The sequence below is a fragment of the Erinaceus europaeus genome, chromosome 10 (assembly GCF_950295315.1).
Source record: "Erinaceus europaeus chromosome 10, mEriEur2.1, whole genome shotgun sequence".
Taxonomy (NCBI): domain Eukaryota; kingdom Metazoa; phylum Chordata; class Mammalia; order Eulipotyphla; family Erinaceidae; genus Erinaceus; species Erinaceus europaeus.
The window spans coordinates 115,861,506-116,129,111 of record NC_080171.1 but is presented as its reverse complement, the minus strand read 5'-3'; the positions used below and the strand labels follow the sequence as shown (position 1 = coordinate 116,129,111).

Genomic DNA, 267,606 nt, shown 5'->3' with positions numbered 1-267,606 from the left:
TTTTGAATCTTATTTGAAGCATCATCTGGGTCAGGTTTAGCAGTCTGTCCAGTTCTGGGACAAATCTATGAGCCATCTCAGAGAATATAAACCAGCCCAGATAGACGATAGGTCCTGTACATGTGCGGCTGTTTGTACCAAAGAAACCACTGTAGCAAAAGAAGTTTCTGGAGAATGCCACTGGCTACTTTGCGTTTCCCTGAAGTGTGCGATGGGTGGAGCCCTGCATTTCAAAGCCCCAGGTCCTAGGTTGCATCCTAATTGTCACGGTTACCAAAGTGATGCTCCGGCCCTCCTTCCCCTCCCTGTCTCGTGAAATTTAATTTTGTCTTAATATTTATGTATTTATTTCCTTTTGTTGCCCTTGTTTTATCGTAGTTATTATTGTTATTGATGTCGTTGTTGTTGGATAGGACAGAGAAATGGAGAGAGGAGGGGAAGACAGAGGGGGAGAGAAAGACAGACACCTGCAGACCTGCTTCACCGCCTGTGAAGCGACTCCCCTGCAGGTGGGGAACTGGGATCCTTAAGCCATTTTTTTTTTTAGGGTAGGGGGTAGATAGCATAGGGGTTATGCTAAGAGACTCTTATGCCTGAGGCTCCAAAGCCCCAGGTTCAATCCCTCAACCATCATAAATCAGGACCGAGCAGTGCTCTGTTTAAAAAAAAAAATTAGTGCTACCTCTGAAAAGAACGATTTTTTTTAGCTACAAAGAAGGCAGAGAGAGTGTAAGAAACCACAGCACTGAAGCTTCCTTCAGTGCAGTGAGAGTTGAGGTCAACAAAGCAACACACTATCCAAGTGAGCTATTTTGTCAGACCTATTATTATTTTATTTTATTTGAGAAATTCATCATGAGAAAGGCAGGCTAGAACACTGCTTACTTAGCTGTTGAAATCTTAGGCCTCTGGGCCCTCAAGGCATGCACAATGGTGCTTTAATAGGCTAATTTATCTCCCCTGCCCCAAATCAACTTTTAAAAAAAATGCTGCCTATGGAAATCATTCTGCTTCAGATTAGGATAATCTATTATTGGTGTACCTCCCAGACCCCCTACTTTAAATTTTTTAAAGATGTATTTATCAGAGGTAGAACCAGAGCATCACTGACACAGGCAGTACTGAGGATCAAAGTCCTGATCTCATATTGGAGAGTCCAAGACTTCACCCACTGTGCCACATCCAGACTGCGAAATTTACATCTTAATTAAAATTAAGTGAGATGACAAAGATTTCTCTGTGGTCGAATTATATTTCAGAACTTGCCCTGAAGTCGTTTTCAACTAGGCCTCAACTTTAAGTCTACAGACTTTCTCTTTGTGTTTTAGCAAAACCAAATTAATTTTCTTAGGTATGTGGGAGAACCAGGGCCTCATATATGTACTATCTAGCTAATTAGAGTAATTTTTTTCCCTTTCAGATACAAATAGGAGAGGGGGGGGGGAGTCGGTCGGTAGCACAGAAGGTTAAGTGCACGTGGTGCGAAGCGCAACGACCTGCGTGAGGATCCCAGTTTGAACCCCACCTGCAGGGGAGTCGCTTCACAGGCGGTGAAGCAGGTCTGCAGGTGTCTGTCTTTCTCTCCCCCTCTCTGTCTTCCTCTCCTCTCTCCATTTATTTCTGTTCTGTCCAACAATGATGACATCAATAACAACAACAATTAAAAAACAACAAGGACAACAAGAGGGAAAATAAATAAATAAAAAAGAAAAGAAAATGAAATGAAATGAAATGAAATAGAGAGGGAAAGACACCGCAACTTTGAAACAACTCCGGTTCCGGAACCAAGGCACTTTCCATGTAGTTCTGGGCTCCAACTTTGGTCTTGGTCATGGCAATGTTGGCGCCCTCTCTAGTGAGCTATTTCTATCCCGCGAAATCAGCTCAGCCGTAATCTCCACTTTCTATTTTGATTTATTTTTATTATTGTGTTTTCTCTTTTAATTTTTCTTATTATTTTAATTAATTTTTTTTTATCCATTTTTATTGTTTTACCAGAGCACTACTCAGCTCTGGTTTATGATGGTGTTGGGGACTGAACCTGGGACTTTGGAGCCTCAGGCATGAGAATCTCTTTACATAACCATTATGCTATCTACCCCACCCTTATGCTTTTTTTTTTTTTTTTTTACCAGAGCACTGCTCAACTTTGGTTTATGTTGGTGCTGATAATTGAATCTGAAACCTCAGAGCCTCAGGTGAGGGAGTCTTTTTTTTTTTTTTTTTGCATAACCATTATTCTATCACCCCACCCCCACCTTCTAGTTATCGCCCTTGATATTTAGTCGGGTTCTCATCCCCAGCTCATGTTTGATCTCTACAACTTGCTTTTAGCAAACATCCTGTTGTGTCATGGCTGAAAAAAAGGCAGTGAAGTCCCTCCACCATAAACCAGTGCTCTGGAAATAAATAAATAGATAAAATCCCCAAATGGAGTCACTGAAATATGAGAGAAATGTTACACACTGGGTATAGGGGAGCTGAATTTACAGAGATTTTGAATAGGCCATGGAAGTCAAAATCCAATGCCCCAGGTTCAATTCCCATAAGCCAGAACTGAACTTTGCTCTGATAAAAAAAAAAGTAAAACATTAATCCCCCAATAAAGAAATAAAAATAAATAAAAAGAAAAAAGGGGAGTCGGACAGTAGTGCAGCAGATTAAGCACACATGGAGCAAAGAGCAAGGACCAGTCTAAGGATCCAGGTTCGAGCCCCTGGACCCCCACTTGCAGGGGTGTCTCCTCACAAATGGTGGGTGAAGCAGGTCTGCAGGTGTCTGTCTTTCTCTCCCCCTCTCTGTCTTCCTCTCCTCTCTCCATTTCTCTCTGTTCTATCCAACAACGACAACAATAATAACTACAACAATAAAACAAGGGCAACAAAAGGGAATAAATAAATAAATATATATATATATTTTAAAGAGGACCTAGTGGGGGTTATATTGTTATGTGGAAAACTGAGAAATGTTATGTACAAACTATTGTATTTACTGTCGAATATAAAACATTAATCCCCCAATAAAGAAATTGAAAAAAAAAAAAAAAAGGAGCAGTGGATTCAGAGTGTTGGCACCATGTCCCAGCAATAACCATGGTGAAAATTACTTGATTAGTTTTCAGCCTAGAAGAACCTCGAGAAAAGAGGGGAATTGAGCGAATTGTCTCTTCTTGCACAGCCCCAATCTCTTAATTTTTTAAAAGATTGTATTTATTTATTAATGAGAAACATAGGAGGAAAGAGAGAAAGAGCAGGACATCACTCTGGTCCATGTGCTGCCGGGGATTGAACTCAGGACCTCATGCTTGAGAGTCCGCTGCTTTATCCACTGCGCCACCTCTTGGACCACTAAATTAAAAAAATATATTTATTTCCCCTTTTGTTGCCCTTTTTTTTTAAATTATTGTTGTTGTAGTTGTTGTTGTTATTGATTACATTGTTGACAGAGAGAAATGGAGAGAGGAGGGAAAGACAGAGAGGGGGAGAGAAAGATAGACACTTGCAGACCTGCTTCACCGCTTCTGAAATGACCTCTCTCGACACCCTGCTGTCTGGGTGGTTTTGTAGCAGAAACTTAACTGAATCATTTCCTTATGAACTGCTTATTTCAAACAAGCTTGAGAAGGCAGTGTAGCCAGCAGATGAGCTGACCTTTTCCCTTCCCTCCCCTCCCCTCCCCTCCCCTCCCCTCCCCTCCCCTTCTCTTCTCTTCTCTTCTCTTCTCTTCTCTTCTCTTCTCTTCTCTTCTCTTCTCTTCTCTTCCTTTTCTCTTCTCTTCTTTTTCTCCTTTTGCCAGAGCACTGCACAGCTCAGGCTTATGGTGGAACCCAGGACTTTGGAGCCTCAGGCATGAAAGTCTTTTGCATAACCATTATGTTCTCTTCCAAAAATTTGTCTCCTAGAAACAGTGTAGCCCTAAATTGTAAAGGGTCTTTGCAGATATAATTAAGGTAAGAATCTTGAGATGAGACCATCCTAAATTGTTTAGGTGGGCCCTAAATTTAATGGCAAGTATCCTTAGAAGGGTTGAGACAAAGAAGGACTTGTGAACATAGAGACAGAGATTTTAACAGTGGAAGAAAGGCATGCCTGGGCTCACTAGAAGCTGGAGAGGCCAGCAAGGATCCTTTCCCAGGGAGTTCAGAGGGAGCACAGCTCTGATGCCGCCCTGACTGAAGATCCCTGGCCTACTCAACTGGGAGAGAATACTTTTCTGTATTTGTTAGCAACCAAGTTTGCAGTCATTCATTTTAGCAGCTACAGGGATTTCATTACTGTAAGAGCTGGTTAGGTCTTCTCATCAAGGGAATGTGAATAGAACAATCATTCCGTACCAAAAAAAATTTTTTTGCTATAAATTGTTATCTATAGCCATCTGTGCTCACTAGTTCTGTATTCTTTTTTTTAATTTTTCCCCTTTATTTATTGGATAGAGACAGCCAGAAATTGAGAGGGTAAGGAGTGATAGAGAGGGACAGAGAGACAGAGAGACACCTGCAGCAGTGCCTCACCACTTGCAAAGCTTTCCCCCTGCAGACCGGGGTCCCTGAGCACTGTAACGTGTGTTCAACCAGGTGTGCCAGCCACCACCCTGCCCCAAGCTCTGTATTCTTATTCTTATTTATTTATTTATTCCCTTTGGTTACCCTTGTTGTAGTTATTATCGTTATTGATGTCGTCATTGTAGGATAGGACAGAGAGAAATCGAGAAAGGAGGGGAAGACAGAGAGGGAGAGAGAAAGATAGACACCTGCAGACCTGCTTCACCGCTTGTGAAGCGACTCCCCTGAAGGTGGGGAGCTGGAGGCTTGAACCGGGATTTTTTTTTTAATTTATTTTTCCTTTTGTTGCCTTTGTTGTCTTTTATTGTTGTTGTAATTATTATTGTTGTTATTGATGTCGTCATCATTGGAGAGGACAGAGAGAAATGGAGAGAGGAGGGAAGACAGAGAGGGGGAAAGACAGACACGGGCAGACCTGCTTCACCGCTTGTGAAGCGACTCCCCTGTAGGTGGGGAGCCGGGGGCTCGAACCTAGATCCTTCTGCCAGTCTCCTTGTGCTTTGTGCCACGTGCACTTAACCTGCTGCGCTACCGCCCGGTTCCCTAAACCGGGATTCTTATGCCGGTCCTTGCGCTTAACCCGCTTCACTACCACCCGACTCCCACATTCTGTATTCTTTAGGCCAGATAAGAGTTACTTGTAGGGAGTCGGGCGGTAGCGCAGCGGGTTAAGCGGAGGTGGTGCAAAAGCACAAGGACCGGCGTAAGGATCCCGGTTCGAGCCCCCGGCTCCCCACCTGCAGGGGAGTCCCTTCACAGGCAGTGAAGCAGGTCTGCAGGTGTCTCTCCTTTATCTCCTCTGTCTTCCCCTCCTCTCTCCATTTCTCTCTGTCCTATCCAACAACAGTGACATCAATAATAACTACAACAATAAAATAACAAGGGCAATAAAAGGGAATATATTAAAAATTTTTAAAAACTTAAAAAAAAAAAATATATATATATATATATATATATAGAGAGAGAGAGAGAGAGAGAGAGAGAGTTACTTGTAGTGTTTGCTAGTCTCCCAATAGAGACACTTAGATTCTCTTCCATTCCTATTTAGACAGGAGGGAGATTGTGAGCTCTGAAGCCCAGCCCAGGGGTGGAGGAGACAGTTCTGCATCAGGTATAAAAGATGGGAAAAGGGAGTCGGGCTGTAGCGCAGCGGGTTAAGCGCACGTGGCGCAAAGCACAAGGACCGGCATAAGGATCCCGGTTCGAGCCCCGGCTCCCCACCTGCAGGGGAGTCGCTTCACAGGCGGTGAAGCAGGTCTGCAGGTGTCTATCTTTCTCTCCTCTTCTCTGTCATCCCCTCCTCTCTCCATTTCTCTCTGTCCTATCCAACAATGACAACAACAATAATAATAACTACAACAATAAAAAACAAGGGCAACAAAAGGGAATAAATAAATAATAAAATAAATATTAAAAAAAAGAGAAAAAAACATTAAAAAAAGAAGGGAAAATAGAGAGTGGGGGGCAAGCTGCTGCCACTGTTGGCTTTGTGCCCCTTTTACAAAAGAAGAAACACCTTGCTTTAACTCCTTATCTTTTGCCTTGACAAGTAGTTTTATGGGACCTGATTTACAACACTACCATTCAATGAGCCTCCGGCCTGCCTTTCTTTCTCCAAGGAGGTTTGGCTCTCAGTGGGGTGATGGCTGCTCTCTGGACCTGCTTTTCTTACACCTTTCTTCCTTTTTTTTTTTTTAAATATTTTTTTTAATCTTTATTTATTGGATAGAGACATCCAGGAATCGAGAGGGAAGGGTGTGGTAGGAAGGGAAAGAGACAGAGAGACACCTGCAGCCCTGCTTCACCACTCAAGAAGCTTTCCCCTTGCAGGTGGGGACCTGGGGCTTGAACCTGGGTCCTTGAGTGCTGTAGCATGTGTGCTCATCCAGGTGTGTCACCACCTGGTCCCCTCGTCCTCCTTTCTGGAAGAGCACGAAGCATTTATTAGGGTGAAAATATAGGGGCTGGGTAGGGGTTCCACCTGGTAGAGTGCACATGTTACCATGGGCAAGGGAACAGGTTCAAGCCTCTGGTTCCCACCTGCAGGGGGACAGCTTCACAAATGGTGAAGCAGGGCTGCAATAAAATGAATGAAAATAAAATATTAAGTGAAAGTATAGATTAGTAAAGTTAAAGAAATACACTCCTGGGGGCTGCGGGTGGTGCACCTGGTTAAGCACACATGCTACCACTCACAGGGACCCAGGTTTGAGCCCCTCTCCCCACCTGCAGAGAGGAAGCTTTAGGAACAGTGAAACAAGTACTGCAGGGGTCTTTCTCTCTCTTCCCCTCTCAATTTTCCTCTCTATCCCATTAAATATAGAAAAGGAAAGAAAGTGGCTACCAGAAGTGAGTAAAAGGGGGACTGAGTGGTGGCGAACAAACCCCAGCAATAATCCTTGTAGAGAAATTAATTAGTCAATTAATTTCTTTTTTTAAGACTTAAACTTTTTAAAAAAATTTAATTTGCTTTTTCCCCCCTTTTGTTGCCCTTGTTATTTTATTGTTGTTGTTGTTGTTATTGATGTCGTAGTTGTTGGATAGGATAGAGAGAAATGGAGAGAGGAGGGGAAGACAGAGGGGGGAGAGAAAGACAGACACCTGCAGACCTGCTTCACTGCCTGTGAAGCGACTCCCCTGCAGGTGGGGAGCCGGGGGACTTGAACTGAGATCCTTACGTCCGTCCTTGTGCTTGGCTCCATGTGCACTTAACCTCTCATTAATAAATAAATTAATTCATTAAAATAAATAATTAACCTCTCATTAATAAATAAATTAATTTTGAAAATTTATTTATTCATGAGAAAGATGGGGAGAGAGAGAAAGAACCAGACATCACTCTGGTACATGTGCTACTGGGGATTGAACTCAGGACCTCATGGTTGAGAATCCAGTGCTTTATCCACTGCCAAACCACTAAATTAAATATTTTTAAAAAATAATAATGCAATTTAGAGCTGGGCAGTGGTGCGCCTAGTAGAGCAAACACATGTTACCATGCATAAGGGCCTTGGGCCAAATTCCTAGTCCTTGTCTGGAGGGAAGGGTCATGAGTGGTGGAACTGTGTTGCAGGTATCTTTATTTCTCTGTCTCCCACCCTCTCTGTTTCTCTATCTCTATCAGAAAATAAATAAATTAAATAAAAGAGGGGGGCTAGGCAGTGTTGTGCCCAGTTAAGCACACATAGTAATAAGAGGAAGAACTCTTTCAAGGACCCAGGTTTTGGGTTGACGTGCAATTCTTTTTTTCTTTTTTTTTTTTGGTTTATGGTGGTGCAAGGGATTGATTATGGTGGTGCAGGGGATTGAGACGTGCAACTTTAAAAAAAATTTTATTATCCTTATTTATTGGATAGAGACAGCCAGAAATCAAGAGGGAAGGGGTAATGAAGATGGAGAGAGAGAGAGAGATAGAAAGAGAGAGAGACAGCTGAAACACTGCTTTACCACTCGCAAAGCTTTCCCCCTGCAGGTGGGTACCTGAGGCTTGAACCTGTGCCCTTGTGCATTGTAACATGTGCGCTCAACTAGCTGCACCACCACTCAGCCTCCCTTTTACTCACTCACATGTTGGCAGGCCCACCCCGGCAGACACCAAGACCACACATAAACTTATAACCCCCACCTTCACTTCCTTTCTAAGCCACACTCACACCTGTTACTATTCCCATTTCTCCTTGCAACACCTATTTCCTTCCCCAATGGAATGGGAACCCTGTGTGCTTGGGGAACATGTGTTCTGGCAAGATGCAGCAGTGTCTTTGTTCCCCCCAGGTACTTCCTGTTAATTTTATGGCCTCATGGCCTCAACATAATCACTATGCTATTTTCCCAGCCCCACTTTGTGAATTTAAACAATACAGATTTATTATATTATTATTATTGCCTCATTTCCCCCATTTTATTGCCTTTGTTGTTGTTATTATTAATGTTGTCATTGTTGTTGGATAGGACAGAGAGAAATGGAGAGAGGAGGGGAAGACAGAGAGGGGGAGAGAAAGACAGACACCTGCAGACCTGCTTCACTGCCTCGAAGCCAGCCCCCTGCATGTGGGGAACCGGGATCCTTGCCAGTCCCACGGTGCTACCACCCAACCCCTATCTTATTTTTTTAACCAGAGCACTGCTCATCTCTGGCTTGGGATAGTTATGTTGGGTGATTGAGCCTGGAACCTCCAAGCCTCAGACATAAAAATCTGATGCATAAACCACTGTGATATTTTCGTGGCTTAATTTATTTACAGTTCTAGAAGTTTACAGAATTTCAGGCAAGAAAAGCAGATGGGGGAGAGAAAGGCTATACTTTCCAAGTGACACCGTGTGTTCCTCCCACGGGGGAGACATCATATCACCACTGACTGACCTTCAGTTCTTTCTCAGAGTAGATGACATGGTTTACAGTGGTCTGAATTACTGGATGAGCAAGAATGAGAGTTATTTTTAACAGCCCTGAGAACTTGAGAAAAATGAGAATGTCTGTTGATGATTTCTGAGAATATTTGAAGGGCACATATAGTATAAACTCCTGAAACTTGAAAATTTTAAGAAAACTGTTAAGATCTAAGGTGGTGTGCAGGGGTAGACAGCATAATGGTTATACAAACAGACTCTTATGCCTGAGTCTCCAAAGTCCCAGGTTCAATCCCCTGCATCACCATAAGCCAGAGCTGAGGAGTGCTCTGGTTAAAAATAATAATGATAAGAAGAATAAAATTAAAAAAAAAAAACAACTAAGGTCGTCTTCAGTGTGCATACCTCACCATGTATGAGGCTGTGGGTTCGAGCCCCAACACCACAGATGTCACTAGGGTTGCTCCATGGGTAGCAGAGTAGTGCTGTGGTACACCCCCCCCCAAAATAAAAAAGAAAAAGAAGACTGTTCTTAGTGCTATAGTCCATGTGTGAGGGAATGCATTCATTCCCTGGCGTTGTGTAAAAACAAAACAAAAGCAAGTCATCGCATGATGCCTGGCACTGAAGTGCTGAAATCTTTCTACCACCATCTTTTGGGCTCCTCTGCCCTTTGTGCATCCCTGACCCTCCTCCACGCTAGCCTCCATTCCCCAGTCTGATTCTCAGGAGAATTCTAGCTTTAAACCTGGCATCTTCTCCTATATTCTCTACCCTAGTTAGTAGCATCACGCATTCACAAACCCAAGTTTTCAACATCTCCCTGTCCTTTGTCTTCTAGCTCTAGTGGGTCAATTGATTTTCTGCCTTTTAAGAATTCTCTCCGGGAGTCGGGTGGTAGCGAAGTGGGTTAAGCACAGGTGGCGCGACACATAAGGATCCCGGTTCGAGCCTCCGGCTCCCCACCTGCAGGGGAATCGCTTCACAAGCGGTGAAGCAGGTCTGCAGGTGTCTGTCTTCCCCTCCTCTCTCAATTTCTCTCTATCCTATCCAACAACAACAATAACTACAACAACAACAACAACAAAAACCAAGGGCAACCAAAGGGAATGAATTTAAATTTTTTTAAATAAATAAAAAAAATTTTTAAATAAAATAATAAAAAAAAGAATTCTCTCTCTCACTACTGTCATCTACTCCCTGTCTCTCCCTGCTGCATTCTCAATTTAGGTCTCATCACCATCTTGTTTGTTTCCTGTCCTGTTCTCCCTTTCAACTCTGTTTAGCAGCCCAAGGACCAGTTATTATGCCTAGAATGCCACTAATGTAAAATAAATGTGGCTGGGGGGGAATGACTGAATCAATCTTTGTTGGATGTTTCAAGTATTTCCAATTTTTCTTATATAAAATGCTGTAGTGGGAGTCGGGCGGTAGCACAGCGGTTTAAGCACAGGTGGTGCAAAGCGCAAGGACCAGCTTAAGGATCCCAGTTTGAGCCCCCGGTTCCCCACCTGCAGGGTGGTCACTTCACAAGCGGTGAGGCAGGTCTGCAGGTGTCTGTCTTTCTCTCCCCCTCTCTGTCTTCCCTTCCTCTCTCCTTTTCTCTCTGTCCTACCTAACAACAATGGCATCAGTAACAACAACAATAACTACAACAATAAAATAACAAGTGCAAGGGGAGTTGGGGCAGTAGTGCAGCCAGTTAAGAACACGTGTCGCGGGAGTCGGGCTGTAGCGCAGCGGGTTAAGCGCACGTGGCGCAAAGCGGACCGGCGTAAGGATCCCGGTTCAAGCCCCGGCTCCCCACCTGCAGGGGAGTCGCTTCACAGGCGGTGAGGCAGGTCTACAGGTGTCTGTCTTTCTCTCCCCCTCTCTGTCTTCCCCTCCTCTCTCCATTTCTCTCTGTCCTATCCAACAACGACGACAACAACAATAATAATAACTACAGCAACGAAACAAGGGCAACAAAAAGGGAATTAAAAAAAAAAAAAAAAAAAACACGTGTCGCAAAGAGCAAGGACCAGAGGAAGGATCTCGGTTCGAGCCCCAGGCTTCCCACCTGCAGGGGAGTCACTTCATAGGCAGTGGAGCAGGTCTGCAGGTGTCTGTCTTTCGCTCCCCTTCTCCGTCTTCTCTCTCCATTTCTCTCTGTCTTATACAACAACAATGACTTCAATAACATCAACAATAAAAGGGCAACAAAAGGGAATAAATAAATATTAAAAAATCAAAAAAAAATAGCAAGGGCAACAAAAGAGAATAAATAAATAAATGCTGTAGTGCCTTTTTTTTTTGGGGGGGGGAGAGAAGAAACATTCATCTCCCTCTTCCTGTAAAATGATTATTTCCTTTGGATAAAACCCAAAAGTACAATTATTACACAGAAAAAGGCATCCATTTGGGTTTTCCCAGAATTGAGTCCTGAGATGGACATCTGAATCCAAGAACTCATTGTGTGGCATGATGCTAGAAATGCTGTTGAGGGAGTGGAGAATAGAGACAAGAAAAGGCAGGAAGTCAGGAAAGGGTTTGCAAACAACTACACTTAACTACTGTAGGCAACCGAATCTAAGTCAAACCGGGGAATTCCACGAGGAATTCCAAAGAACACGCCAGCAAACTGATGGACAAGGAAGTATTATTCACCATCTGCTCAACTGGTATTGTTCTGCATCTGAGGTTTATTATCTGTCTGGCAGGTACTTCTAACTTGCCCACTGTGTAAGCTGAATGTGTTCTTTTTTTAAAAAAAAAATTTATTTATTTATTATTATATTTATTTTTCCTTTTGTTGCCCTTGTTGTTTTTTGTTGTTGATGATGATGTTGTTGTTGGATAGGACAGAGAGAAATGGAGTGAGGAGGGGAAGACTGAGAGGGAGAGACAAAGACAGACACCTGCAGACCTGCTTCACCGCCTGTGAAAGCGACTCCCCTGCAGGTGGGGTTATTTATTTATTTTTAACCAGAGCACTGCTCAGCTCTGGCTTACAGTGGTGCGGGGACTTTGGAGCCTCAGGAATGAGAGTCTCTGCATAACCATTATGCTGTCTACCCCTACCCTAACATGTTCCTATTATAGACCAAATGTGTGTTCCCCACCCCCAAATTCACATATGGAAATCCTGCCTCTGAATGTGATGGGTGAGGAAGTGGGGCCTTTGGGAGGTCATGAGGGCAGAATCCTCATGAATAGATTCAGTGTCCTTGTAAACAGAGACCTTCTGAGCAGACCAGGGAGACAGAGCAATGGTTATTTACCAGACACTGTTCCGGTCTGGTTTATGGTGGTGCCTTATGGAGATTGGACCTTGGACCTCAGTGGAGCCTCAGGCATGAAAGCCATTTTGTATAATCATTATGCTACCACTCCCCACACCCTGTCTCTTTTATTTCTTTTCCACCATATGAAAACACAACAAGAAAGAAGAGGGTCTGGCACAGCTATTTACAAGAGACTGGGTACTATACAGCAAACCCTAACAAAAGGACTTTTCAAAGTTAACCCAATTACCAAACAATGTGATGATAACATTAACTATCCATTGTCTTTTTGAACCCTAAGACAGCAGGAACCTCACATCTCCACTATAGAGCCTCTACTTCCCCCAGTCCTGGAACCTTAGGTTAGGGCCCACTTTCCCATATGCCTCTCCCAATCCATATCAAATAATATTGCATCAGCCAATCACAGCCTAATCCATGCAAGGATTGCCACCTCAACATTCTTCAGCTCAGATTGTGTCCAGAGACTTCAGGTATGGAATGACAACCCTTTAGCTTCATTACTGAGGTGAGTAATCCCAGGTGGATCACTTTCTAACAAAGTCCCCAAACCTAGATATACACCAGGTTCTATGAGAGAGAGCATATATTCACATGTATCCATAAACAAGTGCAAAATATATACCTGAAAGCAGAAGTACACTAGAGTTTGCAGTGAGTACCTCCCTAACACTTCCTCTCCACTATTCCAACCTTTGGGTCCATGATTGCTCAACAATTTGTTTGGCTTTGTATGTTAACTCTCTTTTCAGCCACCAGGTTCCAGATGCCATCAGGATGCCGGCCAGGCTTCCCTGGACTGAAGACCCCACCAATATGTCCTGGAGCTCTGCTTCCCCAGAGACCCACCCTACTAGGGAAAGACAGAGGCAGACTGGGAGTATGGACCGACCAGTCAACGCCCATGTTCACCGGGGAAGCAATTACAGAAGCCAGACCTTCCACCTTCTGCAACCCACAATGACCCTGGGTCCATACTCCCAGAGGGATAGAGAATGGGAAAGCTATCAGGGGAGGGGATGGGATATGGATATTGGGTGGTGGGAATTGTGTGGAGCTGTACCCCTTCTACCCTATGGTTTTGTTAATTTATCCTTTCTTAAATAAAAAATAAATTAAAAAAAAAGAAGAGGGTCATCTATGAACCAGGAAGTCGTCTTAAACCAGACCCTAGACTTGGCTGAGTCTTAATCTTGGACTTCTTATCTCCAGAATTAAGAGAAACAAATGTTTGTTCAAACCACCCAATCTATGACTTGTTTGCTTTGCTTGCTTATTTATTTATCTTCCAGTACTGGGAACTAGCATGTGTGCTATACCACTACTTCCAGGCCAACATTCTGAATATTTTTTTCCTTTCTAGAGAAGGAAACAGGCAGAGAAAGAAAGAGAGACACACACCACAACACTGCTCTACCATTCATGGAACTTTTTTTTTTTTTTTTTTTATTAAAAGGAAGGGAACTGAATGGGAAAAATATATCATCATTCCAACTACAAAAGACTAATGAAATTATTAGAGCTGGCAGGACTGCATAATGCACAAATCAAAATACCCCTCCAAAAAGTGAGCAAAAAGATGTCCAGGTGGTTTATCCAAGAGGCTTTGTTATATCCTGGTCTGATGTCGATATGAGTATAAGCCAAAGTTCACATATTAAACTTATACTTAATGAGTCTGTGTCATGAGACTACATCTGTGCCCTCATGTGTAAAGTGATGTAATGATATCTCCTTGGCACATTTCTGAAGAGAATGAATCAGAGGATCTGTCACTCTAGAGAGTTTTCTAGAAATAGGATTATTTTTTATGTTTTATTTTTTTATTTTATTTATTTATTTTTTTTTTATTAGAAAGGATTAATTAACAAAACCATAGGGTAGGAGGGGTACAACTCCACACAATTCCCACCGCCCAATCTCCATATCCCACCCCCTCCCCCAATAGCTTTCCCATTCTCTATCCCTCTGGGAGCATGGACCCAGGGTCATTGAGGGTTGCAGAAGGTAGAAGGTCTGGCTTCTGTAATTGCTTCCTCGCTGAACATGGGCGTTGACTGGTCGGTCCATACTCCCAGTCTGCCTCTCTCTTTCCCTAGTAGGATGGGTCTCTGGGGAAGCTGAGCTCCAGGACACATTGGTGGTGTCTTCAATCCAGGGAAGTCTGGTCGGCATCCTGATGATACCTGGAACCTGGTGACTGAAAAGAGAGTTAACATACAAAGCCAAACAAATTGTTGAGCAATCATGGACCCAAAGCTTGGAAAAGTGGAGAGGAAGTATTAGGGAGGTACTCACTGCAAACTCTAGTATACTTCTGCTTTCTTACTTTGGTGCCATACTCCAAACTCAGTCAATTTCTGCTTTGCGTTTCTACTTCTTTTTTTTTTTTTACATGCATAACATTCCCCAGATTCCCATTTAGCAATACAACCCCCACTATTTCATTCATCATTTTTCATGGACCTGTATTCTCCCCACCCACCCACCCACCCCAGAGTCTTTTACTTTGGTGTAATACTCCAATTCCATTTCAGGTTAGACTTGTGTTTTCTTTTCTAATCTTGTTTTTCAACTTCGGCCTGAGAGTGAGATCATCCCATATTCATCCTTCTGTTTCTGACTTATTTCACTCAACATGATTTTTTCAAGGTCCATCCAAGATCGGCTGAAAACGGTGAAGTCACCATTTTTTACAGCTGAGTAGTATTCCATTGTGTATATATACCACAACTTGCTCAGCCACTCATCTGTTGTTGGACACCTGGGTTGCTTCCAGGTTTTGGCTATTACAAATTGTGCTGCCAAGAACATATGTGTACACAGATATTTTTGGATGGATGTGTTGGGTTCCTTAGGATATATCCCCAGGAGGGGAATTGCAGGGTCATAGGGTAAGTCCATTTCTAGCCTTCTGAGAGTTCTCCAGACTTTTCTCCACAGAGGTTGGACCAATTGACATTCCCACCAGCAGTGCAGGAGGGTTCCTTTGACCCCACATCCTCTCCAGCATTTGCTGCTGTTACCTTTTCTGATGTGTGACATTCTCACAGGAGTGAAGTGATATCTCATTGTTGTCTTGATTTGCATTTCTCTGACAATCAGAGACTTGGAGCATTTTTTCATGTGTTTCTCGGCCTTTTGGATCGCTTCTGTGGTAAATATTCTGTCCAATTCCTCCCCCCATTTTTGGATGGGGTTATTTGTTGTCTTGTTGTTGAGTCTGGTAAGCTCTTTATATATGTTGGTTATTAAACTCTTATCTGATGTATGGCATGTAAAGATCTTCTCCCATTCTGTGAGGGGTCTCTTGATTTGGGTAGTGGTTTCTTTTGCTGTGAAGAAGCTTTTTAATTTGATGTAGTCCCATAGGTTTATACTTGCCTTAGTCTTCCTTGTAATTGGATTCGTTTCATTGAAAATGTCTTTAAAATTTATGCGGAAAAAAGTTCTGCCAATATTTTCCTCTAAGTATCTGATAGTTTCTGGTCTAACATCCAAGTCCTTGATCCACTTGGAATTTACTTTTGTATTTGGTGAAATACAGTGATTCAGCTTCATTCTTCTGCATGTTTCAACCCATTGTTTCCAACACCATTTGTTGAAGAGACTCTGCTTTCCCCATGTAATAGTCTGGGCCCCTTTGTCAAAGATTAGATGTCCATAGGTGTGGGGCCTCATTTCTGGGCTCTCAATTCTATTCCACTGGTCAGTGTGTCTGTTCATGTTCCAGTACCAAGCAGTTTTGATGACAATGGCCCTATAATATAGTTTGAGATCTGGCAGTGTGATGCCTCCGGTTCTGTTCTTTTTTCTCAAGATTGTTTTGGCAATTCTAGGTCTTTTCTGGTTCCAGATAAACATTTGTAGCATTTGTTCTATTCTCCTAAAAAATGTGCTTGGGATCTTGATGGGGATAGCATTAAATTTGTAGATGGCTCTGGGTAATATATTCATTTTGATGATGTTAATTCTTCCAACCCATGAGCATGGAATATCTTTCCACTTCTTTGTGTCTTTTTCAATTTCTTTGAGTAGTGACTCATAATTTTCAGTATACAAGTCTTTCACTTCTTTGGTTAGGTTTATTCCTAGATATTTTATTGTTTTTGTTGCTATAGAAAAAGGAACTGATTTCTGGATTTCAATTTCTTCTAACTTAGTGTTTGCATAGAGGAATGCCACTGACTTTTGAATGTTAATTTTATAGCCTGACACATTACTGTATTGCCTGATGATTTCCAAAAGCTTCTTGCTAGATTCCTTAGGTTTTTCCATGTATACTATCATGTCATCTGCAAATAAGGAGAGTTTGACTTCTTCTCTTCCAATCTGTATTCCTTTAATTCCTTGCTCCTGCCTGATTGCTATGGCAAGAACTTCCAACACTATGTTGAATAGTAATGGTGATAGTGGGCAGCCCTGTCTAGTACCTGATCTGAGGGGAAAGGCTTCCAGTTTTTCACCATTGAGTATGATGTTGGCTGTAGGTTTGCTATATATAGACTCCACTATCTTCAGGAATTTTCCATCTATTCCTATTTTTTGTAGTGTTTTGATCATAAAGGGATGTTGTATTTTGTCAAAGGCTTTCTCTGCATCTATTGATATGACCATGTGGTTTTTGGTCTTGCTTTTGTTGATGTGGTGGATCACATTGATTGATTTACATATATTAAACCAACCTTGCATGCCTGGGATAAACCCCACTTGGTCATGATGAACAATCTTTTTGATATACTGCTGTATCCGGTTGGCTAGAATTTTGTTCAATATTTTCGCATCTATGTTCATCAGAGATATTGGTCTGTAGTTTTCTTTTTTGGTTGTGTCCCTGTCTGCTTTTGGTATCAGGGTGATGTTGGCTTCATAGAAGCTGGCAGGGAGTATTCCAGTGTCTTCAATCTTCTGGAAGACTTTTAAAAGTAGAGGTATTAGTTCTTCTTTGAAGGTTTTGTAGAATTCATTTGTAAAACCATCTGGTCCAGGACTTTTATTTTTGGGAAGATTTTTGATAACTGTTTCAATTTCATTAGCTGTGATGGGCCTGTTCATGTTATCCACTTCCTCTTTACTTAGTTTTGGAAGTTGGTAGGTATCTAGGTAATCATTCATTTCTTCCAGGTTCTCTAACTTGGTGGCATATAGTTGTTCATGGAAGCCTCGCATGATATGTTGAATTTCTGCAATGTCTGTTGTGATATCTCCTCTTTCATTTACTATCTGATTTATTTGGGTCTTCTCCCTTTTTTGTTTTGTGAGTCTGGCTAAAGGTTTGTCGATTTTGTTTACTCTTTCGAAGAACCAACATTTACTTTCATTGATCTTTTGTATGGTTTTCCTATTCTCAATGTTATTTATTTCTGCCCTAACTTTAGTAATTTCTGTCCTTCTGGTTGCTTTAGGGTTCCTTTGTTGTCTTCTTCTAGGTCTTTAAGATGTGCAATCAGGCTGTTTATTTGTGCCTTTTCTTGTTTCCTAATGTGTGCTTGTATAGCTATGAACTTCCCTCTTAGGACTGCTTTAGCTGTGTCCCAAATATTTTGATAGCTTGTGTCCTCATTTTCATTGAACTCTCGAAACATTTTGATTTCTTCCTTGATTTCCTCTTTGACCCAGAAGTTGTTAAGAAGTGTACTGTTGAGCTTCCACATTTTGGAACTGTTACTAATCTTTTGTTGATTGTTAAGTGTTAGTTTAATTCCACTGTGGTCTGAGAAGATGCTTGGGATGATTTCAGTGCTCTTGAATAGGCTGATGCTGTCTTTGTGGCCTAACATATGGTCTATCCTTGAGAATGATCCATGTGGATTTGAGTAAAATGTGTATTCCAGTTTCTTGGGATGAATGACTCTGAAAATGTCCAATAGTTCTAGTTTATCTATCTCTTCATTTAGCTCCCTTATGTCTTTACTGATTTTCTTCCTGGATGATCTGTCAAGTTGAGATAGTGGGGTGTTGAAGTCCCCTACTATGATTGTGTTACTGTTAATATATTGCTGTAGCTCTTTCAGTAGAAGTTTGATGTATTTAGATGGCTTCTCATTGGGTGTATAGATATTAATAATTGTTAAGTCCTCTTGATTGACTGGTCCTCTGAGCATTAAGTAGTGTCCATTCCTATCTTTTTTAATCTTATGTATTTTAAAGTCTATCATGTCAGATATGAGAATAGCTGTTCCTGCCCTTTTTTGTGGGCCATTGGCTTGAATGATAGTTTTCCATCCTTTCACTTTAAGTCTGTGTTTGTCTTGTTGCGTTAGGTGAGTTTCCTGTAGACAACATATTGTTGGGTTGTGTTTTCTGATCCATCTTCCTACTCTGTGTCTTTTAATAGGTGAATTCAGGCCATTGACATTTATTGATATCAAAGATTGAAGATATTTTAACGCCATTCTTGTAGAGTTTTAGAGTGTTTTGATATATGTTCTATTTGTGGTGGTCTGGTTGTTTATAGGAAACCTTTCAGAACTTCTTTCAAGGCAGGCTTGGTGATGGTTGCTTCCTTCAACTGTTGCTTGTCTGAGAAGGTTTTGATGCTTCCATCCAGTCTGAATGACAATCTAGCAGGATATAGTATTCTTGGCTGAAAGCCTTTCTCATTGAGCACTCGATAGATATCTTGCCATTCTCTTCTGGCCTGTAGTGTTTGTATGGAGAAGTCTGCTGCTAATCTTATGGGTTTTCCTTTGTAGGTGACTCTTTGTTTTTCTCTTGCAGCCTTGAGGATCCTTTCTTTATCCTTATTCCTTTCCAATCTAAGTATGACATGTCTTGGTGTCTTTAGGTCTGGGTTAATTCTGTTTGGGACCCTCTGGGCTTCTTGAATCTTTATGTCTTTGGTGTTGTCTAGACTAGAGAAATTTTCAGCTATTATGGCCTGGAGAACGCTTTCTTCCTCCCCTTCTCTTTCTTCCTCTGGTAAGCCAATAATGCGTATATTGTTTCTTTTGAAGTCATCCCATAGGACTCTGTTGTTGTTTTCAGCATCTCTTAATCTCTTTTTGAGATCTCTTACTTCTTCTTTAGTTGTCTCTAATTCATCTTCAATCTTGCTAATTCTGTCTTCAGCCTCATTGATTCTATTCTCTCTGCCCTCTACTGCTTTCTGGAGTTCATCTATTTTGTTGCCCTGCTCTGATACTGTTTTAGCTTGTTCAGCTAGTTGCCTTCTTAGCTCAGCAATTTCAGCTTTCAGCTCTCTAATAACCATGAGATTATTAGAATTTTCTTCCATATTCTCATTTGTTGTTCCTGCAGTTCTGATTACAATTTTTTCAAATTCTTTACTCACTCCTGTTATTATTTCCTTAGCTAATGTTTGGATGTTGAACTCGTTGTTTTGTGCTTCGCCCTCTGGAGGACTTTTAGCTGGACTCTTGTCCTGGTTCGAGTCTCCATTATTTTTTCTTGTTGTTTTAACCATTTTATATAAGTTAAGAGGTTTTTCAATCCCTGAGTTGGAGTTCAGTGGTGTAAAAGCCTTTTTTTTTTCCCCTGTAGGCTATGGTAGCCTGAGGGCTTTTAAACTATCAATAGGCTTCTTGGCTTAATCAATGACTCCTGACCAAGAGATAAAGCAGGGTGTGGCAGAGATAATCCAGTGGTTATGCAAAGAGACTTTCACAGCCCTTCAGCTATGCCACCCAGGTATAGGTCTTCTCCTGAGTTTCCCGGTTGGATCTCTGTGCCCTGGTGTCCCTCCCTGTTGCTGCTCCAGATTCTGAGGGCAGTAGCAATGGAGACTCAGAGTTGTACTTGGTGAGTCTCTGGGGAGTCCTTTCCTCCCTTCAGCTGTCCCCTTGTTGGTGGAGCAGACTGGAGGTGGTGTCTCCACTGACAAACTGTCGAACTGTTAGCAGTCACTTAATCTCTCCTTAGGCCCCTCTCTCCTCTCTGTCACCAGCCACGCGTGTTTGTACTCACGGGTGATTTACTGGGTTTCTGTGGTCATTCTAGTCCTGTCTTGTTTCGGTCCGGGTGGTCTCCTTTGGTATTCCTAGTTGATCCGGGAGAGGAGAGGAGAGGAGAGAAAGCCCATGGAACTTTTTAAAAAATATTTATTTATTCACTTTTGTTGCCCTAGTTTTTTTATTGTTGTAGTTATTGTTGCTGTTATTTATGTCATTGCTGTTGGATGGGACAGAGAGAAATGGAGAGAGGAGGGGAAGACAGAGAGGGGGAGAGAAAGACAGACACCTGCAGACCTGCTTCACCACCTTTGAAGCGACTCCCCTACAGGTGGGATGCCGGGGGCTCGAACCGGGATCCTTACACCAGTCCTTGTGCTTTGGGTCACCTGCGCTTAACCTGCTGCGCTACCACCTGACTCCCCATCCATGGAACTTTGCCCATGCTGTTATGCTCCCATTTGGTGCTAGGCCTTGAACCCAAGTCCCTACCCTTGTTAAGGCACATGCTTCTTTCTTTATATGACCCTCTGTGAGTTAAATCATTCATTATTTTCCTTTTATATAAAACCCTTTAGCATTTCTTAGAGGGTCATTTCAGTGATAGTGAGTTCCTTTAATTGTACTTTAAGTGAGAAACTCTTTATCACTTCTTCAAATCTGAGTGATCACCTAGCAAGGTAGAGTGTTTTTGGTTAGATGCCCTTTCCACTTAAAACTTTAAATATATCTTCATCAGGATTAATTTTTTAATATTTATTTATTTCCTTTTAGTTGCCCTTAGTTGTTTTATTGTTGTTGTAGTTATCATTGTTGTTATTGATGTCATTGTTGTTGGGTAGGACAGAGCGAAATGGAGAGAGGAACAACAAACAACAAATAACCCCATCCAAAAATGGGGAGAGAAGGAGCCCAACACATCCATCCAAAAAGATCTGTGTACACATATGTTCTTGGCAGCACAATGTGTAATAGCCAAAACCTGGAAGCAACCCAGGTGTCCAACAACATATGAGTGACTGAGCAAGTTGTGGTCTATATACACAATGGAATACTACTCAGCTGTAAACAATGGTGACTTCACCGTTTTCAGCCGATCTTGGATAGACCTTGAAAAATTCATGTTGAGTGAAATAAGTCAGAAACAGAAGGATGAATATGGGATGATCTCACTCTCAGGCCGAAGTTGAAAAACAAGATCAGAAAACAAAACAAAACAAAAAAAACCACAAGTAGAACCTGAACTGGAATTGGCGTATCGCACCAAAGTAAAAGACTCTGGGGTGGGTGGGTGGGGAGAATGCAGGTCCAAGAAGGATGACAGAGGACCTAGTGGGGGTTGTATTGTTATATGGAAAACTGGAAATGTTATGCATGTACAAACTATTGTATTTACTGTTGAATGTAAAACATTAATTCCCCAATAAAGAAATAAAAAAAGGGCAACAAAAGGGAATAAAATAAATTTAAAAAATAAAAGAAATGGAGAGAGGAGGGGAAGACACAGATGGGGAGAGAAAGAGAGACACCTACAGACCTGCTTCACTGCCTGTGAAATGACTCCCCTGCAGGTGGGGATCTGGGGGCTCGAACTGGGATTTTTACGCTGGTCCTTGCGCTTTGCGCCATATGTACTTAACTCACTGCACTACCTCCCGACTCCCCATCAGAATTATTTTTATTTCAAAGCTTATAATAATAACTAAAATATGCTCACAAAAATGCATATCAGATGAGAAAAATATTCTGAAATAGGCGATGAGCGTTTCTTCAATTTCTTTTTCAGTCAGTGATGAAAGGGCATTTGTTTCGATTTGGTTTGGTTTTTATTTTTATTTTCTAATCATTAATCACTTCTCAGTAAGCATGAGATCCTGATGGACATCACACACACAAACTTTAAATGTATCATGCTAGCTCTTTCTGGCCTTTATTCTTTCTGTTACAAATCAGTTGATAGACTATGAGAGCACTGCCATAAACCAGAGCTGAGAAGTGTTTGTTTGTTTCTAATGTAATAATAATTATAGGGCTTGGGCGATGGTTTACCCAGGAGAGCACACACAAGGGCCTGAGTTTGAGTTCCCAGCCACCACATGGGAACAGCTGCACAGAGGAAGCTTTACAGGTTGCACAACAGTGCTGTGGTGTCTCTAATTCTCTGTTTCTGTCTCACTCATTGTCTCTCATTCACTGTCTGGAAAACAAAGGAGAGAGAGAGGAAGAAGAAGAAGAAGAAGAAGAAGAAGAAGAGGAAAGAGAAGAGAAGAAGAATCTTCCAGGAAGGATGGAATCAGACAGGCATGAAGTTTCAGCAAAATTCTTGTGGCAAATAAATAAATAATTACAAAAACTCTGTAACATCCTAGAAGCATGCAGAGAAAAAGCAAATAATAAATTATGGTTTTGCTATGATTACAACTAAGAGAAAATTAGATATGTATTTTGGCAAGAATTGGAAAAATGTGGAATTTTTACTTTAAAAGTTGTAGAATTTTAATCATTTGAAGATATTTTCTTTTTTTAATTTCAAAAGGCATTGTTTTATAAGTGGACCTTTAAAAATTTTATCTTCTCTTTTCTTTCTTTTCTTCTTCCTTCCTCCCTTCCTTTCTTTAATAGATGAATCACAGAGTGATAGAGAGAGAAAGAAATAAAGGGATAGCAACAGAAGGAGAGTCACTGGCAGCACTGCCCCACCACTCTCGATGTTTCCCCCAGTTGGGGACTGGGGACTTGAACCTGGGCCCTTGCACATAGTGATATGTATACTCAGCTGGGTGAGCTACTCTCCAGCCCCAACAGATAAATTGTAAAATGATACAAACCAAACCCACAAGGACACAGCAGTATGGCAACCGAGTCACCCTGCTTCAAATCTGAGTCCCAGAGTAAATTTTCTCACTTCTCTATCACTTGGTTGCTCCACTCATTTCTTCACTTCTCTTGTTTTGACATTGTTTTCTGGTCCTCAAACTGAGTCCCATTTCCTTGCTGTGCATGTGGCCCATACATGCACTACTTTGCAGCATCTGTTACTACATACTACTTTCTTGTTTGTTCATGTCACCCCCAGATTGTTAGCTCCTCGAAGACAGGGGCGTGTGGAGCCCCCTTTTTCTTTTTTTTTAATTATATTTTATTTATTATTGGGTAGAAACAGAGAAATTGAGAAGAGAGGGGAAGATAGAGAGGGAAAGAGACAAAGAGACACCTGCAGTCCTGCCTCACCACTCATGAAGCTTTCTCCCTGCAGGTGGGGACCAGGAGCTCGAACCTGCGTCCTTGCTCACTGTGACGTGTGTTTAACCAGGTGTGCCACCACCTAGCTCTCTGAACCCACTTTTTCTTTTTCTTTACTTACTATTTCTTCCTCCCTTTCTCTCTCTTTCTTTTTCTTTTTTAAAAAATATATATTTATTTCCTTTTTGTTGCCCTCGTTTTTATTGTTGTAGTTATTATTGTTGTTGATGTCATGTTGTTGGATAGGACAGAGAGAAATGGAGAGAAGAGGGGAAGACAGAGAGGGGGAGGGAAAGACAGACACCTGCAGACCTGCTTCACCACCTGTGAAGCGACTCCCCTGCAGGTGGGGAGCTGGGGGCTCGAACCGGGATCCTTATGCCGGTCCTTGTGCTTTGCACCATGTGCGCTTAAACCACTGCACTACCACCCGACTCTCTCTCTCTTTCTTTCTTCCTCTCTCTTTTTTTTTAACCAGAGCACTGCTCAGCTCTGGCTTATGGTGGTGTGGGGGATTGAACCTGGGACTTGAGAACCTCAGGCATGAGAGTCTCTTTGCAGAACCACTATGCTATACCCCACTTTCTTTCTTTCTTTCTTTCTTTCTTTCTTTCTTTCTTTCTTTCTTTCTTTCTTTCTTCCTTCCTTCCTTCCTTCCTTCCTTCCTTCCTTCCTTTCTTTCTTTCAAAGAGGTGCTGCTGACAGCAGGAGTGCAGCTGAACACATCTAGCCACGTCCACTGCCACTGCACAACTCTTCCACCTGCTGCTGGCCCACTCTTTCAATTCCAGCCCAGTGTGGTTCCTACCCTAAGTGTATACTGCATACACTTTATTTATTTGTTTGTTTATTTATTTTTTATTGGGGATTAAAGTTTTACAGTCGATAGTAAATACAATAGCTTATACATGCATAACATTTCCCAGCTTCCACATAACAATACAACCCCCACTAGGTCCTCTGCCATCATGTTCCAGGACCTGAATGAACCCTCCCCCCACCTGCCCCAGAGTCTTTTACTTCAGTGCAATGCACACTGCATACATTTTTGATGATTTGCATAGACTCCTGGACAAGCCAGGATGCTGTAGTGGGAATCTGCTGTCAGAGGACAGAATGAGGGTGCACAGTGCCTAAAGCTGTCAGTAAGAAGTACTCAAGATAAGCACCTACTGGAAATCTTACTGCTTTATGCTGATTCCCATGAAACTCAATTTTAATAAAAAGAAATAATAGTTGATCTTCATGTTTCAGTTTTGTTTAGTAGTTGCATCTATGTCCCATTACAATTTATGTAATCAATCCTTTACTGTTGACCATTTAGATGGTTTCCAACTTTGCACTATTATAAAGAACAGTGAAATAAAGAGCATTTGGATACACATTGCCAGATTCCCCTCTAAAGTAGGTGACCTAATTCACTTCCCGTCAGCACTGAGCTCTGTGCAGCTGAGGCAAGTTGGCCTGGAAATACGAACTTGTCACAAAAACCAGGAATACCCTTAGGGTGTGCAATGTCCCAAGCAAATGAACACGACTTGTTTTAAAAGCAAAAGGAGAATACAAAGTAAAACTTGGAATGGGTTTGGTGTATTGCACCAAGGCAAAGGACTCTGGGGAGGAAGGGGAAGGGAGGAGTGGACAGGACTCTGTGCTCCTGATGCAAGGTGGCAGAAAAAGACCCAAGTTGGGGTGAGGGTGTTTTGCAGACACCTGTAACAGGGAAATGAGGAATTGTACTAATTTGTCAACAACTGTACTGTAAACCATCAACCCACTAATTAAGTGATAAAGGGGAAAAAATTTTACAGAACAATGTAAATCAAGTAAGTTTCTTTTTATTTCTTCACAAGAGCACTGCCAGCTGTAACTTAGGATGCCTCAAACCGGGATCCTTGAGCCGGTCCTGGTGCTTCACACTATGTGGCTTAACCTGGTGTCCTACTTCCTGGCCCCTCTGACACCAATCTTGTGAAGATTCTTTGTCGTGTCTGGGCACCATCTCTTTGTGTTCATGTCATTCCTGGCTACTTTTACAGCTTCCCTTTTGTTCTGTGCCCCTGATGATCTGACATGTTAAGAACCTGATACCCGGGGCCAGGTGGTGACGCACCTGGTTGAGCACACATGTTACAGTGCGCAAGGACACAGGTTCGAGTCCCCAGTCCCCACCTGTAGGGGGAAAGTTTCATGAGTGCATGAGTGGTGAAGCAGTGCTGCAGGTGTCTCTCTTCCTTTCTATCCCCCCTTCCCTCTTGATTTATGGCTGTCTCTATCCAGTAAGTAAATAAAGATAATAGAGGGAAGAAAAAAAAAAAAGATACCCAGAGCCTAGCCTCCCTGGGGTAAGAGTTGTTTCTCTTTTTTATTATTTTTTTTTATTTTTACATTCTTGTCACCCCCAAGAGCTTTACTACTCAGTGGAGATTTTTTCAGACAGAGATAGAGAGGCAGAGGGGAATATATTGCAACACTGAAGCTCTCTCCTGTCCTGTGGAGGCTGGGCTTGGGCCTGACTGTGTGTCTGACAAAGTAGACTCACTGTCCAGATGAGCTAGCTTGCCAGCCCAGGCTCCCATTTTTGAGAAAAGCAGTCATGCGGTCACTCCTCATAGTGCCGCAGTCCTGGCACCTCTTTGAGCTGACATGAGGGCGATTTTGTTGCCTTTATAGCTTCCTTTTCCCAGGGTGGTTCCACGGCACTGAGACATCATCATCATGCCGGAAGCAGTACCTTCTGCCTGATGCCCCAGACTGCTGGCTCCCACTGGTCCTCCGAGCTATCTGCACTTCACGGATGTAGCCAGAAATATCAGGGCTTCCCAGCCTGCAGATGCAAACATTTCCAGTAGGTGCTTATCTTGAAGATGATAGTATACATCATTCAGATCTGGTTTATCTTCTACTTGTGATAAAGCTCGAACTTAGAGTTTTATGGCATAAAGGTAGGACTCCAGCCTTCCAGTGACTTTCATTCTTAGCCGCTCTAAGCTGTCAACACTGCACTCACTGAATGCTGTCTCTTCTTTCTTTTCTTCTCTTTCTCCTCTTCCTCCTCCTTCTTCAACTCATTTATTTATTCATGAGAGAGAGAGTGAGAGAGAGAGGAAGAGAGAGAGAGAGGGAGAGAGAGGAAGATCAGAGCACTGTTTAATACTGGCATATGGTGGTGCCGGGGATTGAAGCTGGGAACTCTGGGGCCTCAGCAAAGCCAGTCTTGCAATATTGGCCCCAGCCTGGCTTCTACACTTTACTGCCAGCTGGGGCAGGTGGCAGGCAAGGTGCTTGTGGCTGAGTGAGAAGCACATCCTAGAGGACTTAAAACTGATCCCAGTAAACAAGACATCACACTCATAGGAGGCAAGAGAGAACATAAGTTGGTAAGTCATGTTGGGTTGGATAGCAAAGGCTATGCATGACTTCAGAGGAGACGACGCCTGACTGAGGGGTCTGAATTCCCACTTTGGTCACCAGAGGTAGGTGCAGGAGGGAAAGATGCACGCTGTCAGCTATGCTGCCCCCAGGAACTGTCCAGCAACCCCAATGAGTCACACAGGTCCACACACAGGAACCACCAAAAACTTATACTCCCAAATTTGACTTGTGTTCAAGGTAGTTGGGAGTCATCCAAACCAAGGTGTTAGCTCTGCTGTGGTGGCTCAGTAGATAAGGTTTTGACTCTTATGCATGAGGCCCTGCGCTCTATTCCTGGCATGGTATGTGCCAGAGTGATGCTTTGGTTCTCTCTCTTGCCCTTTTCTCTCATTAATAAATAAATAAAATCTCTTTTAAAAGAGAAGAAAAGAAAAAAGGAAAATGCTGCATCAGCAAAGGACTGTGTTGTACTCACTCCACTCCTAAAACTATGTCAGACATGAAAATCCATGAACTAGCCCATTGACAAGAGTTCTCCAATCTGTCTCTCACTCCAGCTTCCCTTGGCCAACTTGCTAAGAGGGGAGTTGAAGGTCAGAGAGTACTCAGAAGGAGAGAAATGGTGTTTGTAATTCTGAGGGTTCAATCTGGGTCTGGAGTGCCCATCCTGATGACTTGGTCTTAGGGGGAGACAGAAAATGTTAAGAAAGGATATATATGTATATATTTATTTATTTATTTATATTTATTTATTATTGGTTAGAGACAGGAATTGAGAGGGAAGGGAAGATAGAGAGACACCTACAGCCCTGCTTCACCGCTCATGAAGCTTTCCCCCCGCAGGTGGAGACTAGGGGTTTGAACCCATGTCTTTGTACACTGTAATGTGTGTGCTTAACCAGATGTGTCAGCACGCAATGTGCATGCACGCACAGACAGATATGACAGACACATACACACGTCAGTCAGGCTTCCAGACACAGGATTGAGGTCTAAAAGGTCTAAAAGGGGAGTCGGGCTGTAGCGCAGCGGGTTAAGCGCAGGTGGCGCAAAGCACAAGGACCGGCATAAGGATCCCGGTTCGAACCCCGGCTCCCCACCTGCAGGGGAGTCGCTTCACAGGCGGTGAAGCAGGTCTGCAGGTGTCTGTCTTTCTCTCCTCCTCTCTGTCTTCCCCTCCTCTCTCCATTTCACTCTGTCCTATCCAACAACGACAACAATAATAACTACAACAATAAAACAACAAGGGCAACAAAAGGGAATAAATAAATAAAATAAATTAAAAAAAATAAATAAAAAATAAAAGGTCTAAAAGACTCATCTACCACCCACAGCTGTAACTAAATGATTTCTATACACACACACACACACACACAGCATATTCACAGACTGAGAATCTCTTTTTATTAGCTAGTGCTGAGCCTAATTTAGGAACATATGTGGAAAGTCTTATGCCCTCTAGTCAGGGGTCCCCCAGTGCTAGGTTGAACCAGATTATTGGCAACGGTACTGAAAGGGTTTATAGACTAAAGAATGGAAAGTATGGTGATCCAGGAGGTGGCGCAGTGGATAAAGCATTGAACTCTCAAGCATGAGGTCTTGAGTTCAATCCCTCAATCCCTGGCAGCACATGTACCAGAGAGATGTCTAGTTCTTTCTCTCGCCTATCTTTCTCATCAATCAATAAATAAAATCTTTAAAAAGAAAAGAATGGAAAGTATGGGAACATAATTTCATAGTTCTTGTCAACTAAAAATAACTTCCCATGATTTTTTTCTCGATACACTTTCAACTATAAATCACTTCATAAGCCATCAGCTCCCTCTTTCCTCTCCCCCAGCTAAGCTCTGAGACTCATTTTTCTGAAAGTGTTATTACAAGGGAGAGTAATATTTTCATAGGGCCTGCCAAAATAGATAGGAGTCGTTTTTTTTTTTAAAACAGTTCCAGGAAATAAGTGATGACTTAAAAAAAAAAAAAAGAATTTAGTATTTAAATTGGTGGAAAATGCTGTTTCAATACTGCCTATAAATGTGGGAGTTTTTTTTTTTTAAGCAAAAGTAATGGTATAATTAACAAAAAAAATGTGACTTGAAGAATTGTTTATACAGTTGTGGTTATTTTAGACCTGTTTCATGGTCTACTCACTAGTAAAGACTCACTAGTAAAGACAAGAGGGAAGAAGTAAACTGTTCCTTCATTATTCAAAATTTAAACTTGGTATGAGTTTGTCTTTAATAATTTTATATTATTTAGGACCTTGTATTATTAAAAATTTTTAAGTTATCTTTGTTTATTAGATAAAGACAGCCAGAAATCGAGAGGGGGGATAAAGAGGGGGAGAGACACTTGCAGCTCTGCTTCACCCTTGCAAAGCTTTCCCCCTTGAGGTGGTGAGCAAGAACCCTGGTCCTTGCTCATTGTAATGTGCATCATTGGCTTCCTTCCTTCCTTCCTTCCTTCCTTCCTTCCTTCCTTCCTTCCTTCCTTCCTTCCTCCCTCCCTTCCTTCCTTTCTCTTTCTTTCTTTCTTTCTTTCTTTCTTTCTTTCTTTCTTTCTTTCTTTCTTCCTCCAGGGTTATTTCTGGGGCTCGTGCTGGCACTGCGAATCCACTGCTACTGGAGGCTATTTTTCCCCATTTTTGTTGCCCTTGTTGCTCTTGTTGTTATTATTGTTATTGATGTCATCGTTGTTGGATAGAACAGAGAAAAATGGAGAGAGGAGAGGAAGACAGGGAGGGGGAGAGAAAGACAGACACCTGCAGACCTGTTTCTCCTACTGCTTGTGAAGTGACTCCCCTGCAGGTGGGGAGCCAGGGACTTAAGCAACATCCTTACGCTGGTCTTTGAGTTTTGCGCCATATGCGCTTAACCTGCTGTGGTACAGCTGGACCCCCGTGTTGACTTTCAAATGGAAACTTTAGATTGCAGCTCTGCTCTTCAGATGTTCCCCTTCTCTCTCTCTCCCTTCCTTCCTTCCTTCCTTTCTTTTTTATTTTTTTACTTTATTATTATTATGTATTTATAAAATGGAAATATTGACAAGACCACAGGATAAGAGGGGTACAATTTCACACAATTCCCACCCCCAGAACTCTGTATCCATCCCCTCCCTTGATAGCTTTCCTATTCTTTATCCCTCTGGGAGTATGGACCCAGGGTCATTGTGGGACGCAGAGGTCTGGCTTTTGTAATTGCTTCACTGCTGAACATGGGCACTGGCAGGTCGATCCATACTCCCAGCTGTCTCTCTCTTTCCCTAGTGGGGTGGGGCTCTGGGAGGTGGGGCTCCAGATACATTGGTGGGGTTGTCTGTCCTGGGAAGTCAGGTTGGCATCATGGTAGCAACTGGAACCTGGTGGCAGTGTAATGAAGCTGAAGAGTTGGCATTCCATGCCTGGCGTCCCTGGACACAGTCTGAATGAAGTAAACATGCTGAGGTGGTACTGGCTGTATGGATTGGGTTAGGATCAGCAGATGTTGACTTTTTTTATTGCCACCAGGGTTATCACTGGGACTTGGTGCCTGCAGGACACTTCTGGTGACCATTTTTTATTTTTCTTTGTTTGTTTTTGTTTTGATAAGAAATTGAGAGGGAAGTGGGGAGGTAGAAAGGGAGATAGAAAGAGAGACACCTGAGTGTCAAGTGGTGGTGCACCTACTTGAGCACACATGCTGCAATGCTCAAGGACCCAGGTTCAAGACCCCAGTCCCCACTGGTGATTTGCTGGGTTCCTGAAGTCGTTCTAGTCTTGTCCCATGTGGTCTCCTTTGGTATTCCTAGTTGACCCGGGAGAGGAGAGGAGAGGAGAGGAGAGGAGAGGAGAGGAGAGGAGAGGAGAGGAGAGGAGAGGAGAGGAGAGGAGAGAAACAGCTGCTGCTGCTCTGTAGCCCTGCCTCCAGAAGTCTCCCTCTTTTCTTTCTTTCTTTCTTTCTTTCTTTCTTTCTTTCTTTCTTTCTTCCTTTCCCTCTCTCCCTTCCTTCCTTTCTTTCTCTCCCTTCCTTCCTTTTTTTTTTTAAAAAAGAATTTATTTATTTATTTATTTATGAGAAAGATAGGAAGAGAGAAAGAACCAGCCACCACTCCCATACATGTGCTGCTAGGGATTGAACTTGGGACCTCAGGGTTGAGAATCCAGTGCTTTATCCACTACGTCACCTCCTAGACCACCTTCCTTCCTTCCTTCCTTCCTTTCTTTCTTTCTTTCTTTCTTTCTTCCTTTCAAGATTTACTTATCTATTTATTTATAAGCAAGACAAACCACATCACTCTTGCACATGTGATACTGCAGAACCAAACTTGGGGCCGCACTGTGCCATCTTTCAGGTCGCTTGCTTGCTTTACTCACTTATTTATAGAGCACTGCTAAACCCTGCTGGTGCTGGGAGTTGAGCCTGAAACCTTTGGTGCCTTAGGCAGGGGAGTCTTTTTTGCATAATCACTATGCTATAATCTTGGACCAGTGCATCTATTTTAATGCAAGACAGACACAGAGACAGACTGAGAGCAAGAAAGCGCAGAACATCACTCGGCTCCTGCTCCTGCTCATGGTGGTGGTGCTGAAGGTGAACCCAGGACCCCCAAATCTCAGACACGAAGACCCGCTGCTCTGCTTTTGTGCTATAGCCTTCGGTCCTGTCCTTCAAGTCTTCTGCCACATGAGAAAGAGAGGAAAGCAGCAAGGAACAAAGAGAGGGAGCGAGGGATGTAGGTTGAGGTGGGGAGATGATGGGTGCTGGAGAGAGGGGAGATGTAGAGGGAAGAAAGAAAGGAGTTGTTTTTTTTTTTTTTTTTTTTAATTGTGTTTATTTTAAAGGAAGACAGGAGAGGAATATAAACCCTTAGATTCATAGTTATGGACTGTGTTCATGTTTGTTTGGAGAACATTACCAGAAGATGGTCTCTTTAGCCTGAATTCTCAGCAATGCCCCCTTGCAAAGACTCCTTGGTGCAGTTGTCTCTCTCTGGTCTATCTGACTTGCTTGCTCAGGGGAAAGAATTGATGAGAATTATTTTGGAAAACTGACTTCTCTCATTCAGACATGCCTTTTCCGGAGCAGAGTATTTTCAGAACGTTTACTGGCAGCATAATATAGATGATATCACAGAAGTGATTCCCGCACAGCTGAGCTGCTTAATTCCCCAGTTAAACACTGCCCTGATGTCAACAGGCTTGGGGCCAGGACTACCAATGTCACAGGGCACTTGCACAGACTTTGAACCACCCCAGGAGTGCGCATTCCACTAAGACTAATTCCCAGTAGTAAACCCTTCTTTTTCCTAGTCAATATTTTAGACACACAGACTTAGACACTCTTACTTTTGTTGTAGAGATTTGAAATTTTGAACCAAAATTTGAATATATTTCAAATGATTGAGCCTGATTTTCTCACAATGCCAACATCATGTAGAGACAGAAATATGAAAAGGAATAAAGCAAGTGATTTCTGCCTTCTTTTCTTTTCCTCCCCCGCTCCTGTATTCTCTCTCTCTCTCCTCTCTCTTTCTTTGAACTAGAGGACTGCTTGGCTCTACATTATGGTGGTGCCAAGGATAGAACTTGGGGCCTCAGGACCCCAGGACTTATGTTTCTGCATAAGCCTTATGCTATCTCCCTGACTAAAGCTGTGGGTTTGCATCTTTGCTATACCTTTGTCCCAGGTGACACATTACATAAAATACCTAATTATGACTATGAAGAATATTGCAGTTGCAGAGGCCAGGCGGTAGGGCACTTGTTTAAATGCACTTATTATCAAATGCAAGTACCCAGGTTCGAGCCCCAGCTCCCCAACTAGAGGGAGTCTGCTTCACAAACAATGAAGCAGGTCTACAGGTGTCTTTCTCTCCCTATCTCCCCATCCTCTCTCAATTTCTCTCTGTCTTATCTAATAAAAATTAGAAAGAAAGGAAGGAAGGAAGGGAGGGAGGGAGGGAGGAAAAAATGGCTACGGAGAGCAGTGGATTTATAGTGCCAGCACTAGAACCAGCAATAACGATGGTGGCAGTAAAAAAGTTAAAAACTGGGTGGAGGTTAGATAGCATAATGGTTATGCAAACAGACTCTCATGCCTGAGACTCCAATGTCCCAAGTTCAATCCCCCGCACCACCATAAACCAGAACTGAACAGTGTTCTGGTAATAAATAAATAAATGAGTTAAAAAGAATGATGCAGGGGGCTGGACGGTAGCACAGTGGGTTAGCAAAGCACAAGGACTGATATTAAGGATCCCGGTTCAAGCCCCCGGCTCCCCACCTGCAGGGGTGTCGCTTCACAAGCAGTGAAGCAGATCTGCAGGTGTCTGTCTTTCTCTCCCCCTCTCTGTCTTCCCCTCTCTCTCTATTTTTCTCTGTCCTATCCAACACAATGACATCAATAACAACTACAGCAATAAAACAAGGGCAACAATATTAAAATATTAAAAAAAGATTTATCTTGTTTATAAAAAATAAAATACTGCAGTCTTCTTTACACAAGAGCCCCATCTTTGTTGGTTTTTTTTTAAATATTTATTTATTCATTTTCCCTTTTGTGCCCTTGTTGTTTAACATTGTTGTGGTTATTGATGTCGTCGTTGTTGGATAGGACAGAGAGAAATGGAGAGAGGAAGGGAAGACAGAGAGGGGGAGAGAAAGACAGACACCTGCAGATCTACTTCACCACCTGTGAAGTGACTCCCCTGCAGATGGAGAGCCAGGGCTTGAACCAGGATCCTTCCGCCAGTCCTTGTGCTTTGTTCTCTCAGAACAAAGAGAGGACTGTTCTAAGTTCAACCTTCTCCTGAGACTAACTTCTCAATTTGATTCTTTAGTAAACTCACTTTAAGATCTAAGCTTTCGGTGGGGGTATATATATATATGTTGTTATTATGGCAGCTAGGGAAATTGCTCAGCAGACAGAGTACAGGACTTGTGTGCCTGAGCCCCAGATTTGATCTCTGATACTAAAAATACTGAAGAGATACTCTGGCTTTTACTTTGTTCCCAATAAGTAAATAAATATCCAACATTTTTATTATAGAAGATTATTAATTAGACCTGATTGTGTAAGATTAAGGGGGAAAATGAGGCGGTCCAGGAGATGGCGCAGTGGTTAAAGCATTGGATTCTCAAGCATGAGGTCCTGAGTTCAATCCCTGGCAGCAAATGTACCAGAGTGATGTCTGGTTCTTATTCTCTCTCCTATCTTTCTCATGAATAAATAAATTATTTTTAAAAATGAGTAGGACCAAATATGGTTGAATTTCTACAGGGCTCCAAATTTATCCTTCAAGTTTCTATTTCAGTGCGGCCTGGGATGCTCCAGTTGTGGACTTAAATACATGGGGTCTTAAGTTTGAGTCCCAGCATTGCAAATACCAGAGTGATGGTCTAGTTTGGGCACAATCTCTCTCTCCCTCTCCCTCTCTTAATAAATCTTAAAAAACCTTTTATTTCAGAGTGAGAGCTTTCTCCTGTTTTTATAATTTTACTACAATTAGACATTCTCTAAAAGTGTCTTCTAACTCTGTAATACTATGAATATTTTATGTTTCTCAAAAAGAAAACCTAATTTCTCCCTGTGGTTAAAAACAAAACAAAAAAAAAATCATCTCAAAGCAAAATTTATACTTCTCACTTCCCAGCCCTGAAAGTATTTGCCTTTACTTTTAAAGTCTATATTAAGGAGTACAGGGTTTCCCTTCAAGCTATCTCATCAAGCTTACTTTTCCCCTTACTTTTTATGTTCGGTGATCTTGAATAACTCTCTTGCTGTGCCACCATTAAGTTCTTCCACGTTCCTGAACCTGCCAGACACTGTTGCCATTTCTGCAACATGATGGTTCCGTGTTTTTCACTCTCTTCATCTAGCCCAACACTTGCAGATGGTTTAGAATTTCTCTCTTGTTTATATTGGGAAAAAAAGAACTCCCATTTCCCAGAACATGCTAGCATGCAACATAAAGGGTGATTAAAAAAAAAATTATTTAGGGCAGCAATGGATAGCATAATGGTTATGCAAAGAGACTGAGGCCTGAGGCTCCAAAGTCCCAGGTTCAATTCCCTGCACCATCATAAGCCAGAGGTGAGCAGTGCTCTGGTTAAAAAAAATAATAATAATGGTTTATTTATTAATGAGGAGGATAGGAGAGAAAGAGCCGAACATCCTTCTAGTACATGCGCTGCTGGAGATCAAACTCAGGACCTCATGCTTGAGAGTCTGACACTTTATCCTCTGCACCACCTCCGGGGACCTGGGGGATTGAATCTGGGACTTCAAAGTCTCAGGCATGAGAGTATTTGTATAATCTTTATGCTATCTCTCCTGCCCGATTTTTTCCTTCTACTTAGAACTTACAGTCTTTTTTGAATAAAACTTGATCTCATAGAATTATCTTTATGGTTTATATGCCTTTATGACAGTCTCAATTCAAAATTTCCTTTAAAAAGAAATAGAGGGGCGGAGGGTAGGTAGCAAATTGGTTATGCAAACAGACCCTCATGCCTGAGGCTCCAAATTCCCAGGTTCAAGAGTCAGTACTACCACAAGCCAGAGCTGAACAGTGCTCTGGTGGAAAAAAAAAAAAAAGTCAAAAGAGGGCTGGGCGGTGGTGTACCCAACAGAGTGCACAGCTTACCATGTGCAAGGACCAGCGTCTAAGTAACCAGACTCCATGGTCAGGGGAAAGCTTTGCAAGCAGTAAAGCAGTGCTGCAGGTGTCTTTCTTTCTATCTCCTCCCCCTTTCCTCCTTCCATCTCAATATCTCTCTGTCCTGTCAAATCCAAGGGGGAAAAAAAAAAAAAGGAAAAGGGAAGACAAATGACCTCTAAGAGCTGTAGATTCTCATGCAAGCCCGTGACAACCCTGGTGGCACCAAAAATAAAAATAACAGTAATAAAATATAGAGCCCACCTAACATAACCTATCTAACAAAGTGCAGACACACAGTGAATGTTAATTTCCTGAACTGAGGGAGGTCATTTTATATGACTAGAAAGCTTGACTAAAACAATTTCCAATCCACCTTTGTTGAGAATTTATCAAACAGCCTTCAGGTTGATATAAGGCTTGTAAAATTGACTAGCTTTAGATAAATCTAAGATTATATATATATTTATATATAACTGATGTAAAGAAAAAGGGTAAAATATGAGCTTTAAATGTTAGACTAAAGTATCCTTATTTAATAGGTTCAATTGTTTTTTCCCCTTTTTGTTGCCCTTTTTATTACTGTTATTGATGTTATTGATGCCATTGTTGGATAAGACAGAGAGAAATGGAAAGAGGAGGGGAAGAGAGGGGGAGAGAAAGATAGACACCTGCAGACCTGCTTCACCACTTGTGAAGAGACCTCCTGCAGGTGGGGAGCCGGGGGCTTGAATCGGGATCCTTGAGCCGGTCCTTGCATTTTGCTCCACGTGCGCTTAACCCGCTGTGCTACCGCCTGGCCCCCTTGTTCTTTTTTTTTTTTTCTCATTATAATTTTCACTTGTTTATTTATTGGTAGAGACAGAAATGAATTGTGAGGAGGAGAGAGATGGGAGAGAGAGAGAAAGGGAGACAGAGGGAGAGAGAGAGAGAGACACCTGCAGTACTTTTTCAGCACTCATGAAGCTTCCACTATGCAGGTGGAGACCAGGGGCTTAAAGCTGTGTCTTTGCACATAGTAACATGTACATTCCAGCAAGTGGCCCCTCTAGGTTTAATCGTTCTGAATAAAAACTGCTAAGGTCACTTGGACTTCATATTGAAACATGTTTTGTCTCTAATGTCCACTTGCAAACTTTATACCAAATTAAATGTTAATGAGAACCATAAAGAAAAGTTTATCTGTCAAACTACAAACTGTGCTCTGAAAGTGCAAAACATCTAAGAAGTGAAAAGTAAAATATATATAGAGAGAAGTATGAAGCCCTGTGAGGTCAGAATGAACAACAGGACATAGGAAAAACAAACAAATAAACCTTTCTCTTCAAGGTCTCAGTATCACCATAGTTGGGAATTTCTGTGAGAATGGGACTGTTTAGGTCTAAACTGTGGCTTCCAAGTGTCAATTCTCAGAGTCTAGTTCTTTATTTTTTCTTTTAATTTTTTTTTGCCTCCAGGGTTATTGCTGGGCCTCGGTGCCTGCACCACAAATCCACTGCTCCTAGAGGCTCCCCCCCCCTTTTTGTTGCCCTAGTTGTTTTTTATCATTGTTGTGGTTATTATTATTGTTGTTGATGATGATGTCGTCATTGTTGGATAGGACAGAGAGAAATGGAGCGAGGAGGGGAAGACAGAGAGGGGGACAGAAAGACCTGCAGACCTGCCTCACTGCCTGTGAAGCGACTCCCCCTACAAGTGGGGAACGGGGGCTCAAACCCGGATCCTTGCGCTTTTCGCCATGTGTGTTTTACCCACGGCGCTACTGCGCGACCCCCTCAGTGTCTAGTTCTACAGAGAGCGTTGTATGAAGACAGATTTCTGCGCAGTGATCCGATCTGGGTGGGAGCACAGGCGGTGTCCACCCATCACCAGGCACAGTGCACTGGCTTCAAGTCCCTGGCCCCACAAGCGGTGGCGCAATGCTGCAGATGTCTTTCCCTCAGTGTGTGTGTGTCATTCTCTCCTCCACCCTAGCCCCTCTGAAAGAGAAAGAAAAAGAAAAAAGGCTACTGGGAGTGGTAGAGTAGTGCAGGTACTGAGCATGAGCAATAACACTGCTCTAACTAAATATTAAAATAAAAATAGCTCTAACTAAAATATTATTATTATTACCAGAGCACTGGTCAGCTCTGTTATGGTGGTGTGGGGGGACAGGGGACTTTGGAGCCTCGAGCATCAGAGTCTCTTGGCATAACCATTATGCTATCTACCCTTCACCTCTAACTAAAATAATCTGTTAATAAATACACAAAATTTAGAGGCCAGGCAGTGGCACACCTGGTTAAGTGCACACATTACAATGCGTGAGGTCCCAGGTTTAAGCCCCTGGTCCCCACCTGCAATCGGGAAGCTTCCTGAGTGGTGAAGTAGGACTACAGGTGTCTTTCTGTCTCTCTTGCTCTCTATCTCCCATCCCCTCTCAATTTCTGACCGTTTCTACCCAATACATAAATATAATTAAAAATAAAATAAAATAAATGCACAAAATTAAAAAAATTAAAATTGAGACATCTTAAACATAATCTCTGAGGGAGGAAGGTAAAAACATAGAGTTTTCCAACGTATTCATACTTAAAACTCTAAACCTACTTGGAATAGTTTGTTATCAACTCTCTTCCTCTTCCTCTTTTGTCTCCCCTTCCCCCTCTCAATTTTTTTTTGTCCTATCACCTAAAAAGAAAGGTTGAGCGTTTGGTCCGGGAGGTGGCGCAGTGGCTAAGACATAGATTCTCAAGCATGAGGTCCTGAGTTCAATCCCTGGTAGCACATGTACCAGAGTGATGTCTGATTCTTTCTCGCCTCCTATCTTTCTCATGAATAAATAAACAAATTCTTTAAAAAAAAAAAAAAAAGAAAGAAAGGTTGGGGGAGTGAGGGAGAGGAGGACTGGTGAGACAGCATCATGATTGTACAAATGATTGGGAGTGTCGGGAGTCAGGCGGTAGCGCAACGGATTAAGCGTACATGGTTCAAAGCTCAAGGACCTGAGTAAGGATCCTGGTTTGAGCCCCCGGCTCTCTGCCTTCAGGGGAGGGGAGTTGCTTCACAGGCGGTGAAGCAGGTCTGCAGGTGTCTATCTCTGTCTTCCCCTCCTCTCTCCATTTCTCTCTGTCCTATCTAACAATGATGACATCGATAACAATAACAATAATAACTATAACGATAAAAGGGCAACAAAAAGGAATAAATATTTTAAAATCTTAAAAAAAATAGATTCTTGTTTAAAAAAAAGTGAGGGGAGTCGGGCGGTAGTGCAGCAGGCTAAACTCAGGTGGCACAAAGTGTAAGGGCCGGCTCCCCACCTGCAGGGGAGTCGCTTCACAAGGGGTGAAGCAGGTCTGCAGGTGTCTGTCTTTCTCTCCCCCTCTCTGTCTTCCCCTCCTCTCCCCATTTCTCTCTGTCCTATCCAACAATGATGACATCAATAACAACAATAATAATTACAACAATAAAACAAGGGCAACAAAAGGGAATAAATATTTAAAAATAAAAAATAAAATGGGGGGAGCCCGACTGTGGTGCAGCAGGTTAAGCACACGTGGCACAAAGCGCAAGGACTGGCCTAAGGATCCTGCTTAGAGCCAACCTGCTCCCCAACTGTAGGGGAGTCGCTTCACAAGCGGTGAAGCAGGTCTGCAGGTGTCTGTCTTTCTCTCCTCGTCTCTGTCTTCCCCTCCTCGCTCCATTTCTCTCTGTCCTACACAACAACAACAGCAGTAACAACAACAATAATAACAAGTACGATAAACAACAAGGGCAACAAAAGGGGTAAAAATTAAAAAAAAAAAATTTAAATGGGGAGTCGGGCGGTAGCTCAGCGAGTTAAGCCCAAGTGGTGCAAAGCGCAGGAACCTACAAAAGATCCCGGTTCTAGCCCCTGGCACCCCACCTGCAGAGGAGTCGCTTCACAGGTGGTGAAGCAGGTCTGCAGGTGTCTGTCTTTCTCTCCCCCTCTCTGTCTTCCCCTCCTCTCTCCATTTCTCTCTGTCCTATCCAACAACAACGACATCAACAACAACAACAACAATAATAATAACTACAACAATAAAACAACAAGGGCAACAAAAGGGAATATAAATAAATATTTTTTAAAAAATGACTTTCGGCTGGAGAGATAGCATAATGGTTATGCAAAAAACCTTTCTATGCCTGAGCCTCCAAAGTTCCTGGTTCAATTCCAAGCATCACCAAAAGCTAGAACTGAGCGGTGCTCTGGTAAAAAAAAAAAAAAAAAAAAGTGCTGACTTTTCTTAAATAAAAAATTAAAAAATAAATAAATAAAAATAAAAATAAAAAATGACTTTCATGTCTGAGGTCCCAGGTTCAATTCCCAGCACTAGCATAAGCCAAAACTGAACAGTGTTTTAGTCTTTAGTCTGTTTTTTCTCTCATTAAAATAAAAAAGCAAAATATTTTTTTTCTTTTTTTTAATATTTTTATTTAATTTATTTATTCCCTTTTGTTGCCCTTGTTGTTTTATTATTGTAGTTATTATTGTTGTTGTCGTTGTTGGATAGGACAGAGAGAAACGGAGAGAGGAGGGGAAGACAGAGGGGGGAGAGAAAGATAGACACCTTTTCGACTTCCGGAGGCGGAGCTACGAGCAGCAGATCGCTTTCTCTCCTCTCCTCTCCTCTCCTCTCCCGGATCAACTAGGAATACCAAAGGAGACCACCCTGACCGAAACAAGACAGGACTAGAATGACCACAGAAACCCAGTAAATCACCCGTGAGTACAAACACGCGTGGCTGGTGACAGAGAGGAGAGAGGGGCCTAAGGAGAGATTAAGTGACTGCTAACAGTTCGACAGTTTGTCAGTGGAGACACCACCTCCAGTCTGCTCCACCAACAAGGGGACAGCTGAAGGGAGGAAAGGACTCCCCAGAGACTCACCAAGTACAACTCTGAGTCTCCATTGCTACTACCCTCAGAATCTGGAGCAGCAACAGGGAGGGACACTAGGGTACAGAGATCTAACCGGGAAACTCAGGAGAAGACCTATACCTCGGTGGCATAGCTGAAGGGCTGTGAAAGTCTCTTTGCATAACCACTGGATTATCTCTGCCACACCCTGCTTTATCTCTTGGTCAGGAGTCATTGATTAAGCCAAGAAACCTATTGATAGTTTAAAAGCCCTCAGGCTACCATAGCCTACAGGGGAAAAAAAAAAAAGGCTTTTACACCACTGAACTCCAACTCAGGGATTGAAAAACCTCTTAACTTATATAAAATGGTTAAAACAACAAGAAAAAATAATGGAGACTCGAACCAGGACAAGAGTCCAGCTAAAAGTCCTCCAGAGGGCAAAGCACAAAACAACGAGTTCAACATCCAAACATTAGCTAAGGAAATAATAACAGGAGTGAGTAAAGAATTTGAAAAAATTGTAATCAGAACTGCAGGAACAACAAATGAGAATATGGAAGAAAATTCTAATAATCTCATGGTTATTAGAGAGCTGAAAGCTGAAATTGCTGAGCTAAGAAGGCAACTAGCTGAACAAGCTAAAACAGTATTAGAGCAGGGCAACAAAACAGATGAACTCCAGAAAGCAGTAGAGGGCAGAGAGAACAGAATCAATGAGGCTGAAGACAGAATTAGCAAGACTGAGGATGAATTAGAGACAACTAAAGAAGAAGTAAGAGATCTCAAAAAGAGATTAAGAGATGCTGAAAACAACAACAGAGTCCTATGGGATGACTTCAAAAGAAACAATATACGCATTATTGGCTTACCAGAGGAAGAAAGAGAAGGGGAGGAAGAAAGCGTTCTCCAGGCCATAATAGCTGAAAATTTCTCTAGTCTAGACAACACCAAAGACATAAAGATTCAAGAAGCCCAGAGGGTCCCAAACAGAATTAACCCAGACCTAAAGACACCAAGACATGTCATACTTAGATTGGAAAGGAATAAGGATAAAGAAAGGATCCTCAAGGCTGCAAGAGAAAAACAAAGAGTCACCTACAAAGGAAAACCCATAAGATTAGCAGCAGACTTCTCCATACAAACACTACAGGCCAGAAGAGAATGGCAGGATATCTATCAAGTGCTCAATGAGAAAGGCTTTCAGCCAAGAATACTATATCCTGCTAGACTGTCATTCAGACTAGATGGAAGCATCAAAACCTTCTCAGACAAACAACAGTTGAAGGAAGCAACCATCACCAAGCCTGCCTTGAAAGAAGTTCTGAAAGGTTTCCTATAAACAACCAGACCACCACAAATAGAACATATATCAAAACACTCTAAAACTCTACAAGAATGGCGTTAAAATATCTTCAATCTTTGATATCAATAAATGTCAATGGCCTGAATTCACCTATTAAAAGACACAGAGTAGGAAGATGGATCAGAAAACACAACCCAACAATATGTTGTCTACAGGAAACTCACCTAACGCAACAAGACAAACACAGACTTAAAGTGAAAGGATGGAAAACTATCATTCAAGCCAATGGCCCACAAAAAAGGGCAGGAACAGCTATTCTCATATCTGACATGATAGACTTTAAAATACATAAGATTTAAAAAGATAGGAATGGACACTACTTAATGCTCAGAGGATCAGTCAATCAAGAGGACTTAACAATTATTAATATCTATGCACCCCATGAGAAGCCATCTAAATACATCAAACTTCTACTGAAAGAGCTACAGCAATATATTAACAGTAACACAATCATAGTAGGGGACTTCAACACCCCACTATCTCAACTTGACAGATCATCCAGGAAGAAAATCAGTAAAGACATAAGGGAGCTAAATGAAGAGATAGATAACCTAGAACTATTGGACATTTTCAGAGTCATTCAGAGCAAGTTGTGGTATATATACACAATGGAATACTACTCAGCTGTAAAAAATGGTGACTTCACCGTTTTCAGCCGATCTTGGATGGACCTTGAAAAAATCATGTTGAGTGAAATAAGTCAGAAACAGAAGGATGAATATGGGATGATCTCACTCTCAGGCCGAAGTTGAAAAACAAGATTAGAAAAGAAAACACAAGTCTAACCTGAAATGGAATTGGAGTATTACACCAAAGTAAAAGACTCTGGGGTGGGTGGGTGGGTGGGGAGAATACAGGTCCATGAAAAATGATGAATGAAATAGTGGGGGTTGTATTGCTAAATGGGAATCTGGGGAATGTTATGCATGTAAAAAAAAAAAAAGAAGTAGAAACGCAAAGCAGAAATTGACTGAGTTTGGAGTATGGCACCAAAGTAAGAAAGCAGAAGTATACTAGAGTTTGCAGTGAGTACCTCCCTAATACTTCCTCTCCACTTTTCCAAGCTTTGGGTCCATGATTGCTCAACAATTTGTTTGGCTTTGTATGTTAACTCTCTTTTCAGTCACCAGGTTCCAGGTATCATCAGGATGCCGACCAGACTTCCCTGGATTGAAGACACCACCAATGTGTCCTGGAGCTCAGCTTCCCCAGAGACCCATCCTACTAGGGAAAGAGAGAGGCAGACTGGGAGTATGGACCGACCAGTCAACGCCCATGTTCAGCGAGGAAGCAATTACAGAAGCCAGACCTTCTACCTTCTGCAACCCTCAATGACCCTGGGTCCATGCTCCCAGAGGGATAGAGAATGGGAAAGCTATTGGGGGAGGGGGTGGGATATGGAGATTGGGCGGTGGGAATTGTGTGGAGTTGTACCCCTCCTACCCTATGGTTTTGTTAATTAATCCTTTCTTAAATAAAAAAAAAAAACAATAATAACTATAACAACAACAACAAAAAAAAAAAACAAGGGCAACAAAAGGGAAAAAAATTTTTTAAAGTTGGTGTATTTCACCAAAGTAAAAGACTGGGGGGTGGGGGGGAGAGTACAGCTCCAAAAAGGATGACAGAGGACCTAGTGGGGGTTGTATTGTTATGTGGAAAACTGAGAAATGTTATGTACAAACTATTGTATTTACTGTCTATTGTAAAACATTAATCCCCCAATAAAGAAATTTAAAAATAAAAAAATAAAAAAAAAAAGAAAGATAGACACCTGCAGACTTGCTTCACCGCCTGTGAAGCGACTCCTCTGCAGGTGGGGAGCCGGGGTTCGAACCGGGATCCTTATGCCGGTCCTTGTACTTTGCGCCACCTGCGCTTAACCCGCTGCGCTACATCCCGACTCCCGCAAAATATTTTTAAAGACAGGCAACTAGCAATATTTTCTACAATATAAATTGTTGCATAATATACTAGTTGATATGTTTTTACACTTCATGTAAATAAAATGACACATAAAAAATGGGGGGATGGCCTCCCAGAGCAGAACCTCCACAATAACCCTGTTGGAAAAAAAAAAGACAGGAAATAGGTGTGTGATCAGTCCCCAGTACTACCATAAGTCAAAGCTGACTAATGCTCTGGCCCTTCCCTCTCTGTATTGCTGTCATTAAGAAACCAAATAAATAAAAAGAAACATACACACACAAAGAAAGAAAGGAAGAGAAAGAAAGAAAGAAAGAATTGTCAACTGCAGACTGATGTAATGAAAACTCCCTGTCCATCCTTCTAGTTCTCTCTCATCCTGCTGGTCAGTCTAGAAGGGTGGCCAGTTATAGTCACAGGATGTGAGTGGGCTAGAGACGTGCTACAACTGGAAGACCCAGTCAGCAAGAAATAGATACAATTGTGCTACTTCACTGACAGTTCAGGTTTAGATCAGGACGATGCCATGGTTTATCCTACGCTGATGAATAAACGTGTGTGTATTTTTTTCCCTCAGGATTTGCCTCTGGTGTATAACATAGGACCAAGAGGCTCCATGTCTAACAGATCATTCCTATGGTAAATACTTTCCTAAACCTTCTATTTTCTCCAAATCTCTGTTAGTTCTCCCTTTTCCAAGTCAGGTCTTCGAACCTCCTATTAATTCAATGAATCCCAATAACCTGTCCAGCAAATGTTGCCTGTGTTTAGGAGTGCAAATGAGAAAGTTGATGGATATGTGCATGAAATGTGGTACAAAATCAAATGCACCTTACGCCAAATTTCCTTTTTTTTTTTTTTTTTTTTGCTTCCAGGGTTATTGCTGGGGCTTGGTGCCTACACTAGGAGTCCACTGCTTCTGGAGGCTTTCCCCCCCCCCTTTTATTGCCCTGGTTGTTTATCCTTGTTATTATTGTTGTTGTTTTTATTGCTGTCATTGTTGTTGGATAGGACAGAGAGAAATGGAGAGAGGAGGGGAAGACAGAGAGGAGAGAAAGATAGACATCTGCAGACCTGCTTCACTACTTGTGAAGCAACTCCCCCCCCCCCCCCTGCAGGTGAGGAGCAGGGCTCGCTCGAACTGGGATCCTTACACTGGTCCTTGTGCTTTGCGCCATGTGCACTTAACCAGCTGTGCTACTGCCCGGCCTCCTACGTCAAATTTAATCACATACAAAACAATGCTGTGTTTCATTTCCAGTATGATTACAGAGATACCTATTTTGAGAGTTTAGTCCTTTGCTGATATATAACCTGAGTTATATATCACAAGTGGTTTGGAAAGAAAATGAGATCTCAACACTTGACATGGATGTCAGAATGAATCATGGTAATTACCAAGGTTTCTTGGAGATTATAGACCTCAATTGAGAGAAAGAATTGTTTTTTTTTTTTTTTTTTTTTTTACTAGAGCACTGCTCAGCTCTGGTTTACGGTGTGGGGGGACTGACTGAACCTGGTTCTTCAGAGCCTCAGGCATGAGAATCTCTTTGCGTAACCATTATGCTATCTATCCCCACCCTCAAAGGTATTTCTGGACATGAATAAAAATACACCAATGTTCATATGTTAGAGACACAAGACCAGTGGTAAGTATATTGACTCAGTTGCAGTCAGGTAGGACAATGAAGAAAGAAAGTCATAGGAACATAGAGGTAGGAAGCAAGCCTTGTTTTCTATAGAGCTTAGAATATAATGGTTAGTAGGGGTGTTCAATGATCACGGGCAGGTTAGCAATGCTTTGTCAGTAGTATAATGTGTATGTGGTCCCAGTATGCTATACCTTACAGTCTAGGTGTATAGTAAGTTTGTGTAGTTACATCTTCCCACATTCAAAATGGGGCAAAAATCACCTAATGACTCGTTTACCAGAATGAAACTTAGTTCATAAATGACACACAACTGTATTCAGAGAGGAGAAAACTCAAGGGAAAACATTCACAAACAGAAACATTGTGTCGTAAAATACTATGTAGTCTCCCCACCTGGGAGACTGCATGAGTGGTGAGGCAGAGCTTCAGGTGTCTGTCTCTCCCTTTCTAGCTCCCTTCCCTTTCAATTTCTGTCTCTATCCAATAATAAATAAATAAATACATAAAAGTATTTTTAAAAGCACTATGTAATCTAAATAATCCATGCTCAAGCTTCAGAAGTACTTTATGAAATAGGTCCTTATTACCTCTTTTGGGAAACAGAAAACCAAGTCTTTATCAAAGGGCCCTGGGAAGTGGTGCGATTGCTAAAGCCTTGGGCCCTCAAGCACGGAGTCCTGAGTTCACACCCTGGCATTCCATATGCCAGTGTTGCTCTGAAACATCCCCCCCCTCCACTATCAACTAAATAAACCTTTAAAACATGGAAAAATAAAACAAAAGGTATAGAAAACAGATTGGGAGGGAGGAGCTCTATACACTCTGTCCTATACACAAGAGAAAAGGCCAAGGGGGAAGACAGAGCAGGAAGAAGTCATTTGAGATGATGGTTTTTGAGTTGGCCCTTGCTAAGTGCGGTTGGCCGTAGTCACTGTGAACAGCATCAAGGAACATTCCACCCAGGAGAAGCCAATGTTCACCAGTCCCAGAATCCTATGGGCTAAAAGTTTAGTGCGTAGGAAGTGAACACCACGTATACTTCTGGGTTGGACACATTTGAGAACCTAGGGGGCAAGTCTGCTCAATCTAATGGCTCATTATCAACTGACAACCCAGGGCAGGGGCAGGGTAAATAGCATGATTATGCAAAGAGACTCCCATGCCTAAGGCATGTGCTAGTACTTCCATGTGATGTACCAGGGATTCATGACAATAGTAGGAGCTTTCTCTGGTGATATTCTTGCTTACTGTTGATTTTTTTTTTTTTTTTGCCTCCAGGATTATCGCTGGAGTTCAGTGCCTGCACTTCGGATCACTGCTCCTATGGCCATTTTTTCCTATTTTATTCGATAGGACAGAGAGAAATTGAGAGAGGAGAGGGGCATAGAGAGGAGAGAAAGAAAGACACCTGCAGACCTGCTTCACTGTTTGTGAGGTGAGTGACCCCCCTGCAGGTGGAGAGCCGGGGGCTGGAACAGGAATCCTTGCACCTCATACTATGTGTGCTTAACCCAGAGTGCCACCACCCTGACTCCTCTTGCTTACTTTACTGTTCAAATGTATTAATCAGGAGTCGGGTGGTAGCACAGCTGGTTAAGCGCACGTGGCACAAAGTGCAAGGACTTGCCTAAGGATCCCGGTTCAAGGCCCGGCTCCCCACCTGCAGGGGAGTCACTTCACAGGCAGTGAAACAGGTCTGCAGGTGTCTATCTTTCTCTCCCCCTCTGTCTTCCCCTCCTCTCTCCATTTCTTTCCATCCTATATATCTACGATGACATCAATAACAACAATAATAACTACAGCAACAATAAAAAACAACAAGGGCAACAAAAGGGAAAGTAAATAAATATTAAAAAATTAATGTATTAATCATACATTCCAACTGAACAGAACTATAATCTCAGTACAGTAAGTAAAGAGATGCCTGGGCAGTATTGGTCTTTGCTTTTCCTAGAGATGGGGATATTATTTGTCGGTGAGAGGTTTTTCTTATTTCAAATTTCTCATCTGGAAGTACTCTTAGATGGAAGCCAAAAATCTACCTTCTCACCCCATCACTCCTCCGTCGTATTCACAGACACCCACATAAAGAAGATGCTTGATACAATATGAGAAATAAAATAAATATGGGGACTGGTGAATCACGAAAGTATATGTAAACTTATTTTTTGAATTGAATTTCATTACTATCACAGACTACTCAATGACTATGGAGTTATTATTAGCTAGTTCTGTCAGTTGCCTGGAAAAGACTCATCACCAGGCAGTGCGGTCACTACCCAGCAGGACCAGATGCTGTGCAGAAGCCATTATGTCGTCCTCCAGCGTCCCTGCAGAAAAATGACTCTGCAGTAATCCACCAAGAGGGCCTGCACTCTACAAGGCTGCTATGAATAACAATGTCAGTACACTCATTCATTGCATAGACTGATGGAGACTTATTTTCCATGTAACTTTCTAAGAATTAGAATCTACTCAGATAGAAAAAAAAATACTTGTCATTTATTCTTGTTGGAGTTCTAATTTACAATCATGAAAATCAATAATTTAATTTGAATTTACTTACCATCATCTAAATCATTATTAAATTAAACCAAATGCTATTCTCTTTCTCTCTAAGTGAATGTGTATATTCGATTTATTATGAGACATTTTGCAAAGCAACATCACTTTCGGAAAACACTTAATAATTGCCTGGCAGGTTATTTCTCTGTTGGCCCGGTGCTATTCTCGTCATGTTCAGGAGCATTTTGACGCAGGGTAACCTCAAGGGATTGAATAAGCAATGTACTCCTCATCCCAGAGACGGGCCAGAGGGAAAGGAGCCCAGAGTCCTTACCTTCCCCACAGACTTAAATGTTAAATTAGCTCGGCTTAGCTGTCGCAACTCCCCGTCTGCCTCTCCCTGTGTTGCACATGGAACCTGAGAGTGTCCATTCATGTGCAGCATAGAGAGGGGCATAGGACGGGTAGGAAGGGAGCAGGGCAGCCTTCAGCTGCTGAAGGTCCTGGGTCCAGAACTGTCTGCAAAGCCTCTGTTCAACATGACCTTCCTGGTTTCACCCAGGAGCTGCTTCCATAACCTCTAAATACCCAAACCTATGGGAGATATTAAGACTATGGAGTGGTGAGGGCAGTGGCATACCTGGTTGAGGAACCATGCGCAAACACCTGGGTTCAAGCCCCCTATCCTCACCTGCTGGCTGGCAGAGAGCTATATTTACAGTGAAGCAGTGCTGCCGGTGTCTGTATTTCTCCTTCTCTATATCCCCATTCTCTCTTGATTTCTCTCTTACTCTATCCAATAAAGAAATAAAGTAAAATATATTTTTTAAAAAAACTATTGGCAAAATAGCTCACATTAGTAGTGTGTTGCTTTACCATGCACTTGACCCAGTTTCAGGGACACTGAGGAATCTGAAGAGGTACCTGTCAACACACTGAGATGATAATAGTCAGCACTGCTTGAACCCCTGATAGGGCTCCTTAGCCACCCACCCCCACCCACCAAGTCCTCTGGTGGTGTTTTCAGGTACAATAGAATAATTTAATCTAGGGATAAAATCTTCGAAAGAAATGTGGGAGCAGGATGACAGAGGGTAAGGGGAGCCTCAAGAAGACAGGTGAAGAGAGAAATGTCAAAGAAAGGAGACCAAAAAAAAAAAAAAAGAGAGAGAGAGAGAGAGACAGACAGACAGAGAGAAATTTGGCCCTTGGCTCATAAGACCCAGGACTGGAAGTTTCTTATTTATGTGCTCTCCCTCACTGCACAGGATTAGGATGAAAATGAGAACCCCACGCAGAGACTTGGCACTGAGAGCCAGCAATAACCCTGGAGGCAAAACAAAACAAAAAAATACTGTGAAATACTACTCTAAAACTAAAAAAAAAAAAAAAGAATTACATTGCATCTTTTGCGACAAAGTGTGTGGAACTAGAGAGGTCATCATGCTATAAGCAGATAATTTCTTTCTTTCTTCCTTTCTTTCTTTCTTCCTTCCTTTCTTTCTTTCTCTCTCTCTCTCTCCCTCTCTTTCTTTCTTTTTGCCTCCAGAGTTATTGATGGGGCTTGGTGCCTGCACTACAAATCCACTCTCCTAGAGGCCATTTTTTCCCATTTTATTGCCCTTAATTATCATCATTCTTGTTATTATTGTTGTTGTTATTGATCTCATTGTTGTTGGACAGGACAGAGAGAAATGGAGAGAGGAGGGGAAGACAGAGAGGGGGAGAGAGAAAGACAGACACCTGCAGACCTGCTTCACTGCTGGTGAAGGGACACCCCTGCAGGTGGGGAGCCAGGGGCTGGAACCAGGATCCTTACACCAGTCCTTGTGCTTTGCACTACGTGCGCTTAACCTGCTGTGTTACCGCCTGGCCCCCAAGCAGATAATTTCTTTATCCAGTCGTATATCTCAGCTCTGGTTTACAGTGATGCTGGGCATTGAATTTGGAACTTTTGATACCTCAGGCGTGACAGTTTTTTGCATAGTCATTATGGTATCTCTCCAGTGCTGCTTATCATTTGAAAAAAAACTATTCGTGGGTTCCAAGGATTAGAATGAGGGCATATTTTGGAAGGGTGTTATTCAATCCACTACACTTATTTTTAAGTTTTTTTATTTTTTAAAGTATTTGATTTTTGAGAGAGATACAGAGAGAGAAAGGCACAGAGAGAAACACCAGAGCACTGTACAGCTCTGGCTTATTGTGGTGCAGGGGATTGAATTTGGGATTTTGGAGCCTCAGGCATGAGAGTCTCTTTGCATAACCATTATGCTATCTACCCCTCCCTTTATTTTATTTTTATTCCAGAAAACAGCTCCACTCTGGATTATGGAGGTGCAGGGGATTGAACCTGGGATTTGCATAACCATTATGCTATCTACTGTACTTTACTGTTAAGGGGGGGGCAGGTGGTGGTGCACCTGGTTAAGTGCTCACATTACAGTGCACAAGGACCCAGTTTCAAGCCCCTGGTCCCCACCTGCAGGGGGAAAGCCTTATTAGTGGTGAAGCAGAGCTGAAGGTGTCTCTCTGCCTCTCTATCTACCCCACCACTCTCATATTCTCTCTGACTCTATCCAATCTTCTTCTTCTTCTAGCGTTTGCCCTTCTTCCATAGCCAGTCAACAGCGTCAGGCTGAAAGCTGTCAGGAGCTGCTTGTTGCTGGCTTTGAAAGTGACTGGGATCCATGTGGATTCAGTCGGCTAGGAAGGATCCTCAGTTTCCCCAATGAATGGGGACTCACGGGATGCACCACGGGAAGGTCGATCCAATGCATCCCACTCTATCCAATAATAAAGAAGAACATTAAAAAGAAAGAAAAAAAAATGTCCACCAGGAGCAGTAGATTTGCAGTGCCAGCACTGAGCTCCAGTGATAACCCTGAAGGCAAAAAGAAAAAAAAAAAAAGCAGTTTTTCAAGGGTTGGGGAGAGAGCATAACAGTTATGCAAAAGACTTTCCTGCTTGGGGGTCAGGCGGTGGCGCAGTGGGTTAAGCTCATGTGGTGCAAAGCACAAGAACCAGGGTAAGGAAGCCCACCTGCAGGGGAGTCGCTTCACAGGCGGTGAAGCAGGTCTGCAGGTGTCTGTCTTTCTCTCCCCCCCTCTGTCTTCCCCTCCTCTCTCCATTTCTCTCTGTCCTATCCAACACCGAACAACATCAACAATGGCAATAATAATAACCACAACGAGGGCAACAAAAGGGGGAAAAAAATGGCCTCCGGGAGTGGTGGATTCATGGTGCAGGCACCGAGCCCAGCAATAACCCTGGAGAGGGAAAAAAAAAAAAAAAGACTTTCCTATGGGAAAAATGGCCTCCAGGAGCAGTGGATTCATGGTACAGGCACTGAGCCCCAGCGATAACCCTGGAGGCAAAATAAACAAACAAAAAACAAAAACAAACAAACAAAAAACAGAGAAGTGGGGTGAAGTGGTGCATTTGGTTGAGTGCACACATTACAGTGCCCAGGGACCTAGGTTCAAGCTCCCAGTCTCATGCTGCAAGTCTCTCTCTCTGTGTGTCTCTCTGTGTCTGTGTCTCTCCCTCTCTCTCCCTCTCTCTCTCTCTCCCTCTCCCTTCCTTCCTTCTTTTATTTCTCTCTTTCTTTTCCTTTTTTTTTTTTTTTTTGCCTCCAGTTGCTAGGGCTTAGTGCTGGCACTATGAATCCAGTACTTCTGGCAGCCTTTCCCCCCCTTTTAATCAATAAGGCAGTGAGAATTGAGAGGGGCAAGGGAGATAGAAAGAGAAGGAAAAAGATAGACACCTGCAGACTTGCTTCACTGTTTGTGGAGCTTCCCCTCTGCAGGTGGAGAGCTGGGGCATCAAACCCGGGTCCTTATATGTAGTACTGGGTGTGCTTAACCAGATCTGCCACCACCTAGCCCTCTTCTCTCGCTCTCTTCTTTACTTTTCAATTTCTTTTCTTTTTTATTATTTATTTTCCCTTTTTTGTTGCCATTGTTTTATTGTTGTTGTAGTTATTATTGTTGTTGAAAAAAAAAAAGACTTTCCTGCCTGAGGCTCTGTAGTCTCAGATTCGTACTCTGCACCACCATAAACCAGAGATTGAGCAGTATTCTGGTTTCACTCTGTGTGTCTCTCTCTCTGTATCAGCCTCATTCTGCATCTCTCTCATTAAATAAATCAAAATTGAGCAAGAAAGATTTTGACTAAGTTTTTCTAAAAAAGAAGCAATTTTTCAGATATCAGAGGCACCTTGTATGTTGGACTTGAAAGAGCTTAGGAAGGTTCCAGCACCATGTCAAACTATTTCTGAAAAGTGACCTGAGAAAAATGTTCCATCGCTCCCTAGACTCTAGCATTACACATCAGCTGTCCCAGATAACCAGGCCTTGGAGTGGTGATACGCATTAGAAAAGCAATTTCCTTTCTCAGGTCCCAGGATGACAAACCCCATTACAATGGGAGAACCTGAGAATAGTAACTGCTTTCTGTTCCAGGTGAAGAGGAGGTGCAAATGTTGGTCAAAAGAGGAAGAAGAAATATTTGTGGGAGTCAGGCTGTAGCGCAGCGGGTTAAGCGCAGGTGGCGCAAAGCACAAGGACCGGCATAAGGATCCCGGTTCGAACCCCGGCTCCCCACCTGCAGGGGAGTCGCTTCACAGGCGGTGAAGCAGGTCTGCAGGTGTCTGTCTTTCTCTCCTCCTCTCTGTCTTCCCCTCCTCTCTCCATTTCTCTCTGTCCTATCCAACAACAACAACAATAATAACTACATCAATAAAACAACAAGGGCAACAAAAAGGGAATAAATAAATAAAATAAATATTTAAAAAATCTAAAAAAAAAAAAAAAGAAATGTTTGTAAAGACAATGGACTCACTCTCACTTCTCCCTTGACATAAGGATTGAAAGCAGACACTGGCTGATTGTCAGGAAGATGCTGATAGAAGACACATGATTCTTTTCTTTCTTCTCCTAAATATTTCTTTTTTGTGGTACCAATGCCTCACACATATGTGATCTTACAGTCATTAGGCCATATTTTCATTCATTTTATTACACACACACACACACACACACACACACACACACACACACACACACACACACACGGTGGGTGGGTAAGAAGCCACCTCACTGGAGCTTTCCCCAGTGCCATGGCATGCCCATGCGGTGCTATTGGTGTGGACTGCTACATGTTTTGCCCACAGGGAGAAAGCTTCATGAAGCAGCACTGCAGTTGTATCTCTCTCTCCTTCTCTCTTCTTCTCCCCTCACAATTCCTCTGTCCTATCAAATATAGATAAACAAATAGGTCAAAATGGCTGCTAGTAGTGGTGGGATTCATCCTGTAGGTTCCCGGCAGTAACCTTGATAGCGATAAAATATATGATGATGGTGAAGATGATGATAAGTTCAAAGTCTGAGTCAGCAAACTAGCTCACCAGGATGGTGTACCTGCTTTGCCACACGTGCAAAGGAGCTTCCGTGCTGTGGTGCCTTTCCCGTTCTCTGTCCCTCTGTCTTTCTCTAAAAAAAAAAAAAAAAAAAAAAATCAGTGTGGAGCAGTTACACTGGAACAGCAGCAGCAGCAACAAAATTCAGGGTCTCTACACTCAGATAGGTCCTCGTTACAATCCCTGCCTGTATCAGCATTATCTGGCTCAGTTATATTGGGCTCAGGAGAACCGCACGAGAAAGTGGGGTTGCTCTGGTTACCCACAGTGCTGTGATTATCAACACGGCTCTTTCAGCACCCAGGAGACAGGGTAGTCTCACTCCTTAGCTTGTAAGTAAGGAGAAAGCTCAGGTTCTCTTCAGTGCCAGTCTGAGTGGAAACAGCACCGCCCGCTCGAGTCCATCAGGGCCTTGGAGTCCTGAACACGTCGTTTATTTGAGGCAACGGACACTAAATGTACAAGTGGGACTGTTTCATTTCCAGTTTGACACTGCGCTGTCACAAATCATAGTCAAGTTCAGGCCTTTCCTACATCTAGCAAGGAGCAAGTTACAGGCCCTTTCAAACTTCTACAAGCGGTGTTCTAGTGCCACCTACAGGCCAGTATGTAGACCACACACGTAGTCACGAGGTCCATCACAGTGGAATGCAAAGTAAGGATGCAGCATAAAAATATAGTATACATTCTAGGCTGCATTCATTTGGGCACCAGCCTTCCTCGAGTGGCAGAGTATGTTGGCCCAGCCTCCCTTCGTAGAGTGGGGCAGTCCCTGCCACTGTTGTTCCACACCGAGGGCAAGTCCTGTAGAGGCCCACAAGAGGGTCCACAATGCTGTAGAGATCCATGTCTGAAGCTCCAAAATCCCAGGTTCTATCCCCTGAGCCACCATCATCCACGAGGAATATATTGCCTCCAAAATCTAGAGAGGCCCACTATGTATCGTACCTCTTTTCTGGTTGTAGGAGGAGCCAGATACAGCAGCTGAGCCTTTATAGTGTAAGAAACATCTTGGTGCAGTGATTCAGAACACCATGAACAAGGACCCAGCTTCAAACCCCTAGACCCCAACTACAGAGTGAGAGCTTCTGAATTACTGGAGTGGTGAAACAAGTGCTACAGGCGTCTCTCTTTCTCCCTATCTCCTGCTGCTGCCCTCTTAATTTCTCTCCATTCTATCAATGAGAAAAAGAGGTGGGGAGGAAGGGGGGAATGGACAGCAGAAGTGGTGGATTTATTCTGCAGGCACTGAGGTCCAGTAGTAACTCTAGTAGCAATTAAAAGAGAGAGAGAGAGAGAAAGGGGGCACCAGGCAGTGGCACAGTGGGTTAAGCACACATGGCATGAAGCACAAGGACTGGCCTAAGGATCCTGGTTCGAGCCCTCGGTTCCCCACCTGCAGGGGCGTCGCTTCACAGGTGGTGAAGCAGGTCTGCAGGTGTCTGTCTTTCTCTCCCCCTCTCTGTCTTCCCCTCCTCTCTCCATTTCTCTCTGTCTTATTCAACAACAATAACAACAATACTACTAACAACAATAATGATAACAGCAACAAAAAACAACAAGGGCAACAAAAGGGGAAAAAATAGCCTCCAGGAGCAGTGGATTTGTGGTGCAGGCACAAAGCCCCAGCGATAACCCTGGAGGCAAAAAAGAAAAAGAGAGAGAAAGAAAGAAAGAAAAGAAGAGAGAGTGAGAGAAAAGGAGGGAAAAAAGGAGGGAAGAAAGGAAGGGATGAAGGGAAGAAAGAGAGAGAAACATCTTGCCTAATGTCGGTCATGGCAGTGGTGTGCAGAGACCTGTCATTGGGCTGTAAGATAATGTAATTCATATGACAGAAACTGCTTTTTGATTATTCCCCTAGCAAAATAATTTTTAAAAAAAGAAATGTCTTGGGGCCAGGTGGTGGCGCACCTGGTTGAGTGCACATGTCACCCTGTGCAAGGGCCTGGGTCGGAGTCCCTGGTCCCTACCTGCAGGGGGAAAGCTTCACAAGTGGTGAAGCAGGGCTGCAGGTGTTTCTCTGTCTCCTCTCTCTTGTCTTCCCCTTCTTCTCAACTTTTGGCTGTCTCTATCAAATAAATAAAGACTAAAAAAAATAAAATAAAAGTCTTGCCATGCCACTAAACATTTCACTGATATGTAAGGGCCCCGACTTTTAAAAAAGTATTTATTTTATTATTTATTCCCTTTTGTTGCCCTTGTTGTTTTATTGTTGTTGTTATTCATGTTGTTGGATAGGACAGAGAGAAATTGAGAGAGGAGGGGAAGACAGAGAGAAGGAGAGAAAGACAGACACCTGCAGACCTGCTTCACCACCTGTGAAGCGACCCCCCTGCAGGTGGGGAGCCAGGGGCTTGAATCGGGATCCTTAGGCTGGTCCTTGCGACTCCCTGAGCCCTGACTTTTAAAAATACATTTCTCAGGAGTCGGGCGGTAGCCCAGCAGGTTAAGCGCATGTGGTGCAAGGCTCAAGGTCCAGCGTAAGGATCCCAGTTTGAGCCCCCGGCTTCCCACCTTCAGGGAAGTCGCTTCACAGGCGGTGAAGCAGGTCTGCAGGTGTCTGTCTTTCTCTCGTCCTCTCTGTCTTCCCCTCCTCTCTCCATTTCTCTCTGTCCTATCCAACAACGACATCAATAACTACAACAATAAAACAAGGGCAACAAAAGGGAATAAATAAATACTTTTTAAAAATGCATTTCTAGGGGCTAGGCGGTAGGTAGCGCAGCGGGTTAAGCGCACATGGCACAAAGCGCAAGGGCCGGCGTAGGAATCCCGGTTCTAGCCCCCAGGCCCCAGCTCCCCACCTGCAGAGGGTCGCTTAGCAAGCGATGAAAGGTCTGCAGGTGTCCGTTCTCTCCTCCTCTCTGTCTTCTCCTCCTCTCTCCATTTCTCTCTGTCCTATCCAACAACAGCAGCAGCTATGACAACAATAACAATAACAACAACAACTACAATGGCAACAAAATGAGAAAAATGACCTCCAGGAGCAGTGGATTCATAGTTCAGGCACGGAGCTACAGCGATAACCCTGGAGGCAAAGGAAAAAAATGCATTTCTCACTTTCTGACAGTTTTAAAAAAACTTTTTATTTATTTGAGAAAGAGAATTAGAGCATCATTCTGTTACATGCAATGCCAGGGATCCACCCCTGGACCTCATGCTTGAGAGTTCTGTGCCTTATCCACTGTGCCAATTCCCAGGTCATGACACAAATATTCACCGGTAAGTCTGTATCATACTCACTGATCAGTATAAGGTCAAATAAGCATAACACTATCAATGTAATGACCCTGTGGAAGGCAAAGAACTTCCAGATGTCCTTTAAGTAAATTAAGAGGCAGAAGGGAAAACCATATACCCCCAAGGTAGGACAGACAAGGTGCACTGCTGAGGCCGGGTGCTAATAAACCCGGTTAAGTGCACATAATGTGAATAGCCTGCACATAATGTTCGAGCCTCCTGCTCCCCCACCTGGAGGTCTGCTTCACAGTGAAGCAGGTCTGCAGACGTCTCAAGTGTTTATCTTTCTTTTTTAAAATATTTATTTCCTTTTTGTTGCCCTTGTTTTCATTGTTGTTGTAGTTATTATTGTTGTTATTGATGTCGTCATTGTTAGATAGGGGACAGAGAGAAATGGAGAGAGGAGGAGAAGACAGAGGGGGTGAGAGAAAGACAGACACCTGCAGACCTGCTTCACCGCCTGTGAAGCGACTCCCCTGCAGGTGGGGAGGGGGGGCTCCAATCTCGATCCTCCCGCAGGTCCTTGCGCTTTGTGCCAAGTGCGCTTAACCCGCTGCACTACTGCCCGACTCCCTGATGTCTTTCTTTCCCTCTCTCTCTATCTTACCTCCCCTCTCAATTTCTCTCTGTCCCATTGAATGAAAAGGAAAAAAAAAAAAGCCACCAGAAGTAGTGGATTCATAGTGCTGGTACAAAGCCTCAGCAACTGGAGGCAAAAAAAAAGTGTGTTGCTGGGCGGAGGGTGATAGCATAATGGTTATGCAAACAGACTCTCATGCCTGAGGCTCTAAAATCCCAGGTTCAATCCCCTACACCACCACACTACCAAAAGCCAGAGCTGAAGAGTGCTCTGGTTAAAAAACAACAAAAACAAAACAAAAAAAAAACTGTGTTGCTGGTCTTGCCAGGTGAAAGAAACCTACCTACTAACAGGTGTAGCGAGGAAAGCTTTTGCCAGACAGATGATTGGCTGTATCCCATGTAGCAGTGGTTACGCTAGTTTGCTTACACCAGGAAGTCAGCTGCTGGAGTGCCGAGTAGGAGCAAGCCTCCCAGGGTTTCTAGGGAAGTACGCTGTCAACATACACATTTGGAGGGACCAGTGTGACTATTTAAGAGATAGTGCCTACAGGGTTAAGTGAGGTCATGGTGTAGGACATAGTCTGGTAAGGCTGGTGTCTTTCTTTTCTTTATTTGTGAATAATAGTGGCTTACAGGATTGTAAGGCTATAGGGTATAGTTTCACACCACACCCACCACCAAAGTTCTGTGCCCTCCCACCGCCTGAAGACAACAACTATAGTTCTCACAAAGGACTGGTGTCTTTATGAGAAGAGGAGACACCAGAGTTGTCAGATAGTCGCACATAGAAGGAAAATCATGTGAGGACAAACTAGAGGACATCTGTCTGGAACTTCTGAATAGCATGATCACCAGAAATTAAATATGTGTCTCCTCTCCCGGATCAACTAGGAATACCAAAGGAGACCACCCGGACCGAAACAAGACAGGACTAGAATGACCACAGGAACCCAGTAAATCACCCGTGAGTACAAACACGCGTGGCTGGTGACAGAGAGGAGAGAGGGGCCTAAGGAGAGATTAAGTGACTGCTAACAGTTCAACAGTTTATCAGTGGAGACACCACCTCCAGTCTGCTTCACAACAAGGGGACAGCTGAAGGGAGGAGAGGACTCCCCAGACACTCACCAAGTGCAACTCTGAGTCTCCATTGCTACTACCCTCAGAATCTGGAGCAGCAACAGGGAGGGACACCAGGGGACAGAGATCTAACCGGGAAACTCAGGAGAAGACCTATACCTCGGTGGCATAGCTGAGGGGCTGTGAAAGTCTCTTTGTATAACCACTGGATTATCTCTGTCACACCCTGCTTTATCTCTTGGTCAGGAGTCAGTGATTAAGCTAAGAAGCCTATTGATAGTTTAAAAGCCCTCAGGCTCCCATAGCCTACAGGGAAGAAAAAAAAAAGAGGCTTTTACACCACTGAGCTCCAACTCAGGGATTGAAAAAACTGTTAACTTCCACCACGGTAAACCCTTTAATTAAATTACTTAGACACAAGTCAATCCAGGCAATAATAATCAATACTTTGAAAAGTACTGATAAAGGGAACTCATAATATAATATATAAAATGGTTAAAACAACAAGAAAAAATATTGGAGACTCGAACCAGGACAAGAGTCCAGCTAAAAGTCCTCCAGAGGGTGAAGCACAAAACAACGAGTTCAACATCCAAACTTAGCTAAGGAAATAATAACAGGAGTGAGTAAAGAATTTGAAAAAATTGTAATCAGAAATGCAGGAACAACAAATGAGAATATGGAAGAAAATTCTAATTATCTCATGGTTATTAGAGAGCTGAAAGCTGAAATCGCTGAGCTAAGAAGGCAGCTAGATGAACAAGCTAAAACAGTATCAGAGCAGGGCAACAAAATAGATGAACTCCAGAAAGCAGTAGAGGGCAGAGAGAATAGAATCTATGAGGCTGAAGACAGAATTAGCAAGATTGAGGATGAATTAGAGACAACTAAAAAAGAAGTAAGAGATCTCAAAAAGAGATTAAGAGATGCTGAAAACAACAACAGAGTCCTATGGGATGACTTCAAAAGAAACAATATACGCATTATTGGCTTACCAGAGGAAGAAAGAGAAGGGGAGGAAGAAAGCATTCTCCAGGCCATAATAGCTGAAAATTTCTCTAGTCTAGACAACACCAAAGACATAAAGATTCAAGAAGCCCAGAGGGTCCCAAACAGAATTAACCCAGACCTAAAGACACCAAGACATGTCATACTTAGAATGGAAAGGAATAAGGATAAAGAAAGGATCCTCAAGGCTGCAAGAGAAAAACAAAGAGTCACCTACAAAGGAAAACCCATAAGATTAGCAGCAGACTTCTCCATACAAACACTACAGGCCAGAAGAGAATGGCAAGATATCTATCGAGTGCTCAATGAGAAAGGCTTTCAGCCAAGAATACTATATCCTGCTAAACTGTCATTCAGACTAGATGGAAGCATCAAAACCTTCTCAGACAAGCAACAGTTGAAGGAAGCAACCATCACCAAGCCTGCCCTGAAAGAAGTTCTGAAAGGTCTCCTATAAACAACCAGACCACCACAAATAGGACATATATCAAAACACTCTAAAACTCTACAAGAATGGTGTTAAAATATCTTCAATCTTTGATATCAATAAATGTCAATGGCCTGAATTCACCTATTAAAAGACACAGAGTAGGAAGATGGATCAGAAAACACAACCCAACAATATGCTGTCTACAGGAAACCCACCTAACTCAACAAGACAAACACAGACTTAAAGTGAAAGGATGGAAAACTATCATACAAGCCAATGGCCACAAAAAAGGGCAGAAACAGCTATTCTCATATCTGACATGATAGACTTGAAAATAGATAAGATCAAAAAAGATAGGAATGGACACTACTTAATGCTCAGAGGATCAGTCAATCAAGAGGACTTAACAATTATTAACATCTATGCACCCAATGAGAAGCCATCTAAATACATCAAACTTCTACTGAAAGAGCTACAGCAATATATTAACAGTAACACAATCATAGTAGGGGACTTCAACACCCCACTATCTCAACTTGACAGATCATCCAGGCAGAAAATCAATAAAGACATAAGGGAGCTAAATGAAGAGATGGATAAACTAGAACTATTGGACATTTTCAGAGTCATTCATCCCAAGAAACTGGAATACACATTTTACTCAAATCCACATGGATCATTCTCAAGGATAGACCATATGTTAGGCCACAAAGACAGCATCAGCCAATTCAAGAGCACTGAAATCATCCCAAGCATCTTCTCAGACCACAGTGAAATTAAACTAACACTTAATAATCAACAAAAGATTAGTAACAGTCCCAAAATGTGGAAGCTCAACAGTACACTTCTTAACAACTTCTGGGTCAAAGAGGAAATCAAGGAAGAAATCAAAATGTTTCGAGAGTTCAATGAAAATGAGGACACAAGCTATCAAAATATTTGGGACACAGCTAAAGCAGTCCTAAGAGGAAAGTTCATAGCTATACAAGCACACGTTAGGAAACAAGAAAAGGCACAAATAAACAGCCTGATTGCGCATCTTAAAGACCTAGAAGAAGAACAACAAAGGAATCCTAAAGCAACCAGAAGGACAGAAATCACTAAAGTTAGGGCAGAAATAAATAACATTGAGAATAGGAAAACCATACAAAAGATCAATGAAAGTAAATGTTGGTTCTTCGAAAGAGTAAACAAAATCGACAAACCTTTAGCCAGACTGACAAAACAAAAAAGGGAGAAGACCCAAATAAATCAGATAGTAAATGAAAGAGGAGATATCACAACAGACACTGCAGAAATTCAACATATCATGCGAGGCTTCTATGATCAACTATATGCCACCAAGCTAGAGAACCTGGAAGAAATGAATGATTTCCTAGATACCTACCAACTTCCAAAACTAAGTAAAGAGGAAGTGGATAACATGAACAGGCCCATCACAGCTAATGAAATTGAAACAGTTATCAAAAATCTTCCCAAAAATAAAAGTCCTGGACCAGATGGTTTTACAAATGAATTCTACAAAACCTTCAAAGAAGAACTAATACCTCTACTTTTAAAAGTCTTCCAGAAGATTGAAGACACTGGAATACTCCCTGCCAGCTTCTATGAAGCCAACATCACCCTGATACCAAAAGCAGATAGGGACACAACCAAAAAAGAAAACTACAGACCAATATCTCTGATGAACATAGATGCGAAAATATTGAACAAAATTCTAGCCAACCGGATACAGCAGTATATCAAAAAGATTGTTCATCATGACCAAGTGGGGTTTATTCCAGGCATGCAAGGTTGGTTTAATATATGCAAATCAATCAATGTGATCCACCACATCAACAAAAGCAAGACCAAAAACCACATGGTCATATCAATAGATGCAGAGAAAGCCTTTGACAAAATATAACATCCCTTTATGATCAAAACACTACAAAAAATGGGAATAGATGGAAAATTCCTGAAGATAGTGGAGTCTATATATAGCAAACCTACAGCCAACATCATACTCAATGGTGAAAAACTGGAAGCCTTTCCCCTCAGATCAGGTACTAGACAGGGCTGCCCACTATCACCATTACTATTCAACATAGTGTTGGAAGTTCTTGCCATAGCAATCAGGCAGGAGCAAGGAATTAAAGGCATACAGATTGGAAGAGAAGAAGTCAAACTCTCCTTATTTGCAGATGACATGATAGTATACATGGAAAAACCTAAGGAATCCAGCAAGAAGCTTTTGGAAATCATCAGGCAATACAGTAAGGTGTCAGGCTATAAAATTAACATTCAAAAGTCAGTGGCATTCCTCTATGCAAACACTAAGTTAGAAGAAATTGAAATCCAGAAATCAGTTCCTTTTTCTATAGCAACAAAAACAATAAAATATCTAGGAGTAAACCTAACCAAAGAAGTGAAAGACTTGTATACTGAAAATTATGAGTCACTACTCAAAGAAATTGAAAAGACACAAAGAAGTGGAAAGATATTCCATGTTCATGGGTTGGAAGAATTAACATCATCCAAATGAATATATTACCCAGACCCATCTACAAATTTAATGCTATCCCCATCAAGATCCCAAGCACATTTTTTAGGAGAATAGAACAAATGCTACAAATGTTTATCTGGAACCAGAAAAGACCTAGAATTGCCAAAACAATCTTGAGAAAAAAGAACAGAAATGGAGGCATCACACTCCCAGATCTCAAACTGTATTATAGAGCCATTGTCATCAAAACTGCTTGGTACTGGAACATGAACAGACACACTGACCAGTGGAATAGAATTGAGAGCCCAGAAATGAGGCCCCACACGTATGGACATCTAATCTTTGACAAAGGGGCCCAGACTATTACATGGGGAAAGCAGAGTCTCTTCAACAAATGGTGTTGGAAACAATGAGTGGAAACATGCAGAAGAATGAAACTGAATCACTGTATTTCACCAAATACAAAAGTAAATTCCAAGTGGATCAAGGACTTGGATGTTAGACCAGAAACTATCAGATACTTAGAGGAAAATATTGGCAGAACTTTTTTCCGCATAAATTTTAAAGACATTTTCAATGAAACGAATCCAATTACAAGGAAGACTAAGGCAAGTATAAACCTATGGGACTACATCAAATTAAAAAGCTTCTTCACAGCAAAAGAAACCACTACCCAAATCAAGAGACCCCTCACAGAATGGGAGAAGATCTTTACATGCCATACATCAGATAAGAGTTTAATAACCAACATATATAAAGAGCTTGCCAGACTCAACAACAAGACAACAAATAACCCCATCCAAAAGTGGGGGGAGGACTTGGACAGAATATTCGCCACAGAAGAGATCCAAAAGGCCGAGAAACACATGAAAAAATGCTCCAAGTCTCTGATTGTCAGAGAAATGCAAATCAAGACAACAATGAGATACCACTTCACTCCTGTGAGAATGTCATACATCAGAAAAGGTAACAGCAGCAAATGCTGGAGAGGGTGTGGGGTCAAAGGAACCCTCCTGCACTGCTGGTGGGAATGTCAATTGGTCCAACCTCTGTGGAGAACAGTCTGGAGAACTCTCAGAAGGCTAGAAATGGACCTACCCTATGACCCTGCAATTCCCCTCCTGGGGATATATCCTAAGGAACCCAACACATCCATCCAAAAAGATCTGTGTACACATATGTTCTTGGCAGCACAATTTGTAATAGCCAAAACCTGGAAGCAACCCAGGTGTCCAACAACAGATGAGTGGCTGAGCAAGTTGTGGTCTATATACACAATGGAATACTACTCAGCTGTAAAAAATGGTGACTTCACCGTTTTCAGCTGATCTTGGATGGACCTTGAAAAAATCATGTTGAGTGAAATAAGTCAGAAACAGAAGGATGAATATGGGATGATCTCACTCTCAGGCCGAAGTTGAAAAACAAGATTAGAAAAGAAAACACAAGTCGAACCTGAAAAGGAATTGGAGTATTACACCAAAGTAAAAGACTCTGGGGTGGGTGGGTGGGGAGAATACAGGTCCATGAAAGATGATGAATGACATAGTGGGGATTGTATTGTTAAATGGGAATCTGGGGAATGTTATGCATGTACAAAGTATTGTATTTACTGTTGAATGTAAAACATTAATTCCCCAATAAAGAAATAAAAAATAAAAAAAAAGAAATTAAATATGCCAGCACCTTTACCTGGGGTGTCTAGCTTCCAGGACTTAGTATGAATTTCGATTGTTTAAGCGACCGTTTGTATGATTTAACTATGGTTATTAAATTGCCAAAGTGTATTGTTTGCTTGCCTTATTGGCTAAAAGCGAACAGTACAGGAGGTATCACAATAGTTTTGTACCAGACTTGCATGCCTCAGGCCTCAGGCGTCCCAGGTTCAGTCCCCACTAATACCATCAGCCAGAGCTGAGCATGCTGCAGCCCCTGTGTATCATTTTTTTTTCTTTTTTTTTAGTAAGTATTGGGGAAAAAGAATTTGGTAGATCAATAGTTGTAAACTTGGTACTAGGAGATGTGTTTTTCTCAAGCAATGAAACCACACCTATAATAACTGCCAATAGCAGTGACTGACTAGGTAAGTGTGCGATAATTCATTTTCCAAGACTCATCTGTCTTCTGCACAAGCCAAATAAGTGAGTGGAATGGGTAGGTGGCAGGAATCACCACTCCTGCATCCTTCAGTTCTTTGATCGTGGTACTAATTTCTGCAATTCCAGGAATAAAGTTTTGGTTTTGGTTTATTGCTTTCCCAGGTGGAGACCATTCTAGGTGCGTCCATTTGGTCTTAGCTATCATAGTAGCATTCCTTCCACTGTCAAATTACTGACCATGCTACTCCGGATCCCACATTCTGGAATCTGGCAAGTAACTACAGGATGGGTTTGGGGTCCAGTGGACCCCCACTGCAATGGGTCTGAGCTAAAACTTCATTGGTCACCTAACCTCAAACTTCTCTAAGCTGTAGAATCTAGTGATGTTTTAGGTTCCCTGGAACTAGTATGGGTTCAGAGTGAATCGTTCTGTCTGTAATTACTGAAAAGTCTATTGCCTTTATCTCAGTGGTAAAAGTTTCTTTTACATGAAATACATGGTCATTCAACACTTCGCTTCTCCTAAGTGTTTGACTGGTGGGATTATTTAATGTTGATATTTTGGGTGTGTCTATTGCCATTAACAAGTCACATTTAAAAATGATCTATATAGGGGGCTGGGTGGTCGCACACCTGGTTGAGCACACATGTCACAGTGCACAAGGCCCCAGGTTTGAGCCCCCGGTCTCCACCTGCAGGGGAAAAACCTTTACAAGCGGTGAAACAGTGCTGCAGGTGTTTCTCTGTTTCTCTCCCTCTCTATCTTCCCCTCCCCTCTCAATTTCTGTCTCAAATAAATAAATAAAGACAATTAAAAATTATCTATATGAATAAGTATTTTTTTTGAATAAGTATTTTTTAATTCTTTTTAAAAAATCTTTATTTATTATTGGATAAAGACAGAAAGAAATTGAGGGGGAAAGGAAGATAGAGATGGAGAGAGACACCTGCAGCCCTGCTTCACCACTCGTGAAGCTTTCCCCCTGCAGGTAGGGACCAGGGGCTTGAACCCTGGTCCTTGCGCACTGTAGTGTGTGCACTTAACCAGGTGTACCACCACCTGGTCCCATGAATAAGTATTAGATATTATAATAGTTACTATTATTATTTTTTATATTTATTTATTTATGCCTCCAGGGTTATTGCTGGGGCTCAGTGCCTTCACTACGAATCCGCTGTTCCTGGAGGCTATTTTTTTCCCCTTTGTTGCCCTTGTTGTTTATTGTCATAGTTGTTATTATTATTATTGCTATCATTGTTGGATAGGACAGAGAGAAATTGAGAGAGGAGGGTAGGACAGAGGGAGGGGTGAGTTTATTGATACTTTATATATATTTATTTTATTTTTTCCCTTTTGTTGCCCTTGTTGTTTTATTGTTGTAGTTATTATTGTTGTTGTCATTGTTGGATAGGACAGAGAGAAATGGAGAGAGGGAGGGGAAGACAGAGAGGAGAGAAAGATAGACACCTGCAGACCTGCTTCACCGCCTGTGAAGCGTTGTTTATTGATACTTTAAAAGGAGCTGAAGGGAGTGGGGCGGTAGCGCAGCCGGTTAAGCGCATGTGGCGCCAACCACAAGGACCAGCGTAAGAATCCGGGTTCGAGCCCCCAGCTCCCCACCTGCAGGGGAGTCGCTTCACAAGCGGTGAAGCAGGTCTGCAGGTGTCTTTCTCTCCGTCTCTCTGTCTTCCCCTCCTCTCTCCATTTCTCTGTCCTATCTAACAGCGATGACATCAATAACAACAATAACTACAACAACAATAAAATACAACAAGGGCAACAAAAGGGAATAATAAATAAAATACTTAAAAAAAAAAGGAGCTGAAAATGCACGTCTACACACAAAACCGGACACAGATGTTTATAGCAGCTTTATTCATAATTGCCAAAATTTGGCAAGTGTCTTTCAATAGGTAAATGGACAAACTGTAGTGCAACAAAACAGTGAAATAGGGAGACTGGCAGCAGCTCAGCAGGTTAAGCGCACGTGACGCAAAGCGCAAGGCTGACGGAAGGATCCCGGTTCAGTCCCAGGCTCCCCACCTGCAGGGGAGTCACCTTCACAGGCAGTGAAGCAGGTCTGTAGGTGTCTTTCTCTCCCTCTCTCTGTCTTCCCCTCCTCCCTCCATTTCTCTCTATCCTATCCAACGATATCAATAATAACAACAATAACTACAATAAAACAAGGGCTACAAAAGGGAATAAATAAATATTTTTTAAAAAGATAGACACCTGTAGACCTGCTTCAGAAGCGACTCCCCTTCAGGTGGGGAGCCCAGGCTCGAACTGGAGTCCTTACGCTGATCCTTGCGATTTGCCGCCCAGGTGCCCCCTCTCCCCCATAGGACATTGTGAACAGCCCAGACCATGCAGCCTGATGTTGAATCATCAGTGGTTTTAAGGGGCAGAAGAAAGGGGGTGGGGGTTGGATGAGGGAGGATGAACAGGTGACCCACAAAATATTTTGAAGGTAACGAAATTATTTTACACAACAGATACATGTAGACATGTCCTATTCGTTTGTCAAAATCCACAGAATATGCAAAACTAAGCTTGAAGTATGCCTTGAGCTTTCAGGCGGTAATGATACACAGTATAGATTCATCATTTGTAATAAATTTACCTCTAGGGGCTAGATGTTAATAATGGTGGAAGGTGTGTGTGTGTACATGTGTGAACACCTGTGTAGGTACTGGTATGAGCATTCTACATATTTTCTGCTATGAACTCAGGGATGCTTTACAATACTTATAAAAATTTTTCTTAGGGGGACCAGACAGTGGCACATCTGGTTAAGCGCACACAATACAGTGCGCAAGGTCCCAGGTTCAAATCTCTGGTCCCTACCTGCAGGGGGAAAGTTTCACAAGTGGTGAAGCAGGGCTGCAAGTGTCTCTCTGTCTCTCTTCCTCTTTCTCTCCCCATCACCTTTCAAGAAAATAAAGGATTTGAATAAATAAAGGTCTAATTTAATTTTTCCCCCTACAGCTAGCCAACCTCTCACCTCATGAGTACTGTGTACAATTGTTAACTAAAAAAAAAATTTTTTTTGAAAGTTTTGAACATTTTATAAATTGAACCTTTTAAAATTATTGGCTAGAGACAGAGAAATTGAGAGGGGAGGGGAGGATAGAGAAGGAGAGACAGTGACACCTGCAGAGCCCTGTTTCATCACTGTGAAGTTTTACCCTGCAGATGGGGCCCAAGAGCTCGAACCTGGTTTCTTGGGCACTGTAATGTTAGCACTTAACCAGGTACAACACTGCCTGGCCCCCCAAAACTTTCTCTTTTTTAGAATATTTTATTTACTTCTTAATGAGAAATCTAGGAGGAGAGAGAGAAAGAACCAGACATCACTCTGGCACATGTGCTGCTGGGGATCAAACTCAGGACCTCATGCTTGAGAGTCCAAAGCTTTATCACTGCACCACCTCCTGGACCACAACCCCCCCAAAACTTTCTAATTTCTAGTCTCTTGCCCATATTTTGGTTCTAGTCATCCTAGTCTGTTCTGACTCAAATACCTTGACAACACTCCCGACCCTTTCCCCCTTATCTTTCTCATTACACCTACCTTTTGCCCTCCGAAACACCTCACTTTCTCCCTCTCAACTCCATCCTTACTGTCTTCACCTCTCAATTACTGAGTCTATACTCTAGTGACCTTTTCAGGACACTCTCCATCTTCTCTTGCCCCTACTGCTCTGCCCCCTGACCACATAAACCCACAATCGTCTCCTCCACTGGCTCAGGAGCATCACCCTGTGTCTCAGGACAAACCTAAGGGAGGGGGGCTGGTGGTGGCGCACCTGGTTTAGCACACATATTACAATGCTCAAGGACCGGGGTTCAAGCCCCCGGTGGCCCCCACCTGCAGGGGCAATGTCTGGAGAGTGGTGAAGCAGGGCTACAGACGTCTGTCTGTCTCCCTCTCTACCCTCTCCCCCATTCCTCTTAATTTCTGGCTGTCTCTATCCAATAAATAAATCAATAAAAAAAGAAACGTGTGAAGGAATAAGTCCCCCAAGTTGATTCTGTGAGAAACATCCTGTCGGGCTAAGCTTCACTGATGGGAGACAGATGACCAGGGACTCATGGTTGAGCTGTACACAGGACGCAGCGCAATCTATACCAAGCTAGACTAAACTAACAACTAACTAAAACGAACAATGTTGTCTTTATATATACTTCCCAAGTAGGGTGTGAACATTATGTGACGCAGAGAGGGTGGAGAGAAAAGTGACTGGTGGAAGATCAGGGTGTGACAAGGAGAGGGGGTGGAGCAGGTGAGAATTCTACCACTAAACCACCAATGCCCTGGAGGGAAGGTGGTGCTTTATGTAAATATAAAAGTGATTTATGTAAATAGATGGCAGTGGTTATGCAAATAGAATACAGTGGTTATGTAAATAGAATGCAGTGTTAAGCAGGGGGGATTTAAACCAAATGAAACAGAAGGGGTTTTTAAAAGCAGAATTAGAAGATGCCAACAACATCCCAGTTGGTTGTAGCCTTTTCATTCTTCTTCTAGCGTTTGCTCTTCTTCCGTAGCCAGTCAACAGCGTCAGGTTGAGCCTGATGTAAAGTTTTGAGACCTCCTTTGAATCTGGAGAGGTGGCAGTCGCTGACTATGTGGGTCCTAGTCTGTCTGGAGCCACAGGGGCAGTTCGGGTCGTCTCTGGATCCCCAGCGATGGAACATAGCCATGGCCTGTTCGATAGCGATTGAGGAGGGCCCAATCATAACGTGCTAGGTCAAAGCCGGGTGGACGCTTGCAGGGGTCTGTGATGAGGTGTTTGTTCTTTACCTCAGCTGACTGCCAGCTCTGTTTCCAACAGTCTGGAACAGAGAAGTTCAGTGTAGGCATAGGGGACCAGATTGGGTGACGAGACGTCAAGCGTTGGACAGGATGGGCGAAGATATCCGCGTATATTGGCAGGTCCGGTCGAGCGTAGACGTGGGAAATGAACTTAGATGATGCCGCATCCCGACGAATATCTGGCGGGGCGATGTTGCTAAGAACTGGCAGCCATGGAACCGGGTGGAACGGATGGTTCCAGAAATGATCCTCATGGAGGAATATAATTTGGAATCGACCAAGTGGACATGGGGGCTACGGAACCATACTGGGGCACAGTATTCTGCAGTGGAATAGCATAATGCCAGAGAGGATGATCGTAGTGTGGAAGCGCTCGCGCCCCATGAGGAGCTGGCCAGTCTTGCAATGATATTATTCCTTGCACCCACCTTTGCTGCAGTTTTTATGAGATGTCCGTGAAATGACAGAGTGCGATCGAGAGTAACGCCAAGATAGACTGGCTGGGCTTCATGCCTTTTCATTGATGTCTATCAATCCAGTCTTACTGACCCCCTGACTTTTCCATGTCTCCCTGACGACAACCATGCCTTGTTTTTCTTCAAAATTAGCTTAGAATTCCCAGCCCCTTCCTCAATCTCCACTCCCATTATAGCCACATTGTAAACTCAGACTTCCTGGCCCAAAGCTCCTTCCTCAATCTGCCTTTCCCAGTAGAGCCACATTGTCCTGGCCAGAATCCCCTTCCTTGCACTTCCTGTCCCACTATAGTAGACCCCCGGCTCCCTCCTAATATCCGCCCCCATCCCCTTTTCCTGAACGTGGTTAGTTGTTCCCATGTCCAGTAATGTATAAAAAGGCTCTGAAGATTGCCTTTGGTGTGCTTGCTGGCTTATACCCTTGCACATATACATATGGCTATATATGTATATCTATATATATCTTTTCCTTTGCTCATGACTCTGGGTGTCTCAGTCCTTGTTTGAAGGCATAGACAGAGTGCGTTTTGCACTGTTTCCCACAATTCAATTAGGAATCGCTCATATAGAAAGCTAGGTGATTTTAGAGATGAAAAGCAACTCGTAGAGAATAAAATAGTTGTGGAATTTCCTCTTTGCATCCCCAAACCAGAACAGCAAGGTCTTATGGTCAAAGATATGTTGAAACTTCCTTATCACTAACTCGCATTCTTGCTCTGCTTCTGTAAAAAAACCGCTTGCTTCCTGACGCCATGTAACCCTAGCTCCCCGGCGCCACAAATGATTTTTGGAGCGTCTGCCTTAAAGATAGCTAGAGACACGTCACCTGGCCCCCTAGAGAACCCCCACCCCAGACCCTTTAGAGGGTCTCGCCGGCCTGGGATCTCTTAGCTAGGATTTGTCTCCTGTCTTTGTAAGTCTGTGTACTGGCCTTATTTTCACTCTTTCAGACTTAAGAATGGATTCCTTATACTTCACTTATATACAGGAGTCGTGTCCGATTGTGTGGGTTCCAGTCGGCAGCGCGCTCTTTCCAACGTTAAGGGAACATGCACTGGACTGACTTAAGGCCGAGGATTATGGGTAGCACCTTAAGGTTTTAAATTTCCCTCAATTTTCATAATTGCATAAAGGATTCGTTGAAACGCTCATTAAGGAACCCGGAAGAGGTACAACTGGCAAGCACCGGCCGCCGTGCTGTCCCACGGAGGCTGCGCCATGACCGCGACTTCGCGGGGCATGACGGGGCGGGGGGCGGGACATGACGGGGCGAGGGGCGGGGCATGGCGGGGCGAGGGGCGGGACATGACGGGGCGAGGGCGGGGCATGACGGGGCGGGGGGCGGGACATGACGGTGCGAGGGGCGGGGCGAGGGGCGGCGCTGCGCGGGGACGCGCGGGCAGCACGCGCCGTGCGCGCGCCCCGGTGGCGGGTCCGGTGGGCTGCGGGCCGCGCGCCGCCGCGCTCGCCCTCTCTGGAGGCGGGAGGGGCAGACGGAGGCGACGCGGGCCCCGGCGGAAGCCATGTTCGTGGCGCGTAGTATCGCGGCGGACCATAAGGATCTCATCCATGATGTCTCTTTTGATTTCCACGGGCGGCGGATGGCGACCTGCTCCAGCGACCAGAGTGTCAAGGTGCGTGCGGACGGGGCCGAGCCCGGAAGGAGGGGGACATGGCCGCGTGCGCGACCTGCCGAGCGCAGGGGCCGGCGCGGAGGGAAGGCGTGGGAAGGATAGTTTCTCCCGATTCTGGGGGCGCGCCGCTACCTAAGACGCCGGGCAGGGAGCCGGGAGTCCCGGGAGGGCGGGGCAGGTCCCCCCCCATCCCCGCTGGTCGGGTCCGGCATTGTGGGTTCATCGCAGCCCCGGTGGTGCGGCCTGCGCCTGCGCAGAGTGGGCTGTAGGCGCGCGCCCGGCCGCGCGCTCCCGTCGGCGGACCCCGGGACCGCATCTGCTGCAAACTGGGCTCGGCCGCGGGAGTTTGAGTTGCGGACCGTTCAGGGCGAAGCTGCCTGGGGATTGAGCGAGCCGCTAGGCATCCTCGCTCCCCTGGGCGTGTTCTTTTCTTACTCTTTCGAATGGGGGAAGTTCACTTTTGTTTGGAGAGGAAGGGAGAATGCACATCGGTTTACATTCAAGTGCGGTTGCCTCTTTGCTGTTGAGTTGAATGGTGCTTTTGTTTTTTTAATTCGGTAGACAGGTGTGGTGGACTAGCTCGCGGGGACCGTGCGCCGCTTTGCCACGTGGGTGAGTCAGGTACTAGCCCTACCGCTTTGAAGGAAGCTTTGGAGCCGTGGTCTCTTTTCACTCACTCTCTGTCCCTGTCAATCAATCAATACCCGGGGGTGGGGGGGACATCATCTCTAGGCTGCGCTGACAAGCAGAATTTCAACAGTAGGAAGACATCTGGGACTTAGGAACCTCGTGATACTGTAAATGGCAGTAGGCTTGAAGAAGGAAATCGGGAGTGTGGATTATTTGAGTTCTCAACAAAACATAACAATTTATTATTGCTCTTTCATGTTTATCATCTTTGTTTGGTAGAGACAGAAATTGAAAGGGAAGGCCGAAGTTGAAAAACAAGATTAGAAAAGAAAACACAAGTAGAACCTGAAATGGAATTGGCGTATTGCACCAAAGTAAAAGACTCTGGGGTGGGTGGGTGGGGAGAATACAGGTCTATGAAGGATGATGAATGACATAGTGGGGGTTGTATTGTTAAATGGGAATCTGGGGAATGTTATGCATGTACAAACTATTGTATTTACTGTTGAATGTAAAACATTAATTCCCCAATAAAGAAATAAATTATTTAAAAAAAAAGAAATTGAAAGGGAAGAGGGAGGGAGAGACACCTGCAGCCCTGCTCCACCACTCACAAAGCTTTCCCCCTGCAGGTGGGGGCCGGCCTGGGGCTCAAACCGGGGTCCTTGCACATTGTAACATATGCGCTCAAGCAGGTGCGCCACCACCCCACCCAAAACATAACGATTTGAAGGATTTTTTACTCATTTTTCACAGCCAAGTTGGCTATGAAACACCTATTATCTGTTATAGTTACAGCAACTATTTTTCCCTTTAAAAACAGAGTAGTGCTGTCAAGTCCATGGAAAAACTTGTGTTGCAACTGATTGTTGTTATTATTAAAGATGTATTTATTTACCAGTGACAGGGAAGAGGAGAGGGTAAAGAGAACCACAGCATCACTCTGGCACATGAACTAGCAGGCATCGAGTTCAGAACCTCAGGCTTGTGAGTCCACTCTTATCCTCCTGGTCCAGTTGTTGTTGTTGTTATTTGCCTCCAGGGTTATTGCTGGGGCTTAGGAATCCACGACTCCTGGTGGCCATTTTTTTCCATTTTTGTTGCCCTTGTTGTTGCTATTGTTATTGCTGTTGTTGTTGGATAGGACAGAGAGAAATGGAGAGAGGAGGGGAAGACACAGACGGGGAGAGAAAGACAGACACCAGCAGACCTGCTTCACCGGCTGTGAAGAGACTCCCCGGAGCCGGGGGCTCGAACCGGGATCCTTCTACCGGTTGTTGCTTTTTGCGCCACGTGCTCTTAACCCGCTGCGCTACCGCATGACCCCCATTAATTTTTTTTTAAAGATTATTTTTAATATTTATTCCGTTTTTTGTTGCCCTTTTTTATTGTTGTAGTTATTGTTGTTGACGTTGTTGGCTAGGACAGAGAGAAATGGAGAGAGGAGGGGAAGACAGAGGGGGGGAGAGAAAGACAGACACCTGCAGACCTGCTTCACTCCTGTGAAGCGACTCCCCTGCAGCTGGGGAGCCCAGTTATTTTTAAGATACGGGGTGAAGGGTCTGGGTTGTGATGTACCTGGTTGCGCACACACATTACAGTTCACCCCCTTGGCCCCCACCATCGGGGGAGGGGAGCTTCACAATTGGTGAAATAGTGTTATAGCTGTCTCTCCCTCTCTATGTTAACCTTCCTTCGTGATTTCTCTCCATCTCTATCCAAACTAAATTCAAAAAGAATTGGGGGCGGGGCAGTAGCGCAGCGGGCTAAGCGCAGGTGGCGCAAAGCACAAGGACCGGCATAAGGATCCCGGTTCGAACCCCGGCTCCCCACCTGCAGGGGAGTCGCCTCACAGGCGGTGAAGCAGGTCTGCAGGTGTCTGTCTTTCCCTCCCCCTCTCTTGTCTTCCCCTCCTCTCTCCATTTCTCTCTGTCCTATCCAGCAACAATGGCAACAATAACAACAACCATAAACAAGGGCAACAGAAGGAAAATAAATGGCCTCCAGGAGCAGTGGATTGATATTGCAGTTACCGAACCCCAGCAATAACCTTGGAGGCAAAAAAAAAAGATTAAAAAGAATTATTTATTTGATAGAAATAGAGAGGGAAAGAGAAGACAGAGAGAGGGAGAGACACCTGCAGCACTGCTTTACCACTTGGAAAATGTTTTCCCTGCCGGTGGAGACTGGTGGCTTGGACCCAGGTCTGAACCTAGTACCTTGTACGTTGCAGCATGTGCACTCAGCCAGCTGCACCACCACGGGGCCCCCATAAATACTTAAAAAAAAAGTTGTCTGAAAAGTCATGACACATTTTTGCATAGAATAATATGACTTCTCCAACAAGCCAATGTGTTTGGGGGGGTAAGAAGGAGAGAGAGAGAGGAGAGAGAGCACAGTACTGTCCCACCACTGATGAAACTTTCCCTGTGTCTGGCATTCTCATGACTTTGTGCTTTTAAGTCCAAAGGTTAGGTTAGTAGTTTTTTTTTTTTTTTTTTTTTTAACATTCTTCTATTGAACATATCAAACACAGGTAACCACATTAACCACACTAAATGTGTCTTTCCTTCCTTTAAAAAAAATTTTTTTTTAAAGCTTTTATATATTTATTGATGAGAAAGATAGAGAGAAAGAACCAGACATCACTCTGGTACATGTGCTGCTGGGGCTTGAACTCAGGACCTCACGCTTGAGAGTTAAGTGCTTTATCCACTGAACCACCTCCCAGGCCACAGATTAATAGTGTTTTGTTTGTTTGTTTTTTGCCTCCAGGGTTATCACTGGGGCTCAGTGCTTGCACTGAGAATCCACTGCTCTTGGAGGCCATTTTTCCCATTTTGTTGCTCTTGTTGTAGTTGCTTTTGTTAATCGTAGTTATTGATGTCCTTGTTTTTGGATAGGACAGAGAGAAATGGAGAGAAGAGGGGAAGACAGAGGGGGAGAGATAGACACCTGCAGACCTGCTTCATCGCTTAGGAAGCGACCCCCTACAGGTGTGGGGAGCTGGGGGCTTGAACCAGGACCCTTACGCTGGTCCTTGGGCTTTGCTCCATGTGCACCTAACCCACTGTGCTACCACCCAGCCTCCCCCCCCAATAGTTTTGGTTTTATTTTTTTTTAATTATTTTTTAATAATTTATTTATTTATTTATTCATGAGAAAGACAGGAGGAGTGCTCGCTTCGGCAGCACATATACTAAAATTGGAACGATACAGAGAAGATTAGCATGGCCCCTGCGCAAGGATGACACGCAAATTCGTGAAGCGTTCCATATTTAAAAAAAAAAAAAAAAAAAAGACAGGAGGAGAGAAAGAACCAGCCATCACTCTGGTACCTGTGCTGCTGGGGATCGAACTCAGGACCTCATGTTTGGGAGTCTAGTGCCTTAGCCACTGTGCCACCTCCCGGACCACGAATTTTGGTTTTCTTTCTCCATATTAATAGGAATAAATTTCTTTTGGCTCAACACTTCAGGTTAAGACATATAAAGTGTATGCTTACACTCAGTGTGTTACATATGCATTTTTATTGAGTAAATTAATTTATTGGTTACAGAGCTAGGGTCTCATGCACAAGAAAGAGTTCCCTCTAGACCCTCTCTTTTCTTTCTTTCTTTCCTTTTTTTTTCATTCACATAGAAGGAGAAACACCACACACAGCACCAGCACTTTACCTCCCATGCTGTGCTGGGTCTGGGACCTGGGCTCACACATGGCAATGTATCCGTATTGCCCAGTGAACTCTGTCTACCCCAGTGTAGAGTAAGTTTGCTGGTATAATAATCAAGTCTTGTTTTTCTCGCTGTTGAGGCAATGCGCTTTCTCACATTAATACTGAACTAGCCTAAAGTGTGGGGCTTAAATAGTTTTGAGCACTGTCATCCTAAAGATTAACTGTATCCATATTTTAAGAAAAATCAGATAGTATAAGTTATCCTGTTAGCATAATTTATTTTGTGGTTAGTAAGTTCAGCATTTTGCTTTAACATTTATTGCATATCCAGTTCATCTTCATTACTTGTAGATGCTGTGTTTGTGAGTTTGCCTGCTCTGAAGTTTATTTGTAATCTCCAAATCAATATAATACTTTCACAGCCACTTATTGATAGAAACATAGTGGAGATATTGGGGTTACAGTATCCTCCATTCCAGCCAGTCTAGCGGGGTAAGGTTTTGTTTTTTTTTTTGGCTAATGTATCTTTAAACAGGCACACATAAAACATTGACTTCTGTGTTGATTGATTGACAGATATGTTGTGAGGAGAAGCTCTGATGAGTTCCCCTCTGTGTAGTCCCTAGGACAGAGGTTTAGTGTTATCTGACTTAGTGGTTTATAATAGCAACATTTTGGACCATAACAGTCATGGGACTATTGTGTACCTTAACTGCTTTTCAGCTCCTTGAGTACTCTGTAGTTAGTCCAGTCTGGTGTGTCTGGTGTGGCACACCCAAGGTTCTCAACAAATACCAGATTGATAGATTGATGAAAGGTATGTTCATCTGCCGATGGTATATGCTTGTCAGTTTTATGCTCACCTCTGCCCATATGCTTGTTCTTTACTTTTCTGTAGGTCTGGGATAAAAGTGAAAGTGGTGATTGGCACTGTACTGCTAGCTGGAAGGTAAGTGTATTTATGACTTAAAAAGTTTGAAACGTTTGGTGTATTTCACTGAAGTGAAGGACTTACCAACTACTGTATTATACTGTCAGCTGTAAACTATTACTCCCCCCAATTAAAAAAAAAAACTGAAATAGGGCTAGGTGGTATGGAACCTGGTTAAGTGCACATATTACAGTGCACAAGGACCCAGGTTCAAGCCCCTGACTCCCATCTTTGAGAATGGTGAAACAGTGCTGTAGCTATCTCTTTCTCCCTCTCTGTGTCCCCTTCCTTTCTTGAGCTCTCTGTCCTATCAGAATGAGAAAAATGAAATGTTATTTATTTAGTAGTAGTATTTATTTGGTGACTTACTGTTGAGTTTTTAAGAGAACTATAAAATTCATCATTCTTTTCCTGAGATGATCCTTTACATTTCTCATTAAAATAATGGAATCAGAGAGAGATCACAGCAGTAGCATACAGGACTTGGATGAGAGAGCCCTGAAGGTGTGGAGCGGAAATTATACCTGCTTCAGTGCATATGTTTTCATGTACAAGGACCCAGGCTCCAGCTCCCAGCTTCCACCTGCAGGGGGAGCTTCACAAACAGTGAAGCAGTGCTGCTGTTCTCTCTCTCTCCGTGTCTCTCTCTCGCTCTATCTCTATCCCCCTTTCAGTTTCTCAGTCTCTAGGAAGTAAAATAAGTACAGAATAATAATGTAGCAGTTTTCATATAGATAGATGCTGTTACTGAGGTTTAAGTTATTTTGTCATAATGTAGGGATTCAGCCTTCTCCATATTAGCTCACTTACTGAGAACTTATTTACAAGTGAAAAAATAGTAAGGCTAGTACAGTCTCTTCAAAAGCTTGGTTAGACAAAACTGAAGTCTCTTAGCATGAAAGTAGTTAACTTGAACCAGCTGGGTTTTCTTTATTGCTAATAGATTAAAATACTTCAGGCATGCACAATTCTAAATTTAGAATATTTTTCAAAGGTTAAGAAGCTCTTAAAGAATTCAACTTAAGTTTAATGTGGAATTGGATAGTGTTCTCTTACTGAAGTAAAAAAAAAAAAACACATTCTGCTTCTTCAAGTAAAACCTTAGGTGTGTAAAATCTGAATAATTTTCTTTCTTTCTTTCTTTTTTTTTTTTTTTTGATTCCTCAGACACATAGTGGATCTGTGTGGCGTGTGACTTGGGCCCATCCTGAATTTGGACAGGTTTTGGCTTCCTGTTCTTTTGACAGAACAGCTGCTGTATGGGAAGAAATAGTGGGAGAGTCTAATGATAAACTCCGAGGCCAGAGTCATTGGGTGAGACATTTGCTCCTTCTCGTGGGGAGAGGGAGCCGTTGGAACCCCGAGAGCTGAGGGCTTCTTTCTGAGAATGTGCTGTCGCATGTGGGAGATGTTGCCAGTTTCCTTTGTAGTTACTGTTTCCCTGTTTTTGTTTTTCCCTACTTGATTATTTAATCTTTTTGACACGGAGGAGTACTGTCAGCATTAATTGCAATTTTCTTGATGATCTGAAGTATTTGCTTTGTCAGAGTCCTCTCTTCCTCTGTTTTACACGAAACTTCTTCTCTCATGTAATAAGTAAAACAAATATATATTTTAAAAGGATATGATTTAATTGTTTTTAACATTTTGCATGACAGAATTACCTTTAAGAAATTCTAACAATGTGTAGTTTTAGATAATAACAGGACTGGTTGCTTAAGTGACACTTCTTTATTATTATTATATATAGTTTTTCCTTTTTTTTTTTTTTTTTTTCTATTGCCTCCAGGGTTATCGCTGGGGCTCAGTGCCTGCACTTTGAATCCACTACTCCTGGAGGCCATTTTTCCCTTTTTGTTGGCCTTGTTTATTGTTATTGCTATCGTGTTGTTGGATGGGACAGAGAGAAATCGAGAGATGAGGGGAAGACGGGAAGAGAAAGACAGACACCTGCAGACCTGCTTCACCGCCTGTAAAGCAGCAGGGGAGTGGGGGCTCCAACTCGGATCCTTGAGCAGGTCCCTGCGCTCTGTACCTCTCCCCCCCAGAGCTGAGTCTTTTCCAGTGTGTGCAGTGCCAGGGATCACATGTATGCAGGTCTCCCGTGTATTTGCTGAGCCACTTCCCAGCTTAGTGTTCTCTCACTAAGATATATAAACTACCCGGGTTTATATATCTTAGAGAACACTCCAGCACATGCTATGATGGGATCCATACTTGGGACCTCCTGCATGTAAGGGTTCCACTTTTCACTTTCCTACCGAGCTGCCTCTTGAACACCTCTTATATAACTGACTCAGCATTTAAAAAAAATTTCCTTTTTGTTGCCCTTGTTTTTTTTTTAAATATTTATTTTATTTATTTATTCCCTTTTGTTGCCCTTGTTGTTTTATTGTTGTAGTTATTATTGTTGTTGTCGTTGTTGGATAGGACAGAGAGAAATGGAGAGAGGAGGGGAAGACAGAGAGGAGGAGAGAAAGATAGACACCTGCAGACCTGCTTCACCACCTGTGAAGCGACTCCCCTGCAGGTGGGGAGCCGGGGTTCGAACCGGGATCCTTATGCCGGTCCTTGTGCTTTGCGCCACCTGCGCTTAACCCGCTGCGCTACAGCCTGACTCCCCCTTTTTTATTCTTGTTGATGGTGTCGTTGTTGGATAGGACAGAGAGAATGGAGAGAGGAGGGGAAGACAGAGGGGGAGAGAAAGACAGACACCTGCAGACCTGCTTCACCACCTGTGAAGCGACTCTTGCAGGTGGGGAGCCGGGGGTTTGAACTGCGATCCTTATGCCGGTCCTTGCGCTTTGCGCCATGTGCACTTCTTCTAGCGTTTGCCCTTCTTCCGTAGCCAGTCAACAGCGTCAGGTTGAGCCTGATGTAAAGTTTCGAGCCATGTGCACTTAACCCGCTGCACTACCTCCTGACTCCTTACTGACTCAGCATTTATACTTACCAAATCACAGAGGAGTTCTATGAGATTGCAGAGCCTGTGTTCTTTCCATTTTAACACTCTTTCAGTATATTTGTTTAGACTTGTTTGTTTTATTTATTCGTTTATTTTTATAGGTTAAGAGGACAACTCTAGTGGATAGTAGGACATCTGTCACTGATGTGAAATTCGCACCTAAGCATATGGGACTCATGTTAGCGACCTGTTCTGCGGACGGGATAGTAAGGATATACGAGGCACCGGATGTCATGAACCTTAGCCAGTGGTCCCTGCAGCACGAGATCTCATGCAAGCTAAGCTGTAGTTGCATTTCTTGGAACCCTTCAAGGTAGGTTTATACAGCAAAGCTGAGAAGACAGAAGTCGTAATTTCAGACTAAGTTCTTGATCATTTATTTTATAAAACTGTTAGTAAACAGTCATGTTCATTATTTTAAAACTTAAATTGTTACTGTCTTATATTTTATTAGTGATTTAATATTGATGCACACAATTAGGAGATAACGGTCTGATTCCACATCGTCCCCACCCCCAGAGCTCTGTGTCCCCATTTCCTCCACTGGAAACTGCAGGAGTTCTCCCAAGGTCATATCTATATTTATCCATCTTTTCTGTGGTCCTGCCTTTTCTTTTCCAAGTCACATCTACACCTGTTACTACATCCAAAGGTCCTTCCTTTTTTCCTTTTTTTCTTTTTTTCTCTGGGTCCTGATGGAGTTGAAGTTCAGAGCCCTCTGGTCATCTTCCCCTAACATTTCTCTTCTGGGAGTAAGGACCAATTTTTATTTTTATTTGTTTTTTTACCAAACCACTAATTAGCACTGGCTTATGGTGGTATGGTGGTGTGGAGGGATTGAACCTGGGGCTTGGGACCTCAGGCTTGAGAGTCTGTTTGCATAACCATTATGCTATCTACCCCTGCCCTGGACCAGAATTCTTCATGAGGTGCAGAAGATGAATAGGAATCCTTAATTTGATTTTATTTTGCTGAAATCCCCCCCCCTTTTTTTTTTTCCTTTGATAGTGGGAGAAAGAAGTCTCAAAACATTGCTCAGCTCTGATGTATAGGGCCTAGGGGAATCAAAACGGGGCTTCAGGCGTGCCTGTTTTTCTTTTAAAACATTGTTCACTAGAGCAGATTTCAGGTGGACCAGAAGTAAAGCAGAAGAGTGGTAGAGGCCTCCCTCCCACCCCCAAAATGTACCAAATGCTTGAAATCTTTTGGAAAAAAAAACTGGTTTGGATTTCATTAATATGAAAATATGAGAGGGCCTGGAAAACAGTAAAAAAGTCTTTTTTACAAAAAGACTCCCATGCTGAAGACTCCAAGGTTCCAGGTTAACTCCTCAGCACCAAACAGTGTCTGACTGAAAACAACAGTAATAAAAATCACAGAGAGGGTGAGGGAGACAACATGATGGTTATGCAGAAAGATTCATGGCTGAGCCTCTGAGGTCCCAGGCTTTTTTCTCTGCATGATTAATCAGAGCTGAGCTGTGGTTTAAAAAAAAAAAAAAAAGTAAGTAAAAAGTAAAGGATGGTAACGTAGCTGAATGTTCTTAAGGACAAGCCCTCTAAGGTATGGCTTTGGTAGATAGGTGATCGGTTACTGAAACAGGTCCACTTGTGTATTGTAAAGCTACTTGACACCATTAAAAAAAAAACTTGGGAGTCGGGCGGTAGGTAGCACACATGGTGCAAAGTGCAAGGACCGGTGTAAGGCATAAGGATCTGGGTTGGAGCCCCCGGCTCCCCACCTGCAGGGGAGTCGCTTCACAGGCTGTGAAGCAGGTCTGCAGGTGTCTCTTTCTTTCCCCCTCTCTGTCTTCTCCTCCTCTCTCTCCATTTCTGTCTGTCCTATCCAACAAGGACGACATCAATAACAACTACAACAACAACGAGAAACAACAAGGGCAACAAAAAGGGAAAGTAAATTAATAATAATAATAAAAAAGACTTTATTTTTCTTTTTTACCACAATGAGAAACAAGGGCAACAAAAAGGGAAAGGCATGAGAGTCTCTTTGCAAAACCATTATGCTCTCTACCCACACATCTCTCTTCCCCTAAAGACTGTTTACATTAAATACATGTGGATTTTGTTATTATTGCATAACATGCTTTTAACTTTTCATTTCTAGCTCTCGTGCTCATTCTCCCATGATAGCTGTAGGAAGTGATGACAGCAGTCCAAATGCAATGGCCAAGGTTCAGATTTTTGAATATAACGAAAACACCAGGTCAGTACTTGTTTGGTTTTAATTACTGACTCGCATTTAATTAAAAGTGCTGTTTCTTTATTAACTTCACGATACATTATTCATTATGTGTTGCCCGAAATATGCCGAGCTCTGTGCTAGATTTTTTTTTTTTTCCATCAGGGTTATTATGGGACTCAGTGCCTGCATGAGGAATCCATTGCTTCTGGTGGCCATTTATTCATTCATTTTTTTCTCTGTCTGATAGGACAGAGAAATTGAGGAGGGGGAGAGAGACAGAGAGATACTTGCAGTACTTGCTTCACTGCTTAGAAGCTTTCCTTCTAAGGTGGAGACGGGGGCTCGAACCCAGGTCCTTGCACAGGATAACGTGTGTGTTCAGTTAGGCGCGTCACTGCCTGGCCTCCTGTGCTAGATTTCCATAGTACAGAACTGAATGATGTAGCTGAGAAGGTGTTTGATTTCCCACTATGTAACATCTTGAGGTTAGAAATAAGTAAAAAGGGATGATGAGTGTTATAAACTGGAAGAATGAAGATGTCAAGACCTTGAATTTTTTTTTTTTTTTTTTTTAAGACCTTGAATCTTAATTCTTACTTGGGGGGACCTGAGCTAGTAAGGGGTCAGGAAGGCTCACCTATGAGGTGACTCCAAGGCCAAGTAGACATTAACTAGGTCTTTGAATGTATTTACATAATTCAAAAGACAAGGCCAAGGGTAGATAGCATAATAGTTATGCAAACAGACTCTCATGGCTGAGGCTCCAGAGTCCCAGATTCAATCCCCTAAACCAGCATAAGCAGAGCTGAGCAGTGCTCTGGTGTTTCTCTTTGCGGCTTTCCCTACATCTCTCTCAAAAATAAAAAATAAAAGAAAATAAACTATCCTTCAAGTCTGTTTTAAAAAAACCAACATATATATCATGAAGTGTGGATTCTGACAACCACAGTGAGAGTAATGTACATGAGCTTTTGTACTAGGACCATTTTACTAGTGAAGATTAGGAGACCAGCAAAGTAAAATAAATGAAGTCAAATTTAAGAGTCAGGATCAGTTAGTAGGCAGAGGAAAGAGTGTGGTTGAGTTTGCTCAGGGTAGTCATATGAGATGAACGCAACTGAATCAGAATAATTAGGCATACTGGCTTGAAGGTTTTGCAAGAGGAATGTTGGGGTGAATGTAAGTTCAAGCACAGAATACTGGGAACACCAGTATTTGAGAGCAAAGTGTTGGAAAGATGAGGTTAGGGATATCTGTCTTAACTCATCTCCAAAACTTGGGTTCTTCAGTTCGTTTCTGCTTTTGTCTTCATGTGGCCTCTTTCTCTGTGCATTTCTCTTCTTTCTTTTATGAGAACACTGGATATTGAAGCTCAGGTCTGCTGTAAATCTACAGTCATCTCATTCTGAAATCCTTAATTACATCTGCAAAGACTATTTTCAAATTCATATTTGCAGATTTCAGGTGTTAGGACTTGAACAATTATATACTCTATCATAAGCAATATGAAAATAAAATTGGGATGATTTGTGTGGATTTAACTTTTTTTCCTCTGCAATTTAAATATAAATAGTCTTTTTTTGGGGGTCGGGCAGTAGCACAGGGGGTTAAATGCACATGGTGTAAAACACAAGGTTCCCGGTTCGAGCCCCCCCAGCTCTCCCCACCTGCAGGGGAGTCGCTTCACAGGCGATGAAGCAGGTCTGCAGGTGTCTTATCTTTCTCTCGCTCTCTCTGTCTTCCCTTCTCTCTACATTTCTCTATGTCCTATCTGGCAACAACGGCATCAGTAACAATAATAACCACAACAATGATAAAAGCAACCAGGGCAACGAAAAGGAAAATAAATAAAGTATTAGAAAAATAAATAAATTGTCTTTTCCATTAGGAAATACGCAAAAGCTGAAACCCTCATGACAGTCACAGATCCTGTCCATGATATTGCATTTGCTCCAAACTTGGGAAGGTCTTTTCATATTCTAGCCATAGCAACCAAAGATGTGCGGATCTTTACGTTAAAGCCTGTGAGGTGAGTTTTTGAAGCTACAATTTTGTGGTGATAATTTGTAGCGCTCTTAATTCTTGATTGTTTTCATTTGTAATATAGAATACAGAAGTAACTTATGTGATTTGAAGGATGAAGAACTGAGTACAGAGAGGAGATTGATATTTTCTTTTTTAAAAATATTTTATTTATTAATGAGAAAGATAGGAGAAGAGAGAAAGAACTATACATCACTCTGGCACATGTGCTGCCGGGGATCGAACTCAGGACCTCATGCTTGAGTGTCCAAAGCCTTATCACTGCGCCACCTCCTGGACCACGATATTTTCTTAATTGTATTTTACTTAGTTTGATACTGACAGTGGATTTGATTGCCTGAGGGTAGCAGTCTGATGAGGGAAGTCGAATTAGCATTTAGACATTCTGTGAACAGTCTGTTTAGTTTTCATAATGAATTATGAGTTTTAGTTTCAATTTTTGTTTTGTTTGTGGTGCTGGAGCTATGCACATGTGCAATTCCACTGCTCTCAGAAGTTTTTCATCCTTTTAATTTCAAATATATGGAGAATGTAGGAGAGGCAGAGAGTAGGCGACACCATAGCACCTTACTATTTATTCATGGAGCTCTCTCTGGTGCCATAGTACTTCCACTTGGTGCCTGGGTCTGACCAAGCACATTTGGGACAGCAAGCACATTTTAAGACTCATGCTCTACTCAGTGAGTTGTGAGTTATCTCTCAGGCCCAACATTTTATTTTCCTTTTCTTTTTCCTTCTTCCTTCTTCCTTCTTTCATAAACTAATAATTGGCACAGAAGATGGTATAGGAGATATAGCATTGAATTCTCCGGTAGGAGGTCACAAGCTTGATCCCTGGCAGTATATAAGCCAGAATGATGCTTTGGTTACTCTTTCTCCTCCCACATTTCTCTCACTAATAAATCTCAAAATTTTGGTTCGGGAGGTGGCGCAGTGGTAAAAGCTTTGGTCTCTCAAGCATGAGGTCCTGAGTTCGATCCCCGGCAGCACATGTGCCAGAGTGATGTCTGGTTCTTTCTCTCTCCTTCTATCTTTCTCATACACATAAAACCTTAAAAAAAAAAAATCTCAAAATTGTTAGCGGTTTTGCTCCTCAACCTTGCTTGGAAAAATAAAATTCTCTCCCTTTTTTTTTTTTTTTCTTTTCTATGAAACAGTCACTGAGTATCATATATGTGGTAGAATTATGCTGAGACTTTTGAAGTCAAGTGAAAGTGCCGTGACCTAGCTCTTAGTGAACTCCTGGTGGGGGCAGATGTGTATTCGCATCTGGCAGTGGTCTGGGGCTAGTCAATCCGAGAGAGTGCCTCCTTAGTGCCTGGCACCACAAGAGAGCATCGTGTACAACAGAACAGATGCTTTGCTGCCTGCTCTTTTCTGTTTGTTTCTGAGAGAGGGTTGAGAGAACTAGAGCATCACCGGCACATTCGAGGCCAGGGATCATGACATCATGCTTGAGAGTCCAGTACCATCCACCGCACCACCTCTTGTTTTTTTCTGTTTTGAATGAATGAGTGGATGAATGAATGAGAATTAGGAAAGAAAAAAAAAAAAGAAGTGATAGAAGCACATAAACTTCAAGACCCAATGAAATGCTGACAAGCCTTGCCCGGTAAATAAATAAAATTAAATGGCAGCAGGTGAGACTATTTTAAAAAGTACATATATATATGTGTGTGTGTGTGTGTGTGTGTGTGTATATACAAACATTTATATATTCATATCATATATACATTTTTAATACCCGAGGAACTTTTTTATTAACAGGAAAGAACTTACTTCCTCTGGTGGACCAACAAAGTTTGAAATCCACATAGTGGCTCAGTTTGATAATCATAATTCTCAGGTCTGGCGAGTGAGTTGGAATATAACAGGAACAGTGCTAGCATCTTCAGGAGATGATGGCTGTGTGAGATTGTGGAAAGGTAAGATTGCAGTGAAGTCATTATTGCTTTATGTTGCAACTTCAGAATTTCCACTTAGCAATATAAATTCTGTTTTGAACCTTTACAAGCTTACCTGGCCATAGAAGTTAATGATTTATTAAAGTTTCCATATGAAAACAACTTTTCAAACTATAATTATAACAATATACATTATCTCCAGTAAAAAGCTCCTATTTGCAAAGAGACTTACATGCCTGAGGCTCCAAAGTCCCAGGTTCAATCCCCTGCACCACCATAAGCCAGAGATGAGTAGTGTTCTGGTGTTTCCCTGTCCTTGGTAAAAACAAAACAAAACAAAAAAAACAACATAAAAAAGAAAGAAAAGAATAACAAGCTGCTACTTACTGTAGTGTGACTTGTGTGGCCGCTTTCCAGATTTTCGCTCTCAGCTATCACTACAGTTACCTCTTATTTTATTAATTGCTTTTCTCAGTCCCCCCATATGCACACCTTTTCAAATATTTATTTTTTAAATTAAGATTTATTACATTACCAGGGCCGGGTGGTGACACACCTGGTCGAGCACGCATGGTACAATGCACAGGGACCTGGGTTCAAGCCCCCAGTCCCCACCTGCAAGGGGAAAGCTTTGCGAGTGTAACAGTGTGGCAGGTGTCTCTGTGTCTCGCCCTTCTCTACCACTCCCTTCCCTCTTGAGTTCTGGCTGTTTCTATCCAATCAAGATAATAAAAAGATTAAGAAAGTATATTTATTGCATTATTAACCAGAGAACCAGAGATTCACTCTGCCATATTCTATGCTGGGGATCATTCTTGGGTCCTAGCTGCGGCAAACCTACTGGGCAAGCAATCAAGCCCTAATAAAAGAAAATTTCTGTATTTTCCCTACTTCTTTACAACAGCCAAAATCTCAAGAATCTTAGGCTACTGACTGAAAAAGTTTTCTTCAAGTGCTAATCTGAGAGAGACTTTGGCTGGTCAGTTGATGTGATAGTGGTTACTGTAACGTGCTACAATTTACTTGGATGATTATGCATAACCTTAGAATTCAAAGTTATAATTTAAGGTCAGAGGGTCTATATAATTAGCTGAACGCAAAATGGTCAAATACGTTAATGTGATTAATACTTATTCTCTGGTCTTGATTTCAAAAATTGCTATAAAGAAATCAAAGAGGGCATTTCTCTCAAAAAAAGAAAGAAATAGGATGGGGATAGATAACATAATGATTATGCAAACAGACTCTCATGTCTGAGGCTCAGAAGTCTCAGGTTCAATCCCCTGATCAGTGCTCTGGTAAAAATAAATAAATTTAAGGCCTTTTAATATGAAATACATTCCAATTTTAATTATGTGAAGTTTTAAGAGAACTAGCTTAAAAAACAAAGTTGTTTTTTGTTTTTACCAGCCATCTCATTCCTTATAAGATAAATATGAATACACAGTTAGCAAATTACCACATTATAAAGTTAGTATCAAATTGTTTAATTATAGTAAACTTAGATTTGATATGTATGTAGGGTAATGGAGTTGTATTTCTATACTTCTCTCCATATGTTATGTGATTAAGTTCATGTTCTCAGAGGGCATAGAAAAATCTTTAGGTTTTGAGTGGCTGATTCAATATGGCCTAATTCTTTGAGTGAAATGGTCTGAGAAGCCCAAGTCAGGGAGCCAGTTGGGGTGGAGGGGAATGTCTCTTAGTCAGGAGGCAAATGGGTTACAGAGCCTTTGAAATCAAACTGCACTAAAGAAAGGTCTGGGTTAATTCTTCCACAGTCACAGACCGAATCCAGGAGTCCCTTTTGCTCCCGCCAAATTACTCAAACTATATTTTAGAAAATATAACCACGCTGAGTAAATAAATTAAATTATAACTTAAAAAAATTTTTTTTTATCAGAGCACTGTTCAGCTCTGGTTTATGGTGGTGTGGGGGATTGAACCTGGGACTTTAGAGCGTCAGGCATGAGAGTCTGTTTGCATAAGCATTATGTATCTATCCCCATCCTATTTCTTTCTTTTTTTGAGAGAGAAATGTTGACCCTCTTTGATTTCTTTAGTAGTGATTTTTGAAGTCAGGACCAGAGAATAAGTATCAATCACATTAATGTATTTGACCATTTTTCTTTCAGCTAATTATATGGACAATTGGAAGTGCACTGGTATTTTGAAAGGTAATGGGAGCCCTGTCAGTGGGAGTTCTCAGCAGGGAAACTCAAATCCTTCCCTAGGTTCAAATACCCCAAATCTTCAACATTCACTAAATGGATCTTCTGCTGGCAGGTAGGCTGTTGTGTGGGAACATTAGAAATGATCTTATTTCACTCTCATAGTTATGTTAACGTGTTACTTTATGAACTAGAAGCTAGAATGAGGACATTCACGCATACTTATGAATTATGTTTAGATATGCACATTGCTCACTTGGTGTTTGGCTTACTTGCTGGTCAGATTATATATATAATAAACTAAATTATATTCTGAAAGAGGGTTTATTAGAAATAGTTGTAATTTATTTCTGAAGTAGTAAAATGAAGAGGACATAAATAGTCCTGAGGATTCTAGCTCTAGGTGCGTAATAGCATACTTGTACTGGAAGTGTGACCTTAGAATCAAGTCAAACTGAAATGTAAAATTTATTAAGACTTTGCAGAAGAGTAAGTTAAATAGTCTGACTTTAATGTTTAAAACTTCCATGGAAATTGTAAGAGGAAATGTTAAGTTATGAGTTACTGTTTTTTTTTAAATTATATTTTAATTTTTTTTTATTGTTGTGGTAGTTGTTGTTGTTGAATAGGACAGAGAGAAATGGAAGGAGGAGGAGAAGACAGAGAGGGGAGAGAAAGACAGACAACTGCAGGCCTGCTTCACCACCTGTGAAGCAACTCCCGTGCAGGTGGGGAGTCAAACCGGGATTGTTATTTGGGCCCTTGCTCTTTGCGCCATGTGCGCTTAACCAGCTGCACTACCACCGGACTCCTATATTTTAATTTATAAGTAGAGTTTATATTTAATGTTTTAGATTCTTTAATGTTTGATGTGATCTAAAGTCATCCTTTTGTTTCATGTTCAAATTTCAACTATTAGATCTGTAAGTTAATATTATTGTAATGCCTTTGTGAATGATTTGGAATATGATTTAGGAATCTTCAGAGCACAGTCTTAAACTGTCACTTGGTATCCTATTATTAAAGAAGATAAGTGTATTTAAAATTTCCTCAACTGTTTTTATACAATTATATTTTTAATTATATTTTTCTAAAATTCTCCTATTCAACTTTAAGGTTTTAAGTAATTTCATAAAACAATTTCAGGCTACCATAGGAAACAGTATATATTGCTTTTTAAATTTAATTTTAGTTCTACCAGAGCATTGCTTAGCTCAGAGTTTGTTGGGGATGGGGGGAGTTGAATCTCAGACCAAGGCGCCTCAGGCTCTAAGTTGTTCTGCACAACTCTCACGACTATGATAATATGCTATTCCCCCAGCCCAAAGACTGCACATTCTAAAGATGATCTCATGAAACAAAGGGCAATGATTTTAATTTTTAAAAATCTGGGTTTTGGTAGCTCTTTGTACTGCATGTTTCTTTTATAAAGAGCTTTGAAGTTTTTATTTGTATTCTTAATTGTGCAATAAGCATGTGTGTTGGATCTGTGATGCATTTTCCCTTCTCCATCTGTATTATGTCCTTTAACAGAAAGCACAGCTGAGTACAAGCTAACTGGAGTCACTTTGCTGTTTTGCTGCTTGTTGCATGCACACAGGATTGGAAAGTGAGCTCCTTTCCCCTCCCCACGCGCCGTTTGACCTCTCCCAAGATACACCAGCAGCCTGCTTACTACTAAACGCAATCCAAAAGGCCTTTAAAAATACAGTGTATCTCTCTCTCTCTCTCTTTTTTTGTATTAGCCAGTTTATTGACACTATTGGAAACTTTTGAAATATAAATGGAGAGGCTTTTTTGTTGTGATATGTCACCAAAACAATTTTTTGAAATGTTCCCGAAACTTGGGCTTTAAAGTTAAAAGGACTCTTGTCATCCATAGAAATAGCTGGGAGGAGAAAAAAAAAAAAATCACTTTACTCCATTTGGAAAATATAGGTGTATTTCTTTTGTTTTCTAAAACAGTAAACTAAAATGATGAATTTTTATAATTTTAAGATTGAATAAATATTTTTCATAAAGATTGTTTTGAGTGCTAATTTGTTGATCTTTTGTAAAATTGGTTTATAAATTATTTGATTTGGTACAACTGTCATTTCCTTGTAAAAATTAAAAGTACTAGTAAAGGAGTGAAGTAGTAGTAGAATGCTAATAATTTAACTGTACAGTTTATAGCTGAATTAAACACTTGGTATTAACTCACTTATAATTTGGTAGTAAAATGAAAAATCTTTGCAAGTTTTCAGTTCCTAAATTCACCATTCACTAAAGAGACACATGTTTCTAAATGCACTTGTATATTCTTCTGGTGGAAATTCATGGCTTAATGTTTCACAAATAAACCTGAAGAGGTTTAAAACAAAATTCTTAAGAAAAGATAAAAGGAACAGTTTAAATTTTGTTTAAAATTTGCTTAAATCTACATGCCTGAAGAGTCTCGGGCACTTTAGGCTTTTGTAATTTGGCTGGCTGCTTGATTTAACTCTTTGACATTGAATTAAAACTATAAACCTTTATCTACAAAATACATAAAAATTACGGGTAAGTTATAAAATGGCAACAGGAGAACATTGGGAGGTAGTCTTTCAGCCCTTCTAGTTATCAAAATTTTGTGGCTGAAGATTTTTGTAGAAAAACAGCTAAGTTTATGCAAAGCTTGCAGTTCTTTGAAAATATGTTGCAATAATTTAGGCTAACGTGGAAGTATCTTGAATTGGTTCTCAGTATCATGTGCATTATTAAAACTTCTGTCTGCTGCTGCTACAAAGGAATCATTGCTTGATATAAAAAACTTAATAGATGTATAAATTTACAAGGTAACATTAAATATTTCTGAAGATTAGAACCTTAAATTATAAAAGTTGTCTTTGTGACATTTACACTGATAATTTTTTTTTTTTTTAGCAATTTAAGTTTAACCAATTATATTTCTTTAAAGTTTCTATATTTGCTTATTCAGGCTCAGTTTGAGTGAGAGTCTTTAATTTTTGCTATTATGTTTTGTTAGTTTTGGCATGAAGATACTAAAGTTTTTTTTTGTCTGTTTTTTTCCAGCATGTGTTTTCTCCTCTTTGGTTCTCTTTGTATTTACTACTTTTCTCTTTTTCTTCTTTTTTTTTTTTTTTTTCTCTCTTCCCCCCCTCCCCCTGTTGTTTTTGTTCTGGTGTTTTGTTCCTGTCTTCATTGTTTCAGGTATTTCTTTCCCCCTCTGGATTCCCCACGGGCTGGATCGAGATGGTCCAGTTATGCCCAGCTCCTTCCTCCTCCTCCTCTGGTAGAGTACTCTTGCGATGCTGACACTGCCAACCTCCAGTATCCTCACCCTCGCAGACGATCTCTCTCTCGACCTCTTAACCCCTTACCTGAGAATGAAGGGGTTTAAAACACTGATCTAACACTTGAAGGCCTTATTCAAGTGCTTGTGAAGGCTTTCATTCCTGGCTGCCTTTTGTTTATCTTCATTTCCTTTCAGAAGATTGTTTTTTTTTCTAATTTAGGTTCTGTCTTGCATGTATTACAGTCAGAACACAGTGTTTGGAACCTAAATGTGTTTGTGCTTCTGCATCAAAGGAAATGCTTCATTGGTTGATAACCTTTGATGAAATGAGATACTCACAAGTAGCATTAACTGTGAGAGTTACACTTGGTAGCTGATTTCAAAGTGCCTGTCTCATAATTTTCTTTTGAACTGATATCATGGTGTTAAGTTTCTTATAGTCTGTTATATTGATTAATGTGAAATCTTTGCATTATTGAAGCTCACTCTGCCTTTGAGACGTATTAGAAATTGCTTTTCATTTTACAGGCTAATGTTGCAAGGGACTTGTAAAATAAATCATTCCTGTGTATAAAGTGGCAAAACATAATATGGACTGTTTGGCATTTTTGTTTTTTAAATGAAATTGCCTCTCACTACTTGGAATTATTGTTTAAAACTTTTGTAATTGTTCTCCCAAGTAGGTTATTTAATAAAATGTATTTTAAAAGACATGAATCTTTATTTTTAGTCTGTTTCATAAAAAGAACATGTTCTGTTTTTTAAGTCTGCTCTCCTTTAAAAAAATCGATGTGCTAAAGAAAAAGTCAACTGAAAACTAGAGGCTGAACATGGCATTTATTTAAAAGGTAGAAAATCTAGAATTGACAGGTGTTATAGTAGGCATTAGATTAAAAAATTTTTTTTAATCTTTATTTTTGGATAGAGACAGCCAGAAAAATTGAGAGGGTAGGGATGATAGGGAGAGGGACAGAGAGACACCTGCAACACTGCTTCACCACTTTCAAAGCTCTCCCCTTGCAGGTGGGGACGGTGGCTTGAATCCAGGGCCTTTGCTCATTGTGACATGTGCTTAACCACGTGCACTTCCACCCGGCCCCAACATTACATTATTTTTCTTTCTTTTTTTTTTTTAAAGCACACTACTCATGTGAGCTATTTCACCAGTCCCAGACACATTTTTCTTCCTTCCTTCCTCCCTTCCTTCCTTCCTTCCTTCCTTCTTTTTTTAAAGAACTTACTTATTCATGAGAAAGATAGGAAAGAACCAGACATCACTCTGGTACATGTGCTGCTGGGGACTGAACTCAGGACCTCATGGTTGAGAGTCCAACTTTATCCACTACACCACCTCCTGGACCACACATTACATTATTTTTCAAATTATATTTAAAATTTTTGAAATTAGAGTATGTTTGACAATTATGATAGGATGATTATAACTATGGAACTAGTAATGTTCTTTTTTAATATTCCTTTTTGTTGCACTTGGTTTTTTTGTAGTTATTGATGTTGTCTTTGTTGGATAGGACAGAGAGAAATGGAGAAAGGAGGGGAAGACAGAGAGGGGGAGAGAAAGATAGACACCTGCAGACCTGCTTCAGTGCTTGTGAAGTGACTCAATTTTGTATTGTCCTCCCCCAAGTGAAACTTAAAAAAAATATTACCTTTATTTATTCGATAGAGACAGAAATCAAGAGGGAAGGAGAAGAGGAAGAGAGAAGGAGAGACCTGCAGTCCTGCTTCATCACTACGAAGATTTCTCCCGCTGGTGGAGATCAGGGACTCGAACCTGGGTCCTTGTGCATTGTAACATGTTGCACAACTGGCCCCACTTTTTAAAGCAATGACTATCGACTTAGAAAAAGCACACATCATAGGGGAAGTGTGGGCTTAATCTCAAAAAGTGAAAGCAGCTCCTTGAGTCCGATTTGCACTCTGAGTAGAAAATGTAGTTAAAGGAGGAGGGAAGACAAGACTCCAGCCAGCTGGACTAGGTGAGAAATGCAAAGCAGGCTTGGAGCAGAACTTGCATTTATGTAAAGGACTAGTACCCAGAGTAAGTCTGCTCAAGTGTGGAATCATGGATTCCTTGACGTTAAGGGGTTAGTTTTGGAAATGAAGGACTCTTTCCTTCTGAAGGAAGAACTTTTAATAAAATGTAAAGTGCGCAATTGAATCACCTCTGTGGTTTCAATAGACTTTTTGTGGCCTCAGAAGTATGGGGAAATAGAGGAAGCTAACCAAAGATGAATGGTCTCATGTCACACATTGCATCCCCGCAGAACTGAACTACAAAAAAGTCTATTAGGTGTAGCGAGTTTGTGAACTATTAGGAAGCTTGGACCTAGAGGAGTAGTGTCCTAAGTGCAGCTTATTAGCAATATAACAAAGCACATCCTGGGGACAAGGCCAGGTAGTTAAGTCATAGTGCTTAGTTAGCACCCGAGTGCGTGTGACTTCTGAATTGGACTCCCTGCACCGCATATATGGCAGCGGTACTCTGGCCATGGGGGCCGGGAGGGATCTAAGAGAAAAGCAAATCATGAGACATTTTAGCATGTGCCAAACTAGTGGTGTGAAAGATCATATGAGAGCTCCTGTAAGGGTTAAACAAAAAAAAAAAAGTGATCGTGTCCAACTGAAGGTAGTATGTATCTAATGATGGATCACTGGAAATACTTTTTTTTTTTTTTTGCTCAGCTCTGGTTTATGGTGGTGCTGGGGACTGAACCTGGGAGCTCAGAGCATCAGGCCTGAAAAAGGCGTTTGCATAACCATTATGCTGTTCCCTAATCTTGGGAATAGTTATTTGTGTAGAAAACGTGAGTGACGAAGCTTTGGGGTTCCACACTGAATGAGGTTTAAGGGTTGTCAATCCGACTAAGTATCCGATATCCGATCGGCTGCCTCTATAGACGCCTTGGCAGCTTCCAGCTCCTGCTTTTCGCGGGGCGCCGCTTCCTCCCTTCAAATCCAGGGACTCCCAGGCGTCTCCCAATCATCGGATTCCTCCCGCCCCGTCTCCTCCCGCCGCCCAATCCAAGACGACCCCCGAGTCACCGCCCCCTCGGTCGGGGCGGCGAATCGTCGCAAAGTCCCGGGCGCGAGGCCCGGCTGAGCGGACAACACGCGCGCGCGCGCATGCGCAGTGCCGCCGGGACAGCCTGGTTTCCCTCCTCCTCCCCCGGCCCTCTCCCCGGGTCTTGCAGACGTTTTCATCTGGCTTCGCGGTCGCAGCCGGGCAGCTCCGTGTCTCCGCTGCGGTGTGGTGGGAAGCAGGCGGGTCAACTTGTGGCCGGCGTTGCGGCGGCCCGGACAGTGGGGCGCCGGCGGTTGGGTTCAGGTGGGGCCGGGGCGCGAACGTGTGGGCCGGGCCGCCCCTTTGCACCGCACCGGCGCCCCTGAGCGGCAGTTCCGTGTCTGTCCGAGTCTCCCTCCCCCCCCCCCCCCCGCTCGGCAGCTTGCTCCCGGGTGCTGGCAGCAAAGTGCTCCAGGGACGTGTTGGGGTGGGGGGTGCAGGGGGGCTTTTTCTCCCTTTTGTCTAAGACTGACCCAGGAAGCAACTTTAAATGCTCAGGGGTCTGCCCTCGGCCCCCCATCTCCCCCCCCACACACCTTGGTCAACGATGACCTTGTTTTTTCACCAGGGCACTGCTTAGGTGGGTGCAGCGGGCATCGAACCCGGGACCTCGGAGCCCCCAGGCCTGAGCGTCTCTTTGCAGAAGCGCGATGCTGCTAGCTACCCCCGCCCACCTGGGCTCAATGCCTCTCTCCCATGCTTGTGTCTAATTTTCCTTCTGCATAAAACGTGAGATGAGATCAGAATTTATTTTATTATTATTTTTAACATCACTCTTGTATTGCTTTGCTCTGAATTTCAGACTTCCTGTAAGACATGAGGTCGCTTTGGATTCAGCCTTTTGGAAAACAGCCGTTTTTACGACAGTCCTTCCTTTCCTTGTGACCGTTTTGAGGTTATGCTACTGGAGCTTGTACGGCCCCCCAAACAGTTTCTCGGGACTTGAGTTCCGTGGGCAAACAGTACGGTAAGCTTGGAAAAGTAATACGCCGAGTTGTGTACCGAACTCTAAGGTATATCTTAAAATATACCTTCGGAAGGCGTATTAGTAAGGCGGAATGTTGGGGAAATTATACTTTAGCAGCCCTGTTAAGACAGCAGGCAGCGTGGCAGTCTCATAATCTGAAGGGAAATTGTATTTTTTTACATTTTTATTTATTGAATAGAGACTGAAATTCAGAGGAGAAGGAGGTGATAGAGAGGGAGAGAGATAGACAGCTGCAGCCCTGCTTCACCACTCGTGAAGCTTCCTTCCCTGCAGATGGGGACTGGGGGCTCGAACCTGGGTCCTTGGGCACAGTAACATGTGGGCTCCACCAGGTGCACCACCACCCGGCCCGAAATTGGTTTTTTTTTTTTTGTTTGTTTTTTTTAACCCCACAACGCATACTTTAAAATGTACCTATAGGTCTCTAATCAGTGACTACAGTAAATGGTGGTTTACATATCCACAAATTAGAGCAATTAAAAATATTAGTAAGGGCCGGGGATAGATTACATAATGGTTATGCAAAGAGACTTTCATGCCTAAGACTCGAAATAGCCAGTTTTAATTCCCTGCACCATCATAAGCCAGAACTGAGCAGTGCTTTGGTCAAAAACAACAACAACATATAAGCTCATATGCAAAGTCTCAAATACTATTTCCTTAAGAAATAGCAAGCAATCAAAAACGTGACTGCTTAGTTCGAATATAGAAGGAAAACTAAAGACCCTCTTGACTCTTTACATCAGGAGAGAAGAGTGCAGGCACTGCAGTACAGAGAGAAGTTAGGTAACTTTTCCTTCCAGGGAAGTTTTAGGAATGCCCAAGAATTGGTTAGAATAAATGGAATCCTTTTCAGAAACTAAAGAGACTAGGTATAGATTTGTATCTTGAGGAATCTTCAACTGGGTTGTGTTACCTAAACACACCTACAGCAAAGCTCTTCCAAGAATTTAACACTGTATCCTTCTTGATAGGGATTGTCACCTACCTGAAAGCAGCTGCCTTATTTAGTTTGCATTGCCTGTGCCAGATAAAATGTCTTTTAAAAAAATCATTTTATTTTTTATTAACTTATTTTTATATAATCAGAACAGTTCTCAACTCTGGCTTATGGTGGTGCTGGGGATTGAACCTGGGACCTTTGGTGCCTTAGTCATGAAAGTCTTTTTGCAGAACCATTATGCCATCTCTCCAGCCTAATAAAATGTCTTTCAGTGTTTGTGCTTAGCTATTTGTTACATGGATGAGCTTTGATTGATATCTTAATTTTCTTGCATTTGTTGTCTATTTTATAGGAATAACTTTTTGTTGTTGTTGTTTTTAATTTACCAGAGCACTACTCAGCTCTGGTTTATGGTGGTGCAGGGGACTGAACCTGGGACTTTGGAGCCTCGGGCATAAGATTCTCTTTGTATAACCATTATGCTATCTTACCTTACCCCATGAATAACTCTTAATGAGTTCAGTACATATTTTGTGTACTTAATTTTTGATAAGATGTGACTTCAGTCAGATGTGTGGTTTCACTGCCTAGGGAGGGAGGCCTTAGATGTCCTAACACCTTCCATGTGGTGCTGGGACTTAAACCAGGGCCATGTGCACGGCAAGGTAGGTGACCCATCAGCTGCTTTTCTAGCCCGGGATTTACTGTGGTTTCTATGTCTGTGAGTGAATAGCAGTAGCTGTAGTTATAAGATAACCAGACAGCCTAACTGGGAATTTTGTACAATAATTTGAGATTAAACAAAAGTGAAAATTGGCAGATGTTGGGATTATAGAAGTGGGTCTCAGTTTCAGAGATTTATTTCGAGTTAGAGGCATTTGAATTTGGTAATGAAGCAAGAGAAATCCTGAATTGTTCCAAAATGTCTGGCATATATCACAAGAGATTAGAGATGACACAGATCAAAACTGAAGGTAACAGGAGGGACAGTAAGGAACTTGCGTGTGCTGTTGTGTTTGTTGACTGCACTACTTGAGAGCCAGTCAGGTGTAAAGTAGAGCGATTTGGAAATACAAGTCTAGAGCTCAGCGTTGAGCTTTAGGCCGCAAGTGATTTGAGGGTGGGGAAGGTGGCTTTAGTGTAGCTGAAAGAATATTCTGGACCCAGATTTGCCTGGGCGTGACTCTGTTTCCATTTGCATTGTAGTGATGCGGTTTCTGATGCAGACGAGAGAGATGTGCATGAAGTTCTGAGCACATTACATTTCATAAGGCATTTAAAGCTGAATAATCATCATCATAATAGTAATAATAATTCTCACTCTGAGAATATGGGGTGATGGGAGAGGTGGGATTGCTCTGGAACTTTATTTTTTATTAAAAATATTTTTTTAAAAAAACTTATTTATTCCTTTTTGTTGTCCTTGTTGTTTTATTGTTATAGTTACTATAGCTATTGTCATTGTTGATGTCGTCATTGTTGGATAGTAGAACAGAGAGAAATGGAGAGAGAAGAGGAAGACAGAGAGGGGGAGAGAAAGACACCTGCTTCACTGCTTGTGAAGCGACCCCTCTGCAGGTGAGGAGCCGGGCTAGAAGTGGTATCCTTGTGCCAGTCCTTGTGCTTTGCGCATGTGCGCTTAACCCTCTTGGCTACTGCCTGAGAACCCAGGCCTCATACATGTGAAGTATGCGTTCTCCCACTGCACTCTATCCCTGGCTTGTCAAAATATGGAAAAGCTGAGCTGGTAAAGTGGCTCACCTGCATAGCGCACCTCTTCTGTACGCATCATCCAGGTTCCAGCCTGGCCTCCACTGCAGTGGAGCAGGCTTTGGATCCATGGCGTCCTTCCACATCTCTCTGTCTCTGAAAACAGTCCGCTCAGACAGTGACAGAGACTGAAGAGGGAGAGAGAGATTGGAAACGTAACAGTTTGCTGGTGGACGTGATTGCACAGACAAGTTTTGTGTTTAAGAGGAGGACCAGTTACTACAGTGATGGTCATTAAATTGGCAATCAGTGTGAAGTGCAGACACGAGTTGGGATTCAGTGCAGAGTAGAAAGATGTTCTCACAGCGTGGATACTTCATCAGTTTTTATCAAATGCTTTACAGGTATCTAGTGGTGTTAATATTTTTTCTGCTTTGTAGAGTAGTTGCATTAGCTCTGCTACCCAGAATCCAATTTAGTCCACTTGTCACCAGCCCCAGCACTGTCCTTTATTGTCATTCGTCTTGCCCAGTTATCAGAGCCCTTTGACTATCCTTCAGAGATACTGAACACTGTAGTTATTTTTTTTAAAACCAGAGATCTGCTCAGATCTGGCTTATGGTGGGGCTAGAGAGTGAACCTAGGCCCTGAGAGCCTCAGACACGAGAGTTGTTACTATGACTGATGTTTAGTCTCTCTGACTCCAATCCTTTCTTCCTTCTCTCATTCTTTCTTTTTTTGATAGATGATGAGAGGTAGAGAAAGAGAGAGGAGAGGTAGAAAGGGAGATAGCACTTCTTCACAGCCTTTCACTGTTGGGCTATTTTTTTTTTCTCCTATGGTAGAATGTTTACCCAGTTGACTATTTTAAGTATATCATAAAATCATTTGTATAATAACACTGTTGTGTCTTGTTTACTTTTTTAAAAATTTTATTATTGGATAGAGACAGCTCTGCTTCATAACTCGTAAAGCTTTCTCCCTGCAGGTGGGGACCAGAGGCTTGAATCCGGGTCCTTTCTCACTGTAGTGTGTGTGCTCTACCGCCTGGCCATATATATATATATTTATCAGAGGGATAGGAAGAGAGAGAAAGAACCAGGCATCACTTTGGTACATGTGCTGTCAGGGATCAAACTCAGGACCTCATGCTTCAAAGCCCAATGCTTTATCTACTGCACCGCCAGCTGTACCACATTTTGCTTTGTTTTTTTGCTTTTGTTAGATAAGTTTGCAATAGTTCATGTTTCTTGTTTTAGCAAGCTAAGAGCAAGTGAACCGTTGGGTTTCATTATTATGTTAATCATAAATTATTTTGCTATTTATACGCTCCTCTACAAAATAGCATTCTAAGAACTTTACCTCTGAATGCTTTGCCAAAAAGGACTTTTTCCCCTAAGAACTATTGTTTTCTAAGATTTTTTTGAAACTACTATTCTTAATCATTTGATACGTCATAATTGATTCATCAAAACACTTTGTCGCAGTGAAATGGAAGATTTTCGGGGCATAGCGGAAGAGTCATTTCCAAGCTTTTTAACCAACTCGTTACTTGGTAATAGTGAGACTTTGGAAAACATCACTCTTTCTTCAAATCTTGGATTGCCTGTTGCTGTCTCAACACTTGCTAGAAATGGATCCAGCACTGATAAAAGGTAAGATTGGTTTGAACGAAGGATTTCTTTTTCAGGTCCATAAACCTACCATCTACTGTAGTGATGCTTCTGTAAAATTTATGAGTCAAGCTTGAGCTTTTGATTTCTCTCAGGGAGTTGGCCAAATATGTACATTTAATATTAAAAAAAAGATAAAACTTAACTGCCTCTTTCCCTGTTCCTTTATCTTACCAATAGTGGGTGGGCAGGTTTGGAATTGAACACTTGTTTTATCTGCTCTCAGTTTTTTGCATTTGCGAATTTGAGTTGTATGTGCAAGCTTCACCTGTCTTGTATAATAGGTAAAGTTTACCTTTGCATGTGAATGGTTTAATTATTAATAAGGCAACTTTTGTGTGTCTGTGTAGGTATTCCGATGTCCAGGCATCTTATTTAGTGGAAGGGAGGCTTTTAACTCCACCTGAGTCCTCACCCAGCAGCCAGACTGAAGCTGAACCAAAGGGAAAGTTACAACTTAGCTTCCAAGCTGATGAGTAAGTTCATACTTTGATCTTATTTTCCCTGTGTTAAAAAGTGAGTTTCAGTCTTGTGAAAATTAAAGTATGATAGTCTCTGATGAAGTCCAAAAACTAAAAAAAAAAAAACAAAAAAAACCAACAGTTTTCTGTGGTCCAGGACGTGGCACAGTGGATAAAGCATGAGGTCCCAAATTCATTTCCCAACACTGCATGTACAGAGTGATGCTTTGGTTCTTTCTCTCTCTCTTCATTTTTTTTTTTTTTATTATTTTTTTTATTTAAGAAAGGATTACTTAACAAAACCATAGGGTAGGAGGGGTACAACTCCACACAATTCCCTCCGCCCAATCTCCATATCCCACCCCCTCCCCCGATAGCTTTCCCATTCTCTATCCCTCTGGGAGCATGGACCCAGGGTCATTGAGGGTTGCAGAAGGTAGACGGTCTGGCTTCTGTAATTGCTTCCTCGCTGAACATGGGCGTTGACTGGTCGGTCCATACTCCCAGTCTGCCTCTCTCTTTCCCTAGTAGGATGGGTCTCTGGGGAAGCTGAGCTCCAGGACACATTGGTGGTGTCTTCAATCCAGGGAAGTCTGGCCGGCATCCTGATGACACCTGGAACCTGGTGACTGAAAGGAGAGTTAACATACAAAGCCAAACAAATTGTTGAGCAATCATGGACCCAAAGCTTGGAAAAGTGGAGAGGAAGTATTAGGGAGGTACTCACTGCAAACTCTAGTATACTTCTGCTTTCTTACTTTGGTGCCATACTCCAAACTCAGTCAATTTCTGCTTTGCATTTCTACTTCTTTTTTTTTTTTTTACATGCATAACATTCCCCAGATTCCCATTTAGCAATAAAACCCCCACTATTTCATTCATCATTTTTCATGGACCTGTATTCTCCCCACCCACCCACCCACCCCAGAGTCTTTTACTTTGGTGTAATACTCCAATTCCATTTCAGGTTCGACTTGTGTTTTCTTTTCTAATCTTGTTTTTCAACTTCGGCCTGAGAGTGAGATCATCCCATATTCATCCTTCTGTTCCTGACTTATTTCACTCAACATGATTTTTTCAAGGTCCATCCAAGATCGGCTGAAAACGGTGAAGTCACCATTTTTTACAGCTGAGTAGTATTCCATTGTGTATATATACCACAACTTGCTCTGAATGACTCTGAAAATGTCCAATAGTTCTAGGTTATCTATCTCTTCATTTAGCTCCCTTATATCTTTACTGATTTTCTTCCTGGATGATCTGTCAAGTTGAGATAGTGGGGTGTTGAAGTCCCCTACTATGATTGTGTTACTGTTAATATATTGCTGTAGCTCTTTCAGTAGAAGTTTGATGTATTTAGATGGCTTCTCATTGGGTGCATAGATATTAATAATTGTTAAGTCCTCTTGATTGACTGATCCTCTGAGCATTAAGTAGTGTCCATTCCTATCTTTTTAAATCTTATGTATTTTAAAGTCTATCATGTCAGATATGAGAATAGCTGTTCCTGCCCTTTTTTGTGGGCCATTGGCTTGAATGATAGTTTTCCATCCTTTCACTTTAAGTCTGTGTTTGTCTTGTTGCGTTAGGTGAGTTTCCTGTAGACAACATATTGTTGGGTTGTGTTTTCTGATCCATCTTCCTACTCTGTGTCTTTTAATAGGTGAATTCAGGCCATTGACATTTATTGATATCAAAGATTGAAGATATTTTAACGCCATTCTTGTAGAGTTTTAGAGTGTTTTGATATATGTTCTATTTGTGGTGGTCTGGTTGTTTATAGGAAACCTTTCAGAACTTCTTTCAAGGCAGGCTTGGTGATGGTTGCTTCCTTCAACTGTTGCTTGTCTGAGAAGGTTTTGATGCTTCCATCTAGTCTGAATGACAGTCTAGCAGGATATAGTATTCTTGGCTGAAAGCCTTTCTCATTGAGCACTCGATAGATATCTTGCCATTCTCTTCTGGCCTGTAGTGTTTGTATGGAGAAGTCTGCTGCTAATCTTATGGGTTTTCCTTTGTAGGTGACTCTTTGTTTTTCTCTTGCAGCCTTGAGGATCCTTTCTTTATCCTTATTCCTTTCCAATCTAAGTATGACATGTCTTGGTGTCTTTAGGTCTGGGTTAATTCTGTTTGGGACCCTCTGGGCTTCTTGAATCTTTATGTCTTTGGGGTTGTCTAGACTAGAGAAATTTTCAGCTATTATGGCCTGGAGAACGCTTTCTTCCTCCCCTTCTCTTTCTTCCTCTGGTAAGCCAATAATGCGTATATTGTTTCTTTTGAAGTCATCCCATAGGACTCTGTTGTTGTTTTCAGCATCTCTTAATCTCTTTTTGAGATCTCTTACTTCTTCTTTAGTTGTCTCTAATTCATCCTCAATCTTGCTAATTCTGTCTTCAGCTTCATTGATTCTATTCTCTCTGCCCTCTACTGCTTTCTGGAGTTCATCTATTTTGTTGCCCTGCTCTGATACTGTTTTAGCTTGTTCAGCTAGTTGCCTTCTTAGCTCAGCGATTTCAGCTTTCAGCTCTCTAATAACCATGAGATTATTAGAATTTTCTTCCATATTCTCATTTGTTGTTCCTGCAGTTCTGATTATAATTTTTTCAAATTCTTTACTCACTCCTGTTATTATTTCCTTAGCTAATGTTTGGATGTTGAACTCGTTGTTTTGTGCTTTGCCCTCTGGAGGACTTTTAGCTGGACTCTTGTCCTGGTTCGAGTCTCCATTATTTTTTCTTGTTGTTTTAACCATTTTATATAAGTTAAGAGGTTTTTCAATCCCTGAGTTGGAGTTCAGTGGTGTAAAAGCCTTTTTTTTTTTCCCCTGTAGGCTATGGTAGCCTGAGGGCTTTTAAACTATCAATAGGCTTCTTGGCTTAATCAATGACTCCTGACCAAGAGATAAAGCAGGGTGTGGCAGAGATAATCCAGTGGTTATGCAAAGAGACTTTCACAGCCCTTCAGCTATGCCACCGAGGTATAGGTCTTCTCCTGAGTTTCCCGGTTAGATCTCTGTGCCCTGGTGTCCCTCCCTGTTGCTGCTCCAGATTCTGAGGGTAGTAGCAATGGAGACTCAGAGTTGTACTTGGTGAGTCTCTGGGGAGTCCTTTCCTCCCTTCAGCTGTCCCCTTGTTGGTGGAGCAGACTGGAGGTGGTGTCTCCACTGACAAACTGTCGAACTGTTAGCAGTCACTTAATCTCTCCTTAGGCCCCTCTCTCCTCTCTGTCACCAGCCACACGTGTTTGTACTCACGGGTGATTTACTGGGTTTCTGTGGTCATTCTAGTCCTGTCTTGTTTCGGTCTGGGTGGTCTCCTTTGGTATTCCTAGTTGATCCGGGAGAGGAGAGGAGAGGAGAGAAAGCAATCTGCTGCTCGTAGCTCCGCCTCCGGAAGTCTCTCTCTCTCTTCATTTCTATTTCAAGATTAAATAAATACAATCTTAAAAAAAAAGAATTAAAAATTTTAATATAACCCATTTTTTTGAACTTTATTTTCCCTTTTGTTGCCCTTGTTGTTTTTTATTGTTGTTGTAGTTGTTGTTATTGATGTCGTCGTTGTTAGGACAGAGAGCTATTATTAAACACTTTATTTCTTTCACTTTATTTAAAGAATATATATGTATGTATTTATTGGATAGAGATAGCCATAAATCAAATGGAAGGGGGAGATAGACACCTGCTGCACTGCTTCATCACTTGCAAAGCTTCCCCCCTGCAGGTGGGGACTGGGGGCTTGAACCCAGGTCCTTGTGCTTGTAGCATGTGCGCTCAACCAGTGGCACCACCAACTAGCCCTCCCTGGTTTTTCTTTTTCTTCTCATTATCTTTCACCTCACTTACATACCTGTTTCCTTTTATGTCTCCCCAACACATGACTTTGTATTCATTTGTAGTCTTCCTGCCCTGTTTTCCCCCCCCCCTTTTCTCTACTAAGCTTCTATTTAGGAGATAATTTTCTGGACTTACCTAGGAATGCACCTGTGGGTTAGGCTAGTGGTTTTCTCTGTACTACAGTCTCAGTGAAGAGATGGACAAACTGGGAGGCAACTCAGAGTTGGAGAGTTGCCTTAGTCACAAAGGGCTGGGATTTTAGATGTACAGAGAGCTGTTTTCTTATGTGTGTGTACGTGTGTGTGTGTGGTGCTGGGACCTCACAAATGCATGCTTCTCCTACTTCTGGAGACTCCTTTTAAAAAAATATTCATGTATTTATTCCCTTTTGTTGCCCTTGAATTTTTTATTGTTGTAGTTATTATTATTGTTGTTGTCGTTGTTGGATAGGACAGAGAGAAATGGAGAGAGGAGGGGAAGACAGAGAGGGGGAGAGAAAGACAGACACCTGCAGACCTGCTTCACGGCTTGTGAAGCGACTCCCCTGCAGGTGGGGAGCCGGGGGCTCAAACCAGGATCCTTACGCCGGTCCTTGCGCTTCACGCCACTTGTGCTTAACCCACTGCGCTACCACCCAACTCCCAAGGTGAAACTTTTTAAAACATTTAGAAATTTAGAGAGTGAATTATTGGGCAAATATACCAGTACTCATTATGCCTATCTTGTTTTTAGTGGGCTAAATTTTTGTAAGATTTACTAGGTTCTGATATATTTATCTGGAGAGGAGAAAAGTGTCATTTTACCTCTTGAAAACCAGAGCAGCAATGTATTACATTCTCTTTGATTTTGGGTAGGAAAGAAGTGCCGCCTGTCTTTAACACCTCCGACTGCAGGTCAGAACCCCCATCTTGCTCCTAGTTGCAGTTTCTGGAATGTTTGACCATTCACTTAGGCCTTTTTAGGAAATAAAATTCACAACTGACTAATCTATGTTTTATAGTTTTACTCAAGGTAACCCATATATCGTCAGTATTCCTGTCCCTAATAAAATAAAGCTTTATCTCTAGGAAAAATAACCATACTGAAAGTCAACATTTGTCAAGTGCTGTTCTCAGTGAGTCAGCTTTCCAAAATAATGTGGCCAGAACAGAACATAAGCAAACAACGGAAAAACCCTCTGAGAACCAAAGTCATTTTCATAGGATTTCACCAATGGAACAAGTGCAAGGTACTGAATTATTAGATATTGTTTCTGGCCCTGAAAAAATATACCTTTAAAAGGGTAATTGTATGTTATGTCAACTCTATTAATTTTAGAAATTCTTGATCTCAGTGAATATGTGTTTTACTTCATCTTTTTTTTTCTTTTTACCTTTTTCCTAATATTTTTATTCCTATGTATTTTAGTGTATTTTCATCCCTCCAAAAAGAAATCTTACAGAGGGGTAGATAGCATAATGGTTATGCAAAGAAACTCTTATGCTTGAGGGCTCCAAAGTCCCAGGTTCAGTCCCCCACACCACCATAAGCCAGAGCTGACCAAGACACAGGAAATGTTACTCTCAGAAAGAGCCAAAAAGAAATCCTATGGTCATTCACAGGCACTGCTGACCACTAATGTTCTTCATTTACTTATTCTGAATTTGTAGGTTGACTCACAGGCAGATGGGATCAGAGAGCATGTGGCTTTTGTCTCTTATCTTCTTTCACTTAGTATGTTTCCAAGGTTTCATCCATATTGCAGCATATGTCATACTTGGCAACGTTTTTTTTGTAATATTTATTTATTCATTTCCCTTTGTTGCTCTTGTTGCTTTATTGTTGTAGTTATTAATGTTGTTGTTTTGATGTTGTTAGATAGAATAGAGAGAAATATAGAGAGGAGGGGAAGACAGGGGGAGAGAAAGACAGACCCCTGCAGACCTGCTTCACCATGTGTGAAGTGACTCCCCTGCAGGTGGGGAGCCGGGGGCTCGAACCGGGATCCTTATGCCGGTCCTTGCGCTTTGTGCCATGTGCGCTTAACCCGCTGCGCTACCGCCCGACTCCCGCTTGGTAGCATTTTATGGCTGAATAATGCTCCACTGTATGAACATAGTGCATTTTGCTTGCACATTGACTAGTGATAAACATTTGACTGTTCCACTCTTTGGCTCTGTAGTCTATTTCAAAGGGAAAATGTTTAGTTTGTTACTTTGCTGTTTTTAGTATGATTGGATATTTATTTGATAAAATAATTTGGTTTCTCAGTTTTTGTTTTTGTTTCCTTAAACAGCCTCACCTATTGCTGTTTGTTTGCCAGCATGGATTAATAATAAGGAAAACAAGGTAATTGTTTTTGTATTTTGTGTGTGTGTATGTGTGTGTAAGTTTATGCTCCGTGTGTAAGCATGGAGTCATTCCTCAATATCAGTGCGCCCCTGAGGACATCAAAATATGCAGAAGCTCAAATCCCTCTTACACAGTGATAAAGTATTTGCATATGACCTATGTATATTCTATCATATATTTTTTTATTTTAAATCAGATCATTGCTCAGCTCTGGCATATGGTAGTGCCAAGGATTGAACCTGGGATCTCACAGTCTCAAGCGTGAAAGTTGTTTACATAACCATTATGTTATCTCCTTGGCCTACCATTTCATTCATTCATTTACTCATTCATTCGTTCATGCATTCATCAGATAGAGACACAGAGAAACTGCAGTGGAAGGGGAAGATAGAAAGGGAGAGATAGGGAGTCAGGCTGTAGTGCAGCGGGTTAAGCGCAGGTGGCGCAAAGCACAAGGACCGGCATAAGGATCCCGGTTCGAACCCCGGCTCCCCACCTGCAGGGGAGTCGCTTCACAGGCGGTGAAGCAGGTCTGCAGGTGTCTATCTTTCTCTCTCCCTCTCTGTCTTCCCCATCTCTCTCCGTTTCTCTCTGTCCTATCCAACAACGACGACAATAATAATTACAACAATAAAACAACAAGGGCAACAAAAGGGAATAAATAAATAAAATAAAATATTAAAAAAATTAAAAAAAAAAGAAAGGGAGAGATAAATAGATGAACTTGCAGCACTGTTTCATCCTTGTGAAGCCGCCCCCCCCCACACACACACACAAGGGATTGGGTGCTTGATCCTGGGTCCTTGCACATGGTAGCATATGTGCTCCAACAGGTGTACCACCACCCAACCTTTTCCCATATACAGTCTATCTGTTGGCTTATTTATTTATTATTTATTTTTACCAGAGGATTGAACCTGTGTTTGGAGCCTCAGGGATGAGAGTTTTTTACATAACCATTATGCTGTCTACCTCGCCTTTTCCCATATACTGATTTATAATCTCTAGATTACTTACATTACTTAATACAAAAAATACTGTGTACGTAAATGTTAAAACTGACCTTGCTTATGCTTCTCTTGCATTTTCTCTTTACAGGTTGTTCTTCCTGACACTGGAAAACTTTATGAACATAAGATTCTAGATAGTGACCTAAGTCATACTAGTTTATTAGAGAACGAAAAACTTGTATCTCTGACAAGCTTGGAAGATTCTTCTGGTATTGTATAGTAACTTACGTTTTTCTCATCTTTGGTTAGCCATCGCACTACTTCCTACTTCTTTATGACAGTAGTTACTAAGTCAGGCTTTAATGTTTGATTTCTTCCACCATACTCCCAGCACTCCCAGTGGCTTAATATATGAATCGCTCCATCTTTAAAACTTAATTCTTTGTGTTATCTCTGATAATGATTATGCTTATCCCTTGGTTTGGTATCATCAGGATACAAAGTGGCCTTTAGGTACTACCCATTGGAAAGCACTAACTTAAGAAACTGGGAATGGGATCAGTGAAATAGTTAGACTTCGATCTTGCAAAGATTTGCCAAGTGAAAAATGAGATAACTTTTGACTCTATTAAGTATGCCTCAACAATGCATTCTCTGCAGAAATCACAGGAGAGAGAGAGAGAAAATAATTGTGATCAATGAAGGTGGTAGTAGAACTAAATGTAAATACAGAAATGGTGGCATATAGACCACATTTGGGGTTTTCTGTGACAGGTTGACAGCACCTGTGAGAGGCTGAGTTGGAGGATAAATCAGGAAAGTAGTCAGGGACTAGGTTATTCATGACATTGAAGGCTAGGTATAATTAGAAACTAGGGGGGCCAGGCATTGGCATACTTGGCTAAGTACATACACTATTGTGCAGGGACTCAGGTTCAAGCCCTTGGTCCCTGCTTGCAGGGGGAAAGCTTCACAAGTGGTAAAGCAGGACTGCAGGTCTCTCTTCCCCTCTCTCAATTTCTCTCTGTCTATATATATATAAAAGAAACTACAAATTTAGTGAATTTTAGATTTTGCTATCAAAGTTTTTGCCCAGTTTTGGGATTGTGGCGTTGTAGGTATAGGATTGTTACCTTGAATTTATGTGTGCCTTTGACTGTTTTAGTGGGCCAGCTTCTTAAAGGTAAAATAGTTGAGTCAAAGGTTGTGAACATTTTTAAGATTTTTTTTTTTTTTTTTTACCAGAACACTGTTCAGCTCTAACTTATGGTGGTGCAGGGGATTGAACCTCAGACTTTGGAGCCTCATCCATGAGAGTCTCTATGCATAACCATTGTGCTATCAACCCCTACCCCATTTTTAAGATTCTTAATGTGTATTACAAATAAAATTTTAATTTGTTGATTAAAAAATGAGTCTTTTTTTTAAAGTGAGAGATTACAACACCATTATGAATAAGAGTTCTAGGTTTATTTTTTATGCACATCACACTGAGTCTTAGAACATTAAAAACCACTGGTCATATTGTTTTATTTGCAAGTTTTCTATTTTGTTTTAGTGGAGTGCATCTCTCCTCCCTCTCTTTGTCCTTCCTTTCTCTCTCTCTCTCCCCCCCTTTCCCCTAATGTTTATTTATTAGAGCACTGCTCAGCTCTGGCTTATGGTAATATGGGTAATTGAACCAGAGGCTTTGAAGCCTCAAGTACTAGAATCTCTTTGTATAACCATTGTGCTATATCCCCCCATCCTGCACCTTTCTTTTTAAACTTATATTTGTTTGTTTATTGCCACCAGAGTTAGCTGGGGCTCGGAGCCAGCACAATGAGTCCATCACTTCCAGCAGACCTTTCTTTTTTTACTTTTTTTTAAAAAAATATTTATTTATGGGAAAGGCAGGAGGAGAGAGAAAGAACCAGACATCACTCTGGCACACGTGTTGCTGGGGATCGAACTCGGGACCTCATGCTTGAAAGTCGAAAGCTTTATCACTGTGCCACCTACCGGACCACTTCTTTTTCTTTTTTATTTAATAGAGAGAAATTGAAAGGGGCAGAGGAGACAGGGAAAGAGAATGATAAACACCTGCATATATGTTTCACCACTTGTGAAGCATCCCTCTGCAGGTGGTAAGCAGGGCCTTGAACCTGGTTCCTTGTGCATGGTCACGTGTATACTTAACCAGGTGTGCCACTGCTCAGCCCACCTACTGCCCTGAATATTTTAAGTAATATCTATCAGTGTTTGCTTTTGCTCTGTTTTTCCCTTAGTTTTTTCTTCTTTAACAGCAAATGTTATTTGAGGTCTCACATTATATTTAACCTTTTTTTTTTTTTGTCTCCAGAGTTATTGCTGGGGCTCAGTGCCTGTAGGATGAATCCACTGCTCCTGGCAGCCATCTTTTTTCCATTGTTGTTGTTGGATAGGACACAGAGAAATTGAGAGAGGAGGGAAAGATAGAGAAGGGGGAGGGGGAGGTAGACACCTGCAGACCTGCTTCACTGTTAGTGAAATGACCACATGCAGGTGGGGAGCCAGGGGTTTGAACTGGGATCCTTGTGCTTTGTACTATGTGTGCTTAACCTGATATGCCACCACTAGACTCCATATATTTAATCTTAATTCACATAGAATTAATTTTCACTTAAAAGGTTTTATTTATTCATTTATGTATTTATTTATTTGAGGGAAGCGAAGACAGAGAACCAGGTCATCACTCTGGCACATGTGATGGCACGGATTGAATTTAGGATGTTATACTTGAGAGGAGAGTGCAATGCTTTATCCTCTTAGGCTGCATTCTAGTCTGGCTTTTTTTTTTTTTTTTTAAATTCTGCCTTTCTTAAGATAGGCCTGTCTCGGGGCTGGGTGGTAGCACACCTGGTTGAGTGCACATGTTACAGTGCGCAAGAATGCAAGGACCTGGCTTCGAGCCCCCAGTCCCTACCTGTTGTGGGAAAGCTTCATGAGTGGTGAAGCAGGGCTGTAGGTGTCTCTCTGTCTCTCTCCCTCTCTGTCTTCCCATTCCTTTCAATTTCTGGCTGTCTCTAATAAAAATAAAGAAAATAAAAAAACCATTTAGTTTTATTGTTGCCCTTTTTAAAAAAATATTTTATTATTTATTTATTCCCTTTTGTTGCCCTTGTTTTATTGTTGTAGTTATTGTTGTTAGTAATGTCGTCGTTGTTGGATAGGACAAAGAGAAATGGAGAGAGGAGGGGAAGACAGGAGGAAAGAAAGACACCTGCAGACCTGCTTCACCGCCTGTGAAGCGACTCCCCTGCAGGTGGGGAACTGGGGGCTCAAACCAGGATCCTTATGCTGGTCCTTGTGCTTTGTGCCACCTGTGCTTAACCCGCTGCGCTACTGCCCAACTCCCCCCCCTTTTTTTTTAAATTGTTGTAGTTATTGTTGTTATTGATGTCATTGTTGGATAGGATAGAAATGGAGCGAGGAGGGGAAGACAGACAGGGGGAGAGAAAGATAGACACCTGCAGACTTGCTTCACCACTTGTGAAGCGACTCCCCTGCAGGTGGGGAGCCGGGGACTCAAACTGGGATCCTTATGCCGGTCCTGTCACTTTGTGCCGCATGCGTTTAACCCACTGCGCTACTGCCCGACTCCCCACCATTTAGTTTTAATAATAATAAAAAAAAGGTAGGCCTGTCTCTTTCTTGACAGTTACTCATTTAGTCTAAGATAGCATATTCATTTTTTTTTTAAAGTTTACTTTTTTTCATATATTTTTATTTATTTTATTTTTGAGAGCGATGCAGAGAGAGAAAGACACAGAAACACCAGAGCACTGCACAGCTGTGGCTTATTGTGGTGTGGGGGGATTGAACCTGGGACTTTGGAGCCTCAGGCCTGAGAATCTCCTTGCAGAATCATTATGCTGTCTACCCTCGCCTGACCTCCTCTAATTTTTTATGTATACCAGAATTTGTTTATGCACTTCCCTCTCAGGGAGCTTCAAAATTTAGTTTGTGTTATAATATAATAATTCGTAAATTTGAAATCATATTAGTTTATATGTAATAATAAAACCACCTATACCAATGGTCATTTATGCTTCATTCAACTTTTCCAGTTCAATATAGAGTCACTGTTTTAGTATTCTGCTTTTTCTCCACTTTTCTCAATAGATGGTGATATTGATGATGAAGAGTTTTATGATGATCATTTGGAAGCTTATTTTGAGCAACTGGCAATTCCAGGTATGCTATATGAAGACTTAGACGAACAGGATTCTCCAGAAAAAGATTTTAAATTACCTGTAAGTGAACCCAGTCAGGTATGTACTTGCCAGTTTCCCCCCAAGAAATTTGACATTAGAAAGTATAACTGTTGGGTGAGGGGATAGCATAATGGTTATAAAAACAGACTCTCATTCCTGAAGCTTATAGGTCCCAGGTTCAATCTCCTACCCCACCATTAACCAGAGCTGAGCATTGCTCTGGTAAAAATAAATAAATAAAAATCCAAGACTTGTATAAACTAGAATAATAAGTAATAGTAGTTTAAAAAAAAGTAACGTTTGGATTGACTTAATTAACATAAATTCTAACTACGTGAGCACTGTTAAGAATTATACACAGAACAGTAGTTGTACGGTTTCCATTAACCAGTTATTGGGATATTACCATCTTTGCATTTTCACTGTCTCTCCATAACTACTTTCCTGACTCATTTGAAAGTAAGTTGTCAGGTTGGAGGGCTAGATAGTTTATGCAATAGACTCTCCTGCCTGAGGCCCCAAAGTCCCAGGTTCAGTCTCAGCACCACCATAAGCCAGAGCTGAATAGTGCTCTGGTAAACAAGAAAGTAAGTTGTAGATCTTGTGACATTTCACCGTAGTATATTTAGGAAATTTTCTTTTCTTTCTTTCTTTCTTTTTTTTAGTTACTAGGGGTATTAATGGTTTACAGTCAGTAATACAATAGTCTGGTGGCACACCTAGTTAAGTGCTCATACAGTGCACAAAGACCTGGGTTCAAGCCCCCGGCCCCCACCTGCAGTAGTGGGGGAAACTTCACAAGTGGTGAAGCAGGGCTGCAGGTGTCTCTCCCTCTCCCCTCTCAATTTCTCTCTGTTTCTATCCAATAATAAATAAAATGCAATAGTCTGTACACGTGTATGTAACATTTCCCAGTTTTACACATAACAATTCAACCCCCACTAGGTCCTCCTCTGCCATCATGTTCCAGGACCTGAATCCGTGCCCCTTCCAGAGTCTTTTACTTTGATGCAGTACACCAAGGAAGTTTCCTTATATAATGACAGTTCTATTTTATCATTTCAGTGTAGTGATTTACTTGATATACAGTCCATACAAATTAACCATTTGACTCCAGATGGTCTTTATTCTCCCTCTGCCACCCCCCACCCCCGTAGTAAAACAGGATTTTATTTTTCAACATTTTAAGTCACATTGTATTCTACTGTTTAAGCTTTAGGTTTGCATCATGCAAGTCGATGCTGTTTGTTTGTTTATTCATTCATTCATTCATTCATTCATTCATTCATTCATTCATTCATTCATTCATTTATTTATGTGAAAGGGCGAGGCAGGAGAAGGGAACCAGAGCATCACTGGCACACTTAATGCTGAGCATCGAACTTGGGACCTCTTGTTTAAGAGGCCACTGTGCTGCCTCCCAGGCTGCCAAATGCTTGTCTGTATTAAGTTATACATAAAAAATTGAGTTCTGTTCTTTATGTTTTATCATTTATTTTTAAAAGCTTTTATTATTTTACTAATTTATTTTTTTAAAAACATTTTTAAAAAAATTTTATTTATTGATTCATGAGAAGTGACAGAAGAGAGAGAAAGAACCAGACATCACTCTGGTACATGTGCTGCCGGGGATTGAACTCAGGACCTCATGCTTGAGAGTCCAGTGCCTTATCCACTGCGCCACCTCCCGGACCACTATTTTACTAATTTATTGACAAATTTAGTTTACTGACAAATCAATAGGGAAGGGAGAGAAAGAGTGGGAGAGAAGAAGTGAGTTACCTGTATTACTGCTTGACCACTTGTGAAATTTTCTCTTTCACATAGGGATTGGGGGCTTGAACCCAGATCTTTGCATGTTTCAACACCTGTGCTGTAGGGAGTGCATCACTGCCCGGCCCCCTTTACCATATACTAATTAACTGGTTTTTTCCTGTTGACACTTCTGTGTCACCTTTGACTTTCATCATTTTTGATTAAGTGCAATCAAAGATTACACTTGTGGTTGATTGTTAGATTTCGTTTTTTCTTTCTTTCTTTTTTCTTTTTTAAAGATTTTTATCTATTTATGGGAAAGATAGAAAGAACCAGACATCACTTTGGCACATGTGCTGCCGGGGATCAAACTCGGGACCTCATGCTTGAGAGTCCAAAGCTTATCACTGCGCCATCTCCTGGACTGAAGATTTCGTTTTTTCTTTCAGTTTAAGTAGTGCTTTTTTTTTTTTTTTTTTTTTAAACCAGAGCATTGCTTAGCTCTGGCTTATGGTGGTGTGTCTGGGGGGGGGTTTGGGGGGGGAAATTGAACCTTTGAACCTGGGACTTTGGAGCCTCAGTTATGAGAGTCTCTTTGCATAACCATGATTGGATTTACTATAAAATCTAGGCCTGTTTTCATGGATTACTCATAAGAGCTATAGGCCTGATTGATTAAATGAAATATTTGGGCAGATTTTCAGATTAAACATTTTTCTCTTGGGCTCATTCAGACTAAACATAGTTGATGTATACTTTTCATTGTATCATATCAGGAGATATGTAAATAATTTTGTCCCACTGTTGGTGATAATTCTCTGATAATCTTGGGGAAGGTGATGTCAGTCAGATGCTGTATGAAGGTCCCCCCATTAGTAAGTGAATATACGGGATAATACTTGAAGGCCATTTGCACATCCCATTCCTAGCCAGCCATTCACCACTCGAACGGATTTAGTGTCATCGCTGAAGCCTCCCAGAAATAATTACCTTGATGATTACAATGATGATTTTTTCCCCCCAGTTCCTTCTATTTTAATTGCCTTATAGCCTTCTGTAAAAAAAGTATTCTCTGTGATCCGGGAGGTGGCGCAGTGATAAGGCTTTGGACTCTCAAGCATGAGGTCCCGAGTTTGATCCCCAGCAGCACATGTGCCAGAGTGATGGCTGGTTCTTTCTTTCTCCTCCTATATTTCTCATAAATAAATCAAATCTTAAAAAAAAAAAAAAAGCACTCTCCATCTCCCATATTCTCCTCCCTGAAATTACTGTTTTTGGAATTTAAAGATTACTAAAACTGAGATTTTTTTTTCCCAGCAGGTAAATGAAAGTGGTAGCTTAAACTATAAACCTTCATCAGAGAATAACAGCTCTCTGATTTCCCATGGCTCACACTTCTTGAGAAATTCTGAATTGACTCACAAAGAGTCTGAGGAACACCATCCTGTTTGCCTACTTGAGAAAAGTAAGTATTGGCAGATGAGTTCTTTTTTTTAAACTTCCTTCTTTCTTCCTTTCTTTCCTTCTCTCTCACCTTTCTTTTTGTTGTTGCCACTGGGGTTTTCCTGCTCCAGGCTGACTTTTTTAAGATAGAAAGACAGAAATAGATATAGAAAGACAGAGAGAAAGATTCCACAGCACCAAAAGTTCCTTTGGTGTGGTGGTGACCAGGTTGGAATGTGGGCTGTGTGCCTGTGATCAGTCAAGCGCACTGCCCAAGTGAGCTATCTTGCCAGTCCAAAACCTCTGTGGCATTATTTAACATAACCATTTATTCTCTTAAGTCTTCAAACTATTTACAACTTTTCAAAAGCTTCACTTTTTTTAAATGTTTTAATTAGCAAGCAGGGTACAGAGAAAAGATACAAAGAAAAAGACCAGAGAGAGTTAGCTATTCAGCTCTGACTTTATGGTGGTTTGAACCTGGGACCTCAGAGCTTCAGGCATGACAATCTTGGCATTAGGATGATGCTTTTCAACACAGGCCTCAAGGAGAGTTTTAGTTTCTGACCACACTGGTGGTATGAGAAGTTTGTATTCTTTATATTTTATGTTATCCATGACTGTTTTCTGTGCAGACATTGGAGAATTAGAAATAATTTTTTTTTTTTGCCTCCAGGATTATTGCTGGGGCCTGCACCACAAATCCACTGTTCCTGGAGGCTATTTTTTCCCTTTTGTTGCTCTTGTTGTTTTAATTAGAAATGATTTTTATACTGTTGTCTCTTAATGCTGATTGTTTTTCTTTTATCTGTAAACTGCAGTATTCATATATAAATACTGAGTATTAGATGTACATAAAATAATTGAATAGCAGGGTGCTTTTGTGATGTTACATCACTGAATTACTGACATTTGATCTATTGATTTTTTTTTTTTTTCATTTTTCAGGTAAATCAGTTGGTACTGGAGATAGTACAAGGCAGGTAGATGGTGTGTTACCGTTTTGCTCTAGTAGTTGGAGAATTAAAGAGAAAGAAACAGGAAGTTTCAAGGATATGGATTCAGATCATGGCAGGGTAAGTTTTTTTTTTTAATATTTATTCCCTTTTTTTTGCTCTTGTGGTAAGTTTATGTACATTTTCTTTGAAATTTCTGTAAAAAGGAATAGAATTTTTTATATGAAAATCAGACTTTTTTTTGTTTGTTCAAAGCAGCAATTGTTGACTTCTGAAAATAGAGGAAGAAGCATAAGAAATTCCTATTGAGTGTGTGATTCTAAGTATCTCTGCTGTCATTAAAATCACATCGCACAATGCTGTGTATTTCCTTACATTTAACTATTAATTTGCATTTAGATCATCCATTTGGAAAGGTCTTTAGTTCAGTGTCAAGGCAATCAAAAGCATATTGATCAACTTCTGCATTGCTCATTGATGTTTCATCCATCTCTTTCTGCTTGTTAATGGTATGCAGGCCATCATGCCTACACACTGGGTATAATTTCCAATTATTAAATTCTTTGTTCTCCTTTTAAAAGGAATGCATGTCTCAGGATTGTATGATGGTTTAGTAGTTAAAGAGAGCGTGTGCAGATGAGTGTGTGTGCATGTGTATGTGTCCTCACAGTGATCCTTTGAATGTATTCAAGCTGCAGGTTCTGACAGCACTGCTGCTCTAAAGGCATATGCAGCTCAGATGTGAATCCTGTGTATGTGCCCTTTGGGCTGTGTCTCAGGGTTCTTCTTCCCTACTGACTGCCTTCAAAACTAAAGTTGAAGATGCTTACTACTACTACATGCCTACTTTAGTGTCCTCTGTACATGTGTCTTATATAAGATTAATTTTAATAAGATTAATTAGGCTACAGTGGTCTTTTTAGATATATAATATTATGCTTCAAATTGGTGATCTTAGGGGCTGGGGTGGTGTACCTGGTTGAGCACATGCATTACCACAGACAAGGTCCTGTGGTCCTGAATTCAAGCCCCCTAGTTCCCACATATAGGGGGGAAGCAGTATTGCAGGCCTCTCTTCCTGTCTGTTGCCCTCTTCCCTCTCAACTTCTCTCTGTCCTAGCAAATAAAAGAAATAAAATTAAAAGACAGATTAATCCTCCTTAAAGTGCAATCTCATCTGGACTCCTATTAATCTGTTTTTCTCTTACGTATCTATTTTAGAAATGAATGTTCCTACTTTTTTCCTCTTCTTTCTTCTCCCATAACCCATATTATTGTCAGGTATAAAGCTTGGTTATTCTTCAGTAACTAGCAATTTGTTGGAATTCCGATTATAGTGGTTGTAATGTGTGTGTGACCCAGGTTTGAGCCCAGTCCCTACTTGATTGAAGGAAACTCCATTGCTGTGACCTCTTTGATTCTCTGTTTCTATTTAAAAACTAATATAGTACAAAGTCTAGTTCCCTAGCCAGAATAAGTGGTCAGCACTGATTTAATTTTCCTCCTAAGATAATCTTGTAAATGTGCAATCATATGTATAGTTATCTGAGAGTTATAATTTTAATATATTTAATAGATATAGTCCTTAATAAAACAAAAAACAAACAAGCAAACAAAAAAACCAGAGGCAGCAAATCAGGAAGGTAAAGGAAGACAGCATCTATTGATTGTAATTTTGCCAAAATGATATAGTTCATAAATTAAAAAAAAAATTATTATCTTTATTTATTGGATAGAGACAGTCAGAAATCGAGGGGGAAGGGGGTGATAGAGAGGGAGAGAGGCAGAGAAACACCTGCAGCCCTGTTTCAGCATTTGCAAAGCTTTCCCCCTGCAGGTGGGGATTGGGGGCTTGAACCTGGGTCCTTGTGCATTCTAACGTGTGCTCAACCAGGTGCGCTACCACCCGGCCCCGATAGTTCATAAATTTTATAAACACACAACCATTTATTTTTTAATAATATTTTAAAATCTATTTTATTTATTAATTGGAAAGAGACAGAAATTGAGAGAGGAGGGGGAGGTAGAGAAGAGAGACAGAGAGACACCTGCAGTACTGTTTCACTACTTGAGAAGTTTTCCCCCTGCAGGTGGGAGCCATTTAATTTTGGATTAAGGACCTTGTTTATTACTATTATAGTTATTATGGTACAGTAATAATTTTTCTAGCATGTGTCTCATTAAATAAATGTATTTTCTTTTGCCATGGAGTACTCACAGCTTGCCAATATCTTGCTTAGGTCATTTCAATAGGAAGTATTCTTGAGCAACTTCTCAGAGATGGGTTACAGAGCTTGGTGTTGTATTTCATTAAAAAATAATCTCTGGGAGTCCGGCGGTAGCACAGCGGGTTAAGCACACGTGGCACCAAGCACAAGGACCAGCATAAGACCAGCATAATGGCTCGAGCCCCCGGCACTCCACCTGCAGGGGAGTCACTTCATAGGCAGTGAAGCAGGTCTGCAGGTGTCTGTCTTTCTCTCCCCCTCTCTGTCTTCCCCTCCCCCTCCATTTCTCTCTGTCCTATCCAACAACGGCGACATCATCAACAACAATAACTGCAACAATAAAACATTAAGGGCAGGAGTCGGGTGGTAGTACAGCGGGTTAAGAGCACGTGGCGCAAAGCGCAAGGACCGGCATTAGGATCCGGGTTTGAGCCCCAGGCTCCCCACCTGTAGGGGAGTCGCTTCACAGGCGGTGAAGCAGGTCTGCAGGTGTCTATCTTTCTCTCCCCCTCTCTGTCTTCCTCTCCTCTCTCCATTTCTGTCCTATCCGACAATGACTGCAATAATAACTACAACAATAATAAAAAAAACCAAGGACAACAAAAGGAAATAAATGAATAAATATAAAACAATTCAAAAAAAAATCAAGGACAACAAAAGGTAATAAATAAATATTAAAAAAATAATCTCTGTGAAACAGTAGGGAAATAAATACTTGGTTAACTATAAAATAATGTGGAATCCTGGCTATTGACTCTCATAGTAACTACAGAAGGATGTCCACGTGGGTGACAGTGGCTCCATCTTCACATGATCTTTTGCTCCCTGTCCTTTGAAATTTTTCTCTTATTAAAAAAAAAAAAAAGAAAATTGTTTTTTTGTGGGGCTGGGGAGTAGTGTGCCCATTAGGGCCACACATGATTATGTATAAGGACCTGGATTCAGTTCTCCTCTGCTGACCTACATGGTGAAAACAGTGCTGCGAGAATGTCTCCTCTGTTTCTCTATCTTTATCTCACAGCTTCTATAAAAATAGAAGCTTCTAGGAATGGTAAAGTCATTGTGCAAGTAGTGAGCCCTAGCAAAAAAAAACACAACAACATAGATTAAAGTGTAATATATATCTTTACATTGGATTGTTGGGAAAGTCATGACATTTTTCTTTTTTTTTTTTTTTAATATTCCCTTTTGTTGCTCTTGTTTTCTTGTTGTAGTTATTGTTATTGATGTCATCGTTGTTGGATAGGACAGAGAAATGGAGAGAGGAGGGGAACACAGAGATGAGGAGAAAAAGATAGACACCTGCAGACCTGCTTCACCACCTGTGAAGCAACTCCTTTGCAGGTGGGGAACCAGGGGTTCGAACTGGGATCCTTGCGCTTTGTATGCTTATAGCCCGCTGCCTACCACCCGACTCCCGTCATGACATTTTTCTATGCAAAAAATGTGTCATGACTTTCCAACAGCCTAGTATATGGAGATGTCCATCTCACCTGACAGAGCACATACTTCTCCATGCAGGTTTGATATTTCAGCATCACATGAGGGCTCTTTGCACAGAGGAACTTAGGAAGGGTTGGTGCTCTTCTTTCTCTACCCTTCTCTCTCTCTCTCCCTTTTTTTTAAAAAAGAATTTATTTATTTATTCATGAGAAATATAGAGAAAGAACCAGACATCGCTCTGGTACATGTGCTGCTGGGGATTGAACTCGGGACCTCATGGTTGAGAATCCAATGCTTTATCCACTGTGCTACCTCCCAGGCCACCTCTCTCTCTCTCTCTTTTTTTTAAGAACCTTATACAATTTTTTTAAATATTTATTTTATTTATTTATTCCCTTTTGTTGCCCGTGTTGTTTTATTGTTGTAGTTATTATTATTGTTGTTGTCGTTGTTGGATAGGACAGAGAGAAATGGAGAGAGGAGGGGAAGACAGAGAGGGGGAGAGAAAGACAGACACCTGCAGACCTGCTTCACTGCCTGTGAAGCGACTCCCTTGTAGGTGGGGAGCCGGGGTTCGAACCGGGATCCTTATGCCGGTCCTTGTGCTTTGTGCCACCTGCGCTTAACCCACTGTGCTACAGCCCGACTCCCGACTCTCTCTCTCTTTTTAACCAGAGTATTGCTCAGCTTTGATTTACAGGTAGAGCTGGAGATTGAACCTGGGACTTTGGAGACTCAGGCATAAGAGTCTCTTTGCATAACCATTATGCTGTCTACCCCCTGCCTTCTGTCCCCCTGCCTTCTGTCCTTCTCTCTTGCTCTGTCTCTCCTCTTTCTCTCAGTACAGAAGAAGGAACAACAACAACAAAAAGAGTTGGCAGTAGTGGAATTGCACATCAGAAACTGAAGCCCTAACAGAGCACTGGTAGCAAAAGAAAAAAAAAAGATAGAGTAATATCTGCGTTTTTAAGAGCTGTTATGTTCATATTGCTATTGCTGTCATGTTAATTATTTTATGAGACTGGTCAAGTTAGTGGGCTGAACATTCAAAGACTAGTGACTATAAAAGCTAAACTGGTATTTATTTCTAAGATCTTGTAATATATTGAACTCATGTTTGTTCTTTGAATCTGTTGATGTATGCTTGTCATGAACACATGAATTTTGGTTTAGATAAGTTGCTTATCATTGGCTTGTGGAAGTCCAGAAGAACACAGTGAATTTTTTTTTTTTTTCCTTAGGAAAGCACAAGAGAAGTTTTGAGGAGGACGACGACAATGAGGGATTTTGCCTCGATGGATCCTTCAAAGCTGGAGGCAGGATGTCATCAGAATAAGCACTTGGCATCTGATCCAAAGATGGCTCTGACTATGGATAGAAGTGTAGACACTGACACTTGTGAAGTGTCCATTCAAGGAAATGTGGACTCGGCATCTTTGAAAACTGTCAGTGATAATGGAGTGAATTCCACTGACGCTCACCAGTCACCAACTAGTATAAAGCGAATATGTGAATGTTATGAGTCCACTGAAAAGAGTAAAGACCGTAAGTAGGCTTAAGAAAAAAGGTTCAGTGGACTGGGTGGTAGTGTCCCAGGTTAAACGTGTAAACCACAGTGCCCAAGGACCCAGGTTCAAGCCTCCCTCCCTTCTCCCTGTGCTTATCTGCAGGGCGAAAGCTTCACAAATGGTCCAGTAGTGCTGCAGGTGCCTCTCTCTCTCCCCCACCCTCTCCTCCCTCCCCTCCTTCTTTCCTCTATCTCTCTCAGTTTCTCTCTTATCTAAAATAAATAATTTAATAAGTTACAGATGTATAATTTCATACATTTTGATGTTCATGTAAGTAGTATGCACTTCTGAATGGAGTACATAAATGCCTAAACTTAACTGTTAACACATTGAAGGGTGGGGCCAGAGAAATGGACAGTGGTTACGCAAAAGACTTTCATGCCTGAGGCTCTAAGTTCCCAGCTTCATCCTTGGCACCACCACAAGCAAGAGCTGAGCTATGGTAACAAGTAAAAAAACAAAATAAGGGAGCTGGGCAGTGGTACAGTGGTTTAAGCTCACATGGCGTGAAGCACAAGGACCTGCATAAGGATCCCAGTTTGAGCCTGCAGCTCCCCACCTGTGGGGGGAAGCAGGCTGCAGGTGTCTATCTTTCTCTCCCCCTCTGTCTTCTCCTCGCTCGATTTCTCTCTGTCCTATTCAACAATAACCAATAACAACAACAAGGGCACCAAAAATGGGGGAAAAATGGCCTCCAGGAGCAGTGGATTCATAGTGCTGGAACCGAGCCCTAGCAATAAGCCTGGAAGCAAAATAATAATAATATAAAATATTGAAGTGACATAAGGATTAAAAGTGATATTCAGAAATTAGTGGAAATGTATCTTTCTAGGGGCCAGATGGTGACACACCTGGTTAAGCACTCATAATACAGTGCACAAGGAACCAGGTTCAAGCCCCTGGACCCCAACTGCAGAGGGAAAGCTTCATGAGTGGTGAAGCAGGGCTGCAGGTGTCTCTCTGTCTCTTTACCTCTCTATCTCCCCTTTTCCTCTCAGTATCCAATAATAAATAAATGCAGACATAAAAAAGAGAGAGAAAAAAAACCACCTTTCTAAGCTTGCTTTTCTTTCACCCTTATTCATTGTAGACTTAATTTTGACCAAAACTGTCATGTCTACCATCAAAGAGATAACTTCATTTGAGAGAAAAACATTTTCTGTTACAATCTTTTGGGTAGAATTTTGGTACTATTGTTAACTGAAAGAAGTCAGATAAATATAATTATTTAAGGGGCCGGGTGGTGGCGCACCTGGTTGCGTACGTATTATAATGTGCAAGGACCCAGGTTTGAGCCCCTGGTCCCCACCTGCAGGGGGAAAGTTTTGCAAGTAGTGAAGCAGGGCTGCAGGTGTCTCTCTATCTCTCACCCTCTCTATCACCCTCTTGATTTCTGGCTGTCTCTATCCAATAAATAAAGATAATAAAAAAATAAAATTAAGACTATCGTTATCTTTTTTTTTTGGTAGCATGTGTCATTGGATGTTTTTTTGTGTTTTGTTTTTCTAAGAAACAGATCATCCACAAAGTGTGGTCTATCAAAACGAAGAAGGCAGATGGGTCACTGACCTCGCCTATTATACGTCATTTAATGAAGAACAAGATTTGAACGTGTCTCTGACTGGTGAGATGAATGAAGACTTTCGATCTGGTTGTAAGTATATTGACATCCACTTTTTTCTACCATTGTCGTTGTTACTAATGCTGTTTAGGGATTATTCTATATTTTCTGACCACATTCAGTCCCTTTTGGAATATATAATATTTAGCTCTTATTTTTCAGGAGCAAAGGCTTGACTTAGCTAATCATTTTAGAATTTCTTTCTGTCCTGTCAAATAAAATAGAAGAAAAATAGGTCCTTGGAAGCAGTTGATTCATAGTGTCGGCACTGAGCCCGAGCGACAGCCCTGGTGGCAATAGAATTATATAGTTAAAATTAAATAATAATTTTTTCAAAAAAGGTACCAAAAGAAGGTATATAACTGCTGTCTGTACTGGATATTTCCTAAATGTCTAAAAAGTGAAGTAGAGATCAGACAGTTTTCTACCTTTCAAAAAACTGCCAGTTAAGACTATAGAGGGGGGTCTGGGGGTAACACACTGGTTTAAGCACACATGGCACAAAGCGCTAGGACTGCTGTAAGGATCCCTGTTTGAGCCCTCTGACTCCCCACCTTCAGGGGCATGGCTTTACAAGCTGTGAAGCAGGTGTACAGGCGGTGTCTTTCTCTCCCCCCTCTTCTTTCCGTCCTCTCTCGATTTCTCTTTGTCTTATCCAACAACAATAGCAATAACAAGAGCAACAAGGACAAAAATTTCACATAGGTGGTTTTGGGGATAGTGGGTTTTTAAATATTTATTTATTTATTTACTTTCCCTTTTGTTGCCCTTGTTGTTTTTTGTTGTTGTTGTAGTTATTGTTGTTGTTGTTGTTGTTATTGATGTCATTGTTGGATAGGACAGAAAGAAATGAAGAGAGGAGAGGAAAACAGAGGGGGAGAGAAAGACAGACACCTGCTGACCTGCTTCACCTCCTGTGAAGTGACTCTCTGCAGGTGGGGAGCCAGGGGCTCGAACTGGGATTCCTACACTGGTCTTTGCGCTTTGTGGCAGGTGCACTTAACCCCCTGTGCTACTGCCTGACTCCCTTGGGATAGTTTTATTTTTGTTTTTAATAGTGATTTAATAATGATTAACAAGATTATAAGGTAACAGAGCCCTCTGGTCATCTTCCCCTAATATTTACCCTTCTGAGATTATGAACCCAAAATCTTTATGGGGTGCAGAAGGTTGAAGGTCTGTAATTGGTTCTCCAATGGACATGGGTGTTGACAGGTTGACTCATCCCACCCCCCTCAGCCTGTTTCTATCTTTCTTTTTTTTTTTTTTTTAATATTTTTTATTATCTTTATTTACTTATTGGATAGAGACAGCCAGAAATCAAGAGGGAAGGGGGTGATAGAGAGGGAGAGAGACAAGGAGACACCTGTAGCCCTGCTTCACCACTTGCAAAGCATTCCCCCTGCAGGTGGGGACCAGGGGTTCAAACCTGGGTCCTTGAGCACTGTAACATGTGCGCTCAACCAGGTGCACCACCACCCAGCCCCTTTCTATCTTTCCTTAGTGAGGTAAGCCTCTGGAGAGGTGAGGTTCCCGGATACCTGGGTGAGGTCATCTGCCCGGGGAGTTTAGGATAAAGTTTTAGTAGCATTTGCAACTTAGTGGCTGAAAGGCAGTAAGATATAAAGCAGGACCAAATGTTTAATAAACAGGGACCAAAAAGTAGGAATAGAACAGATGAGAATAGGGATTTTAGTGTGGATAGAAGATAGGGAGTCATAACAACAACAACAATAATAACTACAACAATAAAAAGACAACAAGGGCAACAAAAGGGAAAATAAATAAAGTTAAAAAAAAAAAAAGAAGATAGTCTATTTTGGTTATGGCGGGGTTTCCTAGGAGATTGATTTCTCTTTCTAAAATGGGACCTTCCTAGCTAACTCTTCATGACAAATTTATAGAATAGCTTGCTAGTCTGTTGGTTCCAGATCAAATGCCACAGATTGCAATAAAGTTATCTCAGGTGTGTAAAACTCTTCAGACCCAAAGCCAGTATGAATGTTTTCAAAATAGGGTGGGGGTAGATAGTATCATGGTTATAGTCAAAGGGACTGTCATGCCTGAGACTCCAAAGTCCCAGGTTCAGTGCCTGGCATCACCATAAACCAGAGCTGAGCAGAGCTCTGGGGGGAAAAATGAGTATTTTCAAAATACAAAACTTATATTGCAGTAAAACCCCTGTAGTAAGTTAGGACGTTTGTAGCTGATTAAATCAATCATCTGGGGCCTCCCATTGTTTGACAGCCGTAGACTTAATGTAGGGAGATGTAATACAGATGAGGGTTCAGTCAGTCTCCAGCATTTCATTTTTTAAACTTGTTAAGTTTTATATGCTAGTATTTCATTTGGTTTCGTGCAGTATAATTATTTGAGCTTATTCCTTCTTAAGCTGAAGCTTTGGATTTGATTGCACAAGATGAAGAAGAATTTAATAAAGAACACCGATTTATACAGGTTTGTAATTCAGTGGCTTTACTGGCATTACCCACAGTTGAAATGTTTTCCTGTATTAGTTAGCTTTATAGTGTTCAATTATTGCTGATTAGCTTTATAGTTGGTGCAAAGTTATATCTTGTTTTTCTCATGCTTGGACAATTTCTACTTTTTTTCTTTACATTCTAAATTATTCATTGAAAATTACTGTTATACTGAAAAACTTTTATTCATTTGGAATGGCTATAAGAGGTCTTAGAGATGATAGCTATGTTTTAAAATGAAGCAATTACTTGGTTTGGTTTGGTTTGGTTTGGTTTGGTTTGGTTTGGTTTGGTTTGGTTTGGTTTGGTTTGGCTTGGTTTGATCACAACCTCATAGGCAGTGCTGGAGATGACACCTAGGCCGTACATAACTAGGCATGCACTTGGCCACTGAGCCATATCTCTGGTCCTGTTTTCATGTTTTTATAGAGAGAAGGCTGTTATTTCTTTTGCTTCTTAATTTTTGCTTGGTTGTTATCACTGGGGCACAGTGCCTGCAGGTTGAGTCCACCATTTCTAGTGGCTGGCTTCCCTCCCTCCCTTCCTTCCTTCCTTCCTTCCTCCCTCCCTTCCTTCCTCCCTTCCTTCCTTCCTTTCTTTTTCTTTCTTTCTTTTTTTTTTCTTTCTCTCTCTTTCCTTCCATTTCCTCTCTCCCATTCTTCCTTCCTTTCTCTGTTTCTTTGTAGATGTGAGAGACCGAGAGGAGAGCCAGCTTTTAGCACTGCTCCATTGTTGGTGAAGGCTGCCCTCTGCAGATGGAGTCTCAGAGCTCAAACCTACCACATGGCCTGAGTACTCTTATCATTTATAATATTCGACTTTGGTTTTATCTTCCCTGTTTTTATGGAGTAACAGAGATTATGCTAAACTTTTGAGATGAAAAGCATTCCCTCTACTACTAAACGACTCCTCTAGTACTTTGCTGTTTGTTTTTATGGAAGATATGCTCCTTCCTAAAGATTTGCATTAAGTGTGGAGTTGTACCCCTCCTACCCTATGGGTTTGTTAATTTATCCTTTCTTAAATAAAAAATAAATTATAAAAAAAATGCAGTTTTTGATTAGGCCATATACTGCAATACACATCACAGCTTAATTATTTTGAAATGCACTGCTCTTCTGTACTTCACTATTTGTATTAGCTTCTTAAGTTTAAATTTGTCTAAAAATTTGCCCAAATTTTAGACAAATTTACTTAAAATTAAAAAAAATTAAATATTTATTTGATAGAGACAGCCAGGAATTGAGAGAAAGGGGACAGAGAGAGGGAGAGCGTGAGAGAGACACGTTACAGCCTTGCTTCCCCACTCACAAAGCTGGCCCCCTACAAGTGGGGACCGGGGGCTTAAACCCAGGTCCTTGAGCTCTGTAACGTGCACTCAATCAGGTGCGCCACCACTAGGCCCCCCAGTATTTTTAAACTTTTATTTTTTATTTTCCTTTTTGTTGCCCTTTTTTATTGTAGTTATTATTATTGTTATGTTGTTCGTTGTTGGGTAGGACAGAGAGAAATGGAGAGAGGAGGGAAAGACAGAGGGGGAGAGAGAGACAGACACCTGCAGACTTGCTTCACTGCCTGTGAAGCGACTCCCCTGTAGGTGGGGAGCTGGGAATTCGAACTGGGATCCTTACGCAGGTCCTTGCGCTTTGTGCCACGTGCGCTTAACCCACTGCACTACCGCCCGACTCCCAGTATTTTAAAACTTTATATATATATATATACATATATATATATATATATATATATATATATATATATATATATATATATATATATATGAACAGAAAGCTTATCTGGGGAATTAAAGTGAAACAATAACTTTTCTTTTTATAGGAAGAAAACATAGATGCTCAGAATATTTCTGGTGCATTAGGAGACACATCCTGGGGAACTTCAGTCAATTACAGTATGTTGAGGAAATCACTCAGCACATCCGATTTGGACAAAGATGATGCCAGTTACTTCCGTCTATCTTTAGGAGAGTTTTTTGCTCAAAGATCTGAAGCTCTTGGTTGTCTTGGTGGTGGCCATAATGTGAAAAGAGTAAGTGTGATAAGTGCCACCATGATTAAAATCACCATCTATGTAGTTTGAGTGCTACAATGGTACAACTAAACATGATTAGCTTTAAAACAGAATGGGGGGGCGGGCGGTAACGCAGCGGGTTAAGCACACATGCCACAAAGCGCAGGGACCGGCATAAGAATCCTGGTTTGAGCCCCCAGTTCCCCACCTGCAGGGGGGTCGTTTCATGGGCAGTGAAGCAGGTCTGCAGGTGTCTGTCTTTCTCTCCCCCTCTCTGTCTTCCCCTCCTCTCTCCATTTCTCTCTGTTCTATCCAACAATGACAGCAATAACAACAATAACAACAATGACAAACAAAAAGGGAAAGGTGGTCTCGAGGAGCACCAAGTGGATTTGTAGTGCAGGCACCGAGCCCCAGCAGTAACCCTGGAGGCAAAAATAAAATAAAATAAAATAAAATAATAATAATAAACGGAATTAGGGACTTGACAGAATAGTAGTAAAAAAAATAGTGACTTCTAGTTATCTAGACCCCCAACTCTAGTTCTTTTTTTATGCTTTAAAAAATTTATTTATTTATTATTTTTTATTATTATTATTATTTGCCTCCAGGGTCATTGCTGGGCTCGGTGCCTGCACCATGAACCCACTGCTCCCGGAGGCCGTTTATTCCCCTTTTGTTGCCCTAGTTGTTCCATCATCGTTGTGGTTATTATTATTGTTGTTGTCGTTGTTGGATAGGACAGAGGGAAATGGAGAGAGGAGGGGAAGACAGAGAGGGGGAGAGGAAGACGGACACCTGCAGACCTGCTTCACCGCCTGTGAAGCGACTCCCCTGCAGGTGGGGAGCCGGGGGCTCGAACCAGGATCCTTACACCGCTCCTTGTGCTTCACGCCATGTGTGCTTAACCCACTGGGCTACTGCCCGACCCCCCCCCCCCCCGCTGTGTTTTGACTAGTTCTATACCTATGACAATTTAACTCTGTGTCTTAGTTTCCAACTTCTAAAGTGGGGTTACTATTTCCTAAGTTTTTTTTTTTTTTTTTTAGAATTAAATGTGATGGTACATATAAAACATTCACTACCAGGGGCCAGGCAGTGGTCGAACACACACATTATAGTGTGCAAGACCCGGGTTCAAGACCTCACTCCCCACCTTCATGGGGGAAAGCTTCATGAGTGGTGAAACAGGGCAGCAAGTGTCTCTCTGTCTCTTTTCCTCTCTGTTTCCCCTCTCAGTTTCTCTATCTCTATCCAATAATAAATAAATAAATACACTTAAAAAAAAATTCACTACCAAGCCCGACCTGTCCACACATTCAATACTTGCATGTTGCTGTGGTTGTTGTCCTATTATCAATTGATAGGAAGATTTTAAAGAATTTAAATAGAGAAGGACCAGGTCATGAAGGGTTTTGTAAGTTATGTTTCTCTCAGGGGAAAATGCCTAGGGGCAGGGAAAAGCTTTGTCTTACACCCTTATTCCAAGTGTGACTGTATGCTGCCATATATGTTGGAAATCCAAGTGTGACTGTATGCTGCCATATAAGTCGGCAGTTTCTGAGGCTTAGGAAATGAGAAGAGATGCAGTGAAGACCTGGCGTTAGAGTTATGCAGAAAGAGATCAATCCAAGGATTAAAAAATCTTGGGGCATAGATGTCCTTACTGACAAATTCCATTTTAGGGTGTTAGAAGTGTTTGTTAAAACCCAACTTACTAAGAGTTTAGTTTAAGATAATAGCTGTCATGTTAAGAGTCACAGTAGTTTAACAAGATATACATTTGAAACGAACATGGATTCTATCTGTGCGGTTAATTGAAAAATGAAAACGGGCTGGGTGGTAGTGCTGCAGGTTAAGTGCACGTGGCCTAAAGCGCGAGGACCCCAGCTTCTGACCTGCAGGGGGCTTCACAGGCACTGAAGCGGGTCTGCAGGTGTCTGTCTTTTTCTCCCCATCCCTGTCTTCCCCTCCTCTCTCGATTTCTCTGTCCTATCCAACACCAACAGCAATAACGACAACAACAACAGCAACAAAATGGGAAAAATGGCCTCCAGGAGCAGTGGATTTGTAGTGCAGGCACTGAGCCCCAGCAGTAACTCTAAAGGCAAAAAACAAACAAACAAAAAAACAGGCTGGTGAAGTAGTTCTCTTGGGTAGCATGCTGTTTTGTCTTGTGCACAACTCAGATTTGAGTCTAGCCCCCGCTTCATTGAAGGAAACAGTGCTGTAGTCTCTCACACTTTTTGTTTCTCTTCAAGAATCTTTTTGTGACCCTGGAGGTGGCAGAGTTGTTGATGTCTTACACTCTTTAAGTGTGAAGTCCGTAGTTCATTTCTTGGCATTGCATATGCCAGAATGATGCTCTGGTTTGGGTCTCTCTCTCTCTGTCTCTCCCCCCACTTCTTCTCTCCTTCCTCTCTCCATCTCAAGTTGATAAGTAAATCTTTTTTTTTACATTTTAAAAATTATCTTTATTTATTTATTGAAGACAGTCAGAAATCAAGACAGAAAGGGGTGAGAGGGAGAGAGACAGAGAGACACCTGCAGCCCTGCTTCACCACTCACAAAGCTTTCCCCCTGCAGGTGGAGAGCTGGGGCTCGTTGTAATGCGCACTCAACTAGGCACGCCACCACCCGACCCCAATACATTTTTTTAAAAAAAAGTGAAAAAGTATATATTGATTTCTTTATAGGAGACTTAATGGTTTACAGTCGACAGGAAAATGTGTAACATCTCTCAGTTTTCCACATATTAGTTTACCCTCACTAGGCCCTTCCCTGCCGTCATGTTCCAGCACCTGAACCCTCCCTCCCACCCCAGAGGCTTTTACTTTGGTGGAGCACACCAAGAATACAAATATTTCAGAGAGGCGGTTTTACTTTTTCTCCTTTGGGTTCTCCGTGAAATTTTTGGTATCATGAGAGAAGTTGAAGAGTAACTGAGTCCCTTGCTAAACAAATGAACAGTGCACCGCATCATCAACAGTAGGCCTGTTATTCATAATCGCTGTTTTGGCATTCAGATTAATGGTAGGATGTTCCTAGTGAAGATCTGTAAAAAGTTGACTACATTTAGGGAGCATACAATGTAGGTCTTCTCTTTCAAAAAATGTGAAAAAGTTGAAATTTCCCCTTTCTTGCTTAAAGATCAGACACCTTTCGGAAAAATTTCATTCAAGTCGGTTGTAATAATATATCTTATCTTAATGCAGAGTTTCAAGTATGTATTTTTCTATAAAATAAAGTATCCTTATCATGTGGGTTCCAGAAAGAGAACATTGTATCTTTTTTCCTCATTGATAGGTCACTGATGAGCAGCACGTGACACATGTCAGGTACTCCATAGTTACCGAAGAGATAGTATGTTTCTCCTTGTTTTGTTTTATAATCTGGATTTATTAGTAAGGGCAACTTACGTGATAGTACTAGTCGTGAAGATTTAAGATAGCTGGCTCTAGGTAATAGCTTTTGATGTTTGTCTCTGAAAGTTTGGGCTGTGAATGTTCATCTCTTAGTCCTCTGATGTTGACTAGAAAGAACAGAATTCATTTCTTGCAGTTTTTCTTTTCCTTTTTTTTTTTTTTTTTTAGCTAATTTACCAATGTTAAGACATTGTAGAATTTCTTGAATTTCTACAAATAAATAATTGACATGTTTATTTTGTAGCCATCGTTTGGTTATTTTATTACATCACCAGAGAGGAGAGAACCCATCGCTTTACTAACAAAATCTGATGTGTCAGGAAGTAATTTGGAAAAAGAAACGACTCATCTTAACTGCGATCAATTTTCAGGTAATGGCTTAAATAAAAGAATTTTGAGCAACTATTTACACTTGGAAATTAGTAGTTACTTATACATTATTCTATTAATGGAAATTGGTGCATCACTTTGAATTTTTTCAGTGTTACAGACTTGACCTATATAAGCCCACATTGTCATTTCAGTCATCAGTGGCAATGGGGCGGCCAAGTTCACCTGAGTCCTTTGTGAAAATGAGGGTCACCACGTAGCTAGCCTGGCTGGAGCACTGCTTTGTTGTCCGTGACCGTGGTTCAAACCTGGCTGCTTCTACATTCGAAGGAAGCATTATGGTTTCTTTCCCCTCCGTCTCTGTCTTGTTCTTTCTATATGAAAAGCTCAACCTAGAGTGAAGCCCCAGAGATGACAAGAGCAGAAATGAAAAGTTAATACAACGACTTTCTTGGTCAAGATTTAATTATTGAACGACTATGTTTTACTAGTACCGTGTCTGGTGGTGTCTGTACAAACTTGGATGAGATGCACCCCCTTCATTCCTTTAAAGGCCTATAGGGAGGTAGGAGTTAAGAGACAGTATCTATAGTTAGTTGATTTTCTTAGTATAAAGAAGTACTCACGGGAGTCGGGCGGTAGTGCAGCAGGCTTAAGAGCAGGTGGCGCAAAGCGCAAGGACTAGCTTAAGGATCCGGGTTTGAGCCCCCGCCTCCCCACCTGGAGGGGAGTCGCTTCACAGGCAGTGAAGCAGGTCTGCAGGTGTCTATCTTTCTCTCCCCCTCTCTGTCTTCCCCTCCTCTCTCCATTTCTTTCTGTCCTATCCAACAATGACGGCATCAGTAACAATAACAATAATAACTACAACAACAATAAAAAACAAGGGCAACAAAAGTGAATAAATATTTTAAAATTATTTTGTTTTTAATGCATATTAGAAAATGAGGGTCTTTTTTTACTGACTAATTCTATCGTACATTAAAACTTAATTGGGGGCTGGGTTGTGGCACACCCAGTAGAGTGCATATGTTACAAGAAGCAAGGACCCAGCCCAGGTTCAATTCCTGATTCCCACCTCCAGGTGGAGAACTTTACGTGTGGTGAAGCAGTGCTGCAGGCGTCTCTCTTTCTCCTCTATCTCCCCCGTCCCTTTCAATTTCTCTCCGTCTCTGCCCAATAACTTAATAAAATATTTTCAAGGTGTATTATAAGGGCAGTATCAAAACTGCCTGGCGTGTGTGGTGCTGGGGCTCATGCAAGCCCTGTGCTCTGCCAGTTGAGCCATTTCCCCAGCCACAGAAGTGCTCACTTTAAAATCCAGTTTATTGTGTGTTTGTGAAATACTTAAAGCTGAAAAGCTTAAATGTCAGTGTTTTCAAGTGAGAGATTAAAATCCATAGTTTCCTTCAAGGTTTAGAGTCAGATTAACAGTGCCGTGGACCTTTATCTTAGTGACTATACAGTTAAACCATTTTTTGTGATGACTAGCACATGGGGTCCAAAGACTTCTTCCTTGGCAGTTAATCATGAGTGGTCCTTGCTTCCTACATTGTTTCTGTAAGATCATGTGTAGATACAGGCTGAATATTGTTCATTCCCTATAGGAGACGTAAATGAACAATCCAAGACACAAGTAAGTGAAGGCTCAGTTACACTTCAGGCTGAAGAGCTGGGGAGTATTTCACAAGTAGATGAAAGTGATGTGACATTAACTCCCAAAAAAGACCAAAGAAAGGTAAACTTTCGAGGAAAAGTTGGTGCCATACTGTCGTGATTCTTGCATATGATTATGATAACATTACACATGAAAATATGTACAGTTTTTTTCCTGACTTGATTCTTATTGCAAGGGTCTGTTAAATTTTCTAAAATGATTTTTCAGTGTGTAACAGGTCTGCAAAATAGCTTATAAAAATAAGTGATTTATTGAAATTACAATGTGTATGATCATGTATGTCCCAGGTCAGAAAAGAGAACACTGCTGACAGTTCAGAAGCCATTATCTTGCCCCTCAGATTATGTCCTCCTACCAGACTTCAACACTATTACTTTACCCCTTTAAAAATGTGTTACGGGAGTCGGGCGGTAGCACAGCGGGTTAAGCACGTGTGGTGCGAAGCGCAAGGACCGGCTTAAGAATCCTGGTTGGAGCCCCCAGCTCCCCACCTGCAGGGGAGTAGCTTCACAGGCGGTGAAGCAGATCTGCAGGTGTCTGTCTTTCTCTCCCCCTCTCGCTCTCCCCTTCCTCTCTCCATTTCTCTCTGTCCATCTAACAGTGGCAACATCAATAACAACAATAACTACAACAATTAAAAAAACAAGGGCAACAAAAGGGAAAAATAAATATTAAAAAATTAAAAAAAACTTGTTATACGAGTAATCATATATAAGATGTTCCGATTTTTTTCCATGTTCATTTGCTAGATACAGGTATGTTCTTTGTATAATAGAAGCTTATTTTGACTATTGTCTAGTGTTCTGTTTTATAACTATTCTGAAGTTGACACATTTATTCCACTGTTGATTTGGAGTCCAATGTCTATTTATTCTGTCCATATGGCACTTAAATGTAATTTTATAAAAAGTCTTTGTAGAATAAGGTTTCACTTGTATTTTTCTTAACTTTAGAGCTGTTCAAAAAATATATATATTTATTTATTATTGCATAGAAACAAAGAAATTGAGCGGAGAGGAGAGATAGAGAGGGAAAGAGATATACATCTGCAACCTTGCTTCATCATTTGTGAAGCTTTCCCCCTGCAGGTGGGGACCAGGGGCTTGAACTGGATCCTTGTGCACTGTAATGTATCGTGTGCACTTAACCAGGTGCACCACTGCCAGGCCCCGGAACTTTTTGGTTTTGTATAGATTTTAGTTTATTTGTTCTTTGTAAGTATTCTAAACTTTTATTGATCTATTATTTTTAATTAGATACAACAGAGAGAAATTGAGAGGGAGAAAGAAAAAGAGGTACCCGCAGCACTGCTTCACCATTCATAAAGTTCCCCTCTTGCAGGTGGAAATCCAGGGCTTAAATCCAGCTCATTGCACATGGGAACATGTACACTCAACCAGGTGCACCACTTTTTAGCCCCTTATTTATATTTTTTAAAGATGTATTCACTTGGTTTTTTTTGTTTTTTTCTCTTGCCTCCAGGGTTATTGCTGGGGCTTGGTGCCTACACCACGAATCCACTGCTTCTGGAGGCCATTTTTCCCCTTTTGTTGCCCTTGTTACCCTTATTGTTGTCATTATTATTATTGTTGTTGTTGGATAGGACAGAGAAATCAAGAGAGGAGGGGAAACAGAAAGGGAGAGAGAAAGAGAGACACCTGCAGACCTGCTTCACTGCCTGTGAAGCAACCCTCCTGCAGGTGGGGAGCCAGGGGCTTGAACTAGGTTCCTTATGTCGGTCTATCCACTTCGCGCCATGTGCGCTTAACCCACTACGCTACCGCCCAGCTGCCCGAATTCACTTGTTTTAATCAGAGAAAGATCAGAGTGTTGCTCTGCTCCGGCATACGGTCGTGCCAGAGATTGAGCCTGGAATCCCTGAGCCTCAGGCGTGAAGGAAAGTTTGTTGTGCTACTTTTGTGCTGTCTTCCCAGCTCTATACAGATTTTTTTAAATTTCTTTATTGGGGGACTAATGTTTTTACAGTCGACAGTAAAGACAATAGTTTGTACATGTGTAATCTATACAGATTTTAAAATCACATTGGCTTCTTCCACAAATGCACCAACCAGCTATACTTTTGAACTTTTAATTGGAGTTGCACTTAATAGTAAAGTCGACATCTTTTTTTTTTTTTTTTTTTTCCTATTTGTTTTTACTCTGGTCGGTGAGGATACAGATCTCTAATGTGTAATTCTTTATTTTTTTATATTTATTTATTCCGTTTCATTGCCCTTGTTGTTTTATTGTTGTAGTCATTATTATTATTGATGTCATAATTGTTGTTGGATAGGACAGAGAGAAATAGAAAGAGGAGGGGAAGACAGAGAGGGGGAGAGAAAGACACCTGCAGACCTGTTTCACCACTTGTGAAGTGACTCCCCTGCAGGTGGGGAGCTGGGGGCTTGAACCGGGATCGTTAAGTCGGTCCTTGCGCTTTGGGCCATGTGCGCTTAACCCGCTGTGCTACCACCCGACTCCCTAATGTGTAATTCTTACACTTCTACAATTACTCTAAAATTTTTTTTTAAGTATTTTATTTATTTTTTATTTTTGAGAGAGATGCAGAGAAAGACAGAGAAATACCAGAGCACTGCACAACTCTGGCTTATTGTGGTGTGGGGGACTGAACCGAGATTTCGGAGCCCCAGGCACAAGAGTCTCTTTGCATTACCAGTATGCTATCTACCCCCACCCCATTATTCTAAATTTAGCGCCTCTCTCTCTCTCTCTCTCTCTCTCTCGCATGTTTTCTTTCTTTCTCACTAGGACTTCTTGCCTGCATAATTCCACTGTTTCTGTCAGATTCTTTTTTTCCTGTTAAATTTTCAGATACAGACTGAGAGGGAGAAAAATGGGGAAAGAGGAGAGAGAGGCCATAGCACCACTCCACCATTCATGATCCTCCCCCTGCTACTCCTGTTTAGTTTAGGGGGCTTGAGCTCAGATCCCTGTGCGTGGGAAAGTGGGCGCTGTGCCAGGTGAGCTATCTCCTGGCCTCAAACTGACATCTTGATACTGAATTCCCAGATACTTAGAGATCTGGATTCATGTAGACCTTGATTTCTCTTTGCTTTTCATTTTTTGGTGAGACACGTTTGTAAATTGTTGGATTTCATTTTAGCATTATCTTCTTCGTTACCGTTTGCCGCTGAACAGAAATACATGATTGATATGTACCTGTCTTATTCTGAAGACTTTTGTTGTTATCTTTTGCATATCTGTTTCTGTAGGATATTGTGCATATTCTCCTGGAACGTTTTGTGTCAGTCATTGACAAAAGCAGTAAACTTTGGGGCCAGGTGTTGGCTCCCCTGGATGGGTGCATCTGTCACAATGCACAGGGCCCTGTTCAGGCCTGAAGGTGCACATGTACAGGGAGCAAAGCTTCACATGTAGCTAAACAGTGCTGCGGGTCTCTTTCTCTATCTTCCTCTTCCTTCTCGATTTCCCTCTTATCAAATGAAGTACTAAAAAGAAGAGATTTGGGGGGGCCAGGTGGTGGCCCACTGGTTGAGCACATGTGAGAGAATGTACAAGGAGGCAGGCTTGAACCCCCAGTCCCCACCTGCTCAGGGAAAGTTTTGTGAATGGTGACATAGTGCTGCAAGTGTCTCTCTGTCTCTCTCCTTCTCTGTCACCCTCTTCCCTCTTGATTTTTGACTGTCTGTATCCAATAAACAAAGATAATTTAAAAGAAGAGATTTTTAAAAAAAACAATAGGCAAATTTTATAGAAGCTGTAAGTTATTTGAGGTTGCAGGAGGTGAAATCTTTGTTTTTAAGACTGAGCTTTAAACATTTTTTTAAAAAATAATCTTTGTTGGTTAGAGACAGCAAGGAATGGAGAGGGTAGGGGAGATAGAGGATAGTGACAGAGAGACACCTGCAGCCCTGCTTTACCACTTGGCAAAGCTTTCGCCCTGCAGGTGGGGACCATGGGCTCAAACCTGGGTCCTTGCACATGGTAACAGGTGTGTTCAACCAGCTGTACCACCACCCAGTCCCTCCAGGAGGTAAAATCTTGCAGTCAGGGTTTATGTTTGCTTCTGACCAAGAGTGAGCAGCAACATTAACTTTGTCAGATCACTGTGATTCATCAAATGGAATTGAGCCGATTGGAAAGGCGCCTCATACTACTGAGGACAGTTTCGGTTTGCCTTTTCCTTTCCCCTTGTGCTCTCATCCTAAAGTATGGATGTTTATCATGGTTGCCTGCCGTTGTGGACACGACCTCCCATCTCTAGTGAACTTGGAACTCAGTTTTTAATGCCCAGGTTCCACAAGAACTGCTTTGTTTAACTGCTTCTCAAAATCTTACCCACTGTCTCTTCTTAAAACAAGATTCCTGGGTAAACCCTCTTTGCTACTTGGGTCACCTCTCTGGGATCCTTTCTTTTGTATCTTGGTCTCAGTATTTCACTGCTTTCTTAAATTCCCCCAAAACTCCAAAATATGCTTTTGGACATGCTATTCAGTTCTAATTGCTCCAAACAAGAAGTTGGTTTACATTACTTAGTCTGCTATTGGTGAAAGTAGAAGTCTTAAGTTGCATTTTTAAGAATCACTTTTTTGGGAGCTGGGTGGTAGCGCAGCTGGTTAAGTGCAGGTGGCTCAAAGCACAAGGACCGGTGGAAGAATCTTGGTTCGAGCCCCTGGCTCCCCACCTGCGGGGGAGTCGCTTCACAGGCGGTGAAGCAGGTCTGCAGGTGTCTATCTTTCTCTCACCCTCTCTCTCTCCCCTCCTCTCTCCATTTCTCTCTGTCCTATCCAACAACAACAGTAATAACTACAACAATAAAAACAACAAGGGCAACAGAAGGGAATAAATAAATGAATAAATATTTTAAAATCTTTATACTAAAAGGACACTTTTTATAAAAATTTGTTGTATTTATTTCAGGAGAGAAAGAAGCCAGAGCAACATTCTGGCATATATATAACTGAGTCCTCAGGCACTGAAGTCCTGTGCCCTACTCACTGGGCCATTATCCTGGTGCAACTTTGCATTTAAAAATGTTAAATAGTTTTTTGGTGCTGGGGAAACAGCATAATGGTTATGCAAAAAAGACTCTCATGCCTGAGGATCCAGGCTCCCAGGTTCAATCCCCCACCATAAGCCAAAGCTAAGTAGTGCTCTGGTATAATAATAATAATAATAATAATAATAATAATAATAATAATAATAGTTTTACATTTCTTTACTACTGGTTTCATTTCAGTTTTTTATTCATGGTTCCCATTTATAGCTTACATAAATTGCTAGGATTGTAAATAAACCTAACATATGAGTGCAAGTTATTAAGAATTATACTTATAATCACATTGTCTCAATAGCTTCTTAATTTTATGGTCTTTATTTTTAACCTGCTCCCATTATTATTTTACAATTGTTAGGTAGACTTTGTGACTAACCAATATACTACAATTAAAGTTGATACCAGCTGTCTCATTTCCTTACTGCAATTTAACTGATAAACCATTTTTGATGCTGTTAATTCTTAGATACACATACATGTAAATAGAAATTCAGCTGATAAGTGTATGTCCTTGGACTTGAGGTAAACTTATGTGATGTGAATTTTGTCATTTCTAGGATACTTTCTTCACAAATAGGAAACCCCAAAATTACAAAGACAAGGTTAATGATGGCGGTGATTCTGTACTTAGGATAAGCACCATTGCTTCTGCCATTGCAAATGCATCAGTGAGTAATGATCCTTTCCAACTTGCTGCCATGATTAAGGCACTTACAAATAAAACCAAAGAGAAGACTTTTCAGGAAGATGGCAAACAAAAGGACTGTTCCACTGTATCTCCTTTCTCATCTAGTGATTTTGAAAAGAGTAGTGGGTCTAGCACATTTGATATGGAGAAATACCTTAAAAAAACAGAAGTTAGTAGATTTGATGATAGACTGGAAAACATTTCAAGAGCCGGTATTTCTGATATTTGGGACTTATCTTTGTCAAAAGAACAAAATGTACAAGATACCCAGACAGTGGACCTAGATGCTACCAATCTAAGTGCAAGACAACCAGGAAAAAGTTCAGTAGCACTTTCTTATGGTCCGAATGGAGAGAGCGAGAACCAGGAGTCCTTTAGAATAAGCTCCTCAAATTCAGTTCTTGCAAATACAAGAGAGAATGAGAGTGCAGTAATTGATGACAGTATGTGTGCCATTGACAGCAGATTATCAGATATGGACAACAGTGAAAAAGCTCCCTCAGTATCTGCACCACTATCTAATAATGGCTTATTAGCAAGGAGCCCCAGAGTAGCATCCCTTTGGATATCAGAAGAGTGTGAAGAAATACAAAATAAAAAGGAAGAACAGAGAAAAAATGAATATGTTAGTGAAACAAGCAGCAGTGAAAAGCATGTGGCTTTTGAAAAGCAGCCCCTGCTCTCAACTAAAACCACTGGTGAGTATCAGCTGAATTATTAGTCAGCCCCTGCTCTCACCTAAAGCCACTGGTGAGTATCAGCTGAATTATTAGTCAGCCCCTGCTCTCACCTAAAGCCACTGGTGAGTATCAGCTGAATTATTAGTCAGTCCCTGCTCTCAACTAAAGCCACTGGTGAGTATCAGCTGAATTATTAGTAAGACCCATTAAATTGCACAGAGGTGTTTTTTTCTTTTTTGTTTGTTTGTTTTTTTCTTTCCTATTCCTCACTGGAAAATACACCTTTCTTTTTAGATTTGAAAAATTCTTCTCCTAAGCACAATGGACATGGCTCAGAGGATGAACAGGATAGCTTCAGACCTTCCACTTCCCCACTGAGTCATTCTTCTCCTAGTGAAATTTCTGGAACAAGTTTATCAGGGTAGGTGCTGACTTTTTTTTTTTTTTTTTTTTTAATGCTGGAAAATTGACAAAGAATTGTTAAGGAAGAAAACCATCTATAGGTTTATCTCAAAATACTTGAGAGATAAATGCTTTATAAATTTACTAAAGCTAATTAATCATACTTTTTTATTTTCTGCAAAACACATTTCTCTTTATTTAAAAATAAAAATTATTAATGTTACAAAGTGCAAAGTGGGTATCTCATGGTTTGTTTGATACTGTTGTTGGACACTAATGGATACTTAGTTGAATTTCGCTGTTTGGATGGTGTTTGGATGAACACCTTTGCTTGAAAACATTTCCCATTTCTGTATCTTTGAGATCTATCTCTGAGGAATTTTGCCTTCTCATTCATTTGGCTTTTCCTTCGCTTCTCCAGTGGGAGCCACTGCAGCTTTTATTTTGGGGATGTATTTTGTTTTAGGGTCTAGGGGGTGGCAGAGAGAGAGTTTTGCCAGGGGTTTCTGTCACTTGGAGTCAATATCTGGTCTTACTCTCTATCTACAGGTGGCTGTGTGAATCTGTTTTTTCTCTGTGGCACAGCTCCCTGGAGCTAATTGGACATCTTGGAAGACTAGTGTGTCACCCTTGTCATGACAGTAGCTTAGTTCTGAAGATGTGTAGAGAATGTTCACTCTCTGCTTAGTGTTGCTGGAACTTTAAGTCTGATCACAAGACTCAACCTCTGGGCAACTTCTTTCTGCTCACTAGAGCCCTGGAAATTTTTTTTTTTTTTTTTTTTTTTTTTTGCCTCCAGGGTTATTGCTGGGGCTCAGTGCCTGCACCATGAATCCACTGCTCATGGAGGCCATCCCTCCCCCGTTTTTGTTGCCCTTGTTGTGGTTATTGTTGTTGATGTAGTTCGTTGTTGGATAGGACAGAGAGAAATGGAGAGGGGAGGGGAAAACAGAGAGGGGGAGAGAAAGATAGACACCTGCAGACCTGCTTCACCGCCTGTGAAGTGACTCCCCTGCAGGTGGGGATCCGGGGGCTAGAACCAGGAGCCTTCCACCGGTCCTTGCGTTTTGTGCCATATGCGCTTAACCTGCTGCGCTATCACCCGACCCCCAGTCCTGAACCTTTCTGTGTTGGACATCAGTATAATTACCTCTGAACTTTCTGACAGGAGCCCTAGATGTAGGGCAAGCTTTACCTGTGTATGCTTAAAGCTTGGGGAAAGTCTCAATATGTTATTATCTGTATCCTACTTATTCCCTCCTTTTTCTGAATACACTGGTTGTCCATTATTTAAGACTCCTTTGTTTGGTCGTAAATGACTATTTCTAATTTTTATTCTTTATATGTTTACTGTGTATTTTGGTGTAACTACCCAAGTGTTTGTTATCCACACCACTGATTTTTCCGTAGCATCAACTAGACTTATAACTTTTTTTAGATTTACTCTTTTTTTAATTATCTTTATTTATTGGATAGAGGCAGCCAGAAATCAAGAAGGAAGGGGAAGATAGAGAGGGAGAGAGACAGAGAGACACCCACAGCCGTGCTTCACCACTCGCAAAGCTTTCCCCCTGCAGGTGGGGACCGGGGGCTTGAACCTGGGTCCTTGCACACTGTAACATGTTCACTCAACCAAGTGCACCACCGCCTGGCCCCGAACTATACTTAAAATTTGTGCCATTTTAGATATTCATGTGCTTTTATTGAAGTTTCCCTTGGGGTTTTTTGGTCAATCACTGGGGCTTCACTGCTCTTAGTTAGCTTTAATTTGAATGGATCAAGAGGAAGACTAAGACAGAGAAGCAGAAGGAGAAAAGCAAAGATAGCCTAGCATTGAAGCTTCCTTCAGTGTGGTAAGGCCGGACTTGAATCTGGGTCTTGTGCATGCATCAGCAGGTGTAAGAATAGGTGAACTATTGCTGACCCTTACTGCTTTTTTCCTCTCCAGAGCACTACTCAGTTCTGGCTTATGACAGTGTGGGGGATTGAACCCGGGACTCAGGCATGAAAGTCTCTTTGCATAACCACTATGTTATGCCCCTTTCCCCTTTATTGCAACAACTCATACTAGACATTTTTTCTTTTTTGTACAGTCACATTGTGCAGCAATGTTTTGGACACCAAGCAAGATTGGTGTAGATGTATGTGTGTATTTGGTGTGATTTACCTGGTACGTTTTGGTGCTCATTAGTATTGCTGCTAGCTGACTTGTAGTATTTCCAGCAAGTCCATAGCATTTTATTTCTTTATTACTTTTTCAGAGCACTGTTCAGTTCTGGCGTGTGGTGGTGCTCAGGCGTGAAAGTCTTTTTGCATGACCATTATGCTGTCTTCCATCCCCATAAAACTGATTTATTTGTGCGTGTTTCCCCCCCCCCCCTTGGGAGGGTGGGATATGGGGAGGTTGCTTCTCTGTTTTGATAGGAAGTGAAAGAGACCACAGCACCAAAGCTTCAAGTCTGGGTGGCACAGTGCCAACGCAGCACACACCAAGCGAGCATTTTCTTTAGCCCGTAGAACTCACTTGGAGTTTATAATTCTAGAATTATTTTTGAATTTATGTGTGGGCAGCCCTTTGGCAATTTTTAAAGTCCTTTAAAGTTAAATCTGGTACTTGGAGCCTCAGGCATGAGAGTTTCTTTGAATAACCATTGTGCTATCTACCCCCACCCTCTTTCTTTTTTTAATATTTAGTTATTCATTCCCTTTTGTTGCCCTTGTTGTTTTTTATTGTTGTAGTTATTATTGTTATTATTGGTGTCGTTGTTGTTGGATAGGACAGAGAGAAATGGAGAGGAGGGGAAGACAGAGAGGGGGAGAGTAAGACAGACACCTGCAGACCTGCTTCACCATTTGTGAAGCGACCCCCCTGCAGGTGGGGAGCTGGGATCCTTATACCAGTCGTTGCACTGTGCGCCACGTGCGCTTAACCTGCTGTGCTACCGCCCGGTTCCCCTCCCCCCCTTCTAATCTTTTTCTTAACTTGTCCTGAATATCATTCTGAAGCCAAGGATAGGATCCTACAGCATAACTGAAAACAGCTGAATAATGTTTGCTGTGTTTGTCCCATTATTTCCATAACCTGGGTCCACCTGTATGTTTAACACCCTCTCTTTTATTACCAATAGTTATATAAAATGGCATTTCCTTCTAGTAACCTCTTTATATAAAAATGTCATTACTTTTCTTAGGATAAATTCTGAGATGTAGAATATGTGAGTCAAGGACTTTGATGTGTACTGCTGAACTGCTCGGCCAAAACCGCACCATTCTAAGATTGAGAGTGATCTAGTTAGGAATTGTGTCACCCCACTGCCAAATAGCCAAGGTTGCTCTGACTTGAGCTGGTAGGCGTGATGGAAGTCTTCTTCCTCCCTCCCTACTCCATGTGCAGCCCCTCCCCAACAGCATGGTCGGGCAGAGAGGACCACCTTTCCTGCGTAGAGGTGGGCTGTTCTTTGGCCTAGTGTATGACTGTCCCCTGCTAAAACCCTAGGCAGTCTCTCAGAAACTATCTTGATGTCTGTCCCAGTTTCTTTGCACTTAATCTTCTTCAGCTTTGTTTACTGAGGGCAGAATTTTTTTAACACTCTGCCCCTTGTTCTTTATCAAGTGTTTGATAATTTAAAAAAAATATTTATTTATTCCCTTTTGTTGCCCTTGTTGTTTTATTGTTGTAGTTATTGTTGTTGTTGTTGTTGTTGTTATTTGATGTGGTTGTTGGCTAGGACAGAGAGAAATGGAGAGAGGAGGGGAAGGCAGAGAGGGGGAGAGAAAGATAGACACCTGCTGACCTGCTTCACCACCTGTGAAGCGACTCCCCCGCAGGTGGGGAGCCGGGGGCTTGAACCAGGATCCTTACACCAGTCCATAAATGCTTTGTGCCATGTGTGCTTAACCCACTGCGCTACCTACCGCCTGACTCCCCCAATAATTTTTTATTGAGTGAGTATCTGACATTGTCGTGTGACAGTGGGGTGCATCAATAATAATGAAAAATGTCACATTCTTCTTTTACAGGTGTTTTATTCAATAAGTATATAATTAAAAAAAATTTTATATTTATTTATTTTCCCTTTTGTTGCCCTTGTTGTTTTTTATTGTTGGTGTTATTGTTGTTGGTGTTATTGATGTCGTCGTTGTTGGATAGGACAGAGAGAAATGGAGAGAGGAGGGGAAGACAGAGAGGGGGAGAGAAAGACAGACACCTGCAGACCTGCTTCACCGCCTATGAAGTGACTCCTCTGCAGGTGGGGAGCCGGGGACTCAAACCAGGATCCTTACGCCGGTCCTTGAGCTTTGTGCCATGTGCACTTAACCTGCTGCGCTACCGCCCGACTCCCAATAAGTATATAATTTTAGTTATCTTAGTTTTTAAAATAATCCTGTCTGGATTTTTGCTTATTGTTATGTGTAGGACAGCGACCACAGAGTAAGAGGATTGGAGGCAAGCAAGCAGAGGTGACTTTTCACTAGTGTGGGTGATGTTACAGAATGGGCTTCCCTAACCAGGAGCTATTTTCACTAGTGTGGGTGATGTTACAGAAAGGACATCCCTAACCAGGAGCTATTTTCACTAGTGTGGGTGATGTTACAGAATGGACATCTCTAACCAGGAGCTATTTTCACTAGTGTGGGTGATGTTACAGAATGGACATCTCTAACCAGGAGCTATTTTCACTAGTGTGGGTGATGTTACAGAATGGGCTTCCCTAACCAGGAGCTATTGTCACTAGTGTGGGTGATGTTACAGAATGGACATCTCTAACCAGGAGCTATTTTCACTAGTGTGGGTGATGTTACAGAATGGGCTTCCCTAATCAGGAGCTATTTTCACTAGTGTGGGTGATGTTACAGAATGGGCTTCCCTAACCAGGAGCTATTTTCACTAGTGTGGGTGATGTTACAGAATGGACATCTCTAACCAGGAGCTATTTTCACTAGTGTGGGTGATGTTACAGAATGGACATCTCTAACCAGGAGCTATTTTCACTAGTGTGGGTGATGTTACAGAATGGGCTTCCCTAACCAGGAGCTATTGTCACTAGTGTGGGTGATGTTACAGAATGGGCTTCCCTAACCAGGAGCTATTTTCACTAGTGTGGGTGATGTTACAGAATGGACATCTCTAACCAGGAGCTATTTTCACTAGTGTGGGTGATGTTACAGAATGGGCTTCCCTAACCAGGAGCTATTTTCACTAGTGTGGGTGATGTTACAGAATGGGCTTCCCTAACCAGGAGCTATTTTCACTAGTGTGGGTGATGTTACAGAATGGGCTTCCCTAACCAGGAGCTATTTTCACTAGTGTGGGTGATGTTACAGAATGGACATCTCTAACCAGGAGCTATTTTCACTAGTGTGGATGATGTTACAGAATGGGCTTCCCTAACCAGGAGCTATTTTCACTAGTGTGGGTGATGTTACAGAATGGGCATCTCTAACCAGGAGCTATTTTCACTAGTGTGGGTGATGTTACAGAATGGGCTTCCCTAACCAGGAGCTATTTTCACTAGTGTGGGTGATGTTACAGAATGGGCATCTCTAACCAGGAGCTATTGTCACTAGTGTGGGTGATGTTACAGAATGGACATCTCTAACCAGGAGCTATTTTCATTAGTGTGGGTGATGTTACAGAATGGACATCTCTAACCAGGAGCTATTTTCACTAGTGTGGGTGATGTTACAGAATGGGCATCTCTAACCAGGAGCTATTTTCACTAGTGTGGGTGATGTTACAGAATGGACATCCCTAACCAGGAGCTATTTTCACTAGTGTGGGTGATGTTACAGAATGGGCTTCCCTAACCAGGAGCTATTTTCACTAGTGTGGGTGATGTTACAGAATGGGCATCTCTAACCAGGAGCTATTTTCACTAGTGTGGGTGATGTTACAGAATGGGCTTCCCTAACCAGGAGCTATTTTCACTAGTGTGGGTGATGTTACAGAATGGGCATCTCTAACCAGGAGCTATTGTCACTAGTGTGGGTGATGTTACAGAATGGACATCTCTAACCAGGAGCTATTTTCATTAGTGTGGGTGATGTTACAGAATGGACATCTCTAACCAGGAGCTATTTTCACTAGTGTGGGTGATGTTACAGAATGGGCATCTCTAACCAGGAGCTATTTTCACTAGTGTGGGTGATGTTACAGAATGGACTTCCCTAACCAGGAGCTATTTTCACTAGTGTGGGTGATGTTACAGAATGGGCATCTCTAACCAGGAGCTATTTTCACTAGTGTGGGTGATGTTACAGAATGGACATCCCTAACCAGGAGCTATTTTCACTAGTGTGGGTGATGTTACAGAATGGGCATCCCTAACCAGGAGCTATTTTCACTAGTGTGGGTGATGTTACAGAATGGACATTCTAACCAGGAGCTATTTTCTCTTTCAGCTTTGCTTTTGAGTCTCTTGGTTTATCAGCCCATTATCAAAACCCTCCCTGTGAGAGCGAGTTATGTCGGTCAGTGTGTCCAGAGGCTACTATGAGCAGACTGACTTATGTGTCTGAACAAAACAGCACCTCTCCCACCCCAGCCTCAAACCTTGGCCTGGAGGACCGTAAGGTAGGCAGCTCTTCATTCTTTCTTTAGTAAAGCATCTAGCTTGCAACTGGAATTACTCCTGGAATCAGGCAGAAGTTTATGCCTGTATCATTGCTGCTGTTACCTTGCCTGTGGAATATTTGTGTGTATTTGTATTTATATTGATCAAATAACTACTCATGCTGGGTAGACCCTAGAGGTGGAGACACTTTAGTTTCTGTCCTGTTTAGTTCTCAGTCTGGTGGAAGTCAGGTAAAAGCACACGGAAACAAAATGTACCATGATACAGATATGCTATGGGGATTCAAAAAAAGGGATGACAGGTCTGACTGGGCTTGGCAGTTTAGGGTCATCAAAGGTTTCTGGGAGGTAGAAGGACTGCTTTGCAGGACAGTTTGGAGTTAGCTAAAAAGGAGGGAGAGAAACAAAGAATGATATGTGATTGTGAACCCGCTGCATTTGATAAACTTCAAGAAATTTCTGGTGGAGGCAGTGAATCATGTACATGTGGAAAGGGGAAGAGGCCAGAGCATGAAAAGCACTGGGTACACATTTTGGCAGTTTAAGACTTCTTTCTGTTGCTGCTGTGACTTCACCACTCCAAGCCACAGTTTTCAGAGAGAGATAGAGACAAAAGGAAACAGAAGCCAGTTTTAAGGCCACAGCCTTGAAGCTTCCCTCAGTGCCATGATATCTCCTTGTGGTATACTGGGGACTCAGCTGAGCTATCTCATATACTCCAGGATTTTAAGACTCGTAAGCCGGACACAGACTAATCTGTGTTGATGTTTTAAAATCTCCTTCTAGGGGTCAGGTGGTTGCACAGCGGGTTAAGCGCACATGGCGCAAAGCACAAGGACGGGCGCAAGGATCCCGGTTCGAGCCCCCAGCTCCCTACCTTCAGGGAAGTTGTTTCACAGGTGGTGAAGCAGGTCTGCAGGTGTCTCTCTTTCTCTCCCCCTCTCGTCTTCCCCTCCTTTCTCCATTTCTCTCTGTCCTGTCCAACAATGACATCAATAACAACAATAATAACCACAACAAGGGCAACAACAACAAAAATCTAGGAGGCATTGAGGGGTATAAGGTAAGAACTACAGGGGGTGGAGAGTAGATAGCATAATGGTTATGCAGAGACTCTCATGCTTGAGGTTCCAAACTCCCAAGTTTAATCCTCCGCACCACCATAGCAGTATAAACAAGAGGCAGGAAAACCTAGGATTATGCCATCTGTATGTGACAGTGTTTGGCGTTCATAATAACGAAGTAGAACTATTAACAAGAATATACCATAGGCATTTCTAAACGTTTATTATTTATCTTGATAAGACAGAGATGGAGAGGGCAGGGGGATAGAAAAGAAGAGAGGCAGAGAGACACCTGCAGCGCTGTTTCAATGATCATAAAGCTTCCCCTCCCTGTAGATGGGGCCTGGTGGCTTGAACTTCAGTCCTTGTATATGGTAATATGTGCATTCAACCAGGTATGCCACCGTCTGCCCCCCAATATAGGCATTTCTACCATGCTATCATTAAAAATACTCCATATTCACTGATTTGCTAAATAGATGATGTCATAGCTGGCACGTCATTATGCCCATTTCATAGAAAGCTTTGTGTTCTTGATGAAGCTGTTAAGATGTCATGTCTCCATGTTCTTGGCACAATAGTTGAGCGCTGAATTATGGAATGCTATGAAGCATTTTTTTGAAGAAGATTATAACCTCCTCAAGCCTATTTCTTCATTTGTAAAGAGGGCTTGAGACAAAGAAGTCACTGCTAAATTCATGTTCTTGTTATGATTTGTTGGTATGCATGAGACCCCTTCTGTTTCATTTGGTTTAAATCCCCCCTGTTTAACACTATTCTATTTACATAACCACTGCATTCTATTTACATAACCACTGCTAACAAGCACCTCCCTCCAGGGCATTGGTGGTTCAGTGATAGGATTCTTGCCTGCTCTGCCCCCTCTTTGTCACACTCTGATTTTCACCAGTCACTTTTCTCTCCACCCTCTCTATGTCACATCCTGTTTCCACCCTACTTGGCGAGTATATATAAAGACAGCATTGTGAGTTTTACAGTACCTTGAGTTTAGCTTAGCTCGGCTTAGATTGTGCTGCGTCCTGCATGAATAAAGAGGTACTGCCTACAGCTCAACCATGAGTCCCTGGTCGTCTGTTACCCGCCTGTGAAGCCAGCCCGGCGAAAACAACAATGATTCTTCTTTATTATTAGTGAAAATGACTGGAAAATCTATTTTTTATTTATAAAGGTTTCTCTGATCTTTGTTTACCTAGCTTCTGTTTCTAAACTGGTAGTCCAGGGGTAATTTTCTACACACTGACAGCCAGCTGCATCTTCACTTACTGTGTGTATTCCAGCAGCTTCCCCTGGAGAGAGTAGGTGTCACCCCCTAAGGTGATGCACGTTCAAGAAAGGAGTAGCTGAATACTGACTACAGCTTTACCTTCATACTGAAGAGAGTAGAGAGACCTAGTGCCCATCCAATCTAGCCTCCAGAGTACACACAGCAGTATGGACAATGGGTTGATTCCTAGCCACATATTAGTGCCCTTTGAATGATCACTCACCCCCCAGCCACACACACACACACACACACACCCCTCTTTGTGAATTAATATACTTTGATTTTATCATATAGTTTACAGAAAAGAGATACTTTTCTACTTTAGAAGAGCTACTTTACTCTGGTCTTTTATCTCTGACTTTTCTATCTAATGGCATTCCTGGGGATGAATAATTCAGGGCCTCATGTATGCTTCAGTGGAAGTAGCTTCCATCCTGATTTTTTCAGTTTTAATTTAGAGAGTGAGATAGTGAGAAAGGGAGAGATACCACAGCTCTGCTCCATTCCTGGATCCCCCCACCTACTCATGCTGTCCATACTGCCTCTACATTGTGTGGGGGTTCAAGCCTAGGGGATTTTGTCTGGTAAGGTACAGCTCTACCAGGTGAGCATTCCCCTGGCCCTTATTTACGTAACTTCTTTTTTCTTTAATATTTATTTATTTATTCCTTTTTTGTTGCCCTTGTTGTTTTATTTTTGTAGTTATTATTGTCGTCTGTCTTTGTTGTTGGATAGAACAGAGAGAAATGGAGAGAGGAGGGGGAGAGAGAGAGGGGGAGAGAAAGATAGACACCTGCAGATCTGCTTCACCGCCTGTGAAGCGACTCCCCTGCAGGTGGGGAGCCGGGGGCTCGAACTGGAATCGAACTGGTCCTTGTGCTTTGCGCCACGTGCGCTTAACCCGCTGCATTACTGCCCGACTCCACTTTTTTTTTTTTTTTTAAAGATAGATAATGGGTATAACCTCCTCTTTGGTTTCCACATGTAATTATCATTCTTTTTTAAAATTTTATTTAAGAAAGGATTAATTAACAAAACCATAGGGTAGGAGGGGTACAACTCCACACAATTCCCACCACCCAATCTCCATATCCCGCCCCCTCCCCTGATAGCTTTCCCATTCTCCATCCCTCTGGGAGCATGGACCCAGGGTCATTGTGGGATGCAGAAGGTGGAAGGTCTGGCTTCTGTAGTTGCTTCCCCGCTGAACATGGGCGTTGACTAGTCGGTCCATACTCCCAGTCTGCCTCTCTCTTTCCCTAGTAGGGTGTGTCTCTGGGGAAGCTGAGCTCCAGGACACATTGGTGGGGTCTTCAATCCAGGGAAGCCTGGCCGGCATCCTGATGGCATCTGGAACCTGGTGACTGAAAAGAGAGTTAACATACGAAGCCAAGCAAATTGTTTAGCAATCATGGACCCAAAGCTCAGAATAGTGGAGAGGAAGTGTTAGGGAGGTACTCACTGCAAACTCTAGTGTACTTCTGCTTTCAGGTATATATTTTGCAGTAGTTTATAGATATGTGTGAAGATATGCTCTCTCTCACAGAAACTGGTGTATATCTAGGTTTTGGGACTTTGTTAGAAAGTGAACCACCTGAGATGAAATTAGAGTATACTGTGAAAGGAAAGGTCTCACCCAAGTAATGAAGCTGAAGGGTTGTCATTCCACATGTGAAGTCTCTGGACACAGTCTGAGGTGAAGCATGTTGAGGTGGCAATCGTTGCGTTCACATGTAATTATTTTTATAAAACAAACAGTACAAGTTTTTCTCACCTTTAATCCTAAATTTAGAACTATGAGTTTTCCTTAATGTGAACCAACCTTTTTTCCCCAGTTAATCTCATATAGGTTCCTTTCTCTCTCTCTTTCTCTCTCTCATCCTCTCTCCCATTCAATTTGTTGTAGGAAATAATGGTTTATAAGCTAGTCTTCACATGAGTACGTTTTATCTCCCTTGTCAGTGTCTATGCACTACTCCCACCACAAAAAGTAGCTTTCCTCCACCATCATGGATATCTTGATTATGTTAACTTGGGGTTATGTCAGCATGGTTTGAGTTTATATACATATATTTCCTCACAGAGTGTTATCACCAGTGAATTGAGCACTACAATTATTCAAGGCAGTCCAGCTCCATCAGAGGTGCAGGCTGTGGAAACACTGAAAGAAAAAATTCCACCTCAAACTCGAGGAAAGAGAAGATTGCCGTTCGTTGTCCAGAGTAACTCAGACACGGACAAAGTGACTGAAACTACATCTCTAAGTAGCAGGCCTGAAGATGGAAAGCCTAGACTGTGCAAAGCATTCTCCTCCAAAAGTGGAGGTCTGTCAGAAGACAGCGCAGTGGGCGTGACTTCAGCTCCTAGTGAGCTGGACCAGAGTAGTCTGGCTGCCCTGAGACGGTCAGGCCTCGATCACCCAGCTGCATCAGCTACAACACACATTCCTGTGCCACACCACATCTCTGTGAAAGAAGGTCAAAAACCAACTTTTGAAAGTACATCAACTGCTGACAGTACACTAAGTGGCCAGGCGCCTCATCAGTTAGCCTCTGTCAGCTCACATGCCCCTGTTCCTAGCTATGTGGCACACGGCTCGGTGCCTGAGAAGCAGAACGTGCCCATCGCAGTTCCCTTGCTTCTCACTCAGCATTCTGTCACCACAGCTCCCTTTGCCCCAAATTGTTTGGGAGCACAACCTTCCACTAAAAACGGTGCTTTGCCTTCATGCCATGCCAGTAGTTCTACTGTCTGTGGATTCTCAGGAAGCTATCCTTGTCCTGCCGCTGGAGGAGAACATGTCCAGAACTCTGTGGCTGTGGGAATTTGCTTAGGCCAGAATATGAGCTCTGGATCGATGAGCACCGCTGCCCTCTATAACCCATATCCTGGCACCTTAGATCAGAATCTCCTGCATACGGCAAAATCTTTTTCTGTGCAATCTGTTGGTGCAGTTTATGGAATTGATTCATGGGAGTCAGGAATGATGGCAGAATTTGGTAAGATTTTTTTTTTTCCTGTATTGTTTATTGTTGCCACTTACTTTGGGCAGAGCCGGGGGCTTTGATTACACACTGTGTTCATTGTTTGAGAAGCAAAGGGTGAGACACATCACAGCACTGAAGCTTCCTTTGTTGCCGTAAAACCTCCTCTATGGGCCAGGGCTTGAACCTGGCCACCTGTGTGTGAACTTTCTCTACAGCCCCATTGCCAGCTTTTTAAAATTTTGGGTTTTGCTCAAGTGAGAACATGAAACTATTCAGTAGTATTCAGGAGGTACTGGATACCCTAAATTAAGAACACAGACCGGGCACCAGGCATTGGGACAGCTGGTTAAGCACACATGGTGTGAAGCACAAAGACCAGCATAAGGATCCCAGTTCAAGTCCCTGGATCCCCACCCGCAAGGGGGGTGGCTTCACAAGCAGTGGAGCAGGTCCTGCAGGTGTCTATCGTGCCCTCCCCCCTCTGTCTTCCCCTCTTTTGATTTATCTGTCTATCCAACAACAATAACAACAAGGGTAACAAAATGGAAAAAATGGGCTCCAAGAGCAGTAATTCATAGTGTAAGTACCGAACCCCCTCAGCAATAATCCTGGAGAGGAAAAAAAAAACACAGATCATAACGTGTCTAACAGTCTCGATATGGCCTTTGGGAAAAAACACTAAATCTTAGGTAGGTAAAAGCCCCTACTAATGCCATTGTCTTCCTGTCTTACTCTTTAAAGTAACAAACATCCAGTTTAATTAGTTCTCCCGAGGTAACTTTTTTCTTAAATTTATTTGATAGGACAGAATGAAATTGAGAGAGATGGGGAGATAGACAGGGAGAGAGACAGAGACACCTGCAGACCTTCACCGCTCATGAAGTGTCTGTGCTTAAGTGGGAATTGGGGACTCGAACCCAGGTCCTTGCACAGGTCATTACGCATGATAGTATGTGTACTTAACTGGGTGCACCACCACCTGGCCCCCTCTTTTTAAGTGCATTAACAATGCTTTACAAAATTTTAAGTTTTCAGGGGTACAGTTTCGTACCCTCTATCATGATGAGATAAGACTGAAAGAGAAGGACAGATAGCAGATGATCTCATCATAAGTGGAAATTAAGAAGCAAGAACAGGCAGGGGAAACCCAAGATAGCACTTGGACTGGGTGTGGTGTGCTGCAGCAAAGCTAAGGGCTCTGGGGAAGCAGAGAAAGGGATAAGATGGGATGGGAGTGTGGTGGGTTCCTGGGGCTTGATGGTGGAAAAGGCTCTAGGTTGGGGGAGAGAGTTCTTGTAGACACCTGTCATGGGGAGATGAGAAGTTGTACCAATGTGACAACAACTCAAATGTAAACTATTAAACACCACCCCATAAAGAAAAACTTTTTTTCATACCCTCACATTGTGTGTGTGTGTGTGTGTGTGTGTGTGTGTGTGTGTGTGTGTGTGTGTCCGTCCACATTGTCCTTCATGGTTGTGTAAGATGGGCCCTTCCTTTCCTCTCCTGTCTAGTGGCTGAGCTGCTGTGGCCCTCTAGCTGGCAGTTTGGTTCCTCTACTAAGCCCTGTGCTTTCCTCACTAAGTGCACTTGGGCACCGGACTGTTATCTGTGTCTTGAAGGAATTCCTTTTTTGGTTATTGCCTGCACTACGAATCCACTGCTTCTGGAGGCTGGTTTTTTTTTTTTCTTTTTGTTGCCCTTGTTGTTTATCGTTCTTGTTATTATTGTTGATGTTGTTATTATTGCTGTCACTGTTGGAGAGGACAGATAGAAATGGAGAGGGGAGAGAAAGGTAGACACCTGCAGACCTGCTTCACTGCCTGTGAAGCGACTCCCCTGCAGGTGGAGAGCTGGAGGGCTCGAACTGGGATCCTTTCTCTGGTCCTGGTGCTTTGTGCAATGTGCTCTTAACCCTCTGTGCTACCGCCCAGTCCTCAGAAGTTCTTCTTATTGTCACTAAGGTTATCACTGTGGCTCACTACTTTTCATGACGAAGCCATCATTCCTGAGGGCCATCCCCCCCTTTTTTTTTTACTTCCTTTCATTTGACAGATCAGTGCGAAATTGAGAGGGTAGGGGGTGGTAGAGTGAGAGACAAAGAGAAACACCTGCAGCACTGCTTCACCATTTGTGAAGCTTCCCCCTGCAGTCTTGAGGCAATTCCACCACAGTTTAGGATGGTAACAAGATTGCTCTTCATATTTAAAGTTTGAATAATGTCTTTGCCTTTTATTATTATTGTTATTTTTTCCTACCAGAGCACTTGCTCAGCTTTGGCTAATGGTGGTACTGGGGATTGAACCTGGGACCTGAGAGCCTCAGACATGAGAGTCTCTTTGCATAACCACTAAACCACTATGCTGTCTCCCCCCCCCCCCCACCATTTCTTATTAAAAGCAGTGGCTTCTAGTTTATGGGAGAATAAAAGGAAGAGATTACTAATAGGTAGCAACATCGAGTTGAATAGGTGTACATTATGGATTGGATCAGTTTTAATTGTTCTTCTGAGATCGATGCAGTAGGAGAAATTGTTGAGGCTTATACATTATCAAGAACTCCCTGAGACTGTGGTGTGTGTGCTTTTTTTTTTCCAGTTTAATAACCCACTTTCTATTAATTTCCACTTAGCCAACTGTACTTTGAACTGGGAATTTGATGGCAATTGAGTTTTGACTGTGCCTTCTCTTTACCAAGGGAAAGTGCGAGTGCCGGAGGAATTGAAGTTTCCTCACGCCTGCTGTGTCGGCATTGCTTCGCAGACACATCTCAGCGTACTAAACCCGACTGACCGCTGGCTGCAGGTCAGCGTTGGGGTTCTCAGCATTACTATTAATGGTGAAAAGGTAAGCTGTCTTAATCTTGATCCTTCTACTTAGCAATTTCCTGATGGTTGATGCTGAATTTCTCTTTCCTTTAGTATTTCTTCTTCGGGGAGTCTGCCACCCCCACACACCATTTGTACCTGTCCACAGTCACCAGAAAGGCGTCTTTTCCTTGTGTCCCCCCCCCCCCCCCCCCGGTTCGCAGTATTTCTTTCTTCCTTTTTAAAAAAATTTTTTTTTATTATTTACTTTCCCTTTTGTTGCCCTTGTTTTTTATTGTTGTTGTAGTTATTGTTGTTGTTGATGTGGTTGTTGTTGGATAGGACAGAGAGAAATGGAGAGAGGAGGGGAAGACAGAGGGGGAGAGAAAGACAGACACCTGCAGACCTGCTTCACCACCTGTGAAGCGACTCCCCTGCAGGTGGGGAGCTGGGGGCTCAAACTGGGATCCTTATGCCAGTCCTTGCGCTTTGCACCACGTGTGCTTAACCCGCTGTGTTACCGCCCGGCCCCCCTTTCTTTCTTTTTTTAACTATTGCAGTTTATTATTTTTTTTACCAGAGCACTGCTCAGCTCTGGCTTATGGTGGTGTGGGGGGTTGAACTTGAGACTGGATGGAGCCACAGGCATGAGACTCTGTTTGCATAACCATTATGCTATCTACCCCCCACCCCCGTTTGTAGTATTTCAGTATAAGAAGTGAAAGCGAGGTGTCTCAGTTCTCAGCAGTTGTTATTTACTAATCCCTATATTTCATTGTTATTTATTAAGTCATATAAGCATGCTTTTATTAAGTCATATAAGCATGCTTTTATTATTACTTAAACCACTGAAAGCTGTTTGTATCCCCTTGTCAGTTGTTGTAAATTAACTTACAAAGAGGTAAGGGGGTTGGGGCTGCTTGTGGCGCTTATAGAAGGATTCACAGCGGGAGCTGGGAACTGGTTTAATCAATACACAGTTTATTAGGGCGAAACAGGTAAAAGGCAAAATAAGCAACTATCATCAAGGGTTAAGCGTACCGCTAGGTCTATAAAGTCTGAATATGGTTATCAAAGTTTAGTCCCATAAGATAAACGATTATCAGCTCTGGTAAAGGTTGCTCATGGCTGTAGAGGGGTCTAAAAGTTTACCGGCTAGCAGAGTCACACGTGCTCAGTTCCCAGGAGAAGTAGACATGGCGGACACCTGACCAGAGGAAGCTTCTGACCAGAAGCAGCAGCAGCAGCAACCAGCCAGAAAGAGCCCACGTGCTCAAACTCCCTTGCTTTTTTATACATTCCCTTCTCCGAAGCACCTCCTCAGGGTAAGGTCATTTGTGTGCTAATAGCCCCAAACTCCTGCTGGGGTCACCACAGTCAGTTTATGTTAAATTTGACTCAATGAAAGTTTTTGTCAAAAAAAAAAAGAAACAAGCTATTCTTGAGACTTGTAACTTCATTTAGTCACTGGAATCTTCTTTTTCAATTATTTATTTATTTCTATTTTATTTACTTAGTTTTAATGAGAGAGATGCAGTGAGAAAGACACAGAGTGAGACCATAGCACTGACCCGCTTTGGATTATGGTGGTGCTGGGGATTGAACTTGGGGCTTCAGAGCCTCAAGCATAAAAGTCTTTTGTGGAACCATTATGTTGTCTCCCTAGCCCTGGAATCTTTTTTACTAGTTTATCTTATTCGTGCTTAGATGGTGCTTTGAAATACTTGAGACTAAAGTCTGATCATCAGCCTACAGTGAGGGTCTCTTATGTGGTCAGCTGCAGCTACTTGAGTTCTAGACTTTTAAAAAATATTTTATTCTCTTTTGTTGCCCTTATTGTTTTATTGTCGTTGTTGGATAGGACAGAGAGAAATGAAGAGAGGAGGGGAAGACAGAGAGGCGGAGAGAAAGACAGACATTTGGAGACCTGCTTCACCACTTGTGAATCGACTCCCCAGCAGGTGGGGAGCCGGGGCCTTGAACCGGGATCCTTACGCCGGTCGTTGACTTTGCGCCATGTGCACTTAACCCACTGTGCTACCGCCTGACTCCCTGACTTTTTTATCTTTATTTTATTTACTGGATAGAGACAGCCAGAAATCGAGAGGGAAGGGGGTGATAGAGAGGGAGAGACAGAGAGACACCTGCAACACTGCTTCACCACTTGCAAAGCTTTCCCCCTGCAGGTGGGGACTGGGGGCTCGAACCTGGGTCCTTGTGCACTCAAGCAGGTGCGCCACCACCCAGCCCCTTGAGTTCTAGGCTCCTTAGTTTCCTTTTCCAAATGCACACTGCTGTGAGCACCAGAGCATGAGGAGTGAGAAACCTGCCCAGCAGCTCTTGCTTTGGAGTGTTCCGGTTTTGCGACTGCTACTTGCCTCTGTAGACATGTGTCCTCTTCCTCTTCCTTCCTAGCAGTAGCCTTATTGACTGTCTGTCCTCTCCCTCTTTCTCACAGACACTCTGCCATTTTTGATTTGTAACTCATAGTGATTTACAAGATCAGAAGATTACAGAGTATATGGTTCCATCCCATAGTTCTGTGCCCCTGTGTATTCTCTCTCTCTCTTTAATATTTGTTAAATACTTTTTATTTTGTTGGAGACAGAAATCGAGAGGGAAAAGGGAGATAGAGACTTCTAGCACTGCTTCCCCAGTCATGAAGTTCCCCCACAGGTGGGGCCTGGGGACTTGAGTCCAAGCTGTTGGTGGTAGCGAGTGTGTGCCACCTCCCAGCCTGTGTACTTACTCTCTTCTCAGACCGCTCGCTCTACCTCTTCCCTCTTCTTTCTGTGATCCTGACGTTAGATGAAAGCAAGTGGTTGGGGGAGAGCTGGAGGGTGGATGAAGAGGAGAGCCTTTCCAGAGCCTTGTGGCCTGCAGTGTTGTGTCTGGAAAAGGAGTCAAAAAGAAGGTACTTATTCCCAGGGAGAAGGGACCCAGAATAATACGTTTTAAGGCATAGCAAGGACCTTTGAGATCAGCCTGATTCCCTGTGTTGTACAGCTGCAGAGACCAGATCCAAGAACCATCAAGGAAGTGTCAAGGCAGTGCTGCCATTGTCTGTGACATGGTCAGGGAAAGTGAATATATAGATGTGTTCGCTTTACTATAAACCAAGAATACACACTTTTATTTTCATAAGCCTTTATAATATTGACTAATTTACTTGACAGATCATAAGTTATAAGTCTTGGAGCATATTTGAAGATGTAATGGATTATAATTATAGTGACTAGGAAAGGGACTCTTAAATTAGTTGATTCTATTTCTCGCTGTTCAATGTAAAGCATTTTTTAATGAGCCATGTGGCGCTCTCTCTGGATTTTTCTCTTTCTCATTCTAGGTGGATCTTTCGGCATATCCTTGCTTAGTTTTCAAGAATAAAATTATCGTAAGACCTCATTCCACAGAAGAAATAAAAGTACTTTTCATCCCCTCTGATCCTGGGATTTTTAGATGTATATTCAGTGTGGCTTCATGGCCATTTTCTGCTGATTCTGACACAATAGTACAAGCAGAAGCCTTGGCAAACAGAGTCGTTCTCACTGCACTTGCTGAGACACCTGTGATTGAGGTAACTGTTCGACGTAGCTTTGCTGTGCCTGGGACTTTAGTGAGTGCCCTTTACTTCAGGAGTCATGTCTGAGGGGTAATGATCCTGTGGGGGAGGTGTCCCAAAGCTGCTGTCTAGCCAAACATTATCATATTCCTGTGGTCCTGGAATAGTGATAAAGTAATAAAGCTTTGGACTCTCAAGCATGCGGTCCTGAGTTCGATCCCCGGCAGCACATGTGCCCGAGTGATGTCTGGTTCTTTCTCTCTCTTTTTATCTTCCTCATTAATAAATAAGTAAAATCTTTAAAATATATAATCTTCATATTCCTAAGTCTCTCTGTTGCTTTACAGAAGCACATAGAAGCCTGTTATGATTATTATAAAGCAAAGGATGACAGTTAACTTTTTTTTTTAAATCCGGTTTCTGTGAAGTAATTTGATACATGGTGAGGAGCATACCATGTTAAAAAGAGAGAAGCTTATTTGCTAGCTGAAAATAGTTCCTCTTCACTCCTTCTTGCGGAAGTGAAAGAAACTAGGTCTAGTCGAGATAAGGAAGTGACACTCAGCCCTGACTCCATATTGGGATAACACTAGTTTCTTGTTTGTTTTTGTTTTTTAGATGTTTACTATTTATTTCAGATAGAGACCGAAATTGAGAGGGGAAGTGGGTGATAGAGTGATAGACACCTGCAACTCTGCTTCGCCACTCATGAAGCTTCCCGCTCCCCCTACTCTCCCCCCCCCCCCCCCGCAGGTGGGGCCAGGGGCTTGAACCCCAGTCCTTGCACGCTGTACTGCGTGTGCTTTACCGACCGCACCACCTAGCCCCGACACTACATTTTAAATGTACCCTGATATCTTAGGGTCATGACTACATCTCAGTAATTTTGAAATCTCAGCTAAGGATTACAAACTCCAGCACTACTTAACAGTAACTGTCTTGGTTGTGACTGAAGTTCGCACTGATGTGCTGAACAAGAACAAATAATGTGAGAGCAGGAAAAGCGGAACAGCTGTTAATTAGGATTTTAAAAATGTGGATCAAATCTAACATATTCGCTAACCATACTCAACAGTGGTTACTGAACTGCTAAAGTGACTTTGTTGTTTCATTCAGCAAAACTATAATTGTGATTTTTAGAGATGGGCGTGTCTGAATGAGGGGCAGGACAGCTTTTGTATCGCACACTTGGCTTCCATTTCTCGTTCTTTAAAATTCACCCAAACAGAATTTAACATTTACTTCTGTAGAAAACAGCAATTGTGGAAGGACTCAGAGACACTTGTTGTATAATTTACAACCCTTTTTATTTTTTAACTTAATTTTATTTATTTATTCATTCATTCATTCATTTATTTTTTAATTGCCACCAAGGCTATTGCTGGGGCTCAGTGCCTGCAAGATTAAGCCAACACTCCCATTGGCCCTTTTCTCTCCTTTTCACTAAATCTTCCCATCTTCTCCCTCTCTTTATATGCAGACCAAGAGAAATGGAAACGGAAAGGAAGCACAGAGAGAGAGAGAGAGAGAGAGTGTGTGTGAGTCACCTGTGGCCCTGCTTCACCACTCATGAAGTGTTCCCCTGCAGGTGGGGACCAGGGGCTTGAACCCAGGTCCTGGTCATGGTAATGTGTGTGCTGTCAGGGCGCCCCACAGCTCAGTCCCTGTAACTACCTTTAATGCCGACTCTATTTAACACTCAAAAGGGCAGTGATAAGAACATAAGCTGTGATCTTTAATCATGTTATTTTTTAATAAGCCGTCCCCCCCATTGTTAGGTAGAAACAGAAAAGGATGATGTTCTCGATTTTGGTGACCTGACTTACGGAGGCTGGAAAGCTCTTCCACTAAAACTGAGAAACAAGACACATGCAGTTGTACCAATCAGACTTATTATTAATGCTGTAAGTACTAATATACAGTGAGGAATCCCTTTGTAGAGTGCAATCATTTGAAATTGTAGATGCTATAAATATTGGTTAGTACTATTACAAAAGCAAATTTTTAAAAATAATAATTTATTTATTCATTCCCTTTTGTTGCCCTTGTTGTTTTATTGTTGTAGTTATTGATGTCATCCTTGTTGAATAGAACAGAGAGAAATGGAGAGAGGAGGGGAAGACTGAGAGGGGGAGAGCAAAATAGACAGCTGCAGACCTGCTTCACCGCCTGTGAAGCGACTCCCCTACAGGTGGGGAGCCAGGGGCTCGAACCGGGATCTTTACACTGGTCCTTGCACTTTGCGCCACCTGGCGCTTAACCCACTGCGCTACTGCCCAACTCCCCCAAAGCAAATTTTTACTGTTAAGGACTATGTTAACAAACTGCATTCCACTAACATTATACTGCTGGCTTTACTGAAACTGGTTCTTTCTTCTGAACAGAATGCTGTAGCCTGGCGCTGCTTTACACTGTCCAAGGAACCTGTCCTTTCTTCTGGGAAAGGCACCCCGTACGCCAATGTGATTGCTCAGCTTGCGGCTCCTTCAGTGATCACCCACATGATGCCTGCCAGTTACGATGGACAGGTGGGTAAACTGGGTGAATGAAAGAGTTGGTTTAGGGTTTTGTTGGCTTGTTTCATACCGGAGCCTTGCTCAGCTCTGGCTGATTGGTGGTGCTGTGGATTGAACCTGAGACCTCGGAACCTCAGGCTTGCGAGTCTTTTACAAAGCCATTATGCTTATCTGCCTAACCTGAAGGCTGGTTTAGAATGGAGGAAGTTGCTGAAGGATACTCTTCTTAAGACTTTATTTTAATTAAGTTTAGCTTATTTATTGGATAGAGACAAATTGAAAGTAGAGGGGGGAGGGAGACACACACACACATCCGCAACACTGCTTCACCACTTGTGAAGTTTTCCCCTTGCAGAAGGGGACCAGGGGCTTGAACCCAGGCCCTTGAACATTGCCACCACCTGGTCCCTCACTGAGATTTTTTTTTTAAATTTCTTTACTGTGGAATTAGTGTTTTCCATTCGACAGTAAATACAATAGTTTGCACATGCGTAACATTCCCCAGTCCCCTCACTGAGATCTTAATGCTGTGTGCCTTGTTTTCTCTCACAGGATCCAGTTCTGATGGTTTGGGTTCTTTTCCATAGCCCCCCAAAGCAGGTTCCTTCTTCAGGTATCATTTCTTTTTTTTTTTATTGTTGTTGTTATTGATGTCATCGTTGTTGGATAGGACAGAGAGAAATGGAGAGAGGAGGGGAAGACAGAGAGGGGAGAGAAAGACAGACACCTGCAGACCTACTTCACTGCCTGTGAAGCGACTCCCCTGCAGGTGGGGAGCTGGGGGCTCGAACCTGGGTCCTTACACCGGTCCTTGCCCTTTGCTTTCAGGTATCATTTCTACACTTGGTGAGAATCGCTTTCCTCTATAGTCAGTGGATCACAAAATGGAGGCTAATTTCTTCCATCAGTAAATGTGAATTTGTTAAATATTTTGTTGTTTTAAAAATAGGGCAGAGGGCATACTATTCTGGATCAGATCCTTGCAAGTGTGGTAGTCCAGACAAATACCAGAATCTTACTTTGGGTGGGGGGCCGGGTAGTGGCACACATGGTTAAGTGCACATATCATTGAACAAACACAAGGGCCCGGCAAAGTCCACTGCCCTCTTGTAAACTCATGTCTCTACTTCTTTCTTTCTTTCTCTCTTTCTTTCTTTTAATTATCTTTATTTATTAATTGGATAGAGACAGTCAGAAATCGAGAGGGAAGGGAGGGATAGAGAGGGTGAGAGACAGAGAAACACCTGCAGCCCTGCTTCACCACTTGTGAAGCTTTCCCCCTGCAGGTGGGGACTGGGGCTTGAACCTGGGTCCTTGTGCATGGTAACATGTGCGCTCAACCAGGTGCGCCACCAGCTGACCTGGTCCCTCATGTCTGTACTTCTGTGATTTTAACGCAAAAGAAAAAAATCTTGCTTGAGATTTCTTACCTCTGAAGGCGTAGTGTTGGGCCACTCACTGATGGTATTTATAATGAAAATAACTCTGATGTCTGCACTAAAAGTCTGAACTTCTATAGAAATCCTTGACTCCGCAGAAGAATTCTTGGCAAGAGTTGATGTTGAAGTCGATAGCCCAAACCCAACATCCGCCATTAAGAGCGTAGGTCTTCGAGCAAGAATAGGAGTGGCTAGAATACATGCTCCAAAAGACTTGCAGGTACTTCTTTCTTTGTCACTATTGTATTTCCAGTTTGTTTCCTTCTAACCGCGACAATATTTTTAAGTGCTGTCTTTACTCCATCCTCCAGACTATTCATTTGTTTGCCAGTGTGGCTTCCTCAACAAAACAGCATCTACCTTTGAAAAATGCTGGGAATATTAGTGTTTACTTAGATATCAAGGTAAGAATTCGTGTCTGTAACAGAGTACTGTAACAGAGTGCTTCTTCAGACTTTCAGACAGTGATTATCTCCTCACATCCTGAAGGTTGCTGTGCCACCTGCCTTGTCTAAATACTGTGGAGCAGTTGTACAGTCTGCACAAATGCTCTCAACCTGAGTGTTACCCTAGTGGAAACTAGAAGACAAGAAACTTGAACTTTGATGGCTCCTATGTTATACCGAAGAACTAAGTTCAAGTGTGTGTTTTGCGGTGGCTCAGTGGAGATGGAGGAGGGTGGTCCACACACATAGATGTCCACAGATGGAGACTGTAGAGACTAGGGGTTGGGTGAGAGGGTGTCAATGTGAACAGCAGAGGGGATGTGGCAGGAGGTAAAAGTTTGCCATGGAAGAGGATGGAGGACAGTAATGGACAGGAGGGGCCAATAACCTGTTGGTAAAAGGGAGAAAGTATGGAAGACAAAGAGAGTAACTAAAAGCTCTGATTTGTAAGTAAGCATTAATTACAATTATGTGAATATGTTTTAGCTCCCGGGTCAAGGAAGTCACTTTTCAGTGAACCCAGAGAAGTTATTTCTTAAGCCTGGAGAAGAACAGGAAGTTATCGTTGCATTTGCTCCAAAGGATCCCAAAGCCTCTGAGGAGAGGTAATATAATGTGTGTGTAGTGGCAGCTTTTTTCTTAAATTTCTTTATTGGGGGATTAATGGTTTATAGTCGACAGTAAAATACAATAGTGTGTACATGTGTGACATTTCTCAGTTTTCCACATTTCCATTCAGCCACTACTAGGTCCTCCTCTGCCATCATGTTCCAGGATCTGAACCCCCCACCCTAGCGTCTTTTACTTTGGTGCAGTACACCAACTCCAGTCCAAGTTCTGCTTAGTGTTTTCCCTTCTGATCTTGTTTTTCAACTTCTGCCTGTGAGTGAGATCATCCCATATTCATCCTTCTCTTTCTGGCTGATCTCACTTAACATGATTCCTTCAAGCTCCATCCAGGACGAAGTGAGAAGGTGACCTCACCATTTTTAATAGCTGAGTAGTATTCCATTGTGTATGTAGACCACAACTTCCGCAGCGTGTAGTGGCAACTTTTTACACATCTGTCAAAATAGCCATTTATTTATGTCCTTTACCCATCAGCCTGGAATATTAAAGTACCTGTCTTTACCTTACCTAGTAGATGGTATAAATAACCATTTAAGCTCTTCTTTCAGCCTTGGGTTTTGGTTTTGTTTGTTTGTTTTTTCTTCTGTTTATTAAGAATCTCCATTTACAACAGCTTGAATTGAAAATAGCACTGTTTTCAAATACATTCTAATGAAAATAAATAATGTCAACTTTGATATTTCTCATTAACTTTCTCTTAAGAAAGCCTTGCCAGGTATTTTTTTCTATGCTTTTCTCCCATTCCTGATCCAGACCTGTAACTTTCTGGCACCAAACTGAAAAAGGTGAAAGCCACCACGTTCAAACAGTCAGAGCCATCGTCATGACTTGTTAGGTGCACCTAACATAGAAACACACTGTCCTGAGACACACATGACCTGTGTTCTGCTTGGCTCCAGTGCCGTACTGTGCTCCTGCTGTCTCTGTGGCCTTAATGGAGAAGAGTCAGTCTACACATGCGTTGATGCTTTGCCAGTCACGCCTGCCATCAACTCCATTAGGTTAATTTCACTGGGAAAACCCTTTTCAGTGCTTCCCAGGTTCCTCATAAGTATGCAGCAGCATTCCTGTAACATACGAACTCCTTCCCCTCTCCAGATGGTTTTGTGGCAGTCTCCTTCTTTGTCTTTTCTGGAGTAGAAGTCCTAAGAGTGGGACTGTCGCAATTGCATCCTCAGCACCAAATTCGGTGGTGGACAGGCGAAGCTTGTGGGAAAGAACTGTCAAGTGAATTAAATTCTGGACATTCAACTTAGATTGCTTTTCTGTTTTGTTTTTGTTAGGATCCTGAAAATATTTGTGCAGCCACTTGGACCTCAGTATGAAGTTGTGTTAAAAGGTGAAGTCGTTTCTTCAGAAAATAAACCCCTGACTCCTGGCTCTTGCTCCGATAGTCCATCAATTTTATCCAATAAACAGTTTATGGCTTGGGGAGGTGTCCCTCTTGGTAGAACACAGTAAGTATGCACAGAGCACCATTTAATGCTGTTCTCTGTCATCCTGATTAGGAGCTTCAGGGCTTTTAGACTTGAATTAAAATATCCAGTGCTCTTCAAATCTTTCTATCCTGAATTTAAAGTTCTTCATTAAAATTCTTTTTTTAAAAATTAATCCCCCCCCCATTAGTTTTTAGTTTCCTGAGTCTCCTGGGTGAATTCTCTGCTGACTGTTAAAAGTATCTTAATTCTTTCTCTGGAAAGCACTATAGAAAGTTTCAAAGGGGGTCGTTTAAAAGGGGGCCACTCAGTTGACTTAGGAGTAGAACACATGTCTGAGGCCATTGTTGAAAACCCAGAACCACATATCATGGAGCAGTGCTCAGAGGTATATATGTATCTGTCTGTCTCTCTCCCTCCCACCCTCCTCTCTCCTTTCATTTCTCTGTCGGACACACAGAGGAAGAAGTTGGGCCAGTGAATAGCTCACGTGGACAGTGTGCTGCTTTGCCATGTGTGCAGTCCCCGTGTCAGCCTAGCCCTCATCACATGGAAGTGTGTGATCTCCTCAGTGTTGTGATGTCTTTGACTCTCTCTGCCTTTTTGTCTCTGTCTAGCAAAAGGGAGGGAGGGAGGGAGGGAAGAAGAGATGGAAGGGGAGAAAAATAATTGGAGAAGTTTAAGAATTTAAGTCTATGGAGCCAGGTGGTGGCACAGCTGGTTAAGTGCACATGCCACAAAGTGCAAGGTGCGTAAGGATCCCGGTTCAAGCCCCTGGCTCCCCACCTGCAGAGGAGTTGCTTCGTGGGTGGTGAAGCAGGTCTGCATTTGGCTTTCTCCCCCTCTCGGTCTTCTCCTCCTCTCTCCATTTCTCTCTGTCCTCTCCAACAACGGCAGCAATAATAACAATGACAATAAACAACAAGGACAACAAAAGGGGAAAAAAAAAAAGAATTTAAATCTACTGGGTGATAACTTAATACCTTTTAAAAAAACTCAACGTATTTTTAAAAAACATTTATTGGATAGAGACAGAAATTAAGAGTGGAAGGGAGGAGAGGGAGAGAGGAGGCCAACCTGCAGCCCTGCTTCCCCACTCGTGAAGCTTTCCCTCTGCAGGTGGGGGCCAGGGGCTTGAACCTGGGCTCTTGTGCAGTGTAACGTGTGCTCACCAGGTGTGCCACCGCCCGGCACTTTATATTTCATGCTATAAGAAGTGTAAGGGGTCTTCAGTAGAGCAAGTAGGTTATCCTAGTTAAATGTAAATTATACCTTTATTCTTATTTTGTATTTAGTCACGCGTTATGCATAACTCTGAGTTAATTGGCATGGGGCTAGGAGATAGCTCAGCTGAGACAGCACACCGTTCGCCATCCTCAAGGACCTGGGTTTGAGCCTCCTTCACCACAAGGAAGCACCTGCCCAGGGGAAACTTCACAAGCAGTGAGATAGTGCTGTGATGTCTCTTCTCTTTCTCTTCCTCTCGGTCTTTCAACCTCTGTTTCAAAAGAAGGGAGAAAGAGAGAGGAGCAGACAGGCAGGCAGACAGAGTCTGCCCAGTGCAGTGGAATTAGCGAAATAACAACATCAACAACAATAATAATAATATACCTTTTCTTCATAAGGCTAGCAACATAGCTATTTTAAAAATTATTTTGAAGTTGTTTTTTAGACTCATTTATTTATTTGAGTGAGAAAAGCACCCAGTGTATCACTGTGGTACTTATGATTCCGGGGCTGAAGCTTTGCTTTTAGATCCGGTGCTGTCGCCACTGTGCTGCCTCTTGAGCTACTAGTTGTTTTTTGGTTTTTTTTTTAACCACCCTCAAACATAACACAACTTGGGTAATTATTAATCCTGAATGTTTACTCTCACACTTTGCTCTTTTTTGTACTTGTCCCATATGCTTTATCTGTACATTTGCATCTGACTAATTAGAAACTTGTGGCTAAATTTCTACTATAGGTGTGAAAAATTGCCTCTATAAAGTCATAATTTTGTCACTGCGTAAAGGATCTAGTTGAACTTCCTTGTTGGTAGATTTTTATCTATCTGTTTATCCATTTGTACCTTGTCGTGGTCCAGAGACAGTTTGAAGACTCACAGTAATATAAAAGCAGTTAAGTGGCAGGTGTCCTAGGAAAATAAGGCACACTCATCTCACTTGGATTTTGTTCATTTGGATTTTCACGATTAGCGCTTTGAAGGCAGGTAATGCCTAAAAGATACAATGTGAAGGGCTAGGGGGTGGTGCTCATGTTACTGTGCTCAAGAACTCGGCTTCAAGTGTCTCTCTTTATCTCCCCTTTCCCTCTCGATTTCTCTATCTCTGTCCAGTAAAATAAAAGTAAATAAAATATTATTTAAAAGATATACTGTAAGTAGTAAGCACACCAAAGGTGCTAAGGAGAAAGATTAAGCAACAAACATTTCTCTATTAAAGATGAGTCTTGGGAGTCGGGCAGTAGCGAGGCGGGTTAAGCGCATGTGGCACAAAACACAAGGACCAGCATAATGATCTCGGTTCAAGCCCCCGGCTCCCCACCTGCAGGGGAGTCGCTTCACAGGCGGTGAAGCAGGTCTGCAGGTGTCTGACTTTCTCTCCCCCTCTCTGTCTTCCCCTCCTCTCTCCATTTCTCTCTGTCCTAACAACGATGACATCAACAACAACAATAACTACAACAATTAAAAAAAAACAAGGGCAACAAAAGGGGGGGAAAAAAAAGATGAGTCTTGAATGTGTAGCTTTAAAAAGGTAGCCTTCTAAGACTAAGCAGAGTTGGTTCTGGGCTGCTAACATGTGTGCAGTCAAACATTGCAGTCACATTTAATGACTTGTTTTTAATAGAGCTGTAGGTATATTCATGGAGGAAAACAGTACTTAAAATATGTAATGATTTTCAGGCTTCAAAAACTAGCTTTGAGAAATAATTCTACGTCTGCAACCCAACATTTACGACTGCTCATTAGAGGAAAAGATCAGGACTGCTTCCAGGTTTGTGGAATGTATGGTCTTTTTGTCTTCTGTTCTTTCTGGATCCAGAGCATTGCGTATACAGATCATTTATCTTTGAATATTTTTGTTAGTGGAGTATTTTAGTTGTGCTGTAGTTTTGATTTATCTGGTACTAATTTTTAAATTGTAGCTTCATCACACATTCGGTTCAGAAGAGCAAGTGACCAATAGTTGTGAGATCAAAATTCACCCAAAAGAAGACATTAACATCTGTGTATTGTTTGCACCTACTCGACTGTCTTGTATGTTGGCTAGACTAGAAATTAAACAACCTGGAATTCAGTTACAGCCGGGTGTTAAGTTTACGGTAAGAGGATCTTAGAACTTTTTTTTTTCTCCCACAGAGTTCATGATATGTCATAACTGTTGTTGTAGTAGTGTAAAACTACATATATTGTGCTTTTAAAAAGTCAAAATACCTAATTACCCAGATTGTAGACAAGTTGGGGAGTTGTAACTTTGTGTTTATGTAACAATCTTTTATGAGTTTTTTATACTCATTTATTTGGTGAGACAGAGAAATTGAGAGGGAAAGGAGGGAGATAGAAGAAGAAAGACAGCTGTGAAGCTTCCCCGCCTGCAGGTGGGACCAGGAGCCTGTGTCCTTATGCGTGATAATGCGTGCACTCAACCGGGTGTGCCACCACCAGCGCCTCTAGTGTTTTTTAAAATCACTTTATTAGTGGGGAATAATGGCTTAGAAGACAGCCGTCACAGGAGTAGTGTCTCGCCACCCTGTGACAGGTGTCCACACACCACTCCCGCCTCCACCATCACGCACTTGGGTGTCCCGCATCCTCTCTTCCTCCTTCCCTCCCTCTTGAGAGTCCGTAGTTCTGTCTGCCACAATAGACTAGACTCAGTTTCACCTGTATTTTACCTCTCTTTGTCTAATACTTGTAAGTTACATTTCAGTTGAATAGTTTTGAAATGTACCCAGATTTTAGGAACATGTGGTACAGATTCAGACAGAGCTGTTTTATAAAGTATTAATTTTCTAAGTAAATTTTATTATTTTTTAGATTTTTTTTTTAGAATCCCATTTGCTAATGTTTTTCCAAACACCAAGAATACAAAGATAATTTTTTTTTTTTGGTCTTTGCTAGAATAACTAGGAAAAATGATGCTAGGTCATTTTTTTTTTCTAATTTTATTTTCATTTTATTTATTTATTGGATAGTGACAGACAGAAATTGAGAGCAGGGGGGGGGCAGAGAGGATGAGAGAGGCAGAGAGACACCTGCAGCCCTGCTTCACCACTCGTGAAGCTTTCCCCCTGCAGGTGGGGACCAGGGGCTTGAACCCGGATCCTTGCGCACTGTAACGTGTGCACTTAACCAGGTGTGCCACCACCTGACCCCACTAGGTCATTTTTGTGAGTACATTCAGAGCAGTGTGATAAAATTGATAAATCAGTGAGAAGGGAGAAGGAGATAGTTAAGTGAAACTTTCTGTATCAATGTGCCCATCTTAACACAGCACCGCTGTTTAGCAGTGAACTAGGACTAACATTCTGATCCTGCTTCTAGTATCAAAGAGAGGGAATGTGATGAATTACAAGATTAAACAGCAACTTTTGAGGTATTGTTAAAAGACAGGTGATTACTTTTGGAGGAGATTACTTTTGGCAAATAACAGCTGTCTTTTACGTTGGAGCTTGGCAGAACTTCTGGAGAGCCTATCACTGGGCCACGTGAGCCTTGGTGGGTACTACCACTCAAAGATAGAAGGGGCCATCTTTAGAAATAGCATCCTCACGTGGGAGCCCAGGACATAATGCCAGAGTACGACATACAGCACATGGATGATGATACAGAACATGCAGCACATCTTGATGATCTGGTTTCAGAGATGAAGTGGCTTGTAAAGGTGGCCGGTCGGTATGTTTTAGACTATGCTGAAAATACTTAGACTAGTTTCAGGTCGAGTCTCTGGTTGAAAGTAGAACCTTGTGGTTTGAGGTCGAGCATTGTGTTTTGTTTTCCTTATTTTGTATATTTATTGAATAGAGTCAAATCAGAAGGGAAGGGGGAGAGAGAGAGAGAGAGAGAGAGAGAGACAGCTTTAGCATTGCTTCACTGCTCATGACGCTTCCTCCCTGCAGCTACGTGCTCAGCCAAGTACACCACCACCTGCCGCGGACCACCACAGTGGATGAGCAGCAGGAGGGTCAGGGGTCTTGAAGGCAACCTCCCCGGTGGGTCAGGAGTCGGCGCGAGGGAGAACAGATAGACACCACACTCTATTGGAGGGTGAATCTGGACTCATTTTAATAGTGAAACTGCTTTAGCTTTTATACTTTTTCCAGGTTACATTCATGTTGCCTAAATAGCCAGCTTAGTCTTGTGGCTTTGGCAGGCTACATGTTACTCCCCTATAACTGTAAAGAATGGTACAATGCTTAGTATCGCCCTGTTCTCAGGGGAGGGCATACCCAGAATTGTTTTTGACTTTTGCAGAGGGCTATTTCTATTATTAATCTTTTATGGGGGGGCATACAGATCTTTGCCTAGTTGAGGATCACTGCTCATCTAGGTCTGGTACAGTTTAACTATTAATCTTTTTTTGTTTCAATACGTCAATTTGTACCAGGGAGGCCTCAATCTCTGCATTCTTTCTATGAGGGGCAAGTCATAACATGACTTGTTTTGTCCGTCTACGTTGACCCACCTTCCCCACTTTCATAATGTAACTTTTTTTTTTTTAATATTTATTTTATTTATTTATTCCCTTTTGTTGCCCTTGTTGTCTTATTGTTGTAGTCGTCGTTGTTGGCTAGGACAGAGAGAAATGGAGAGAGGAGGGCAAGACAGAGAGGAGGAGAGAAAGATAGACACCTGCAGACCTGCTTCACCGCCTGTGAAGGGACTCCCCTGCAGGTGGGGAGCCGGGGTTCGAACCGGGATCCTTATGCCGGTCCTTGTGCTTTGCGCCACCTGCGCTTAACCCGCTGCGCTACGGCCCGACTCCCTATAATGTAACTTTCAAATATGCCCCTGTGTAAGGGAGAGGGGGTGCTTCTGACTCTCCATTCCCACCAGGCACTGCCAAAGCACTATTAATCAATTGTGACAGTATGATTATTTGTAGCAATAACGGGGGGAGAATGCGTCGACCCATTCTCGTCCTCCTGCCCAGCTTCTTTGAAGTCTGAATGCAGGTCCAGAGGAGATGACCCTGTCAGGCTCCCTGGCGATCGTGTCGGGGCGGCGCAACCACCCAACCTGGAACCCTCTGTTACGATAGTCAACAGTTTGTATAGTCATCCTCTTCAGACAGACCAAACGCCTAGGAGGAGTCCTAGCTGCTAGGTGACCTGTATTCTCAGAGGTGGATTTACTGCTGACCTCAGGTCCATATGAATATGGCTCAGCTCACAACAAGATGGATTATTAATACTGATGTGTCTGTGAGATGGGTGCCTGGCCCACTGGTGGAAGAGCACTTGGTGGTTCTAGGAATGAGAAGGGGGCCGTGCCGTGGTGCACCAGCTTAAGCGCACATTGTATGAAGAGTAAGAACCTGTAGAATCCCCACTTGCTTACTGTGCCATGCTGTCACCAGAGACCGCTTCACCTTCCGGGGAACACTTGACAATTTCGGAAGACATTTTTTTCTTTTTAGAATTTTAAGAGGGCTATTGATTACAAATTTAAATAGCTACACTTTGGTTCAGGATGGTAGACGAGAATGTCAAATCTGTTTAAGACACTGAAAGGTGTCATAACCTTCCCTGCAGTGAGTGGTTATCTGTCATTGGTCTCTTATGGTGTTTCACACACTAACACAGTGAGTTGACAGTAAGACAGAGACAGACACAGAATTGTGTGCTTACTAGCCGAGGCACAAGACAGAAAGTTATTGGGATTATATGAGATCGTGAGGCGATCCATCTTTTTTCCATTGTTGTTAGTTATTGTTGTTATTGCTGTTGTTGTTGGATAGGACAGAGAGAAATGGAGAGAGGAGGGGAAGACAGAGGGGAAGAGAAAGACAGACACCTGCAGACCTGCTTCACCACTTGTGAAGTGACTCCCCTGCAGGTGGGGAGCCTCGTGCTCAAACCGGGGTCCTTGGGCCGGTCCTTGCGCTTTGTGCCATGTGGACTTAACCCGCTGAACTACCGCCTGGCACTCCTGAGCTTGGCTTTTAAAACATACTGGAAGGTAAATAACTTTTGCAACTTTCTGATTTTTCTCTCAAGATAAAGTATTTAATATGCTAGACAGTGGACCAGGAAATAATTCACTTGGATAGTGCACTCTTTGCCATACACACAACTTGGGCCCGAGCCTCGTCCCACCGCACGAAGGGAGCTTCACTGCTGTGGTCTCTTTCATGCCTTCTCTTCCTCTCTACATTCTCTGTCTACATCTGCAGATGTGGACAGACAAACAAACAAAAAAACAAAAAAATATATACATATATGTACATATAAAATATGTATGTATAATCTGTTTTGATTTCTGCTTACATAGAGATATATAAAGATGTGTATATTTTATTCTTCTAGATTCCTCTGTCTGGATATGGAGGGACCAGTAATCTTATTTTGCAAGATGTTAAAAAACTATCTGACAGTTACCTGGTGACAGTGAAAGACTTAATACCTGGCCAAGAAAGTCGAATTGTTTTTTCTGTTCGTAACACTGGCTCTCGGGCAGCTTTTGTTAAAGCAGTAGGTTTTAAAGATTCTCAGAAGAATGTTTTGCTGGACCCTAAAATATTAAGGATTTTTCCAGATAAATTTGTACTCAAGGAAAGAACACAAGAAGTAAGTATAAAAATCTCTGCATCCTTTTACTCTGTAAGTAACTTACTTTTAGGTTAAAGTATAAACTCGATTTAAAAATATGTGCTCATTTTTAAGGTGGATTAATGACATGTATACTTTGGTTAAAATATTATTTGAGAGAGTCGGGCGATAGTGCAGCGGGTTAAGTGCACGTGGCATGAAGTTCAAGGACCGGCGTAAGGATCCCGGCTTGAGCCCCCAGCTCCCCACCTGCAGGGGAGTTGCTTCACAGGTGGTGAAGCAGATCTGCAGGTGTCTGACTTTCTCTCCCCTTCTCTGTCTTCCCCATCTCTCTCCATTTCTCTCTGTCCTATCTAATGACGGCATCAATAACAATAGCAATAATTACAACAATTAAAAAAAAGGGCAACAAAAGGGAAAATAAATAAATAAATATAAAAAATACATTATTTGAGTAGCCCAGGAGGTGATGCAGTGGATAAAGTGTCAAATTATCAGGCATGAGTATCTCAAATTCTTTTATTTTCTTTTTTTTTAAACCAGAGCACTGTTCGGCTCTGGCTTGTGGTGGTGCTGGGGTTTGAACCAGGGAACTAAAAGCTTCAGACATGAGAGTGGTTTGCATAACCATTCTGCTGTCACCCCAACTTTAATCCCTGGTATCACATATACCAGAGTGATAATCTCGTGTTCTCTCTCTCATAAATAAATCTTTAAAGAAAATATTACTTGACAGTAACAAAAATACTTACCTAGAAGGATCAAACATGTGCTTTCATATCTATATAATTGTTTAGACATAGATGATTGCTTATTCAGATTGAAATGATTTCTTCCATGAAAATACTGAATATTCAGTCTTGATTATTTTTCTTGACACCAGGATGTTACTCTAATATATAATCCACCAGACAGAGAAAGTAATTATAAAGCCACAACAGAGTTGTCAACTATCTACTTCTTTGGTGGAGATGAAATTTCAAGGCAGCAGTTTCGAAGGTAAGTTATTCAGTAATGTTAGTAGACATAGTAAAGGTTTAATAAATGACTTGGGATTTGTTGCATTAAAATGTTTCACCATTTACCAGCCAATAGAAAAAAAGTTTTGGTCACACTGCTGACCATCATGTAAAGAAGAAATACCTGCAGGTGAGCTCCCAGCCACCACACAGGAGCACCACAGAAGGGAAGCTTCACAGATGATTAGATAGTTGTGTGGTGTTTCTCCTCTCCTGTCTCTCACACTGTTAGAAAGGGGAAACAGTCGGCTGCAGGGGGTGAGCTCATGCAAGCACAAAGGCAGGGAAGCACTGGTATCCCCGCCCCGCCCCCCAGAATAGAGCTGACCTATAGGACATCTCCTGCATCTCCTTGCAAAATGCTCTTCTCTACACGTTTTATCTCTTCCTTGACGCAAATAAGAGTCTCAGACTTAATTGAACCAGCTTTATAATGATGTCAGGTCAATTTCAGAAAAAAAATATGAGTATATTATATAAATAACACAGTTGGCTTGTTTGGAGTGTTTTAGGAAATAGGAGTTATTAAAAAGATAAGTTGTGGGCCAGAAGATAGCTTACAAGTTTGACTGTACACTCACCATGTTGAGTGCTCTGAGTTCTACCCCAGAAGCACACGGGAGCACTGTGGACAGCATGGGTGGTAGAACTGTGCTATGGTGTCTCCCTCTCCCTCTCCCTTTCTCTCTCTCCCTCACTCTTACTCTCTCCTCCTCTCTCCCTCCCTCCCTCTCTGAAATAAAATTAAAAGAATAGGCCCAGGGGAGCTGCTCAGAAAAAATTGTTATATTTTAGAAATGTGTCGAATGTTTAACTTAGCTAGGTATTCAAAGCATGTACTAGGAGAAAACTTGGCTCATCCAAACTAAATGTTTAATATGTTGAAATGTTGTCAAATTCGTATTGAAATCTAGGTGTGATTTAAACATAAGTCGCATTCTTGTATGCTGAGTTCAGAGTTTTTATGTTATATAATTTTGTTGCCTCTCTTAGAGAACCTGAGTATAAAATAAGTGAAGTTTTTGGCATTTCATCTGCTGCTGGAAACCGCTAGCTCCCAGTAGGGCAAGGCCACGTGCATACAGAGCAAGAGATTTTGTGATGTTAGAACAAACCAGACATGGAGAGCTCAGCTTTGAACCTGGCTTTGTTTCTTCAGTATTTTAGAAACAGAAACTTTGACCAGAATAAATTAAATTACCAGGGTTTTTTTTCTCTTTGTTTTGTTTTTTTTTCCCTCCAGGGTTATTGCTGGGCTTGGTGCCTGCACCATGAATCCACCACACCTGGAGGCCATTTTTCCCCCTTTTGTTGCCCTTGTTGTTGTAGTCTCGTTGTGGTTATTATTATTGCCATAGTTGATGTTGTTTGTTGTCGGATAGGACAGAGAGAAATGGAGAGAGGAGGGGAGAAAGAGAGGGGGAGAGAAAGACAGACACCTGCAGACCTGCTTCACCGCCTGTGAAGCGACTCCCCTGCAGGTGGGGAGCCGGGGGCTCCAACCAGGATCCTTATGCCGGTCCTTGCGCTTTGCGCCACATGCGCTTAACCCACTGCGCTACCACCTGACCCCCAGGTTTTTTGTTTTGTATCCATCTCTCTACTGGAATACAGAAATCAGCATGTTGCTTTAAAATTCATCTGCCACAGATTTGTAGTAATGAAGTTTATTTTGTTGATGAATACCTGAGTATTAACAGAAATTTACGCTTTGGTTACCTGACCTCAAAGATTGGCTAGGAAAGGATAGAAAATGTCATTATGTGGATTCGGGCAGCAGCACAGTGAGTTAAGCACACGTGGTTTGAAGGGCAAGGACTGGCTTAAGGATCCTGGTTCGAGCCCCCGGTTCCCCACCTGCAGGGGGGTCGCTTCACAGGCGGTGAAGCAGGTCTGCAGGTGTCTGTCTTTCTCTTCCCCTCTCTGTCTTCCCCATCTCTCTCCACTTCTCTCTGTCCTATCTAACAACGACATCATCAATAACAACAATAATAACTACAACAACAATTTTAAAAAGGGCAACAAAAGGGAAAACAAACAAATAAATGTTATCTCATTTGCTCATTTGGTCTCCTCTGATGTCTTCCTTGTGTCATTTTCCTGGATATTGAATCACCGCATATAATGAAAAACTAAGACCCCAAAATAATAAACCTTTACTTTTTTTCTTATTAAAGCACATTTGTTTTGATATTAATGTCTACCTGAGACAGATCATTGTACTACCGTGTGTAAATTCCAAGACAGGTTTCATCTGTTGCCACCAGGGTTATTGCTGGGGCTATTGAGTGCTGGCACTAAAAATCCTCCGTTCCTGATGGCCATTTTTTCCTTATTTTAATAAGACAGAGGAATTGAAAGGGGGTGGGGAGACAAAGAGGGAGAAATCAAGATAGACATCTGCAGACCAGCTTCACCACTTGGCCAAAACCCAGCTCCTTGCACATGGTAATAAGTGCACTAACCTGGATGTGCCACCGCCCAGCACCCTCCCCCCAGGTTTCTTTTTAAGATTCCTGGTTTTAGTATCTAAGACATGAGACATATGTACCTACTATATTAGTCAAATCTGATAATGAAAATCTAATTAAGATATATATATATGTATGTATTTTTTTTAAAAATAAAACTCTATTGACAGAGCCCTATCACAGAAACCAGGGATCATAAAGCAGATCATTCCTGAACAGAGTGTGCTGCACAGCATTGACTTTGCGGAGGTTTTTGAAGGTGAACTACTTGTAACCGAAGGTAAGAATTCCGGCCGGTCTCAACATCTTTTTAATCCTGTTGCCTCAAAGTTCTGACTTTTCGAAAATCAGATGGCATGGGTTATGTATAGTGCCGTCTGAGTCTGTTGGTGTCCTGCAACTCTTCATGCTGCTGCTAATAGTATCAAAATCAAAATACCATTCTGCTTCTAACCTAAGGCGGTACTAGGCGGTAGCCATAAAGGTCTAAAATGATCTGTCGCTGGATGGAGTGACGATGTGAAGACTTGTTTATTTCCAACGTTTCTTCTTTCAGTGTGCGATCTTCCTCTGCGACCTAATGAGATTCAGCTCTTTTATGGAAACATGCGGAAAACTATACTCTCAGTCGTTGGGGAGCTCAGAGATTCCACTTGCAGTAGAGAATTTCTTCGGCCTCCTTCCACGGCCGGCTTAGACTCTCAGAGGTAACACTCACAGTGAAGCGTGCTCCACAAGATTGTAAAATATCACTTGATTCAGTACACATCAGTATTTGACGCTGAACCTCTTAATTTTGTCACAAAATGTGTACTTCACTTTCATCTTCTTAGTTGAAATAATTTCAGACTTCTAGAAAAGTTTAAAAATAACCAGGAAAAAAATCCCCATCCTTAACCCACACTGAGTTTCCCCCATTTCTAACATGTTTCCACATTACCTTACTTTTTTCTATAAAATCATGTGACATGTGCGCTCAACCAGGTGAGCCACCACCTGGCCCCAAATGACAATTTTTTATAATCTAAGGATTATGTGTATTATAACACCTAGTCTATTATATAGAAAATATTTTATTCTCATGAGGGAAAAGATAAAGTGAAGCATTAATAAATCTTTGGTTTATATCGACAGATCTCAAGAAAGTAACTGAAGATGGGGGTTCTAAGAAGGGTGGGAGCATAGTGCCCTAGTGTGGTGGTGGGCGGCGTAGGCTGGGGCACATTTGGGGAGAGATGTATGGTTCTACCTTGAGACAGCTGGCTTGTAAAACAGTACCCACCCAATAAAGTTAAATTTAAAAAGCCCTGGGAGATGGAGATTAAAGTGATAGCACATAAGACATGAGGTCCCAGACATCGCATGTTTAGTTCCAGGCACCATCATATTCCAGAACTGAGCAATTCTGGGGCTGGGTGGTGGTGCACCTGGTTAAGTGCACATATTATCATGCTCAAGGAGCTGGGTTCAAGCCCCTGGTCCCTGGAGGGTGGGGGGGGGAAGCTTCACAAGTGGCGGAGCAGTGCTGCAGATGTCTCTCTGTCTTTCTGTCTCTTCCTTTCTATCTCCCCCTCCCTCCAAGTTCTCCCTACTCTATCAAATAAAAAAAAGATAAAGTTAAAAAGTAATTTAGAGGGAGTCAGGCGGTAGCGCAGCTGGCTAAGCACACATGGCGCGAAGCACAAGGGACCAGCGTAAGGATCCCGGTTCGAGCCCCCAGCTTCCCACCTGCAGGGGAGTCGCTTCACAGGCGGTGAAGCAGGTCTGCAGGTGTCTATCTTTCTCTCCCCCTCTCTGTCTTCCTCTCCTCTCTCCATTTCTCTCTGTCCGAACAATGGCAGCATCAATAACAACAGCAATAATAACTGCAACAAAAGGGAAAATAAATAAATATAAAAAAATTTTTTAAAAGTAATTTAGAACTGAGAAATTCTCTGGAGTCTTTCTTTCTGAAGCTGACAAATACATTTTTAAAAAGAAAACATTTTGTTTTAGTATCAAAAATATTCCCAAACTTTAATTATAGATACATTAAGAGTTTCAGTTTTTTTCTTAAATTCTTAATATTGGGAAGTTTTCTAGTGGATCTTGGGAGACCTCATGTAACATACAAGAATGAGAACACACACACACAAAAGAAATATAATTGAATATTCTAAATAGACTTTAGGAGAACTATCTTATGCTTAGTACATGCAATATGAAGGATTTTTATTCACTAAAAAAGACAGACGGCATATAATCCATTTAGTTTCCACTAAATGTTTTGAGATTTATGAAAAGTTAATATAAGAACATGTGTCATAGGTTGACTTCTTATTATTTTTCATTTCTGTCTCTCTTAGTGAGCCTGACAGTTTGGGGAAGCATGGTGGCAATGTATCTCTGGATGTTTTGCCAGTTAAAGGTCCTCAAGGTTCTCCACTTCTTTCACAAGTTATCCACCCTCCTCAAGACAAAGCCGCCTCTGGAGAAACATGGACTGTTCAACCTGAACATCTGATCTTGGTAGCCCCCTCTCCTAGTGAGTATCAGTGACCTCTAGGGCCCAGGGTTGTACATTGTCTTTTTTGTCATTTGTGTTGTTGTTTGTAGATAGAGAGTAAAAGAGACCGCAACACCAAGACTTCCTTCAGTGTGCTGGGGGCTGGAATGCGTGCAGGGCAAAGCAACACGCTGTCAAGTGCATTGTCTTTATCCCCGGGCTCATCTAGAACATGGATGTGACTTTCCATGCCAACGTAACCAAGGACGTGCAGTGGTCCTTCCCTCACCTACTAGAGACCTAACTTGGACTCTGTCAGAACAGTGTCCTTGACATGAAGCCATCTTCCTGTCCACTCTTGTCAGTTCCTCAGAAAGCAGAACCCGCCATCCACGGGCACTTTGTCCCGCCACACGTGCCCCAAAGCACTCATTTGGCACTTGGCCCTATTCTCCTCAGTGCTGATTTGGCTGGTTCAGAGTAAACCTGGTATCCAAGATAAGACCATGTGATAATTTTCAGACTTCTTTTCTGCTGCAAGTTCCCTAACAGAGTTCTTTAAACTTCTTTCAGTATCTTTGTAATTATCTGGAGTAATAACCAAAATAGTCTTGCTTTAGTAGGATTTTGAAATTCCTATAATCTGGCAGTTAGGAAAAAGCAAAGTAAATTGCTAGACTAGTTTATTTGTTTGGAATTCATTTTTGCTGTTTATTAACATTTGTCGCTTTCCCTAGTGCTAAACATAGGTAGAATTTTATCTGTTGGGTTTTCTAGGTGACCTGGCAAAAACTGGACGTTTCCAGATTTTCAATAATTCTGTCAGATTACTGAAATTTGAACTGTACTGGCCAGCACACTGTCTTACAGTGACTCCACAACATGGGTTTATTGCCCCAGAGTAAGTATGACTTCTTCATCCTGGAGGTAGCTCAGATGCTAACACAGTGAAGAACTGTCGGTCACATGGCAAGCCCCTTTAATGGACTCTGGAGAATTTTTTTTTTTTTTATCTTTTTTAGTCCTTACTGGATAGAAACAGGAATTGAGAGGGGAGGAGGAGGGAGAGAGGGAGAGAAACAGAGAGACACCTGCAGCCCTGCTTCACCACTTGTGAAGCTTTCCCATCTTCAGGTGGGGGCCAGGGACTTGAACCTGGGTCCTTGCCCACTATAATGTGAACTCTTAACCAGGTGCGCCACCACCTGGCCCCCTGTAGTGTTTTGCAGTTTGCTTACCCTGTATGGAGTGCTGTTTGCGGTTTTAGGACTACAGTGAGTTCAGGACTCACATGGCTTAGGAGAATAAAGACCATGCCCACACCCAGTTAGGAAGTCATCTGAATGGTGAAGAAAGATGTGTGAGGTGGCAGAGATTTCCTGGATGGGAGATGGGAGACATCCGAGTCTTTTATGTGGTAACTCTGCTTATGACAGTAAGAAGCAAGGAATGCAGTTGAGCATGTGATGAGAAAAACCAGCTGGTTCTGCATTGCTTTTCCTTGAATTTGACTAGTGTGCTGCTGGTTTTGCCCAGAGGTTATTTTAAGACAGAGCTTCTGGACTTTTACTAGATCTGATCTTTAACCTAACTTGCCACTTCCCATAAAGAATAACTGAAAATGCGGTCTGGGAAGTGGCGTGGTGGACAAAGCATTGGATTCTCAACCATGATGTCCCAGGGTCAGTCCCCGGCAGCACATGTACCAGAGTGATGTCTGGTTCTTTCTCTCCTCTTATCTTTCTCATAAATAAATAAATTTCAAAAAAAAAAAGAATGGGTCCAGGTAGTGGTGCAGCTGGTTGAGTGCACACATTACAGTGCGCAAGGACCCAGGTTCAAGCCCCACCGGGCCCCACCTGCAGGGGGAAGCTTCACAAGTGGTGAAGCAGGGCTGCAGGTGTCTCTCTGTCTCTCTCCCTCTTCCTTCTTGATTTCAGGCTGTTTCTATCGAAAAAATAAAGAATAAAAAAAATTTAAAGAAAAGAATAAGTGAAAATAGGAGGAAGTCTCTGGCGGTCAAATAACTGTTGGCAAGCAGCTGCCCTCCGTGTGCCGCTTAATTGTGGATGTGAGATGAAGCACAGCTCTGTGGCCTTTGGTGGGCTTCCCCCGAGTCACAGAACATTCACATTAATACGGAAGTCGCTTCATACTTAGGGTTAGCAATTGTGCAGAAGAACGTGATGTTTACTTGTACCAAATGATGGACTGTTAACTCGACTTAAGACTGAGCTAGGCTATGTTTAGGACACATATGGAAGCACTTCTAGGTCCGAAGCGTTAGATTAAATAGTTACTATTTAGTGACTGAAAAAATAGGGAAATGATGGGGCAGATTTTCTGCAAAGAACTTTTTACATCTCCCCATGTATTTAGCTATTAGCAATGGAAAATCATTTTGCTTTGTGATTTTTTTTTTTTTTTCAGATGGGGGGTTAATGGTTTACAGTATAGCCTTTAACACATAGGTACAGCCTCTCATTTCCCCCTTGATAGATGTCGAAGATACACACCAGGGCCCCAGTGTCCCTTCAGACTGTCTCTTTCCCTCCTTCACCAGAGTCCTTTGCTTTGGTGCAAAACATCGAACCGAGTCCGAATTTTGACACCACTTTACACCTATAAGAATGTCATATATTGGAAAAAAGACATTGGAGGGGCTGGGTGATTGCACGCCTGGTTGAGCACACATGCTCTGATGAATAAGGACCCAGATTCGAACCTCCAGTCCCCACCTGCAGGGGGAAAGCTTTGTAAGGTGTCTCTTGTCTCTCTCTCGCTCTCGCTCTTGCTCTCTCTCTCTCTCTTTCTCTCTCTCCCTCCCTCCTTCCTTCTGAATTTCTGACTGTCTGTCCAATAAATAAATAAAGGTTGGGGAAAAAAAGACATTGGAGAGGCTGAAGGGGAAAAGGAACTGTGACATTGTTGGTGGGAATGTAAATTGCTTTTAAAATAGCATTTCTTTTTTTTTTTTTAAGATTTTATTTATTGATTGATGAGAAAGATAGGAGGAGAGAGAGAAAGAACCAGACATCACTCTGGTACATCTGCTGCCAGGGCTTGAACTCAGGACCTCATGCTTGAGAGTCAAGCGCTTTATCCACTGCACCACCTCCTGGGCCACTAAAATAGCATTTCTATTGTGATCTCTTTTCACAGGAGTTTTTGTCGTTAGGTCCTTGGGTTCTTGCCACTTGTCTTTTTGTTACTCAGCTAGATTGAGGCAAAATGAGATTTATGGGGAAGCTCACCTCTGCTCTCTCTTTTGTTTCCTGACCAATAATAAAATGGTCACTCATTGGCAGAATAGTAACTACAATTATTTTAAGAATTGTAAAATATTTATTTAATATTTAAACAATTATAGGACATTAATTTTCTTTTCTTTTTTTTTTAGGAGTAAGTTACAAATTCTTGTGAGTCCCAATTCCTCCTTGTCCACAAAACAGTCAATGTTCCCATGGAGTGGTTTCATCTATATTCACTGTGACGATGGACAAAAGGTATTAAAAAAAAAAAATTAAAGGAGTTTTCTCTTATTTTGTATCTTAAGTGTCAAAGTCCATAATCTCCCTTAGTATTTAAACTTTGGAAACTAAATGAAGATATCTTTCAACTCTACTAGACTTTTGAACTAATCCTCTTGATATAGAGTTTTTCCAGTAGTGATCTGAGTGGAATTTCACCCAGTCGCCAGAATTTGAGGGTGGAAGGAAGACAAGAGTGTGCATGGGACCAAAAAGCTACTGTCAATGTGTAAAATTTGCTTTGGAATAAAAGGAGTTTAGAGAGGGGAGGAGAAGGGAGAAACATCAAAGATTTACTTTGACATCGATGTGATCCAGGTATAAATGCATCTCTTCCAATCATTTGACATTACTTTTATCTTCCGTGATTTTAAAATAGAAGCTGTCTCTTTTTTTAGTTTTCTTTTCTTTTTATTATTTTTTTAAGTAAATAAGATTTATTTTTAATTTTATTTTAATGAGATAGAGACACAAAGAGAAAGCCAGAGAGAGACAGCCCACAATACTGCTCACTCTGGTTTATGGTGGTTCTGGGGATTGAACCTAGGACCTCGGAGCCTCAGGTTTACAGTATAGCCTTTAACCATTATGCTGTCTCCCCAGCCATAGGTTGTTTCTTTTTAAAATAATAGCTACATTTGTATCTAACTCCTTTTTTTTGACTCATTTCAGAAAATGGTGAAAGTTCAAATTCGAGAAGACTTAGCCCAAAAGGAACTTCTCACTCACTTGTCATCCATTCCATTGGGAATTCAGTCTCAAGAATCTGATCCTGTAGTTCATCATCTGGCAAAACCAATGACAAAACCACCTTCCACTAAAGTCGAAATAAGAAATAAGACTATTACATTTCCTGCCACAGAACCCGGTGAAACTTCAGGTATTTCATCACAGATTACATCATCCCAAATGCCTGCTATATTGAAGCTAATGCTTTCTTCTGAGTTAACCCTAGTTAGTGATAGGGACCAGATTTCCTTCTATTTAGGTGGGGGATGGGGTGTCCAATTATGGCAGTTATTTCTGGGACAGGCTGGCTGCATTTGGAGGAGCCTAAAATGAATAAACTGTGAAACCTGGGTATTTGATAACTATTTCAGAAATATCGTAGGTTTTATTTGATGGTCAGAACCAACTTCCCAAACTCATTAGATCTTTGACCAGAGTTACTAAGTTAGTAGCTAAAGAGGAAAGATGCTGGGTTGCAACCTGGCTCTGTTATTTACTGATAAGACTTTGTAGCACTAACTAGAGAGGCTAAATTCACCTGCTCTGTTTCTCTGCTTGCAAGTGTCCATGGTAATCAGTCCTCTGCAGGGTGTTTTTGGGAATAGATGAGGCAACATATGTAAAGAATTTAGCACTGTATTCACATCTTTTGGCACTCTGTTGCTAATGCTCCTCAGAGGTCCTGAGATGATTTTTTTTTTTTTGTGCCAAAGCTCCCATATTATCATGTTGAGGCTCAGTCAGCAATTGAGAGGGAGGGAGATAGGGAGGAAAAGAGACAGAGAGACATCTGCAGCCCTGCTTCATCACTTGTGAAGCTCCCCCCCCCCACAGGTGGGGACCAGAGGCTTGAACCTGGGTCCTTGCACACTGTAATGTGTGCATAGTAAGCAGGTGCGCCACTGCTTGGCCCCCTTTGCTCTGAATTCTCTTCCCTCCCTACTTCTGCTCTCATTCTTTCCAGCTCTTACCTTTGCTCCATACATCATTGAAAACATAAAATGGGCTGGCAAAATAGCTCACTTGGATAGTGTTCTGCTTTGCCGTCTGTGTCCTCTAGGGTCCAGTCCTCCCTTGGTGCACTGAAGGAAGCTTCAGTGCTGTGGTCTGTTTCATTCTCTGCTTCTCTACCACTGTGTCTCTCAGTCTTTATGGAGGGTGGGGGCCAGAAATAAAAAATAAAGCTGCTAAATTAGATATAAGACCTCTGTTTCCATCACAAACTAACCCTTCTGTTTGGAATCTTCGTATTCACTTCAATAGCCCTTACTTTTGGCCCCTTACTTTTCTTTCCTCAGAGCGTTCGTTACCTGTAACTGCCACCACGCCCTGCTCCTGCTCTTTCTCCTGCTCCCATAAAGCTCATTGGCTGAATGCATTGTCAAATGTTTTTTGGTTTTATTCATTTGACCTCCCCAAAATGTCAATGTCAACCAGTCCCTCTTCCTTAGAATATTTCCTTTTCCTAATATACACTCTTCGTCCATTATCTCTCTCTCCATCTCTCCTCTCTCTTTCTTTCTCTCTCTCCCTTCCTTCCACTCTATTTCTTTTTTTTTTTTTTTTTCCCTCCAGGGTTATTGCTGGGCTCGGTGCCTGCACCATGAATCCACCGCTCCTGGAGGCCATTTTCCCCCCTTTTTGTTGCCCTAGTTGTTGCAGCCTCGTTGCGGTTATTATTGCCATTGTTGACGTTGCTTTGTTGTTGGATAGGACAGAGAGAAATGGAGAGAGGAGGGGAAGACAGAGAGAGAGGGGAGAGAAAGACAGACACCTGCAGACCTGCTTCACCGCCCGTGAAGCGACTCCCCTGCAGGTGGGGAGCCGGGGGCTCGAACCGGGATCCTTACGCCGGTCCCTGCGCTTTGCGCCACGTGCGCTTAACCCGCTGCGCCACCGCCCGACTCCCCCTTGCACTCTATTTCTGATAAAGAGTGGGTTTATTGTAAAGATAGAAGAGAGCGAAACATGCAGTGAGTCACCTAGAAAGGCATGAACTCCCTTGTTTTCCCTGCCTCACATATTCCTTCCTGCATTCTACTGCTGACCACTTCTCCCAGCTTTTAACATCTGGCCTGCGTCACTTTCCTGCTCTCTGCTCTTGCTATGTGCCAGATGTACTCAGTCAGCCAAACCACTTTCGCATCTGCAATGGACACCCCACAAAGACAGACCCTTCTTCTGCCTACGAACCCTGCTTCTCCTCCAGCCTTACCCATGTCACTGAGTGCTAACATCTCTGTCTGTTTGGAGAAGTCAAATCTCTGGATGTTGACTGCAGCTTCCTTCTCACGTTCAGTCCATCAGCAGCAAATCTTTGGAAGTCTGTCTTCATGTTAGAGCCCGCATTTGCCTATTAACTTTTCTTCCGCCTGCAAACTTGATGCAGGTTATCCTATTTATCATCTCTCAGCTGAACTACGACACTCATGTCTTATAAGACTCTTCTACCCTGACCCCCTTGCAATCTCTTTCCTACACAATAAACATTATTTCTTACATTGTGGAAATATAAATCATCTAATTCCTCCCTGGGTAAAGCCCTTCAGTAACTGTATTTGGTAAATCCACAGTAGCTTATTAGATCGATTTTGTCAAAAAATATTTTAGTCCTCTTCCCCTACCCTCTTGATTTCTGGCCATCTATCCAATAAATAAAGATTTTAAAAAAATATTTATTTCCTTTTGTTGCCCTTGTTGTTTTACTGTTGTAGTTGTTGTTGATGATATTGTCATTGTTAGATAGGACAGAGAGAAGTGGAGAGAGGAGGGGAAGTCAGAGAGGGGGAGAGAAAGATAGACACCTGCAGACCTGCTTCACCGCCTGTGAATCGACTCCCCTGCATGTGGGGATCCGGGGGCTCGAACCGAGATCCCTAAGCCAGTCCTTGCACTTTGCGCTACGTGGCTTAATCCACTGCACTATCGTCTAACTCCCCCAATAAAGATTATTTTTTTTTAAATTAAAAAAAATACTTTAGTTCCTGTTGCACTCTGTAGTGACCTAACTATTGGCTATAGTTTACCCTGTGATGCAGTAATCATAGTAATTCTACGGTAGTCTGTTCACTTAACCTGCGCTAGTTTTGAGTTCCTATGTCTGTGTTCCTTTCAGAAAGCCATTTGGAACTTGAGAATCATGGTAACACAGAAGTGAAGTGGCATCTGTCATCTTTAGCTCCACCTTACGTCAAGGTTAGTAACAGTTGGGCAAAAGTATTCATTGTAATGTTTAAGCTTTAAGGAGCATTCTTTTAAAAAATATTTCTATTGGTAAAGCTAATGATTTACAATAAATAGAGTTGTTGTATGTGTATAAGATTTCTCAGTTTTCTGGTTCGATGAGGCTTCCCCCATTTTCCAAAGTGCCCTTTTTTTTGCATGTCCCTGCTTCAGGTGTGAGTGGGTGGGGCTGCAGGCCTGTGTTAAGGGTGCGGCTACCTGCTTGTTTCAAGAAGCAACAGCCTGTCTGGTTGCCTTTGACCTGAACTGCAGTTCAGGACCAATCAAGGCCATGCACACTTGTACTGTTTTCAGACTCCAGTAAGACTGACCAATAAGCAGTTCACTAGAACTCACTCCTCAGCTGTGCCCACAGTCCACTCCTGGATATTCTCTAGGGACCAAAAGCTAGTCCTCACTGTCTACGCAGCCAGTTTGAGCAGGTCCACACCAGCTGGGCTAGGTAGCCTTCTGTATGTGTCCTGGGGCGCATTGCTGATTCTAATACAGCTGTGGCTCCCTTTTCTGATTCTAGCGTCAAAGCTATTTCACAGGAAACTTTTTCTTTTTTCCCTGATGGAATCTGAGGTCCAGTTTACTTGTGGAATCTGGTCTTAAAGGTTCTTTCTCTCAGATGGGGGCTTACCTCCGAATGCAGCTTCCAAAGACTTGAGTCCTTGGCTTCAAGGTTTGGGGGTATGTTAGAAGAGGGGGAAAAGAAAACAAAAAACCAAAGATTTCCTGTGTTTTCTTTCAGTGTTCTTAGTCCTGCTGCTGTTCACATATGTTGCAGGTTGCTTTTCTGGCTACTCTGCATCCCATTCTCTGAAGCTCCCCATGTTCTCTGTGATCTCTTTTCTGGGCAGAAAAAAATCAGGATCTCATGCAGTATTCATAAAAAACTGAATCATGAATAGAGTCTATTAAGTTTTTGTTCCACAAAATAATTTGCATGATTTTTCTCTGTAGGTTGGAGTGAAATATGCCCATTCCTTTTTCCAGAGTGAGAAAGGTAGTCTTGAGTGCTGAAATAGAGTATATAGGTTAAAATATGTGTGTTCCATTTCATGTTTCCTACAGCACCGATTTTAATCTGCAGTAAGTTGTTTGGAAAAGTTATATAAAAATTATTCTAAGAATCATAAAACACTGTGTTGCACACACACACACACACACATTTTCCTCTCCTGTATTCTGAGCGCTGTTGCAAGTTTTCAGCTCATGTGGCTAACACAGGAGTGGCGAATTAAATGGTATTTGCCAATGAGTGTCAGCTCACTACACACTATGAATAGTCTCTAGCAGTGGGCACTGCCTGAATGGACATGTTGTCTATGTCTTGTTTACAACAGTGTGATCTCACTGCCATCTATTTTGTGTGTTAATAATAGCTTTCAGCAATAATAACGAGAATGTGTTCAAAAAAAGGTGGTCCTAGGCCTAATGCAGTGAAGTAAAGAACTAGTATGGCATAAAATGTTAAAATACCATGTGGTCCTGCCTTCTCCCTTTTTAAGTCACGTCTACTACTTCGGAATGTTCTTCCTTCTCCCCCTTTTTTTTCTTCTCTCTCTCTCTCTCTCTTTCTGGGTCCTGATGAAATTAGAGTTCAGAGCCCTCTTCCCCTAACATCTATCCCCCTCTGGGAATATGCACCAAAAAAAATTATGGACTACAGAAAGTGGGAGTCTAGCTTCTGTAATTGCTTCTCCGCTGGACACGGACATTGGCAGGTAGACCCATACTCCTAGCACAAGGCTGGCTTTTGTATCACAAAGATAATGATGTCACTGTGAAATTGGTTTGTGACTTTTTATATTTGATTACTTAAAATGATCTTTTTGTAGAGAGTTAATGAAAATGGAGACGTTTTTAGAGCTACCTACGCAGCGTTTAGATGTTCTCCTATTTCTGGTGTGTTGGAAAGCCATGGTGCTCAAAAGGTGAGCTACGACTTTTTTTTTTCTTTGACCAGCTGGTTTTTATCAAGGAGTGTGTCTGTTTTCACTTGGAGTATAATGTTTCACCTAGGTCAGTGGTGTCTATAGCCAGACTCCTCAACAGAGGCAGCCAGTAATGTTGGTGAGCTCTGCTTCCTTTGGCAGAGGAGCTTACTGTGAAAAAAATCACCATACTTAGTGACATGGTTGATTTACAATCTAATCTAAGCATTTCTCACGCATTAAAGGCAAAGCAACAGAACAGGAGACAGATACATCACTCAAAACCAAGAAAAGTAGCTCCCCCAAAAAAAAGGGGGGGGGAAGAAATAGAAAAAAAGATCAGAAGAAACATATTGTACTCACCCAGTAGAAGACTTAATATGCAAACAGTGGTGCTCCCTGAGTTGATCTACTGACTCAGCACAATGCCAGTCATAATCCTGTGTGATTGGGGTGTATGTTCATTGTTTTAGCTTTTTAAGAAATTAGCAAACTGGGGCAGGGTGGTGTCGCACCTGGTTGAGCACACATGTTACGGTGCGCAATGACCCAGGTTCAAGCCTCGGTCTCCCACCTACAGGGGGAAGGCTTTGCAAGTGGTGAAGCAGTATTGCAGGTGTCTCTCTGTCTCTCCCTCTCTATCACCCTCTTTACCTCTTGATTTCTGGCTGTCTGGAGTCAATAAATAAATAGAGATAATTAAAAAAAAAATAAATGAGCAAACTGATAAAAAATGCAAGAGCCCCATAATAATCAAAATCAAAACAGTCTTTTAAAAAGCAACGAAAATGCATTATTAAAAATTAAGACTGGGCGGGGGTAGATAGCATAATGGTTATGCAAAGCGACTCTCAAGCCTAAGGCTCCAAAGTCCCAGGTTCAATCCCTCTTCTTCTTCTAGCGTTTGCCCTTCTTCCGTAGCCAGTCAACAGCGTCAGGTGGAGCCTGATGTCAAGTTTCGAGACCTCCTTTGAATCTGGAGAGGTGGCAGTCGTTGACTATGTGGGTCATAGTCTGTCTGGAGCCGCAGGGGCAGTTCAGGTCTCTGGCTCCCCAGCGATGGAACATAGCGGCGCACCGGCCATGGCCTGTTCCATAGCGATTGAGGAGGGCCCAATCATAACGTGCTAGGTCAAAGCCGGGTTGACGCTCGCAGGGGTCTGTGATGAGGTGTTTGTTCTTTACCTCAGCTGACTGCCAGCTCTGTTTCCAACAGTCTGGAACAGAGAAGTTCAGTGTAGGCGTAGGGGACCAGATTGGGTGACGAGACGTCAAGCGTTGGACAGGGTGGGCGAAGATATCCGCGTATATTGGCAGGTCTGGTCAAGCGTAGACATGGGAAATGAACTTAGATGATGCCGCATCCCGACGAATATCTGGCGGGGCGATGTTGCTAAGAACTGGCAGCCATGGAACCGGGGTGGAACGGATGGTTCCAGAAATGATCCTCATGGAGGAATATAATTTGGAATCGACCAAGTGGACATGGGGGCTACGGAACCATACTGGGGCACAGTATTCTGCAGTGGAATAGCATAATGCCAGAGATGATGATCGCAGTGTGGAAGCGCTCGCACCCCATGAGGAGCTGGCCAGTCTTGCAATGATGTTATTCCTCACGCCCACCTTTGCTGCAGTTTTTATGAGATGTTCGTGAAATGACAGAGTGCGATCGAGAGTAACGCCAAGATAGACTGGCTGGGCTTCATGCCGGATTCTCGTATCGCCAAGCTGCTCAATCCCTTGAATCACCATAAGTCAGAGCTGAGCAATGCTCTGGTTAAAAAAAATAATAAAAGGGAGGGTTGGGTGGTAGTGCAGTGAGTTAAACGCACATGGCATGAAGCACAAGGACCCGCATAAGGATCCCAGTTTGAGCCCGCCCACTCCCCACCTGCAGGGGGTCGCTTCACAACTGGTGAAGTAGGTCTGCAGGTATCTATCCAAAAAATTGAATAGATAAAAAGTAAAATAAAATAGGCCTTAAAAAAATTAAGATGTATGGGGCCAGGTGGTGGCACACCTGTTTAAGTGCACAAGGACCTGAGTTCAAGCCCTTAGTCCCCACTTACAAGGGGAAAGCTTCACAAACAATGAAACAGGTCTGCAAATGGCTCTGTATCTCTCCCTGCCTATTTCCCTCTAAACTTCTCTCTGTCCTATCAAATAAAATGAAGTTAAAAAATAAATAATTAAAAAATTGGTATATTGCACCAAAGTAAAGGACTCTGGGTGGGGGTGAGGGTTCAGGTCCTGGAACGTGATGGCAGAGGAGGACCTAGTAGGGGTTGAATTGTTATGTGGAAAACAGAAATGTTACACACATGCCAACTGGTGTATTTTACTAGTGGCTATAAACCAGCAACCCCCTCAATAAAGAAAAGAAAATCAAGAGGAAAGGGGTTGATAGGGAGAGAGATACCCGCAACCAGTTGCAAAGCTTTCCCCCTGCAGGTGGGGGGACCAGGCACTTGAACCCCGTCCTTGTGCATTGTAATATGGGCGCTGAACCAGGTGTACCACCACCAGCCCTGAAATACTACTTTTAAATGTCCTATAATTGCTGAACTTTTCACAGGTTGTTTACATAACCAGGATACTGGTTTTGATGACATTCTGACAGTAATTGGAGCAGCGTGCCTTTTTAGCTCATGCTGTCCACCCTCCCTTGACATCTGTCTGTCCTTTCAGGCCTCTTCAAGTAGTCCATAGCTCTTCACCAGCTGGCCAGCAGAGGGTTCCACAGCACTTCACTGAAATACTGAGTTTATTTCTGGGGTTGGACCTTCCTCATTTAGGGTTCTAGGATATTTATGTGATCTCTTCTAATGAAACATTCACACGTTTATATAAAGTCATAAATAAGATGTATTTGGAATACCTGTGTATTATGTAGCCCATTAGAAATAAAATTGTTCAAATTACTTTTGCATTAGTAGCAAGACTAGCCAGTGCGAAACCATTTTTCCCATTAATTTCCTCACATCAACACTTAGAGTTGACAATATGACCACATTCGTTTAAGGTTCAGGGTCTCAATTTGTCTCCTGGGTGTATTATTTCATAGGTTTCCATCACATTTTTACCCAGAGATAAAGGAGATTATGCCCAGTTTTGGGATGTTGAATGTCACCCTGTTAAAGAGAGTCACATGAAACATACCTTGAGATTTCAGCTCTCTGGACAAGTGAGTATTACACTGAATTTAATTGCTTCATGTGTAGATTAAATGAAACTGATTTGAAAAGCTAGCTTGAATATTTTACTGTCTATTCCAATCTCATAAATCCGTCTTAACTTTTTCACTGTTTCTGTTGCTTGGTGTGTTTGAGGTCTGATTTGGCTCTGAGAAGTCTGCATGTGCCCTGATCAGGGAAAATTTTGTTTGAAAGAAAAACTGACAGTATATGGTGTAAGCATTTGTGATTTAATGATCAGAGTATCATTTTTATAATAATAAACAGAATTCAGGTAAGTAAATATTATTATATTTCCTAGAGTATTTGTTTCTCCTCTTTTAATCTGTGATTTTTTTTTGTTTGTTTTATACAGAGTGTCAAAGCAGAAAATGAGACTGAAAATTCATCCATTTCCACAAACACGCTCGTTAAAATAGATAATCTAGTTAAGCCTCGAAGACGAGATGCACCAGAGGCTTCTGCTATGATACCTGGGTATGGTGCTACTGTTTTTTCATTCTTACAGATACTTCTCCATTACTTGATTGAGGTATAATTTCATTCAATAAGATGCTCAATAACTTGATGTGAGTTTATATGCATTGTCACTCCAGGAAAGATGGGGAATGTTGTTATTAGCCCTTAATGTCCCTTTGCAGTCAGCTCGCCCCTCCTCCCAAGGCTCATTTTATTCTAGTCTTATCACCATAGATGAGTCTGACGTGAAGTTCTTATACATGTGAACTCTGTTTGACGTCTCTCACATAACAGATTTTTTGGGAGCTAGTTCACCCAGTAAAGTGCACACTTCACCACGAGCAAGGACTTGGGTTTGGACCCCAAGAACCACATGGGAGTACCATGCACAGGCAAAGCATCACAAGCCGTGCGGTGACACTGTGGTCTCTCTTCTCTCTCGTCTGTCTCTCTCCCCTCTGCTGCTCTCTCCTATATATGATATGGAAACGTAGAGAGGAAATAAAAGAGTGTGTTGAGAGCGGCGCAAAAAGCCCCAGTGATAAGAACAGTGTTCTTGGGGATTGATTTATGTGACTGAGGGTACCTGTCGTTTCTGTTCTTTTTACTGCTTAGTATTCTGTTACACAAATTGATGAGACTTGCGCCTTCGAGAGAGCTGTCTGCCCTCCTCTGGCACTACATGGGAGGTGCTTTGGTACTAGAGTAAGCTTCAGTGGTACTGTCTGTCTCTTTCTCTCTGCCTGAATAAAGGAGTGGACATTAGTGGAAAAATAACTCATGTACAAGGCTCTCTGTAAGGCCCACAGAGAAAAAAGAGAGAGAGTGAGAGGAGAAATTGAAGATTTGGGTGACTGCTAATTTGGAGCAATTACAGATGAAGGTTTTTGTATGTGTATTTTTGTGGCATGTGTTTTAATTTCTTTTGAATGAAAGTACCTCACAGAATTGCTGCATCAAATGCTAAGCATGCACTTAACTTTAAAAGAAAAGGTCAGTGGTTTCATCAGAATAGTTGTACTGTCTGACATTTCCTCAGTGTATGAATATTTTAGGTGTATGTTTTACGCAAGCAGTTTTAATGATGATACTTAAATGTTTTATCTAATAAAGCACTTTTATAACTACTAATTAACTATTGTCTAGATCTAACTTAGGCCGGGGGGAAATGATTATAAGATCAACTAGCTGCTGAATTTAATATGAATTTGCTCATTTCATAAGAGTAAATAATTTATTTGTCAGAAGCTAGAAGTCACCACACCATCCTGCTAGTTCCTTCCTGCTCATTTCATACTTCTGGGTGTTCACTACACAGTTTGCAATAAGCAGACTGTCTCCCCTTCTGTACCAGGATCCACATCACAGATGCTGGCGATCTTGATTATAACTCAGGGACAGTAGATGAGGAAACATGATGGTACTTAGGGTTTTGTCCAGCCTCTCTGGGCCTCCCTGTAAAGTGATCTCTTAAGTTGCTGCTGATGACTAAGTGGCCTCAGGAAAGAGGATCAAGAAAGGTTCTGCTGTATAAGGGCTTGGGTGATGGGACTTGTTGAATCTTGATGAAACAAAAGCAGCCCACAAGCTCACAGCTGAGAACGAGAGAGAGAGAGAGAGAGAGAGAGAGAGAGAGAGAGAGAGAGGAGAGGCGAGGCAGGACTAGAGGGAGGTGGCCAGACTGCAGACCACACACTGCTTGTGGTGCCGAGCAAAGGCCTGGAAGCTGTTGAAGACATGATCTGAATGTTTCTAGAAATACCATTCTGCTTGTATGTCTGCTTTGGAAGAGACAAGCAGAAATGGTAAAGCAAGCCAGAGGCAGTCTAAGACTTAGGTAGGGTCAAGGGAGAGGGAAAGAAATGGGAAGGTTTGATGTGTATACAGAAGAAGGAAGGACTCCGTATTGGATGGGATAAAGATCTATGAGAGATGAGACTCAGGTACCATTCCTTGTGGAGAAATTATAAAGGGAGCACAAGTTTTGAAGAGAAAGATCACAAGTCTTGTTTGGATTTGTACAGATGAAGCTATCTCCAGATAGCTAGAGGAAGTTGATTGATAAATTAGGTAGTTTGCCCCAAGGCTCAGTCTGAGCCGAAGACAAGTCAGGAGGTCGAGGTCGTGTCTGTAAGGCCACTGACTCACCCAGGATGGGATGGCTTCAGGAAAGTGTGCTGTTTGCAGTCCTCCATATCTTAGGGTCACCCTAGAGGTAAAGAAAAAGAAGTGAGTCTGCACAGACAGGGAGGGAGGGAAGGAAAAATAAATATAAAAAAAGAAAGAAAATGTACTACTGCTTCAGCTTTTCTTTTTCTTTCCTTTTTTTCTTTAAGGTTTTTTGGGGTTTTTTTAATACTCCCTTTTGTTGCCCTTGTTGTTGGTACTGATGTCATTGTTGTTGGATAGGACAGAGAGAAATGGAGAGAGGAGGGGAAGACAGGGGGAGAGAGAGACAGACACCCGCAGACCAGCTTCACTGCCTGTGGAGCGACTCCCCTGCAGGTGGGGAGCTGGGGGCTCGAACCCGGATCCTTACGCCAGTCCTTGAGCTACCGCTCGACTCCCAGGAGTATACTTTCAAGGGTGCCAGGCTGCCTGCTGATCCATTAAGGTAGGCACCACCTGCATCCCCTTCCTCCTTACTGTCTCTTAGCCAGCTGGCCTGAAGGCAGTCCTCCCACCTCAATACATTCCACTCAGTGAGCTTCATCTTCAGAGGGATATAAACTACTCAGAGCGTGTAGCAGCACTAGTTCTTGCCTTGGCTTCCTGGATGCATCTTCCTTCCTTCCTTCCTTCCTTCCTTCCTTCCTTCCTTCCTTCCTTCCTTCCTTCCTATCTAACAATGACAAGATCAATAACAGCAATAATAATAACAATAACAATAAAAAAACAACAAAGGCAACAAAAGGAAAAATAAATATAAAAAAAGAAAGAAAATGTACTACTGCTTCAGCTTTTCTTTTTCTTTCCTTTTTTTCTTTAAGGTTTTTTGGGGTTTTTTTAATACTCCCTTTTGTTGCCCTTGTTGTTGGTACTGATGTCATTGTTGTTGGATAGGACAGAGAGAAATGGAGAGAGGAGGGGAAGACAGGGGGAGAGAGAGACAGGCACCTGCAGACCTGCTTCACTGCCTGTGAAGCGACTCCCCTGCAGGTGGGGGGGTCGGGGGCTCAAACTGGGATCCTTACTCCGGTCCTTGTGCTTCGCGCCACGTGCGCTTAACCTGTTGCGCTGCCACCGGACTCCCTTCTTTAAGGTTTTTTAAAACCTTTTTTGAATTTATTATTGGCTAGAGACAGAGAAATTAAAAGGGGAGAGGGAGATAGAGACACCTGCAGTCCTGCTTCACCACTTGTGAAACTTTCCCCCTACAGGGGGGACCAGGGGTTTGAACCCAGGTCCTTGCACACTGTAATGTGTGTACTTAACCAGGTGCACCACTGCCTAGTCCCTACATTGCTTTTTTTTTTTTTTCTACTTCAGTTTTTTTTTTTTTTTTTGCCTCCAGGATTATTGCTGGGGCTCCGTGCTTGCACACTTGCTCCTGGAGGCTATTTTTTTCCCTTTTGTTGCCCTTGTTGTGTTATCGTTGTTGTGGTTATTGTTGTTATTGATGTCGTCATTGTTAGATAGGACAGAGAGAAATGGAGAGAGGAGGGGAAGACAGAGAGGGGGAGAGAAAGACAGACACCTGCAGACCTGCTTCACCGCTTGTGAAGTGGCTGCCCTGCAGGAGTGGAGCCGGGGACTTGAACTGGGATCCTTACACTGGTCCTTGCACTTTGCGCCACGTGCACTTAACCCCCTGTGCCTGATCTCCCTACTTCAGCATTCTAAGCTAGGTTTTGAGAGAATACACAGTAGCACACCATAGTTTAATGAGTAAAAATAGTTTACGTTTCTCTGGGTTTTAAATGGCTGACATTTAAACTTTTTTTTCTGAAGTAAGCAGCTTGACTTGACTCACCGTGGAGTTTACGCCCCGGAAGATGTGTATCAGTTTCTGCCAACTAGAGTTGGGGAGTCAAGAACATTAAAAGTTAATCTGAGAAATAATTCCTTTATTACACACTTGGTAAGTTGAAAGTACTACTGGGGGCTTAAAAAATATGAACGTATTCAGCTACTAGCTAAGCATTTTTCTGATTATCAGAAGCTTATTTTATAGGTTAAATCTACAGTGTGATATGATTTTATAATTGCCTTAATATAAAACTGTAATTAAAAAAAATTCACAAAGTTTTTGTTCCTCTATGTGAGTTTGAAAATATTTAGCATTGGTTTTTTTTATTTCTGCCTTTTTGATTTTTGTTCTTCTGTCACACTGAATATATCCTGATAATGTTTAGTCAAAGCTAGAGTAAAATGAATGTTTAAATTACCTTACACGCTGTCATCACATGAGCATTTTCTGTTTTATATCATCTCATGATTTGTGGTGATACTTTTATAAAATGTTATGTTTTAATTATATTCAAATATCTAGCTTGTAAAAGTTCATAAAGCCCTTTGTTTTAAATTCCAGCTGAAGTTTTTAAGTCCCAGAGAGCCTTTCTACGTCAGACATTCAAAATATTCTTTGAGGTGAGTTCATCATAAATCAAAATATTCTCATCCTTGTGCAGGTATACCTTTCATATGGAAAAATAAAGTATACTGTACTTTGAGGCAGACACTTCAAACTTTGAAATATATGACGTGTGTGTTAGATGTTACCAGTTATATCCAGAAAACAAAAAAGACTTTGAACTTTTTAATCTGTTTTCTAAATCTCTAGCCCACTGTGCCATTGTGTACCCAGAAGCTAAGACTGCACTGAGTTTCAGCTGGGTTAACACTGGAACATGAGTTCTGAGTGTTAGACTTTAAAAAATGTAGCTCTGAGGTGAGACTAAGAGATGAAGTGACTTACTTGGTTTTGGGAGAAGAAACTACCTTTTTTTTTTTTTTTTTTTTTTTTTAATTTTACTTATTTTTGAGAGAGTCGCAGAGAGTGAAACACCAGAGCACCGCGAAGCTCTGGCCTACTGTACTGTGGTGCGGGGGTTCTGTGCATTTCACTTTTCTTTTTCTTTTCTTGTTTTTTTATTTGGTTCTGGTGTTTTTTTTTTTTTTTCTCACTTATTTATTAATGAGAAAGAGGAGAAGAGAGAGAAAGAACCAGATATCACTCTGGTACATGTGCTGCCAAGGATTGAACTCAGGACCTCATGCACCACCTCCCGACCAGAAAACTACATTTCACTTTAAAAGACACTTTAAATGACGTCATCCTGGCTTGCGCATGATGAATAAATATGTTTCTACATATTTATATTTATCTCATTCTTCCATTCCACCCCAGTTTTTGTTCAGACAGACAAAGACACCCTGCCACCGGGGCTTCTTCCAGGGTGGTGGCACTGCCTGTGTGGTGCCGAGGCTCCCGGCTGGCCTGTGTACTTGGCAAGGCATCTGTCCGACCCTCTGAGCTATCACTCTGACCCCAAAACTGCTTCTCCACCCACCACCCTCCCTTGCTTCCAGGGGTTTACTGGGACTTGGTGCCTGCCTGCAGGATTCTGTCACTCCCAGTAGATTTTTTTTTCCTCTCCACATAGAGGATGAAGGGGAAAGGGTGAGAGAGAGAAGAAGCATCACAGCACTGCTTCACCGCTGATGAAGCTTCCCCTGTTGCATGGTGCTCCGTTGTGGTGCTTAGGGGCTTGAGCCAAGGTCCTCATGCATTGCAAAGTGGGTGCTCTACCAGGAGAACCACTGTCCAGGCCCCTCCCAATATTCTTTCTTCCTTTCTCCCTCTCTCCCTCCTTCCATTTTTTCCCTTCCTTTCTTCCTCCCTTCCTTCCTTCCATCTTTCTATCTCAACAGAGCTCTGCTCAACTCTGGTTTATGGTTGTGCAAGCGATTGAATCTGGGACCTTGGGTACCCCAGGCATGAAAAGCTTTTTTGTATAACCTTTATTCTGTCTCCCCAGCACCCAGTACTGCTTTTAATTGTCTCTGCTTAGTTATTGGGTAGAGACGGCCAGAAGTCAAGAGGTAAGGGGGAGATAGATAAAGCTTTTACCACTTGTAAAGCTTTCCCCCTGCAGGTGGGGACTGGGGGCTTGAACCTGAGTCCTTGTGCACTCAACCAGGTATGCCCCCCCCCCACTATTTTTATTTAAATAATAGTCTCAAGGCCAGGAGAGAGCTTGCCAGGTAGAACACACACACTGCTGTACACAAGGACCAACCCAGGCTTGAGCCCCAGCACCGCATGGGAGCATTGTGTGTCACGGCTGCGTCCACGATGGGGGCGCTGCGATGTCTCTCCTCTGTCGCTCCCTCAGTCTCCTCTCAATCTCTCTCTCTCTCTGAAATTAAAAGTTTGTTTTTTTCTTCTTTTTTAAGTCTACTGGGAACAGTGGATTACATAGACTTGAAGTCCCAGCACCCTCCCCCCCAATGAAAGAGTGGTCTTAAGAAAATAAGAACTAATTTGTTTTCAGTGAAATAAAGCATTTGTTCCCACTTCTTTCCTAAAAAGGACTGAAAGCAGAGAGCTGATTTTTTCTCTCTCTCTCTTTTTTTTTTCTTGCCTCCAGGGTTATCACTGGGGTTTAATGTGTACACTACAAATCCACTGCTCCTGGAGGCTATTTTTTTCCCTTTTTTTGTCCTTATTGTTTATCATTGTTGTTGCTATTATTATTATTGTCCTTACTGCCGTCGTTGCTGTTGGCCAGGACAGAGAGAAATGGAGACAGGAGGGGAAGACAGAGAGAGAGAGAAAGACACCTGCAGACCTGCTTTATCACTTGTGAAGCAACCTCCCTGCAGGTGGGGAGCCGGGGGCTTGAACCGGGATCCTTGAGCCAGTCCTTACGCAGGTACTTGTGTTTTGCGCCATGTGCGCTTAACCCGCTGCACTACCACCCGGCCCCCATATTTTATCTCTTTTTTTTTAATGTTTATTTATTCTCTTTTGTTGCTCTTGTTGTTTTATTGTTGTAGTTATTATTGTTGTTGTCGTTGTTGGATCGGACAGAGAGAAATGGAGAGAGGAGGGGAAGACAGAGAGGGGGAGAGAAAGACAGACACCTGCAGACCTGCTTCACTGCTTGTGAAGCGACTCCCCTGCAGGTAGGGAGCCGGGGGCTTGAACCGGGATACCTGCGCAGGTTCTTGCGCTTTGCGCCACCTGCGCTTAACCCGCTGTGCTACTGCCGGGCTCCCATCTCTTTTATTTTAATGAAAGAGAAAGACACACACAGAGAGAGGCCAGTGCACTGCTGAGCTCTGGCTTATGGTGATGCAGGGAATTTAACTTGAGACTTTAGAGCCTCAAGTATGAGAGTCTCTTTACATAGTCATTATTGTTATCTCCCTCATCCAAAGAACTAATTTTTTTGTATGTTATTAAATAGTTTGTTATAAGATTCTAAGATTTCATGGTGTGGGAGGTGGCACAGTGGATAAAGCACTGGACTGTCAAGCATGAGGTCCTGAGTTCAATCCCCGACAGCACATGTACCAGAGTGATGTCTGGTTCTTTCTCTCCTCTTATCTTTCTCATCAACAAATAAATAAATCTTTTTAAAAAAAAAAAGATTCTAAGATTAAAGTATGTAGTACCACACCCACCACCAAAATTCTTTTTTTTTTTTTTTCTTTCTTTTGCCTCCAGGGTTACTGCTGGGGCTCAGTGTCTGTACCATGAATTCACTGCTCCTGGAGGCCATTTTTTTCCCCTTTTGTTGCCCTTGTTGTAGCCTAGTTATGGCTATTAGTGTCATTGTTGATGCTATCCATTGTTGGATAGGACAGAGAGAAATGGAGAGAGGAGAGGAAGACGGGGAGAGAAAGACACCTGCAGACCTGCTTCACCACCTGTGAAGCGACTCTCCTGCAGGTGGGGAGCCGGGGGCTCGAACCGGGATCCCTAAGGGTCCTTGCGCTTTGTGCCATGTGCACCCGACCTGCTGCGCTACCGCCCGACCCCCCAAAATTCTGTATCCTTATCCTCCCACCTCCCAAAGAGAACCAGCAGAGTTCCTATTAAGTCTTACAAACAGTTCCAAGGAACTAATATTTTAAAAGATGTACTTATGGTGCCCTGCCCATGAACAAAGTGAGGACCCTGTGCTTGCAGCCCTGTACTCTTCCCCTGTGGCCCTCCCCTGGCCACAAAGTTCAAGCTGGCCGTAACTTGACAGAGCTCTTTCATCAAGAACTGACTGAGCCCTCTAGCAGACAGTGTGCTGACATTTCTTTCTCTTCCAGAGCCCAGCACTACATCAACATGCCTGTGCAATTCAAACCAAAGTCAGCGGGCAAATTTGAAGCTTTGCTAGTTATTCAAACAGATGAAGGCAAGAGCGTTGCTATTCGACTAATTGGTGAAGCTATTGGAAAAACTAACTAGAATACATTTTGTGTATATCACAGAGGTTATATATTGGTGACTTCATTTTTCTGCACTACAACTATGCTTCTGTATATATTTTGTATGATAAATAGTATATGTATAGTTAGAGTTTGTTTTGAGAAGCTAGCACTGAAGACCAGACTAAAATATCATGTATCAATCTATAGTAATGTACTTAACTTTTATAGGAGAGAAAAGAGTTCTATTTTTACACTGATTATGATATTCTGAATAAATTATATCTACATTTTAATGTGGCATATCTAGAAATAAAGTTAATTTTCACAAAGCATGTCATTTTCATGCTGTCACAGAAATCAGAATGTTGCTTTATTCTGCTAATTATTTCAAAACTCCTGGGTCTGTCCCATGTTTTTCTCCTTCATTACAGTTCCTTTTCCTTTAGGAAATGCCTTCTGTTTTTTATCTAATTGTCCAGAGTGAAAAGGAAAGGTCACTTTGAAAGAAATGGTTTTCCTCCAGGTTAGAGGAAGTCCTCCTTCCTGTGCAATAGATAGTATGTTTTATCATGAAAGCTAGTCAGAGCAGCACTCTGGAGTCTAGCATAGAAGGGACACTGCAAGCAGGGACGCCATTGGGACACAGGGACAGAGGCACTGGGTTTAAGGGGACAGAGACCTCTCCTGTGGTGGCATCTTGAGCTCTAGCAAGACAGGAGGTATAGACGGTGGCATGGCTACCCGGTCTTACCCAGAAGGAGTTTGGTTCTTAATCACACCTGAACCATTACTAGTGCGTTTTCCTAATGACGTTTCTAAGCCCTGCTAATGGCTTTTTCCACTGAAGCAACAGAATCCTAGACTGCTGAGCATCTGTTGTGGGATGGAGCTGATCACAGGTAATTGATGGAGCAGAAAGACTGTGTAAAAAACTGTCTAGATGACTTAGACCCAGTACCAATGTAAAGCCCCAGTAATTGTAAACTTGAGGTAGAAAAGCTAATTCTGGGGGTTGGGCAGTAGTGCAGTGGGTTAAGTGCACATGGTGCAAAGTGCAAGGACCTACATAAGGATCCCGGTTCGAGCCTTCAGCTCCCCACCTGCAGGGGATCACTTTACAAGTGATGAAGCAGGTCTGGGGGTGTCTGTCTTTCTCTCTCCCTCTGTCCTCTGTCTCTCAATTTCTCTCTGTCCTATCCAACAATAGTGACAGCAATAACAACAGCAATAATAATAATAATAAACAACAAGGGTAACAAAAATGAGGGGGAAGCCTCCAGGAGCAGTGGATTTGAGTTCAGGCATCGAGCCCCAGCAATAACCCTGGAGGCAAAAAAAAAAAAAAAAGAGAGAGAGAAAAGCTAATTCCTTCTTTTCTCTTTCACCTCATTTTTCTCTTGCTCCTGAAATTATTTTACAAGTTCAGTTTGTGAAAATGTTTCTCAGAGGTTGAACAACTGGGGCTGGGCAGTGGTGCACCTGGTAGAACCCACACATTAATATAATGTACATAAGAACCCTGGTCCCCACCTGCAGGGGAAAGGCTTCACAAGCAGTGAAGCAGGGCTGCAGGTGTCTCTCTTTCTCCCTACTTCCCCCAACCCTCTCAGTTTCTCTATCTGAAAAAAATCAAGGAGAAAAAAATGGCCCCTAGAAGCAGAGGATTCTTCATGCAGGCACCAAGCCCCAGTGATTACCCTAGTGGCAATTAAAGAAAAAAAAGAAATCAAACACTTGTTACTTTGATTTATATTGCCCTACTTCAGTTCTAGATTTTGTACACTAAACATGAAGTGACTGCCCACTTGAATCTGCATTTGGCAATCTTCATAAAATATTGATAACTGTTTTATAAAAAGGATCTCAACCAAATCAATGCAGCCAGTACCATCTCAACATGTTTCACTTTGGACTATTATCCAGAGACGCCAAGCATGGAATGTCAACCCTTCAACTCCATTGCTCTGGTGAGACCTTTCCTAACTCATAGGACTCCTTGATTCCATTATGGGTGGCGCACTTCCTAACAAAACACAGAGTCTGGATATAGGCCAGGGCCCGTGAGATAGAGCACATGTGCACATGCATCCATAAGTCAGAGAAAAATATACACCTTAAAGTAAAAGTACACAATAGTTTGCTGTACTCAGCAAGTGCAGCAAGCAAGTATAAAGACATAAAAAAGAGGGAGTCAAGTGGTAGCGCAGCGGGTTAAGCACACATGGTGCAAAGCGCAAAGACCGGAGTAAGGATCCCGGTTCAAGCCCCCGACTCCCCACCTGCAGGGGAGTCACTTCACAAGCAGGTCTGCAGGTGTCTGTCTTTCTCTCCCCCTCTCTGTCTTCCCCTCCTCTCTCCATTTCTCTCTGTCTTATCCAATAACAATGACATCAATAACAACAACAATAATAACTACAACAATAAAACAAGGGCAACAAAAGGGAATAAGTAAATAATTTTTTTAAAAAAGGTGGTCTGGGAGGTGGCACAGTGACTAAAAGCACTAGACTTTCAAGCATGAGGTCCCGAGTTCAATCCCTGGCAGCACATGTATCAGAGTGATGTCTGGTTCTTTCTCTCCTATCTTTCTCATTAATAAATAAAATCTTTAAAAAAAAAAAAGACATAAAAAAGATACCATAAAGTACTTAATAGTTCTATGTAGACCTAGATACCCTCCTCACCTATTTCCTATTTCACTTCCGTCTGCCACCCTAAGGCTAACCTTGTCAGACCAAGTCAGGACTACAAAAGCTGAATAAGGGCAAGAGGCCAGCATGCTTTAATGATGTCTCTCTTGGTCACTACCAAGACACCCCCCATCACCTGGGCCCCTAGTCAGGGAAGCCTGGGATTCCACATAGGTGTGATGGGCCTAGACCTCTAAAGGATGCTTCTCTCCACCATTGCTGGTCATCTCCATCAGGAACAGTCTTATGGACCTTTTTGTGGGCCTCTACAGGACCTTGCCCTGAAGGTGAAACAACAGTGGTAGGGACTGCCCCACTCCCCAAAGGGAGGCTGGGTCAACATACTCTGCCACTCAAGGAAGACTGGTCCTGAATTGGATGCAGCCTGGAATGTTCCTAGCTATAACTACAAAATGGAACTCAGACCTACAGGGATGCAGAGGTCACACAGGCTCCTGTGCTGAATATGGGCCCCAGATCAGATCGATGGGGCCTACAGTTAATGGTATTTATATACTTTTCCCATATTTTGAAGCTACTTTCTTCCCTGGTCCAGCTTTTCTAGTCCTATTTCCAAGTCTGACACCATCCCCCCAGACAATATACCTTTAGCCCATCTGTATGTTGGCTGTTGGGTTCAGGCAAAAATTAGCAAAGTCATGGGCCCTTTGGAATATACCTAAAATAACATTTCCTAGATCTTTTCCACATGAAGACCCAATTCCCATCTGCTATATTCTTACCTGTAGGTTCCTGATTAACAATTTCTTCTGCTTTATATCTTAATGCTTTCCAGCCACCAAATTGCAGGTGCAACCATGACATCAACCTGACTTCACTGGGCAGATGACCTCACCAATGTGTTCTCCCCAGAGTCCTGCCCCACTAAGAAAAGATAAGGCCAGGCTGGGAGTATGAATCGACCTGTCAACACCCATGTCCAGCAGAGAAGTAATTCCAGAAGCCAGACTTTCCACCTTCTGCACCCCAAAATGATCCTGGGTCCATGTTCCTAGGAAAGCTTCCGATGGAGGGGTGGGATACAGAACTCTAGTGGTGGGAATTGTATGGAATTGTATCCCTCTTATCCTACGGTCTTGTTGAACATTACTAAACCCATTACATAAATAAAAAGTCCCTGTTCACTGCTTGTTCACTGCCTCCCCAGGCCCAGCCAGTGCCTCGTGCAGATAAGGTAACCAACTCCCCGACGTGCTCCGGTCACTTTTCACTGCCCACCCAAATATCCCACTCATCCCTTCTCGCCACTCCCAGTACATATCATCCCAAGCTCCCCCGAGAGTTCTTACCTAGTATTCACCCATCTCCTGTAGACTGTTACTCATAGTAGTAATGAGCCATTTTATTGAGTGCTTCCTATGTATGCCGTGTATACACAGCCTCAGTGGTCTTGGTGGGGAGGCCAAGGGGACACAGAACAGGCCTTTTTCTTGCCACAGTCTCCAGGGACAGATAGGTGGATTGTGGTGCTGTGAAGACTAGAAGTGGGATTTAATTTTTTTTTTTCTTCTGATTTGAATACCCAGTTGCAAATAATAGAAATTTTCTTGAACTAATGAGAGGAAAACGTAGTATGAATGTATGTGGCTTTTTTTCCCTCTAGTTGCTGGAGCTTGCCAACACTACAAATCCACCACTTCTTGTGCCACCCCCCCCCCTTTTTGGGGTAGGACAGAAACTGGGAAGACGGAGGGAAAGAAGACAGACACCTGCAGACCTGCGTCACCACTTATGAAGCAACCCCCCTGCAGGTGGGGAGCTGGGGACTTGAACCGGCATCCTTGCACAGGTCCTTGTGCTTCATACTATGTGGCTTAACCTGGTGAGGCACCGCCCAATGCCCTATATGTGGCTTTTAAGAGTTCGATTCTTTATGGTTGTAAAGCAGCTCAGGTCACAGATCTGCAGGTCCCAGCTGGACTGGTGCATTCAGCCTGCTTGTCAACCTGGCAAGACATACAACAGGCAAGACATAAAGCTCTGTAGAGTTCAGTGACAATTAATGTACCTCATTACTGATTTAATTAGTCCAGAAATGAAACTGGGTAAGAGGGCATCTGCTCTTATTCTTCAACTAAGCTCTGAGGTAGGGATAATTTTATATTGAAAAAAAAATACATATATATATGAACTGGAAGCCCTGGGCAGAATTAAATTGGCCTCTCACAAATGTGGGCTTATTATTATTATTATTATTTTTTTGCCCTAAGTGACATTTCTCCTTTTTACATAGTTTTTTTTTTAAAAAAAAATATTTATTCCCTTTTGTTGCCCTTGTTGTTATTATTGTTGTTGTTGGGTAGGACAGAGAGAAATGGAGAGGGGGAGAGAAAGACAGACACTGCAGACCTGCTTCACCACTTGTTCACACACCCCTGTTCACACACCCAATTCTGGGGCGCCCATATGAATAAAGATTTGTGTTCCCGCTCTGCCACAGATTCCTGGTCTCTTCTTTCTTCCCCCACGACGAAACCCTACAGGACAGAAAGAAATTGAGATGGAGGAGGAAGATAGAGAAACAGAGGGAGCCAGGCAGTGGCTCACCAGGTTAAGCGCACATAGTAAAAAGTGAAAGGACCCACTCCGGGATCCCGGGTTGAGTCCCTACCTCCCCACCTGCAGGGGCGTCACTTCACAAGCAGTAAAGCAGATCTGCAGGTGTCGATCTTTCTCCTCTATTTTCCCCTCCCCTCTTAATTTCCCTCTGTCCTATCCAGTGTGTGTGTGGAAGGGGAGATCGATTGAGATTTTATAGGACCAGGCGGATCTGATGGTTTCTAGGTCACAGCTGCAAGGGTGCTCTGTCAGACACCTGTGCCTCCTTAAGAGAGTGAAATTAAACCAGACTTGAATACATTCTATGATGGTAATAGTCTTTGGTCGCTCTGTTGCATCACTGGTTTGGCATTACCCTTTCTGTTAATATTTTTGTTGTCACAGGGCTTCACCACTCTGGGCTGAATTTTTCAGATAGAAAAAGTGAGACAGAGACAGGGGAAAAGAAAGCACAGCACCAAAGCTTCCTTCAGTGTGGGAGGGACTTGAACCTGGGTAGCGCACATGCCAAAGCAGTGCACTATTCCAATGAGCTATTTTACCACTCCTAACTTTGTATTATTTTTACTGTCAATTTCAAAGCCAACAAGAAGCTTTGCCATGCATGTTTCTAGCTATGCCAATCTTTGGGGGTAGGGTAGATAGCATAATGGTTATGCAAAGAGACTCTCGTGCCTGAGGCTCAAAAGTCAACCAAAAGCTAGAGCTGAGCAGTGCACTGGTAAAAAGAAAAATAAAAAAAGAAAAGAAAAACCTTTTGGACATGAATAAAGCCTGTTTCCAGATACTGAATGAGGGAGAGGGTGACGGAAGCTCCCTCCCCCAGAGTAGCCAACAGCGGAGCTTTCATTCTTAGGGCTGCAGATGGGTTCCCTTCAAGCACAAGCCTTAGCTACGCTGAAAGCAATTAAAGGTCAGTTACTAAGACCATGCAAGAAGATTAATGACAAGACATTATAAAAGTAAGCTGTGGTCCTTTACTATAAGAAAAATGACTACTAATAAGATAGGATGTTAACAAATAGAGGTGGTGTTTTTTGTTTGTTTGTTTCTTTTTTGCCTCCAGGGTTACTACTGGGGCTTGGTGTCTGCATTATGAATCTAACGCTCCTGGTGGCCACTTTCTTTCCCCATTGTTGTTGCTGCAGCTATTGTTGTTGGACAGGACAGAGAAATTGAGAGAGGAGGGGGAGGCAGACAGGGGGAGAGAAAGACACCTACAGACCTGCTTCACTGCTTATGAAGTGACTCCCCACCCTGGGACCTGGGGGATAGAACCGGAATCCCGAGTCGGTCCTTGAGCTTTGCACCATGTGCGCTCCAGCCCGGCCTCCATTAGAGAATTAGAGAACATTTGAACATTTGCACGTGCTCCACACTGATAACCAGAACGCTAAATGGGAAGATGGTTTTTTTTGTTTTTTTAAGATAGACAACGAGAAGGAAAGGGACCACACAACACAGAAGCTTCCCTTAGCATGGTGGGGACCGGGTTTGAACCTGGGTTGTGCGCAAGGCAAAGCAGCACACTAAGTGAGCCATTTTGCCAGCGCTGGTGGGTGCTTTTTGAATATATATATGAAAAGACAGAGGAAAACATGAAAAGTCAGGAAGCATGAGCAGCTCCATGCACCAGGGACTAAATAAAGCACAAGAGGGCGAACCCTGGCGTCAGTGATGCACCGGGGTGGAGCTGAGGATCAGACTGAGGTTGTGAGCTTCTCTGTGGGAGCTCAACAGTTTGGAACAATTGCCGTCTTCAGACAGGCGCCGCCTGCAGGACTCAGAACACAGGTCCCTGCAGAAGGTGTGCGAGAGGGCGCTTGACTGCAATGATGTGTGTTGACCGCCACCCACCCTGGCAAAGGCAGGATGCAAGGAGGCCTGGGAGGTGGCAGATGAGGCCTGAGGCACTGGAAGCCGGGTCTCAGGACCTGCCTGCTTCCTTGTGTGCAGTGACGACTCAATGCCAGTGAGTATGCTCTGTGCTGCAGCAACAATAAGACAGATTAGGTGAGTGTGTTCGGGACTCCTGGCTCTTGCTGTGGAGTTGCCAGGCTGTCAAATTAAAAGCAAGAGACCCCTCCGGTCAGGAAGGGTGGCAGTGCCCTCGCCCTCCCCTGCCCATTGCACCTTCCCACTGGGCTTTCGTCCGATGCCGACGGGTGGTGGGACTCATCCCACAAAGGGCTGTCCCTCTTTGTAGCCACTCTGTCACCAGCCAGAGCTGTCAGGTATGTCAGTCATGTCGCTTTGTGGCCGTGTCACTGGCATAATCCGCAAGATTAGGTGGTCACAAAGAACCATGAATGAGGTAGTAATTGCGTTCAAGGGAAAAGCGCCTTAAAGAAAAAGAGACTTTCCTTTCTCACAAGACCCTTGAAAGAAGTGACAGCTAATATTTTAAAGCCGAAACAAGATAATTGCAGCGAGAGAGCTTTGTCCGCTGAGGAATGCTGCACACTCACAATAAACATTCAGACCCTTGGCTTGTGTTTGCGGGCACCCCATAACCGTTTACAGTGAAGACATTTACATCTGCCATTTGGAAAAGTCTGAGTCTTTGCAGTGTATGAATGAACAGACCACACAGCCCCAAGAGGGAGAGTGACATGAATCACCTGGGCCGCAAGGCTGGGCAGCTTCGGGGAGCAATGAGGCTCCCCCTTGCTACAGGGAGGTGACCTGTGCAGCCCCAAGGGGACCACTGCAGCCCAAAGGGAACCCAAGGGAACCACCTGAAAACTGACAGGGAAAGGGAACAGGATAAAGAACATCCCCCCACCCCCAAGAAAGTCTGAAGGCAGCCTGCCTTGAGGGAAAATGAAAACAATTAACTTCTCTTCTGGTCTAAGATTAGTAAAATCAGTCACGTTAAGGTGCCCAACTGCTTTCCGTGAAAGCTCCCCCCTCATGACAGCATCTCATTTAGACAGTTTTCTATGCTTCGGCCACCCAGCCTGTCCCAGCACAGCTGGCCGGTGTGCGGAGGGGACCGTGTGGGAGTGGGCTTTGCTGCAGAGTCCAAGTGCAGTAAAGGTCAGCTGGAATATTGGGCCATTTGGGGTCTCAGGTTCAGGGAGAGGGACTGTGACCAAGATGAATCAGTCTCCTTTCTGAAACTGGTCAGCCTGCAGAGGGCGAGAGAGGACCTGACTGAAAGAAGACAAAGCCACGTTCGAGACCCGACTAGTGCTTTTTTTTTCTTTTCTTTTTTAGCTTTTATTTATTTATGTTGATTCATTGAGGGCTGAGAAGTTCCTTGTTTCGATTCTCACTAAAGCTTTATCGATTCTTCAGTGTTTCTTTGCTTACCTTCCTTTTTTCCCCTCTCTCTCTTCAAATTTTAGAGTTGGAATCACAAGTTCCTAGAGTGACATTACAGATGAGATTCCAAACCACCCAGAGACTCTCGGTGAGGCCCTGTGAGCAGATAAAACCCTGAGTGCTGCAAGCCATTATGCTCCTGCAGGTCTTGCAGACAAAAAACCTTGGGGGTCCCATTTAGAGTCTTCTCGAGCTCAGAGAGGAGGGGCAGCTTTGTCTCGCTAAAGGACTGTCTTCTGAGTGCACTGAAGCAACCTTGTTTGCTCCCACTCTGAAATATGCCCAGAGGGTCTCTGGCGCCCCTCCTCCCACCCCTTCCCCCAACACTCTGCTGTGTGTGGCAATTGCCTTTCAATTTAGATATACTCTGAGTTCCTTTCTTGAAGTGTCTTGAGTCTGGTCACAGAAAAAAAAAAAAAGTGATGTTATTGTCTTCTGTGGAGTTCAAAACACTGCAGCATAAAGGCAGAGAGAAGACCCAGTGGTAATTCACTTAGCTTTTGATAAGAGGTTCTTTGGCTTCCCTACTTTCCACAGGTGCCCCTCACTGTGCTGACCTCTAGAGACACAGGCCATGTGGACACCTATTTTCACAAAGGATCTTTGGTGACGACAGAAAGGAACATTGCTGACTTTGAGGAATCCAGGAACAGAATGGCAGGAGCCTCAGGGGAACCACGCTTCCCACACAGTGTTGAAGTCAGGGTCAAGGGGCCCAGGCAGTGGTGCACTGTGTTGAGCACATAACATTACCATGCACAAGGACCTAGGTTCAAGGTCCCAGTCCTCACCTGCAGGGAGGAAGCTTTACGAGTGATGAAATAGTGCTGTAGGTGCCTTTCTGTCTCTCCTTTCCTCTCAGATTCTCTCTGTCCTATCAAAGAAGGTAAGGAAAAAAGGGGGGGGGGCATGATTAATAGGAGTGGTGAATGGATTCGTGTGCAGGCATCAAGCCCCAGTGGTGACCCTGGTGGCAATTAGAACAGAGCAGTTTCCCCACATGGGGTGAGAAGTGGGGTCCAGAGGCTGGGGTAGGGGGTTGTGAGGAAAACTTTGCTCAGTCCTTCCCAGAATCAGAAACATGGGATATAGTCACACACACACACACACACACACACACACACACACACACACACCATATATATCTATATATCTATATCTATATATATATCTATATATATCTGCCCAACTTCAATTTCATCTTGTTTCACTAGGGCTATAGAATGAATCTTTGTGTTGATTTTACTATCTGACTAATTTAAAATGATGTTTCATGTACAGACAGTTTAAAATACCAGTAAAATTTCCATAGCCTTTTTTTTTTTTTTTGCTGCAGAGAACTGAGCTTTCTGGGGGTTGGGCGGTGGTGGCACACCCCATTAAGCACACATAGTACTAAATGCAGGGACCCACACAAAGATCTGGGTCCAAGCCCCAAGCTCTCCACCTGCAGGGGAGATGCTTCATGGTGATGAAGCAGGTCTGCAGGTGTCTGTCTTTCTCCCTATCTTCCCCTCCTTTCTCAATTTCTCTCTGTCCTATCCAATAAAATGAAAAAAATGGCCTCCAGGAACAGTGGCTTTGTAGTGCAGGCACCGAGCCCTGGTGATAACCCTGGACGCAAAAAAAAAAAAAAAAAAAAGAGAATTGAGCTTTCTGACATTTATCTTACCTAAGACTGAGTTATTTTCTCTGAATTCAGTATTGATTGTAGCTAAAATCTGGAGATGACTTTGCAAGTTTGTCTCTTTCAGGGTTCATGGGATTGTTGGTAGGTGATTCTCAAGTTCATATAAACCCATAGATTTCTCCAAAGTCTGTTATTCTTCTGGGAGGTAGCAGCTGTTTAACATTCCAGAAACTGTGTCTTTATATGTGCATAAAACGCATGGGAATGTTTTTTGAAAGAACTGTAATTAACATATTGTAATTCTTCTAGGTAGGTGCCAATCAAATTTCTGGAAGAAAAGAGGTCAAGTTTTATTCTACAAACTGAGGCAGTGGTCAGAGTTCCAGAAGAGCCATCGTTAACTTGTTTTTAAGATGATATTTGCCTGCCTGGCAAGCTCTGAGATCCATTGTTTCATGTGAGTGGAAATAGATTTAGTAAAATGCTAATCCTTTTGTCAGAGGACTATGTTAAGTTCATGTTTATGACTGGACTCTCTCAACACTCATTCAAGGCAGTCCGATTATCCCACCATGAGATAGGAAAATGCTAATTCTTTTATCAGAGGACTATGTTAAGTTCATGTTTATGACTGGACTCTCTCAACACCCATTCAAGGCAGTCCGATTATCCCACCATGAGATAGGAAGAGCACCTACTCAGCCCTCTTCACCTCACAGGGAAGATAAACTTGCTCATTCAGTGCATTGCTCTTAAGAGGATTTACAATCTGTTTAATTGTGTGAGAGTTCATTTTTGCAGAGAGGTCACTTTGATCTGAGTCTCCATGGGAACTAAACAACATGTAACTGTCTGCTTTTCTTGAGCACCTCTGGCAGCTTCAGGTCTGCACCTGGAATTCCTCAGGGTCACTCCTAACAATTCTGTTCACTAGCCCACCAGGGAAAACCCAGTCTGATAGAAGTGACAGGAAGATATGACTTTAAAATTAGCTTCATTGGTTTTATCAAAAATTTCAAAAATTGATGACTGAGATTGCATTTCAGTGCATTAGTACTTGGGTACAAATTTATCAAGATATATGTGGGGTCGGCATGCTAACAACCACAAGCTCTCATGAAAGAAATCAAAATCCTGAGCAGGGGTAGATAGTATAATGGTTATGCAAACAGACTCTCATGCCTGAGGCTCCAAAGTCCCAGGTTCAATCCCCGGCAACACCGTAAACCAGAGCTGAGCAGTGCTCTGGTTAAAAAACAAAAAAAGAAATCAAAATCCTTAATAAACAGAGAGATGTACCATTTACAAGATTCTGAAGGCTCAGTGTTGTTAAGATGACAGTTCTTCTCAACCAAGCTTCAGATTTAATACAGCCCCAGACAATCACTGGGGCTTGGTACCAGCACTATGAATCCACCTCTCCCTTCAACCATTTTTTTTTTCATTTTTTTCCACGTTCTATATTATTTGATAGGACAAAGAGAAATTGAGAGGGGAGGAGTAGATAGGGATGAAGAAAGATAGACACCTGCAGCCCTGCTTCACCGCTCATGAAGCTTCTCCTGGGCATGTGGGAAGCAGGGGCTTGAACCTGGGTCCTTGTGCATGGTAACATGTGTGCTTTGCTGGAGGCTCCACCATCCAGCACCTCCTACACTTTTTTTTTTTTTTTTTTTTTTACCAGAGCACTGTTCAGCTCTGGCATATGTCAGTGCAGGGGATTGAACCTGGGACTATGGAGCCTCAGGCATGAGAGTCTATTTGCATAACCATTATGCTATCTACCCCTCCCCCCCCTATTTTTTTTATAGCTATCAGCAAGGTGCCTTAAAATTTATGCAGAAAGACGAAAGGATTAGAATAGTAACAATTTTGAAAAAGAAAAAAATTGGAGAAATTACTATTACAGGGTTTCAAGGCTTACAGAGTGAATCCATTAGGTTAAGAAAGAGTACTTAGGTTAAAAAGTGCAGTTTATGCTGCTGGGGAAATGGCTCAGTTGGCAGCACACTGGACTTGCATGCCTGAGGCTCCCTGTTCCATCCTTAGCACCACAAACACCAGAGTGGTGCTCTGACTTCTCTCTCCCTGTCACATATGAAACTCAGACCTATGTATAAATAAAACACATCTTTAAAAAAATACAGATGGGGAGTCGGGCGGTGGCGCAGTGGGTTAAGCGCATGTGGCGCAAAGCGCAGGGACTGGTGTAAGGATCCCGGTTCGAGCCCCCGGCTCCCCACCTGCAGGGGAGTCGCTTCACAAGCGGTGAAGCTGGTCTGCAGGTGTCTATCTATCTCTCCCCCTCTCTGTCTTCCCCTCCTCTTTCTATTTCTGTCCTATCCAACAATGAACAACATCAACAATGGCAATAATAATAACCACAACGAGGCTACAACAATAAGGGCAACAAAAGGGGGGAAAAATGGTCTCCAGGAGCGGTGGATTCATGGTGCAGGCACCGAGCCCAGCAATAACCCTGGAGGAAAAAAAAAATACAGATGATGGGGAGCTGGGCGGTAGCGCAGCGGGTTAAGCGCAGGTGGCACAAAGTGCAGGGACCGGCATAAGTATCCCGGTTTGAGCCTCCAGCTCCCCACCTGCAGGGGAGTCACTTCACAGGTGGTGAAGCAGGTCTGCAGATGTCTGTCTTTCTCTCCCCCTCTCATCAATAACATCAACAATAACAACAACAATAAAGAACAACAAGGGCAACAAAAGGGAAAATAAATAAATTTTTTTTAAATACAGATGATGTGTAAATCAAGAGTGAAATTGGAAGATAGATTCATAGATCCATGGAACGTAATAGGCATCCCAGAAGTAGACCAATGCAAATATTTGTTGCTAGTTTTAATTGCAAAAGCTACTAATTGGAGAAATGACAGGATAGTCCATAAATGGTGTTAGAACAAGTGAATGTCCATATGCAAAAAAGAAAAAGAAAGGGGGAGTCGGGCGGTGGCACAGTGGGTTAAGCGCATGTGGCACAAAGCGCAGGGACTGGAGTAAGGATCCCGGTTCGAGCCCCCGGGCTCCCCACCTGCAGGGGAGTCGCTTCACAGGCGGTGAAGCAGGTCTGCAGGTGTCTATCTTTCTCTCCCCCTCTCTGTCTTCCCCTCCTGTCTCATTTCTCTCTGTCCTATCCAACAACGAACAACATCAACAATGGCAATAATAGTAACCACAACGAGGCTGCAACAACAAAGGCAACAAAAAGGGGGAACAAAATGACCTCCAGGAGCGGTGGATTCATGGTACAGGCACCGAGCCCAGCAAGAACCCTGGAGGTAAAAAAAAGAAAATAAAATATAGCTGAGACACCAAAAAAGTGAATTTTACTGTATATTAAACTTAGAGAGAATAAAGAGGGGCTGGGTGGTGGCACACCTGGTTGAGCACACATGTTACAAGGACCCAAGTTCAAGCCCCCAGTCCCCACCTGCAGATAGAAAGCTCTGAGTGGTGTATCAGTGCTGCAGGTGTCTCTCTGTCTCTCTCTCTCTCTGCATCTCCCCTTCCCTCTCAATTTCTGGCTGTCTTTATCCAATAAATAAATAAAGATAATAAAATGTTTTTTTTTAAGATTTTATTTATTAATGAGAGAGAGGAGAGAGAAAGAACCAGGCATCATTCTGCTACATGTGCTGCTGGAGACGGAACTTGGGACCTCATGCTTGAGATGGACGTCCAATGCTTTATCCACTGCGCCATCTCCCAGACCGCTAATTTTTTTTTTTTAAAGAGACTAAAGTAAACTACCAATAGCAGAAGGAGTGAGGAAATATCTCTTACATATTTAGTTAGGATGATATGATTTGTAGAAAGCATTAAACAAAGGTAGCAAGTTCAGGACGGCACAGAGTTTATGGTAAGTAGACAAGAGTGTCTAAGAAAGAGATCCTGACAGACAAGATTCTGAAAGGGCACCCAAGATCGACACTCTTAGGGACACCCTGTATGATCCCCTTGAGTGTGGGTCATGCCATGAACATAGTCAGATATTAATCCTGTGGTTATGTGAGATGACAGGTGAAAAGCAAGAATCTGAGGTAGGTCTGACCTAATCAGACAGGCCCTTTAAAAGTGGAGTTTTTTTCTCCAGTTGAAGAGGAAGACATCAGAGGCTCCTGCTGACCTGAAAGCAGCAAACTGCTGTGTGTGACTCTGCTGCAGCCCTTCACCCCCAAGAAGCTGAGCAAGGCTTGTGGCAGGTGGCTCAGGGCCCACAGCCAGCAAATAAATGAGTGTGCAGGTCAGGTAACACCTCTTCCAACTTCTTAGACCCAGGCAGCCTGCCGTGCTAGGTACTCTGCCTATGGACTGGGAACTGACCCCTGAGTGTCCTTTTCAGGCTTCAGGTTGTTGGTACTTTGTATGCAGCAGCAGAGAATGAAGATAAGGACGTAGGAATGCAAACACATGTTTGCTTACGTTTTCTTTAATAAAAAAAAATTAAAAAGCTAATAAAGAGAATTATGGGGCCAAGGAGAAAACAAAGATAGGATTTACCTTAATTTGTAAACTTGACTTTAAAACTATGTAAACATTTTTATACAATTACAAGTTATTGTTAAAAAATAAAATTTAGGGAGTCGGGCAGTAGCGCAGAGGGTTAAGCGCACGTGGCGCAAAGCGCAAGGACCCGTGTAAGAATCCCGGTTTGAGCCCCCGGCTCCCCACCTGCAGGGGAGTCGCTTCACAGGCGGTGAGGCAGGTCTGCAGGTGTCTGTCTTTCTCTCCCCCCCTCTGTCTTCCCCTCCTCTCTCCGTTTCTCTCTGTCCTATCTAACAATGACGACATCAATAACAACAACAATAATAACTACAGCGACAATAAAAAACAAGGGCAACAAAAGGGAAAACAAATAAATATAAAAAAATTTTTTAAAAATAAATAAATAAGTAAAATTTAGTGGTCTGGGAGGTGGTGCAGTAGATAAAACATTGAACTCTCAAGCATGAAGTCCTGAGTTCAGTCCCCGGCAAGACATGTACCTGAATGATGTCTGGCTCTTTTGATCTCTCCTCTTATCTTTCTCAATGATTAATAATAAATAAAACATTTTTAAAAAATAGATAAATTTTAAATTTAGCTATAAAAATAAAAACTGGAACGAATGAAACTAATTCAACAGAGTCATGGCTTAACATCATACGGAGAAATAACAACGCCAAGTGACTTTGGGTTTCACTATTTTTTTTAAAGATTTTGTTTATTTATTTTCCCTTTTGTTGCCCTTGTTGTTTTATTGTTTATTGTAGTTATTATTGTTATTGATGTCATCCTTGTTAGGACAGAGAGAAATGGAGAGAGGAGGGGAAGATAGAGGGGGAGAGAAAGATAGACACCTGCAGACCTGCTTCACCACCTGTGAAGTGATTCCCCTGCAGTTGGGGTGCCGGGGGCTCGAACAGGGATCCTTACTCTGGTACTTGTGCCACGTGGGCTTAACCCACTGCGCTACTTCCTGACTCCCTGGTTTCAATATTTTTCGTATACATTCCTAGTGGGATATAAACCAAAGATATTATTGGTTGGGCTCAGTGCCTGCATGACTCCACTGTTCCTAGCAGCCTTTTTTTTTTTTTTTTTCTCCATTAGATAAAGGGCAAGAGAAAAGGAGAGATGCCTACAGCACCAAGCCACCACTCATGAAGTTCCCCCGACCCCGCTCTCCCCCATGTCGTGGCCAGGGGCTTTAACCAAGGCCCTTATACAAGGTGACGCATGCATTTGATCAGGTGAGCCCCTGCCTGGACTTCTTCTAGATCATATTTTATTTTATTATTTTATTTACCAGAACACTGCTCAGCTCTGGTTCATGGTGGTGCGGGGGATTGAACCTGGGACTTTGGAACCTCAGGCATGAAAGTCTAACCATTATGCTATCTACCCCCACCATTATGCTATCTACCCCCACCCTATATCATGATCTTACAAAGAACTATATAGCAATATTTATAATATGATTACACTAATATTAACTGGTATGAATCAAAATCTGTTAAGTAGAGCAGGATAAAGAGAATATTTGAGAGGCCAGGAGGTGTTGCACCTGGTTAAGCACGCACATTACAGTGTGCAAAAATGTACGTCACCCGGATTCAAGCCCCTGGTCCCCACCTTCAGGGGGAAAGCTTCACAAGAAGTGAAGCATTCCTCCAAGTGTGTCTGTCTCTCTCCCTATCTTCCTTTCCCTTTCAATTTCTCTTTGTCGCTATTCAGTAAAAAATAAATAAAAATATTAAAAAAAAAAAGAAGAAACTATTTGCTGGGTGCCTGTCGGTGGCGCACATGGTACTAAGTACAAGGACCTGAGGACCTGAGCAAGGATGCTGGTTGGAGCCCGCGGCTCCCCACTTGCAGGGTTTCCACTTCACAAGCGGTGAAGCAGGTCTGCAGATGTCTTTCTGTCTCTCTCCCTGTCTTCCCCTCCCCTTTCAGTTTCTCTCTGTCCTGCACAACAATAGTAACTATAAAAACAACAACAATAAACAAAAAAAGGGGGGGAATAGCCTCCAGGAGCAGTGAATTCCTAGTGCAGGCACACAGTCCCAGCGATAACCCTGGAGACAAAAAAAGAAAGAAAGAAAATACAAAGAAAATATTTGACTATGTCGCTAGGATTTTAACCATGAGCGAATTATCAAATTAAAGACATTAAGTGAAACCTTTTTGATACTAAATTTGAACTGGACTGTAACCCCCCCCAAAAAAAAAAAAAAAAAAAACTCTAAACTAAAACCCATGCTAGCCCAGGCTGCCTTCCTGATAGATCTCTCCATGAGAAGACCAAGAGATCCCCGAGAGATGGTGCAGCAAGGTTTTGCAGCACAAGATGTCCCGAGATACCCCCACCAGCAACCCCACCTCCCCCTCCTCCCGCCTGCCCCAGAAGTCATTCATTCCAAGGACCTGCTTAGTGTCTGAGCAGAGGGTGTGAGCTCTGAAACCACCCGCTCCTCTGGGCCGGTCCACAGCCCAGGGCCTCGCAATCACTGCAGCTCTGTTCCGGGTCTGCAGGTGGTGCTACTCGAATCTTTCCCGGGGTGCGGACCGGACAGCCATCTAGGAGCAAGCGGTGGATCTGGGTGGCAGCGCCCTTCCCACCTAGAACAGTCACAGGCAGAGACGGGGAGGGCGATTCTCCAGGTCTAGTTGTGTCCCTGAGGCCTGGTGGTGGCCCACGCACCTGGCTAGCGTGCCTGTTACAATGCACAAAGCAGGAGCGGGTTCAAGGTCCCAGCCCCCACATGCAGGGGGAAGCTTTACAAGTGGTGTCGCTGTGCTTCAGGTGTCTCTGTTTCTCTCTGCCTCTCTCCCTTCTCCTTCCTTATTTATTTCTCTCTGTCTCCCAAACAAATAAATCTTTTAAAAATTATGTGTCAGGGAGTCGAGTGGTAGCGCAGCGGGTTAAGCACGGGTGGTGCAAAGCCATCCTTACAACCTACGTAAGGATCCCGGTTGAAAACCCCCCCCGCCCCCCCCACCGCTCCCCACCTGCAGGGGAGTCACTTCACAAGTGGTGAAGCAGGTCTGCAGGTGTCTGTCTTTCTCTCCCCCCCTGTCTTTCCCTCCTCTCTCCATTTCTCTCTGCCCTGCCCATCAACAATGACATCAATAACAATAACTACAACAATAAAACAACAAGGGCAACAAAAGGGAATAAATAAATAAAATATAAAAAAAAATTTGTGTGCCTTACAAGTCACTCTCAGGGAGGTGCTCTGAGCTCAGACTGGAGGTGGAAACAGCTGGTGAATACAGTCCCATGATGGCCAAGGGCTGGAGAGGGCAGGTGCTCTGCCTAACAAGAGGCCCATTGCCCTGAGGGGCTTCTTTAGTGAGGAGGCCACAGGGAAAGTCCATTGAGTTCCTAACAAGCTCCACAATCTGCGCCCTCCCCCAGGCCCAAACTCCAGCTGTCTGTACTTGGGAGTCACATGCTGTTGGTCCACACCTTGGACAAGTCTGCTGTCACTCACAGGAACTGTGCAGTCTTCAGGTAACCCCAGCAGTTGGGCTGGGTATCTCCCCCTCTAGCCCTGGCTCCCTGGCTGCTCTCTGATTGTCTGTCATTTGCCCCCTGCAAGCGTCTGTCCCCCGCAGCACTCAGCCCTGGGCATCTGTCCCTCACGGTCCCGCTGTTCTGACACAGTCTCCAAGAACCAGAGTCCCTGATACAGAGGCGAGCCTTTCCACAGCTTCAAGTCAGCCCTCTCCTCTCTTGCAAGGCACTGCACCCCATTGCACACCAGGTAATCTTATGTCATTTTTTTGTTTTCCTCTAGGGTTTTCATGGGGGCTCAGTGCTGGCATTGCTCCTGGTGGACATTCCCCCCCCCCCATTTTATTGCATAGGACAGAGAGAAATTAAGAGAGGAAGGAAGGAAAAAGAGGGAGATAGAGACAGACACCTGCACACCTGCTTCACCACTTGTGAAGCACCCCATCTGCTGGTGCAGGGCCCTTGGGTCCTTGTCCTTAGTACTATGTGTATTTAACCAGGTGTGCCACCACCCAGCTCCCTATCACTTTTTAATTTTTATTTATTTATCTTTTCAGATATTTTATTTATTTATTAATGAGAAAGATAGGAGGAGAGAAAGAACCAGACATCACTCTGGTACATGTGCTGTCGGGGATTGAACTCAGGCCCTCATGCTTGAGAGTCCAATGATTTATCCACTGCGCCACCTCCAGGATCACCATATCACTTTTGTAAAGTGAATTTATCTTATCTCCACCTCCGCCAGCACTATCACTGGGGCTCGTGCTGGCACTACAAATCCATTTCTCCTGATGGCCATTTATTTTTTTCCTTCCTTCATTTTTCTTTTCTTTGTATTTTATTTGATAAGACAGAAAGAAAGAGGGAGGGGGGAGAAGGAAAGGGAGAGAGAAAGACAGCTGCAGATCTGCTTTGTCATTTGTGAACCATCTCCATGGTAGGTGGAGAGCAGTAGGTGTGGAGTGGAGCTTGAACCAGGGTCTTTGCACATGGTCAAGAGTGCACTCAACTGGGTGCACAACCGCCCAACCCTCTTCCTCACTTTTATTTAAAAAGTAGATAGAGGGGGAGTCGGGCTGTAGCTCAGCGGGTTAAGTGCAGGTGGCACAAGGTACAAGGACGGGCATAAGGATCCCGGTTTGAGCCCTGGCTCCCCACCTGCAGGGGAGTTGCTTCACAGGCGGTGAAGCAGGTCTGCAGGTGTCTATCTTTCTCTCCCCCTCTCTGTCTTCCCCTCCTCTCTCCATTTCTCTCTGTCCTATCCAACAACGATGACATCAATAACTACAACAATAAAACAAGGGCAACAAAAGGGAATAAATAAATATTTTTTAAAAAGATGTTTTTAAAAAAAATAGAGGATGAGGGAGACAGCATAATGGTTATACAAACACACTCTCATGCCTGAGGCTCCAAAATCCCAGGTTCAATCCCCCTGCACCACCATAAACCAGAACTAAGCAGTGCTCTGGTGTTTCTCTGCGTGTGTGTCTCTCTGCATCTCTCTTAAAAATAAATTAAATAAAATATTAAAAAAGTAAATAGATATATTTGTCTGTCCATTACCATGAGAGAAACAGAACATCTCACATGTGATAACAGGGATGGAACCCAGGACCTTGTACCTTCTTCTTCTTCTAGCGTTTGCCCTTCTTCCGTAGCCAGTCAACAGCGTCAGGTTGAGCCTGATGTCAAGTTTCGAGACCTCCTTTGAATCTGGAGAGGTGGCAGTCGTTGACTATGTGGGTCCTAGTCTGTCTGGAGCCGCAGGGGCAGTTCAGGTTGTCTCTGGCTCCCCAGCGATGGAACATAGCGGCGCACCGGCCATGGCCTGTTCGATAGCGATGGAGGAGGGCCCAATCATAACGTGCTAGGTCAAAGCCGGGTTGGCGCTCGCAGGGGTCTGTGATGAGGTGTTTGTTCTTTACCTCTTGTACCTGAAAGTCCAACTTGTACCTGAAAGTCCAACTCTCCGTCCACTTGGCATTACATCTTACAGTCCACCATAAGTAATGTTGTGAGAGTCCTTTAGATGTCATCTCGGACCTGATTAGATTGATTGTAATGAGATTTTCATTCTTTTTTTTAAATATACTTATTCCCTTTTGTTGCCCTTTTTTTTTTATTATTGTTATTGATGTCGTCGTTGGATAGGGCAGGGGGAAATGGAGAAAGGAGGGGAAGACAGAGAGGGGGAGAGAAAGACAGACACCTGCAGACCTGCTTCACCACCTGAGAATCGACTTCCCCTGCAGGTGGGGAGCCGGGGGCTCGAACCGGGATCCTTAAGCCGGCCCTTGTGCTTTGCGCCACCTGCGCTTAACCTGCTGCGCTACCAGCCGATTCCCAATTTTCATTCTTTTTAAAAAAAATGTATTTATTTATTTTTATGATTGGGTAGAGACAGAAACTGAGAGGGAGGAGGAGATAGGGAAGACAGAAAGACTTCTGCAGCCCTGCTTCACCACTTGTGAAACTTTCCCCCTGCAAAAGGGACCAGAGGCTTGAACCTGAGTCTTTGTGCACTGTGATGGGATAATGGGAGGGCTTCACCAGCTACCCCACTGCCTGGCCCTTTTCTTTTAAGTAGAGGCAGGCACTCCCTTGCTCATTCTCCGGAGGCCCACAGTCCTGCAGTTTTGTTGAGATTGGATGTAGTAGGAAATTTTGAGCTTTTTTTTTTTTTTTCTTTGCTAGAGGGTGAAGAGAGAGAGAGAGAGAGAGAGAGAGAACTGCAATACTCCTGCACTGCTCATGAAGATTCCCCAGGTGGGGACCAGAGGCTGCTAATGTGTGGACTCTTCTGGGCTCACCTCTACCTAGGGCCCCAATCTGGCACTTCTTTTTATGAAAAAATACTTGTCTTAAAGTCTTACCAAAGGATATAGGAATAGTCAAATACCAAACCTCGGTAACATAAGAAAGTTTCAAAAACCATGGCTAGGCTAATGCTGTAACTGGTTTCAGTATTTTCCAGGCTGGGTTGCCTGTCAGTCAAAACTCAGCAAGTCACTGAAGGCAGGGCTAGAATTAGGCCTATACTTGCATATTCTGAGAATAAATTGTTGCAAAATAAGAAATAATAAAGTAATATTCAGTCTTTATGATTATGCAAGCCCCTCTCTGGAATTTATTCATAAAGATTAAAATTCTTGAGGTAGTCCAAGTTAGGTCTCTATTAAGTAAATAATAAGAGTGATCTCTATGGAGATGAAAGACAACGTTAATCATGGAAGTCAAACAAAATCCAGTTAGGAACTCTAGAGGCAGGGCTGGCAAAGTAGCTCCTTTGAACCATGTGCTGCTTTGCTGTGTAGCAGACACACCTGAGCCTGTGTCCCACCACTTGGAAGGACGCTTTGATGCTGTCATCTCTTTCACTCTTTCTCTGCCTCTCTGTTTCTTTATCTCTATTATTGTTTTTTTAACCAGAGCACTGCTCAGCTCTGGCTTATGGTGTTGCTGGGGATTGAACCTGGGACTCTGGTGCTTCTGATGTGAAAGACATTTTTTTTTAAATTAAATTTATCTATAAAATAAACAATAGAAAATATTGACAAAATCATAGGATCAGAGGGGTAAAATTCCATACATTTCCCACCACCAGAGTTCCATATCCCGTCCCCACCACTGGAAGCTTTCCTGTTCTTTATCCCTCTGGGAGTATGGACTCAAGGTCATTGTGGGATGCAGAAGGTGGAAGGTCTGGCTTCTGTAATTGCTTCCCTGCTGAACATGGGCATTGGCAGGAGGATCCATACTCCCAGCCTGTCTCTCTCTTTCCCTAGTAGGGCAAGGCTCCTGGGAGATGGGGCTCCAGGACACAATGGTGAGGTCCTCTGTCCAGGGAAGTCAGGTTGGTGTCATGGTAGCATATGCAACTTGGTGTCTGAAAAAGCATTATATTTCCTCAGCCCTGGCCGGGCGGTATCACAGCAAATTAAGCACACATGGCGCAAAGCACAAGGACCAGTGGAAGGATCCAGGTTCAAGCCGCCGGCTCCCAACTTGTAGGGGAGTCGCCTCACAGGAGGTGAAGCAGGTCTGCAGGTGTCTATCTTTCTCTCCCCCTCTCTGTCTTCCCCTCCTCTCTCCATTTCTCTCTGTACTGTCCAACATTAACAACAGCTAAAACGACAATAACTCCAACAATGACAATGGCAACAAAATGGGAAAGATGACCTCCAGGAGCAGTGGATTCATGGTGCTGACATGGAGCCCCAGCGATAATCCTGGAAGCAAAAACAAACAAACAAAACAAAACAAAAAAACATAGAGATGTGTATGTCCATTGGAATTAAAGTTCTTTAAAAAAAAAAAATCTCCTCAGCCCATTCTCTATCACTGTCTTGATAAAGACAAAAAAGAAAAAGAAAGAAAAGAAACTGAGGGGGGGGGGCGTAGATAGCATGATAGCATCATGATTATGCAAAGAGACTCTCATGCCTGAGGCTTCCAAATCCCAGGTTTGGGTCTCTCCCACCTTCCTCCCCCTCCAAACCAGCATTAGATTTATGGGGTCTGGCATCAAGTTAGGGAGGAAATATGCCTAGGATTTTAGTGTGGCCCATATTTTCTTGTTCCTGCTGTTTTGCGGTGTGCGTTTTAGCAGTCTTTACAGGCTGACTTTGCACAAGGACAGCCAGCTGGAGGTTGCAGAAGCCTCTCAGATTTGCTTTATGAGTGTGTCTTCTCTTGCCTTGTATCCATGATTTCCCACTTTATATTTTTTTTAGAAGTTCGGTTTTCTCTTTTGCCCTCCCTGCAGTCTGTCCGTAGTATTGCAAATTCTTTGCTACAACTGCAAGCTTCTGAGCGATTTACCTCTCTGCACCACTCAGGCAGCCAAAATACACTGGATCCACCAACCTTCTGAGGCAGGTGAGACGCACACACAAACACACCCAGCAGGTCTCCAAAAAGCTGAAATGTTTGATGATCATCCTGCATCTCTATTTTTCTTTTGAGGTAAAGATTCAAGCTAGGCATTTCTTCCCCAGCTAACTCAACTGAGCTGACTCAGGGAAAGGGCAACTGGGCCTGAAAGTAATGCATCCTTTTGATCTGTTTTAATTCAGTGGTTCTTGGCCTTGAACTTGCTTTGGATACTGAATTTTTTTTAAATCTTTATTTATTGAATAGACACAGCCAGAAATTGAGAGCGAAGGAGGTGATAGAGAGGAAGAGAGACAGAGAGACACCTGCAGCCCTGCTTCACCACTTGCAAATGGGATAAACAAAGGAACAGGGCATGATTGATCCACAGGGACAGAAATTAGAAATTTCTGTCATATTTTTTTCTTCCTCCAGGGTTATCACTGGAGCTCAGTGCCCACACTACAAACCCACTGCTCCTGGAGTTCATTTTAACTACTTGTTGTTGTTGCTGTTGTTACTTGTTGTTGTTCCCCCAGCAGGTGGGAACTAGGGGCCTGAACCTGGGTCCTTGCACACTGTAATAGGTGTGCTCAACCAGGTGGGCCAACACCTGGCACCCTGGATACTAAAAAAAAATTCTAGTGGTTTGTTTAAAATTTCTTTGGCTCATATCTTGTTTTTCAGTTGGTGTCTCTGTGGGGAAACAAGTTCAAGGAATCCCTATTCTTCTACTCTTCTTCTGATTTGATTTAATTTTAATTGTATTTATTTATTTTTTTAATCAGAGCACTGCTCAACTTTGGTTTATGGTGGTGTAGGGGACTGAACATGGGACTTAAGAATCTCAGGAATGAAAGTCTTTTTGCATAATTATTTTGCTGTCTCTTCTGTGCCAACATGACTCTCTTATAGTGGCTTCTCACGACAGTGATGGAAATGTGTGTGAATGACGAGTGGATTCCATGGGCGAACTCCACTGTATGAGGACAAAGGACACTGTTTAAATTGGCATGAGTGAGCAGGGAGTACCTCTCTGTATGTTAAAATGAAAATGACACCATCTACCATTTTAAGCATTTTAAAAGAGCCAGTTTCCTCACACTAAGAGAATATTTTTAAGGAAAAATTGATTTTATTTTGGGGAGAGTAACCCAGTGTTATTGCCTCTTAGCTTGATGTGAGTTTTTGGCATTGCCACAGAAAAATGATTCGTGGGGGCCTGGCGTAGAGCAGCAGGTTAAGCGCATATGGCTGGAAGCTCAAGGACAGGCGCAAGGATCCTGGTTCCAGCCCTCAGTTCCCCACCTGCAGGGAGGTCATTTCAGAAGCAGTGAAGCAGGTCTGCAGGTGTCTTTCTCTCCCTCTGTCTGTCTCCCTGTCCTCTCTCGATTTTTCTCTGTCATATCCAACAACAACGACAACAATAACAACAACAATGATAAACAAGGACAACAAAATGGCCTCCAGGGGAGCCGGGCTGTAGCGCAGCGGGTTAAGCGCACGTGGCACAAAGCACAAGGACCGGCGTAAGGATCCTTGTTAGAGGCCCCGGCTCCCCACCTGCAGGGGAGTCACTTCACAAGTGGTGAAGCAGGTCTGCAGGTGTCTGTCTTTCTCTCCCTGTCTCTGTCTTCCCCTCCTCTCCATTTCTCTCTTACCTATTTAACAACAATAACTACAATGATAAACAAGGGCAACCAAAATGAAATAAATAAATATTTTTAAAAAATATTAAAAAAAAAAAAGTCCTCTAGGAACAGTGGATTCGTAGTGCAGGCACTGAGCCCCAGCAATAAACCTGGAGGCAAAGAAAAAAAAAGAAAAAGAAAAAAATTAATTCATGAGCACACCAAAAGGTATAAGAAAGAACATAGATTCCCTCAGGGGCACCCTCCACAGAGGGAGAGAGGGCCAGGTCTAGAATGAGCAGTCCAACTCTGACCTCTATTTCTTCTTTCCTTCCTTTCTTCCTTCCTTCCTTCCTTCCTTCCTTCCTTCCTTTCATTCCTTTTAATTTTTTTATTATCTGTATTTATTGGATAAAGACAGCCAGGAATCGAGAAAGCAGGAGAGATAGAGACATCTGCGGCACTGCTTCACCACTTGCAAAGCTTTCCCCTGCAGGTGGGGACCAGGGGCTTAAACTTGGGTCCTTGAGCACTGTAACATATGCGCTCAACCAGGTGGCCACCACTCATCACCCTTTGTATCTATTTCTATGGCTCTCTTAGGGGGATGGTCAAGTACATCCATGGGGTAAACAAAGGAACAGGGCATGATTGATCCACAGGGAAAGAAATGAGAAATTTCTGTCATTTTTTTTTTCTTCCTCCAGGGTTATCACTGGAGCTCAGTGCCCACACTATAAATCCACTGCTCCTGGAGTTCATTTTAACTACTTGTTGTTGTTGCTGGGTAGGACAGAGAGAAATTGAGAGAGGACAAAAGACAGAGGGGGAAAGAAAGATACTTGGAGACCTGCTTCATCGCTTGTGAAGCAACAGCCCTGCTGGTGGGGTGCTGGGGGCTTGAATTGGATCTTCACTCGAGTCTTTGCACTTTGCACTAAGTGTGCTTACCCTGGTGTGTTTGCACTACCTCCCGGCTCCCAGAAATTTCAACTTAGTTGTCTGCCAGTCTGGAACTACTGCCGATTGATCTATCATATAAATAAGGCCATGCACAGAAATTAATGAAAAGGATACGAGTTTATGTTAAACTATAAGGAAAGAGAGGAAAACTAAATACTTTTCACTAAGTATTAACAAGGAAGGACTAGAGGATATAAACCCAGTTCCTGTGTTGTGGAAATTCTGAGAAGGAGGTAATGTTGACATGCTTGCTGTGTCTTAAAGATGATCGGGTATGTGAGGTTAGCACGCTCTGTGTGTCTTAGGATAAGGGGTATTTGGCTTTACTCAAAGTGTACCCAACACTCTGGAGAGATTCAGTATTGAGACTAGAAAGTATTGCTTAAGTCTTATTGTCTGGAAAACCTTTCTTAATTTTATTAGTGACTTAATAATTGATTTTAAAAATTACAAGATAACAGGGGTATAATTCCACACTGTTCTCACCACCAGAGTTCTGGGTCTCCATACTCTCCACTGGAAACTGCAGTGGTTCTCCTGAGGTCACAGATATAGGCTATTATTTGTATAACATATATATTCTGTGGTCCAGGAGGTGGCACAGTGGATAAAGTCTTGGACTCTCAAGCATGAGGTCCTGAGTTGAAGCCCTGGCAGCACATGTACCAGAGTGATGTCTGGTTCTTTCTCTCTCTCCTCCTTTCTCATCAATAAATAAATAAAATATTTTAAAAACCACATATATATATTCATTTCTCCCCTCCCATGGTCTTGTCTTCTCTTCCTAAGTCAGACCCACACCCATTACTACTTCTGAATGTCCTTCCTTTTTCCCTCTTCTCTCTCCCACTGGAAGTGGGCGCACTGGAAGTATGGACCAAACTTCTTTTTGGGGAGCAGAAGGTGGGAGTTCTGGCTTCTGTAATTGCTTCTCTGCTGGGCATGGGTGTTGGCAGGTCAGTCCATATCCCTAGATTGTGGAAAACCATTTTGCTTGTGCTCAAACCAAATGATGCAGAGCCAGATGGTTAATGCCAGTAGTTTTGGCTGGGAGGGCAGGTTGAAGAGAGGACCTGAGAATTTTAGGTGAAGATTCTGAAAGCATAGGCTTTCCATGTTTCCCTTATGGCCGATCATGATGAATTTTCATCTCTCTCTCTTTTTTTGGTAAATATTTATTTATTCCCTTTTGTTGCCCCTGTTGTTTCATTGTTGTAGTTATTATTGTTGTTGTTGATGTCATCGTTGTTAGATAGGACAGAGAGAAATGGAGAGAGGAGGGGAAGACAGAGAGGGGAAGAGAAAGACAGACACCTGCTGACCTGCTTCACCACCTGTGAAGCGACTTCCCTGCAGGTGGGGAGCCAGGGCTCAAACCGGGATCCTTAGCTGGTCCTTAACACTTTGCGCCATGTGTGCTACCACCCAACTCCCTGAATTTTCATCTCTTGACTGTGATACAATTTACCTGCTGTTTTCATTGTCTAAGCTAACTTTGCCTGCTTTGTTGCCTCCTTCCAATGGCTAAAAGAGGAAAATACTGGGGGTTGGGCAGTAGTGCAGTGGGTTAAGCGCATGTGGTGCAAAGTGCAAGGACCAGCATAAGGATCCTGGTTCGAGCCCCTGGTTCCCCACCTGCAGGGGAGTCGCTTCACAGGTGGTGAAGCAGATCAGCAGGTGTCTATCTTTCTCTCCCCCTCTCTGTCTTCCCCTTCTCTCTCCATTTCTCTCTGTCCTATTGAAAAAAATAAAAGAGGAAAATACTGTTTGACAAAGGAGTTGAAGGTCTACTTAAGAGGTAATAAATCTATGAATAATGATCATAGCTTGTAGTATTGGCTAAAGAAGTGATAGTGTAATTCAAATAATCTTGCAACATCAGAAGAGCAAGTATTATCTTTTCACACTGAGATGGAGGGTCTCATGTAGGCCCAGCTACACAGAATGGGTGAGCACAGAAAAGACTAGAAGACAAGTACGCAAGTTAGTCCTTTTTTTTTTGCCTCCAAGGTTATTGCTGGGGCCCTGCACTACGAATCCACTGCTCCTGGCAGCCATTTTTTCCCCATTGTTGTTGCTGTTGTTATTGGACAACATAGGACAGAGAGAAATTGAGAGAGATGGGAAAGACAGAGAGGGGGAAAGAAAGATAGACACCTGCAGACCTGCTTCAGTGCTTGTGAAGCGATCCCGCCTGCAGGTGGGGAGCCAGGGGCTTGAACCCAGATCCTTGAGTCAATCCTTGAGTCAATCCTTCAGCTTTGCACCATGTGCGCTACTGCCCGGCCCCCAAGCTCATTTTTTTTGTAGCACGCTTTGTAGATGGCTCCCTTCCTGCAGCGCATGCTGTCTTGTTCTAGATACAGAATTACCTTCCAAGGAAGATGGAGGTGGCCAGGACTAGTAAACAGCAGGTGACAACAGTACCTAGACTCCAGGCTACTTGAGCTGGACATTCTGTGCTGAGGGTATCACCGCTTTCATTCTAGTGGGCAATGAGAGTGTGTGTAGCATGTCTAGAAGTGGGGCTTGAATTTCACATCTATGTGAATTCATTTGTTGGGAGGCTCCATCCCTCCAGTCCTGCCATCCACTGAAAGGCCATCTGCATAGTGCTGGTTGCCAGGGGCAAGCTGGGGCCCTGGAAACCAAACGTTAGAGTTGGCATAAGGTACATGGGAAATGACAGAAAGCGAGATGCCTACTGACTAAAATGCACTGAGCCAGAAATAAAGGTCCCAAGAATAGATCTCCGAAGCCCAGGACATGTGTAGCTGTTCTATAGGAGCAAATCTGTATGAGCCCCTGGACGCAGCCAAGAATAAATAAGTGCAGTCAGGCCTTGGTTGGATCTCTCACCCTGGCTTTACCACAGGCAGCAGGACCTGGTCTGTATGTCCAACCAAAGATTTGACATGACCTTTTTTTTTTTGCTTTCTTTTTTTTTTTTTTTAAATATTTATTTTATTTATTTATTCCCTTTTGTTGCCCTTGTTGTTTTATTGTTGTAGTTATTATTGTTGTTGTCGTTGTTGGATAGGACAGAGAGAAATGGAGAGAGGAGGGGAAGACAGAGAGGAGGAGAGAAAGATAGACACCTGTAGACCTGCTTCACCGCCTGTGAAGCTTTTTTTTTTTTTTTTGCTTTCTTCTAGATAGACAGATAGATGTGAGAGAAACAGAGAGAGAGAGAGAGAGAGGGAGAGAGAGGGAGGGAGGGAGGGAGAGAGAGAAGAGAGAGAGAGAGGCAGAGAGAAGAAACACCACACCATTATTCTACCATTTGTGGAGTTCCTGTAAGTGCCTGTGGTGTGTCCATATGGTTCTGGTGCGCTGACCTGGGATCCACACACTGTTAGATGAGCTCTCCTCAGGTACTCAGCCAAATGTACGAGCTTAGTTTTGAATGGGATTGGTGGGGGGAGTGAAAAAACTAACAAGCAAATGGGGGACTGAGTCTGTGTGGCCTAGGCTTTTCCCCCAGGGACAGATGCCCTGGTCTGCCTCTGTCAGGGAGTTCTCCTGTCTTTGGCCAAACATTCCCAGCAGTAGGAGGGGCCCAGTTTGGGGAAGTGATCATTTTCTTTTATGAAAATAATAACTTATCATTTTTCCCTCACCCTCTTCTTCCTCTTAATCTCTTAGTTAGTGAGCTCTGGCCTGTGGCCTGCAATGGGCAAAGGGCTCTGCCTACCCACTCTTAGAAGGGGCAGCAAGTAGGGCCTGAGCCCTCCACCCTGGCTGGCTCTACTGCTACACACACACACACACACACACACGCACACAGACAGACACACACACACACACACACACACACACAGAGGGAGAGAGAGAGAGACAGAGACACCATCAATGTTTATACCAGAACTCTGTTAACTTGATAGTTCAGCTTGATCTCTGCGCCATGCAAAGTTCTAAGTGTTAGAGTGAGCCCAAGAGATTGGGGATTTTATCCCAGTTTTGCCACTCACTAACTGGATACAGGACTTTGGGCAAATTCAATACTTCTTCACAATTCCTTTTTTTCCCCCGTTTTTTTTTTTTAATTTTTTTTGGATTTTTTTTCTCTTTTCTTTATTTCCTTTTGTTGCCCTTGTTTTTTTGTTGTAGTTATTATTGATGTTGTTGTTGTTGGATAGGACAGAGAGAAATGGAGAGAGGAAGGGAAGACAGAGAGGGGGAGAGAAAGACAGACACCTGCAGACCTGCTTCACCACTTGTGAAGTGACTCCCTTGCAGGTGGGGAGTCTGGGTTTCTGCTCCATGATAGTCTTTTACAGACTTTGTACATCTTATGCAATTACTAGATAGAAAGATAGAAAAGATGTAGAGATATTGTGAAGAGATGGTTGAGCAGGCTGCGCTTAAACCTATGAGATGAGTCTCTCCAGGTAAGTCTCTTTCTCTAAAGAGGGGTTGAGCACAGGAGGATGCATAAATCTCACAAGGCTCGCAGCCATTTAAGCTTTTCCTCCTCCAGAAGTCCTACATCTTCCCACCTGAGCACGGCATTCCTCTAAAACATTTAAGCCTGCTCCATTCCATTTTTCTTTACTGTGTCCATTTAGATATAAAGGGATAGGAGGAGATGTTGCTGAGGAGTTATTCTGATGCAGTCTCCGCCTCCAGGTTTTACTACGCCCCGCGAAATCCTAGCAGTGCCCCCTTCAACCAATCCTGGCCCCACACGTCACCCCTGGTTGTTGCCCAATAAAAAGCCCCCTCACCCTCCCCCTCTCTCTGGGCTCTCAGCTCCCCCTCTCTCAGATCTCGCCCCCTGCTCTCCCCCGTGGTCAGGTAGTGGGTACGGCCATTGCCGGCTGGCTCCACGTGGTCTGAACCAAACCCCCCCATCCTATAATAAAGATTTGTGTACCCCTTTGCTCTGGACGTCCACTCTCTTCTCCGCGGTGCAGCCTGACACCAGACCACCTCAACAACATGGGACTTGAACCGGGATCCTTATGTTCGTCCTTGCACTTAGCGCTACCTGCGCTTAACCCTCTGTGCTACCGCCTGACTCCCTCCCCGTTTTGAATCAAGAGCCTAGGGAGCTGGCTGGTGGCATACCTAGTTAAGCACACATAGTACAAAGTGCAAGGACTTCTCAAGGTTTGAGTTTGAGCTCAGGCTCCCCACCTGCAGCGGGTCCACTTCATGAGCGATGAAGCAGGTCTGCAGGTGTCTGTCTTTCTCTCTCCCTCTTTATCTTCTCTTCCCCTCTCAATTTCTTTCTGTCTTATCCAGTAGATGAAAAACATGGTCGCCAGGAGCAGAGAATTCATATTGCAGGCACTGAACCCCAGTGGTAACCCTGGAGGCAAAAATATATATACAACAGGAGCCTTAGATTAGAATTAATTGTTTTTTCAGACCACATCGGAGCATTTTCTATAGTCAGACGCAGTGTTGGGTGCTGGTAACACAAAGGTGAACCAGGCTGATGATACTCACCGGGGTGGTTGTGAACTAGAACATGGCAAAGCCTAGTGGAGAAGATTTCCTGACAGGGCTTGGTGGGAAGTGCTGCTTGGGAATGAGACAGCAGTTGGTCCACAACTAAACAGGCATTGCTGGAGTTCACGCAGCATGACTACAGATGGAGGTGTGAGAGGGGAGGGCTCCAGAGACAAGAAACAACTGGAATCAACCAGAAAGTCATGACAGGGAAAAGAGGGAAGAGAAATGTCCTGGAGGCTCGGCTCAGGAATAATAAAATAGTTCTAGAACTATTCTTTTCCGTCCATCACCTACATTTGTATTGACTGCCTTAGCTTCCTTTTTAAGTGACACCCTATTACTATGAATATGCTTCCTTTACAGTCTTGCATCTCAGATAAAAGAAACAGTGCCTGGCTTCCTCTGGCGCTTTCCAGATTCTCTTCCCTTTCAGTGATGATATAAAGCCAAAGATTCTTGGAGCTCTCTCTGGTCATTTTCTCCTCTGGGAGTATGGACCGAAATTCTTTCTGGGGTTCAGGAGGTGGAAGGTCTGGCTTCTGTAACTGCTTCTCCACTGGACATGGGTGTTGGCAGGTGGATCCATACCCCCAGCCTGTTTCTGTCTTTCCCTAGTGAGGTAGGGCTCTGGAGAGGTGGGGTTCTGGGACATGTTGGCGAGATCATCTGCCCAGGGAGGCAGAGTGGAGTCATAGTAGCATCTGCAACTTGGTGGCTGAAAGACAATAATTATCTTATAATTCTTTAACATTTATTATTCATTATTTCCAGAGAGCCCTTCACCTTCACCGAGACCCAGCTTTCATACCACTCATACTTCAGTCCTAACACCTTTTAAATTCTGAGACATCTGATAATATAAAGACAAGTAGGCAAAAGGCTTCTGAAGAATTTAGATTTTTTTTTTTTTAAAGAGGGGCTATAGTTAGGCAAGGCACCTGACATGGGTCATATTGATTTTGTGCAGGAAGCCGGCAGGAGTTACTTGTTTTGGCAGCTCTACTAAGTTATAATTGATAAACAATCAAATGCTTGCTCATACTTAAAGTATATAACCTGATGAGTTCTGACATGTGTATGTCACAAGAAACCATTAACACAATCAAAGCAGAGATTATTTCCACAAAGCACAATTAGCTCACAGATGGTACTGTTCCACAGTACTTAAAAGAACGTAGAGAAGGGAAGGATGGGGGTGGGGCAGAGGGGCACCCTGCTAAGTGCCCATAGCACTATGCACAAGGATCTGGGTTCCAGCCCCACTCCCCACCTGCAGTGGTGACTTCACAAGCAGTGAAGCAGGTCTTCAGGTGTCTCTCTGTCTCTCTCTCTATTTCTTTTCCCCTCTCAATTTCTCTCCATTCTATCCAATAATAATAATAAAGCCCCTGGGAGAGGTGGATTCATAGTGCTGACACTAAACCCTAGCAATAATCCTAGGGGCAAGAGAGAAAGAGAGAGAGAGGGAGAGAGAAAAAGAGAGAGAGAGAGAGAGGGAGAGAGAGAGAGAGAGGGAGAAGGGGAAGATTTTTGTGGACTGAATAAATACCTGAGATGGATTGTGAGGGTAGGGGACACTAATAATCTTGCTAATAATATCTACCAGGGAAATGCAAATCCAAGTCATAATGACATACTACTCCACACACACAAGAATGGCTACAGTAAGAAAGGCAGAAAATAACAAGTGTAGACAAGGATATGGAGAAATGAGGGTCCTTTCGCACTGCTGGTGGAAATGGAGAATGTTGTAGTTGTTTTGGAAAATAGTTTGGAAATTCCTCCAAAAGTTGAACATAGTTACCATATGACTTAGCAATCTCACTCCAGAGTATATACTAAAGGGAAGTATAAATGTATTTTCACAGGGAGTTGGGCGGTAGCGCAGCCGGGTTAAGCACACATGACGCAGAGTGAAAGGACTAGTGTAAGGATCCTGGTTCAAGCCCCCAGTTCCCCACATGCAGGGGAGTCACATCACAGGCAGTGAAGCAGTTCTGCAGGTGTCTATCTTTCTCTTCCCCTCTCTGTCTTCCCCTCCTCCCTCCATTTCTCTCTGTCCTATCCAACAACAACAACAACTACAATAATAAAACAAGAGCAACAAAAGGGAATAAATAAATATTTTTAAATATATATGTATATATAGTGTATTCCACAAAAGCTTCTACATAAATGTTAATAGTAGCTTTATTTATAATAGCCAAAATACAGAAATACCAAGGGTCTATTAGTGGATGAGTGAATACATAAATAATGTTCATCCATACAGTAGCATATAATGAGACAAGTCCGAAGTTCCCATGACACCTTTTCTCTGGGTTCTATTGATGTGCTTGGATAGCTCCACAAACGCAGGAAAACTGATTACTAGTTTATTTCAAAGGTTATTGTTCAGGGGAAAACAGAGGCACGGGGCGAGTTATGTGGGAAGGAGTTTGGAACGTCAAGACTTCTGTGCCTCTGTCATTGCTGTCACGACTGTTGTGTTTGTCTGTGGCTCACTCATAAAGCAGTTCCACTGTGAACGTTGGCTGTGTGCGTATTGATGAGTCCAGGCAGGCATTTCTTCATAAGGCAGTGGCCTCTGAGAGTCCTGTGGAAGGGACTGGAATGAATGACTCTTACATGTTATTTGAGGCAAAAGCCTGTGGCAGAATCTACTGGCAAAAGCTCCTCAGACAAGAAAGGAAGTATGGCGCTTCAGTGAACTCCAAGGACAGTGCCATCTTCCAGGTGGTGCTCCAGTGAAGGAAATTCCCTTTCCCGCAGTGCAGATGTCATAGAAATGCAGGCATAGGGATGGCATTCCGAATGTAAATACCACACAAAGTGTAGTAAAATGAGACATGCTTTTATACACATGCATTAAATTTTGTGATTTATAGTATGCATTTTTTCCTTTTTCTTTTTAAAATGTTTTATTATTTTTATTTATTGCAGAATAACAGACATCACGAGGCAAGGGGGTGACAGAGGAGAGAGAGAGACACCTGCAGACCTACTTCACCACTTGTGAAGCTCCCCCGCACCCCCCCCACACACACACACAGGTCGGGACCAGAGGGCTTGAACCTTGGTCCTTGCACATTGTAACAAGTGCTGTCAACCAGGTGCATTTTTTTCTTCTTTGAGCTCACATTGCCTCAGTAATTGCCACTTATCTATAACATTTCCCCCCACCAGGGTTATCACTGGGCTCAGTGCTTGCACAGTGAATCCACTGCTCCTGGTGCCCCTCTTCTCTCTCTTTCTTCTTTCTTTTTTGATAGAAACAGAGAAATTGAGAGGGAGGGGAAGACAGGAGTGAAAGAGAACGAGATATATATAGCACTGCTTCACCACTGTGAAGCACCCCCCGGCCCCCATCCCCACAGGTGAGGACCATGGGCTTCATCCTGGCTCCTTGTGTGTGATGATGTGTGCTTTTTCTTTTCTTTTTAAAATTTCTTTACTGGGGAATTAATGTTTCACATTCAACAGTAAATACAATAGTTTTTACATGTATAACATCCCCCAGTTCCCCATATAACAATACAACCCCCACTAGGTCCTCTGTCATCCTTCTTGGACCTGCATTCTCCCCACCCACCCACCCCAGAGTCTTTTACTTTGGTGCCATACGCCAATTCCAGTTCAGGTTCTACTTGTGTTTTTTTTTTCCGATCTTGTTTTTCAACTTCGGCCTGAGAGTGAGATCATTCCATATTCATCCTTCTGTTTCTGACTTATTTCACTTAACATGAATTTTTCAAGGTCCATCCAAGATCGGCTGAAAACAGTGAAGTCACCATTATTTATTTATTTATTTATTTATTTATTTATTTATTTTGAGAATTATAGGATAAACTCAGTGAAATAATGATTTACATAAATTTTCCCATGTCCTTAGTGGTTCTGATTTGAATAATGGAAAACTGGAGGTGGGGGAAAGTTAAGGTCAGCATGGAAGAAGTTTTGATTTATTCTGTCAAAGGGAAAACTAGTAAAACAATGTGAATATTTTGTTTATCTTCATCAAATTATCCAACATAAAAAATTTCACTGACATTAGAAGAAATGTAAATGGCATAAAAGTATTTAGAACTAAAATTATAATAACACTGAGTCTCTGAAAAGACCAGGAGTCAAAATGGTAGTTACTAGTTCCACATATGTTTATATTTGTCTATCTTTTTGAAGTTACTCTTTCTTTTTATAAATCATAGTCTCCTAATCTATAGAACAATGGGTTTTCTGAGATATAGTTTCTGAGATGTTCTTTATGGCAATAAAATTTTATGGCTCAGTGAATATGAATAATAAATAAAGGAGGCCAGTATAAGCTGTCTTTTTCAGTGAAGTTGATCCTGATCTGTTACTTAGGAGACATTTTAAAAATTATTTATTTTATTTGAATGAGAGGTACAGAGCAGAAGAGACTCTCATGCCTGAGGCTCTGCAGTCCCAGGTTCAATCCCCTGCACCACTATAAACCAGTGCTGATCTGTGCTCTGATACAAAAAAAGGCAAGAAAGATATATATAGAGAAACACACACACACACACAGGATCATTGTTTAGCTCTGGCTCATGGAGTCATCATCTTTTATAGCTGAGTAGTATTCCATTGTGTATATAGACCACAACTTGCTCAGCCACTCATCTGTTGTTGGACACCTGGATTACTTCCAGGTTTTGGCTATTACAAATTGTGCTGCCAAGAACATATGTGTACACAGGTCTTTTTAGATGGATATGTTGGGTTCCTTAGGATATATCCCCAGGAGAGGAATTGCAGGATCATAGGGTAGGTCCATTTCTAGCCTTCTGAGAGTTCTCCAGACTGTTCTCCACAGAGGTTGGACCAACAGACATTCCCACCAGCAGTGCAGGAGGGTTCCTTTGACCCCATACCCTCTCCAGCATTTGCTGCTGTTACCTTTTCTGATGTATGACATTCTCACAGGAGTGAAGTGGTATCTCATTGTTGTCTTGATTTGCATTTCTCTGACAATCAGAGATTTGGAGCATTTTTTCATGTGTTTCTCAGCCTTTTGGATCTCTTCGGTGGTGAATATTCTGTCCATGTCCTCCCCCCATTTTTGGATGGGGTTATTTGTTGTCTTGTTGTTGAGTTTGACAAGCTCTTTATATATGTTGGTTATTAAACTCTTGTCTGATGTATGGCATGTAAAGATCTTCTCCCATTCTGTGAGGGGTCTCTTGGTTTGGGTAGTGGTTTCTTTTGCTGTGAAGAAGCTTTTTAATTTGATGTAGTCCCATAGGTTTATACTTGCCTTAGTCTTCTTTGTAATTGGATTCGTTTCATTGAAGATGTCTTTAAAATTTATGCAGAAAAGAGTTCTGCCAATATTTTCCTTTAAGTATCTGATAGTTTGTGGTCTAACATCCAAGTCCTTGATCCACTTGGAATTTACTTTTGTATTTGGTGAAATACAGTGGTTCAGTTTCATTCTTCTCTATGTTTCAACCCATTCTTTCCAATACCATTTGTTGAAGAGACTCTGCTTTCCCCCATTTAATAGTCTGGGCCCCTTTGTCAAAGAATAGATGTCCATAGGTATGGGTCTTTTTAAAATTTTTAAAAATATTTATTTTCCCTTTTGTTGCTCTTTTTATTGTTCTTGTAGTTATTATTGTAGTTATTGTTGTTGTTATTGATGTTGTAATTGTTGGATAGGACAGAGAGAAGTGGAGAGAGGAGGGGAATCCAGAAGGGGGAGAGAAAGATAGACACCTACAGACCTGCTTCACCACCTGTGAAGCGACTCCCCTGCAGGTGAGGAGCCGGGGGCTCAAACCGGCATCCTTATGCTGGTCCTTGTGCTTTGCGCCACATGCACTTAACCTGCCCCGATACTACCCAGCCCCTGACCCCATTATCTTTTTGATATAAGCTGTCTTATAAATATATAATATAAATATACATTGATTTTATGTTTATTAAATATATTTTTGAAATTTCTATAGCTATACATATATATTAGAGTAAAGCAAATGACTAATTAGGTTGTTAGATTAAAGTTGTTAGTAATTATGTTAGATAGGACAGAGAGAAATGGAGAGAGGACGGGAAGACAGAGAGGGGGAGAGAAAAACAGACACCTGCAGACCTGCTTCACTGCCTGTGAAGCGACTCCCCTGCAGGTGGGGAGCCAGGGGCTCAAACCGGTATCCTTAAGCCGGTCCTTTCGCTTTGCGCCATGTGCGGTTAACCTGCTGCGCTACCACCTAACTCCCTGTAATTAAGATTCTTACTGGAGGATAAAGTGATAATATTTACTCAAAGGGAAAAATTAAAGTATTAGATAGAACCCCTTTGAAATTAAAAATTTAAATAAAAAAATAATAGCTTGCCATCATGATTTAGTTTTACTCAGTAACTTGGTGGTCTTTTTTTTTTCAATCACGATTTAATTTGGTTTGTTTTTAATTTTTGAATTTTTTTATTATCTTTATTTATTTATTGGATAGAGATAGCCAGAAACTGAGAGGCAAGGGGGAGATAGAGAGGGAGAGAGACACCTGCAGCCCCGCTTCACGCCTCATGAAGCTTACCCCCTCTTTTTCTGTCTCTCTCTCTCTCCTCCTCCTCCCCTCTCGATTTATCTCTGTCTCTATCCAATAATAAATAAATAAATAAATAAATAAATAATGTTTACAAAAATAGAGGGAGATTGACACAGAGACACCTGCTTTCCCCCTGCAGGAGGGACCTGAGGGCTCGAACCCAGGTTCTTGTGTATTGTAACATGTGCACTCAACCAGGTATGCCATCACCCAGCCCCCTGCCACTCCCACATTTTAAAATGAATTTTATTATCTCCGCTCACTGAAAATGCCCCCTAACAATTGCAAATCATTAGCAACTGTGCTCCTAGGAAAAATATTTTGGAGACCTAAGTGTAGCTATATGCATCTGTTTTTAGAAGCAATGATTTAATTTTAATCCTATTACATTAAATAATATAATGAAGTCAATAAATCCAGTATTCAAGGATGATTAGGCCATACCTACATGTATACAAATTGAAATAGATCTTTGTAATTGTTACATATTAGTGACAATGAATAATTCAGGCCTTGGTATGCTCTTGTCTTATTGTTTATATGTATTGCCTTAATTCATTGCCAAGCTTCAACTTTATTTTGGTTACATTAATGCAGACATTAAGAGAAATACACATAGTATGAAGCATAAGGACTCACGCAAGGATCCTGGTTCCAGCCCCCGGCTCCCCACCTGCAGGGGGGGGGGGTCGCTTCACAGGCAGTGAAGCAGGTCTGCAAGTGTCTGTCTTTCTCTTCCCCTCTCTGTCTTCTCTCTCCATTTCTCTCAGTCCTATCATATATATATAGATGGCTAACAGGAGCCGTCACTTCATAGTGCCTGCACCAAACCCCAGATATAACCCTGGAGGCAAGAGAGAGAGAGAGAGAGGCATTCCGCTGTGTATTTATTTAAGAGTATGGGTTAGGGGCTGGGAGGTGGGCACTTGGTAGAGCACATGATGCATCGTGCAGTGATGCAGGTCCAAACCCCTGGGCCCCATCTGCATGAAGAAAATTTCACAAGTGGTGGGGGACACAGTGCTGGACGTGTCCTTCTTTCTCCTTCCATCCCTATCTTCCCCCATCAGTTTTTCTCTGTCTCTATCAAATAAGTAAATAAACAAATGGGTAATTAAACAAGTGAATATTAAAGCCAGAGTGACAGCTCACCTGGGAGGGTGTATGCCTTGCCATGCCTGAAGAAATTCTGGACCCATGGTGTCTCTCCCTTTCTGTATCCCTCTGTTTCTGTTTATCTGACTGCAAAAGTGGCCCAGAGCATGTGAGGCCTCCAATGTACACGCACGCACACACACACACCCCTCACACATTAGTTATCTAAAGAATAACTTCACTGGGGAAGATCTGATTTTTATCTCTGTTTGTATTTGCTTAGAGTGATCAGAAATCTTATCAGCTATGGATAGCTTAGAGTCTGCTCAGAACAAGTTACTTGTTGGCTTCAGGAGGAAAACACTCAGCTGCAATATTTATTTAATTAAATATACGGAAAAAAACTGTAGTAAAAGAGATAACAAAAAGCATCAAAATGGAATAATTGGTTTAACAGCTGGAAAACCACAACCCCATTTTGTATCCAAAAATAAGTTCTGGGGAGTCTGGCAGTGGTGCAATGGGTTAAGTGCATGTGGCACAAAGCGCAAGGACCAGAGTAAGGATCCTGGTTTGAGCCCCTGGCTCTCCACCTGCAGGGGAGTCGCTTCATAGGCGGTGAAGCAGGTCTGCAGGTGTCTTGTCTTTCTCGCTCCCTCTCTGTCTTCCCTTCCTCTCTCCATTTCTCTCTGTCTGATCCAACAACAACATCAATAATAACTACAACAATAAAACAAGAAGGGCAACAAAAGAGAATAAACAAATAAATATTTAAAAAATAAGTTCTGATATTAAATCACCTGTAATATTAGACCAGGGAGAACAGAAGCAACTGGCCGCATCACTATAGCAAACACAGCCCTTTGTACACAGCATGAAAGGACATAAATTACGGTGAGGTCTTGTATGATACAGCAAATCCTAACAAAGGGATTTTCAAAGACAACCAAATTTCCAGATATCTTGGTATAATAATAATTATCTATTGCCTTCTTAAACCCTTAAAACAGCAGGAACCTTCCCCATTCTCTATAAAGCCCTTATTTCTCCCAGTTCTGGAAAATCTAGGGAGGGGCTTACTTTCCTGCATGCTTCTCTCAATTCATATACCAACTGATACTGCATTTGCTGATCCCAACCTAATCAATACAACCAGTACCACCTCGGCATGTTTCACTTTGGATTGTGTCCAGAGACGCCAGGCGTGGGATGTCAACCCTCCAGCTTCATTACTCTGCCGCCAAGTTACAGATGCTACCATGCTGCCAACCTGACTTCACTGGAAAGATGACCTTCCCAATGTGTCCTGGAGCCCCACGTCTCCAGATCCCTGCCCCACTAGGGAAAGAGACAGACAGACTGGGGGTGTAGATTGACCTGCCAATTCCCTTGTACAGTGGAGAAGCAATCGCAGAAGTCAGACCTTCCACCTTCTGCAAGATCCTGGGTCCATGCTCCCAGAGGTGTCAGGCAGCCCCCTGCTCCATCCTCCATTGCTGACACGATGGCCTATTTACATAATCATTGTTTTGCCTGATCTATCTTCTTTCTACCTCGAGACCCGCCCTGCCTGCAGGGTATTAATTAATCCCACTGGTTAAAACCTTTGCAACAGTTGCTAAGGGAGTTTCTACCATTAGCCTGCTCCTTCCTTTTCTCCACCCCCCCTTTCCTAGCCATTTTCTTTTCTGACTTGCCACTTCCAGTTTTCTAAGATATAAAAGCGTTGTCTCTGATCAATAAAGACGCATTGTGCTCCTGCTCTGCCACGAGTTCCTGGTCTCTCTCCCACATCGCTGAGTAAGCAGCAGCCCAGGTTGACTCCGGTCAAGTTCTCTCCAACCCAGAGAGCATGTGCCTGGGAAGAAACACCCTCACGCTATCCAGAGGGATAAAGAATAAGAAAGCTTTCGAGGGAGGGGCTGGGATACGGAGTTCTGGTGGTGGAAATTGTGTGGAATTTTACCCCTTTTATCCTATGGTCTTGTCAATATTTCCATTTTATAAATAAATTTAAAAAAAGTTTTGGGAAATGATTTGGTGGGTAAAGTACATGTGTGAGGCCCTTGGTTTCACCCCTATTAGTACATAGAGGCACCATGGAAAACACCAAGGGAATGCCCTGAGTGGTGGGGAGGTGCTTTGCTGTCTCTCTCTCTCTCAAAACTTGTTTGTTTATTATTAGACAGAGACAGAGATCAATTGAGGGGGGAGGGGGAAGAGAGAGGGAAAGAGACAGAGAGACATCTGCAGCCCTGCTTCCCCACTCATGAAGCTTTCCCCCTGTAGGTGGGGACCAGGGGCTTGAACTCAGGTCCTTGCACATTGTAATGTGAGTTCTTAACCAGATGTGACACCTCCTGGCCCCTCTCTCTCTTTTCTAACCCCTCCCCCAACCACACACACTTCTCTCAGAAAAATAAATAAATAAATGATAGGGCGCAAAGACCTGGTTTTAGTCCCCAACACTGCATTAAGAAAATAAGATACAGATGGATTGGAAGTGTTAGTGTGGGGCCAGGTCAAAGCACCGGGTTTAATACACACATTACCTTGCACAAAAATCCTGGGTTGGGGGGGCAGTAGATAGCATAATGGGTATGCAAAGAAACTCTCATACCTAAGGCTTTCATACCTAAAGAGACTCTCATCTCCAAAGTCCCAGGTTCAATCCCCTGCACCACCATCAACCAGAGATGAGCAGGGCTCTGGGAAACAAACACAAAAAGCAGAACACCTGGATTCAAGGCCCCGCTCCCCATCTGCAGGGGGAACTTCATGAGCAGTGAAGTAAGCACTGCAGGTGTCTCTCTGTCTCCTTTTCCTCTTCATATTCTCTTTGTCCTGCCAAATAGGGGAAGTTTCATGAGCAGTGAAGTACTGCAGGTGTCTCTCTGTCTCTTTCTCCCCTTCATATTCTCTTTGTCCTATCAAATAGGGGAAGTTTCATGAGCAGTGAAGTACTGCAGGTGTCTCTCTGTCTTTCTATCTCCCTCTCCCCCTCATATTCTCTTTGTCCTATCAAATAAAGAAAAAAAAAAAGGAAAAAATGGCCACTTGGTTTGGTGGATTCTTTTTTTTTTTTTTTTTGCCCTTGTTGTTTTATTGTAGTTATGGTTATTATTGTTATTATTGATGTTGTCTTTGTTGGGTAGGACAGAGAGAAATGGAGAGAGGAGGAGACAACAGAGAAGGGGAAAGATAGACACCTGTAGACCTGCTTCACCGCTTGTGAGATGACACACCTGCAAGTGGGGAACCGGTGGCTCAAACCGGGATCCTTAGTCCTGTCCTTGCACCTTGCACCACGTGCACTTAACCTGCTGTGCTACTGCCCGGCCCCCAGTGAGTAGGAGTCTTACAAGTGATAATATCCAGCCCCAGTGATAACCCTGATAGATGAAAGAAAGAAAGAAAGAAAGAAAGGAAGAAAGAAAGAAAGAAATAAAGAAATAAAGAAAGAAAGAAAGAAAGAAAGAAAGAAAGAAAGAAAGAAAGGAGAGAGAGAAAATGTTTATATACAAAATGAAGCTATACTATATATGTGATTTTAGGAAAATATATTTTTCCACATTATATTTATTTACTTTTTTTATTTATAGGAAAATATTTATCATTTTAGGAGGCCTTCCTTAGTAGGAAAGGAAACCCAGAAGCTATAAGAAGATCACATATAGTTCTGTTTCTTACTTGATAAAAGGCACATAATAAAAATGTCACCATTTGCCCTGTGCAGTTCTCAGTAGCATTAACATCGTCACATGGTGCAACCACCACCACCATCCATCTCCAGGATTTTTTCATTTTCCCAAGACGATGCATTTCAACACATAATATTTGAATATTACACAACATAAAGATACCAGCAAAGACAAGAGACAAGTAATATTTAGGTAAAAACCTTTTTCTTTTCTTTTCCTCCAGGCTTATCATTGGGGTTCGGTGCCTGCACTAGGAAACCACTGCCCTTTGGTGGCCATTTTTTCCACTTTTTTTTTTTTTATTGGGTGAGACAGAAAGAAATTGAGAGGGGAGGAGGAAGAGAGGGAGAGAGAGAGACACCTGCAGCCCTGCTTCACCGCTTGTGAAGTCACCACTGCAGATGGGGAGTGGGGCTGGAACTTGGTCCCTGTTGGGTCCTTGTCCTTGAGCTTTGGAGTGTGTGTGCTTAACCCGGTGTACCTGGCCCAGGTAAAAATAGTTATAATTAATTTCTTTTTTATCAGAACATTGATCAGCTCTGGCTTATAGTGGTGCAGGGTATTGAACCTGGGATTTTGAAGCCAGGCATGAGAATCTCCTTTGCATAACCATTATGCTGTCTAGCCCCACCCTTCCTACAACTTTTTTCAAATTTCTTTTTAAATTTCTTTATTGGGGGATTAATGTTTTACATTCAACAGTAAATACAATAGTTTGTACATACATAACATTTCCCAGTTTTCCATATAACAATACAACCCTCACTAGGTCCTCTGTCATCCTTCTTGGACCTGTATTCTCTCCACCCACCCACCCTAGAGTCTTTTACTTTGGTGCAATACGCCAATTCCAGTTCAGGTTCTACTTGTGTTTTCTTTTCTGATCTTGTTTTTCAACTTCTGCCTGAGAGTGAGATCATCCCATACTCATCCTTCTATTTCTGACTTATTTCACTTAACATAAAGTTTTCAAGCTCCATCCAAGATGGGCTGAAAATGGTGAAGTCACCATTTTTAATAGCTGGGTAGAATTCCATTGTGTATATATACCACAACTTGCTCAGCCACTCATCTGTTGTTGGACACCTGGGCTGCTTCCAGGTTTTGGCTATTACAAATTGTGCTGCTATGAACATGGGTATACACAGATCTTTTTGGATGGATATGTTGGGTTCCTTAGGATATATCCCAGGAGAGGAATTGCAGGATCATAGGGTAGGTCCATTTCTAGCCTTCTGAGAGTTCTCCAGACTGTTCTCCAGAGGTTGGACCAATTGACATTCCCACCAGCAGTGCAGGAGAGTTCCTTTGACCCCAAACCTCTCCAGCATTTGTTGCTGTTACCTTTTCTGATGTATGACATTCTCACAGGAGTGAAGTGGTATCTCATTGTTGTCTTTATGTGCATTTCTCTGACAATCAGAGACTTGGAGCATTTTTTCATTTGTTTTTCAGCCTTTTGGATCTCTTCTGTGGTGAATATTCTGTCCATGTCCTCCCCCCATTTTTGGATGGGGTTATTTGTTGTCTTTTTTGTTGAGATATGACTCTTGATGTTTCCTGCACATGCACTGCACTGCCAGTATGCACTGCTGGAATCTGTTCTCACAGTCCTTGAAAGTTCTCTTGTAAATAATAAAAACACCCCCTTCGAAAAATGAATGGAAGAACAGGAAAAGACATTTTATAGGACAATTTTATATGGCTAATAAACATCTAAAAATTGGGTGAGAAAAATGGAAATTATACCAACAATGAAATAGCAGTTTAAACTCATTAGATTGAAAAATTAGAAGGCATCATGTGCCCCCAGATTACTGTTGAGTGTGGATTGTTGGGAATTAGTGTGGGAAATGCAAATTAATGCAGTAATAAGATTTCATTGTTTTACTAATCAAATTGGCAAAAACTAAAATGAATGACAAACATTTTTACTTTGCTTAGAGCAGTGTGACTTGCGAGAACTTTTGGGAACATAATCTAAAATATATATATATATATTGAAAAGTCAAAATCATTTCACCCAGCAGTAAACCTGCTGGAATCTATCCCATAAACATGAAAGTACCCAGATGTATAGATATATCTCTCTATAAGGAAGCTTTATACAGCACAGTTCGCAATGATAGTGGAGGGAGGGAGAAGAGGAAAAAAGAGGGAGAAACCAACAGCCCAGTGTCACCAGTTGGGCTGTGCATGTTAGGATGTGCTAGTTAAGCCAGCAGAAATAAAGCACAACAAATAGTTAAGAACATCAGTGGCTTAAAACATCAAGTGTGTTTCTTGGCTACACGCCATGCACAGGAATTCTAAGATGGCTTTACTCACAGGGATTGTTCAAGATAACAGGCTGAAGGTCCTCTAGGGCTGCAGACTCATACTTGTTACAGTAGAAAAACAGGTTCCAGACATTCATACAGAGGGTGAAAGGGGTCTTAAATAGCATAATGGTTATGCAAACAGACTCTCATGCCTGAGGCTCTGAGGTCCCAGGTTCAATCCCCCACACCACCATCGGCCAGAGTTGAGCAGTCTCTTGTTAAAAAGCAAACAGATGGTGACAAGCTTCCACTGTCTGGAAAGTAGTGTGCCCCACAGGGTATCAGATATGACCTGCAAAAAACCCTGCAACAGGGAAATGGTTGAGGACATTATAGTGTCTTCCAGTCATGGAATACTACTCAGTCCTTAACAAAGTTCGGATTTGTGCCTGGCTTATGCCCTGGGTCTAGCGAGTGATTAGCCAGTTGAAGAACAAGATGCATGTTATTGTTTGGTTTTTCTAAAGACAGCCACCCACGAACATCTGTGAGTGTTTTTATTTATTGTTTTTAATTTTTTACCAGAGCACTGCTCAGCTCTGGTTTATGGTGGATTGAACCTGGGACTTTGGAGCCTCAGGCATGAGAGTTTCTTTGCATGACCATTATGCTGTCTACCCCTCGCCCTATCTGTGAGTGTTTATGTCTGTGTTTGTATCAGTTTGCATAAACATGTGGAAAGACACAGTCATTACATAAAAAAAAAAGTATAGATCAAATGAGGGCTGGAGAAATTTTATTAACGTAAAGCATATGTTTTTGGGTAGTTTAACTTATCAACATGAATGAACATGAAATTTTCTAATTTCAAAGTTATATTGACATAAACAAAGTAAAAATTAATACAGAAAAAGCTAAGTGTTTTCACTTGGTGACCTTTTAATTTCAGGATTATTACAAATCAATAAAGATCAAACACTTTACACTGTGGCATTTTTGTTTTATTATTATTATTTTTAAAAATATTTTATTTATTGATTCAAGAGAAATGATAGGAGAGAGAGAGAGAGAACCAGACATCACTCTGGTACATGTGCTGCTGGGGATTGAACTCAGGACCTCATGCTTGAGAGCCCAATGCCTTATCCACTGCACCACCTCCCGGACCACTCTTTTATTTTTTAAAAAAATATCTTTATTTATTTATTGGATACAGACAATCAGAAATTGAGATGGAAGGGGGAGATAGAGAGAAAGAGAGAAAGAGACACCGGCAGCCCTGCTTCACCACTCACAAAGCTTTTCCCCTGCAGGTGGGGACCGGGGGCTCAAACCCAGATTTCTTTCCCTTCCTTTCTTCCTTTTTAAAAAAATATTTATTTATTCCCTTTTGTTGCTCTTGTTGTTTTATTGTTGTAGTTATTGTTATTAATGTCGTCATTGTTGGATAGGACAGAGAGAAATGGAGAGAAGGGGAAGACAGAGAGGAGGAGAGAAAGACAGACACCTGCAGACCTGCTTCACCGCCTGTGAAGCGACTCCCCTGCAGGTGGGGAGCTGGGGGCTCAAACCGGGATCCTTATGCCGGTCCTTGCGCTTTGTGCTACATGTGCTTAATCCACCGCACTACCATCCGACTCTCCCTTTTTTATATTTTTATTTATTTATTATTGGATAGAGACAGAGAGAAATTGAGAGGGAAGGGGAGGTAGAGAAAGGCAGAGGGACAGAGAGACACCTGCAGATCTGCTTCACTGCTTGTGAAGCTTTCCCCTGCAGGTGGGGACTAGGGCTCGAACCCAGGTCCTTGCACATTGTAACATGTGCACTCAACCAGGTGCGCCACCACCTGGCCCATCCCCCCGCCCTGCATGTTTTTTCTAAAGTAAAGCTCACTCCTCTTTCATCTTCCACACTGTTTTGCGATGTGAACATCCATCCACCTATTCTTCTAGCGTTTGCCCTTCTTCCATAGCCAGTCAACAATGTCAGGTTGAAAGCTGTCAGGAACTGCTTGTTGCTGGCTTTGAAAGTGACTGGGATCCATGTGGATTCAGTCGGCTAGGAAGGATCGTCAGTTTCCCCAATGAATGGGTACTCACGGGATGCACCATGAGAAGGTCGATTCAATGCAACCCATCCACCTATGAAGAATGGACTCTCTCTCTCCACCCACACAATATGGCAGAAGCTTTATTTGGACAGATACCTTGACAGCATGACAACTTTCTTCCTCGTGGAAGCCTGGCATGTAAGACTTGAAAATATCCTGACAACATCTTACTGAGAAATGCCCTAGAGATACTAAACAGGAGAGAGGCCAGTAAACCCACGGTTCCATAGATGAGGAGAGAAACCATGTTGGAATGCCCCTTAGCTGTGAGTTCCATACACGCTGGCCAGCTGAGCCTTTCTTGAATTCTAGGCCCACACCAATGTACTCAAAGTAAAGCCATTAAACTGCCCAGCTTTAGGGCATACTGATAAGCATAGTGCACAACAATTATCCTGGTTCTTATTGGGAAAACAGTATGTTCTGTTATTTCCTCACATAATTTACTTCATTTTTACTTGACAGTTATATACTTTACCCCCCCCCCCCCAGATCTATCTCCAGTCATGAGGAGTCAAGTAAGCAAGTTATATTATGAAATAAAGGAAAAAGTTATTAAGCTTTATGTAAAAAAAGTATTACAGTATTGACTTCTTAAAAAACATAACAAGCAGCAACAATCTTCTTTTTGCAAAATAAGCTACATTGTCTATTATTTTAGTAGGGAGAACACTATAATTGCTTTGTTTTTATTACTCTTTTACATGTTTTAAGACTCTGCTAGCAAAGCCTTACTAATACTGCTGAAGAGACATTTTTTTTTCCTGCTTATTGGGCAAAATTTGCTGTCTGAATTAAAAAAAAAAAAAGGCAAAAGTTGTGTTCATTCTTTTTGTTCCTTTCCCCTCACTTTCTTTATATTTTCTTCCCTTGTTTTTCTCCTACCCCCCTTCTAGTTTTCCTCTTAATCTATTAATCAGAGTTATTTGCCAACAAACAAAAGGATCTGACTCTAGCTCTCTCAGCGGCAGAATAAAGACTAGACTTGCGATGTGGACAGGTGTTGAGAACCTCTGGACACAGGGAACCAGAACTGAGGGGGCAAAGCAGACTCAGTCAGGCATGGACACCCATTCTGAGATGAATTTGGTTTTAAGTAGCTTCCATGTAAGTCCTGTGAGACCATGTAACTAGCCTCGACTAAATTAAGCCTTGCCTTCTGTTGAACAGGCTGTGAAGAGGGAAGAATGGCAGCAGGGGGCTGGCTGGAAGGAAGATTATCCAAAGAGAGATACCAGAGGAAGATTTTGGTGCCGCACACAAATGGCCACACATTTCTTAAAATTTCAAGACTCAGCAGCCAGGCTGTGGCACAACCAGTTAAGTGCACGTGTTACCAAACATAAGGACCTGGGTTCGAGCCCCTGCTCCCCACCTGCATGAAGCAGGTGTGCAGGTGTTTGTCTTTCTGTCTCCCTCTCTATTTCCTTCTTCTATTGCTCAATTTCTCTCTATCTTATCTAATAAAAATTAGAAAGAAAGAAAAAAAGAAAAATGGCCTCCAGGAGTGCCGGTGGAGCCTGAGTGTGCTTCTTCCCCAGCAAGTGCTCTCTGGGCTGGAGAGAACTCGACTGGAGCCAGCCTAGGCTGCTGCGTGGGAGAGGGACCAGGAACTCGTGCTGAGCTAGCTTCGCAGGAGAGAGACTCTGGAACTCTCGGAGCCAGAAGGCAATCCCCAGTGTGTTAAAACAGAAGAGCAGCTGTATATATACTCGCCAAGTAGGGTGGAAACAGGATGTGAGGTAGAGAGGGTGGAGCGCAAAGAGACTGGTGGAAATCAGGGTGACTACGAGAGGGGGCGGAGCAAAAAGACATCGTGAACCAGTGGGATTAAACCAGTGCCCTGCAGGCAGGTTGGTTCCTAGGTAACTGGTTATGTAAATAGACCGCAGGGATAAACAGGGGGAAGCTGGCATACTGCCCAACACAGGAGTGGCAGATTCATAGTGCTGGCATCCAGCCCCAACTAACCCTGGTGGCTATTGAAAAAAAAAATCAAGACTCTGTTTAGAAATTAAGCATTAGGGAGTCAGGCTGTAGCACAGTGGATTAAGCACATGTGGTGCAAAGCACAAGGAACCGGTGTAAGGATCCCGGTTTGAGCCCCTGGCTCCCCACCTGCAGGGGAGTCGCCTCACAAGCGGTGAAGTAGGTCTGCAGGTGTCTGTCTTTCTCTCCCCCTTTCTGTCTCCCCCTTCTCTCTCCATTTCTCTCTTTCCTATCCAACAATGATGACATCAGTAACAACAATAATAACTACAACAAGGGCACCAAAAGGGAATAAATAAATAACTATTAAAAAAAGGAATTAAGCATCAAAATTGAAGATGAGCATACCTTAAGGCCCAGCAATCTTATGCTTATATAGACACAAGAATAGAAATACATAAAAACCTCATAGGAGTAGGTGGAGGGTAGATAGCATAATGGTTATGCAAAGAGTCTCTAATGTGTGAGGCTTAAAAGTCCCTGGTTCAATCCCCCACACCACCATAAGCTAGAGTTGATCAGTGCTCTGGTAAAAAAAAAAAAGGCACGATGCAATGAAAAAAAAAGAAAAAGAAAACCTCATGGGAGAATGTGCAAGGAAACTTGGACAAGAATGTTTATTGAAGTCATATACTAAGAGTGAAACAAACAAACACACCCTTCAATATCACCAGCAGAAAATGGATAAAGGCATTAAGTTTTAGTCACATGATGAAATACTGTGGCCAGTTGAAATAAAAGAACCAAAAGCTACTTGTCCACTTGAATCCATTTTCCAAGACTCATTTCTTCTCTTACACATGTGAGAGAGTTTCACATGAGACAAACAGAAGCAATGGAGGTCAGACATGATCCGGTACATGTAGTGCAGGGGATTGAACCAGGAACCTTAGACACACAAGTCCTGTGCTTTATCAGTTGAGCCATTAACCCACTGCACTACTGCCTGACTCCCCATTCATGTTCTTTTGAAGGGAAGACCTAACCTAACCATCTCTCACACTTTGTTCTATAGAAGCTTTATTTTTCCACAGATATTTGTATACTTATTTACTTATTTATTTGTATACATATTTACTTATTTATTTGAGGCAGAGAATGAGGGAACTAAAGCAAATGTGGTAGCTGATTATTGAATTTCGGGTCTCACTCACGGATGCCCTATACTCCAGCTTTGTAGTGCCTCCCTTGCTATGCTCTGGGTAACAATTAAAGTGGCACAGTGGGTTGAGTGCACATGGTGCAAAGCTCAAGGACTGGCTTAAGGATCCAGGTTTGAGCTCCCGGCTCCCCACCTGCAGGGGGATCGCTTCACAAGTGGTGAAGCAGGTCTGCAGGTGTGTTTCCCCCTCTCTGTTTTCCCCTCCTCTCTCGATGTCCCTCCATCCTATCCAACAACAGCTATAACAATAACAACAACAACAAAATGGAAAAATGGAAAACAAAATGGAAAAAAAATAAAATGGAAAAACAAAATGAAAAAAGTAGCCTCCAGGAGCAGTGGATTCATAGTGCAGGCACCGAGCCCCAGCAATAACCTTGGAAGTAAATCAATCAATTGGTATTTGTAGGGGGCGGGCAATGGTGCACTGGGTTAAGCACACATCATACTAAGCTGCAGGAACCCACTCAAGGACCTGGATTTGATAAATCCTTTTTTAAATTTTATTATTTATTTATTCCCTTTTGTTGCCCTTGTTTTACTGATGTTATTATTGTTGTTGTTATTGATGTAGTCGTTGTTAGGACGGAGAGAAATACAGAGAGGAGGGGAAGACAGAGAGGGGGAGAGAAAGACAGACACCTGCAGACCTGCTTCACCACCTGTGAAGCGACTCCCCTGGGGGTGGGCTCCAACAGGGATCCTTACGCTGGTCCTTGCGCTTTGCGCACCGTGCGCTTAACCCACTGCGCTACTGCCCGACTCCCCCTCTCTCAGTTTCTATCTGTCCTTCTAGGAAAAGAATTCTCAACCATGGGGTCCCGAGTTCAACCCCCGGCAGCACATGTACCAGAGTAATGTCTGGTTCTTCCTCTCTCTGCCTCTCTTTCTCATGAATAAATAAATAAATTCTTAATATATATATATATATATATATTGAATCAGTGATGAAAATCAGGGCAGAGAAAAGTATCAGAGGGCCACAGAGTTGGCTAGCTCTCTTTCTGCTTTGCTTTATCTGGTGCGGCTAGTTTAATGTGGAAAGGTTAACATCACTGGAAAATGACCCCTGGTATCTAAGAAAGGAGTTGGAGGGGTACATTTTGGAGAGTATCCATCAGTCAAATCACCCTCTACAGGGAAGCCAGGTGGTAGCGCAGCAGGTTAAGCGCACATGGCGTGAAGCTCAAGGACCTTGCTTAGCACAGTGGGTTAAGTGCACATGGTGCAAAATGCAAGGACTGGCGTAAAGATCTCAGTTCGAGCCCCCAGCTCCCCACCTGCAGGGAGTCACTTCACAAGTGGTGAAGCAGGTCTGCAGGTGTCTATCTTTCTCCCCCCTTCTGTCTCCCCCTCTTCTCTCCATTTCTTTCTGTCCTATCCAACAACAACAATAATAACAACGATAAACAACAAGGGCAACAAAAGGGGAAAAAATAGCCTCCAGGGGCAGTGGATACATAGTGGAGGCAGCAATAATCCTGGAGGTAAAAAAAAAAAATTAAAAAATTAAAAATCACCCTCAGCATGCACTTCTAGTCCCAGCCTCAGCCTCCCCCACCCCTTCTCCTACAGTTCCAGGGCTGCCCAGGTTCCGTGGAGGCAAAGTTTCTCACCCCATGATCTATATGTTACCTGTTTCTTTCTTTTTTTTTTTTTTTCCTCCTCCAGGGTTATTGCTGGGCTCGGTGCCTGCACCATGAATCCACCGCTCCTGGAGGCCATTTTTTCCCCCTTTTGTTGCCCTTGTTGTAGCTTTGTTGTGGTTATTATTATTGCGCCCTTGTTGACACAATTCGTTGTTGGGTAGGACAGAGAGAAATGGAGAGAGGAGGGGAAGACAGAGAAGGGGAGAGAAAGACAGACACCTGCAGACCTGCTTCACCGCCTGTGAAGCGACTCCCCTGCAGGTGGGGAGCCGGGGGCTCGAACCGGGATCCTTACGCCGGTCCCCCGACCCCCCATGTTACCTGTTTCTGAGGTGTTGTTCCAAGCTCCATCTTTCGTTCTTCCTTCCTTTCTTTCTTCCTTCCTTCCTTCCTTCCTTCCTTCCTTCCTTCCTTCCTTCCTTCCTTCCTTTCTTTTCTTTGTTCCTTTCTCTCTCTCTCTCTCTCTTTCTTTCTCCAAAAAGCAACTAAAACCTCTGTGCTTCTAATTGGTCTCTTCCGGGCTGGGGAAACAGAATAATGGTTATGACATAATGGTTAGACTTTCACTCCAATTGGTCTCTTCCACCATTATATTCAAATTTGTGTGTTGACACCTTTTCTATTCTTCCTTTATGTTTGCAGGAGGAATTTTGAAGAATAATGAGGTTAATATACAATGCCTAATTAGAACCCCAAGGCAATTCTTATTCCACAAATTCATTTTTTTTTTCTGGTGATGAGGGTGGGGCAGGAGATGTTGGGGCAAGAGTATGCTGTAATTTTACCATTCCAGGATAAAATGTGAGGCGTTAGTATTAAAAAGCCCCTTCAGTGGGTTTGGTAGTAGCACACACTGTTAATGTGTATGTTAGAAAGTGTAAGGACTATGAGTCGGGCTGTAGCACAGTGGGTTAAGTGCACGTGGTGCAAAGCACAAGGACCAGCATCAGGATCCCGGTTCCAGCCCCTGGCAGGGGAGTCACTTCACAGGCAGGTCTGCAGGTGTCTATCTTTCTCTCTCCCTGTCTTCCCCTCCTCTCTTCATTTTTCTCTGTCCTATCTAACAATGACAACATCAATAACAACAACAATAATAAACACAACAATAAAACAACAAGGGCAACAAAAGGAAAAATAAATAAATAAAATTTTTTTTAAAATCTCTAAAAAAAAAAAAAGAAAGTGCAAGGACCCAGGTTCAAGTCCCTGGTCCCTACCTACAGGAAGGAAGCTTCACAAGTGATGAAGCATTGCTGCAGATGTCTGTCTCTCTGTTTTATTTTTATTTCTATTTATTTAGTATAGGATGGAGACAGAGAGAAATTGGGAGGGGAGAGGGAGATAGAGAGGGAGAGAGACACCTGCAGCCCTCTCAGTTCCGTTTATCATATATGAGCCCCGGAGCTTGAGCCTCCAGGCACCTGCATGGGGGAAGCTTCCTCCTGCAGGGAGTGGTCAGCAAGAAGTTCACTTGGACAATGCACACATTATTTTAAAGAATATTTTATTTATTTATGTTAATTAGAGAGATCTAGAAAAAGATACAGTGAAACCACAGCTCTGGATCATGGTGATGCTGGGGATTGAACCTGGGACCTGGGGAGCTCCAGCACTACCATTCCATAACCATTATGTTATATCCCCAGTCCTTCATCATCATCATCATCATCATTATTATTACTATTTTATGTAGTGCTGGGTAATGAACTCACTGCCGTGTGTCTGCACAATACTTCTGAGCAACTCCCTGGACTATTTTTTTTATTATATATATATATATATTTTTTTTTTTTAATTGCCATCAGGGTTATAGCAGGGACTTGGTTCTTTTTTTTTTTTGCCTCCAGGGTTATTGCTGGGGCTTGGTGCCTGCACTACAAATCCACTGCTCCTGGAGGCTATTTTTCCCATTTTGTTGCCCTTCGTGTTGTACTTGTAGTTGTTAATGTTGTCATAGCTATTGTTGTTGGATAGGACTGAGAGAAATGGAGAGAGGAGGGGAAGACAGAAAGGAGGAGAGAAAGATAGACACCTGCAGACCTGCTTCACTGCTTGTGAAGCCTGCAGGTGGGGAGCCGGGGGCTCGAACCGGGATCCTTCCTCCAGTCCTTGTGCTTTTTGCACCATGTGCGCTTAACCCACTGCGCTGCCGCCTGACTCCCGGTGGTTCTTTTTATCTTAAATTTTTTTAAAGTTTATTTATTGGATAGAGACAGCCAAAAATAAGAGGGTCAGAGGAGACAGAGAGGGAGAGAGCGAGACACCTGCAGCCCTGCTTCACCACTCTCAAAGCGTTCTCCCTGCATGGTCCTTGCACATTGTAATAGAAGCTTTCAACCAGGTGTGCCACCACTCAGCCCTGCATTTATTTTTCCTTTTTTTTTCTATTTTAATTGATAAGACAAAGAGAAATTGAAAGTGGGCCAGGTGGTGGCACACCTGGTTAAGTGCACACATTATAGTGTGCTAGGACCCGGGTTCAAGCCCCTGTTCCCCACCTGCAGGGGGAAAGCTTCACGAGTGGTGAAGCAGGACTGCAAGTGTCTCTCTGTATTTCTCCCTCTCTATCTCCCCCTCAATTTCTCTCTGTTTCTATCTATCCAGTAAATAAATAAATATTAAGAAAAAAGAGAAATTAAGAGTGGTAGGGGAGGGAGAGAGAGAAAGAGAAAGAGAGGAAGAGATAGACACCTGCAGACTTGCTCCACTATTCTTGAAGCTATTCCCCTGCAGGTGGGGAGTGAGGGCTCAAGTCTGAATCCTTGCTCTTGGTAATGTGTATGTTCAACCAGGTGCAACATCACCTGGCCCCCTAATTTTCTATTCTTTATATTTTTTAGAGAGAGGATGGGGGACCAGATGGTGGTGCACCCAGTTAAGCGCACATAGTACAACGCACAAGAATCCAGGTTCAAGTCCCCAGCTCCCCACCTGCAGGAGGGATGCTTCACAAGCAGTGAAACAAGTCTGTGGGTCTCTCTCTCTCTCCTCTCTCAATTTCTCTCTGCCCTATCCAATAAAATGGAAATAATGTCCACCAGTAGCATTTGCAATACCAGCACTGAGCCCCAGCGATAACCCTGGAGGCAAGAGAGGGGGGGGGGGAAGAACTGCACAGCATTTTTCCATCTGTCAAACTCTCCAGTGCTAGCCAGGGTGCTTCTATGTGGGACCAGGCCTTGAACTCAGGACACATGTTTTACCCAGAGATCTGTTTCCTAGGCCCTGTTGATATTTTTAATTACCTACTTTAAAATAAATTTAGAGAAGCCTCATGGCAATTAAACATTTTTAATTGCTTTCTCAGAAGATGCCCTTTTCCAAACCAATAGCCATTTCCAAGACCTTCAGATCCTCAAAGTCAGGTTTTAAAGCTCAATTAATTATAAGACATTTATTCAAATTACATAGCTTCAAGTCACAGCTCATTGGCAGAAGATACCCATGTCTATTAAACCAATGGGCTTCGCTCCCATGTACTGAAACAGAATTGCTTACAGTCAACAGTCTATTATTCAACCAGAGTGGCTATTACAATGAAAATTTTCTGTAATTGGTCTCTCTCTTGTGGTCTGTGATGGATCTGATCTTTGAAAATGAAAAGCTTTTCTCCGTTTCTGGCTTCCTCCTGCCTCATAAATGGGCAGGACTTTCTCAGTTATTTTATGCTGTGGGCAAGTCTCAGTTACTAGGAATCTTTAGATTCCTTAAGACTAGTGGGTTAATTTCTCATTCATCCTTCTGACTCCTTCTGTGTTAAATCTTTTGTGCATGCCCTGTGTCTCTGCCTCCCATGCCTGTTTCATGAACTAATGCTGTACTTTCATTTCTTTTTTTTAACTTTATTTTTATTTATTTATTATTGGATAGAGACAGAGTGAAATTGAGAAGGATGGGAAGATAGAGAAGGAGAGAGACACAGAGATACTTGCAGTCCTGTTTCATCATGTGCGAAGTTTTTCCCCCGTAGGTGGGGACCAGCAGCTCAAACCCGGGTTCTTGTGCACTGTAATGTGAGCGCTTAGCCAGGTGTGCCACCACCCGGCTCCCTTTACTGCCATCTTTACCCTCTTTCTCCACTTAGAGCAACAAATCTTCATGACTGTGTGAAGGAATATTCTCTCAGTTCTAGTGTGTTTCTAGAAAGCTCTAGCATATCAATGGGCAGACAGATATCCATGACATTTGGGGGACCACATGCTTATTATTATTGCTGTTACTATTATTGACACAAGGATCATCGTTGCCTGCATATCTCTACTTCTTTTGGTAGCCTTTTTTTTTTTTTTTTGAGAGAGAGAGATGGAGAGAGAAGGAGAGAAACCTGCAGCCCTGTTCCTGCTGTTCATGAAGCTTTCCTCCTGCAGGTGGGGACTCTCTGCGGGTGAGCCACCACTCAGACTCAACAGCCACATTTCCAAGGAAGATGCCCCTTAGTCATCCCAGATAAAGAATTAATCACCATCTTTCTATTAGTTTCCTGTGGGTGTTGTAGCAAATGACTGATGATCACAGTGGATGACTTAAACTGTAGAAATTCATTCTCTCATAAACTAAGGCAAGAATAAACAAATAGAACAGAAGTCGAGCAGTAATGCAGCGGGTTAAGCGCAAGTGGCCCAAAGCATAAGGACCAAGGGCTGGCATAAGGATCCTGGTTCGAACCCCTGGCTCCCCACCTGCAGGGGAGTCACTTCACAAGTGGTGAAGTAGGTCTGCAGGTGTCTGACTTTCTCTCCTCCTCTTTCCACTTCTCTCTGCCCTATCCAACAACGGTGGAATCAATAACAACAAAAATAATAACTACTACAACAATGAGAAACAAGGGCAACAAAAGGGAAAATAAATAAATAAATATAAAAAATTAAAAGTAGGGAGTCGGGCAGTGGTGCAGCGGGTTAAGCGCAGGTGGCGCAAATCGCCAGGACCTGCCTAAGGATCCCAGTTCGAGCCCCCGGCTCCCCACCTACAGGGGAGTCGCTTCACAAGCAGTGAAGCAGGTCTGCAGGTGTCTGTCTTTCTCTCCTCTCTGTCTTCCCCTCCTCTCTCCATTTCTCTCTGTCCTATCCAACAACAACGACATTAATAACCATAACAATGTTAAAACAACAAGGGCAACAAAAAAAGGAAAATAAAGAAATAAATAAATAATTTAAAAAAATAAACAAACAAATAGAACAATGGCAAATAAATAAATATAAAAATTAAAAATAAATAAACAAATAGAACAATGAAATATAAAAGGCTTGCTAGCAAATGCTGCTTCTCTTCCCTTAACATTTTCTGACAGATGAGACAAAGCTGAGTGGGTGGTGCTTCCTGTCACTGCCTCTAACCGAAGTCTACTTCTCTTCGTCTCTTCTCTCTATCAAGATAATGTGATGGTACTTCCTATATTCACAGCACACTCATAACACATTGTGCCTTCTGTTTGTATATATTGCTCAAAACATTCAAGATATGTCCACTTTAATGTAATTGTATCTGTAATTTTACTGGGAAAATAGTCCTTCAAAGACACTCTCAACCCAATAGACTATAGAAAGTACTTGAAGAGGCAGAACAGTGGCGCATCAGGTTAAGCGCACATGGTGCGAAGCCCAAGGACTGGAGGAACGATCCCTGTTCGAGCCCCCTGCTCCTCACCTGCAGAGAAGTCGCTTCACAGCTGGTGAAGCAGGTCTGTAGGTGTCTGTCTCTCTCTCCCCCTCTCTGTCTTCCCCTCCTCTCTCCATTTCTCTCTGTCCTATCCAACAACAACGACTGCAGTAGCAACAACAACAATAACAACAACAACAAAAACAAGGGCAACAAAAAGGGAAAATATAACCTCCAGGAGCAGTGGATTTGTAGTGCAGGTACCAAGTCCCAGTGACCAGTATGAGTGGTGCCTAAATAATTGGTTCCAAGACGTAGAATATGGGCATCAGAAACGAGCTCAGCAGTCGGAACCCAGGTGTAGACATTGTAAGGTCTGGGCAGTCATTTAATATCTTGAGACCCTAGGTTTGCTTCTCAGGAAGGGAGACATAGAAGAGCTTCTCACCTGGAGCCTGTGTGCTGCTCTCAGGTGCTCAATGAATGGTTGCTGCCACAGATTCATTTGGACACAAGTGACCTAGTTCTTCCTCTTGTGCAACAACTATCAGAATTCCCAGCTTCTTCTTTGATTCCCCACTGATATTAGCATGCTATAAATAGCACACTGTCAATCATTAGAATATCAGCCAATCAGTCTACAATTCACCCTATCCTTGGGTACTTAGAAGACTGGAGTTTTAGAACAGCTTTGGAAAGGTTGACATTGTGTCATTAAAAGGGGGACATAAAGATGCTTATCCAAGAAAACCTTCCCATTCAGCTTACTGATGCCTAATAAGTCAAAAGGAGGGGAGGGGGGGATTAGCTTCTATAAATTAGTTTCCTGTTAATTACTCTCCTTGAGTTGCATTTTATAGTCGTTCAGTGTCAGTGATTGTACTAGTGAAATCACTGTTTGGCTTTTTGGCAGAGATGAAGCGTACTAACTTCCCTGGAGAAACTGTGGTAGGCGATGCAGACATCTCTGGTAACTTCAGTCATCGGTGGCCTGGTCTGAGAGAGCCCTCGATCATAGTGCTCTGATTTTTAAATCCGGAAACATCCAGCAAGCATCTGCAAACATAGAGTGTACAGAGAAGGAGGCTGGGTGGTGGCACACCTGGCTGCGTGCACATGTTACAGTGCCCAAGGACCCAGGCTGGAGCCTCCGTCCCCACTTGCAGGGTGGACGTTTCATGAGTGGTGAAGCACTGCTTCAGGTGTCTTTCTGGCTCTCTATCTCACCTTCCCTCTCAATTTCTCTGTCTCTTTCAAGTAAATGAATACAATTTTTAAAAAGTGTACTGAGATGTTAAGTCTCTGAGCTAGTTGGCATCTTGTCTATATATCATGGTTTCTGTCCAGCTGGGGGACCTACATATAGATGCTGGAGCCCTGTTGTGATGTTTCTTCCTTCCTCTCTGTTCCTCCTCCACCCTAGATGAAAAGGTTAGACCCTGAGAACAATGGAATTACATATGCGTAGAGCCCTGGCACCGCAAAAATGAAAGGAAGGAAAAAACAACAACATGATGCCTATCAATCAGGGGAAAGCTAGACAAATTAGGAAATGTGCATGAAGTAGTATCCAGCATTAAATATGTCTTAAAGAATTCTTAGGGGGGCGGGTGGTAGCGCATCGGATTAAGCACACATGGTAGGAAGTATAAGGATAAGGATCCCGTCATAAGGATCCTGGTTTGAGCCCCTGGCTCCCCACCTGCAGGGGAGTCACTTCACAGGTGGTGAAGCAGGTCTGCAGGTGTCTATCTTTCTCTCTCCCTCTCTGCCTCCCCCTCCTCTCTCCATTTCTTTCTGTCCTATCCAACAACGGAGACATCAATAATGACAACAACAACGATAAACAACAAGGGCAACAAAAGGGAAAAAATAGCCTCCAGGAGCAGTGGATTCTTAGTGCAGGCACCGAGCCCCAGCGATAACCCTGGAGGCAAAAGAAAAACAAAATAAAAATTCTTGAAGGTTTGAGGAAATGTTCACCCTATGATACAAAGTAAGGACAAATCAGGTTATAAAGCACCACATACCATTATCTATGTTGAGTGTAGCTTCATTGCATGCTTTTAGTCTGGTGCTGATTCCATGCTCAGGGTGGGGAACTGGGTGGGTGGCCAATATTTAAATATGGCTGACACTACTGGAATGACCATGTGTTATTCCTACCTACCTAGTGTTGGGACAGGAGCCTAATTAGCATACAGCTGACATCAACCTGCTGAGCATACAATGGATTTATGCAAACCCACAAGGGATTGTGGGTGTATAGGAAGTTATTTAAGGGATTGTGGGTGTATAGAAGTTATTTAAAGGATTGTGGGTGTATAGGAAGTTATTTAAGGGATTGTGGGTGTATAGGAAGTTATTTAAGGGGATGGGGTGTATAGGAAGTTATTTAAGGGATTGGGGTGTATAGCAAGTTATTTAAGGGGATGGGGTGTATAGGAAGTTATTTAAGGGATTGGGGTGTATAGCAAGTTATTTAAGGGATTGGGGTGTATAGCAAGTTATTTAAGGGATTGGGGTGTATAGGAAGTTATTTAAGGGATTGGGGTGTATAGCAAGTTATTTAAGGGATTGGGGTGTATAGGAAGTTATTTAAGGGATTGGGGTGTATAGCAAGTTATTTAAGGGATTGTGGTGTATAGGAAGTTATTTAAGGGGATGGGGTGTATAGGAAGTTATTTAAGGGATTGTGGGTGTATAGGAAGTTATTTAAGGGGTTGGGGTGTATAGGAAGATATTTAAGGGATTGGGGTGTATAGGAAGATATTTAAGGGATTGGGGTGTATAGGAAGTTATTTAAGGGATTGGGGTGTATAGCAAGTTATTTAAGGGATTGGGGTGTATAGCAAGTTATTTAAGGGATTGGGGTGTATAGCAAGTTATTTAAGGGATTGGGGTGTATAGGAAGTTATTTAAGGGATTGGGGTGTATAGCAAGTTATTTAAGGGATTGGGGTGTATAGCAAGTTATTTAAGGGATTGGGGTGTATAGCAAGTTATTTAAGGGATTGGGGTGTATAGGAAGTTATTTAAGGGATTGGGGTGTATAGGAAATTATTTAAGGGATTGGGGTGTATAGCAAGTTATTTAAGGGATTGGGGTGTATAGCAAGTTATTTAAGGGACTGGGGTGTATAGCAAGTTATTTAAGGGATTGGGGTGTATAGCAAGTTATTTAAGGGACTGGGGTGTATAGCAAGTTATTTAAGGGATTGGGGTGTATAGCAAGTTATTTAAGGGACTGGGGTGTATAGCAAGTTATTTAAGGGATTGGGGTGTATAGCAAGTTATTTAAGGGACTGGGGTGTATAGCAAGTTATTTAAGGGATTGGGGTGTATAGCAAGTTATTTAAGGGACTGGGGTGTATAGCAAGTTATTTAAGGGATTGGGGTGTATAGCAAGTTATTTAAGGGACTGGGGTGTATAGCAAGTTATTTAAGGGACTGGGGTGTATAGCAAGTTATTTAAGGGATTGGGGTGTATAGCAAGTTATTTAAGGGACTGGGGTGTATAGCAAGTTATTTAAGGGATTGGGGTGTATAGCAAGTTATTTAAGGGACTGGGGTGTATAGCAAGTTATTTAAGGGATTGGGGTGTATAGGAGGTTATTTAAGGGATTGGGGTGTATAGCAAGTTATTTAAGGGATTGGGGTGTATAGCAAGTTATTTAAGGGATTGGGGTGTATAGCAAGTTATTTAAGGGATTGGGGTGTATAGCAAGTTATTTAAGGGATTGGGGTGTATAGCAAGTTATTTAAGGGACTGTCTGGCAGAAATCACTCTGTGTTGCTGCTGCCCTTCCCTGCTGTCCTTCTTCCTGGGATCCGCCATGCTGCTTCCCCGGAGACCTGAACACATGCAGCTGAGAGTTGGTAACTAGTTTAAAGACTTCTGGCTCTCCACCACCATGACCAGACCATCTTTGCCTCATTTTCCCATTTGGTTGCTCCAGTTTCTATGTACCTCAATAATCCGAGATGTAATAAATCTCTCATTTGTTAAACCTCCGGCACAAAGCCTGCAGAAGTTTCCCATTGTTCGGTTACTATATTCCTCTGCCTTCATTTGGTTGTAGCAACACTCTTTTCTCTAAGGAGCCCATAGCAGGAGGGTGGACACAGACTCAGTCCTCATCAGTGAAAGCAGACCAGCCTTATCTTCCTGCTCTAGTGATAGAATCTGGTGAATGCTTGATCCTTCCAGGCCCAAGTACTCCCAGTACCTTGGGAATAATTCTTGTTCTTTCGGCAAGCAGCGTGGAAGACTGGAGCAACTGGGGGTCACTGATGACCCAAAACTCACATAAATGTGGAGACAGAGACAGAATTGCAACACTTTCACTAAAGACCTGGTTTTAGACCTACCAAAAGTTGCAGTTAGTCCTTGAAATTCTCCAACATGTTAAGCCAAGCAATTTCCTTCTTGGCATCAATTTGAGTCAGATCTTTATCATTGAATACCAAAAGAATTATGTTAAGAAAGAACTTTGGGGTCATTTTAGGTACATTGTTGAAGACTAATTGTGACTGACAACTAAAAATAGACGAACACAGTGTTAGTTTATAGTAATGAAATTACATGTCTAGAAACATCATCAACCTCAACTAATTAGTGAAAACCACATATGGCCTTGTGGGTTGGGCACACCATATGAAAGGAGGGTACTAGACAGTCAGGAGTGTCTAGAAAGCAGCCAGGATCATGAGGGGACGTAATGTCACTGCACGTGAAATATAGCTGGAAGAACCATGGATATCTGACTTGGACAAGGAAAGTGTGAGAGGAAAGCTGTCTTCAAGTCAGGGGTCATGTGGCAGGAGATACCAGCTCATTCTGCACATATTGGGGAGCTACTGCTGGGATCCAGCTCTCAAGTCACTTAGTGCAAGACCAGCTCTCCAGAGCAGTCTCATCCTCCCAGGCAAGCAGTGGGTTCAAGCACTGGCGAGCCACTTGGCAAGACTGTAGCAAGGAACTCTCAGATGCTGAAATTCTATAAAAATACCGAGCAGTTGGCGTTTGCTTTCAGATTAGCTGGCAGCTAGCTGAGTACTAGTAGCCTGCTTAACAGTTTTTGGCCTAATCAAGGGTTGGCCTTGATTCTACAAAACGGCTTTAATCACTTTTCCAGTGGCTAAGTGAATTGAAGGGAGGGTCTTGGCCAAAATGCTCCAACAGAGTGAGTCTTGGAGTAAGTAGCACCATTCCTGCACTCCTTGTGCTTTATGTCACACTTGCCCATTTGGAGGGTTCTCTTATTTTGGTGGTTGAGGACATTATGATGGTCCTCTTCCAGGTGGGCCAGAACTGAGATTTCATCTGGAAAAGGCAGAATGAAACCAGTGCAGTTAGTTGCAACCTAAAACACGCACTGTTTGAGAGTCCTCTTTATCTTTTACTCAGTCTCATAGAACTTCCCACACCTCCTGCCCAGCCAGGGAAATTCTAGTCTAGTGAGGGTGCAGCCTGTAACTGACTGAATCCTAGCTGCTTTCTCTGGAAGTGTGTCTGAGATCTAACCCCCCCCTTTTTTTTTAATTATTACCTTAATTTTTTTTTTACAATTATCTTTATTTCTTGGATAGAGACAGCCAGAAATTGAGAGGGAAGGGGAAGATAGAGAGGGAGAGAGACAAAGACACACCTGCAGCACTGCTTCACCACTTGTGAAGCTTTCCACTTGCAGGTGGGGACCTGGGCCTCAAACCTGGGTCTTTGCACATTCTAACGTGCATTCAGCCAGGTGTGCCACCACCTGGCGCCTTACACCCATTTTCTCGCAGGGTTTTCCATATATGCTGTGACCTTGCTGTGGCTGTGACAGTGAATGAAAATAAACCCTGCTAGTCAGCTACTTTGCCACTTCTCCTGCCATTCCACACCCTATTTTTCTTTTTAATATTGACAAGGAAACTGGTAGGAATTTCTTTATTGGGGGATTAATGGTTTATAGTCGACAGTAAAATCCAATAGCTTGTACATGCATTACATTTACACATAACAATACAACCCCCACTAGGTCCTCTTCTGCCATCATGTTCCAAGATCTGAACCCCCCCCCCCAGAGTTTTTTTTTACTTTGGTGCAGTACACCAACTCCAGTCCAAGTTCTGCTTAGTGTTTTCCCTTCTGATCTTGTTTTTCAACTTCTGCCTATGAGTGAGATCATCCCATATTCATCCTTTTCTTTCTGGCTGATCTCACCCACCTAACATGATTTTTTAAGCTCCATCCAAGATGGGGTGAAGGAGACTTAACCATTTTTAATAGCTGAGTAGTATTCCATTGTGTATATAGACCACAGTTTTCTCAGTCACTCATCTATTTTTGGACACCTGGATTGTTTCCAGGTTTTGGCTATTACAGATTGTGCTGCTACGAACATAGGTATACACTTATTTTTGGATGGGTATGTTTGGTTCATTGGGATATATCCCCAGGAGAGGAACTGCGGGGTCATAGGGTAGGTCTACTTCTAGCCTTCTGAGAGTTCTCCACAGGGGTTGAACCAATTGAGATTCCCACCAGCAATGCAGAAGGGTAGAAGGGTTCCTTTCCCCCCACAACCTCTCCAGCATTTGTTGCTGCTACCTTTTCTGATGTATGACATTTTCACAGGAGTGAATGGTATCTCATGTTCTCTGACAATCAGTGACTTGAAGCATTTTTTCATGTTTGTTGGCCTTTTGGATCTCGTCTATGGAGAATATTCTGTTCATATCCTCTCTCCATTTTTGGATGGAGTCATTTGTTTTCTTGTTGTTGAGTTTGGTGAACTCTTTATATATATTTAAATATATATACTCATATATTTAAAAACATTTTAAATCTATTTTTTAAATCAGTCCCCCCCCCTTGTGTTGCCCTTGTTGTTTTCTTATTGTTGTTGTGGTTATTATTGTTGTTATTGATATCATTGTTGTTGGATAGGACAGAGAGAAATGGAGAGAGGAGGGGAAGACAGGGGGAGAGAAAGACAGACACCTGCAGACCTGCTTCACCGCCTGTGAAGCGACTCCCCTGCAGGTGGGGAGCTGGAGGCTCGAACCGGGATCCTTGCTCTGGTCCTTGCGCTTTGCACCATGTGTGTTTAACCCGCTGCACTACCAGCTGACTCCCTATTTAAAAATATTTTTTATTATCTTTATTTGATAGAAACAGCCAGAAATCAAGAGAAGGGGGATAGAGAGGGAGAGAGACAGAGAGACGCCTACAGCCCTGCTCCACCACTTGTGAAGCTCTCCCCCGCAGGTGGGGGCTGGGGGCTCAAACCTGGGTCCTTGTGCACTGTAATGTGTGCTCAACCAGGTGTGCCACCACCTGGCCCCTATACTTATATATTTTTAAAAAATGTTTATTAGTGGTTTATAAGATCACAAGATAATAATAGTATAGTCCCATACCACTCCCACCACCCAAGTTCTCTACCTCACCTTCCCCTCAAAGGAAACCCACCATCGTTCTTCCAAGGTCTTAGAGAAAAGTTGACTTCTTTTCCTTTTTCCCTTCCTTCCTTCTCCTTCTCCTGCAAGTCCATGTGTTTCAATTTTCTGTAGTCCACATGAGTGAAACCACATGGTAGTTGCCACTTCCCTCCATGCTTCACCAAGCATCACCACCTCCATAGACTCTCCTTGGACTCGCTTCTGCTGTTGTGCTTCTGCACTCTTGTGCCTTCCCGGGAGTGGGACTGTCTGCTCCCTTTGCAAGTTCTCATTCTTCCACATAAAGGACATTTAGAGTTGTCTCTATTCTCACTTTTCACTATTTCCCTGGTTGAAATTTCATTAAAGTTATCTATGAAATTTCATTGAAGTTATTTCCCTGTGTTATTTCATTAAAGAGTAAATGGTGGGGGGCGAGAGGTAGCGCAGCAGGTTAAGCTCACGCAAGGACCGGCCTAAGGATCCCGGTTCCAGCCCCCCGGCTCCCCACCTGCAGGGGGTTTGATTTACAGGCGGTGAAGCAGGTCTGCAGGTGTCTGTCTTTCTCTCCGCCTCTCTGTCTCCCCTCCTTGATTTCTCTCTGTTCTACCCGGCAACAACAATAGCATTGTCAACAACAATAATGACAACAACAAGGGTAATAACAAGGGCAACAAAATGGGGGAAATGGCCTCCAGGAGCAGTGGATTCATGGTGCAGGCACCGAGCCCCAGCGATAACCCCGGAGGCAAAAAACAAAACACAAATAAAAGAGAGTAAATGCACATTTCCCTAGAAGTTGGGTACCTTTTCTTGTACTTGTTTTCTTTCTGGCATCTTCTTTTGTGCTTTCCCCAAGTAATTTGCTGATTTTTTTTTCTTATGGAACATCTTCCCTAAACAAACTAGATTGAGAGGTTACGTTCTGTACAAACAATAAATTTCTAGATAAGGCAGGGAAATACAGAGGTACACAATTCTATAAAATTTATTTATAGGGTTTTTGCTGGGGCTTGGTGCTGGCACCATGAATCCATCGCTCCCAGTGGTCATTTTTCTTTTTCTTTTTCCTTTCTTATTTTTATTAGACAAGACAGAAGTTGAGAGAGGGTAAGGATGTATAGAGAGAAAGATAAACACCTTCAGACCTGCTCATCACTCGTGAAGCAAACCCCCTGCAGGTGGGGAGTGGGGGTTCGAACCCAGGTCCTTGTACTTGGTAATATGTGCACTTAACCAGGCATGTGCCTCTACCCCCCCAACCCCCCCATTCTGTATCAGTCAGGAAATCAAGACCTTGGTAAGTGGCATGGAATCAATATTTGTTGTAGGAATTAGTGAGAAGTGTGAGGGCAGCCTCGAGTCTGTCTTTGGAATGCCTAGCGAGGGTGAGAAATGACACTGGGGACAGTAGGGACGATGCACACACAAGAATACACTGGAGGGAGTCAGGCGGTAGCGCAGTGGGTTAAGCCCACGTGGCGTGAAGCGCAAGGACCGGTGTAAGAATCCCGGTTCGAGCCCCTGGCTCCCCCCCTGCAGGGGAGTCGCTTCACAGGTGGTGAAGCAGGTCTGCAGGTGTCTGTCTTTCTCTCCCCCTCTGTCTTTCCCTCCTCTCTCCATTTCTCTCTGTCCTATCCAACGACAGCAACAACAATAATAACCACAACAATGATAAAACAAGGACAATAAAAGGGGAAAAAATGGTTTCCAGGAGCAGTGGATTCGTGGTGCAGGCACCAAGCCCTGGCAATAACCCTGGAGACAAAAAACAAACAAACAAACAAACAAACAAACAAACCACGCTGGAGCCCAGGAAGTTAAATTCAGCAATAAAGACAGGTATGGAAGTGGCTCTTACATATGCATCTCTCCACCTGGTTCAGGACAGGGGATGAGAAAAGATCAGGCCAGTGACCCTGCAGAGCTACTGACCACTGACCAACTTCTTTCCCACCATACACAGTTTTCTCTTGTGGCATTCCTTGCCTGGAATGCTGAGGAAGACACATAATGAGGTATTTAGCTCATTATGATTTACTTGTCTATCCCAATACCAGGTCCCATCATTCTTGGGCCTTTGGTGAGTGTCAAAGACTGTTCTGTGTGCTAGGGAAACGCATTGTCCTTAGACAGAGCAAAAAACAAACCTGGACCCTCCTGGGTTTCACTGTGGGTTCTCAAAGTGAACATGATAGATTACTAAGGATCAATGTAAAGCTGACAAGTATTTGTGTAGAATTTTGCAGGGGTAGATAGCATAACGGCAAAGAGATTCTCATGCCCGAGGTTCCAAAGTTCATAGGTTCAATCCACTGTACCACCATAAGCCAGAGCTGAGCAGTGCTCTGGTTGGGGGGGGGGGGGGAGAATTTTGCAGTGCTAAATTCTTCTCCTTTTTTTTTTTTTCTTCTGTCTCCAGGGTTATTGCTGGGGCTTGGCACCTGCACCACTAATCCACTGCTCCTGGAGGCTATTTTCCCCCTTTTGTTGTTTATTGCTGGTGTTGGGTAGGACCGAAGAGAAATTGAGAGAGGAGGGGAAGAGAGGGGGAGAGAAAGACACCTGCAGACCTGCTTCACCTCCTGTGAAGCGACTCCCCCTGCAGGTGGGGAGCTGCGGGGCTCCAACCAGGATCCCTACCTGGTACCTGGTCCTTGCGCTTTGCACCATGTGTGCTTAACCCACTGTGCTACCAACCGGCCCCCAACAGTGTGAAAATACTGTCCAAGCCTTCCATTGTTGCCTATGAGTGTGTGAGTATGTATTTAGAGGGGTGTGGAAGGCAGTCACTGAAACGGGAAACAGATACAGGGAAGACAAAGTGGGAAAACACAGGGCCAGGTTTCTCTCCTAGCTATTTTCTAGAAATAAAAGCAGAGACTTACAGTTTCTAGTTATAACATAGGAAAATCCACAAGGCGACAAGAGACTAAGATCCAGCAGAAACAGGAAAGCTGAGCTTTAGGTTTATGTATTATTGTAACTATTATTTTGCCGCCAGGGTTATTGCTGGGGTTTGATGCTTGCAGGACTCCACTGTTCCTGGCGTATTTCTTTCTGTGTTGTTAGAGACAGAGAGAACTCGGGAAGAGTGGAATAAAAAGAGACACCTGCAGCCCTGTTACACTGCACATGAAGATTCCCCCTGTAGCTGGGGACCAGGGATGTGGGTCCAGGTCCTTATGCATGGTAATATATTCTGTCTACTAGGCGCACTATGGCCTGGCCCTGAAGTTAGAAGTTTTAAATTCAGCTCTCAATTAAAAACAAAACAAAAAATAAAGGATCAAATTCTACACAAGAATATTGTGCATAGGTGCTATAGAATAATTTCTTAGAAAAGATTTTTTTCATATATATTTTTAAAATTTCTTGATTGGGGATTAAAGGTTTACTGTCATTTTTTCCTATTTTTTTCTTTGGGAGGATTAATGGTTTACAGTCTACAGTAAAATTCAGTAGTTTGTACATGTGTAACATTTCTCAGTTTTCCACATAAGAATTCAACCCCCTAGGGAGTCGGGCTGTAGCGCAGCAGGTTAAGCGCAGGTGGCGCAAAGCACAGGGACCGGCATAAGGATCCCGGTTCGAACCCCGGCTCCCCACCTGCAGGGGAGTCACTTCACAGGCGGTGAAGCAGGTCTGCAGGTGTCTGTCTTTCTCTCCCCCTCTCTGTCTTCCCCTCCTCTCTCCATTTCTCTCTGTCCTATCCAGCAACAACAACAACAATAACTACAACAATAAAACAACAAGGGCAACAAAAGGGAATAAATAAATAAAATAAATATTTAAAAAAAAAAGAATTCAACCCCCTGTAAGTCTTCCTCCGCCATCCTGTTCCAGGACCTGAACCCTCCCCCATCCCAGAGTCTTTGACCTTGGTGCAGTACACCAAGATAAGACATTTTCTTCTTCACTGTATATGGGCAATTTCTGGCTTAGAAGGGAAATGATATTTCTCTTTTTGCCTCAGAAGAGGCCAAGAACATAGTTTCTCCAGTCCCACATATGTGAACTATTGGTAGTGTGGTGCACATTTGTGTAACTAAATATAAGCTAGTAAGTGCATGCTTGTCAGATTCAGATACCTGGTCTTCAGCAATTAGCTAAAAAGCAAAACAAAACCAAAACACCTTTATCTTAGCAGAACATAAAATGTTATCTATTAATAGTGTAAAATATTCTCCAACTTTCTCTTTTTAAATTTTTTTTAT

The 267,606-nt window shown here is 42.6% G+C and overlaps 2 protein-coding genes and 1 non-coding gene across 11 annotated transcripts; all 3 read left to right on the top strand.

Annotated features, from left to right (window-relative positions):
• Nucleotides 1–70,697: 70,697 nt before the first annotated feature.
• Nucleotides 70,698–91,452, top strand: SEH1L (SEH1 like nucleoporin). Of its 3 annotated transcripts, none has more exons than XM_060200629.1 (9): nt 70,698–70,940; nt 76,145–76,195; nt 77,345–77,491; nt 79,244–79,455; nt 81,267–81,365; nt 83,233–83,373; nt 85,155–85,312; nt 87,427–87,577; nt 90,517–91,452. In XM_060200629.1, exons 1-9 carry the CDS (start codon nt 70,830–70,832, stop codon nt 90,842–90,844), a joined length of 1,398 nt encoding a protein of 465 aa, XP_060056612.1. In that variant the 5' UTR covers nt 70,698–70,829; the 3' UTR covers nt 90,845–91,452. The 3 variants fall into 3 exon arrangements, with proteins under 3 accessions (XP_060056612.1, XP_060056613.1, XP_060056614.1); XM_060200630.1 differs by having other exon boundaries at nt 70,699–70,940; nt 90,655–91,452; XM_060200631.1 differs by lacking the exon at nt 90,517–91,452 and adding an exon at nt 88,996–89,486 and having other exon boundaries at nt 70,701–70,940.
• LOC132541014 (U6 spliceosomal RNA) lies at nt 74,746–74,852 on the top strand. The gene has a single exon (XR_009552209.1). It is a non-coding gene; the product is annotated as a U6 spliceosomal RNA (small nuclear RNA).
• Nucleotides 91,453–93,916: 2,464 nt separating the features above from the next.
• Nucleotides 93,917–198,980, top strand: CEP192 (centrosomal protein 192). Of its 7 annotated transcripts, none has more exons than XM_060200621.1 (46): nt 93,917–94,085; nt 94,624–94,788; nt 98,950–99,117; nt 99,486–99,611; nt 104,496–104,656; nt 105,704–105,756; nt 106,858–106,978; nt 110,853–111,001; nt 114,017–114,164; nt 115,091–115,218; nt 120,011–120,314; nt 121,848–121,991; nt 124,351–124,415; nt 126,272–126,481; nt 130,133–130,259; nt 131,823–131,953; nt 137,489–138,317; nt 138,594–138,720; nt 145,104–145,275; nt 149,708–150,623; nt 153,309–153,457; nt 156,764–156,994; nt 158,758–158,883; nt 159,364–159,507; nt 160,048–160,108; nt 161,015–161,154; nt 161,246–161,338; nt 161,867–161,985; nt 163,294–163,467; nt 166,352–166,442; nt 166,594–166,770; nt 170,977–171,237; nt 172,103–172,218; nt 174,880–174,989; nt 175,266–175,416; nt 177,055–177,233; nt 177,972–178,095; nt 180,595–180,700; nt 181,397–181,604; nt 184,569–184,648; nt 186,523–186,618; nt 189,686–189,805; nt 190,171–190,292; nt 194,226–194,355; nt 194,806–194,864; nt 198,546–198,980. In XM_060200621.1, the coding sequence occupies exons 3-46, from the start codon at nt 98,954–98,956 to the stop codon at nt 198,685–198,687; spliced, it is 7,584 nt and encodes a 2,527-aa protein (XP_060056604.1). In that variant the 5' UTR covers nt 93,917–94,085; nt 94,624–94,788; nt 98,950–98,953; the 3' UTR covers nt 198,688–198,980. The 7 variants fall into 7 exon arrangements, with proteins under 7 accessions (XP_060056604.1, XP_060056607.1, XP_060056609.1 ...); XM_060200624.1 differs by having other exon boundaries at nt 93,923–94,085; nt 121,854–121,991; XM_060200626.1 differs by having other exon boundaries at nt 93,924–94,085; nt 110,853–110,983; nt 114,020–114,164.
• Nucleotides 198,981–267,606: the final 68,626 nt, after the last annotated feature.

Excerpts from the sequence above, each read along its gene's own strand:
- SEH1L (XM_060200629.1), top strand. The coding sequence starts at position 70,830 with ATGTTCGTGGCGCGTAGTATCGCGGCGGACCATAAGGATCTCATCCAT. Across the intron at positions 76,196-77,344 it reads ACTGTACTGCTAGCTGGAAG|ACACATAGTGGATCTGTGTG; the intron begins GTAAGTGTATTT and ends TTGATTCCTCAG. Across the intron at positions 79,456-81,266 it reads ATTTCTTGGAACCCTTCAAG|CTCTCGTGCTCATTCTCCCA; the intron begins GTAGGTTTATAC and ends TTTCATTTCTAG.
- CEP192 (XM_060200621.1), top strand. The coding sequence starts at position 98,954 with ATGGAAGATTTTCGGGGCATAGCGGAAGAGTCATTTCCAAGCTTTTTA. Across the intron at positions 124,416-126,271 it reads AAGAACACCGATTTATACAG|GAAGAAAACATAGATGCTCA; the intron begins GTTTGTAATTCA and ends TTCTTTTTATAG. Across the intron at positions 159,508-160,047 it reads CTGCCAGTTACGATGGACAG|GATCCAGTTCTGATGGTTTG; the intron begins GTGGGTAAACTG and ends TTTCTCTCACAG.